General features: G+C 43.0%; 1 protein-coding gene across 6 annotated transcripts; it reads left to right on the top strand.

The window, feature by feature from the left end:
• Nucleotides 1-133399: 133399 nt before the first annotated feature.
• Nucleotides 133400-278508, top strand: MCTP2 (multiple C2 and transmembrane domain containing 2). 6 transcript variants are annotated; one of them, XM_024561681.2, is made up of 24 exons: nucleotides 133400-133520; nucleotides 151237-151324; nucleotides 158576-159110; nucleotides 166222-166284; nucleotides 167514-167622; nucleotides 181690-181832; nucleotides 182583-182659; nucleotides 183141-183252; nucleotides 187238-187273; nucleotides 196870-197034; nucleotides 199232-199362; nucleotides 207999-208185; nucleotides 210677-210770; nucleotides 215702-215804; nucleotides 217194-217296; nucleotides 226804-226905; nucleotides 227594-227668; nucleotides 229538-229657; nucleotides 247061-247183; nucleotides 249818-249859; nucleotides 259499-259608; nucleotides 264076-264185; nucleotides 268118-268215; nucleotides 270358-278508. In XM_024561681.2, exons 3-24 carry the CDS (start codon nucleotides 158643-158645, stop codon nucleotides 270424-270426), a joined length of 2640 nt encoding a protein of 879 aa, XP_024417449.1. In that variant the 5' UTR covers nucleotides 133400-133520; nucleotides 151237-151324; nucleotides 158576-158642; the 3' UTR covers nucleotides 270427-278508. The 6 variants fall into 6 exon arrangements, with proteins under 6 accessions (XP_024417449.1, XP_024417450.1, XP_024417448.1 ...); XM_024561682.2 differs by lacking the exon at nucleotides 151237-151324 and adding an exon at nucleotides 133785-133868; XM_024561680.2 differs by lacking the exon at nucleotides 151237-151324.
• The last annotated feature ends 9850 nt before the right edge of the window (nucleotides 278509-288358 follow it).

The following is a 288358-nucleotide window of genomic DNA, read 5'->3' as shown; positions in this document are numbered from 1 at the left end:
GAAATAGGAAACTCATCTGCTTCCAGAGGTTCTGAAGTATGGTCCCTGGCCAGCAGCAGCAGCATCTCCTGGAAACATGTTAGGATTCAAGTTCTGAGGTCCCCCCAGATGCCCTGAATTGGACACTCTAGAGGAGAGTCGAGCGATCCTTGTGTTAACTTCCCAGGTGATGCTGACACACGTGTTTGAGACCGTTGTGCAGCGTGGCTGTGCTCTTCTCACTCCTCATTGCGCCCCCCCCCCTCCAGTGTAGTGCCAATTCAGGCTACAGTTTTAGGTAAGTGAAAAAGTCATTCAACTATTTTTATCAGTTGTACAGGGTCCTTCTATTATCTACTTTTGTCCTGGCAGTTTAGCCCAGGTCCTGGGACACGGCAAATGATTGCTAAATGGGTGTTGGATGAGCATGGTTTGATGACGTGAGTGAATGTATATTTCTGTGAAAGGCTGGAACTAGGACCAGGGCTCTGAGTATCTTGGGCTCTGAGGTGCTCGCAGACCACGAAAGAGGGTAAGCCCTGCAAGGAGTGGACAGGAAAGCAAATTACTCTTTTAAAACTGACGAGGCCAGCTTTGAATGCCAGATACTATTTCTTCTAACATTACCCCACTGGAACCTGGACTGCTACAATAGCACTCTGGATATTTTCCTCCTTTCAGCACTGGCCTGTTCCAACAAAGTCTTACATAACTAACATTCAGAATAATGTTTCTCTAGGGTCACTTTGCTTGCATAAGTCCTTTTAGAAATTCTTTACTTTGCGGGTTGGTAGCTCTCTGTGCTGTGCATCCATATCATCTTGTGAATACCTCTCTACTTGTAATATAAACGCTTCTGCACATAACCTGATTTTTCTCTAAACTAGGAGGTTGTCTGGAGAAAAATAATGCATTAATTACCTTGTGAAATTCATTTTTCATACTCCTGGGATTTAGCAATATCCCCGAAACTGGTTATAAAAATGTGTCATGTGTGTTTACTTAATACGTGAACAAAATTAGTTCCTGGCCATGAACTTATTGCTACTCCTGTAACTTTGTCCCAGTCTTCCGGAATTGCCCATTTCCTCTTCTGTCCCTCTCATCTTTGGCCCAATAAATCCCTTTGGAGTCCACTTCTTGCTCAACTGGTTGCTCAAGTTGCCATTGGGCCATGCCTTCCATATCTCGGGGTAATACCATAGTTGAGGGTTTGCAATCAAATGCATCGAAGCCAGCAGCGTCATGGAAAGCCAGTGCACAATTAAGGGACTCTGGGCTTCTTCTGGCTCTATCTCTGACCACATCTGAGAACTGGCTTCTTGAGCAGCTATACACTTTCCTCCTTGCAAACTTGCTCATCAGTAAACTTCAGGTACAGATTTATTAATTCTTTTTAATAAGATTGACAGCATGGGGAGATGTAAGACAATGACAGCTCTGTGACTTCTATCATTTTTGAGTCTCAGAGAAATCGTCACCCTGTTGAAGCTATGAAGCTCTCCCGTAAAGTTGGTGTAGCCACGAGGCAGCCCTGGGTGACTGCCCCCGCATGTTCTGCTCTCAGGCACTCTAGTCTAGAAAATGGTCCCGTCTGCCTTTACTATGTTATTGCAAAGGCTTTCAGTTTCTTTAAGGTAGTGTGCATATTTGTCAAAGTTAACCAGATGTCCTATGCTGATGAATTCACCCCATCTGTCTTTCAAATGTGGTTGGACATGATTATAATTTGATTTCCTCTGGCTGAAACAGCCACAGCCCAAATTAAAAAGAAGAGCAGAAGTAGGTTATGGCCCTGGTCTGTCCCCATCAGAGTGACCCATGTGGTTTATGTCAGCCCTGACGATTTGTAAGCTCACTCCTGCACATTTCAAACTCTGAGTCTAGATAAGAAAACGTGGCTTGGCCTCACTTCATTCTTACTTCCCAGCCAGGAGGTGTTTTCAGGAACTGCTGCTTCTTGACCTCATGCCCGTGATAATCCAAAGCAGGAAAGTCAGGTGAAGCACAGCACCGATACCCTCCACGAACCATAAGTCACACAAACTCCACTTACTTTTCTGCATTTGTTGGTACTGTTTACGTTTTTATAACTTAAAGACACAAAGTAAGAGTTCCTGTTGAAGTGTACGACAGTGTCGCGTATGACACAAAGGCGCGGGTGTTGGAGTGAGGGAGACATTCTGTCATTGAATGCATGGAGGGTCTTAGGGAAGTTTCTTCCTTAACCTTCAGTGTTCTTATCTGTAATTGAGAACGATAATTCCTATGTTAAGAAGTGATGTGAGAATTCACTGAAGGTGCATTCATTCCATTTTTCAACTCTTACAGGAATTGAACCATGGGAAGGGGGTGTGGATGGGAACAAGATAAGAATGTTCCTCGAGTCCTCAGGGTCTCCCCTAAGCAATCACAGTTGGGGAAAGTTAGGAGAGAAAAAGGGAAGCACATTTTGGGAATTCATAGCATGAGAACATCATGGTCTGGAATCATGGTAGGAAATTGTCACAATATACAAGTTCATGTTCGGGGGAAATGTCCAAGGTAGGAGACCCCTGGTCCTTCTGTTACTAGACATTTTAGCTGAGTGACAAAAAACAAGAGGTAATAGCGAGACAAAGAAGGTTGGGAGAGGACAGAGAGGGGAGAACACACAGTGTGGGTGGATGCCTGAAAACCTCAAGGGAGCCCGGAGATTTCTAAGGAGAGAAAGCACAGGCCCAGCCTGGCCTGCACGCACTAGGCCCTGTTAGTGCTGTGTGCGTGGAGTGTTCTCAGTGAACGGTAACTGTATTTATTATTCAAAACACTTGTCTTAATTGGCTTCAAGGAAGTGAGTAGCAGTCTCTATAGTATGTACAATACTTTAGAACTGATGGTTTTTAATGTTAAGTTTTTTCTAAGTGATATGTCACAGAGCCTTCTCCCTGCGAGTGTGATTCCTAAATGCAGATTTGCAGCCTGAAATCAGACTGTACTTAGTCAAACAGCATTTTTTAAAAGTATTCCTCATTTTAGTGTTGGCAAATGTCTCCACTAACTCCATGAGACACTTAAGTCCAATCCCCACTGCAAGCAGTTTAAACAGGTCTCTTCCCCAGAGAGACAGGAGAATGCCGTTCATCTCAGGCAAGAGCTTCTGGCAGCTTGGCAGTTTTTAAATGCCTCCCTTTGAATAAGGAGGCTACTTTTCTGGAAGGATTTAAAGCTAGTTTATGTAAGTCGCAATTAGTGGTTTCCCACAAATTACATATCCCTTCAGCAAGTGTGATCTCCTTAAAGTGCTTTGTTGACTGGCTCACGGGATTGTACATCATTGTTCTTTAGTTGTCAACTATCTTTCTCCTCCCTTTTCATCCTCACCATTTAGATACATATCTTCCCAGGAGTGAACCCCATGGGGCTCCATCTTGGTATTTACGTGGCTGCCAACTAGGAACACACACAAGCAATGTCACATCTTGAAATATTGTTCCATTTTATTTTCAGTTTGTAAGTGATGCCTTATGTACACTGGTTCATCACCTTTATCATAGTGAATAAAAGACACACAGTGACGCAGAGAACACTGTTAACCGTAGTTACCTGTGACACAGTTGCCAATACTGAGCCAAGTTCATCTTTTCACAGACAATAAAAGCAGAGTTAGTAAATGTGGCAGGCTGCTTCTTGAGGCAGAAGACACTTTCAGCCGCACTGACACATCAGCAGACAAAACCGTGAGTCCATGCCACTGACCCGGGGGACAGTTTGTCAAAGGCTTTTGCCTCTGCTACACAGGCTTGGTATTTAGCAAAGGTGAAGTAGGTTTGGTCGTTTCAGGGAGACAGATGGTTGACTTAACATCAGCCTTCAGGTGGAAACTGAGGGTATTGTGATAAGATGACCCCCAAACAGAGGCTGCCTGACCAGTGACTGTCAGCTAGGAATCAAGTCAGGCACAGGGCAAGGGTCAGCTCTATGTATGTCAATTTTATGGCAGAAATCGGAAGGGCCAGTAGGAGGAGCTCTCATGCTCTCTGTCCCCCCAAACCAGAACTCTGGTTATAAGAGCCCCTCCCTTAACTTCCTCTGCCCCTCCGCAAGGAGCATCCTTCTCCTTGCTTTCTCTTCTTGCACACGGCTTGCCATGGCTGCATATCCCAGATGGCAGTCCGTCCTTTTGTCCTAGTAAATCTTTTTTGAAGACAGAATACCTAGTCCACTTTTTGTTTATGGTTCATATGTAAAACAACGCTTTATACTTAAAAAAAAAAGAATGACCTAATGGATATGTAGTAGCCTTAGACTTGGCCTGGTTCTGACACTGTCCAGCTCTTAGACATCAGCAAATCACTTGAGTGCTGTCAGCTTCTGTTGCCTTACCTTGGAGATGAAGAAATTGAACAGATAATCTGTGAATTCTCTTCTGGTCATGAGATTGCCCATTGTCTGAATTCAAATCCCTGGGTCATTGTCTAATTCTGTGTCTTGGGACACCGCTGCTGAATGCCTGGACCTCAGTCTTCTGTACCCTAGAATAACAACACTAAAGGATGTCTTATAATATTTTGAAGATTAATTCAAATAATATCTGTGAGAATTCCTAGCAGAGGGCGAGACACACAGTAAATTTCTCAATGCATGTGCAGGTTTCTTGCTAACAATTACTTGGAATATATTACTTGGAAGAAATATTTTTTTTCTTGAAAATGGCTTCTAGCTACCAGGCAGACCTACCCAAGCACATGATTTCTCAGAGCTAATGTTTGAACAGATTAGCAGAGGTGAGTGAGATCTGAATAAAGAAGAGAAGCAAAGGTTAAAAACATCGTTTGTGGCATCCGGTAGCCCATAGAAGCAGCAGAACAGTCATTGACAAGGCAGGTTTGTAGGGTAACTGCAATAAGGGAGATAGGAATTGACCTCCAGGTCCCTTAGGTGCAGCACCTATGGGCATGATTTCATTGGTTTGTAGTGTTTGTGGTTTTCATCGCCTTACAGAGACAGCCAGTAAAGAACCTACCATGATGAGAAGGTCGTGGATCGAAGTCAGACATTGTGGCAGAGAGAGCTAGCTTTACATGGAAAAGGCACAGTCCTCCTCCCATGGTGTAAAGTGAGTGCAAGAACCAGGTCGCCAGCCAGGCCCTACGCTTCCCACTTTTATATACACATACGGCCATGTGGCCCACCCTCACCAATGGAATATGCTTAGAGGTGACGTGGAACTTCTGGGCTGGGCTTTTAAGCCATGGAGGTTACCCTCTGCCCTCCTTCCCTTCTCTTCATCAGCTTCCAGACACAGGTGTATGAAGGCTTTAGGCAGAGGTAAAACTCCAGATGACAGAGGCCCCAGGTCTCCAGGTTCCCCACATCCAGGAAAGTTGTCTTTGAAATAGAAATACCTATGCTGTGCCCTGACATGACTGAAATACATTTCTGTCACGTGACAGAACGTCAGGGTTTATTCATTCTTCCGGCAGGAAGGATGCACTGATATGATGACATGGGGAGGCCTCACACACATTATGCTGAGTGAAAAACAGCCTTACGTAGGAGGTGTGCAGGTGACATTTTCAGATTCACATGGCAATCTGGAACTGGCAGAATAAGTGAGAAAATGGCAGAAAGCGTATTGCCTCTGGAGGGGCTGGGTGGGGGTCGCCTGGAAGGAGCAAAGAGAAACTTTCTGGAGTGATCTGAATGTTCTCTGTCTTGATTGGGGGCGAGGGGTTGGTGAGGGCCACAGGGGCGCACGCTCTCCAAAGCCAGCACATACACACTTAATGTGCGCACTTTCTCGTGTACAACTTTCACAGCTAAAGAACAGCTGTGAACAAGCACCGAACCGCTGTTCCTAAGGTGTGTGCTACAAAACTTAGGGCACAATTTATTAATGTCTACAGAGTACTTGGGAATGCATCAAAAGTTAGATGAACCACATGCAGTTCATAGATAAACTACTGAAATGGGGAGAGGTTGACATTTAAATAGTCCAAATTTTCACTGATAAGAATGAAATTGGGTGGGATTTGAACCCAGCTCCATCTCACTCTACATCCGCTCTTCTTCCATTCTCTCCTGCCTGGACTGGAATTAATGGGTAGAAATTTTAAATGACTTGATATGAATCGCAATGAGAAGAAAGATTTAGGGGGGAAAAGCTGTGAAAAACTAGAATTGCAGCGATAAGCCAGGTAAAACCCTATAGAGTTTCAACAATGTATTGCTAATTAGCTCTAGTGCTTAGATCTAACTCGAGGTTTTCTGAGGGCTGTGACATTCATAGATGACTAATTAACCTGTGCAGCACAGTCATTTTATTTGCTGCCATGACACAGCCGATCAAGACTGGCTTACCATTTGCTCACTTGGAAAATGATTAGGATTCCCATTTAGACTTAATTACAGTGCAAAGGTTGACAATTATCGTCCCTATAGAGCATCAGATGCTTCAGTATCTCAGTGAACATGTGCCTACAATTATGTATGTAATTTGTCTAGCAGAAAATGTAACCCAGTCATTACCTAGATCCTCTGCCTATAATTAGAGATCATCAAAAACACCAAGTGGAAAAAGTGGGTTGGTGGGATGTTAGGACCATTACAATGTAAGAACCTGTATGGAGCTATTAGTGGGAGCACAGTAGCAACCAGCCTCTCCTGGACGACTGCCCTAGTATTTACAGTAACTAGGAAATGCGGGAGAAAGGTGAAAATCATGATGGAATGAAAGCACGGTATAATCACTTTTCCAGGACTCGTCTGCAATCATTGAAAGACCCGTAACCACTCAAATTCAACACAACTAAAACCAAACTTATTAATTACCTCATCCCCTCTTACCTTCTACTTTTCTGTTTGCTGTCTTAGATAATGGCTAGGCATTCTAGAGTCATCTGTAATGATTTTTCTCCAGCTCCTTCTTTCCAATTAAAGAGGTGTATAATCACTAAGTGTTAAGGGCTACGTTAGAAAGTGTCATGTTGCACCAAGAACTAGATAAAAGGGGGAGTATATGTTCATAAGGAATATCCCCATAGCTAAGATCCCTTGATAAATATCTCGTGATACCTAGTCTGAATAATTGAGAGGGGCTCTCCAAATCTGAGTGCCTTTCCCCTTGGCCGGAACTGCTAGAATACAGTGTCAAGGGCAGCACTCTGTGTGAAAGAGCCTTCCCCCTTTGCAGTACTTTATTACGAAGTTAACATTACTCTGTTTGGTATTTTACTTGAGAGTCCCTCCCTTAGGATTCCTGAGAGACAACACTATGCTCCTCTTCAAAATGCCGTGGCTTTGCACGGAGAGTCATTGGGGCCTTCTAAGTCTCTATAAAGATGGAGCTCTCACTTGGCACAGAAGAGAAATATGCTTTAAAGTCCCATGTAACCAACTCCTCAGAGGTCCCTGGGGCAGACTGACTGATTGCATTGAGAAAGAGGTTGCTCCTCTCCTTCCATCTAATCCCACAATCTTCAGGTAGGTTGGCAGAGGCGCGCACACACGCACAAGCAAAAATCTTTGGGAATGAGTCGGTAGCTGATAGATGAAAGAAGAATAATTACATACATTAATATTTGCCCTCCTGACATGTTAAAATACCCATTAATGCAACTCAGAGATTTCAGTCCCATCTGGAGAGGCTTTCTGATTTAAGAAGGCAAAGAGGCCTTCAATTTGTAATATATTGTAAATTCCAAGCAAAATTTCCATCAACAACCTGAATATCTTAAAGGAGTTTCAGGTCATGCATTTGTGTAGCAGGATTATTAATACAATTTGTGCCATGTTAGCACTGATGGGAGACAAACCCAGGGGTTCGTAAACCTGGCAGGAAGGGAGACCATTCTGGAACCCCCGTGGGGAGCTCGGGAGAGGGCACGACTGGCCTTGAGGAGGCAGCGATCTCTGATCTTTGTCACGTTCTTCAGGGGCTGCAGTGTGCACAGCTGCCTTCAGACTTGTGTGGTTTTGCTTTATTGTAGTTCAAGGAGCAAATTCTCCCTCCTTTACTCCCCATCCTCTCTTCTGATTCCAATGAAATAATAAAACTTGTATTTTAATAACTCCTCATTCAATATTTTAAAAAATGGTTTTATTTTTGGTTACACCGTTGTGAATTGCATCCTTGCAGACTTGGGCAAAACATCTTTTTTAGCCTTAATTGTCTTGTGATTAAAGTAAGAATAATATCTCCCATGTTTAACCCACTCTGTTTATTGTAAAATTTAATAAATTATGGTAGGAGACATTTAATTTTATTTCCAAAGCACTTTATTTATAACGCACAGAATGATCATTAGTGGTTTATACACCTATGAGTTCATTAGAAGGAGACCCATCTCTCTGTGTCTCTTCATCCTTTTCTTAGTTCATTATTGTCATGCACCTGTTACTGGCAGCTCTGTGCCAGGTGCTTTTATAGGCCTGGGGTTTTCTCTGACCTCTCGTCCTCCTATCGCACAAGCTCGCCTTGGGTGATCCATTCATTTCTCGTATATGTCCATTGCTCACAAATTTGTCTTTCCAACACCATTTCTCTTCTGGACTATAACCCAGCTGCTGTTCATGCATTTCCACTTGACTCTCCATCAGGCAGCTCAACCTGAGCAGCCTGCAGTGAACAGAGTGGCACGACTTCCAGCCCATTTACAGACACTTAAAAAACAAAAAATAACCCGACATGTAACCTCGACATATCTGCCTCTTACCCAAACATCCCAAATAAATCCAGTTAATCAAGTGTTGGCATTTCTACCTCTTAAATATTTCTTGAATCTCCCTCCTTCGATTTATTTTTACTCTTACCACTTGGATGCTGGCCATCTTAATTTGCCCCCGGTTACACCGAGACAGGTTTCTGTTGGGTTTTCCTGCTCCAGTCTTCCCCATTCTAAACGACCTTCTTCACAGTAGCCTAAGGGAATTTTCTAGTTTGCGTTGTGAGAGAAGAGTGGGAAGGCGGGCACACTAGCCTCTTGCACCACAGAGTAGAGCCAGTATCTTGCAGAATGACCCAGAAAGGCATTTTGAAAACAGGATTCTGCAAATTAAACCTCTGAATCACACACTTTAGCTTAACAGTAATGACATTGACTTCTTTTCTTCTTTCTTTTTTTTTCTTTGGGTATATATAGGTCTGTTGAGAAGTTTTTAATACATATCTTTTTGGTTATTTCTGATTGCTTATTAAATAGAAATTTTTAGAATTAGAAATATTGCATAATGGGGTGTATATTCAAAAACTTTTTAAAAATGAACATTCCTAGATTTTCCTTGAGGGACAGTTATCAGCTTACACTTCATTAATACTGCATAAGTCTAGGCATTTTCCCTCATTTTTGCCCAAACTTCGTGTTAGCATATTTTAAGAATTAATAAGAATTTATAGTTTGATAAAAAGTGAGCACTGCTGTTAAATAAATCTCTATTTTATTCTGTAAAGACAATATATTTGACATTTAGTAGTAGGTTGCCTGCTGCCCATTCAAGATGACTTTAGATGAATTATCTCCTAAATAAGCACGCTGTCACCCTGTCATTCCTTCTTACACTAATGTTTGATTTTATCCACTCTGTATTATGAGCAGTTAATTACTTAGAGGCAGTCTTGTTTTGAAGGTAGTGATACAGTCTTTAAAGGGGAGATTTTTTTCTTTTTGCTTTGGAGACATAAAATATTGTCCTTTACCAAGTTTGCCCCTTTGACTGCATTTAAAAATTCCTTGCCCTTCATATATTGTGTGAAAATGACAGGAAGCTCTCGTAATTGACCTTCACTTAACCTAGTCCCAGGCTGACACCCTGAACCCTCAAGGACGCCCAGAGTGAGCTGATTGCCCACACTTTTCTTTTTCTTTTTTCTTTTTTTTAATAGAGAATATTTTATTTACTTGGTTTTTTTTAATTGTTGTTAAATTACAGTTGTCTGCATTTTCTCCCCACCCCTCCACCCTCCCCCTTGGTTTTGTCCATGTGTCCTTTATAGTAGTTCCTGAAAACCCCTCTCCCCACTGTCCCCTCCCCACACTTTTCATACCAAGAAGTCGCTTTTGTTTTTTTGTTTTTTTTCCCCCTCTTCCTAGGTTGGTGTATAGGGTATATTTGTTATTTTAATTACATGATTTAAATAAGAATTGCTCAAAGTGATAAAATGGGAGCACAAAGGGAAATTTGTTTTTCTGAGAGCAAGTTAAAAGCACTGGAAAAAAACTAGACAAAGGCAATTTATTTGAAAACCTTATTAAAGAAAAATGATTAAGAAAAATTAGAAGAATTCTGCATTTATGTAGCTTTGCTTCTAAGTTTCAGGTATTCTTTAAAGAAACAAAAATTGGAGATCTTACACAATGAAGCATGGATATAATTTGTATAAAAGTGATGATAGAAATAGCCACTCAGCAGACCCCATCTGTAGTGAAAACACACTCCAATAGACTCTAGCCCCACTCCAAATGCTGTGCAAATGAGACATCAATATCAGTTGTTAATTTAAAATATATTCTCTAGGACATGCTCATGTCATTTTAATAATGATTTATCCCTAATCCAATTTAAAAATTAAACCAACCACATATTGTCCCATTTTGATTATGAAGAGGTTTCCTACAAAATGGAGAATAGCAAGGAGTGCAGAATTCAGAAATAGCATATAATGTCTCGGGATTTCTACGTATTTCCATTGTCCCATGGATGCATAGGACTGTCACAAATACTACCACAGGAAATTACTTGCTAATTTTATCATACTTTTTCTAACACGAATATAGAGATAACCTAAAATAACACTTGGAGCATTACGTTTTTACTCTAAAAATTCAGAGTTCCTCCTCCCGTTTCCTACTGCCTTTGACCCTCCTCTCCCTGTTCCCTGGCGTTATTTTTCACAGAGATGAAAAACAGTTACTGAAGTCAGAGTACACATTAATCTGCGTGCCGATTAACAGCAGATGAGAATTCACGTTGCTGAAAGATCGTGAAGTCCATTAAAAAATTAATCCCGGAGTGACAAATGTCTAAGTGGAACAAATGTGTCTGTCTGAGGGAGACGCGTTTTCCAGAGACGGTCCAGCTCCCCAGAAGCTTCCTTTTGGTACTCTCTTAAGGAAGACTGTATCTGAACACTTTCAAAGTGCTGGTATAGGCATAAAGCCGTGCCTGACATCCCGAGATTTCCCAAGGTGACCCATTTGAAAACGTGTGATAAAATATTTATCAACAATGTTTTCATTGAACCACCCTGTGTAAAGTGATCAAGAATGTTTGGAGCTCTCTTCATTGAAACCTATTGTCTTGGCAATCTTAGGATTCTTCTTAATTCTGTGCTAACATTATTTCACTTTCGCATCAATGTTATTCATTATTGGGAGCAAATTTACGGTTCCTGGGTCCTAAACATCACTTCATTTATAACCTCATTAGAATTTAAAACAACCGCTAAATGTTGGAGCACAAGTTGATGACAGAATGCTGGAGATGAAAGAGGCTATACCAGTTGTCTGCGGCATCAAGACAATCTCTGCCATTCAAGTTCATCTTAATGTGATTCCCATCAACTTCCCAGCCATTTACCCTCCACAATACCTCACCCACAGCATCCCTCCCTGCCATTGTTGAGGGCTTGCTCTTCCTAGGCCATATTGTGAGAATGTTGCTGCTTTGATGGTCTTGCTTGGCTCTTTCTCCTGTATGTGTACCTGCATCCCTCTCTGGATGGTAACATGCTACAGAGTGCACTTTTCCAGGTAGCTACATGCTTCGCTCCCTCACTTCTTCAGTCTTGGTTTAAATGCCCCGCACCCTCCAGATCTTCCCCTCGCTCTGCTGTTTCTCCTCAGTGCTAGTCACTGCCTGACACTGTCGTGTATCTTTGCTTTGCTCAGCTTTTGTTTTCTGTCTTACTGCCAAGTGTGTAAGCTCAGCCAAAGAGGGACCATTTCCATTTTGTTCCTTTTTATATCTCTAGCATCTGGACCCAGCCTGCAGTGGTGCTCAGTAAATAGTTCTCTAACAGGGAACTGAGTGATCAGAACTATGTCTCCTTTCACACTGTGTTTTTCTAATAACTAGCACAGGTCTAGCACAGGGTAGAAACTCAGTGATTATTTGTTGAATGAATGCTAATCCACTGAAATATTAGAGTAGGAGGACAGTTACAATTTTTTTTAAAAGAGAACAATGAGTTGTATATAGATAAGAGGTAGTATGTCTTCTGATGGGAGCTCTTTAGTCTGATTGCTGGGGTTAAGCCCCGGCTCCACCTCTTTCTAGCTTTGTGACATTAGGAAAGTCATCTCACCTCTGTGTCTCAGTTTCTCTGTATGTAAATCGATACTTGCTGTTTTCAGGTAATGTGCACATAGAGAACAGTTATTGTGAGCAATTAGTGTTTATTATATAGGGAAGTAATTTGAGGGAAAATTAAAGAAGTCAAAACTGGAAAATAATTTCATAAATAATTTTTAAAAACCTATATTGTATAACACCAGGTCACTTTTATGAGGGGTAGGCCTAAAAACATGGAATTGTCTTCTGGAGGGCAGGCCCCATATAGTATAGGCTTCCCCTGCTAGGTGAGTGTTCTAGGAACCCATCTGGATCAGGGCACCAGCTGGCGTTGTTGTGAGAGGCTGTTCTTGGCTCCACTGAATTTTTTTTGAAGACTCAGTGCATTTGCCTATTTCATGATGGGTGATTTATGAGTGCACCTGCCCACACTGTGCTGAGTGTTTAGCAGTTTTTAACCAAAAGTGGCACGACCCCCATGCCCTACCCTCCCTATTCACCCCATCTCACCATGAGCAACTTTTTGTTTCCCTGGATGAAAAAATCCTCAAAGGGAAAGGTTTTGCCAATGTGGAAGAGGTGAAACAAAAAATGGCACTAAAAGGCATCAGAATCAGTGAGTTCAAAACTGTTTTGAGCAATGGGAAAAAATGTCAATAGGTGTATTGCATCAAATGGAGAGTACTTTGAAGGAGACTAAAATTTAAACATGTAAGAATAAGTACACAGTTTTTTATACCTAAATTCCATTTTTTGGCCCCTTTGTATATAAATAACACACACACACACACACACACATATACACACACTCATATGTAATAGGGAACAAGAATATGTGTATTAATTTTCTGTAGCAGCTATTTCTGAATGGCTTTTCCATTAATGCTTTCTTGAATTTTCTACTTTTGTATTACGATCATGCACTGCCTTTATAATCAGCACAAATAAATACTGTAAGAATCGGCTACTGACTAGCCTAAAAAATAGAAAAGGAAATGGAATGCATTTCTATTATTATTTTTCAATCTTCCCTCGATGATATGTTTATTGATTTTGAGGGAGTGAGAGAGAGAGAGAAACATTGATTGCTTGCCTTCCCTAGTCACCCCAGCCAGGGGTCGAACCCTCAGCCTTTTGGTGTATGGGACGATGCTTCAACCAACTAAACCACCCAGCCAGGGCATGAAATACACTTTATATTTCACTGTGTTCCAACCTGGCTGCTTCGCTGTTGTCATGCAGGTGACCTGTAGGAGGATTTACCGAGTCCAGATGTAAACGTCTCCTGGGCTGTTCCTCAGACCCAGCTGGCCTGAGCTAGCAGAGTCAGCCTCCAGGGGGTTTGGCATTGGGAACTGACTTGCTGGTGGTGTTGGGCAAGCATGTTGCTTTTTCTGCACGGAAACTTCAATTTTTGTCCAAATTCAACCACTTGATTAACTCTCATTCAAATCGTAGGAGTTTACTTTTTAAAAAGTTGGGTTTTTCTTCATATTTTCTCCACAGCTGTCTTGGCAATATCTGAGTCCAGCCTGGGCAGGAAGTATCTGAGTCAGAGATGGGACGAACGTTTTTCTGGGGCTGTTCCCAGCCCTCCGACAGGGACGGTCTTTCCTGGAGCTGCTTCTACAAATAGTTTGCAGAGAGCAGGAGGCCATACGTCAGGGATCCAACCAAAGGAGCAGTTCACTGTCTGTGTAGATTAGCACAGGCGTTTCAAGGGTGCAGTTTATGGAGTTAGACAGACCCGGGTTCAAGTCTTAAGTTTTGAGACATGCTACCCAAATGATTCCAGGCAAGTTATTTAGTCTCTCTCAGCTTCAGTTTCCTTATCTATAAACTGGAATTATCATAATGACCACCTCATGGAAGCATTTTCAGCAGTTAATGGATGAGGGACCTAAAACACTGGGGAAAGCATCTGGCACATGGTACCTGCTCCCAGACGTGATCTAATGTGTCACCTTTTCAACAACTTTCCATTCTACTCACTCTACCCTGAAAGCATCAGCTCATTTGTGAGTTGAATTTATATCAAGAATTGATGAGGTTTTCCACAGTTAGCTGCAATCTTTATTTCTGTGAGGAAAAGTACTTGGAAGGAATACAACTTTGCCTCCGGTGTCTTTTCTGTCCTTTACTAGCACTCTGTTTCCGAAGTGAGGAACCTGTGGGATATTTGCTGCTCGATTTATTTGGACTTGCATAATCTTTCTTTATTGCCTTGCTTTGCTCAATAAAGCCGAGGGATTTTGCTCACATTTCCACTACAGAGATACACGGTGCTGTGATGATGGGAGGTAAGACCTGAGCTATAACATAATAAGGCTTCCTCCATACAGATGTCTTTCCTCTTCTGGAGCCTCCATTTCCTCTCCAGTTAAATGAGATCTATCCTATATATCTCACCACTGTTATGAGGACCAACAGATACAATGACCGTAGAGCACATTGTACAGCTTAAATTCTATAAAAATAGAAGCTCTTTTCATTGTTTTATTGCTGTTAGTAAGAAAAGCCGTAGATAAAAACGATCGCCCACCTGTTCTAATTGCCACCTCCTACAGTGGGAAATGACTGGAAGATGCTGTTTAGTCTGAAAGTGAGATTCCTTTCAAAAGAGCCAGAAGATGACTTATTTAAAATCTGTGTCTATATTTTGTTGAACTTTATAGGAAAGAAAAAGAGTCAGAGGGCTGACAGTGATGGATCTTGGAGATATCAATGTTGAAATCTGAAGAAGGAGGGTCAGTGGAGGTGGGATATGTTTTATGAGACCACCTCTTTCCAACAACCATCAGAAAACAAACAGAGAAGAGAGGTGAGATCTCAAAAGCCAGGCATTCGAGAGCCAGTGAGAATGAGACCAGAGGCCCAAGGGGCTGAGAAATACCTTGCTGCCTCCTCAGAGTTCTCCTCTGTCTTCCCACACTTAGTCCCATAGCACTTGCTCACCACGTGATCTTGGCTAAAATAGTGAGCCTTGTTCACTTGTGTGCTGGTAAATGTTCACAAATACATATACATGTATATACATAGGCAAGTTCATTATTTATTTTACTGATATAAAAGATGTATAGCATGCATTTTGTAAATAATAATAAACATGCAATACCTTTTGTTATAAATTCCCTATAGCAAATTGTTTATCACTGGAATATTTTGATTGATTTTCCCCAAATTCTAGTTTTACCCATAGCCAACCTAAGGTTGTGGTCACCTAACAGGTACAGCTCTGAAATGGAGGCTGGTGGACATTTAGTTTGCATTCACCAGAAAGACCATGGTGACGCCACAAAGACATGTGCAAGAACGTCACTTGTTCATCAGTGACCTAAGTGACATTTTTGCAGAATTGAATAATGATCAGTTTTGAGTACTGAAAGGAATGTTTATTAATTTGTATGTTGTTCATAATCTGATGGCTGTGAACATCATATGCTTTTAAGTTTAACTGGAATCATTACTATTTTCTCCATAATGTCTTGGGTCTAAACAAGCAACAAAATAAGTTATGCTGTTGTTTGTAGCAGTTGCCGATTTCTGTGGTGTAAACACTTCCGTTGTGTTCTATTTCAAGCAACAAGATGATCCTACTATCTGTGGAGGTGGGAAGAGATGCACTTTATTACCAAACCAGTCTTTACAGTTATAATAGTTAGTTAATAGGAATTGATGAATTTTGAGTATTGCCTTTTTCATTTTTTTGATTTCTTTTTTTTGATATATTTATTGATTATGCTATTACAGTTGTCCCTTTTCCGCCCCTTCACTCAACTCCATCCTGCCCACCCCCTCCCTCCCACATTCCCCCCCTATAGTTCATGTCCATGGGTCATACTTAATAAGTTCTTTGGCTTCTACATTTCCTACACTGTTCTTACCCTCCCCCTGTCTATTTTCCACCTATCATTTATGTTACTTATTCTCTGTACCTTTCCCCCCTCTCTCCCCCTTCCAAACCCCTATTGATAACCCTCCATGTGATCTCTGTTTCTGTGGTTCTGTTTCTGTTCTAGTTGTTTGCTTAGTTTTCTTATGTTTTGGTTTTAGGTGTGGTTGTTTATAACTGTGAGTTTGCTGTCATTTTTACTGTTCATATTTTTGATCTTCTTTTTCTTAGGTAAGTCCCTTTAACATTTCATATAATAAGGGCTTGGTGATGATGAACTCCTTTAACTTGACCTTATCTGAGAAGCACTTTATCTTCCCTTCCATTCTAAATGATAGCTTTGCTGGATACAGTAATCTTGGATGTAGGTCCTTGCCTTTCATGACTTGGAATACTTCTTGCCAGTCCCTTCTTAACTGTAAGGTCTCTTTTGAGAAATCAGCTGGCAGTCTTGTGGGAAGACCTTTGTAGGTAACTGTGTCCTTTTCTCTTGCTGCTTCTAAGATTCTCTCCTTATTTTTAATCTTGGGTGATGTAATTATGATGTGCCTTGGTGTGTTCCTCCTTGGGTCCAGCTTCTTTGGGACTCTCTGAGCTTCCTGGACTTCCTGGAAGTCTATTTCCTTTGCCAGATTGGGGAAGTTCTCCATCATTATTTGTTCAAATAAGTTTTCAGTTTTTTGTTTTTCCTCTTCTCCTTCTGGCACCCCTAGAATTCGGATGTTGGAACATTTCAAGATGTCCTGGAGGTTCCTAAGCCTCTCCTCATTTTTCCGAATTCTTGTTTCTTCATTCTTTTCTGGTTGGATGTTTCTTTCTTCCTTCTGGTCCACACCATTGATTTGAATCCCAGTTTCCTTCGCATCACTATTGGTTCCCTATACATTTTCCTTTGTTTCTCTTAGCATAGGCTTCATTTTTTCATCTGGTTTTCGAACAAATTCAACCAGTTCTGTGAGCGTCTTGATAACCAGTGTTTTGAACTGTGCATCCGATAGGTTGGCTATCTCTTCCTCACTTAGTTGTATTTTTTCTGGAGCTTTGAAGTGTTCTGTCATTTGGGCCTTTTTTTTTTTTTTTTTTTGTCTTGGCGTGTCTGTTACTTAAAGGAGCAGAGCCTTAGGTGTACCCCGGGACTGGGTAACGCTGATCGGGTAACGCTGGTCGCTGCACTGTGAGGCTGTACGTGGGGGAGGGGCCAAGAGGGAGCAATGGGGCCTGCTCCCCTCTCCACCGGGTTTCAGCCACTCCCTCCGCTTCCCACAATCAAATTGGGCCCCTTTGGTGCTGGTTCCCGAGTGGGTGGGCTAGTGCACACTCTAGGCCCCTGTGGGTCTCTCCAACGACCTCTCCTGTGAGGCTGGGAGTCTCTCCTGCTGCCGCCCCAACCCCCATGGGCATTTTCAGTCAGAGGTTTGAGGCTTTATTTCCCCGTGCTGGAGCCCTGGGTTGCATGGTCTGCTTCGTTCCCCTCGTTTGTCCCGGTTTATCTGTGCGGGTGTGGGTCCCCCGGGGTGCTACCCGCGCTCTACCTGCCCCGTTCTCCGCCACTCTGAGTCCGGCCCTCTCGGTTTATCTGTGGGCGAATGTGGGGCCGCAGGGTCTGTTAGTGGTCAGACTGCCTGCCCCATTTGTCCCACACTCCACCAGTCTCAGTCCTGCCAAGGCAACTCGGGTCCTCTCCGCCCGGCTACCCGTCTCCGCCCCTCCTACCGGTCTGGATGAATGTTTATTTTTTATTTCCTTGGTGTCGGACTTCCTTGCCGTCGATTTTCTGTCAGTTCTGGTTGTGCGAGGAGGCGCAGTGTGTCCACCTACGCCGCCATCTTGGGTTCTCCGCCTTTTTCATTTTAACTTATGTAATAGTGCACATATTCTTTATTTAAAAAAATAATGGCTTTGTTTAACAATTAACTTGCAAAATTCCTGAAAATTGAAAATTGTCATAAACTAGTATAAGCTGGTTTCAACTCTCTTTTCTATATAAAGAGGATAATCCTAAGTTATAAGATTTTGAGGATGCATGCTTAAAATGCCTAATACACAGTAACTGGTTTTTAAATGACATTTTAAAATTAATTTAGGGCTCTTTGCTCTGCTCCAGGTGGTATCTTGACTAGGCAGCATTAAACAGCCCCTTGTGGATTTCCTGCTCTCCCTTGTAACACCTTCTTGCACCCAAAAGCTGTACACCAGAGCACCTTCCCTGGTGAGATAGAATATAAGCGCACAATAGAGGTTGATGCTGATAGAGAATGATATGTTATCACACAATTAATAAATAATCTACTTCTCTGTTATTTGGAATACACACCTCTGTGGCCATTAGAGGTCTCTGTCTCTTTAAACATCACGCTCAAATACATGCTTTTTCTTCTTTCTTTCTTTTTTATTCCCACTTGCCTCATTTAATTTTTCCCATTAGCAGCAGTTTAAAAATTCTTCTTGACCTCAGCTTTCAGTATGCTTTTTGTTTTTTCTGCAGATTAGGACTTTATTCTCCTTACTCTGAAGTTTTCATATTTGAAATTAGTTTCATAAATTTAAAAAACGGCACCCACATGGTTGATTCTTTTAGGACTCAATAGGTTTATTTTATTTTTTACCCTTTTTTAGGGCAGTGGGGGAATAATGGATGCATGTATAATCCACCTACATAAAATTTGACCAGAAGATATTTTCTAATTTTGCCTTGCAAGAATCTAGATAGCAGATGCCCTTGACCATGACATATTTCCAGTCCCCTAGCTGAGGGAGAGGAGCTCAGCACATTGGAGGACCAGCTACAGGGACCCAGCTCTGTGTTGCTGCCAACAGCAATGCTGATGTGGAGGGCCCAGCTTAGAGCAGAGACAAGGGGCTTTGTGAGCTCACAGAGACAGAGATCTTAATGACATATGCTGTTAGGACATCATCTGTCTGTCTCCCATATGCTCAGTTGAAGAACTGGAGAATAAGATGGTCTCCACTGAATGTGCCAAGCAGCTGAAACCACTGGACCACCTGTCTGCTTTGGTGGTTACTACTCTTAAGGCAGTTTCTGGCCAAAAGGGCTTGGTAAAGTCACAACTGTTTGCCGCTTGTTCAATTGGATACTTACCAATAAAGGCCAAAAGACTAGAATGGAGGGAACTGTAGTTAGACTTTGTACATTTCCTTTATCAGAATGAACTACGTTTAGTGCAGCTGAGCCCGATGTCGGGAAGGAAAGCCAGTCCTTTTTTCACCAGAGCTGGTCCAATGCTGGCACTCACCAGTAGAGGCAAGACTTTGCAGATCTGTGCAGCAAAAGGCAAGGATCTGGAAGCAATGACTAAATCCAAAGGGAGCATGAGGAGAAGCATGATGAGATGCCACCCATAATGTGGTACCAGGATGGCACGAGTCCCAATGGAGTAAGGAGACACACAAGAATACAACCCTGTTGACTTTAGTAGAGTTTATTCTGTGTTAGAATGACAGGGATTTTTGACTTTGAGCATCAAACCCTAGAGCCACACTTGAGAGCAGAGATCAGGAAATAGTAGTTGAATCAGGTACAGCAGGACATTCCAGTTTCCATTCCCAATGACAAGTTGTGCTTCAGATTCCAGAGTCACTCCTTATACCTAGATGGAACACCAGCCCTGTGGAGGGTCATTCATTTGACCGTTGTCTGTGGCTGTCTTTGCACCCTGACAGTAGAGTTAGGTAGTTATAACAGAGATTGTGTGGCCTGCAAAGCCTCCAATGCCTCGCTCGTTGCAGAAATGCCACTCTTACTTAAGACCACAAGCTCCATTCAGAAAGGGAGGGTGTCTCTAGGCCTCATCATTTTCTCCCCCTGCAGCTAACATGGTTCCTGGCACATATGCTAGCTTAGCAAGTACATGTTTCATGAATGAATCAATGAATGAGTCCACAAACACCATCAGTTACGTGTGTGCAGTGTAGTCAGAATTACACAGCAAGTCATTGACAACAGCATAAGAAAGAAAACCTCTTTTTGAGAGGCATATTTATTTGTCAAAATCTTTATCATTATTAAGGTAAACAAAAGTGGAAAATACATTAGTGAATGATTATGATATTCAATGATATTTGAGTTAGACTGGTCAAAATTAAAAAACAAACAAACAAACAAACAAACCTCATCTGGTGTAGGGTTAAAACATAAAATCCTGATTAACCATCCAAAGCAAATGTTTCCATGAAGGACATAATGTCTTTAAATTGCCAGCCAACAATTTAGCCTTTCAAAATGAGTCGTGTAACTCACAGATGCTAGTTTTTAATGGAATTATGAGACATGAATTGTTGCTGGTTGTTTTTAATATATTTTATGTATTTGTTTCACGAATGACCTACATTACATATAAAACAATCACACTGCAAATGCTGCTATTCCACGGGCAGCCATGAGTGAGTATCAGTTATTCCTCCGGGGACAAATTACTGTGTGATTGAAGACACAGTCTCTGGCTTTTGACTGTAAATTAATATAGTAAAACACACACACACGTACATATATTTGGTGAGAAGCATCATGCTTGAGTTTTGTTTAAGTTTTTCTTCACTGGTTTCATAGAAATAATCAACATGCAGATTGGGGCTGGGATGGGGCGGCGAGCCTTTTGACTCTATTGACGGGTGCCTGCTTGGCGACATCCTCGGCCTTTCACGACATGCCAGGAGTAATTTATGACAGCAATGAATAGCTGAGTTTGCTCTGTATTCAAGGTGGCTGCCTGGATCCAGAAGAAACATAGCCCTGCTTTCAAATTGGATCCGCGGAATAGATGTGGAAGCCAGCCCTTTGGAAAGGGAGGCCATTAGATCAGGAAGCAGCTGTCTGGCTGTCTCTGGTTTTATTCAGCAGCCGTTCCTGAGACGTGACTGTCACTGCTAAATAATTTTCCAAGGCTTCGGCCATTCGACACTTCAGGGCAGGTCTGTACCTTGTTCCGTTAGAGCACGGGCTCATCTCAATGCCAGGCCTGCTTTTGTCACCTGCCTTGGGCAAGTGACTGGACTGCTCTGCGCCCAGCCTCTTAGTCTGTGAAGGCGGAGGAAATAATGACACCTGTAAATCCAATGGTTAGAACAGTATCGTGGGTACAGTAAGTGCTCAGTAAACCAGAGCTGCGTTTACCTGCTTTTGGACAGGAGTTCTAAGACGGCCACTTCCCTGACTGGGGACTCTTATGAGGACCTATCTTTTCCATAAAGCCGGGCTTTCAATTAGTATTTGTGCATATTCACCTTCTCAGTCACACGTTCAGTCTGAAGCTTAGTTTTTCTAAGAAACCACTGCTGAATTCCTGTCCAATAAAATATTTTGTCCTAAAACTTTTCTGTGGTTCAGCTTTTATGCTACCCCCCCCACCTTATAATAAAAAAAGGAAACGCAACTAGCATTTATTGGCTCCCTACATTGGGTTAAGTGACTTCACTTTGCAGACTTGACTCCATACCCTTCAAAGCAGGTGTGTGATCTCTGTCTGACAGATGCAGAAACTGAGGCTTAGAAAGGTGAGATAGTTTCCTAAGGGCAGCAAGGGTCAGAATTCAAACCTCAGTCTTTCTTCCCTGGACTTGCTTTGTCACGTGACGAGGGGAGCAAGTGGTTTCTCATGGCTGCCGCCTGCTTTTCAAGGTGAACGTTTTACAAGCAGGGGCAGGACAAGTTCAGTCTGTCTAGCAACTTAATTATTGTCTCCTAGTGCCTTGGCAAGACCCGTGGCTTACTGTATTCTTAGCTGAGAGACAGACATGCAGGTCACTTGAAGTGGCAAAAATGGTTTCTGTCCAGAAAGGAGGCTATGAAAACTTGATTTAACAAGGGAGCCTCTTTAGTAGACAGTTTGGTGGTTTCTTACAAAGCTAAACATGCTCTTATCATACAATCTAGCAATTGTGCTCCTTGGTATTTTTGGTATTTACCCAAAGGAGCGGAAAACTTACGTCCACACAAAAATCTGCTCATGGATGTTTGTAACAGTTTTATTCGTAATTGCCCAAACTTGGAAGCTGCCAAGAAGTCCTTCAGTAGGTGATGGATAAATAAACTGCAGTCCATCCAGACAATGGACTGTATTCAGTGCTGAAAGGAAGTGAGCTATTAAGTCATGAAAGAACATAAAGGAAACTTAAATTCTTGTCACTAAGTGATAAAAGCTAATTTGAAGATACTCTGTGATTTTAACTACATGACCTATTGGGAAGGGCAGAACTACAAAGAGTAAAAAGATCAGTGACTGCCGGGGGGTGGGGGTAAAGGGACAGGGATGAACAGGTGGAGCACAGAGAATTTTTCAGGCAGTGACACTGTTCTGTATGATACTGTAATGGTGGAAACATGTCACACATTTTCCAAACCCATAGCGTGCACAGCACCAGGGGGTAGGGGGCGCTAATGTAAACTGTGGACTTCGGGGGGGTGGTTAGGGTGTGTCAGTGTAGGGTCATCGGCTGTAACTCACGAACCCCCCTGTGGGGATGTTGATCGCCGGGCAGGCTTTGTGTGTGAGGGCAGGAGGTATATGGGAAATAATCCCTGCACTGGGCCAGGTGGGACCTGGATGCCCAGGAAAACAATGGGCCTACCTATTCCCATGCTTCTCTCACCCTCTCAGGTGCCATTCACCCCCACCTCAAGACAGAAGAGGCAACAGTAGCCCCCTAGGAATGCCCGGAGCCCCTGCTCCTTTCAGCCCTTGCACCCCAGGGAGCCCCTTCTGCCTTCCCTGGTAACTCACTTTGGCTCTTCTAACCTGGAAGGATCCCAGGGAGGACCCTCAGTGATCAGGGGCCACTCTTCGCAGCACCCACCCAGAGGGGAAAATGACAAGCAGGGTTTTCTTGGTCCCGGGTGGCGAACCAAGGGTTGTATTCCCCAGGGTTGGCTTGGTCCCGGGTGGGGTTGAGCCCCCAAGAGCCGCCAAACTTTGACTCACCTGGATCTGAGATCACAATGGTGTCTACTTCAGTGTGGTCCTGAGTCACATTCCACTGTATTCTGCAGGTTTAGTGCTAGTTCTGGTTAGCCTAAACTTGTTGAGTGAGTGAGTGATGTGTGGAGCTGAAGGGAGTCAGAGGCTGGGACGCCCTGGCTGACGTGGAGGCTGACACAGCCATCGGCCCGCCCCACAAAGCTGACGCTTTTGGATGGCTGAGCACTGGAATCATAGGGGCTTCTAACAGGAAGGGCCTCTCTCTGCTCTCAGGTCACTTTGACCTTGCCTAGTTCATGCCTTCACCTGACATAATAGGAAACGATCTATAGAGGGATAAAGTGACCCAGCCATCGTGACACAGAAGCTTAGAAAGGGAGCCCTGGTTCCAGCACCTGGGGAACACGGGGTCCCCCCACCACTTGGACGCTGGGGATGGTGCCTTCCATCCAAGGCGAAGGCCTCAGTGGAGTTCCTACATGGGGCTCCACAAGAACCACAGGTTTCCTGGCGGTTTCTGGCAGTTCCCTGTGAAGAAAGACAAACAGACCAAAAACAACCGCAAAACAAAGGGCATCCATTCCCAGCCTCCAGGCCCCAGTGCTGAGGCTGTGCTTGAGGTTTTAAGGAATCAAAGCAAAGCAAAAATATTCCATTACCTGCAAGCGTAAGGGTCACTTTTTATTAAGCAGGCCATGCTGCATCTCATTTCCAGCATCTAAACCTGAGGGGTTTTCAATTATTAAACGTGAGCGGCTCAGAGCATTCTCCTTGGCAGGCGATTCCACAACTTAATACAGGTCGGCTTGCAGGGACACTTCCATGGTTAGCTTACATTTTCCCTTCCCTAATTTGTTTTATTACTCCCAGACTCATTTTTTGACACCTGATACTTTGTCCACTTATGCATTTCCTGTCATTAGCCAGAGCCCCGGAGACTTCACCGCTTTCTCCAGAGCAAAGGGAAGTTCACGTCCCTCCTTTCAACTATGGCTGTGAGTTGGGGATGTCAGCTTGTGCCCTTTCCAGAAGCAGAGATTTCTGCAAAGGATGAGACATTTGTACCAGGATGCCTGGTCAGGGAAATAGTCGGGAGGGGCCAGAATGAAGGAGGGGGCGTGAGGGCGGGGTGAAGGTTAGCAGGATTGCCGTAGACTCATTCTGCACTAGTCCTGTGATTAATGGGTGTGCTCTCCACGGACCAGTGAAATGAACCTTCAGTGGCAACCTGAAGTAATGCATTCCTTGTCTCAGCTTGAAAGTCATTTCTGTTTAACCAATAGTCTGAAAATAACCTTTGGCAAATATCTTTCTTTTCTGTCTGATTAAACAAGAAACATCACACTTCACATCACCTTATTTCCTCATGGATTTAAATTGTTTTCCTTTTTTCCTCATAACAATGGGCAGAGCTCAGCCTGTCCCCGTCCCCAAGAGGCCCTTAAAGCAACTAACAAATTGTAATTTAAGAATCATCGAATTCAAACTACAGTCATTTCACTCGTCTTAAATAAGGCTCCTTCCATCATTACATGTTATAATTATGTCACCACATGCTATATAATTCAAATTAGATGATGATTACATGCCATATATTAACATTAATTGTGTAACTAGACATAACCATATGTTTATATGTGGATTTAATTACCATCTTTAAAAATCCAACCAAAGAAGATGTATGTGACAATTTTTTTAAAAGGGGGAAAGTAGCAAGGGATAACATGTTCAAATAAATATGTAAAATTAAGCATATAGAGGGAATGCAAATAATCGGAATAGGCTTTTAGATTTGCATTTAATTACCTTGGTTTTGTGCTTTTTTGTTTGTAAAAATTGTAATATTATGAAAGCTCAAAATAATCAGGTGAATCAGCCATAGTCCCACCACCACACCATGACTCCTTGCCAGACCCCCCTCCTTCCCTCAAATATCCGTGAGCATCTGTGATTATAACATCTCATAAAATGTGGGCTCTGCGATTTTATATGGACTTACCACAAGTGCCTTGTTCTCATTTATCGCGTAGTGTTCAGCAGGCACAGTATTCACAGCATATGGTGTGTTGATTAAAAGCGCTGACTCTGAAACGAGACCGCCTGGCTCTGAAGTGCCAGCTCTGCAGCTCGCTAGCCTGGTGACCTTGATCATGTAGCTGCACTTGTGTGTGCCTCAATATTCCCTTCTGAAAGTTGGCAGTCACAAGATCTTCCTCATAACGGTACTATGCACACTTAATGAGTTGCTGCATGCAGCGTGCTGAGGAAAACGGCACACACTAGTGGTTCAGTGAAGGTTAAGTGGAGTTTGTTAGTGATGTTGTTTCTACGCCGTAATTGACTCGATCCTTTTCTTATTTGGTGGCCACATGAATGTCTCCAGTTTCTTACATCATCAGTAACAATTGGATTAATATTTTTATGTTTATAACTGTTCTTTGTACTTGAAAATTTCAGAGCAAATTACTGCTTGAACATCTGAAAAACAGCCATGCAAAGCTCTTTTTATAACCACATCTCAGTACAGTGCCCAGCTTAAAAAAACCCAGCCCGACATAGGAAAATAACTGAAAATGGTATAAATGTTTACTGCATTATATTAAAAATATTCCTGATAAGCAGCAAATTGTAATGCTCTCCTTTCACAAATCTGTGTCTCCCTCCTCATTCACACACAGGCTTACCACTACCCCAGAGTCCCTCCCTTCTCCCCACTGCAGTTCTCCTCCCTGATTCCCGTGCAGCTCCTTCTTGCCCAGTGGCTTTCTAATCTTTCTAAATCCAGCTCTTACCTGGTCTGAAGCTAATAGGACCCAAGAGCTGATCTGCCAAATGCTCCCTGGAAAGAGCATTTGGAAAGAATCAGAGTAGGGGAGGTTGGGTGTGGAAAAGGGTATTCACCTTAGTGCAAGGAAAACAGGCGTGAAACATTTATGAGTCTGTCTGTGTACCTACCTACCTACCTACCCATCCACACACACATACATGCATCATACATAACGTATATTACATATATACATACATACAAATTTGGTTATATGTATTACTAGCTGTAATGTCTTTACTGCTAGTTTTCTATATTTCCAAAGTGTTTTCCTAAAGTCCTGGGCCAAGAGTCCAGGTTACTAAAAATGTGAGTAAGCTCATATAACATGATCCAGTTAAGCTAAAATCAGCATTACTATTTTGTGGTCATAAGGCACAAGGGGCGATTTCCTAGAGAATCTAAGATTTGATATCAGTTGTCTGCTCTCTCCTGTGGCTTCTTGGGGCAGAGACGTCTCATTTGTACCTGAAGAGATGATCAGAGTTTAGGATGGAAGGTGTGGCTCGTGTCCTTCCGTAGGTCCTCACGGTGCCATCGGGAAGCACACATGTAGACGTGCAGGACTCATGGAAGTCAGACATGCTCAGGGGCAAAGCATGCAGAAGCACGAGTGACTGGCAGGAAACAGGAAGCAGACAGGGTAAGGTGCATTGGACATGAGTTAGGGAAAGTACCAGCTCCGGGGGATGATGTTTATGGGGAGCTAACCTATCCAGCGAACAATCAACAGCTAGTAGTGAGCTCAGATAGAGTTTGAGCAGCTGATGGTAATGCAGCAAAGGGGGCCCACACTGGCGAAGGTTTTTGGCATCACAGGAGCACGGCGCTGTCACACTTTGTACAGGACCTGTGGGCAGAGGGGGCATCTGGCAGGGCAAGGTGGGCGTCAGGCTCCAGTCAAGCCAGCCAGTATAAACAGTTGCTATTGAGCATTTAAAAAATGTACCTAGTGTGACGGGAATTATTTTGTTTCATTTCAGTTAATTTACACTTAAATAGTCATGGTTAACTAGTGGCTACTATATAGGACAATCACAGATTTCTGTTTGGTAGGACTTAATACCAATTATAGTTCCATATTTGTTTCTGTGGCTCTTTGTTTAAGGCAGGCACTGTGTATGTCTGTCTGTTGATTCATTAATGCATATCATCTCACTTTGCACATAATAGATGTTCAGCAAGAACGTTAAATGAATGATGAAAACTAAGCAAATAGGAGACAGGAGTAACATACCAGTTCCTCACTATACGGACATGAGAATAATTCCAAATCTCTTGACAGTAAACTGTTTGTTACTGAATTCCCTACCCTTTTAAAAAGTGGCTCAAAGAAAAAAGAAGGTGGTGCTTCTAGTGGACAGTGCTGGTGGCGTGGAGGGAGGCACAGAGATGTCAAAGCCTGGTTGCTGCGAACACGTCGAGAGCTAAGCCTGGCGTGTTGATTTGGGGTGGGGCCAAAGAGTCCAGTTTCCTGCCCGTGTCCTAGGGAAGGAGGAGCGTCAGAGTCAAAGTGGTGTCTGTTCTAAACTTCTAAAACTTCTTTATTCTTGGAGCCTATTTTTTTCCTAAAATGCAAACCTATTTTATTAGGTTCTCAGAACTGTAAGATATTATTCACACCACCTACCATATAATAAGTAAGTACTTAATGGCTTCTGGCTGTTGTTATTTTTATTTACTCCCAGTGGTTACCCCATTACCCATATTTTCAAAGATTCTTGAGGATTAACTGGATTTGCTGCCACGTAGAACCGTTTCTGAGCTGGACATATTTTTTCCACACAGCCGTGTTCACGTAGAAACCCAGACTTGCCTTATTGCTACCACACAGAATTACAGCGTATGTCGCAGACTGGAAGCACTATTGCTGGTGCATATACTTTTTGCTCAACTCTTCAATTTCTATCTTTGGGTATTTTTCCCATTTTTAAAATAAAACCCACAATGGTGAGAGTTTAAACATTTTAACCAGGTCACTTCCTTGAGAAGTTTAGATTGCATTCAAAATCCACTGTGATTTTAAAATAAGATATTATAGAGGACTTAAAAACACTTCACGATTCTTAACTCTCACACATAAATAATGAAACTTTATCCAGAGAAGCCACTCTTTCTTTACCCTTTAGCTTCTCACTCCCAGTCCAGATCAATTCTGCAGTTACACTACCCATTCTCTGTAAATGATGTTGCGGGGCTTCAGTGAAGAGGGAGATGCTGCTCGTTGCCATGATCCCGACATCATGTGGATTTCACTCCTGATCAGGAGCCGTTTCCTTACTGTCTTAGGAAAGAAGCTCCCTGTCTGAGTCTGACACGCTAGTCCCACACTTCCCTTAGCATCTCCCCACCCTGATTGCCTGGATTGCTCCTGAGGCCCAGATTGTTTATCTGCCTGGGTATAGAAGGTAATTGCTGTTGGCACTTCATTTGTACTGCTGTCAGATGTGATCACGTTACAGCCGGGATTCCTCTCTGGTTTGCAACACGGGGAAAACGTGGAGCTCTTCCTGCTTTACCAGCTGGCTGCTTTAAGGTGGCCTGTTCTGAAATCCCAGAAAAACACATTTGGTGCTGCGTTTTGCCACCCTCATTTCTACCCCAGATGTGCATGTCTGGACCCTGGGACTCCAGGACCTCTCCCAGCTGAAGAAGTATCAGGAAAGGATACTCAGCCTTGATAATGCCCTTTCAGCATTCAAAACACACCCACAGTCCAGCAGCCATCTAAAATGAGGCTTAATGGTTTCTTTTGACAGAAAACCATTGGACAGGCTTTACTGAATAAAAGGTTATTGCTGCATATGCCTAAGGCCATCTGCAAAAATTCAGAAACTGGAGGGATGCCCCACAGGCCAGAGGGAAATATCTGCCATATGTAGCATTGTATAGGGGTTAAGAGATAGGCTTCAGAGCCAAAACTAAGGATTGGTTTCTGGCCACAAAAGCATGGGTCAGTTTCCCCATTTTTAAATAGAAGTGCAAATGGTACTTAACCCATAGTGTTGTTAAAAGGATTCCATGGCTTCTTATATTGGAAGGGCTTGGACGAGTGCCTGGCCTGTAATAAGTGTGCAGTGAATGTTTCTGTCAGGGACCCTCAGTCTCAGTCTTCTACTTCCACCTCTCCAGCACTCAACATCAAGGAGTTGTCATTTCTCATGAGTATGTGTGAGGGGCCTGGTGGTTCCTATGCAGGCTCTGCCCAGGACACCCTCACACAGCTGGGTGCAGCCCCAGGGATGGCAGGACCCATCTTTCCTCCTGGACGCCCTTACAACACGCTTTTCTCACAGTCCAACAAGTGCAAGCAGAAGCTCCAAGGCTGCTTAAAATTAAGCCTGAAGCTTGGGGGCCACGCAGTATCTGCTGAAATGCATTCTCCTGGTCTAAGCAAGCCCCAGGGTGAGCCCAAATGCATAAGAAGAGGAAACATTCAATTTTTATTTTATGGCAAGAGCAGCAAGCTCACATTGCAAAAGGGAAGTGCCTAGAGAGATGAGTTGAATTATTACAGCACCTCTGTAAACAACCTAAAGCAGAGATTCCCATCTCTATCGTCTAGCTGTTCTCACAACTGTGTGGGTGGTGGGCAACCAGAGACCTCCCCAGAGATCTGGCTGTAGGCTCATCCTGTATGGTGCGCTCCTCCTTCCTCACTTGCCCATTGCATCCTGGCCCTTGCGACAGTCTCTGAAACCCTCGATGCCTCACCAGTAACCTGTGCAGCCAGCGGGGCATCCTCGCTGCCTCTCAGTGTGACTGGTGATTAGTCACAGAGGTGACTTGCCCCACCCAGGGCCATTCTTCATTATTGGCAGGGCTTGAACCTAGATCTGCTCATTGATTCTCTCAGCTTCTCTTCAACATAACATAATTCTCCCTTCTGTACACTTTTATTTGCCCTCTGAGGAAGATTCTTCCAAGTTCAGATTTAATAAGAGAGAGCAATAAAGTGAAATAGAATCAGAAAATGAGGCCAAGCCCTGTACTTTACCCAGAGGTAGGCGTGGTGCCAAGTCAGTGAATGTTGGTTCAAGCAAATGCGCACCTGGGTTCTGGGAGTCAGGGAAGCGCTTGTGCTCACCTGCTTCTTGCATGTTCCCATTGGTGTCACCCCTCGGGTTTGTGCTGTTTGGGTATTGAGGTCATTGTGAATCATATAAGGTTTCATAATGGCACTGTGATTTAGCCACCTGTTTCATTCAGGAGCAAGAGCCCCACTTCAGGTAATAACATTAGCATATACATAGAACTTTTGATCCTCAAACCTCTTTTAAGGCATTAGAAAATTAACTTTCCGAGAACTCTTAGGAAGCAGACAATTAATTTTTACAGTTGGAGAGCATGAATATGACTATGTAGGTGACCTGCAAACGCCACCCAGTGAGATAACACCAGTGAGAGCCAGAGTCCTCCCCTTCGTTGTCTTTGGTTCACCAGCCTGTTCATCCCAGGGCTCTCCAGTGGCCCCAGGTAATTGTGATGAGGTTTCGTCTCACCAGCACCTACTGGAGATATTTATCACAGATCCAGCACTCTATTCTTCTAATTGAGCGGAGTAGGGAGTTGATAAAGAAGCAATGGCTCCTAATCTGGAACACCACGAGCCACCCAGCAGTAAAGTGTCAGGAAAGTGTCGTTTGAGCCTAGAACAGCTTGCTGTGCTGGGAAACCACCATGTGCCCAAGGCCTGATGGAGACACCTCCAAAAAAAGGAACTGACTTTTCATACAGATTTCAGGATGAGCTTATACATTTCCGTAAAACATTTTCTGGGATTTTTTTATTGTGATTACATGAAATACACAGATGAGTTTAGGGAGAGTTGCCATCTTAACAATACTGGCTGTGCCAGTCTATGAGCATAGAATGTCTTTCTTTCCATGTAGACGGTCAGCGTCTCCAGTCAGCAGAGAAATGCAAGTCAAAAACCACAGTGAAATGTCACACCTGTTAGAATGGCTGTTACCAAGAAGAAGTACTAAGTGTTGCTGAGGATGTGGAGGAGAGGGAACCCTTGTGCACTGTTGGTGGGAATTGAGGCGACCACTATGGAAACAGTATGGAGGTTCCTCAAAACTCCAAAATATATGGAGTTTTGATCCATATCCAGCAATTCCACTTCTGGGTGTTTATCTGAAGGAAACAAAAACACTGACTTGAAAGATATATGCACCCCTGTGTTCATTGCAGCATTATTTCTTGAACACAGTAGTGGAGGTTAGGAGACACCCCAGGTGCCCATCGATAGCTGAGTGGATACAGAAATTGTGAGCTATACTGAAGTAAGCTTGTGTGTGTTCAGGATGGAGAGGTGGCCTGCATGTCCAGAGAATAGGGTCAATGTTGAAAACTGAGTGGAAAACAACATTTATGGGGCAAAATAAAGGGATACTTAAGTCCCCAGATCCCATGTGTGTCAAATGTGAGTGTTGAATCCAGAGGGCTGATGAAAGGGGAGAGGGTGGCGTGAAGAATCAGTCGTTTCAGTTTATTTGGTGGAAATAGTTCCAAGTAGAAAATGCGGCCTGCAGTAATTTAAAGATGGTGTTTCTGATAAGACTGATGTTGAAAGAAAAAAAGAACATGAAGTTCTGTGGTGTTTAGTGGAACTGAGAAGTGGAGAGAAAGCATCCACATTTCCCCTTCTCCTTCCTCGCTCCATTTTGTCAGAAGAGTAGGGAGTCCATTAATCTACAGAGAATCCAGGTCTCTATTAATAAATGGAGAGAGCAATAGCTTTAATGGTTTTAGGGTACAGGATATTTACCCATAACCAAGAGGACGTTTTAGAATCACAATAGAAAGTTAACAGCTAAAGGTTTAGTCTCTAGGATATCATTAAAGTTTGAATTTTTCAAAATAAATTTAGTTCTGACCTTGACCCACATGAATATAATCAATTAACTCCGTTTCCTGTATAACTTCTCACTTCCTCATTATGTGTCTTTCTTCTACATGGGAATCTCACTCAGTCATGGACTTGCATTACGTTGTAATTTTCATGAAAGCTTTCCCATGTCGAGTTAGAAAAGGCTTCTCCCGGCCAAGCCAACAAAGACCGCAGAACTCTTCCGTCTGCCAGACGTTACTGTCTCCCAGTCTCCCACACGCAGGTTTATGGATTGACCATAGTGGGAAGCAAAAATGGTCTTCTGTCACATAAGCATAATATTTTCCAACTATTTCTTAAAATTTATTTGTATGAATTTTATACATATAAGTTTTGTGCATGCTGTGTCTTATGCAAAGATCCTAGTACACACTCCCTACCCACAATAAAAAATAACTTACATAATAAAAGGAATGGCTTGTATGTTGGCACTGATAATGTATTCCTACCATCTATAACTATCTTCATCCATTTAATAAATACAATTCAGATACTTTTTAGACTATGTTATCTACACAGGTAAATAAATCATAATCCCTATCTTTGAGCAAATTGTGGAAGGTGTGATTCCTTAAGTACGGATGTCAGGAGAGGTTAACAATATGTATAAGTTTATATTTTTTCTTTCTTTTTGTGTCCATGGACAATTCTCACTATTTGCAATAGGACTGAACAGAATGAAGAGATATGGTTGGAATAGTTCCCAGTTCAAACACGTATACTTTATGTCCACCATTCAGAGGATTACGTTACAAGACGATCTCAGGTCCATTTCCGGTTAGTCATGTACAACCCTGAAGCCAGACTTGAGCAATAATACGTCTCATATTTCATCCACTCCAGCCCCCTGCCTGAAATGTTGCCCCATGCTGCTTCTGCTCTCTCAATATATGACCCCCGGCTCTGTGGTTTAGGATTACATATTTGCATCTTATCTTGTTCATCTCTTTGGTTAAGTGGCCCATTCCGATTCTTTTTCTGATTTTCTCACCTTAGCTTTCTACTTAACTCTCGACTCTGTAAGGACCCTTGAAGAACTGACCACGGTTTTTCGTAAAACTTGGCCCTAGCCTTGACTCTATGAAGCGTCAGGGTAGGCCACCACCCTACCCTGACTCTGTCAGTCAAGGTGAATTCAGAAGACCATAGGGAATCAAGATGATTGAAATATTGAAGTTTGAGGAGACTCTGCCTAGAACAGATGTTTTAACACACCAGTGCAGTGGTCCACAGCACTTTAGATGGGGATCGTTTAAGATAATTTATGTTCTAAATTCCTTTTCATCCATGGCTGATGAAAATATCATTTATGATTCAAGTTATCCTTTATAATTGTTTAAGAGAAACAGTGTATGTTAAAAGCTAATGAATTGGTTGGCCAAGAACAAGGTGAAGCAGGAGGAGAAGAATATCTAGTTTCTGTGGAATATATGCTGTGGGTCAGAAAATATTTGAGATGCTTGGACACACACACGTGCCCATGCAGTCTCGCAGCAGCCTGCGATGCAAGCATACACACTGTCTCCGTTCCCCAGCTCCGAGGCAGAGTTGTGGAGATGGGAAAATAACAGCAATGACACTTAGTGAGCATTCTTCACCCAGCAGGCTCCGCGATAATTGCTGTGCACAGATGACCGAGTGTCAGAGGACACTTTTCAGTGGAGTACCGCCACGTGCTGTCTCCTGTAGACCCGCACCCTAGACTCAGTGCTGTTAATTGTCTGATGTCCAACAAGCAGTAGGGGCGGGGCCCTCTGCTAGCCTGCTGATGTCTTGCACTTAGCCATTCGGTTGTGCTGCTGGAAGAGAGAGAACTTGACTTAATATTTCATGAGAGTCTCAGTGTAGGTCAAACTTTAAGTGAGAAAAATAAACTGTATATAGTGTGTGATATATGAATCACAAAAATGTAGTCTTGGGTTTAAAAATACATAGTCACATATATTTACTTACATTCAATGTTTTTGTATTTACCTACTGTTAGAAATTAATTTCCGCACAGTCCTATGCTCTCCACTTGTGGAGGACGCACTTACACAGCACCTCGTGTGGTTAACCCTTGGATGAGGCATTTGCCAACTGAGAATGAGAGCCTGGAATAGTTAAACACAGGACCTGTGGCCCTGGGAAAGACACATGTCAATGCTTGGGAAAGAGGGAACAAGGACACCCTGTGGGTTTTCAGGATTCCCAACAAAAGGGGAAAGTTTCTAGTACAAAGCACAGGCCTCCTTTCCTATCTCTAGCCTGGCTGCCCCGCAAGTGGGACCCATCCAATTACTTAGCCTATCTCCTTCTCTCCAGGCCATGTGGATTCAATTTTCCTTATATGAGTTTGCTGAGAGCAAAAGCAGAAATCCCAAAGGACTGTTTCTCAAACAAAAGGAGATTTATTACTTTTAACGGAAAGGGCATTTGTTATCGTCGGAATCGTGTGTGTGTGTCAGCTGGAGTGGCCTTGGTCCTGGCCCTGCCCTGGAAGGCTGCTGAGCGGCTCAGAGCAGCCATTTAACCTCTCACAGGTTTTCCATTCTCGGAGATCTAGCATCTGACCTCCAGCATCCAGGCTGGACAGGAAAACAGGGGTCGGGACTCTGATGGCGAGGTGACACATAAGCCTTTAGGCACTGACCCTGGCAAGCCCAACCTGTTCCCTTATGGTCCTGCAGTTCTGAAAGGCGGACTCTGTTTCCATTGCTAAGTCCTAGCATATGGGCATTTGTTCTGCCAGTCCCTGGGGAAGGAGAGGTGGATGGGGAGGCCAACTTTCAGCTGCATTTCAGGTAGCAGGGAAAGTCTGGGATTAAATGCCCCTGTTTTATGGACTGAATTGTGTTCTCCAAAAATCCATGTGGTGAAGTCCTAACCCCCAATGGGACAGTAGTGGAGATAGGGCTTTTAGGAAGTAGTTATGGTTGAGTAAGGGGATAATCTAATAGGATTAGGAGGGGTCCTCATCTGATAGGACTGGTGGCCCCCTAAGAAGAGGAAGAAGGAGAGATTTCTCTCTGTATGCAAATACCAAGAAAAGGCCATGCAAGGACACAGCACGAAGGTGGCCATCTGTAGGCTAGAATGAGGCCCCTCACCAGCAACCTAACCGAACCATATTGGCAGTTGGATGAAATTCGAAGTCATGAAATGAATGAATTTGCTGGGGGAATTGTTTTAGATAGAGGAGAGCCGAAGCCCAGAGTTTGCGCCGTAGGATGTTTTACAGATCAAAGGCCAGCAAGACAAGGAGAAGTACGGGAAATGACGGAGGGGAAGCAGAAGTGAGATGTGGGGAGAGCAGCAGAGAGTGGTGGGTGGAAGGAAGCTGTGGGGAGCAGACTATGAGCACTGTCCCATGTGTGATCGGCCGGGAAGATGAGGACGGGAACCAACCAGCCCACATAGGCATGGCCTTGACAACAGCCTTTCAGTGCAGTTTTGTGGGCGAGAACCTGATTGGAGTGGGCGTAGGAGATAATGGGAAAAAGGAATTAGAAATATCACGTAGAGAGGCATCTTCCATGCCATTGCAAAGGGGGACAGAGGAGCAGCATAGCCACTGAAGGGAGCAGTGGGGTTGAGAGTTTTTGTTTTGATTTTTTAAAAGGGAAGTAAGAATATGTTTCTTTGCTCGTGGTAGAGAGAGAAATGTGAGAGCAATATCTGTATTTCTGTGATAATTTGGCCTTGGCGAGGGGCACAGAAATTCTCAACATCACTAGTTATTAGGGAAATGCAAATCAAAGCCACAATGAGATATCACCCTGCTAGAATGGCTATTATTGAAAACAAAAAACCCCACAAGTGTTGGTGTGGATATGGAGAAAAGGGAACCCTTGTACACTGTTGGTGGGAATATAAATTGATGCAGCCAGTAAGAAAAACAGTATGGAGCTTCCGGAAACAAATTAAAAACAGAATTATTATACAGTCTGGCAACAGCATTTCTGAGTCTATATCCAAAGGAATTGAAATCAAGATCCAGACAGACATCTACACTGCCATGTATTGTTCACAATAGCCAAGACATGCACGGGTGAATGATATGCAAAATATGGTACAGTATATACACACAGTGGAATATAACACAGCCCTTAAAAAGAAGGAAATCTTGCATTTAGCAAGACTGTGGGTGAACCTGAAAGACATTGTGTTAAATGCAGTAAGTCAGAAACTGAAGGATAAGTAAATACATGATACCACTTATATCAGAAACCTGAAACAGTCAGAATCATGGAAGGAGACAGCAGAATGGTGTTTGCCAGAGGCTGGAGGCAGGAGAGAACAGGGAGGTGGGACCAAAGCTAAACAGTGAGACTTCCACAAAGGAGCAACTCCTGGAGGTCCGCTGGGCAGAATTGTGTCTCTAGTAAGCCATACTGCATTATCTTCTTTAAAGTTTGCTAAAATGGTAGATCTTTTGTTGTGTTTTTACCACACACATAGAGGAATGGTAGTAATCATCATAATAAAAGAGGGCAGGAGGGGACTTTTAGAGGGGATGTGTAGGTTTATGGCATAGAATGTAGCAATGGGTTCACAGGCGCATACTTATCTCCAAACTCAGTAAATTCTGTATATTCAGTTTGTTCCTGGGAATATTATATGTTATATGTGTCTTCAGTGGCCATTAGTGATTAGTTATTTTAAAGATAGTTTAACATTCTGGATTTAATGGAGAAAATGCAAAATAAAAATAATAAAATATAGGACTCCTGCTACTAATATCACATCTTAAAACAGAGCTGGCCTAACAAAAATTATTTTTAAAGTAATACAAATTTCTCTGGCCTAACAAACAATTTTTTGAAGTAATGAAGTTTTTTTGTTTGCTTATAATTTCTTCCTCTGAAAGTATTTGCCCCACTTTTTATTCTCTTTATGTATACCTTTATCATTTCTCACTCACAAATGCGTGACTGCTTAAAAGTTTCTATCTGCTTTAAGACCTAAGAAATAAATGTAATTCTGTGATGTTCTATGTTAACATCAGTCACTATGTTGGAGAATTAGTTCATCAATCTTTTGGAAGAAGATGACGTTCCTGGGAATACAGTGGATATTCCAGACAGATTTTGTGTTCTCATCACGAGCCTGTTTATCTTACTCTGATTAGCTGGAAAGACCATGAATGTCTCTTAATTCACAATGCCCAAGTCCCTGTGCTCTCCTGAAGGTCTCATTCTTCCCAAATGATTCCTTCAGCTGCATATCATTGAGCAAGAGAGACACTGTGGAAAATGGAAAGATCCACAAGGCAAGGCTGGCTGCCTGCCTCGTTTGAGGAAGTCATATTGGGCCTGCCTGCCCTGGTAAACCAGATGTCCTCTGCTAATCCAGTTACAAAAGCGTGGTCCAGTGAGATCCTATAGAAATGATCTAGAATCTAGAAAGAGGAGCAAATACTTGATTTACAGAGTAAACGCTCCATGTATACTTATGTTTTAAAGACACGTGAAACTAAAACATCTTTAAATGCATGAATTTCCTCCAGACTTTGGCTCTATGTGGTAATCTCTTTTTCCCCCCCTTGATCTCAGGCAGTTTCATTATAAACCCAAAGATCCAGTTTGAGATTTTCCCCAAGGTTTATATTTTCTGATCTTATTGGAGGAAAATAGCAATCTGTGATATCTCTTTAGAGTCAAAAGCCTTACAGAAAAACAATGTGCTTTCTTTCCCTTTTCCTTCTTTCCCCAGAGCCAGAAAAGTCACCTGTCTTTAAACCTATTAATAAGTACTTCTTATGAAATGGTATAATCATGCCTCTTATACAAATATGAAATGAACATGTGTCAAAAATAGGTTAAATGTTGTAATTAAAGGGGATTTCAAAGAGCAGAGGCATATGTAAGGAATTGGGAATTCTAAGATGAATTTACAAATTGATGCAAAATGGGTCTGTCCACAGGGCAATCATTGGTTGCATTGCATTAGACCCAGTTGATTTTGAAGAAATATTTGCATTCTCATCAGGGTGCTCCAGTTTACAGAGCTGTGAAACAGGCCAAAGGCGATGCATGCTGTGATAACCTGGATGAGTGAGCTAGACAGGACACTATTTTTTTGCTCATTTCAAAGTCTCACATTTTTTTCCTTGCTAACTATCCACATCTAATGCCCTATGGAAAAAATAATAATATGATTGCTATAGAAATTCCTCCTAAAAGGTGTTTTTTGTTTGTTTGTTTTTAACAACTGCAGTACTCTTTCATAAGAATCAATGGATATTGTGGCAGAGTTGTAGCTATGGCATGTCGAGACTTTCTGGCAGGTTGAGATTTGGGAATATACTTAGATATTAAGGTATATATATATATATATATATATATATATATATATATATATATAAATTCCTATGCAAATGAGTAATGCAAGATCCTTCTGTTTAAAAATGTACATTTGCAGCCATCTCAGTTATTACCAATTAATCATTTAGATTGTCCTTATTTGGAAGAGGAGACTGCTGATGTAAGACTGAATCCAGTCATACTTGGAAAATATTAGGTGAAGAGAAAAAATACAAAGTGAAGTAATATTTACTCAGCCCCAAGCTTCAGCTGGGTGCTCAAACATCACATAAATTTAAGTCTCATATAATGTTATAAAGGCTGAGAAACACTAAGTAATTTAACCAAAGTAAAATTGGAGTTCCAATTTCAGAGTTCTGACCCCCCAAACCCATGCTCTGTCTGCGCCTTGTAGCACTGTCGGGAGGAATAAAAGGGAAGATGCGCGGCATGGGCAGTAGGCTGTCTTCAACAGCGAGTAGCTACTGCAGGCAGTTTTTAGTTTGAAGCCATCTTTCTGGGGTTGGGTTCTGTAAATGTCGCTGCCTGTGCCCCTTCATGAGCACCAGGCAGATGGAGACCAATGAAATTCTAATTTTTGGCCAGTTTCCTGTATTTAAAAGCACTGATCAGAATTCACTCATTTTTGGATGAAAAACCCTCACTGTCCTTCATCCTTGGAAGTGCTCTCACCCTTGCTGGCTTAAGGCCGACCTGATTTCTGCACTGGAGGGGCTGCTTGTTGCTTATAGAAGGGGTAGCTTCCAGGAACCACTCTGCGGTGCTGTCCTCACTGCAGATAGCAGTAACCATCTGCGGGGTGCATGTTAATTGGCCTTGATGCTCCTCATTTTCTGCCTCGTTACCGAGCTAATGCCAGGTAGGCAAACGTCAGCGAACAGACAACAGTGAAAACTCATGACGCAGGATAATGAAGAGCTTCGGCCTTGGATGGGTGCATTCCTACTCAATCTCATTGACAGATTAAAGATCCCCATACACGTCTCAGCCGCGAGGTTAATATATGTATGGGCATTACTTCACTTACTTTGTTTATCTCCCATCTGCTTAAGAGATTGAAGATGATTTACTGCTTCGAAGACGTTTATTTAAAAACCACTTCCCGGAGCCAGCCAGAGCCACTCCGTGGCGCAACGCTGGCCAGATTCTAAATACTGGCCTGTCTGGCTGCTCCCCCCAGTTCACAGTCTTCCCTTGCATGTTTGGATTATCGACTGATGAGGACCCATGGCCCCTCCTTCCCCTTCACTAATTGCATGTGTGACCTGGGACAATTTACCTAATCTTGCTGAGCTTCAGTGTCTCAGTCCTGAAGTATGGGGACGGATCTTAGAGTCTGCTCTGGTGAGGGTGAAGTGTCACGCACAGTTGTAGGTGGTAACGAGTGCCTGGTCCATGCCGGTAAACACAGAGCTGTGGCCACGATGAGTAATGGCAGTCACACTGGTCATGGCAAGGGCTGCGGAATCCTCTCCTGCAGGGGTTGGTGGGACGTTTAGAGGGCATCTGGCCCTTTCAGCCCAGGGGTGGCAGTAACTGTCTTGTGGCTCCTTCTACCTTCTTGCCCATAGCCGCCCCATAGACAGTGCACCTGCTCCTCTGTGACCTCTCCTGAGACCAGCCTCCCAACTGAAACCGCACTCATGACTTAGGTCCTACAAACAGATTTGTAGGACCTACAAATTTTCGTTCCAAATTTTCAAGCCTGGTTGGTCCTTAGATCCTGACCGAAAACACCCTGCATGAACCATGGTCTCTACAAGCCGCACACACAGGCCTGTGCCAGAGCTGGTGAGGGAGGAGCTGGCCCAGAAAAGCCCATTCCTGGTGGCTCTCCGGGGAGCACTGGCCCGTGTTCGCTCAGCCCGTGCAGTTAGCTCAGAGGGGCACCTGGATCATGCTTTTGTTGTTCTAGAAAGCTGTCACTTGGGTGCATCTGTGCCACCTGTGTGTGTGAGCTGGTCCAGGACTGAGGACACAGTGAATGCTCCTTGAAGGGAAATTCAAGTGGAAATGGCAGCTTTGCCCTTTCTGAAAGCATCTGAATTACTACTATAAGGTAATAATTTTTGTGTTTCAAATGTTCAGGTCTCCAACAATTAAATATAGTAAGACCACATTTAATCATTTTGAGAAGTCAGCCAAGACAGTCCTCACGAGTCATTTTCTGAAGGCCAGTGAGCAAGTCCAAACTACAGCAGCTACCCGCGATTTCTATTTTTCTAAGTTGGAAACTGATCTGTGTTCGATTTTGAGGTGATTAGGAATACTTTTGTACATCCAGCAGCCTATTTATTGCCAACCTTAGCCTTTTATTTCTTAAGCTCATTATTTGCTAATGATTTTCTTGGCCACAAAACTCATAAAATTCCCTGAAGTTACTTTTTTTGGGGGAAAACTCTCCGGACATTTGCGCCATTTGTTCAGCATCTGTGCCGGACAGCATCTGGAGCCTAAGGAGATTCCCGTGCTCGGGGTACGGTGCGTCAATGCAATTACTTTTTCATGCACTTCAGAGGAGGTTCAAGAGCATCTTTCTGACCAAACAAGCCCTTTTGTTCTTGTCCAGCAAGTGTTTCTCATTAAAAATGTCATCTCCCTAATAAACTGCTTTCATTGCCCCTGCAGCTGGGCCTGTTGTTTTCATGGTTTCCAGCACACTCGGTTCTCACAGCGAACAGAAAGCAAGAGAAAAATGGGGCTTTCCCCCTGTTCCTTCTGCACAGAGTGCCTTTTTTTTCACTCTTTGTATTCGAGTAAGAACTTGTCTTTTATGGGAACCTTCTAGGCTCCCAAGATTCACTGTTTCTGGTAAACTGTCCTCAAACATGTTGTCAGGTTGACTTTTCCTCTCCAGATACTGGGTAGTGGCAGCTGCTTCCAGTGATTCCAGCTCAGGCTGGGAGGTGGCATTTGGGGGATTATGTCCTGGAGATTCATTTTTTGCAGGAAAATGTTTGATGTAGCCTGTCTGTAGCCTCTGCTATAAAACACATATGCCAATTATAGGGAAGGCAAGAATGAGAGGAAGTGAACTGAGGATAAGAATGGAAGATGGCAGAATGTGTGTTTGTGTGTGTATGTGTGTGTGTGAGAGAGAGATATCAAGGATTTCTTTAGGAGCCACCCACAAGTCTTAGAATAATCTTAGAAACAGTAATCCAAGCTACGTCCCAAGAGCTGAGGTGTGAAAAAGTATCTAGATTTTGTATCTCTGGTCAGAACTCATGGTGAGTGTGAAGGGGTCGACTTTTATCAATTTCTTTTCCACACATCACTACCCACCTCCTCCTTACTTGACTCCGAAACTGACATTTATCCACCAAGCCATCTGGGGCTTTCTACCTCCAAACTTATTTTCCTGTTATTCAGTCCATTTTCTGCACACAACCTAGAAAGAAATATAAAAAGAATGACATCACTTGAAGAGAGAAGAGACATTTCTGGCACACAAATTGCTTTGTCCTGGGAATTCTCTTGGAATTTCTAGGCTCCCTCTGGCTTTTTCAAAACCTAGGAGGGAGGGATACAGGGGGTAGAGGACATAACTGGCAGGGCTGTCATGAGCTGGGCACCTGGGCTGGTTTTGCATGCGAGTTTCCAGAAGCTTCTTTACCAAACACAAATGTAGGTCATCCTTATGGACAGCCTACACGTTGTCCAGAATTTTCTGAACAAAGCTAAATGGCAATGGTAATAATGAGAATCTTGTGCCAAGTATTCATGAGAATTCATAGGTTCCAGAATTTTAGTGGTAGGCCTGATGATAAGACTTGATTTCAGGTAAATCCTACTTGTCCAATTGAGGAAGTGTCGTACTGTCCTTCTGACCCAATAGCAAAAGTCTGTAGAGGCCTGGATCTGGCTTCACTTCCTCTCTCAACCAGTCAAATAAAAGACACAGGAAGTAAAAATAATATTCTTTAAAGAAACAACAGGGTTAAAATCTGATGCTTCTAGATCTGCAGTTTACAGAGTATTTCTTGTGAATTATTATCATTTCATCTAATTGTTCCAACTGTCCGTAAAATAGGCCCTATTCTTATCAGAAAGACAACGAAGCCAGGGCTCAGACCGGGAAGTATTGTCCTGGTTGCCTATCTTGAAAGAGGCAGCGGTAGGGTTTGAACACTATGTATCAGAGCCCAGAGCTCATGTTCTCCTGAGTGGAGGGTGTCTCTCATTCAGCACGAGCTTTCGATCACGAGTTGGTTCATGCATTGCCCGTGGGATAGCCTGATGGGAGAGAGATCAGAAGTGTCCTGCTGGTATCTCTGCAACAGCATTTAAAATGTATGTATTGGGTAGAGCACTGACTTTATCAGAGACTTACACTTTTGTTAAAAGAAAACTTTGAAGCTCAGTAAAACCAAGTTGAATAGTTTGATTTGTTTTAATACAGGGATTATCAGATATTAAAGCAAGCAAATATGAATCTCCAAAAAGTCACCATAGAATGTAAAAAATAATACACACATTTATTTAACACCAAAAATCAACAAGTAGCTTTTTGGGGCAACAAACCCTAAGACTAGTTAGTGTTCCACAGAGCACTCCTTGGAAATGCTGGCTGAGAAGAGTCCTCTCCAGCCCCAGAGAGGTCTGGTTTTCTACCCTCCACAGCACAGTGTCGCCGTGGCGGGGAGACCGACATGGCACCCCGGCCAGCTTTGGGTTAAAACCTCATCTCCGTCTCTCCCCAGCCAGGTTCACGTGGACACATGATTTCACAGTGCCAGGACTCAGCTACTTCATCTATAGAAAAAAGGGGATAAAAACTTCAAAAGTATCAAATTGTTGAGGATTGAGCAAAATGGAAAGGATCAAGCACAAGTTAGCATAGCACTTGGCAGACAGCTGGCATCGGGTCAAAGTTAATTCCTTTCTCCTACAACAACTCAGTGTGAGCCTGGCTTCCCACCCCTGACTACTGTAGGTGACTTCTAAAGATAACACTTGTCAGTGGTCCTCGTCCAAGGGACCGTTTCACAAACATGATCTGCAGACCACAGGGCGCAACAATTCTTGCACTACGTGGACAGGTCAAGGTTTGCTGTGTCCCTGTGCCCTCCTGCCTTGGCATCACCTCTGCTGCCATTGCCTGTATGGGAAGTCTCTCATTCTGCAGTATCTGAGCCCTTCTCGATGCCTCTCTGCCTCTCTCTACTGCTTTCCTAGCCCAGCTGATCTCAACTATAACCTTCACTTCCAAACCTGGGATGTAGTGAAGCCAGAGTGTGAAATAGGCCTTATTTCATCCCTCTGCATTTTGTGAGCACTGGTTGGCTTCCACAGTGCACAGTTATGAGACCATCACAGTTTTCCTGTGGGAATATCGAATGGGCCTTCCAAGGTGCAGCCTTCTTCTCCCCCGATGCTACCTGAGAATCATCGGTCAGAGGACATTCAGTTCTTTGTTTCAAGACATTCAGTGCCGTGTTTTTAAGACTTCAGCTTCATAAGCAAGGTTGTCATGTGAGCAGCCTATTTTCTCAAAAAGTTTTTTCCCCAGTTAGGTTATCTGCACACTTTATTAAAATGTGCAAATTAGTGGACCTTTTCTATAATCAAATTCTTCCCCCCGCCCCCCCCCCCCCCCCCCCCCCGCCATGGGAGAAGGGCTTGAGAGGTAGGCAAGGGAAGGAGGAAAGAAAGGAAAAGCACTGGAAGCACTCACGCACACCAAACGCTCCCTGATCCGGGGAACTGCCAGTCAGCCTTCTCTTCCTTCTGTAGCAACAACAGTAGCTGAGCGTCTTCATAAAGAATGTCAAGTCCCATGTATTTGACTCCCATCTGACTCCGGGGCTAAATTGTAGAGGAATAAGCCATTATTCTGTTGGTCCAGGAGGAATGGAAGCTTCTGATCTGTTTATCTTACTTCATCAAAGGTGTACAAGTCCTGCCATTATCTGAGAATAACATGGTTATATGCAGGTATTTTAAGCAGGTGATAGACTGGGGCCCTTCTGATAGTAAGTAAGGTGAAATAGACCAAAAATGAAACAAGCATGGACCGACAGCATACAACCATTCTGTGGTTCTGGACACTCTAAGTCAGGTCAGAGAGAAGGTCTGATTCAGTTTAATCCTCACCACAGCTCTGTGAATAAACATCATTCATTTATGGATGAGGAAAAAGAGGCTCAGAAGGGCTGAGTGATTTTTCTAGGGTCACACAGCAAGTGATTGGCAGAGAGAGGCTGCAAGTATAGGTCTGTCTGCTTAGGCATCAGGGCTCTGGGCACGAAACAGCTCTGCCTCCCCCGACAAAATAAAACTTCAAAACATACTGAAAATTTATCCTCCGACACTTCTTATCAGACCTTCAAATTCCATATTTTTAATAAAAGATGAGAAATCACTTATTTTTTCAAAATGCGTATCCAAGCACCTGGGTAATACCTAAAGGTTGTTTATACAAGACCTGGTCTTGTGGCAGATGGAATGCCTGCTGTGAGTGAGGTGACAGCTTATCTCCAAGGTGCCCCCTCCCTCCTTCTCCCTCTCTCTCTCTCCCTTCCTCCTCCTCCCTCTGCCTTCCTCTCCCTCCCTCCCTCCCCCCCCCCCTCTCTCTGAATCTTGCACGCACACTTGCCCTACATTTCACTGAAAGACATTTACATCTGTTCCCTGCTGGTGATTAGCATGACTACAAATGCATGTGAGACACAAGGGCCGAGTAATTCTCCTGGCCTACAATTCAACTTAATCATAATTTCTAAGATAGATCTCGTCTCTCAATGTTAATGGGAACCAGCTGCCTCTTCTTAATAATAATGTATGCTTGGTGGGAAGAAGGGGGGAGCAAAAGAGTGACTTTTATATTTTGTTTTGTTTTCCCTGAAATATTGGGGCTGTCTAGCTAGAGACAATGTAAAACTTCAAAATATACTGAAATTTTACCATTATTCATATAAGACCACCTGCATCATTTACCTCTCAGTGGGGAGGTAACATAGAATGTGCAAGTAATTTTTATTTTTATTTATATATTTTGTTCATTGTTTATTGGTATGATTCTCTGTCTCCAGAATAGGAGATCAATACTAATGTTAACATTATATGTTCTTTTCCCACTTAAAGTGACACTATTTCATTCTGAATTCAGTATAAATTGTGGAAGTAACAGATGAGAAAGTCCATGAGTTATTACTATGCAAAGCACCTATTGCAGATAAAAATCATGTGTTTCAATTTTGTCATGCCTGTATCAAAACATCATCCATTATAACCAAATTCATGTAATAAATAGGTTATTAATTGAAAAGCTGGACATTTAAAAGGAGGCTATTTTTAAATGATAATAAATAATTAGTTTTTAAATTAACCCTATTTATATGCAAAGCGATACCAAATAAGGCCTATTTTAAAATAATTCTCTCTTGGAAATTTGAGAATACATTGGCCATCTGAACAGTGCTTCCCCGGCCTTTTTTCATTGCCGTATGCAGTTCAGTTCTTTTCAGGCTAAACTGAGTACTGCCTGCTATGCACATGTATTGTCTGAACCATCCATTCTTGATTAAGTCATATAAGATTTAGAAATAATGCACATCGGCCAAATAGCCCAATTATTCAACAGTCCCAGTACTCCAGAATTCCTACTCTAAAAAAAGGGGACAATGGCCAAGACCTGGAAACAAGCTAAGTGTCCATTGACAAATACATGGGTAAAGACAGTCTCTCTCTCTCTCTCTCTCTCTCACACACACACACACACAGAGGAGTATTATTCAGTGATAGAGAAGAAACCCTGCCATCTGCAATAACGTGAATGAAACTTTAGGGCATTACGCTAAACAAGGCAAGTCAGAGAAAGACAAATGCTGTATGATCTCATTTATGTGAGGAATCTACAAACAAATGAGCAAACTCATAGAAATAGAGCGTAGTTTGGTGTTTGCTAGTTTGGTGTTTGCTAGGGTGTTTGAAGGAAATATAGGTCAAGGTAGTCTAAGGTACGAACTTCCAGTTACAAGATGAACAAGCTCTAGAAATGCAGCGTACACCGTGGTGACTAGAATGAACAATACTGTTTCGTGTATTTGAAAGTTGCTAAGAGAGTACATATTAACAATTCTCAACACACACAGATGGTAACTATGTGAGGTATTAGGTGTGTTAACTAACCTTAAAGTGGTAACCATTTTGCAATAATACACAGTTATCAAATCATCATGTTGTACACTGTAGACATACTCAATGTTATATGTCAATTACATATCAATAAAGCTGTAAAAAGAAAAATGGGAGAAGATCCCACTGTTCGACGTTAGGCAAGCCACCCTACATCCCCTGTACCTCTGTCTCCTCATCTGTAAACTGGAGAACAGTAATAACCATCTCCCCTAGATGAGATGGTTTGAATAATGTCTTTAGCAACACTTGGCGTACAATAGGAGATTGATACACTTGGGCTATAATAATTATTCCTTTCTGGTAGCTGAGTATGTTCTCTGAGTGATATCTAACAGTTGTAACTGATGGGGTGAAATGAGAATGTGCAGCAACGTGTTATATTCTGGACATCACTAGAGGGAGCCAAAGATAACCGAGCAACCATCGTTCCCCAACTTCATTATGCATTATCAGTATTTGCCAAATACCAATAATGTATCTACAGTAAATACGTTGTTATGTAAATTTGCTAGTTGGCTCCAAAGATGTGTACAATATAATTTCAGGTTTCAAGAAATGTATAATCTAATCAGAGAAACAAATAACATGCATTAAAAACCCATTAAATGATAATGCATGACAATGATAAATAGCAAAGCAATAGCAAATCGAATGTCTCGTGGATGGTTCAGACGGTTTGTGCCAAAGATTGCCTGAGAAGGGAATGACGCGTCCCTTTGAGGTGAAGTGAACTGGAAATTCTTCATGTTCTTCATAGGGACCTTGAAGGGTGAGTGGGATTTGAGCCCTGGAAGCAGCATTCGTTCCAGAAAATAAAACAAAGTGCTCCAAGTAGAGAAGGTGTGAATGTCCCTCCCAAGGAGGGCTCCTGTTTACTACTCTACGCCTAATTAATCTTTCCAAGTTACCACTCTGACTCAGCTACTCCCCGTATCAGGAGTCGTAAACGGTTCCCACCGCTTACTGCACTAAGCTCAATGTTGTAGCCTGCCATTGCAGCCTGGAGGCTTTTCTCTAGAAATACTCATGGGAAGAAGTCCTGGGGCTTGACTGTAAGAGGGACCAGCGGTGCGGCATGGTCTGTGTCTCAGGGACAGTGAGAACCCCTGAAGGGTTTTGAACAGCTGAGGGGCTCGCCTTAGTATCAACAGTACAGTTATATCACTGGCACAAGGTCAAGTACACCAAGGCCGAGGGCTTCTGTTAAACTCAGTGCCTTAGATTATGGATTAGTCTACTTCAATGGCCACTCAAGATGTAAATTATCAGTAAAATACTAGTTTTTAAGTTTTTTATAAATTAGAGTAAAAGCACGGAAATAAAAAAGTCATATCTTTTTAAATCTGTCTTATCTTTCTTTTCTTCTTGTGGGCTGGGGACTGAGGCTGGGGGAGAAGCTTGACCACCAGTGGAAGTTACTTTTCCTTCTAGATCTATCCAATTTGGGACATGGCAGTTATCAAAGGCAAGGTGTTATAGGTTTCCAAAAGAGATCTGGAGAAAAAAATAAATGAAGTTAAAAGGGAAGGTTTCCTTTCTCTCTTTCTGTCTGTCTCTTTTGGAAAAATCAAAGATTGGCTGATAGGACTTGTGCTGTCTGTTGGGGGGGATGTTGAGTAGCGTTGTCGATCATTGTGAAGGATAATCAAGTCAACCCATATTAGGGTACTGGCCTTTGAAAAAACAGCAATTTAGAATAAAAAGTTTCTATTACAAAGTTAACCTATCTTGTGGGAAATCCATTACTACTTCCTAGATTATGGGATTTCTAAAATCCCGTAATGTTTCATGTAACTTGGACTATCTATGTAACTTTAGTTTCATCAATTGTGGAGGAAAGTCATTTTTAAATCTTCATAATTAAAGTATGTTTTAATATACACTAGTCCACTGAATTCTCCATCTAGCCTTTCCTATCTTTGTGGTACCTACAGCTATAATAAAGCAAATACTGTCCTTGGGGTATCGGGTAACAGCAGGAGATTTAAGAAGGACCAATCACAGCCGCAGCTCATGGACGACTCAAGAGACTAACCACAGGGATGAGATAAGAAAACAAATAACTATTAAGGCCAAGAGGATTGAACAGAAGTGTAGTGGACACTCACCAGCAGAAGGCCTCTTGTCTCCTTTGGGCTGAAACAAGCACTGAAGAAATACTAAAGGTAGAATGGATAGGAAAGACACAGACGTATGAGATGGGCCGGGGAAGTATCCAGACAAGACCTGATGTGAGCAGATCTTTGAGGCAGAAAAAGCATAGACCACATTTAGAGCACAGTGATCATCCAGCGCAGCTAGACTGGAGGGTGTTGGGAGAGAAGAGGTAGGAAGAGACACGGCCTCACCGGCCAGCTGCGTTAGCTAGCAGAGTGCAGGCACGCCCCGCCGGGTCGGCCGGCGTATTGGGTGTCATCCAGTAACAGTCAGGAGTCATTTCTAGCATTTGATATGGGAGTAAAACGGAGTCAGTCACAATTAGAAAAAATTAATTAGTCATAAATAGCGAGTGGATGAGAGATGGGAAGAGCATAGGGAGCGAGGAGATCAGCAGTGGCCTAGTGTTCAGAGAAGCATGTGAAGCCCAGATTTCGTTTTCGGTGAATGGAAAAGTGGGGACAGTGCAGAGACTTGATGATGATTTTGATGTGCTGATGGCACTCGGGTAGGCTGAGCCAGGAAAACAGACTGGACGGCACTTACATCAGAAACACCAGAATTGGAAGGAAGAATTGGAAATCGGACTTCCGAGGTGCTGGATTATATAATTCTACAGACTAATGTATCGTGTGCAAGGAGAGAAATGTAGACCTGGAACTAAAGAGGAAATTTGGGCAAGACTTAGCTTTCTGGAACTTACCTGACTGTATTGGATATAAATGCTGTATCTCTGGTATAAAAATTATATGAGGTAAATACTATTTTCAGTTTTTGCTCTGTGAATACATTATGAATCATCTGAGTCCATGGTCATTTGACACTAATTTGGCACTAATTTATTTAATTTCATTAAGTAGTTTTAGGTCCTTGGTAATGTCAGAAATCTTATTTTCGGTCCAAGGCAATGGTCAGGACAGGGTAATGACCGCTGGTGAGCAGTCTGAATGGCAGCTGACTGGTGACAAGAGCAAATCCCCGTGACCACTCTAATTACCTGTCCGAGAGAGGGCCCTCGACTCCAGCCAAAGCCTAGCCTGACCACTACCGGAAACCGACGTGCACGCAACATCTCTGGGGCAAAAAAGGGATGTGGGTCAAAAGCTCTAACAAGAATCCATATCCTTTTACATTGAAAATGTAAAATGTACACTCCTGAGAATGTATTCCAGAAAATAAGCACTAAAATATTCATGCCAGCAACATTCATGGTTAAGAAAAAAAAACCTGGGGCTATTATATAAAATGGCATTTTATTGCAGGTAGATAAATTATGGTATATTAGTATGACTGACTACCCCATAGTCATTAACACTGATGAAGTATTTGTGTATTTGTTTACTGGAAAGGAAATCTAATCCATCTGTGGCAAAGGAAAAAGTAGTCCACACAACTCCATGCATGGTATAATCACAGTGGAGTATGTATTCATATGTTGTAGAATATATCCAGTTCAGACTGATACATGGATTTAACATTTAGCACAGATTGTCAGATATGCATATGTAAAGAAATCTGGAAATATATACATCAAATGTTCATAGCAGTTATCTTTGGAATGCGAGATTTGGGTATTTTTTTCCCCTATTGACATTTTCTACACTGAACATGCATTGTGTGTAAAAAAACCCTCTACGGTTTATAAATATTTAAGCTAATCTGCGTTATTGTTGCACCCTAAACGTTGGCACATGAAGAATAAAGGTGAGAGGTACCGGTCAGAAGGCACAGCTGAGGGACTGTCTCTCATCGCGGCCAGGCCGGCCCCCAGTGCTGGCAGGTGTGTGAGAACGCAGGCCGACTCACAAATGCCCACGCTGGGAGACTCAGCTGGAACGGGGGTGTGGGTGACAAGGTGGGCCTGGGGGCATGCCCAGAGGTGGATACCTAGAAGAAAGAGTTTGGAGGCTAGGTGCCAAAGCTCACCACTTCCAGTGTGACATGGAGAACGAGGCTTTGTCTGCCCTTTTGAAAGGCCTCAGCTTCAACTTCCCCCATAATTAAGCCATCTGCCTTAACACGGCTGCATTTTCAATCTGACAGCTGACAAAATGCTTCATCTGTGAAATGAATAATTAAATCTGGATGTGATACTGAACAATTTAATAAGAAATAGCAAATAGTGGGGAAAGATGGCCCAGATAAAAATAAGAACATTTCTACACTATTGTGGTTGCCATTCAGAGTAAAGGCTTGGAGGGTTTTTATTTTTTTTAAGCGAATGCTTTTCTATTCACTAAAGGAAATATCTGCAGAAGAGAAGTGCTCAGAACTGCAAGATTTTGATGATGGGGATTGACCCCAGGTCATCCCAAGAATGTATTCTCTGGCTTTAGGGAGGAAAAAACTCCTGGTCCGTACTCGCATTTTTCTCTGTGCTATCAACTTGGGGTGGGGGAGTGGATTTCATATCATCATCATTATTATTAAAAACATATGTCAGAAAAACAAAACTAATAGACATTGTTGGCCAGTGTTCTTTCACAGGAAAGGGTGGGATTGAACTGCTCAGATGTTTCTGTTAATTGTCAGAAAATGCATCTGGCTAATCCTCCTCACCTGTGGCCTCCTTTTTTTTTTTTTCCTTTTACTCTGGAGGGAAATTGAGTGATTATTTGGACAGTATGTGTAGGGACTGTGCAGTGTTGGGGCAAGAAGTAACAATAGGGGAGGAATGCTGAACGTAGAGAACGGTGCTCACGTGGTCTCTGGTGGAGTGATGGAGAGACGGCCAGAAAGCAGAGGGTCCTGGGAGGAGGGACGTGCACAGAGGACCAGGCCTGGCACATGTTCACTCTTCCTTACGGGGCTGAGTGATGGCTCCCTGTCCAAACCCCAGTGTCACATCTTGCTGAGTGTCAGTTAAGATGGTTCCGGTTGTAGGAGGGGAAAAAAAGTTTAAACAAGCTCACATCTTGCAGGGTAATTACTGGCTTATGCAAGGAAGAAGTCTGTAGGTTGGGCAAGCTTCAGGCACATTTTTATGACGGTTCTAGCTCCCCTTCTCCATGCAACCTGTAGTGCAGCACCCCACGCCCCGCCCTCCCCATCTTTCAGCTTTATCTACACAAGGAAATCTTACTGCCCTGTGTTTGTAGAGACTGACTCTGGACACTGTGTGCCTCAGATCTGTGACTGAATCAGAGGCTTCCCATCTTAAACTCCTCCCAAATGCCTGTTTTTCACTACTAGACAAAAGCCCCTGAGAGCAGATGACAGCTGGGCTGCCTGCTCCTCCCTGGTTCAGAACAAGGCAAAGCTTAGGCTGCGGCTGGGGCTTTGGGTCCGTGATGCCCTCTGGAAGGAAGGTCCTGTGTGCTAGAGCCTTGGGCTTCAAAGTATGGGCTTCCCCGGGAGAGGCATCCAGGCTGATGGTCTCCAAAACCCCATAAGACTTACCAGGGCGAAGATAACGGCTTCATCTTCAGAGCCTGGACCACAGACATACTGCCCGCATTGTGTGCACGTAAGTAACAGAGTTCATTCCCATAATGTACGTGAGCAAACAGGTAGTAGAGACATCCCCCTCCTGTTATCTCAATCACGTGTGACATTTGCGAATTGTAAGCCACAAATATAAGTTACATATATTTCTTAGTCTAGCAGTTAAATCACAGTTCACTTCTTCTTGTATAAAGATGCAGTGATGAAAAAAATCAAACAAAGTCAGGCATCTCTTCTGACTCCTTACTGGCTACAGCACCCCCCATGTGGCGTTACACCATTGCCATCACACACACTGAGGGGCCCTGCATTTGGCTCACTGAGGAGGCAGCCTGCTGCCCCATCTGGAGGCAGAGTCGGTTATGGTCTTAGGGTCTGTTCCTACTGTCTTAGTCCTATGTTCTCCAGGTAGTTCTTACTCTCCTTAGTTCTCTGCTGGTTCTTCACTGTTCCAGTGCTGGGTGCATTCTCTGCAGTGATGTGCTGATAAACGTTTAATAGCCAACTTTCTGGGAAAAATTGTCCACATATATGAGATATATATGCAGGCACAAAAGTTTATTACAATTGATTCTCACAAAATGCTTTTGTTGATTTTTTTCCCGAACTCTGGTATCCACAGCCAACCTATGAATATAGTTGGAGCACGAATGCTGGTGGATGTTTTCTTTTACTTTAGTGAGAAAGATACAAGCAAAAACCAATGGATGTCAAAGTCCCACTTATTCATTCTTCCGCTGAATCGGATAATAGTTTTCTAATACTGGAAAAAAATTTCCTTCACTATATTTGTATAATTCACAATGTAAGGGACAAAGACTTGACATATTTTAAGTCTTATCTGCATTATAATGACTTTAAGTCTAGACAACCAACAAAATAATAAACCAAGCTTATGCAAAGCATGCCTGCCTGGCCCCCAGCACATGTAATTTTATGTGGTTTATGTATTTTTAGCTTTGCCGACTTCCTCAGTGTAAGTGCTCCCCTCGCGGCTGAGTCGAAATGAAGAGTTTGATGTCAGGGAAAGTAGAACCGGGAAGAGTGGCGGAATAGCTCCCCATTGTACAGGTTTTTCATCAGAGAACACAGACACAGATAACCCTCAGAACGTATGTAAGAGTAAAATGAAGTAATTTGGAAGTGATGAGTTTTGAATATTTATTACCTTTGTTTTTAAGATACTTTCTTGAATAGTAAGCTTATACAGTGTCTTGTGTAATAGTGGCTGTGTTTAAAATTGCTGAAAATTTGGCCCAGTAGTTCCAGGCCACCTCCCAAGTTCACCTCTTCATCCCGGTCACATTCCTCTAAAGTGTCAGCCTTGATGACATTTCTAAAAAGTTTATCTACTTTTTTCTCATGAAGGGTCATCACAGTCTGTTGTTTTTTGTTATTGTTGCTCTGGACTCACTTCTTAATTCTTTCACTTTTAATGAAAACATTTCAACTTTGAACCATCTTTTTTTTTTTGTCTTTTTTTATTTTGAGCATTCCTTTGGCCACCTCCAGTAATTTTTAAACATAATAAGGGACTGAGGTTTATAAATTACAATTGGATATGATTTGACCAAGAACTAAGCCTATAGCTCATAGTATTTATGAGGAAATAAATGGTCAGAAGGAGCAGAGAGACAGAGAAGTCTCAGGTGACGTGCGTGGCCCCCAGCTTCCCCTCCCAAACTAATTAGATGTAAGCTTTCTCAAGGCACAATCCAAGGCTCAGGTCCACCTCTTCCTTCCTGCATGCTGCCCAGCACAGTGCTTGGCTTGCCTTGGGCATTGGACATGCATTGTCAGCTGACTTCTGTGCCAGGAGGACAGTGCTCAGCTCCTCCTATCTCAGCCCCCTGTGGTTTTGTTTAGCTCTGTTAGGTCCTTCCTCGCTCTGCAGATGTGTTTTGGGACCTATCTGAGTTGCCTGTTGGACTTTCCCTACCAGACTTAAGTTGCCTACGCTTGAGGGGACTGTTCCTGGCCTCCTGTTTCCGGTTCCCAGCTCTGCTGACTTTGTCCTGTGAGGCTGGAATCTACGTGCAGCTGGAACAGTGATTGGATGCAGCACGCCTCTCCCATCCTGTCACCTTTGACCTGGAAGAGTGTGTCCTGGCACCACAAATTAAGTTCCATTTGAAAACTCAAGTTCAAGACATGCCACAGTTTCTGCCGGAGAGTTTAAGGAGTTTGTATGCTAAGGACAGGTATTCCTATACTGTGCCTTGTACATCCAGGAACCACGAAACAACCAGGGGTGCAGCACATGGAACCAGCACGAGGGCTGGCACGGTTTTGTGCGATCTGTGAAGAGGAGCTGTGAGCCTCCGATTCGCTTCTGAAGTGCCCGGACAGGCTGCAGGACCATCCTCTCACCCGCGCCAATAGCACAGCGGTGCGGTTCCCAGACTTGACGAGAAGCAGCGTTGCTACTAACAGGTTGTCACCAGGCTACCTTGAGATCAGCTCAAACTGCAACACCAGAGTGACGGTGCTGCTATGTACCCTGGGTTCTCAGGCCTTTGCAAGACAGCAAAGTCAGTAAGAAGGAGTAGGAGTGGCCAGGGGCGTGTGGCACGTGTGGTGCTTCATAAAGGGTCTAGTTTAGTCACCATGTCTGTTACCAAAATCTAAGTTCTGCTTTAGAAGGAAAAAATACATAAGTTATATGTACATAATATATACACATATGACACACATCACATACATACATAGATACACATATAAGCACACACATGCAAGTTGTATAAATACACCAAACTGTTTAGTATTTTTCACTCACGTGATAGAAACTTGCACTGATCAAAATTTACCTAAACCCCTTAAATGGAAAGACACTTTGTTTTGCTAGCAGGTGCTCCAGTAATGTTGTAAACGGTAAAATACAAATGCTCCTTGATATAACTCGTAAACGTTTTGACTCGGCTGTGCACATTGTCATGCAGTCGGTCTGGGTATTAGAGAGCAAGACACAAAATTCTGAACCTCATTAACCGAGAGCCATGAAAAACACTGGTTGGAATATAAACTTCTGAAGACCTGGATTACTATAACTAACTTATTTAAAAAGTTATAGCCTTCTTTTTTTATGTAGAGAGGGTCATCTAATGCAGAAAGAGGGAAATTAAAGATGGAGCGCCCTCCCCATGCCTTTGAAGTTTCACAGTCATGAAGATATGTTTCTGGACGCTCCATTCCATCTGGCAAGTGCAGACCAAACACGGGAACAGCAGGGCTCGAGCATCTCTTGGGGCCTGGCCCTGTGCGCTCGGCAAGGACAGCCAAGTGCCCCTCGTTGATGCCTGGGGGATGTAAATGAGCAGCTGTTCTGCGAAGAATGGGAACTGCTACAGATAATGGAAGGGTCACCAGCTTCCTGAGCCTTGAAACTTGGCAATGTTCTGAGCCTTGATCTGTTGGAGACGAAATGTTTCCTGTTCCCTGCGAGCAAAGAGACAGAGGTCTTTGTGCCTCCGCACAGATGTCTGCCAGGGGGGCCCTTGCCTGGCTGGCAGCTCTACTAACAAACCTGACAAAGTGAGACGTCCCGACCTCCCCTCTTAAGTCCAGGAATTCTTCAAGATGTCGATGCTTCTCTTGTAGCTTTTAAATCATCTCTTTTTTGTTTAGTCTTGTAAACCACCTGAAACTCTTCCTGGAATGCTAGATGAACACATTGAGAGTCATTCGGATTAAGGCCACGCCAAAGAGAAATGTACAAACTTAACTACAGATGGAAGCCAGAAAAGAGAGCTCAACCTGCTTTTTCCAGTTTATTCAGATGGAAATTCTCCTAGGAAAATAGGTTTGAAAATGAGATGGGTGGGAATAAGGAGGGATGCTCGGTCCAAAAAGAATATGTCAGTGACCTAAAGATTTTAGATGTCTCCCGTGCTGTGATCACTAAAGAGAAGCCAGGATTGGGCTCATTAGAGAAGTTGCAGATACCTGTATCCCAAGAAAATTTCTGCATCTCAACTCCTTTTTCCTCAAGTAATGAGGCAGACATTGCTTTTTTTCTTTTTTCAGGAAGAGGACGTTCCCACCATCACCATCATTGCTACCCAAAACTTCAACATTTATAAAAGCAATAATAACACATACATTTTCTTTGACATTGGTTTTTTAAAAAATAAACCCCAACCCACCAGAAATCATCACCAACAACCAATAAAATACTAAAGTGTGGACAACGAAAACAAGGCAACAGTCCTCGTTCTCGTAAGCTAACCTGTCTTACAACCCTGTCCTCTGACCTTGTTTGTGACGTCAGAGATCACAGAGGAGTGAGCCACACCAACGCCCTGCACGGCCCCACAATCCTGCCTGCACCCCCGCCCTGGTTCCCCTGGGGCATCTCTGTAAACCTTCTTTCATGAAGCTATTCAGTAAGTGTGTTAGCAAGTTAAATGGTCCTTTTTCTTAGCCATTTCCCCACACCCAGCCTTGATTGTTTCATAGGCATAAAGACAAATCCTGACACCCTTCCAAGACCCAGGGGGCTGGCGGCATCAGGACCCGACCCCTTGGGTGCAGACTGCCCCTCCAGCGCTTCTGCAGAGTCACACGCATACCATGCGGTGTATCGTGCAGTTGGCATAGATGTTTTGAAACGAGGCAGATCTTCTGCCGTGTTTAGTTTGGGGTGGAATTTATGTTTTTGGCTGGCCGCCACTGTGAAACGTGTTTAGTTTGAAGTGACAGGCCCGGTCAACACCACAGGTCATAGGTAGTTCTGGCCGATCCCTACTGGGTAAAGCCAAGTAGGCTCCCCAGTTTTCTTCTGCTCTCCTTAGTGGCTCTCCAGTGTGGCTACTCCTGGAAAAAAACATCCCTGGCCTTTCTACCAGGCCCTCTCTGATGAGCCCTTCCTACTTTGTGAGGACACTCTGGAAACCAGATATCCAGGGCCTAGGAGGAGCTGCGTGGGATCAGTCACAGAAGGTCACACCCTGGGAAAGAAATAAGACTCCTGGCAGTGTGGAGACACAGTCACTGTAGGAAATCCCAGAGAGATGTAACATGACACTTTCCAACTTCAACCTGGACGGTGTGCAGGAGCAAGTCAGCAGGATACTGCAGAGCCAGTGACAGAACTCCCGGCCGGACGGGAGACTGCTGTGTGCACACGGTGTCGCTGGGACACGAGGCGTCTTTGTTTGGTTCCCCCCAGCGGTATTTGCGAGGAGCCGCCTCAGCCCGCTGTGTTACTCAGTGCAGTGAAAGTGACTGTGGGTTTTTTACTGTCTCAGAATCTGCACATGTGCCAGGCTGAGAAAGCACACACTTCCAGCATGGAAGTGTGATCCAACCATTATGAGCCCCAAATAGTCTCTGGGGGATGGGTCAGTGACTGCAGGACGGCATAGCTGTGGGGTCCACGGGGTCCATGCTGTGTCTCCTGTGATGGGAGAATGACATAGAGCAAACTGTCAAGGTCAAAGTTAACCCACAGAGTTTATAAATATGATCTTCAAGCTAAGAGAAGTCATGATGCTGTGACAGTGAACTAGGAAAAGTCATCTGAATCTTAGTATACAGGGTGTGTTCATTTTCACTTTTTTACAAGAAAATAGAAGGTAAATAACATCCTGAAAATATAAGTTTTATGAAGTAGGTAGTTTGTCTTTGTATTTTTTATTGTTCACTGTTAGATAGTAGATTTAGCCTGACACATAGTAGACACTCAATAAATACCCACTGAATAAATGAAACAATAAATTAATGAAAAGTATGTTTTTAAAGGGCATTTAAAATGGGAAAATTTAGCACCTATTGCATAGCTAATAAAACTTAAATTGAACTCTGTGAAACATAATCCCTGCTGATAGGAGAAATTTTTACTAGATGAATATCATTCTATTTCTGGGATTATGATTTAAGCATATTATATTATGGTAAAGTGCAATATGAAGGAACACACTGAATTTAAATGCATTAATTCAAAACTCAGATTTCATAAAAGTATATAATGTATATATACACACAAACATAAGATTACAACACGCACATATACACATATGTTATATGTATGTGTGCTTCTTTTCCTCCTTAAGAAGTGAAAGGAATACTAAAAAGGGAAAATACTGCACACAAAACCCTCAAACTATCAAACACAGAAGAGCAAGGTGAAGCTGAGCTGCAGACTCAAGGGCGTGACTTGGTTCTGTATTTCAGGGGCAAATGAGGCTGCATATTGAAAAGAAACTGAACCTGTATTACTTTTCTTTCTCTATTCTGCCGGCTCCTGCTGGATTTCAGCCATGACCTTTGCTCTTATGTGCTTGACTGAGGACATTACTGTCCCTGGGATACACCCCCTAGATTAGGAGAGTTTGCATCCCAGGTCTTCATCACCCTTCCGTTTCTACAGAGGCAGGGGCAGAACCTGGGACTCAGCAGCCCTTTCACAGCAGGCCCGCGGCCCAGCAAGGCTTGGGAAGGGCTGGGGCTGGCAGGCCCTGTGGCAAGTTTTCCAGCAGCCCTGTGGCTCCGTTTGCCTCTTTCAACAGGTCTTCAGTTGGCTCTGTTAGTTCATCGCCTTCAGACTTTGAATTGGCACATACACATTGTGAGATGGGGCAGTCACATCGGCTGGCCTGGAACTAATTAAACACTGGAATATTTTAGATCAGGAGGAGAGGAAGTGTGGCCAGATTTGCAAGTGAGCTGAAGGAGCAAACTGACCCAGCCCTGCAAGAAAAATCACTGCTGCCTGACCTTGTGTAGCCCCAGCCGGGTGGGGACCCTGCGAACCTGACAGGTACTGAACCGTCTCAGGGACTTAGGAAATCTTCTTTATTATCTTTTGTTAAAAATAAAATCTTCCTAATGGCATAATGTTTTGTTCAGAAGAACAACTTGCCGGGCCTGGTAGCTTCTGGGAAAAGACACATCCAAGTGAGTGAAGGCCTGTGAAAAGCATTGATGGAGAGGGAAAATTACTGCCTCGCTGAGTGTCAGGGGCCTGGGTTTGGGCAGGCTGAAGGCACACCCAGTGACCCCGCCACCATGGGATATCATGCAGGCCACTTCTCTCCTGCCTGCCTTCCTGGTCCTATTCATTGTGCCTCCCTCTTTGTTGTCCCCTGCTGGGTCTACTTAGGATCCAGTCTTGGACTCAGACCCTCATGGTTGCTGAGGTTGGGAGTCTTGTCTTGCTGAGGACCTCACAGGGGTCTGCTTTTAGCTGTTGTTTCACTCCAGGTTTTCGGGAGCTTCTTAGGCTTGTTCTTAGCCTCAGCCATCCTAGCTCAGAGCTAGCAGTTGTGGTTTCAAAGAAAGTCCGTTGCCGGTTGTTTTTGGTGTTTGGTTCCTGTAATTTTTTTAATATGTACAATTTATTTGACTTGTACATAGGTGCCAGATACTGGGTTACATCCTGAAAGACTTTATCCCATAATCCACTCAACAAAAAATGTAAAGAAATGGATAGTGTTATTTGGTTTTTTATTTTAATTCTTAAAATTTTTAATTTAAAACATACATTAAAAGCTTATCTTACCCACTTGTAAGTGTAAGGTTCAGCGTCTGTCACAATACTCACTTGTGCAGCTGCCACCACCAACCATCTCCAGAGCGCCTTCCACCTCACAGACCTGCGACACTGGGCCCATTAAACACCTCCTGCTCTTCCTTCCGCCCAGAGCCTGGCGACTGCCGTTCGGCTTTGAATTCGACTACTTCTGTATCAGTAGAATCATATGATATTTGTCTTCTTGTGACTGGCTTATTTTACTTAGCAGAATGCCTTCAAACTTCATCCATGTGGTAGCACGTGCCAGAATTTCCTTCTTTTGTGGCTGAATAGTATTATTCCACTGTGCGCCTAGACCGCAAGTTGTCTATCTGTTCATCTGCCAGTGAGCACTAGGCTCCTTCTACCTTTTAGCTGGTGTGAATAATACTGCCGTGAACGTGGTGTGCCAATATTTCTTTGAGACTATTATCCCAGCCACATAAATATGTTGAGTCTGATCAAAAGGAATAAAAAGCTTCAGCTATTGTATTCTGCTGTGGGCTAACCCCAATCACTATGGTGATAACCAGGCACTGCCACTGTTGATAGGTCCTTTGTATAGTTTATCCCCAGAACATCTATTAATGCTCCCATTTTATGGATGGGGAATCCAAAACACAACATGTAATAGAGTTCAATCAGCTGTGTGTCTGGCCCCAGATATCCACGTTCTTTGTTACCTCTTATGTCTTAAGCATTGCTCGCATTGAGTCATGTACTTGAACTTCAGTGAATCAGCTGCAAACAAAATATTTGTACATAAGCTACTGTAAATTTTAGATGCATGGCATTTGGGAAGATCTGGAATGATCTGTAAACACGAATCATTTGTGAAGGTCTTTGAAGGACAGAAACTTGTCAATGAGTGACCTATTTGAAGAGATCAATGCATATTTTCAAAATCTACTAAAATGCCATTGATGCCACCACACCCTGCAGCTCTGACCACTCAGCTCTCATAGAAGGGTCTGGTTTGGAGAGGTGGTTCCTTGATCCCCCGCCCAGGCTACCTGGCTCATTCTCAAAATGTTTCCAATGTTTCAGCCTCCAGCTCAATTCTTCATCCTGGAAAAGCCTGTGTCTCATTCCAGCTCTGTGCTGTGATTTATTTTTGGCGGGTAAAGGGAAGAATTAGTCATACCTACTCTTCTTGTTGAGTTTAATGGGAGCATTGTGGCCGGTGGGAAAGATGGTAGTTTATCAGCCCTGTGACTTGTGGAGTCGACGGCGTGGGCCTCCTTGCCCCGTGGAGTTTCCTTTCCCCTGTGAGTCACTTTCAATAATAATAAAGAGGTGAGGTTCGACGTCTGACAGTGGAGCGCCTTGTACTAGGTTTTCAGCCTTGCAATAATGTCCATATTGTGAAAGGAAAGATGATGTCACCTCCTTGGCAGTTGAAAACAAAGGGGGGGGGGCAAATGAAAACGACCAGGGCCACCCAACGAAGTGCCAATCAATGCTACTGACAATGAAGAGGAAAGCATTCTCTCTCAGTCATAAAGTATGACCGAGCTAAGCAGGACTGACCTTGGGGGAAGGCATTTCCTAGCATTTAACGAATGGCTAAAAAGTTGATGGGCTTTTAGTCAAACTGGTTATTAACTGCCTGAAAGTGCCTGACCCTGGAAGCCGTAATTGCTGCTACAAACACAGAGCCCACAAGAAAGCCCACGTCTGATTCACACAATGGGCTGTTGTGAGCAAGTCCCCACGCTGAACAGTCCGATGACCTCACAGAGCGGCTGAGCGTCCCCACCACAGGGCATTGCTCAGCAGACACCGTTTCACAAGAACCCAGTTCTAGGCGCAGCAGTGTGCGTCACGGGTACTGGTGGCGCTGCAGCTCTGGAGGCCAGCGCTGTCCATCAGAAGCCTGATGGGACTCGTGTGTGGTTTACCATTTCTCTAGTAGCCACACTAAAACTGTAGGTGAAATGAATTTCAACAATATATTTTTAACCCAATATATCCAAAATATTAACATTTCAACACATACTCAAAAATGATTGATGAGATAGTTTGTGTTCATTTTGTGTACAGAGTTTTCACAATCGGTGTGAGGCCCTTAGAATTGGGACTAGCCCCCTTGCCAGCGTTTGAGAGCCCCATGTGGTCAGGGGATTACCACTGCAGAGAGTGCAGGCACAGGAAATTGGCTGGGTTTCAGTAATGTATTCCACTGTCAAATGGACAAATGGACAAAAGAGCGAGGAGCATTTTCTCATCCTGATCGGTGATGAGCTAACTTAGGGAGAGGTGCTGAATAAGTTTGAGCTATCTACTTAAGAAGACACAGCGAAAACTCATGAACATTATTTAAGTTTCAGAAGAACTTTCACAGAGAGTGACTACTTTTGCAAAGAGAAACGAGTATGTCAGCAAAAACAAATGAATAATAGGGTCGCTTCAGATGGTAAAATTGCTCTAAAGACATTCACACTGGGCAATGAGGGAGTTCAGGTCACGGTGTGGGAGTGGCTGGCTGTGGCAGAGAGGTGACGTCTTTGAGAGGCTGGTTGGGAAATGCTCTCTGGGTTGATGGGGAGGATAAGATGGCTGCATGTTACCAGGTCTGGAGATGTGTACTCGGGCGAGGGAACAGCATGTATGCCTGTATTTTGAATTTAATGATGCAGAGTGTCCGTGTTCGGGGAAGAGGGCTATAAAAAGTATGACTTCAAGGCTTGGTTTTCCACCACAGGACAATCAGACCCCAGACTTCCCCATAACCCTGCCTTCAAGCAGTTCTTGATTTTTAGTTGTGGTACCTTGTCCCTTGAGAACTCTGGCACACTGTCGTGCACCCATAGAGATCAGATTAGCACTGCTCCTCGGCAGAAAATGCCTTTATGGTGGCTGTACTTTACCTGTCACATCCAGTGGATTTCTCTTCTGGGCAGTTTCTAGATAAACCTCGTGAGATTCTGGCTCCCCGACTTCCCTCTGCCACGTTTCCAGCTGACCATCTTCTTTCTCATAGTGTCCCTCCACACCGAGTCCAAGGCCTGACTAGGTAGACCCCGGTTTACCCCATTCCCAAACCAGTTCAGTCCCGCCTTCCTGGTGTCACAACCAAATTACCCCAATAAGTGTTTGAAAAGTTCCCCAAACATTCACCTCCACTTTGGTATAAAAGCCCTTGGTTTACTTGCTTGCATAACTAATACGTATACTTCAGTGTGGTTCCCAGTTTACACCCCAGAACAACTTTGCTTTCTTATTCTTTCTGCCTTCATGTTGCCCACGTGAACCACCAATGTGAGTGAAATGTCATCGTTGCACTGTGTGGCGTGGTTGCACTCTGCGTGGGACCAAAGAGCACCAGATAGGGCCACCAGTCATTTCCTCCCTGTGCTCATACAAAGCTTACATTTTTACAGCTACACCAACAGCACCTACTGCTACCTCTGCCTTCCGGAAATCCAGTAGAGAATTCTCCACATGTGCAGGTCTCAGCCAAGGTAAGTCAGCTCGCAATTACTTTTTCCCACCCACCCACAGCAGAGATCCAGAGGTTTTGCTTCAGAGCTGCTTTTAAGAACCGTTTCTGTGCCCTGGTTTGCTGTTAGGCAGCGCTTGCTCTGTTCTGTTTCTCTTTCCTGCTCTCTGCTCATCAGAGTTCATAAACACTATGGGTCAAAGAGCATCAGTGTAAAGCCGGGAGGTAGGTCGATTTCCAGTTCTTATTACTGGTGACGTTGTCTATTTGTTTATGGTCAAACTCATCCATGACATCTGAGGATGCAGAGGCAAACACAGATTGCAGAGAGCACTGAATGATGATGATGATGATTCCTCAGATGTTTGTTACATGTCAGACACCACATTCAACCCTTTCTCATCTGCGACCTTGCTTAGGTTTCACAGTAATCCTGTAGGAGCTGTGTTGTTATTAGCCTCATTTCACTGAAGAGAGCGTGAGGTCCAAATAAGGAACAGTTTCAAGTTCATGCAGTTTTATGTGGTGGAGCCAGAATTCAAACCCAGGGTGGACAAACCCCAGACTCTGTGTTCTCACCAATTTACAAGACCCAGGTTGTCAGGCAGCTTCCACAGCATCAGTAGTTTCTGGAAGAATACAGGGGAAATACGGGTAAATAAAAATGGATCTGCACTAGCTGAAATAATAGAAAAGGTAGAGAATACTCTTCCCTTCCTTTGCAGCTTAACAAAAACATGGTGGAAAATAGGGAGGGAGTGCGGTGAGGCACAGTGAGAGACGCCTGAGCAGGAGTGGAAACCGATTCGGGGAACTTTGAGACCATCCAGAGGAGCGAAAATGACGTGTTGTGCTTACCCTAAGAAAGCATGAGCGGACGTGTGTTGCACTTTCTCAAATGGTTCCAGCCTGCCGTAGCTTACGTTACCATCAGAATGATTTAAAAGCAACCTATGCTTAGAAGTCCTTTTGGTGGCAACTTCATAATCTGCTCAGTGTCCAGCAAGACTCTCTTCAGTCACCAAATAAACAATTTCAAGTCCAAGCTCATAGGGAATTTATTTTAACCTGCTTTTACTTCATGGGTGCTTTCCAAGTTTGGCATGTTCACTGCAAAGGGACAACTGTTTCTCATCAGGCCAGGAGGAGAAGAAATAGGGCACAGACATAATCCAAACTAAAAATCCAAAAGCATCTCTGGAGATAAAATATTTATAATTCACGTATTTGAAAAAACACACATTCCTTTGCCCAGGGGGTCATTTCTGATAATTATTAAATAGCTATAGAAGGAGAGAGCAGACTCCCCTTGGACCGTATGTCCTGTTTTGACTGCCTATTTACAGAAGCCATTAACTACTACAGCAACCGCTGTGGGCAGGTGTAGGCGCTCCGAGGCCTGTCCCACGGTCAGCTGGCCACCGCTGTGTGAAGTGGGCACAGGGACCCAGTCAGCCATTCTGATCCCTGTGCGTCCCTAGAAGCAAGGGGATCAGCAAACCATTGAGGGATCAGCAAACCGTTAGGCAACTCTCGATCAACAAAACAAGGACTGATGGCTAGATGTTCCCCTCTTCTGTCCAACTGGATGGCGGTTTTGAAATTCATTTACATCAGTTACCTCATCAAAGTTTTCCTACTGGGATCTGGCCCCTGCTATGCTCAGCACAGTCAGCATGTGGGTGCGTTCCGAGTTCACTTCTCCGCATGGGTTACTAGCACCCAAGTGCTTGTCTCGGGCTTTGCTTCTTAGAAGAACCTATGCTCAGTAAAGGCTATTACCATATTTCATAATCCATGTGAAGTGCCTGTTTAGCTTCTCTTGAAAGTGTTGGGTGATGCATATTTTAAGGAATGTCTAAAAACTTATTTTTATTGGAAATGTATTCAAAATACTTGATGCCCCTCACATGGGTGATTTTTCTCAGGGTATGATAAAATCAGATTTGGCAATCACTAGTCTAGCAAGAAAGGCATGAAATTTTAGTCTGCACATAGTTTTATAGTTCATATATCCACTGTTTTGTGGGCTGTGAAATTCCTTACATGTGTGTGAAATATATTTACTCCTGCTTCAGACTTTGCTGACTTCTGGAAGATTCATAAAATGTGACATTTTTTTAAAAAAAATTAGCCAAATTCATCTAAATTTTTTGATTGGACAGATGGCATCTCTTGAAATAGAGTAAATGAAAAATTGTTTAAAATACGTTAACAGACATGTCACTTCCCTCCAAAACATTCAGAAGATCAAAGATGGTAGACCATTTAATCTCAAAATTTATTTTTATAAGAACTTCATGGAGATTGACCACAATGCAGATTCTCTGGTCACTCTCCCCAGAATTAGCGTGTTCAAGATGAGTCCAGGACTGTGTGTCTTCCATCACTGTTTCAGGAGCTTCTGAAGCAGACGACCCTGGACTACACTTGAGGAAATGTCACTTATAGAATCCTCAGATTTTCAAGGTGGCAGCTCGTCTCGCAGCTAAATCACTCTCTGCCTATTAGAAAGTGCTTTAAATTCTATTGCTAGACGTCTGTCACTTCTGTCACATTCCAGTCTCTTCCACTTCCACCCCGAACTATTATTTTTTCTTCCTAATGGACAATGATTGTGGTTAAATGTGAGGTCACTGAGGTCAAGCCACCACTTTTCCAGCCCTGGCGCTGCCCTTCCCTGGGAGTGTGACCTCTCTGTCTCATTTGTTCGTTCGTTCAGCTCACCGGACCCAAGGATAAGACCTCAGGATCCTTTTGTAAACAGACGAAGAACTTGTCCTTGAAGAACTTACGCTTCAAAGCCAGTCTTACTGGAAATGAGGATATTAAATAGCGTCTGCCTCATCAGATTGTCATGAGGATTCAGTGATTGAACCCATGTGAAGCATTTAGAGCGTTGCCTGGTGCTCTCTTACCAAATGTTAGCCTTTATTAATCACGTTATCCTCCTGTTTAAAATCCCTCAGAGTCAGCACTGCCTTTAGGGTAAATTCCCAACTGCTTAACACAGTAGACAAAGTCTTTCGGGATCTGGCTCCTGATTTTGCATCCTGTTTCATCCTACTATACTCTCTTTCCCTTTTGGCCACGTAGGATCATTCACGTTTCCCTCCTGTGTTGAGCTCCCCAACCTCGTGCCTTGATGCACTCTGTCCTCTCTGCATCGAGCCGTCTCCTTGGTGAGTACCTTCTTCTCTTAAAGGATTGGCTCAAACCGGCCCCTCTGGGAAAAGGGTAGTGCCAGCCCCTCTGCGCATGTCCCTGGCCCCTGCTGGTCATAGCGACCCCTTTTCCCACACAGCATTCTTACATGACTTCCTTAGAAAGGGGCCAGGTGGAAGCAGAGAGTCCAAAGTAGAATTGAGTGGGAACCCAGGAGGCCAGACCACCTCAGTGGCACAAAAGTCTAAAAGAAGTAGACACGTGCCATGGATTCCGAAAGTAGAATCAGCAAGTGTGCCTGATAAAGGGGGGTAGGAGGCAGAGAAAGGGAGGGGTTGAGGTAATGGCTGGGTTTCTGGCTTGGGTGGCAGTGCCAATGAACACGTCATTTATTGACACCAAGATAGGCAAGGTGGGATGCTGAAATAATTTTCTGGTAAAGGGGAACTAGAGAGTTCTGCCAGGGCTGGTTAAGTTTAAGGCAGTCACCGCGAATGGTAAGTACAAGGCAGTTACCTATGTATCTGAAGGTTTACAGAGAACTCTGAACTGCAGATATACCTTTAGATATTTTTTTAAAAAGTGCACACACACAAACAGCAATAATAGTACTTAAATCTATGGGAATAGAGGGGGTCCCCTAGAAAAATTCAGAATGACACAAGAGACCAAGAACCGAGTTCTCATGAGTCAGTCTTTGAGGTCATGGAGAGATGCCGTCACAACAAAAGGAAGGGGACCACTGTCAGGAAGGCCAGGCGTGGAGAGCAGAGGGAGTTTCCAGAGGAGAGCAGGTGACTGATGCTTGTCACTGGAGGGAAAGTCAGGTGAAAGGACAAACCGGTCTGTGGTTTTGGCATCGAAGAGAAAACTGGTAACTGTAACACCCGTGATTTCAGGGCTGCTTAGCGGCGGTGCTAAAAGCCAGACTGTGTTTCTGTGGGGAGGCATGGCTGGCGCAAGGACGGAGAGGCTGCCTGCAAAGACCGCTCCTTCCAGAAGGCTGGCCTGGAGGAGGAGCCCGGAAGTGGTCACGTGGCGGGATGGCGACAAACGGTTAAGGGAGCGGGTTTATTATTTTTTTTCTAATACGGAGCTTGGTAGGCTGAGGGGCACAGTACAGTGAAGAGGATGAAATTGTAGCCACGAGGGGATAGTTCAAGGTGCAATATCATTCTGTCTTTGAACTGATCTGATAACAGTTCTGGGGAATTGGGATGGAGCTGGAGGAGAGGACCAGTCTGGCAGTGAAATACTGAAAAGTAGACTCTGGACCCCAGAGAGGAAGGTCAGAGGCTCAACAGGAAATGGAGTGTGGGCTCCAGAAATGAGCCGACCTATTTCATAGTGAGTCTGTGGCCAGCCCTTTGTCCCTGACTTGCAGTGCATGACCAGAAAGATGATTTGCGGCACTGGTGGACAGCCCCCCTTGTCCCACGCCTGTGACAGAGGAGCAACGGCCTGTACTTTCCTGAGTCGTTCTGAGTGTGTTTCCAAGGCCCCGACTACTTTCGAGCAGCTTTGGGGGCTCTCTGCTCTGAACACTGACTTCATTTCAGAGAACTTCTGTTTTGCTAATTTACTTTAGGAAATAAGGATGTTAGAGAAATATTCAGCGGGGGGGGGGGCGGGGGCTGGAAATATGTACAGATAAGCTAGTCTGGAAGTTTTCAAAAGGTACAGTTCACTTTTTAGGAAATGTATTTAGTTGTGAATCTGTTTCCTTGACCTCCCTGCCACGTACTTCTTCCCCCACCTCCCTCTGATACAGAGACTTAGCATCCGATTTATTTCTCCCCTTAGAGTGCCTCCCCCGTGAGTTGCTGTGATTGGCAGCAGACCTGGCTCTGAAAACCTGGTAGAAATATTTGACAAGCCATCAGGGGCCAAATCTACTTAGCACTGTGCCTGCCACTTCATCTGTTTCTACCACGCCTCCGCTAGACTGGCCGGAGGAAGTTATGCTAAAGACATGACTGTGCAGCGTCTCAAAGAACCAGCTCTAACCTGCTCCAATGGGCGGTTTACCTGTTTAAAGAAAACCTATGGGAGTTGGGAAAGGCTTACACAATCAGATACAGTCCGGCGGAGAGACTTTTTGAAAAGCACTGCCGCTCAGTTAGATACTGGTGACTTCTCCTCCAAGCCGTGGAAGCAATTGGTGTGCAGTTAATTGCCTCTTGCATCATCTGTCTGAATAGCCTGGATCCTATTTGGAGAGACAAAGGAGCCGTGTGTTTCCACAAAGCCTGCTGGAGATGGGATAAAATTGGAGGCTCCCTGGAGGCCTGGTAGAAAGTTGATCTGCAAATGATGATCAAATTTTTCCCCATCATGTTTTTAAATGGGTTAATAGGGAAGGCCATGTGTGGCGTATCCTTGGCGTCTTTTCTCTCCTGGATGCTCAGCAGCCCTGCTGTTTGGACCTTCTCATGTCTCTTAGTATCCATCATTACCTCGAGTGAGTGGGGGTAGGGGGTTTTCACCGCTGTTGTTTGCATAATATGGATAAAAACTCTTCAGATAGGGATTTTAAAAATTAGTTTTCTTTTGTTCTCCAGTTACAGTGACATTTTGTAAGAGAGATGGATTTCTCTCTCTTGGCCACTCCCTGCAACGATCCCTTTTCTAGTCCTGTTCTCCAGTCCTCTGCCCCTGTCCTGGCACGCATGCCTTTCCTCTCATGCTTCCTTCCCTCAGGAAGTGCCACGCACTGTGTTCAGGCTGCATGTCATGTTCTTGGCCTTGTGGGCCTGCTAGACTTCTTTAAAAAAGGATTGAAAAACCAAAGCACACAAATGAAAAATAAACTGGGGCGTGTTTCATTATTAGGGTTATTATATTAGCACAAGAATATACAATAAATTATTTTACCATTAAAATACATTGTTTCTCATATACATAAAATTGGAGAGGTAAGAGAAGATATTGCTTCCATAGATAAAGATTGAGTTTAAAGAAATTTTCAGCAAACAAGAGACTATATGAGAATTAAATTCATAAGATTTAATAGAATGTTTGAAGATAAAGTGGAGAAAATCCATAGGAAGTCTAAGAAAAAGGCTAAGGTTTGACAATAAGAGAGGAATAAGAGAAAAAATGAGAGGATTGGTTTAGAATTATTACAATTCAGATTATTTTAATATTATTATTAAGGTAATTCTTTACATGTAACCACCCTCTACATACACTCCAGCAGCCATCTGTTGTCTATGAGAATCCATGTATTTGTTTTATGACATAACAAACACTGTGAGTCATAAATTTATTACAGGAACTGCCTCGTTCCTTCTGTTAGAAAAGCTCAACAATCAAATGAGCACCTGCTTTCTCTTTTCTCCTATGAAGGCACGTGACGAAAACAGTCCTCTTAAGAACTTGAGCAAAATTGCATCACCCATGATTGGAGGAATATAAATAACAATTCGAAGACAGGGCACCATAAGGAAATATGCGAAAAGGCACAGCAAGCTTTTGCCTAGGGCTCTGGGCGCCGATGCGTTGGTGACTTCAGGGCTAGGAATTTGGCTTCCTGTGGCAGCTGGACTGAAGACGGCACCATCCTTCCTGGGCTGTGTCTCGGAGAGAGGAGTCTCCCAGGACCTCAGGCCTCCAGGCTTGGGACAGGGGAACCACAGGACCACTAAAATCTGACTCCTTTAAGTGCCACAGCTTCAGCAGGACCTTCCTTGTTCCTGTGAAAGTGCTATTAACGCTTGGCGATTGGCTTTGTCTAGTTTTGCTTTGTTTGTTTTGACTTACTCATTTTAGTGGTTTGTCTTTTCACCGGTTGTGGTCATTTCTCAAGAGGTTTCAATGGGGTTCCTTGTGATTATTTCGACATAACGTGTCTGCTTCTATTCTGAGTTTACTTATGTAAAGTGGTTAACAGTGATGTTATCATTTGCTGAGAGGGACCCACACAGTCTTTGAGAGAGCGCACAGGCCCCAGAAGTGCAGAGAACCAGTCCCCTTTTGTCTGTTTCCCGTATTGCTCCTCAGGGTGTAAGATGAAGCCCCACATTTACATTCAGTCACGCAGCTCCCAGGGGATAGAGGGACCGTCTCTTTCGGAGCTGTCATTGATGACTGCAGCTGACGTTTACGCGTATTGTTTTGTTTGATGTAAACACGAGCGTCCGTCTTGACGTCCAGTCAACAACAATAGGGCACACACTCGTGTCAGATTCTGTGTACAACAAAGCAGATGTTGCCCTGAGGAGCTCAGAATTTGAAATAACATTACAGGGATATGAACAAGTGTGCACGGGAACCATGGAAGCAACAATAAAAGCATCGCAGGTGGAGGGTGTGGGAAGCATTTCTGCTGACTCTGGTGGGACAAGTATGTAAATCAAGTAGGAGACACATGCACATTATATGTGGGTATAATGATTACATACCATGGGTACAGTAATGGGTATGATAATCCTGTGTATAATGTGCAAAAAAGCATGGATGCGCATTATACACAGCAAAATTTGGAGTATATATTTTACCCACCTCAGACTGTAATCAATCTTTCAACATGTAATATTTGACTTCCTGCTTTCTTCTTGCCCACAGTCCCCTCTCCACAGAAAGTATCATACCTATCTCTTCATTGTGCTCTGATCTATGGGCATCTTAAGCAGAGATTCCTGTGCAGGTTGCAAGTGGATGACACAGAGGGAGAGCTGACAGGTGAGTGCTGTCACACATCAATCATGTCCTCGTATTTCATGCTATGAGGGATGCATTGATTATTTTTACTTCTTTGCTGCACCTCCTCCCTAAACTTCCCTGGTCAGGGGGTGGGTGAGCGTGGGGAGAGAGGGAGAGAGAGAGAAACACCTCTCCCTAAATATGGAGAGTTTGAAGAGTGAGGGGTACTTGGCAAAGGGAATTACAAAATCTCACCTGACTATCACAGATGTTTCCTGCTTCACCTGAGACACCCAGGGGTCCCCTTCCAAATGCTGCCCCTTCCCCAACAACATCTTTATCCACTTCTCCACTCTCAGACCTCTTCAAGGATTTTTATTCCCAGAGTTCCCATCTATCAGCAGCACTTTAGGGAGAATAATGAGGAAATAATTTGCCTATCTTGACAGCTGAATTACGCCAGGACAGAGTTGATAGGACAGGAGTAATCGAGGGGAAAAATGCTTTTCAAGACACGTTTCCAATTTGGCTTTCGTATTTGCAGGCTCTGAAGTCCCAGGGGATCATTGCATGGAATGGGGAAGCCAGAGAAGTTTTCACGGGAAAGGCTGGCATCTACTCCCTGTTTCTGGAAGAACTGCTGCATCTTTTGCCTTTTATTATCAGTGCACGGGGTTTGTGAGCCCTGATCGCAATGGCCAGGGTCAGTCAGAGCCAGAGCTTTACCCTCCGGTGTAGACTGTAGGCCTCAGACAGCCGGTCAGTTCCTGGAGAGCATCCCTTCCCAGACATTTGTATAAGATACTGGCTATAATTTAAAGTGACAGTGCAGCTACCATGTATTAAGGACCTTCTGTAGGTCAGAGAACGTGTTAGAAGTCTACACCCAATACTGTTGAGCCCTTCCTGCAACCTGGGAGTGACCATCCTTCGCAGCTGAGCAATGTGAAAGCAGATAATCACACAGGTCTAGTCACTTGGCTGAAGCCACAGATTTGATGGGGAGGAGGATTCAACCTCAGGGCCACTGGCTCTTCCCACTTTGAGTCAGAGAAAAGGAGTCTCTGGGACCTTTTCTCCTTTTCAGGATGGAGAGAGGGACAAGGAGCTCATCTTACTATCAGGGAGGGAGTTACATTATTTTCCTATAAAACAACATGGCGGAGGCCAGGTGATGATCAGGTCCACACCTGCCTGGACTTATAAAGGTGGGGGGTTGAGGGGGCCTTGGCACAGAACACCTTGGCAGTTCTGCTTGAGGCCAGGGCAGCGCAGTACAGGGAAAAGATATTCTATGTTTACGGATGTAAATATAGAATAGAAGCTTTTATCTGCTGAAAATTCAGGTTTTAGCCATGGCTTCCAGAAGCTGCTCCTGGTGGCATCAGATGGGACAGTTCGACTCTGGCCATCATTTGTGTGTCCAAGACAGCTCATGCCCATGGCTGGCGGGTGGGTGCTGGCTGTCCCCTGGGAGCTCCATGTGGGCCTTTCCTCCTGGTGGCCTCTCTGCATGGCTAGTTGGGTGTGTCTGCACAGGACGATTCGGTTCTGAGGGAGACCGTCCCAAGACCTAGCTATCCAAAAGGACAAGACCCAGTGTGCACATACTCGTCAAGCCTGAGCTTACTTCACACTGGGCTCACACCAAAGCTAGTTCCCTGGCCAGGCTGAGTCAGTACGGGAGGAAACTCCACGGGGGAGTGGACATCAGAAGGTGCGGCTCATTGGGGGCCCCCAAGGAGCGATTTGTCACCAGAAGCATATGGACTGATCTGAGTAGGGGCTCTGACAAGGGCTTCTTGTGTAACCTTGGAAATGTTGCTTAGCTTCTCTGTGCCTTTCTCTCCCCACCTGTAAGACTGGGTGAACAAAATCTACCCCACACTTTGGATTAATTACTACAGCTTCCGCACCCATGAGAGGTAGAATGTCCCTCTCTTTCAGGACCTAGTCATTCTGAATTAATTCCTAATAGAAAAAAATCAGGGCTTAATGACTGCATCACAAGAGACTCAGGAGTCGGGGAAGGGCGGCAAACTTCAGACATCTTAGGGTCCCTGAGGTAAGTTGCATTTTCTGAGGAAGGAAACTGAGAAAGAGATTCCAAAACACTTCTCGGTATTGACATGAAAGGAGACTGAGCCGGGACCAGCAGGACTGAACACAAAGATTGTGGTCTGGGGAGGAAACGAAGACAAGGTCAGCCTCATTCCACTGCTGGGTGGGTGCCTGTCTCCGCAACTCAAGGTGAAGAGTCAGTGTTTCAAACAGTCCCGGTCTTATAACTTCGGTTACTTGGTTATTTACCTGTTGCATTGGGGGATTGGACGGAGTTGGTTATCAGCAAAGTCCCTTGCCGTTCTAGACTTCCAGGATTCATAGTAAAATTTACTGTGGGCAATTCCTCCAGAAGATGCGTTAATTCACTTGCTTAAATAATATTTATTAGACAATTACGATGGCCCAGGGACTGTTCTTGTTTGTAAATAATATAACAGTTATGGAATAAAACGAAATATTTTGGTTTCATGGAGCTTACAGTCTAGTGGAGAAGCAAAAGAAGGGAGAATGGAAGTAGGAAGGAAGGAAGAGGAAGGAAGGGGGGGAGAAAGAAAGGAAAATCAGTAAGAAGTTCTGTGCAGAAAAAGTCTAATAGGGTGAGAGAAGCCAGTGAGGGGGTTATGTTTAAAGTTCCATGTGTAAATAGCAAAGGGGGCTTTTGGATGTTCAGGTGATGATAAGAACAGCTCAGGAGTGGAAACTGGGAAGTCATTGAAACCTAGAGGACTTCTGCTGTCATCGGATCCAGTTTAGGGTTACGGAGGAAGGGCCCAGGGCTAACCCAGGAGCACTCAGCATTCAGGAGCCAGAAGGAAAGGAAGAACCAGAGGCCCCACCGTCTGTGAGCGAGAAGGAAAAGTTGCGGTGAGTGCATCACTGGAGGTGAGCCCCGCCCAGATACAAGTTCACGTCTGAAGGTTCTAAATTACACATCACCCCAGAGGGCTCTTTGGGAGGCAAAGCTTTGCAACCCCTGGGGTAAAATGTCAAAGTTTATTTTGACAGAAATAAACTGTAAAGGAAACCACCCGCGGGGCAAACTGCGCACCTGTGTTTTCCGAAGTCGTCCTCTCCCGGGGACCGTGAGTCAGAATGTCTGGACCTGAAGCTTAGTTTGCAGCCCCCTGGGTGCCAGCAGGGCTACGAGAACAACCGTTTCCTGTAACATCAGACCCTGCATCCAGTTCTCACCTCACTCTTGTCAGCCACACGTGCCGGCAGGCTTCCCCCCACTGTGAGGTCTGAAGTGAGCCACAGAAAAGAAAAAAGCAGGTGAGCATGAGAAAGTTGCCAAGGTCCCTGCAATGAGAACTTCACAGGCAAATGCCTTGTCATTTGTTTGGTGGGCAGAGTATCGGCCCCTCAAAGCAGTCCACGTCCTAGTGGCTGGAGCTTGAGCATATATACACTCCCTCACTCGACAAAGAGCGTCTATGGTTGCCCATGGAATTAAAATTGCTCATTGGATGATCTTCACGTAGAGAAATTAGTCTGGATTATCCAGGAAGGCCCAATGCGATCACGAAGATCCTGGGAATCAGAAGAAAGAACCAGAGAGAGGGCGACTTGAGAAAGGACTCCGCGCAGCAGACTGGCCTTGAAGACGGAGGAGTGAGGCCGCGAGTCAAGGGCTGTGGGCAGCTTCCCACAGCTGGGTGAGGCAAGGAAGCGGCTCACCCTGGAGCCTCCGAAGACACCCGGCCCTGCCAACACCTTCATTTTGGTCCAGGGAGACCCGTTTTGAACTTCTGACCTCCAGAAATGTAAGATAAATAAATCCATGTGCTTTTAAGCCACAAAAATTGTGGTAATTTGTTACATCAGCAATAGGAAATGTATCCACTCTGGTAAGCCTATGGAGCATGAGCCTTGTTCGACGATTAATCATACCTAGACACTACCTCAGCGTATGACATTTATGAAATCAATTTTGAAAATGTTTAGAAATTCATATGAGGTAAATAACTCTTAGCTTACCAGCAAGTGCTCCCTTTGGGAGAAGCCTGGCCCTGCTAATATTAATCCAGCAGGCTTGGACCCCAGCCAGAGCTCCCCAGGAGCTGAGCCGAAATCAATTAGAGGGGAAAGCTCCAGTGGGTTATAGTACTCAGCTAAATAACTCAGTGCTCACGTGACATCTTGCACTTTGTACACTTCCACTTGTTAATACTGCCTCAGGTTGGGTTATTGAATGTTTACATTCCAAGGAAGGCAGAACACCAAGAAAATAAATAAATTCTTCCACGTTTGACATATTGACTCTTAATGAATGAAAATAGATGGAGGAAGGCGTGCACACTGACAAAACCTCTTCCAAAAGCCAAAAATCTTATTTAAGAATGAGTCACGATATCAATATGTTCTTGAAAGGTTTCTGCTCTTGGGAGAAACACTTAAAGAAATGGGAGATAAGTTAGCATACCTTTTAAAAAGTGAGTTTTTAGCTTTTGAAAGGACGGATTCAGAAAGCATCTCCTTGCACTTGAGTGGGTTCCCTTTGCTTTTCCTTGATCTCCTCTAAGGACTTAAAAAAAACAAGGAAAAGGCCTGATATGACTTGTGTGCCAGAGAGATTGCATGTACAAAAGAGGATGGATCAGAAGGGACGAGACTAAAAGCAAGATGAGAGTTGCAAGGTCACTGTAAAAACCCCTCTAATATCAGGATGGGATAGCCATGCACTGACCTGTGTTTACCACCTCAGAGAAGGCAGAACTATTTCTGGTCTCACCGACACCATGTACATGGTGGGTAACATTTTTAGTTTTATTAGACTAAAAGTTTCTAGGGATGATAAGCCACATTTGCCTACATTTCTATCTTATATGCCAAAAAGCATTGCTGTTGTGAGCCATAATAGCAACTTGGTTTTCTTTTAAAATGGTTCATATTTCCAGATTTGTGTCAGCTTATCTATTTATGGGGTTGGTCATTCAGCGCTTTGATTGCTGGTCTGGAAATCCAAGTTAAAGTGGTGGCTGTAAAAGGAAACAACATCGGGACAAAAAAAGGAAAAGTTTTTCTTAGAAACATCTTCTTCAATTCTCAGTCTTCCTGAACTCTCTGGTTTTCTCGCCTCTCACTTAGACAGCTAATGATATTTGACATTTATAGAACTGTTTTCAAAACAAAGACCAGAAGGCTTACTGCACCATGGGAAGAGGCAGAGGGGAAATCAGCTCCCATGCCAGGTGCACGATGCCGCCTCTGATTGGAACGTAGCAGCTGGGCCCCAGCTGGTGGGGAGTGAGCGTCGGACAATGGCCCAGAGCAGGAAGTGAAAGGGAATCCTGGGTCCACATGACACGTCAGGGGCAGCAGGAGGCAGCAGTGTGAGATGACATGCTGGCGTGGTGCTGGGACATTTGACTCACCAAACATTCAGACGCAGGGGGGAGGGAAGCCGTCTCCGGCGCGGTCAGGAATGGGGTCTTCTGCACCAGCCCTGCGCATCGGAACCAAGGCTTGAGGACCTGGAGACACCATGCCCCAAAATGGCACAAACAGGACGCAGCGATGCCTCCACCATGGGTGATGGAAATGGAAAAGGGAGATGCTTCCTCCTGTATCTCAGGGAGCAGTTTTGTATCCAGCAGATGAGGACAAGCACCAGCACTTTTCACTTGAGAGTTTAAAACACTGTGGTCAAGTTCAACTGTTTTAAAGCTGACTGTGCTGGAGAATTTGTCTCATGCCTGGGGGATGGGAACACTCATTCCGATCTGTTGGCTTTTGATATTTTTAGTGCATCTTTCTGACTGCATCCCAGCAGTGAAATGAGTGGGGATGGGGGCTCCAGGGACTCCTAGGTGGTTCCTTTTTGTTCCGCTTTGCTATTCTTAGAAGAAGGTTGAAGAAAATAAAGGGCAGAATATACCTTGGTTCACTTGGACCCGTGGAGCCCTTTTGGCCTTATTTGATGTTAACAGTAACTGAAAAAATATTACAGATGCGACAAATGTGAGGCCAAGTGTCACCACTCTGAGATGGGATGCTCAGGGCAAGGTGTGTGATGGATGGAAGCTTAGGCTCAGCTCAGACCTCCCTTCCTGCAGAGAGAGTAAATGGGTTTTAGTGTGTAGGCAGACAGATTAGTCAGCATTGTGCCAGGAAGTGCCAGGTTAAGAAGGATTCTGAAGCCACAACTGATAAACAGCCAGAAAGGGTGACCTGGGCTGTGAGTGACCCATATGCCATGTATTTATAACGTTGGTTGGAGTGTGAGTAAGAGACCGGCAGCATTGAAGGTCATTGTTCCGAAAGATGTTAAAGGCAATTTTCTGATTTTAATGGGACTCCTGTGTGTGCCACCTTTTTCTAGGATCTCTGTAGTCAGCCCCTGAGATGAAGTCTCCGCAGGCCACCTGCTGCTGAACCGCATTCTTGACAGCAGTCAGTCTTGGTGCATCGGGCTGCGGGGGTTCTACGTCGGCAACGTGAGCTGGATTTGTCAGCGCACAGGTTCCTTGGACAGGCCTTTGGTAGTGGAGCGGAGGACTGTGAATCCAAGCCATCGTGTTTCAGCCCACACTGGAACCTACCCTACGACAGACCTATCTTTTGCTATCGTTGTGTCTGAGTTCCTTTAACTTTAAAATGGGTTCAGTGCGATCACTTCTCTCTTAAGGTTGTGAAGATTACATGTAGAGCTGATGCGAAACAGGAAAGGCACCATGTTGTCATCTAAGCGTATGGCGCCCTATGCAGTTGTTCGTGGAGAAGCCTGTGCACTCCTGATTTCATGTAGGGAATTTAGAAGTGTACCTGGTGCACGGTAGGTGCTTGTTAAGTGCATGTCATTATTATGCTGTGTAGAATACTCAGTGGGCCATAGAAAATACTGGATAATATTTGTTGAGTGAAAGAGAGAATAAATAAAGTGCATTGTTTATGCAGTTAGGAAACCCAGTTCTGACAAAGGGAAAGGAACATAGGAAATGAGGAAGGTAGACACTAGACTGTAGTGCATCATGGGACAGGGGACTGCATGCTCAAAGGTTTAAGGTTGATTAAGGGGCAGTGATTCTAAGGTGAGGTGAAAGGGAGACCAGTCAGAGCACAGCATAAATAACCCAGCCGTGAGCGAGTCGGCGCACGGAGAGAAACGGCGAGGAAGGGATCAGCAGGAAGACAGGACAGGGTGTGAGATGGCAGGCATCACCGGGGGAACGAGGAGAAATCTCATTCTACGTACACCAGGGACTCCGGGTCTTGGCGCTGGCTATGCCCTTCCCTCTTCCGTGCCCTCAGAATAGGATGGAAACTAGATGCTTCTCAGTGACTCTGCTCCTTAACAGCTAAAATGACGATGTTGGGCTCACGGCGCCCTCAGAGGACTCCAGCTCCAGAATCCCTTGCTTGAATTCTTGAATTCAGAACTGGCTGGGCGGTCAAGACGTCTCCGTGAGGAACCTGGCTGCGGCCTATGCCACATGCCTGTCCAGCTGTGAGCCCTGTGTGGGGAACTTAATGGGCGGATTATTCTGTTATCTTACTTTCTAGGGAATTGTGTCTGTCTGCCTTTCCTTCTTTCTTTAAGGACAGTTAGGTGTGTGAGGGGTTAGGCATTTCCATTGAGGTCGGTTGTTTCGGGCTCTCATCTCTGTGGGTTCTGGGCAAGGTCAGGCAAGCGGACCAAATGATTGCATTCTGCTCCCCCATATGCCTCCCGCTAACGCACTAGAGAGACTCCAGCCAACATGCAGGCACACACTTACACACACCCCTACACTCACACTCATTCCAAAACTCTCTGCGACACACGCTCATACAGCCACCCTCATGCAGTTCACACACACACTTTGGCACACATGTGCACACACACAATCACATGCTCCCATGCATACACACTGATGCCAGTGCACACTCACATTTCCTGTGTTTGCACTCACCTTTATGCACACTCACACCCACGTTCCCTCCTACACATTCTCTCATGTGCACACACTCACACCCAGGCTTCTCTCCTGGAAGGCATGTGAGAAATGTGGAACTTCCCAGCAGAATGCTGCTGCGATGCCTGGCGCTCTGGCCCAGGCACCCACAGACTGAACAGCCGGTTCCGCAGAGGCCCCCCGGCTCCTGCAGACTTCAAGCGGTATCTGCTACAGGAGCCAGATTCGCAGAGCTGAGAATAGCTAAAGTCTTGGGTTCAGGATTTAACACGGAGCCAAAGCCCTTTCCTAATCCCTCCTCAGTCTCACTTGTGCAAGCACCTGCCTTCTGAGGGGACACGCTGCCCTGGAAGGAGGTTAAAACCAGCTTCTGTCTAATTGAAGAATAACTGCCCTACCTTTCTTTCCAAATATGTTTGTAAATTTCTTGTAATTACATTTCCCCTCTCAAGGGAAGGCCGTTGGATTGCTCCTGATGGGGAGCGTCAAGGGCAGGTGGCCAGCACTGTTAAGACCATTCGGCTCTGATACGGCCTCAGCTCCCTGCTGTCCAAACAGGTGGGTGCATGTTGTTTGGTGGGGCTCCCCCACTGACCCCAACCCCAGTTCCCAAGGAAGCTAAGGTGTCGGTGTACAAAGACGTTAGAAAGAAGGGGGGAAGGCAACTAACAGAAAGGAGAAAGCAAATGTGCTGGCACGAGGGCCAAGACGGTTGCGATAACTGCCCACTCACTGTCTCTCTGGCCTTCCTGGCAGCCGTAGGGAAGATGGGAACTCGATGCCCGTTGCAGCGGGGACTCTGACCCCCAAGGAAAGATGCTTTCTGGGTACGTTTTTCTTTTTTCTCTGAGCATGAATCCTTAAAATATCTGACTTGAAATATTTTCTAGGGGATATTGATAAACCTTGAAGCCTGCAGGGTTGATTTTTATGCCATTTATTACCGTGCTGGTGTAAATACTTGGGAGTTTCCCTTTGATCTTCTGTCAACTGAGACAAATGAGCAGCAGGCCCAGGTGAGCTGTAAATATTAAAGGAGATAGTACCTGAGAGAGCACTTTCTCCACAGTAAATACACATTACAGTTACGAAGTGTGAACACTCATTCATATTTTGTGAGTGACTTAAAGGTGGGGGGGGGATTTGGTTCCTTCCTCCCCCAGGTACAGCAGAGTAGAGGACACACTCCCTTTGAGTGACAGAAACCTCTAGACGGGGAGGCAAGGGCGCTTAGAAGTCAGAGTTAACCTCCTGGGTAAATTGGGCCTGCTAGGCAGCCTCTATCCCCAACAAGAAGCTGGCGGCGGGGCTGGTTTGCAAGCCAGTCGGCCTGTGCACCTCACAGCTTTATTGGACTTAACAACACATATTTCTAGAGGTGGAAAAGGGGTCCACGGTGACCCTGAGCACAGCATGTTGCTGCTGTAATCCTTGCTGGTACATCCTCCTTCCCCTTCAGTTTTCCCCAGCCTACTTCTCAGCCCAGAAATCCACAGCAAGAGGCTTTCCTTCAGGGAGGGCCGGGACCCTGTTCTCAACCAGGCTCAGCTGGTAATTTCACTACAGATTGCTCACGCTGAGCCTCCTGGGGGCTGACTTAATAGCTCCACCGCCCTGCTCCTCCCCTCGGCTGCTCAGATTTCCCTTGATGAGCAGCTGGGGGGCTGCAAGGCCTGGGCTCCACCGTGAGTGTTTAAAAAAAAACAAAACAAATTCATACTTGTTATTTGGAAATCTGTGATTCATGCTCATAAATGGGTGTGTGTGGGAGGGAGAGACACGGCTCGGACTTTACTTGGGGGTGGGGGGAATGGCAAGCCCAGTTCCAACCCCCTTGCACCCCCGCCCTGAAATCGCTGTGGCAGCATTTTGAATGGGGTCCAGTGACAGCTTGGTGTGTCACTGTGTCCAAAGCCCTTGCCTAGACTTTGTCAAAACTTTGCCTGAGGAGCAAAAGTTAGCACTTGGACTTTATCCTTAACTTGAATTTGAAGCTATAAAACAGGGCCACACAAACACCTGGTTAGCCAAGCTGCCCTCCACGTCCGAAACAGCAGGTGTGGGGCCCCGGCCAGTGGACTGATGAAGCACAGAGAGACAGTCCCCCCCCACCCCCCATCCCGATCCAGACCTGCCATCTGGACCGCTCACAGACTCCATCCCAGAAGGAAATGACTGACGTCCCTGGTTCGGGGAGGAGTGTATTATTAAAACAGTGCCCATGAAGATGCACCAGTTGCAATGTGGCTTTGGTGTCTGAGAGCAGGCCCTGGGCCCACGCTCAGCTTGGCCCTACACTCACTGTGTGGCTTTTGGCAACTTAACTCACCTCCTCGGAGCCTCAGTTTCCTTCTCTGTAACGTAGAAATTATAATAACATCCTTGTAAGATTATCATGAAAGTTTAATGTTACCTTTGTTTTTTAGTTCTTCAACAAGGAGTCTGGCTCACATAGGCACTTTGTAAGTGGCAGCTACTTATTAAGCATCCAAACAGCAGGGCAGACACTCTCGTTTGCCTTTTGCCCCAGTGATCGCCTTCAGCCCTGCTCTTGGGCATCTCTCTTTTCCACCCATAGTGCCATACCGGTCACACATAGACCTTTCAGGTACCTCGTTGCTGGTGCCGTGTTGTCACGGCAGGAGAAATTTTGTCCCATGCTATTTATCTGGTCCTTAGGGGAGGAGGAGATGTGGCCTGCTATCTCTGCCTGCATTCCCTCCCTCTTCCCGGCCCAGCATCTCTGGAAAGGGAGAGGGGTTTTGCCAAGGACTTCCTGAGGGAGCCCTGGCCTCAATGGGGGTCTGCATTTTCTGCAGCTAAACAAGCATGTGGCCAGGGGGTCCCAGTTCCTTATTCTTTCAAACACCTCCGATCTGTAATCCTGACTTGCCTTGGGGTGGAAAGACCCCAATTCCCCATGAAAACTGGACTCCCCAGGGTTCCACAAACGTTGAAATCCACAGGTTTCCTGCCCATAGTAGGCTTGTCCAGACTGTCATCAGGGAGGGTGGGGGCGCAGGTAACAGTGCGCCTTCCACTGGGTACAGGACAGTCCACTCTTGGGAGCCCTCCCTGGACCTGTGAGCACAGAGCAGCCACACCAACAGGCTGTTTCCCTAGATGCCCACGATGCGTTTCTCCCCAAGAAAGACCGAAATAACACCATCGGTCAACTGGGCTTGTTCTTTTTCAAAAGCTCACATCCATGGAGAGGGGATTAGCTCTGTGTTGCAGCCCCATGTAGAGCCACCCACAGAACACCCCTCAGGGCCCTGACGCAGCCATGACGCAGCCGGGGGGGTGGGGTGGGGGCAGCTGACTAGTAAGGTCCTTTGAGGGTAATTCAGTTGCCTGCAGAATGATTGGTTTATTCTCTTCCTCCCCTAGGTAATGGAGGCCGTGCCTAAGTGTCCTCGGCCAGTGACAGGGCTGCGAGCAGCCCGAGATTCTTCCCCTCTCCCTCCCAGGCTGTGTCCCCAAACACCTTTGCACACGACTTCTGACGCAGTTGTCAGAATGCCCTGGTCACCCTTCTCTTGATTTCCAGGTGGTCCTGCCGGAGGGGCTGAGCCCAGATGGAAGCAGGTCCCGTTGGGATCAGAGCAGGGGAATGGGCTGGATGGTGGCCTTGCACAGAGCATGGATGTGGGGCCACGCGTGCCGAGTTGGGGTGTGGGGGTGGCAAAGTTGAGCAAACAGGGCTGCGGCGGGGCCACCACCTGCAGTGTGCAGGATCCACCCAGCACCACTCCAGGGGGCACGATTCCCGTTGGTGGGGTCGGAGTAACACCCTGAGCGTTACACGATCTGCCGCTCCTCACCTCCCTATTGCCACATGTATTCCTGCGTTTTATGCTAAAAAGAAAATAGGAATTTTGACAGAAATAATTAATCAACAAGCATTTCCAGTGTACGGTAAGCCAACAAGGAAGCATAGCCCAGTGACTGGTGTCGCTGAACGAGTGGATGGTGTGCTGGCGCCCGCCTGGGCCGGCTGGGAGAGCCTGCGCTGAGTGCCTCTGCCCACTGTGTGCTTGGTGGCCTGGCGCCGGCAGCTGGAGACCAGCCATGGGGAATTGCTCAGAGACGCTGGTGGGCAGGGCCTCCTCGCTGCGTCCTTTAGGGGCCTGTCCTTTATCATTTCACTCCCCCCACCCCCCAACCCAGCCTTAGCCCCTCCTGCCCTAGGTTCTCCATTTCTGTCAGGGACAAAGGTCACTTTAAAATTCTTTTGTTTCATAGTTGCTTTCTTAAAAGGTGTCCTTGCTTGGTACACCCCATAAAAGCTGCCTTTGTCATATAGTCCAGCCTTACCTGAGACCCAGCCCGGTAGCATCTTTGATCCTTAGCTGATGAGTGGCTAAGCCAGCCACTCGAATCCTGTCTGCATTAAACACATTTGCACCAAGTGACGTTTGACAGAGTAATATCCTAGAAACATTTTCAGGGAGGTGGTTACTGCATAATCCCTTAAGCTTTTATAATTGGCCAAAACTTTGTCAACCTGAAAAAGTTTATCCGTAAAGAATTCAACTGAGCTTTTCTGAAATTTGCCAATTCTACAAAGATGAAAGTGTGTTACTTGTAATGGGAAATAATTTTAAGTCACCGATTCTGGTCATACTTCATCCATATTAGCTCTAACAAGTGTACCTTGGTTTTTATTTATTTATTTACTCAATTCTTAAACTGAGATACCTTTCTCTTTCACATGTAAGAGTTCCCCCCAAGGCATCTCTTGTCCCTGCTCCTGGATTTAGAAGCTGCGCTTGCCTCCGATGGTATCAGTGTGGTGGGCTGTAATTACACCGGCACCCAGCACTTACGAAGCAATGCACAAGTCCCAGTGAGTCAGAACCTGCCTGAAGATGCTTTAAAAAAGAAGGAAGCAGTTTAAAAGTTTTCTTTATACCAAACATGGTGGGGGGGAGCTATTTCCAATGACCTGTACCAAGTTCTTTCATCAGCGGGTCATCAATGAATGAGTGTACTTTCTGGAGTAGAGAGGGAGATTTCCAGAGCAATATATGTTGTCAAGCTTTTCTTCCCCACTTACAAACATTTTTCAGTTAGATTATAAAATATTATTTACAATGGTTAATATGAGTCAGACAATATAGTTAACTGAATGCTTCTGCATGCCAACATAAACATTTAATTTGTTGAAAGCGCTGTTGGCCAGGCGCTGTCCTACAAGTCACACCCATCCCTTCATCTCATTCCTGCAGGAATGGGGAGGGCAGCAGCGGCCAAGGCCACCGACGAGGGCCTGAGTCTCAGAGGTAAGCAGTTGTCTTCTGTACTGACGCTATTTTGATAAGACTTGCTTATGCCGTTTATATGAACCATATCACGGACCCTGTGCAAGCATGAAAGTTACATATGGTACTAGGTCAATATGGCCCCCAGGCAGAAAAGAAACAAAAGATCTTGATATCAAAAACAAAATGATTTTTGATCTCTGGGGAGTGCTAAATATTTCGCTTGGGAAACTAGGAAAATCCCGTCCTTCCTTAGCTTGTACGCACTCTAGGCCGTCTTTCCCCGCAGTTGTCCTTAAGAGCGAGCTGCAGAGCACAGCCGGGCGCACGTTGCCCCCACTCTGTGGGACTCCCTGGGGAAGAGCAGCCCTGGCCCATGAGGCTCACTGGAGGAAAAAGAAGCTTTCTTCATCAAACAGTAATCATTGGGGCTCTTAAAATATCTGGAAATATAACAAACACTGCAATCAATGAAAATGTGTTTGGATTCAGCTGTCAAACTTGCCAAAGATGAAAAAAATGGTATGTCTTCAGCAATAACAACATCTGAATCATTCAGGGCACATCTGTCAGACTTCCTTTCCCAGATGACCCAGCTAATCCAAGTGCATCTCTGCTTATAAGTACAAAGCCGTGGCAAGTAAAGAGCCTGTTAGGAAAAGAGAATAATTTTGCTGTCAGATCTGCTGCTGCAAATCTGGTGGATCCAAGGCACAAAGGAATGCAAATGAGCCTCCACTTCCAGCACCTTTGAGGGGATTAGGAAACACATAGGACCCCTCAGAGTTCGATGCTGCAAAGTTACTTTAGAAGGTTAGTGGGTGTTAGACACTCCTAGGGAGGTCTCCCCAGGAATGCAGGTGGCCCACCGTGCAGGGAGTTAGCATAACACAGCCTCAGGTTCCCTCCTGGTTTCCTTCACCCCTCTGTTTCTGTTTGATGGAGCACTTTGATCTGTGTTTGTAAATGTACAAAATTAAGAAATAAGCCTGGGGACGAGTGAAGAATTACAATATGTTAGTGCAAAATGTACTTTTAATTTTAACACAGGCCGTATTATAACTCATAAGGATCGCGAGTGTGTTTAAAGGATTAAGTTTGTGTTTCAGAGTACAAGAAATGTTTGTTTAAGAATTATTTCATTGTTTTTGTCTTTACTAACTTGATTTTAAAAAGTACTTTTTGCTAAAAGTAAGAATGCACAAATTCCCTTCAGGGGTCACTACTATTCACACATCTAATTTTCTTTAATTTGGTGCTAGACGATAGGGAAAACAGCCCCCCCACCAAAAGGCAACAATCAGTAGGACCACAGAACAACATTACAATAACGTGCAACAATTTCAAGATGCCATTTAAGCACAAAATCCAGCCATACCCCAGCGACTAGATGTGGAGAGACCCACCGTCCCTGCACTGGCCTAGGATGCCCCATTGCAGTTCCCTTTTATTTCAGGCACAATTCCGGTAAACTAAGTCATCTGATGCCCACTTCCTGGCTCACAGTCCCTTGCCGGGCCGTGGCTGCATCCCCAGGCACGTGGTGATGTGGCGTGGGTTCAGCTCTTGACCTGTGCACCCACGTGGGCTTGGGCTTAGGTCTCTCTATTTCTGCGCCACCAGTGCATACAGAGGCGAGCTGGCCTTCCATGAATATTTGCTGAGGGGTGAAGGTCATAAGAAGAGGCTGCGGAAGACTAAGGGAAGGAGAGTGAAAAGGGAAAATAAAGGAAAACCATTGAAAACAGGCCTCGGGGTGTGAGGAGAGAGCAAGGGGGTGGTAGCTGCAGCACTTGACACCTCCAGGTTCCAGGACAAGTCACAAAGCTCTTCTCTGGGGCCCCACGTCCCCCTGAAGGCTGGGACAGGAAGGTCCACCTTGCTGGGTTACAGTAGGGATTAGAAAAGGGATTAGATTACTGCCCAAAATAAGACAACCAACTTATTTTCTCACGCCTACACACAGTGGCCTCTATTTTTTCTTCTATGTTGCTTTCTTTTCTTCTTTAAAAAAGAAATGTTTATTTAGACATTTAGAGAATAGTTAAATAGAAACCCCCAAATAAATTCCTAATTCACTCATAATCCCAATACACAGAGGTAATTGAGCATTTTGGTATTTCTCCTGCCTCTTATCTTTTCACTGTCCCCCAGGGATATGATGTGACCTTGTTCTTTTTTACCCAGCAGGATATATTTTGAACATCTTTTCACATCATTACATCACCTTCTGCGTCACTGCACGTTAAGGGCGCATTTTGTTACGTTGGCCAAGTCCGTTCAGTATGAGGTGTAGGCTGAAGACTGACGGTGTTCCCGCTACGTCTCAGGGCCAGGGCCTTGCACATAATAACCGCCTGAGGCCAACCACAAAATCATTACTGTATTTATTTTGCCTACTCGTTCTTTCCTCTTTTGCTGGGCACCAGAGACCCAAAGATGGATAGTTTGATCAATTCTCACTTTGCATTCCATTGCCAGTAGAGGGAAAGTGTGTATTTCAAAGAGTTTTCTACTTAAATATTTTAAACTGAAGAAAATCATGTCTTACAGTCTTGTGAGGACAAAGGAGGTGTCGCGGGGCTAATGGGAGGGGGGTGTGGGGTTGGAAGACGGAACTGTGACCCGCAGCTCGGGAGAGTCAAAGCACTGTGTTCTTTACCTTGGACAGTTCCGTCACCCTCTGCCTTGGTTTGCACTTTCGTTACACTGAGTTAGTCGACTGTTCAGTCCTTGCACCGGACGTCCCAGCATCAGGTTATCCTGCCTTCCTGCAGCTCAGAACCTGAGTTCCAGGCCCCCCTTCTTTGTTTAACGTTCTTCACTTTCATCTTTTAGGAATAATTGTCGCTATTTATTTGCATAAAGTAATGGTTGAAAGGCATCTCTCTTTGGTTAAAGGAGCAAATACATACCTTTCCTTCCATAACAGTAAATTTATCTTTCAGTATATTCACATTTGACATCTTTCTTAATTCAGCCTAATTTCCCCATCGTAATCTGAACAGTTGATGTCTTATTGTCCTTCTGATTTGATTCATCTTAGCTTCTTCCTCTTGTAAGTGTGTTAATCAGTCCCATTGAATAACAGTGGTCACAATTCAGTGGCACCTGCAAAGGAGCAGCTGGCCCGGCCAGGGGGTGTCATGGATACAGTGGATCATCCCATAAACAAGTGTTCACTTAGTCCCTTTGGCCAGTTCCGAGCGCCCAGTGGGACTCTCATCTCACGGGCGGCGGAGGCAGGCACGCAGTAGGTGGCAGCAGACGTTGCCGTCTGTCGTGGGTGCCTGCTGTCGAGAAACAGGCTCACTGAAAACTAACCCCTCCCTCCCTGTGAATTATTACTTATCCTTCTAATGCACAAGCATCACACTCTTGGGTCAGCAGTTCAGGGATATAAGTGAGATCAAATATGTGCTGTGTTCTTTTTTTTTTTTCCTGGTGGACGTTGTATTTTGAACATTGAAGTTTGAGTGAATTCAACTTAGAAGAGATTTGGCTTTTGAATCAGAAACATTCATTGTGCATAAGATGTGACGTATCAAGTGTGACTTAGCATGGCCTGGCCCGGCTGGTGAACACGCCCCTGTCGGCCTCAAACAGGCTTTGGGGGTGAATCCACACACAGCCCAGGCGGATCTGGTCTCTCCTTCTCTCATCGTTCATTGGGTTCAAACGTCTCCAACTGAAATTGGGCAGGACCAGAAGGGAAATGGAAAACGTGAAAGTAGAGAGTGCTTTCTGTTCCTCGTCCTTGAGTCTGGTTGAAAGTTTGTAGAATAGAAAGAATTGAAGTTTTGTGCTCATAGCAGAAAAATGAAAAAGAAAATTAGCATTCTCTAATACTCTGGTCGGCATTTCACCACGGCACTTCTCTGTGTCACCAGGGCAAGGGACTGCCCTGCCTGTGTCAGAAGTGCTTGGAGGTCACATACAGCAACGGTTAGGAAGGTGCTTCGTAAATTTTAATTATGGCATCAGGAGTATTTTATTAGACACAGTAGAAAATAAACAGGGAAACCCAGAGAGAGAAACTTAAGTCCTTCTTGATAATTCTCAGTTACTGTGTACACACCTACCGTAAAGAGAATGGAGAACGGAAGATTTCTGGCCTTTCTCATGTAAAGTTGCTGTTTTTTAATATTTCAATTAATTAAATTACTTTAATTAAAGTTAAGGCATATTTTAAATATACACACTATGTATGACCTAAAGATAAAAATTGGTATACATTTGCAATGCAATGTTATAAAATGTTTAGAAAATAGTGCATAGGTTTAATCATGAAGGAAAGCCAAAATTTAGTTCTAAGAATTTTCACTGAATAACAAATAAAAAATTTGCGTGCAATCATTACTGTAATTCACAGGATCTATGTAACAAAAATGAAATAGAAGCTCAAGAAAAATCTAATTACTCCTAGAACTCACTTCGAGAGGCATTTCTCGCGTGGGCCATTTGAAGGAGGCGCTACGAGCCGCGTCTTCAATATCGTCTCAGTAAATCCAGCAGGACTTTCCACGGGCTGCCCCCCGTACGCCTGCCAGGTAGCCTAGTGCCACACAATCCTGTCTGGAAGCGGGGGAGCGACGGGCAGGAAATGAGAGGGGGGACGTGCAAATACTTATTCATAAACGGATCCGAGAGTGTATGTTAGAAGGTTGAAATCAGCGATTCCTGATGGGCAGGAACAGCAGAACTGCCCTGAGGGAGCCCACCTCTACACACTCAGGACGCGGGTCAGAGGTTCTGACGGCAGGCTGCAGAGCCGAGGCTCGGTGAAGCTCGCTGCGGGCGCTGGGGCACGTACCCAGGTAAACAGCACTGTCGGGAGAAATGAGTGAACTGCCCACCCTTCAGACCACCTCCAACCATGTCTAGGTAGGTATTTGGCAGCAGAACATTTGCGATCACATAATAGAAGGACATGCACGTGGTGTTCTAGGTAGCTCTGCTTGTGTTCCTCTAGCTAGTGGCAACCTAGCTAGAATTGTGTCCCATTGTTTTTATTCTGGAAACACATCTAGGGCCCTCATGACGGGCAGGGTTTCTGCCTTGAGTCTGTCTCTGCTGAGTCTGTTGGGTTCCGTGACAGCACCCCACAGAGCAGGCACCCCTCTGGGCATGCCTTCGAGTCCACCTGTTCACGGGCAGTCCGCGGGCTCCCGGTCTGACTTCTGACCTCAGGGGCACGTGTCAGCTGGTGCCATCGGGTGAGGACTGGCAACAGGTACTCCCGCAGCCCTCCCCAGAGAGCAGACCGGGCCTTTCCTCTCACCCATGACACCTCAGCGAGCCTCTTTCCATCGAGAATCAGGCGGCCTTTCCTGGTGCCCTGGGTAACTTGACTCTCTGACCAGGGAGGAAACAGCCAGTTACAACTGTCAAAGACCGTAACGCCAACTGGGACCTGCATGTGTGACAGGGTGTTCAGGGGTGATAAGACAAGTCAGCTAAACACATTTTAAAGGGAGCTGAGGAATGAGGAATCGGAACTTTCAACCTTGCTGGGGTAAACGTGGGGTGTCCCTTTTACACCTTGGTAAAGGCCTGAACTGTGGGAGATACTTTTCCTGGAGGTGACGGGAAGAAAAAGAGTTGGATGTGTCACATAAGGGTACGAGGGGTAGAGATCTGGGTCCCCTGCTCCTGAAGCAGCGCCCTGTGGAGGGTTCCCCTTCCCTGGGTGGAGAAGTAGAAGTAAGGGCATGTGCTGTAGATAGAGCCAGCTGCCTCTGAACTTGAACCCAGTTGACCCCAGGGTTCTAATACTTCCTTGGGTGCTGCTACGGTTCAGGAGCCTTGGGGCAGCGAGCGCACCGACTTCAGGGGCAGCGGGGTCTAGCCAGCGAGAGACACCGTGGCCATGCTGGGCCGTGCAGTTCGATATTCCAGATGTGCGTGTGTGTTTCTGTGCTCCGTGCACACGCGCATGCTCACCACGGGGTGCAGGTGGGGAGGAAAGGCTGTCACAGGATGACTGTTGATGTCAGTTTGCTCTTGATGCTGGTGGTCAAGGTAACAGCTCTTTTATTTTGAATCGATCTATCCAGGAAATGTTTGGGTACGTGGTCACAGCTGGCACACTGAGGCACGGCTTTACGCATAAAGCCGGACTCCTGTCCCTAGTGAGCCTGCCTCCCTGCCCACAGGGTGAGCCAGGGTACAGCCAGGTGGGGACCAGGCAAGGTGAGGGTGGCTGGCGCCTGGGATGTGCTGTCCTGGGGGCGCCTCCTCTTGGGCTGCAGCTGCTGCTGCCCTGAGTCGCCAGCATTTGCCTGGTGAGCAGTAACCCTTACGACGCTCCAAGAGGTGAAGGTGGGTCCTCTCAGCAAGTACATTGAAGACATCTTGCATCACTAATACGCAGTTCAGAAACCCATTCGGCAAAACTGCCCATGAAAAACTTGAGGCGGGCCAGCAGTACGTTTCACTCTGCCTGAGCTGGCATTTTCCAAACTTTTGTGCTTTTTCCTTGAAAGGAATTTGTGTTGATCCCTTGTAAATGAACCCTGGGAAGTGCTATGTTTGAGTCATGTTAATGTGGCAGAGGAAGCCTCAAACGATGTCTCCTGGAGTCTGCTTGCTGTGAACCTTGAATAATTTCCCATTTCACCCGCTTATGAAATAACAGACAGGGAGACTTTTCCTCCCATAGTCCAAGGTCAGGAGTCTACCCTCCTATGTGTTTCCACGTCACCAAAATTAGCATATTCCTTTAGCGCTCATCCTATTCATCTGCATATGATTAACATTCATTCCTACTAGGTTTCAGGATGCTGAGTGGTCCAGATGCACCCTAAACTCCATCCTCACTTGGTCTGATCAGCATTTTTACGCATTACAAAATAGAGAACTGGACTTCCTGTGGAGCAGCCAATGGTGTTAGGAGAAAAGTGAAAGCAGATTCATTTGATGGTTGATTATACTCCTGTTGGACAAGCTGCCTCTAATCGATGAAATTTGACCATAAAAAAATACAAAGATGTGCAGCTGGTTCCAAAACAAATATACTAAACAAGCAGGATAAGATCAGAAGCTATTTGTAAGAGATCTAGGGAGACCTCAAAGTCGGGGGGCATTTCTAAGGTGATAGGGAAGAGACCCCGTAAGGAGCTGGGGAGCTGTCTTCCGCTGGAGAAGATTAAGCAAAATGTTGTGATCTGGGATAAACAGCATCGCGCAAGCGGTGGCATTGCACTCGCTCTTACAGGGCGACAGTAACCAGGAAGGCGGCTCAGTGTAATGCACAGACTAGGAATTGGGGAGGGGGGCATGTGGCCAACGGTCAGCCTTGAGAGCTCCTTCCTCATCATTACACATGGGCAGATTCTGAGAGAGAGAGAAGCTAGCTAGCTAATTTAGAAAGTGCCGTTTGAGGGGAGGTGCCTAGACTCAGCTTGATCGCCTTACTGATTTCCGTAGCAGGCAGAAGGCAAGAGGACGGACGGAGGGAGGGAGCCGCTGATTGGGAGGCCTTCTGTGTAAACTGCACAGGACTCGCTGTGAGTCATTCAGCCCAGGGGACTTTCTTGGAGCCATTCCAGGACTTCCCGTAGACACACCCCTTCTGTATGGAACGAATCTGATGGCCCTGGCAGGAAGCGTTGCTTTGTGTCATTGTCAGTCTCCGGCATAGGCACCCGGGTGCTGGATACCCGGCTGGTAGAACAATTGGAATTGCACAAAGAGAGAAGAGGTTCTACCGCACAAGCTCGATGATGTCTGAGAGGAAAAGGCAGGTCAGGTGTCCCCAGAGAGAATGGGGTGGGGTAGCAGCAGCAGACATTGGTTAAGCCAAGGAAGGATTTGCTCCCGATGAAACTTCCATGAGGCTGTCCCAGCATCCTGGGTTCCTTGGACGTATAACCGTGTGCTTTCCTGGATGAGAGGGAAGGCTCTTCCTTAGGGATTACGTTTCCTGGAGATTACCCGTTCCTTCCTCCTCCTCTGTGACACACTAGCAGTCCAGCTCGAGTGTCTAAGTAAGTAGGTAACTAACATAACCTCCTTCCCTTCAGGGGACTTCTGGGGACTGTGTTCCCGTGGATCAGGGGAGACACAGCCTCACCCATTCCTCAGGGGAGAGGGGGAGGCATAAATTCAATCACAACTGTTTGTACTCCTTTCCAAACACTCGGTCCCATAAAACCATGCACAGGAGGTTTTAACCCGGAGGTATGAGGGCGAGAAGCCATAAATCACAGGCCCAGTTTATGCACATGGGGCCTGAATAGCCTCAGCTTCATCCTCAGACATGCCTGGAATCCTCTAGCTCTGTGCGTGTGTGTGTGTGTGTGTGTGTGTGTGTGTGTACTGTTGAAGGGAGAGAGGGGGCCCCTGGGAGCTCGGACAACCATGTCCCCCAGAACTCCGATCCACCCTTGGGTTTGCATCAGTGCCCACACTGGGAGATGTTAGAGCTGGAGGCAGAAAGGACGTCCTTTTCGAACTGTGGCCCCGGAGAAGATCTCCAACCTCCTGGGAGGGGAGGGTAGCTGAGATGCATCTCAGGGGGGTCCAGCCTCAACAGGGGGTCTGCGGCCCCCGGGGACCTGGGCCCTGCAGTCCTTTTGAGGCCAGCAGTACCTGTTGGGCTTCCCTGTCGTAAACGGAGACAGGAGGCAGGTTTTATAAAGTATGCAAGTGCAACATTCTGCCTGCCAAGAAGAGTGGCCGGTTCTCCTGGGGAAGGAAAGTCGCATGCACATTGGACAGAGTGAGCGCCCTACAGGAGCAACTGCCTTTTCTTTCCATAGACTGTCCTGGTTGGTGTGAAAGAGGTATTTTGAGGCCAAGCCCTAACGTCATCTGGAATCGTCCGTTTTCCTTATTAAATGTTGGTGGCTCCTTAGAAAGCCAGGGAAGACAGAAAAATTAGTGTGCTCTTGTTTGAAAATGGACTTGAGAGGGTAAAGAGAATCCAGAACTAATGATCATCTGTATAATTTTGCTTTGGGGTTCACGAGGCTGAATCACGGCCTGCTCTCGCATCTGCAGCCGAAGCGTTTATTAGCCTGGGCCAGGCGGGAGCCCTACCTAAGGCGGCTCTTGAATGCCAAGGAGCAGGGCACTCCAGTCTGCGCTCATTATTCCTAGAAGATCCTTGCAGTCGCCTCCAGAGCCCTCTTTTTCCAGGCAGCTCTGATTTCCTTGTTATTTCAAGAGTCAGATCTCCCCAGGTGCAAGGCTGGGTGGGGTGAGCAGTGTTGATAAAGGCGCGTCTGTGTTTGGGCAGACGAGATGAAGGCCGGCGGCCACTCTGCTCTGAATGCAAAGCAGCTCGGTCTGAGAGGCCAACAGGCGGATGAAGCCCGCAGGGTTTATAGCAGGGCGCTCCTGAGAGCAGGGGCGGGGGGCTGCAGTCTCACGGGGGCCCTGGGTCCAGGGCAGACACATCCAGATGAAAGAGTGCGGGGGACAGGTGTCCCTATGAGCCAGGGGGGACTTTATAAAGTACTAGATTTGAAGACTCGTGAGAGGGAGTTCTCGGTGGAGTGACGGGACAGAAGCGCACCCAGCACCCAGACACGCTGCCTAGACGTGGAGTAGAGGGGCCCGGGCGTGTGCAGAGCACAGGCTCCTGGTTTGCAATTCCCAATCGGAAACTGGAGATAGTACCAGGCTTGGCAGGGATCCATTTCTAGGTTGGTTTGTGACCTAAGGCGCTAGAAGGAGCTTGAAAATGTAATTTCTTCATAGAGGTGTGTGACCCGCGTGCGTGTGTTCCACGCATCTGGAAAACATTCTGTAAAAACACAACCCTGCCAACGGCTCACCAAACAGCTAACATCACAGCACCGAATCAAAAATCAGTTTCTGCTTTAGAGCCTCGCTCCCATCAGCCACTGTGAAGGGTGGGATTTCACCCCACTTACAGGCCACGCGAGCCTGCCGCCCATTCGTGTGTGCCGGCACGAAGTGCAGAGCTCCGTGACTCAGCGCAACAGGCAGCGTGTTTGCCTCAGTTTCCCTCACCTCCCCCCACCCCCCACAGTCCTAGGGGCCGATGCAGATGGGGGACGGGGCTGGGGCGCACAGTGCGTGGTGTTACAGGAGAGGAGCCCTGAGCTGGGGGAGCCGGAGGCTTCTAGTAGGAGGCCGGCTGCCCTCTGCTCCAGCAGGAGATGCTCCGCCTCTTTCTCCCAATGCCATTTGTTCAACGAACCCCCTTGAAATGACAGTACAATTTTCCTCTCGCAAGACGAGCAGAGACTTCTCTGTCTTTGCAACAATCTCTTCCCCTTTTCTGGATCTCATAGCCTTATATTTTTAAGTGAAGGGGGTTCCATTGGATGAAGTCAAAGATCATTTCATGGCAAGAAAATTAAGACAGTTACTTCCTTAACTTTTTAAAGAACCATTTTTACAGTCTGCTTCTCAAAGTCCTACAGTCTCAGAAGGTCATGCCTACTTCCACATGGCCCCTGCCGGTGTCATCGTAACAATGCTCATACACTCTCTGCACCCACAGACGATTTGTTTCGCAGTTGTGTGTGTGTGCGCGTGTGTGTGAACGCCCAGCGCAGTGGGAGCGGACCTGAGAACGGGAAACTCGCTCTGATTGCAGTGGATCCTCTTTTCCTACCGTCTCAGCCTAATTGACAATCCATTTCCCTTAACCCAACAGTATGTAAAACAGTCTGTGAGTTTGTCTTGGTTGATTTCCTTCCTTTTTATCTGTTTTTCCTCACCCTCATTGTGAACTTGTTCTGCGAGGGAAATAATTTGTTGAAGTAAGAGCTTTGCCAGAAAAGCCCCACTGAGCCCAACAGCAGAAGCCAGGTCAGCCGGCAAAGACCCGATGCGTTTGCCACAGCCGGCCGTGTGGCTGGCTGCTGCTGACCGTAAAGTGCTGGTGAGCCGCGGTGCGCTCGTACCAGGTCAGGTGGCCTCGCCAACCTGCCGACACTGGGCTTGCAAGGGTCCCGGTCGGTATCCAGACCCCTCCACAGAATCACGTTGGTCCCATCTTCGCGGTTCCACCAAATCCCGTCTGTCAGGGTGTGGAACTCCAAAGGAGGGATCAACGTCTGCCGGCCCTTCCTTCGCGGCACTGGCACGGGCGTGGCAGGTTCCCAAGAGGTACTGAGGGCCACCAGCGCCACCCTGTGCTCCCCATTTCCTGAGCTGAGCTCCCACTCGGCAGCCAGGGAGGCCTGGTCTTTGTTTCGGTGGCCTAGCTGTGTCACACCGTGGCCAGACCGGCCCTGAACTTATGCCCTTCCTCTGTGTTTGCTCTGAGAACAGGTTCCCACCCCCGCCTCCGCACAGTGCTTACCGCGCTCAGCCGCTCACTGGGCGTCTGCCAGGGCCGACAGCTACGGTGGTGCAGACTGGAACTTCACAACTCGGGTGGGCACCACCGGCTGGGCCAGGCCCGAGCTGTGCGGTCTGGTCTGGACGACTGTGCGCCGTGGCCTTGCTGGCGTTTGGTAACCAGAAGGAACGCTGTCGCTCGTGGAATCCTCTCCACAGCCCTGTCACCTCACGTAGGCGCTGATACCTAAACTCTCATGGAGAACACTGAGCCCAGAGAGGTCCCGTGCCTGAAGGATGCGTAGCTTCTAGATGACCTCATTAAGACAAAGAGCTTGACAACTAGATGTGATGTCATCAAACTTTTAAAAAGTTACAGACATCTTTGTTCAAGTGAAACACGAGCAGAAACACAATTAAACCAGAGATGAGTGGCCGCTCTGTGATCAGTCCCTTCTCTCCCAGCCCCGCTCCCCCACTGCCACCGGGTTACCCCTTAGAAGCCACTCAGAGATTCCCAAGGATTCTGAAATGATCCTTGGGGGCTGGCTTCTTCCTGAGCTAGACTGAGCCATCCGCTGGGACCCCAGGAAGGTTACCTGTTACAGTGTCTGTGGCTCTTGGTCGCCTTCTCTATGATTCTAGAGCTGTCCATCTTCTCCCTGCCCCCAGTCCTTCCTATCTGCAGGGTGTGGGCTGCACCATGTGCAGCAGGCTCTTACCACTTGTTGAGGTTCACTGAAGCCCAGACCCGTACACTTCCCCGTCACCAGCCCCCAGCCCCCAATGAGCTTGAAGGAGGCTGGATTCCCTGGGCCCCTCTGGGCGTGGCCTCTGGGCGTGGACCCGTGGGCTGCTGCTCACTTCCACCCTGGTAGGAGCCCTGCAGGATACAAGTCCCTGCCACTCCAGGCATTTTGGAACCTGAATCCAGGTCCCACCTTGTGCTGTCTCCTCTCACTGAGGCCTAAATGTACCTCTTGCCCTGAGGAGAGCCACAGGGTCTTGGTACAAAGCTCCTCTCCACTGGTTCATAGACCTCCATGGGGAGACTGGTGTCGGCCCCTCTGGAGGTGGAGACAAAGCCTGGAAACACACGCCCTTCCCCCCCCTCCGGCTCCCCACTCTCCGCCCTTAGCCTGGGTGACCCACCCCCACACCGCCTTCCCTTGGGAGGGGCACGCCCCACTGTGGGCCCTTTCCTTCTCCAGTCACGCTCCTAACTCTGTCTCCTTTGTTTAGCCTCCCAGCTCAACCCTCGGTCCCTGAGGCGAGGAACTCTGTCTGCTCTATTCAGTACTCCGCCCAAACGCCTCGACCTGAGCCTCACCCACGGAAGGTGCCCATTCAGTCACTGGAGGCCTGTTGAATGAGTGGGTTATTGCGAACGACTGACGTGCCACACACTCGTGTATGGCTCATATCTCTCGTGGCAACATTAAAACTGTGGATTTAGATGAAGTTTACTTTTTAAAACTTACATGAAACTTGGAAAGATCACTGTAGTTCTCTTAACGATGTGACAAACACCACTTGCAAGAATGATGATGATGATAACGGATTCGAGTTCACTTAGCTACTCAAAGCAAAGAATCGACCACCTGTCTATATCTGCTTGTAATCTTAAATTTGTCAACCCCTTAAACAGATTTTAATAATCCTTTACTAAATGTTTTTTAACTTGTTTCAAAAATTATGTTCCATTGGACTTATTATCCATTTTAAAAGTTACTTAAAATTTGATGTAAATATAGTGTACGCTTCACTTAGCCCATACAATCCACATTTCATTTATTAAAACAGTTCGGTAGCAGGATTTGTCTTTATTATCGAAGAGTTTATCTTCCCTTTATGTGTATCGACTTTGAAACACCGACATTGAAAATAGCTTTAATCTCCACAACATGTGCCCTGACTCGATGCCACCCATTTTATTCACCCCAAATAGTTTTTGAAAATTCCCTTAACTGAACCCTGAGTTGTCTGTCCTCCGTGGGGTGTGGCGGGGTGCGCAGGCGGCCTCTCAGGTCACGGACTTCGTGGCTGTGAAATAACACAGGTGCTGCAGGCGCCCCCTTTGATCTGCCCTCGGCTCAGACACCAGGAGAGAAAAGCGTGTGACAGTTGGGTTTTGTCCACTTTGACTTCCCCTTGACAAACTCCTTCTCACGTTATTTTCAGAGACAAATATTTTGAAAGTGAAGAACAGAAGAGGTTGCTAAATATTAGCTTTCAAAGGCTTGGAGTCACATGTTATTTGCTTGGGTTACCTCTTCTCCAAGCCTATATAAAGAATCGTGTTTACTCTTGAACACTCTTCAGGGCCGAGGCGCTGCTGGGCGAGGAAATATGCAGGAAAGAATGTAAACATAGTTGGGACTTGCTAGGCTCCGTGAATGCAGAAATCTCTGCTTGGTTTCGGTAAGTCAGAAAAACTGGGACGTAGAAAGTTAGAAATGCATACAATTTTAAAGACGAAAGTCTTACATGAAATTTGGAAAGGTACCTATAGCACAAATAAAATACATACATACATATTCAGCAGTATCAAAAAAGCAACTAAACCACACAGATACATATAGAGACAGGATATTCATGTATAAATGTAGATGCACATGTTTTGAATACATGCATTTATTAAAATTGACTCAAGATGAGACAGAGCGCTAAGCTGCACTTCTCAGTCCTGGGCACATATTAGACTTACGGGAGAAGGACAAGGCGGCTTTAAAGCAAAATCAAAACTACACTGAATAAGACAGCTGTCAAAGAGCCTCATCGTCAAAAGTACCAGGCCCAATGATAAATATTCTTTTCATGTTACCAAGTGATCACTATTATCAAAGCTGATATTGATGTTATTTTAATGTTCCAAGAAAAATGAAAAAAACATTCCAAATCATTTTTGTAAAAACAAAATGACAGAGAAACAAAATCTTAGTTTGCATAAAAACTGAAAACAGTAGGCACATCTGACATCCTACAAAAAATTTCCATATGCTGTTATTTTAGAAAATGTTACAGTGAAATAATTTGTACCAACGTGTAAAGATAGATCTGTAATAGTAAGCCTGTTGAAATAACTAATTATAAGGTCAAAATGTCAAATATTTCATAGATGTCAAGAAAGCACTTTAATGAGAGCTGATGTCCATCCACATTTTAAAAGAAAATCACTTGTTTCATTTAAATAGAGATACTTTCTGCATGTTTTAGAAGACATTACACATACTAAACCAAATCTAGCCTTATGCTTATTGTGAAAAACCAGAAATATTTTCATAAAGGCAGAAACAAGTTTAGGATGTCATCTGTCACTATTGGTAATTTGTAGACTGAGACTTCCAAAAGGAATAATCCAATCAATATATCAATCCAACAAATGATATTACTGTTTGAGAATGTGGATTACAAGCCAGTATTACCCATTTTGGGGAAAGTAAACTATGAATGCTTAGATTTGCGTATTTATCTCCTGTTGATACACTTTGATGTTCATAGAAAGTCTGAAAAATCAGACATAGGGGGAAGGGAGTATGTTGAGGAGACATTAATTTTCTTCAGGGTCCAGTAAAAGGAAGGCCTACTTGAGTGTGGTCGGTAGGGTAATAATATGGGTATAATAATTTATAGATTTAATTTGAACATTTCACCTAAAATGTCATATGGTGTGCTTGAGTGCTACTGTTATGTTGCAGAATTATATTATGATTTCTTAATAAAGGATATTATTTGTGCCAGATCCTATATATTTTTGTGTGTGGCTTATATTTATATAGTGTTTGAGGTCCCCTACTTTCTGATCGTAAAAGGCATGTATTACTTTCATAATCAAGAAAAATGTCCAATATATACAAAAGTAAATGAGTCACATAGAAATATTATGGCAATTATTATTTATGGAAATATTTGGATGGTACGAGTAGAAACAAGTTCTGTGCCAATAAAACAAAAAGTAATCTTAGGAAATGCTTTTAATATTATTTAAAAATTCAAATAGTGATTACTACACTTGAGGCTCCTTGAAGAAAACAATTCTTTTATACAAATTTGTATTCTCTTTTAGGGACAAGTGTTATGGAGATTATTTAAATGGGCTTTCCAAAGAAGAAAGCCAAATGTGAAATGTGTGAGTGGTCCCGCCAGTCCCAATAATATCATTTGTGATGGAATGCTGCCATCTGGTGGAGAAATGGGAGAATGCATGGTTGGCATCCAAAATAAATTCATTTGTAAGGAAATGCTGCCATCTCATGGACAAAAATGAGAATGCATAGACAGCATCCCCAATGGAATCTTACTCACTTAAAAGTAATTTTTATTGGGATGCTTGCACTGCATTCTCACGTTTGCCCAGCAGATGGACGCGTAATTGTATGAGATTTTTTATTGGGAAAGTGGGTAATGTATTATCCCGCTTTACCATAAGAGGGCAGCACCGTTCAAGTGCTTTTATTGGGGCTGCTGGCCATGCAGTCTAGCGTTTGTCCACAGGATGGCAGCACTGTTCACAAAAGGATTTTTATGGGGGATGCTGGCAGTACAGTCTAGACTTTTCCCACAAGAAGGCATAACTGTCCAGTGTTTTATTTTATTGGGGCTGCTGGCCATGCATTCTAGCGTTTGTCCACAGGAGGGCAGCACTGTTCACAAAAGGACTTCTATGGGGGCTGCTGGCAGTGCTTTCTAGCATTTCCCCACAAGAGGGCAGCACTGTTCACGAAAGGACTTTTATGGGGACTGCTGGCCATGCATTCTAGCGTTTGTCCACCGGAGGGCAGCACTGTCCAGTGTTTTGTTTTATGGGGGTGCTGGCCATGCATTCTAGCGTTTGCCCACAGGAGGGCAGCACTGTTAAAATGATATTGTGCGTGATGGTAATACATTCTCGAGTTCTCCCACAAGAGGGCTTAACTGTTCACTAAATCAGGGCCCCCAACCCCTTGGCAGTGGACCACTGTCTGTAGCCCAGGCTGCAAAGTTCACCTGAGCTCTTCCTGCCCCCACTCCCACTATCCATAGCAAGGGAGTGAAGCTCCCAAGCTGTTTCTTTCACTTCATTCCTTCAGCCCCGCCCCTCATCCACAGTAGGCAAGCTAGCAAAGCTCTCCTGAGCAACTCCTCCTGTCTTCCCCATCTGAGCTCTGCCTCCTGTCTCACCCCACCCCCACCCATAGGGAGGGACTGACGTTCCCTGAGCTGTGACTTCCACCTCCTCTCTACCCCCTCGACCCCCACTGGCCCCTCTCATCTCCCACTCTCCTGCATCCACAATCCACAGTTGGCAAGCAAGGAAAGCTCCCCTGAGTTCGACTCCCCCACCATCCAGAGCGGGGGAATAAAGCTTACCCGAGCTCTGCCTTCTGCCTTCTCTCTCCTCTCCCCTACCTCGGCCCTCTCACCGCCACCCCCAACCCCTTACCATCACAGCAGGCAAGGAAAGCTCCCCTGAGCAGGTCCTCCTGTGTCTCCCCACTCCCGCCACCCCATCCATAGCAGGGATCGAAGCTAACCTGAGCTCCGCTTTCCACTTCCTGTTGTCACCTCCTTCCCGTCTTCCAGGAAATCCGTGGTGCCCAAAAGGTTGGGGACCACTGCACTGAATTTTATTGGGGATGCTAGCAATGCATTCTCACACCTGCCATCAGGTGAGCAAGAGAATGCACTGCCAGCATCCCTGATAAAATCACTTCCTGAGGTCATGCTGCTATCCTGTGTGCATGAAGAGGTGTTTCAATCATCCCCAAATATATCACCCTGTGATAATACACAGTATGTGTAAAAGAGCCCAGTTGCCCAGAATATAACTGAAATGTCCATCCAGCTGTGCATGTGTCATTGCTGACAGTGGCTGATTACCTGTGGACAGTTGCATCATCCTCAGCTCAGTGTCTCTGATTTCATAGTTTACGGGTGCTGGAAACAAATGTTACCCCAGGAACTTGAGAACCAGGTATCATCAAGACTAAGGAAAGACATTCGTGCATCTGAGATAGTTTGGATCAGTGACGCCCAAATGCTTCCTGTTGGCTGTAACAGAATCAGCTGAGGGGCTTCTTCGATGTCTCTGCCTTGGGTTCTAACTCGCAACTCCCTAAATTCTGTATTTCCACTCCCCCATGACTAGGTGAGCACTTCTGGGCAACATGCCTAAATTGACCTAAACTTTCTCACACCTACTATTTTAGACTCTTACAGTTGGAAATACAAGGCACTTACACGCACTTCTGTCACTAATTGAAATCCTCCCTCTGGTATCTACTTGCTAGGCTGTGGCTGCAATTTGCTTAATGAATCAGTGAAGTTAAAGAATTCTTAACTTCTTGGTAGACTGCCCTTCTCTGCTTTGCCACAAACCACGCAGTTTTGAGGAATGCCCAAGGAACGCCACAGGCACTCACAAAGACCCTGTGACATCAGTCATGATAAAACCAGTAGCCCTCGAGCAGAAGACTCCCACTTCCTCCAGAACATAGCCTGTCATTGACCAAATAACCACTTTACCCAATATTTCTGCGAATGAAATGATCAGAGCACACCTGTTTCACCTTTGCCTGTAGAAAATTCATCTCAAATGCCAACTTCTACCTTAGGTCTTTGCAGACACTTGGAACCAACACAGACCCTTGTCTGCTGGGCCCGTGTCACTTCCGTGCAAACACCCGTTATGATGCTTACTGCTGTTTGTGCCCGTGTCTTTTTCCTATCCACACACGAGGTTTTGTTTTCATAGAAGCAGAAGGCAGGGTTGGGGCGCTACCAGTCTTCAGAATGCCCCCCACGTCCTCCTCCAACTCCTGTACACTCAGCTCGGCCTGCACCCTCGGGGATCTGGCACTCAGTCTCTCTCCCAGGCTTGGGAACTTGGCTTTCTGAGGACAACAGAATACACAGTCCCTCGGGAGGCGTTCTCATACTGGTTTCACCAAGTTTTAAAGGGCGCTGAACGGCAAGTAATAATTTACAGGACAAGGTATGCTGGCATGCTCAGCACACCATAGGACTTGATCCGTCAGAAGCAGAGAAGACCCTGTTGTGAGCAGCATTAGAAAGTCAGTCCCACTGAACTGTCTCACCTGTGCTGGCCCTCCTCCTCCTGCCCAAGTGTCTTCCTCCTCCAGAAGGAGATACAACTGATTAGGCCTTCACGTTCTACGTTAGAATCTCTCCCTCTACCACCACTCCACACTGAGACAGGGTCGGATGTTCTCAAACTCTTCAGTCCCCTGATAATTAGCCGCCTGTTCCCTCCCATAGCTGGTGTGATCCCACCCACCGTGTCGGGAATTTCCCAGTCAGAAGGAGCCTTAGGGTGCGGTGTGCGTATTGTAGTGCCTTCCCCCTTTTTAGGTTCACATCACAGTGCCTGGCTCAGAGCAAGTTCCCAACCAATATTTGAATTGACTTCAGTGTTACCCTTCGGTGGTCTCTCTCACCCAGGGGGAAACCTTGGAGGAAACTGCATAAATTCGAAGGGTGTTGGTGTCACTACTAAATTGGCACAAGGCTAAATGGTAAGTTTATCACTTAGTCTCCTATTTCAACAACAAAAAGGCAGCCAGCATTTTCAAATGAGGAAAGAAATCACAGTAATTGCATGAGGTTACATCATGTTTGAAAAAGGAATTGTAAGACAGTAGTTCTCAAAGTATGGCCAAAATTGGTCACGGGACTTCAAAGAACTTGATTTGGAGAGCGGTGATGAAATGTACTGCATCTTCCTCCTAAGGAAGATGCTCTGGTAAATCTGGAAACAATGTTAAGAACTAAACCAGAGGGAATGGGGGTGGGGGAGGTAGCAGAGGGTAAAGGGGGTAAATGGTGATGGAAGGAGACTTGGCTTGGGGTGGTGAGCACACAATATTCAGATGATGTGTTACAGAACTGTACCCCCCAAAACCTATATAATTTTATTAATCAGTGCCATCCCAATAAACTCAATAAAACAAAGAAAAAAAGTACTAAATGGAAAAAGGTAAAGACGAAGCCATTGGGACACTGGGGAAAAGGTATGAGCACTAACAATGAGAAAGCTGACCCTTAAAGAAGAGGAGAGACTGTTACAGATACTGTGCAGGGCGGATTTGGAAAAACAGAGAGCAGACCAGAAACTTTTATGCAAATGAGCAGCAGTCACATGTAGGAAACCATGGTGACGAAGATGTCCTTCTGGGGATCGCAGACTGCAAGTCTATTTGACTATGGGCACCGGGCTCACGAAGGTCCAGCAGACTCGATATCATCTCTGACGTCACCTTTAATCTGTCGGTGCATCAGGGACTGGAAGATTCCAGGTGGGTGGGAAATCCTACCTATAACATACCCATGACGCCCAGGACTTCGCAAAACCACACACACAGTTCCCGTCGCAGGGCTCACCTCTTCTCGTCCGACCTCCTCGTTCACAAGGTCGCCAGCACGGAATGCACTGCTCTGCCTGAGGCAGGCAGTCATGAAAATGTGGAAAGTGAAGAGAAAAGCACTAGACACCCTCAGATAGCGACAGAATGAGAGGGAGCACCCCGGGGGCGCTTAGAAATGAGTTTGGAAAGAGAACATCACTGTGGCTGCCATCTTTGTCCCAAATCGCACCTGTTGGTTCAACTGGACTCAGTAGAACGGGCGGTTTTTGAGATGCTGGACTGAAGCCTCTGTCTCTATAATGACGTGTATAGTGTCCATATTGAGAGCTTTCCTTTTACTAATGGAGGAGCAGGGGGAAGTGGCCTAATTGTACAGTTGCAATTTAACACGCATTTGAGAAAGATCAGCGTGTTCTAGCACCATGGGCTTTGCTGAGAGAGGAGAGAAATGCCGCTGGCTGTAAATCTTCAGCAGGAAGGAGTAATATATTCTCATCTTGTAACACCGATGTCCTCCTAGAATTAGTTACGGACTGTAGTCAGCCTGTGTATCAAATTCAGTGGGAAAAATTCATTGACAGAACATCACTACTTGATAAACTCTAGTTGGAAGTGTACAGGCCTCGGCTAAATCCTCACAGAGCCCCGCCTGCTTGGAACGTCTCTCCCCTCTGTCCTTTCATCGGGAGCGACGCCTCATAAACACACGTGTTTATCTTCCAGCTAGTCCCAAATGGGTGCGATAAAGAGCTTCACACCAATTTTAAACTTTTCTTTTTTCTTTTTTCCCCTCCCCTAATCATGTACTGCAGAAGAAAAATAGCTCTACAGATATATATATATATATATTTTTTTTTTTACCTGCATGCTCAATAAATCCCCGGTGCATTTCTCATATTCTCTGTCCCACTGCCAACGTGCCTCTGTCAAGGTTAAGTTCAGCTCCAGGCTGAGCACCAGATTTGAGCAATGCAAATTCCTCACCATGTCCCCACAGATATTTGACTTCTTCTGCTAAGCTGAGGATTTCAAGCTTGCCCTCGAAATGGACACTGGGAAAACACTGCTGTCACTGGCTAGAAGTCAACTTACTTGAGCTCTGACGTGTTACTGCAACTCACTTTCTGATGTGTTGCTTGATCTCTCATCCTGCTAAATTTTGTTGGAACTTTCGTCAAGATTTCATTCACCACTGAAGTCTAGTCTAGTCCTGGAGAGAAGAACAAAAACTAATATGAATTTTTTAGGTGAGCTGTCTTCCATTTTTGAATTTTATCATATGTATTTAAAAATACAAGATTAAGGCCCTGGCCAAGTAGCTCAGCTGATTGGGACATCGTTTGGATACGCCAAGGTTGTGGGTTCGATCCCCGGTCAGGACACAAACAATGTATGCATCAAAAACTGGAATAAATGGGTCTCTTTCTCTCAAATCAATGGATAAAATTTTAAAAACAAAAATAAAACCAGAAGATTACAATATGATGCAGATTCAAACTGTGTCAAGTACAGACATACTCACCTGAAAGCCCTCCACCATCTACTCTTTCACTTCAGAAAAAAATCCCACAGTAAGAGTCTAATAGTCTTAGAGAATGAGTAGTTGGCTTCATGTAAAAATTATTTTTCTCTCATTCTTTTTGTAGTTTTGTCCTGAACATACAAGAATAATGGCATCAGGAAAAGAAATAAAGGCAAAGAAAGAGAGGATCAGCAGACGCTGACCCCAGCACTTTGTTAAATGATGTTTCTGTGAACCTGCCTTTTGGGCAACGGGAACCATTCTCCCTTTCAAAGCTCACCGGTCCACAGACAGCTGGCAGATCGCCACAGAGACTAATGGAGACTGGGAGGCACCCCAAGTGGGTCAAAAAACACGGCTACCCATGCTGGCCTCCTAACGCTCACGTCGACATTGAACAATCCCCAGAATCCACATCAGCATCTGGGCTGACAGCTCCTGGAAGATTAGGAACCCGGGCCATATTGGGAAGGCATCCCCGCGACACGCCTTCAGGGACAAGTCTTGTCAAAGTCATTCTGCCCTGGCCACTACTGAGCCTATTTATAGGGTTGGCCAAAAAGTCCGTTACAGTTTTTCCATAAGATGGTTCTCATAGTACTTCATTGTCTCTAACTTCATTTGAAACAATTTTGTTAGATTGTATTGTGATAGCTGTCATATCACATGTGTTAAAAAAAAACATCAAAACTGAATTTTTGTGCAGCCATTTTAATATTGAAGATGGAAGAAAATATGCAAGAAAGGTACAAATGCAACAGAAACACACAAAAAAGATCTGTGCGGTATACAGAGAAGGTGCTGTGACTGATCGAATGTGTCAAAAGTGGTTTGCGAAGCTTCTTGGTACCATTGACATTGTGGCCAAATAATTCTGTGCTGTGGGCTGTCTCACACATTGAAAGATGTTTAGCAGCACCCCTGGCCTCTACCCACTAGCAGCCAATAGTGGGAGACAGCCGACATACTCAAAATGTCCAACTCAGTAAGTTATTGGTGGAAATGAAAAATGTGTCTTTTATTTTATGGAAAAGCTAAGCAGACCTTTTGGCCAACCCAGTATTTATTGGCCATTAGCTTCTTTCATTACTATCAACCTACCTGGTATCCAATAAGCATTAATATCTAGGCCCGCAGGTTGTGAATATAAAATATAGTAACCACCAGGGATGGGGGCAGACTACCATGGAGAGGTAAAACCTGGGCAGGAGGGGAGCTTGAAGTTCCCTATCTTCCTCCCTTCAGTTCCTCCTCCCAACACAAGCCCCAGGAATGCAAGGATGCTAGAGGAAGAGGAAGCTCCGGCCAGCCACTGGGAAAGGCCTGGGTTTCCTCCCATGTCTTAGGGCTGGCTGCTTCTCTCTCTCTGGGGCTTGTGCTGAGAACTTGGACTGCGCAATTTCATCTCACTGAAGAAATAAGGGATACTGGGGAGCTTGAGGGGCAGCCACTTAGCAAACAGGAAAGCCTGCTCCGCGATGTCTTTCTCAGCTCCTTCTGCACTGCGGGGGTAGGGGCTGCTGCTTAGAGCTGCCCCATGCAGAACTAACTGGGATTGCTAGGGAGAGCCACTAACCACAACCAGCCAGCAAGGAGAGCATTTCCTCCTACCCTGGTCATTTTCCTCTGAATTTAGGTTCCACCGCCGTAAATACTGGAAACGCTATTTCCCTTAAAAGACTGGGCTCTGCCCCTCCAGGTTGATCAGAATAAAGCAGGAATCTATGGGCACAGGGGAAAACACAGCTTGGAGGTTTTGAATAACAGTAGGCAAAGCTGGGTTCTGCTTAAGACTTTAAACATCCAAATAGGGGCTCTTAAAATGAGTGCCCCATAGACCTTTGAACACTCAGGCCTTGTTTTATCAACATAAATCGAGCTGCTCCGCAGGGGTTCTCATAGATTCCAAGGACTGAAGCGCCCAGGCTGCATTTGGGATGCTGCGGCACTCTGAGAACGAAGGGAGCTCTGTCTGCGTGCCCTTCACTCACACAGGGGCAGGGGCAGGTGTTAGTTTTTGAGACTTTAATTTCGAAATGATAATCGTTATTTATTGAGTACTTTAATGCACTAAGTAGGGAACATTCCAGGACTTTCTATGTAACTTCATTTAACTCTCACAAACCATACAAGATCCTTCATTAAAGATGAAGAACTTGAGGCTCAGAGAGATAACTACCAAAAATCGAATAACTAGTAAATAATGGAGATCCCAAATTTAAGAAAGAAGGGATTTTAGAAATTCAAGGTGACAGAGGGCCTTCCACACTAAAAAATATAAGTATGTATTTTATATTTATATATCTTATATGTAATTATATAATTTATAGAATTATATAACACACGTGCAATTTATGTATAATCATAATTATATAAGTAATTTCAAAAACTAATTTTATTAAATTATATTGAATTTTAGTAATTTATATAAATTATTATATATAAATATCCAATTTATATTTATATATACTCCTTTATATAAATATACATAATACAAGTATATTTATACTTCTACATACATATATGAAGTTATAAATTATACTTACATATTATATATTTATAATTATACATATTATAAAATATATTCCCCTAGATATATATTTAAGGATATATATTTTATATATAAATATATATGTAAAAAATATATATTTACATATATAAATATATATACATCTTTTCCATCAGGCCGCACCTCTGATACATGCAAAATAAATATTGCCACATTTCTCCAAGTATAAGTTGGCATCAATTGTAAGATGCTCCTTTGTGTATCACAAAGGAAAATAAATCTGGTGATAAACTGAAAGACCATCAGTTCCAAGACATACTCAGATTTCAGAGATGTAAAAATGTAGAGGAAAAACACCTTTTAAGATGATAAAAGTAGTTATTTAAAAGCTAGTCTGAACTAAAAAGAACAAGGGAGTAACTCGATGGCCCAGCTGGAGGGCAAATTGATCAGACACTGGTGTATTCTGGTTACAGCTTGCTTTCTTCAAGGCTGAGGATGAAACTCAGGCAGAAATTCAATAGTGGCTGTTTCAGGACTTCTACCTGCAGGGGGCGGTGCAGGCCGCTGTATATGGCCTCTGGCCTTCCCTGAAACTTGTTTCAGTAGCCACGAGAACAGCAGAAACAGAGGGGAAACTTGTTTTCACAGCTGTTACTTATTCGCCACATCTATGCTGGTTCAAACCCCATGGCCATTTCCACCCCATTGTCCTATTCCTTTTTCTCCTATCTGGTGATTTTTCTCTCCCCGTGAACTTTTTTCTACCCATATTTGCAAAGATCGAACCTGCTAGACATGGGATGGAAACAAACACTCCTTCCTCTCCCTCGAAAATCAAACCAGAAGTTTGGGATTTAGCTGGTGTATGGACCACTCTACTACGTATGCTATGATGTTCTAGTGCCTTGCTTATGTCTCTCTGGGAATATTCTAGATATAATTTCAAGACAGAGATGATTCTATCTAGAAGCTAATTCGCAGGTACTCTTCCTGCCTCCTGAGGCAGCTGGTGGCCAAATCCATCTGTGTCACTTCCCCCTAGTGTCTTCAAAACCTCCCTGAACCCTAACCTAGGGCCTGTAGAGCAATGCCTGTGTAAGAAAACCTGATTGTAGCCTCTGTCCCCGTCTTCCCTACACACCGCCCAGGCGGGGCTCCCACTACTTGAGAACCCCTGTGAACGCACGCTGCGTCTGTCCCCAGCTCCACACCTCCCCCTGAAACCTCCTCTCACTCTCTGCCCATAAAACATGTTCATTCTTCGAAACGAAGCTCAGCTTCCTTAATGAAGCCGTTCTCACTTGAACTTCATAGTCCTTCATGAACAGTTAGCAGCTCTCTGTTCATTGGAACGCTGGTCGCTTCATTAATTATCAGCGTGACAACTTTCCGCCCGCTGTCTTCTTTATATTGGTACCCCCAGCACCTAGCACGGGGTACCTACGCCAATGACACTTATTGAATAAATAATTGCTTCTTTTCTGAAATCCAAGGTCCAGCACAAATAATGCCCCCTTTTTATTACAAAATCATAAGCATGGAATTCTGTAACATAACAGTATCACACTCAAGCACACTGTACATTTTAGGTGAAATGTTCAAGTTAAAACTATAAATTATGATACGCATATTATTACCCTACCAACCACACTCAAGCAGGTATTACTTCTGCTGGACCCTGTATATCAAAAATGATTGATATTCCCCTGGGAAATTATTAACTTTTGCACAATAAAATTATCTGGCAAGTTTTTTAAATTCCTGATATCTAGACCCCCACCAATGACCCCACCCTTGGGACCAGTGAAATCAGAGACTCTGGGGGTGTGGCCCCGTATCCGTATCTTCTAACCCCGCCCCCAGGGGGTCTCCAGTAGCAACCTATTTTCTACCAATGGCAAATGACCTTCCAAGAGGAGTGTTCTCAGAGAGCTCTGAGCCTGGAGCTTTAGGTATAAGTCAGCTCAACCTTGACCACCTGTTCTGGTTTAGTCCCAGGCTTCTCTGAGACCTGAGTTCTAGCTGCCATTCTCATGCCTGTAATTTTCCCCTCTTCTCTGTGATGTAGTTTTGTTCACTCTAAGTGGGATTGATAAAGTTTGCCTTTGTCTGCACTCAGAAAATTATTTAATACAATATAAGGTCGCTAGTGTGAAGAGGAGTCAACATATGGTGGTGATTACAGGCTGAGGAACAAGCCCAGCGAGGGAACACAAAGGCACTCATCCGCGCCAGCCCGCAGCCCTGACTGAGAGGGGCCGACAGTCTGTGCAAATCTGTAAATACGCCGGAGGCACAGCCGAGTGAGAATCCCAGAAATGAATCTGTGGGCGATGGAGACAAGAGCACACAAAAGAAAAATGAACTGTACTTCCTGGGGCGCTGCGGTCACGGATCAGGTATCTGGCCGGAGAACTCGGGGCAAAATCCAGTCTCCAACCATTGTGAACCGACATTGGTTGCAGTGCAGAACCAATCTGAGCCTGAGTTTATTTTCAACAAGAAAGGGAATAATAATTGGTACTTTATGCCCTGGCTGGGTAACCTAGTTGTTTAGAGCGTTGCCCCACATGCCCACGTTGCGGGTTCAAATCCCCAGTCAGGGCAGGTACGTTTCCCTTTCTCCCTTCCTCTCTAAAATCAGTAAGTTCACATTTTAAAAAATAACATGTACTACACTGAGATATTGTGGAATTAAAAACAGTGTCTGATGCTGGGCTTGAGAACTTTAGAAATGTTAGCTGCTATTATTATTATTATTTTAAATTACAAGCACCTTCACCATCATCACCATCCCAACTTAAGGTATAACCATTTATCTCACCTGGAAAGAGTAATAAAAATATCTCAACTAATTTTAAATGTAAACTATTTATATTTCATTGGGTGTGTGTTTGTGGACACAGACAGTCTTTTATCCAAAACCGCAGGCCCCATGTGTTGGAATTCAGAACTTTTGGGATTGCACACAAGCTCTCCCCAGGCCACACAGCCTGTGTTCACAGTACCGCCCCCCAGTCCTGAGCGCCGATCTGTCTAATCAATCACACCCACTTTTGTGTCCGGTCCCTGAGCCCTCCTCCCCCTCTGGTGATTTGCTAGGACACCGCCCAGGACCCAGCGTGGACTCCTGCTCACGGCCACAATATGTTACAACAAGAGGACAAGGCAAAGCCAGCAAAGATAAAAGGCTCAAGGGGCGATGTCCTGAGGAAACCAGGCATAAGCTTCCAAGAGTCCCCTCCCAGGGAGGCCCCACAGGATGGCCTTAATTTCTGCAGCTACAAATTATGACCACACTTGGACCATGCTGCCTGCCACAGAAGCTCATTAGAAACTCTGCGCCCCGGGTTTTTAGTGGGAGCTTCACACATAGACGCCCCCTGCCTAGCATATACCAAAATTCAAGACTCCCAGAAGAAAAAAACAGGGTTTCCAGCATAACCACAAGCTCCTAGCTGCCAATCAAGGGCCGACCTTACAAGTAGGCCTTAAGGATGGCATCTCAGGTCTGCTGCATTAACTCTTTCCATGCAACTTTCTGTAGCAAAATGTGTGGATAATTGCACCAGGAGGGATAAAGACTATAACTAGCCTTGTTCCATTGAAGGTGAGGCTTTGCCTGTCACTGAATCAATGCAAATGAGGTCACCTATCACTGTAAAATGTGCCATGGAAATCTGCGGTTTGCGGAGCTTCTTGGGTTTTGGAATTGCAGATCAGGGCCTCAGCTCTATTTTGTTCTCTCCCCCCACCCCTCCTTCTTTCTCCTCGCTCTGGCTCACACACTCTCTAGACTCCTTTCTTTGTTCCCCCTTCCCTCCCCTCCCTTTCCCCTCCCCTCCTCCCTCCCCCCTCCCTCTCTCTCTCTTTCTTCATTCTCACTCAGTTTTATTATTAAGTAAAATGTGTAACAATACGAGTCAGGAGGTGAGAAATGGAAGTGCTCTCACAGGTTTCATATCGCACGTGAAGTGTATGACATCATGTGAACATGGGTAAGTCCAAGTCAAATCCTACAGAAATGACTAAAATAACAAAACAAATGGTACAGTGAATGAGCCAAAAAGGAGACAAAATGGAATCACAAAAACATATTCAATTAATCTCAAAGAAGGTAGAAAAACGGAGAAAGGGAGCAGAGAACAAATGGGGCAAATAAATAACAAACAGCAGAACAAATTTTTTAAAAAAACAGATTGAAACCTAATCTACCAGTAATCATACCTTAAATGTCAATAGCCCAAACAGCACGTAAAAAAGCAAAACTGTCAGACTGGATGAAAAGCAAGACCCACCTAGGAAAATAAAAGAACACAGATTAAAAGTAAAAGAAAGGAAAAGATGTTCTACATTAACATTAAAAAAGTGGAGTAGGTATATTATATTCTACAGAATAAATTTTAACATTAACAGTGAGAAATAAGGACATTTTATGATGATAAAAATGTCAGCCAACAGAACGCTTTCCGCACACACCCGGCCCGGCAGAGGGAGCCACAGGCTGTGGATGGGTGACAGCTCCAAATAGGTTGTCCAGGGCCGGTTGCAGGCAGCATCTGACATAGGTCTGAACCAGAGTCTTTGCAGATCCACCTAATACACAGAAACAAACACAAAGAGGCAGCCAAAATGGGAAGATGAAGAAACAGGCCCCAAATGAAAGAACAAGAGACTTCTCCAGAAAAAGAACTAGATAAATGGAGGCAAGCGATTTATCAGATACTGAGTTTAAAGTAATGAATAGTAAGGATGCTCAATGGCATGAAAAAAAAAGACACAGAAACCATAACAAAAGGACCAGTCAGAAATAAAGAATGCAATCTCTGAAAAAAACAATATACTGGAAGGAACAAACAATACGTTAGATGAAGTAGAGGATCGGATCAGCAATTTGGAAGACCAGTTAGAAAAAAATCATCCACGCAAAGCAGCAAAAAGAAAAAAAAGACTTTTAAAAAATGGGGAGAGTTTAAGGGACATTTGGGACAATATGAAGCATAACAACATCCGCATCATGGGGATCCCAGGAAGAGACTGAGCAAGGGACTGAGAATTTATTTGAAGACATAATGACCAACAACTTCCCTAACATGGTGAAGGAAAAGATACACAAGTCCAGGAAACACAGAGAGTCCCATACAAGATGGACCCAAAGAGGCCCACACCAAGACACATCATAATTAAAATGGCAAAGCTTAAAGACAAGGAAAGAATTATAAAAGCTGCAAGAGAAAAGCAGTTTGTTACTCACAAGGGAGCTCCCACTTTCATCTTTCTCATTAAGATGAGAAGGTCATCTTAATTTCTCAACAGAAACATTTCAGACCAGAGGGAAAGGCATGAAATATTCAAGGTGATGAAAAGAAAGGACCTACAAGCAAGGCTACTTTCCCCAGCAAGGCTATCATTTAAAATTGAAGGGGAAATAAAAGAGGTTCCTGGACAACAAAAAGCTAAAGGAGGTTGTTAACACCAAACCAGTACTGCAACAAATGTTAAAGGGCTTACAAGAAAGGAGGAGAGGAAGGAGCAGAATATGGAAGAGAAGGAGAAGGAGAGGTATGTTATTCTGTGGAATAATAATTATCACTGTAAAATGAGCCACGAAAACCTGGTTTTTAGAGGTTCTTGAGTTTTTGGAATTGCAGACAAGGGATTACCAACTATATTTTGTTCTCTCATTCTATCTGAAGGAAGAGGAGGAGGAGGAGGAGAAGAAGGATGTGAAGGAGGAGATGGAGGAGGAGAGGGAGAAGAAGGAAGGAAGGAAGCAAGGAGAAGGTGAAGGGAAAGGACACTGAGGAGGAAGAGAAGAAAGAGGAAAAGGAGGCAGAGGAGAAGCAGGAGAAAGAGAAGGAAGAGGAAGGGGTGGTGGAGGAGGAGGAAGTGGCAGAGGAGGAGGAGGAAGTGGCAGAGGAGGAGGAGGAAGTGGCAGAGGAGGAGGAGAGGGAGGAGGGAGAGGAGGAGAAGAAGGAAGGGAAAGGGGGAGGAGAAGGAGGAGGAGGGGAAAGAGGAGAAGGAGGAGAGAGGGAAGGAGAAGAGGAGGAAGGAGGAGAGGGGGAAGGTGGTGGAGGAGGAGAAGGAGGAGCAGGAAGAGAAAAAGGTGAAGGAAAAGAAGACCAGGTTGGAGGAGGAAGAGAAAGAGAAGGAGAAGGTGAATGAGGAAGAGGAGGAGGAAAGGGGAAGAAAGAGGAGGAGGAGAAGGTAGGGAGGAGAAGGTGGAGGAGGAGGAGAAGGGAGAGAAGGAAAATGATAAGGCAAAGAAGGAAGAGGTAAGGACAAGGAGGAGGAGGAGGACAGTGAGGGAGAATGAGGTAAAAGAGAAAGATGAGGAAGATGAGGAGAAGGAGAGGGAAAAAGAAGGGGAGGAGGGAAGTAGGAGGAGGGGAAGAAGGTGGTGGTGGAGGAGGAAAAAGAGGAGAAAGAAGGAAAAGGAGAATGAGGCAGAGAAGAAGCAGGAGAAAGAGAAGGGAGAAGGAGACAGTGAGGGAGAAAGAGGTGAAAGAGAAGTAGATGGAGTACAAGGAGGAGGAGGAGAGGGAGAAAAAGAGGGAGAAGGAGAGGGAGAAGAAGGATACCAAGTTGGAAGAGGAGGAGAAGGCAAATGAAGAAGAATAAATGGAGGAGGAGGAGGATAAGAAGGAGAAGGAGGAGGAACAAGAGGAGGAGAAGGGGGAGATGGAGTAGGAAGAAGAGGAGAGGGAGAATGTGGAGGAGCAGGAAGAAAAGGAAAAGAAGGTGAACAAAGAAGAAGAGATGAAGGAGGAGGAAGCTAAGGAGACAGTGAAGGAGAATGGGTGAAAGAAAGAGGAGAAGGAGAGGGAGAAAGAGGGGGAGAAGGAGGAGAAGGAGGCAAAGGAGGCAAAGGAGGTGAAGGAGGTGAAGGAGGAGGAGGGGGAGAAGATGGTGGAGGAGGAGCAGGAAGAGAAAAAGGTGAAGGAAAAGGAGACCAAGTCATAGGAGGGGGGAGAAAGAGGAGAAAGAAAAGGAGGAGGAGGAAGAGAAGGAAAAGGAGAAGGTGAACGAAGAAGAGTTGGATAAGGAGAGGGAAGAGGAAGAGGAGGAGGAGGAGGAGGAGGAGGGGGATGAGGAGCAGGAGGAGGAAACAGGAAGAGATGAAGGTGAAGGAAAAGGAGGCTGAGGTAGAGAAGGAGGAGAAGGAGGAAGAGAAAGTAGGGAAGGAAAAGGAGAAGGTGAAGGAGGAAGAAGAGGTGGAGGTGAAGGAGGAGGAGTTGAAGGAGGCAGAGCAGATGGTGGAGGAGAACGAGGTGGAGAAGAGGCAGGTGGAGGAGGAGAAGGAAGTGAAGGAGGAAAGGAGAAGAAAGAGGAGGAGGAGAAGGTGAAGAAGGGGAAGGAGGAGGGAAAGGAGAAGGAAAGGAGAAGAAGGGGGACAAGGAGGATGATAAGGTGGAGGAGGAAGAGAAGGAAAGGATAAGACAAAGGAGGAAGTGGAGGTGAAGGATTAGGAGAAGGAGACAGTGAAGGAGAACAAGGTGAAAGAGAAAGAGGAGGAGGAAAAGGAGGAAGAGGCGGGGGAGAAAGGGGAGAAGGATGGGGAGCAGGAGGGGGATGGTGAGGATAAAGGGGAGGAGGAGAAGGAGGTAAAGGAGGCAAAGAAGGTGAAGCATGAGGAGATGGAAGAGGAGGGAGAGAAGGTGGTGGTGGAGGAGGAGCAGGAAGAGAAAAAGGTGAAGGAAAAGGAGTCCAAGTCAGAGGAGTAGGAGGAAGAGGAGAAGGAAAAGGAGGTGAATGAGGAAGAACAGAAGGAGGAGGAGGAGTAGGAGAGGGAGACTATGGAGGAGGAGGAGGAAGAGAAGGAAAAGGATAAGCAAAAGGAGGAAGAGGAGGTGAAGGAGGAGGAGACAGTGAAGGAGAATGCATTGAAAAAGAAAGAGGAGAAGGAGGAGGAGGAGATGGAGGAGAAGAGGGGGAGGAGGATGGGGAGGAGGAGGGGAAGGGGGAGAAGAAGGGGGAGAAGAAGGGGGAGGAGGAGCAGGAAGAGAAAAATGTGAAGGAAAAGGAGGCTGAGGAGAAAGAGGAGGAGGAGAAAGAGGAAGAGATGCAGGAGGAGGAGGAGAAGGAGGAGAAATAGCAGGAGAGGCAGGAGGAAAAAGAGGTGGAGAAGGAGAAAGAGGAATATGAAGATGAGGGTGAGAAGGTGGTAGAGGAGGAAAAGAAGATGTAGAGGAGGAGAAGGTGGCAGAGAAGGAGGAAAGGAAGAGGAGGAGAAGCAGGAAGAGCAGGTGAAGTAAGAGGAGGAGGAGGAAAAGGAGGAGATGGAATATGAGGAGGAGGAGGAGGAAAAGTAGGAGGAGAAGGAAGAGGAGGAAAAGGAGAATAGGAGGTGAAGGAGGAGGAGGTGACAGTGAAGGAGGAGGTGAAAAGAGGGGGAGTAGGAGGAGAGGGAGAGGGAGGAGTAGGAGAAAGAGGGAGACTGGAAGGTGGAGGAGGAGGAGAGAAGGAGGTGGAAAAGATGGAGGAGGCAGAGATGGAGGGGAGGAAAAGAACGGGATGGGGAGGAGGATGATTAGGAGAAGGTGAGAAGGAGGCAAAGGAGGAAAGGAGGGGAGAAGGCAGAAAGGAGGAAAGGAGGAGGAGGAGAAGAAGCAGGAAGAGGAGTAGGAAGAGGATGAGGAGTCAGAGAAAGAGAGGTTGAAGTAGAAGGAGGACAAGGTAGAGAAGGAAAAGTAGATGGTGATGGAGGAAAGGGAGGTGAAGGAGGAGAACTGACAGTGTAGAAGGATTTGAAAGAGAAAGGAGCAGGAGGAGAGGAGAAAGAGGGGGGAGGGGGAGGAGAAGGAGAGTAGGAGAAGGAAGGGGGAGGAGGAGGACAAGGAGGCAAAATGGGGAGGAGGAGAAGGATGAGGAGACAGGAGGAGGAAGAGAAGAAAGGAGGAGAAGGTGAAGGAGGAAGAGAAGGGGGAAGAAGAGGAGGAAGAGGAGGGGGAAGAGGGAGAAATGGGGAAAGGAGGAGGGGAGGAGTAAGGGGGGAGGGGAGGAGAAGGAGGGGGAGGAGGAGGAGGGAAGGGAGGAGGAAGGGAAGGATGGAGAGGGGAAGGGGAGGAGGGGAAGGTGGTGAAGTAGGGGGAGGAGGAAAGGAGGAGGAGAAGGCAAAGGAGGAGAAGCAGGAAGAGAAGGTGAAGGAAAAGGAGGCCAAGGTGGAGGAAGAGGAGAAAGAGAAGAAGGATAATAAGGAGGAGTAGGAAGAGAAGGGAAAGGAGAAGGCAAAGGAGGAAGAGGAGGTGAATGAGGAGGAGGTGAAGAATGAGACAGTGAAGGAGGTGGTGAAAGAAAAACAGCAGGAAGAGGAGAAAGAGGAGGAGAAGTAGGGGAGGAGGAGAAAGAGGGAGGAATTGAGAGAGGAGGTGAAGGAGAGGGAGGAAGAGGAGGAGGAGGAGGAAGAGAAGAAGGAGGAGGAGAAGGAGGAAAAGGAGGAGGAGGTGGAGGGGAAGGAGGATGTGGAGGAGGAGGTGAAGAGGAAGAAGAGAAGGAGGATAAAGAAAGGAGGAGAAGGAGTAGAAGGCAGAGAAGTAAAAGGAGAAGGAGAAGTAAAAAGGAGAAAAGAAGAAAGAAGAGGAAGAAACAAGGAAGAAAGTTGAAAGAAGAAAATGAAGAAGGGAGGAGTAAGAAGTAGAAGGAGGAGGAGGACAACAGCATCAGAGAAAAAATAAAATGGCAACAAATAGTATCTATCAATAATCACTTTAAATGTAAATGTATTAAATTCTCCAATCAAATGACATAGGGTAGCTGATGGATAAGAAAACAAGACACATTTATATGCTGTCTCCAAAAGACCCACCTCAGGATAAAAGGTACACACAGACTAAAAGGGATGGAAAAATATATTTCATGCAAATGGCACAGAAAAAAAAAACAATACAAAGATCGATGAATCCAAGAGCTTGTTCTTTGAAAATACAAACAGGATAGACAAACCTTTAACCAGATTCATCAAGAAAAAAAGAGAACCCAAGTAAAATCAGAAATGAAAGAGAAATAAAAACTGACACCCAAGAAATACAAAGGATTGTAAGAAAGTATTATGAACTATATGCCAACAAATTGGACAACGTGGACGAAATGGATGAGTTCCTAGAAACACACAATCTTCCAAAACTAAATCAGGAAGAATCAGACACTCTGAATAGACAGATTACACCTAGTGAAATTAGAGCAGTAATCAAAAATTTCCAAACAAACACAAGTCCTGGACTGGAGGGCTTCACCGGTGAATTTTATCATACATTCTGAGAAGAACTAACACCTTTCCTTCTCAAAGGATTCCAAAAAATTTAAGAGGGAAGACTCCCAAGCTCATTTTATGAGGCCAGCATCATCCTAATTCCAAAACCAGATGAGGACAGCACAATAAAGAGAATTATAGGCTGATATCCATGATGAACCCAGAGGCTAAAATCCTCAACAAAATATCAGCAAACTGAATACAGAAATGCATCAAAAAGTTCATACACCACGATCAAGTGGTATCTATGCTGGTGAGGCAAGACTGGAACATGAGCACATCCATAAAAGTGACTCACCACATAAACAAAGTGAAGGATAAAAGTCACATGATCAAATCAACAGGTGCAGAAAAAGCATTTGATAAAATCCAGCACCCATTTGTGATCAAAACACTCAGCAAAGTGGGAACAGAGGAAACATACCACAACAGAATTAAGGCCATATATGGCAAACCCACTTCCAGCATCATATTCAACAGGCAGAAACTATAAGCATTGCCCTTAAGATCAGGAACCAAAGAGGGATATCTGCTTTTACCTCTTATTCAAATAGTTCTGAAGTCCTAGACACAGCAATCAGACAAGAAAAAACATCCAACAGGAAGAAGTAAAACTCTTTATTTGCAGATGACGTGATACTATACACAGAGAACCCTAAAACTAAAAGATCAACAAAACAACAAGCGCTGGCGAGGATGTGGAGAAAAGGGAACCCTTTTGCACTGTTGGTGGGAATGCAGACCGGTACAGCCACTGTGGAAAGCATTTGGAGACACCTCATAAATTAAAACTAGAACTGCCTTTTGACCCAGTGATTCCACTTCTGGGAATTTATCCAAAGACACCACCAAGAAACTACTAGAACTGGTCAATGAATTCAGCAAAGTAGGATACAAAATTAATATCCAGAAATCAGTTGGATTTTCACATGCCAATAATGAACTATCAGAAAGGGAAATTAAGAAAACAATCCAATTCAAAATTGCTTCAAAAAGAATACCTAAGAATAAATTTAACCAAGGATATAAAGACCTGTACTTGGAAAATTGTAAGACCCTGAAGAAAGAAACTGAAGAAGATACAAATAAGTGGAAGCACATACCGTGTTCATGGACAGGAAGCGTTAACATCATTAAAATGTCCATACTATCAAAAACAATCTATATATTCAATGCAATTCCTAACAAGATACCAATGACGTATTTCACCGAACTCAAATATTTCAAAAATTTATATGGAACCACAAAAGACCCCAAACAGCAATATCTTGAGAAAGGAGAACAAATTTGGAAGAATCATGCTACCTATAATCAAACTGTACTACAAGGCCACAGTGATCCAAACAGCATGGCACTGGCATAAAAACAGACACATAGAAAAATGGAACAGAATACAGAGCCCAGAAATAAACCCACACCTTTATAGTCAATATTTGACGGAAGAAGCAAGCAAATACAATGAATTAAATATAGTTTATTCAATAAATGGTGTTGGGAAAAATTGATCAGGTATGTGCAGAAAAATGAAACTAGACCACCTTCTTACAGCACACACAAGAATAAATTCAAAATGGATTAAAGACTTAAATGTTAGACTTGAAACCATAAAAATTAGAAGAAAACATAGGCAGTAAAATCACAGACATTGCTCCTAGCAATATTTTTTCTGATACATCTCCTTTGTCAAGAGAAACAAAATAAACACATGGGACTACATCAAAATAAAAAGGTTTTGCACAGCAAAAGAAACCATCGACAAAGACAACCCTCTAAATGGCAGAACATATTAGCTGATACATTTGATAAGTGGTTAATAACCAAAATTTATAAAGAACTTATAAACCTTAACACCAAAACTACAAACAATCCAACTAAAAAATGGGCAAAGGCCCTGAACAGACACTTCTCCAAAGAGCGCTTACAGATGGCCCGTAGACATGTGCAAAGATGCTCAACGTGATTAATAATCAGAGAGATGCAAATTAAAACCACTATGAGATATCACCTCACCCTGGCCAGAATGGCTGTCATCAAAAGATCATCAAAACAACAAGCGTTGGCGAGGATGTGGAGAAAAGGGAACCCTTTTGCACTGTAGGCAGGAATGCAGACCGGTACAGCCACTGTGGAAAACAGTATGGAGACACCTCATAAATTAAAACTAGAACTGCCTTTTGACCCAGTGATTCCACTTCTGGGAATTCATCCAAAGACACCCAAAACACTGATTCTGAAGAAGATAAGCACCCCTATGTTCATTGCAGCATTAGTTACAATAGCCAAGATTTGGAAGCTGCCCAATGTCCATCAGTGGATGAGCTGATAAAACTGTGGGACATTTACACAATGGAATACTCCTCTGCTATAAAAAAAAATTTTTACCCTTTGCAACAGCATGGATGGATCTGGAGAACATTATGCTAAGTGAAATAAGCCAGTCAGAGAAAGACAAGTACTATATGCTTTCACTCATATATGGAATTTAATGTACAAACGGAACTAACAAGCAAAATAGAGACTGACTCATAAATAGAGAGCAAGCTGACAGTTCTGGGGTGAGGGGACTGATCGAAAAGGAAAAAGGGCTCGTGGACAACAGTGGGGGGAAGGTGGGGGAGGTGGAAGAGGGTATAAGGGGGGTGGTAAATGGTAATGGAAAACAATAAAAAAAATCTTTGATAAATAAACAAACAAAAATGTCAACCAACTGGACAAAACAATCCCAAATGTTTGTGCACCTAACAGAGCTTTAAAATTCATGAAGCAAAATGTACTGAAAGAAGAAAGACAAATTCACAAATATTTTCAGAGATGTTTATGCCCCTCCCTCAATAATTTGTGGGATAAGAAGACATAATATCAAGAAGGATACAGGAAAGTTGAACAAAATTATCAACAAACTTGCCCTGACATGTACAGAAAAATCCATTCTTTTCAACCACACATGGAACTTTTATAAAAATATAACTTGGGCCAGAAAACAGTCTTAGAACATTGAAAAATTTGGCTTCCGGCCAAGATGGAGGCATAGGTAGACACATTGTGCCTCCTCGCACAACCAAAAGAAGGACAACAATTTAAAAACAAAAACAACCAGAACTGACAGGAAATTTAACCACATAGAAGTCTGACAACCAAGGAGATAAAGAAACATTCATCCAGACCAGTAGGAGGGGTGGAGAGGACTCGGGGCAACGTGGCCGGACCCAGAGAGGTGGGGGATTGTGGGACGAACGGGGCAGGCAGTGCGACCGCTAGCAGACCCCATGGTCCCGCATTCGCACATAGAGAAACCGCGAGGAATGGCGGGGGAGCAAAACAGACTGCGCAACCCAGGGCTCCAGCGCAAGGAAATAAAGCCTCAAAACTCTGAGTGAAAACACCCCTAGGGGTGGAGGCAGCAGCGGGAGAAACTCCCAGCCTCACAGGAGAGTCTGTTGGAGAGACCCACAGGGGCCTAGAGCGTGCACAAGCCCACCCACTCGGGAATCAGCACCAGAGGGGCCCAATTTACTGGTGGGTAGCGGAGGGAGTGGCTGAAATCCAGCAGAGAGCGGAACAGGCGCCATTGCTCCCTCTCAGCCCCTCCCCAATGTATAGCCTCACAGCCCAGCAACCAGCGTTACCCCGCCCCCGTGAACACCTAAGGCTCCGCCCCTTTATGTAACAGGTGTGCCAAGACAAAAAAAATGGCCCAAATGAAAGAACAGAGCAAAGCTCCACAAATAATACAGCTAAGCAGTGAACAGATAGCCAACCTATCAGACGCATAGTTCAAAACACTGGTAATCAGGTAATCAGGAAGCTCACAGAATTGGTTGAATTTGGTCACAAGTTAGATGAAAAAATGAAGGCTATGCTAAGTGAAATAAAGGAAAATGTACAGGGAACCAATAGTGATGGGAAGGAAACTGGGACTCAAATCAACGGTGTGGACCAGAAGGAAGAAAGAAACATCCAACCAGAAAAGAATGAAACAAGAATTCAGAAAAATGAGGAGAGGCTTAGGAACCTCCAGGACATCTTGAAATGTTCCAACATCCGAATTCTAGGGGTGCCAAAGGAGAAGAGGAAGAACAAAAAACTGAAAACTTATTTGAACAAATAATGAAGGAGAACTTCCCTAATCTGGCAAAGAAAATAGACTTCCAGGAAGTCCAGGAAGCTCAGAGAGTCCCAAAGAAGCTGGACCCAAGGAGGAACACACCAAGGCACATCATAATTACCTAAGATGAAACAGAAGGAGAGAATCTTAGAAGCAGCAAGAGAAAAGGACACAGTTACCTACAAAGGACTTCCCATAAGACTGTCAGCTGATTTCTCCAAAGAGACCTTACAGGCAAGAAGGGGCTGGCAAGAAGTATTCCAAGTCATGAAAGGCAAGGACCTACATCCAAGATTACTGTATCTAGCAAAGCTATTATTTTGAATGGAAGGGCAGATAAAGTGCTTCTCAGATAAGGTCAAGTTAAAGAAGTTCATCATCACCAAGCACTTATTATATGAAATGTTAAAGGGACTTATCTAAGAAAAAGAAGATAAAAAAATATGAACAGTAAAAATGACAGCAAACTCACAGTTATTAACAACCACACCTAAAACAAAAACAAAAGCAAACTAAGCAAACAACTAGAACAGGAACAGAACCACAGAAATGGAGATCACATGAAGGGTTATCAATAGGGGAGTGGGTGGGGGAGAGGGGGGGAAGGTAGAGAGAATAAGTAGCATAAATGGTAGGTAGAAAATAGACAGGGGGAGGGTAAGAATAGTGTAGGAAATGTAGAAGCCAAAGAACTTATAAGTATGACCCATGGACATGAATCATAGGAAGGAATGTGGGAGGGAGGGGGTGGGCAGGTTGGAGTGAAGGGGGGGAAATGGGACAACTGTAATAGCATAATCAATAAATATATTTTAAAAAAACACTGAAAAATTCAAATCATACAAAGTATGTATGTTCTATAAGAAATTTAGAATTAAATTAGAATTCCACAACAGAAAGATCTCTTGAAAATTCCTAAAATATGGAAACAAAATAACACACATCTGACTAATCCATATGTCAAAGAAGCAATCAAAGAGAGACTTAAGAAATATTTTGAATGGAGAAAGAAAATAAAAACACGTTAAAATTTGTTGAACGCTGTAAAAACAACTAGAGTTGTGTTTCCAGTACTAAATGATCCTATTAAACAGAACAAATTTCTCAAGTCAATGACTGAAATTTCTTCCTTAAAATTCTAGAAAAAGAGCACATTTAACCCAAAATAAGTAGAAGAGAGCAAATACAGAGATCAAAAATAGAAATCAATGAAACAGCAGAGGAATAGAGAAAATAAATAAAACTAAAATTGAGAAAATTAATAATATGTAATGTTCATAAAAGAGTCAGATGATGTGGAATAAAAAGAGTAAAGACCCAAATACTAATGACAGATGACTTCACAATGAATGCTACAGATATCAGTGGGTATCAGGGAATTTTATAAGTAACTCTATGCCAATAAATTTAACACTGTAGATTATTGAGACAAATTACTTGAAAGATAAACTAATAAGCCTCATGCAAAAAGAAACAGGTCACCTGAGTGGCCCTGATCTACTAAAAATAAAGTTTTATTAGGTTGGCCAAAAAGTCCATTATGTTTTTTCTGTAAAATAAGATACATAGTTCATTTTCACCAATAACTTTATTGATTTGGATATTTTGGGTATGTTGGCTGTCTCCTGCTATTGACTTTTAGTGGGCACAGGCCAGGGGTGCTGCTAAACATCTTCCAATGCATGAGACAGCCCACAGCACAGAATTATTTGGCCAAAATGTCAATAGTACCAAGAAGCTTCGCAAACCACTTTTGACATGTGCCATCAGTCACAGCGCCTTCTCCATACACTGCACACATTTTTTGCATTTCCATTGTGTTTTTACTTTTCTTGAAATAACAAAGCCTAATACGCCAAAGATGTTGCGTATTTTCTTCCACTTTCAATGTTAAAATGGCCGCATGAAAATTCACCAATTTTGATTTTTTTTTTTTAAATGCACGCTGACTCACGAATGGGGATATGACAGCTGTCACAATCTAACAATTGTTTTGAATGAAGTTAAAGACAACTAAGCACTACTAGAGCCACTGTATGGGAAAAACGTAACAAACTTTGTGGCCAGTAGTTAGAAACATTCCTTCTAAGGGAACACTAAGTTGGTGAATTCTGGTAAGATCTATGGCTTAATGTTTTTTAAAGTAAGAGTTACAACAAGTACTGATGTAGGATCTATTTCGAATAATAACACATTGAATACACTCGAACCCAATGAAACCGATTTTCAAGTTCACCACGCTCTGTGCAAGAGTGCTTTGGCAGTTCCTTCCGTGTCTCTGAACCTGAAATGGAATTCGCCTACTTAGTAGACGGAAAGGTTTCATTTTTAAGATTTACTTAAATGGCCCGATCTGTGCCTAGTCTTCCTAATCTCCAATTAACATCCAAAAACACAGCAAAAGCCTATACGTAGACACCAGTGGGAACGTGTCCTTTAGTGAAGTTGTGATTTCAGGCAGCAAATCCTGTTATGTGCGTGACCCACGAGCCCCCTCTGTCCTGAGAGGTTCAGCCTGTGAGAAGGAATAAGAGACAGCGGCCTGAGGCCAACCTTTATCTATTTAAGCGCATTCCGTGGGCACATAAGCCTCTCTTAGGATTTCCCCTACGAGGAAGTGGACACAGCCTATTTGAAACCACCCACACAAGCAGCAAATTAAAAAAAATTCACTTTCCTCTGTTCCTTATCTTCTCTCAAACTCACCTGAAATTAGTTGGTTCTTTTGAAATACGAAACGGTCCATGCACGCAGGGATTTATTTCCTTAAAATATGTCATCTTTATAAAGAAAAACTGCCTATGTAAGTGAAGAAAAAACACCTTAAAAAGAAAGAGACATTATTTTTAGTCCATTGTACAGGCCGTTTTTTAGAAAACACCTTGCTTACATGAACTTATGTAGGAGGGTCTGAGATGGGACTTTTTTTTATCCTTGAAAAAGAGGCAATGGGCTCCTAGGAAATCAATCAGTACCATTGGATGTGTCTAAAAGGACTGGGAGAGGGGAGTCTGAGACACAGCTGGGTGCCTTTCACTTGGAAACTAACCTTGTCCCTTGATGTCCGTCACCGCAGTGGCCTTGAGTTTGCCCAGGACGCGCTCTCAGTCTACAGGGCTTGCTGGAGGAGGGGCGAGGCAGGACTTTGCAGAGTTGCTGGGCGAATTGCTGGAAGCCACCTTGCTCTGGTTTCCCCCTGCTCTGGCTTGTGCGGAGATAAGGCGAGCACCCTTTACCAGGGCCTGCGGTTTTTCTTGCTCATTCCTGTTCGGGGCAGGGTACCAGCTGTGGGGCACGCCAGGCCACTGACTCACAGAGAGAGGAAAGAGCCAGCGTGTAGGACAGAGGCCCGTACCTGCCTTCTAAACCCCACACTCCCCATACTCGAGATGAAATGCCCAAGCAAGATCCAACATTTAATCTCAAAAATGCTGACAAATTCTAGCATGATGGCTAACATCACTGGTGATAACCTGCGAGGACCCGGTACCTCGTACACCCCCAACTGGATGTGAAAATAAAGGCACTTCACCGAGATGTACCTTTCTAAAAAAATGACACCCTCTTCTAATCAAAAGAAAAACAGGCCATTGTACAGTGCACCTGGCCGGGACTCCTTAAAAGCTGTCAAGGTCACAAGTAAGAAGGAAACTGCCACAGACCACAGGAGACCGGAGAGACGGAAGGGCAAGGCAACGTGGTGCCCCGGGTCCTGGAACAAAGGAGCCCATTAATGGAAGAAAAACTGATGAACTCAAAATAAAATCAGGACTTTACGGGACAGTCAATACCAATGCCATTTTCTTAATTGTGACAACTGTACCACGGTACTTTCAGACACTGCCAGTGGGGGGCCTGGGTGAAAGGTGCACAGGAACTTGGGGTACTATCCATCCCCTTCACTGGACCCTAACTTCCTTGCGGGGGGCAGTATTTTCCAGGTTGAGGAACAGCCTTTGGAATCATTAAAGATAAATAATTCCCAGCTTTCTAACTTAGTAGCCGAGACCCAGAACCTTTCTCTAAGGCGTGTTTTAATAACAACATTAGGCACCAGTAACTAATCATCCAAAGTGGACAGGAGGATCTCCCGGCATTTAGCACCGTGACAGCACACAGCTGCTTGCTAATGGTCAGTATCTCATTAAGGTGCAGAGACAAATACCTACTTCCATGGAAAACTACGCATTGTCTATGACAGAACCTCCCGGATTGTCCGATTCTAGCCTTTCTCTACCCTTGAACTATAACTTGGTAAATTTTACATTATTAATAGCAGTGCCAAATCATCCCTGTGTCTACCATGCAAACGGAAGAAGTTTCCTCTTCCTGTTGGACAAGGTGGTTTTGCAGCCATTGGCACGTTCATTTAACCCTTCTTCCACCCCGTTGCTGCGGAGTCATTGAAGAGAATCCACCAGTTGACACCTGAGCCAGACCCAGACCATCAGAGACTCCTCCCCGCTTCCCTGTCCTTGGTGTGTACCTTCTGCCCACTGTTCCCACACTGGGAGTCATTTCCAAGGATGCAGCCTTGACAGAGAAACGGGTTGTTGAGACCCTGAGAACGCTATGTGACTGAATCCCGTTAGGGCCTCTAGAAACGCTCTTAAGATTCTGGCAGGCAGGTGCGGAGTCCCCTTGTTAAACCTGCCACCCACTAGTCTTAAGTGGCCTGCCTCTGTCTTTGGTCTGTCTCTGTCCTCCACATACGGAGACCGGTTTATGAACCAACATCTGCATACATCTGTGGGGCGCTTTTTTTTTTTTTTTTGCTTCTCTCTTTGAACTGGGTGTAACATCTTAGTAAGGTCCCCTCATTAATAAAGAGTAAAAATAAAAAAATAAAATCCCTGCCACGTGGCCGTGATTTGACCAGTTTTAGAAAATTATCCTTTAATAAGAACATGCATATTATTTTATTCGTCTTTGGATTCCTTACGCCTACCTGTGCCAGAAGATGTGTAGTGAATGGTCGTCCGGACTGAACTGACACTGGATTTCATGTACGTGGGCAGTGGGAAGGAAGAGATCTTGCAAGCTGAGATGAAATTAGGCTAAGACACTGGGCTCCGTATCGAAGAGCTTCACAGAGCTGCAGGTAAGGGGGGCAGCTCAGTGTGAAGTCAGGAGCATTTTCCTGTGGGGGGCAGCCGCGGTCGGATCCACTAAGGCCAGGAACGTCTTTGCTTAGGAGGAAATGCAGCTACTTGGTGGCTACACAGCCAGAAGCAATCTTGGCCATTTAAGGGAAGCTGAGGAGGTTCATCATTAGCAGTGGGGACCCTTAAAGCGAACCTGCTAACTCCCTAAACGGCCAAAGAGCTCATGCTCTCCCCCAAAGGCCTACATAAAGTGAAGTGTCACCCAAAAGTAAGTCTTCATTAAGACAGTATTGCTGTATTTCCCAAAACTGCAGTGACAGCTCCATCTTGAAAGAGGTGTAAGCACAAAGAAGAAAAAATCCACGTTCCTGTCGGACTGACGGCCACGCGCATTCCGCTCTTTGATTGATTACACTGGGCCCACCTGACTCTCGCCCTCAGATGTTCTGATCGTCTCGCCCTGATGGTCTAGTTTTGCCTGGCCAATCTAAATGTCAGCTTGCTTCCCCACACTGTTCATTGATCACTTTTCATTTTTCATTTCCACCCTTTAGACGTCCAGTCACACTTTCCCCGGTGCTGCTAATTCTCCTGCCACGCTTCATCATTATAAGTGACCGTGGAAGTTTCCAGCTTGTTGGGGACAGGGCCGCCTCAAGTACACCCTGCTACGATGCGCACTTCAGAACCGTGTGAAATGTGAGCAGGCGACAGGGCAACGTCCCTCCTAGTGTTGCAAATGCTGGCCCTGCGAGCCTACTCCTTCTGACTCCCAGTTCTCAGACTCTTCAACGAAACTGAAATTTGTGTTTTGGGTTGGGGGAAAAAAGTCTGTTCCATTTTTTTTCTATACGATGGCTCTAGTAGTGCGTATTTGTGTTTAACTTCAAAACAATGTTGTTAGATTGTATTTTGACAGCTGTCATATCAGCATGCATTTAGAAGAACTTATCAAAATTGAATTTTTGTGCAGCCATTTTAATATTGAAGGCGGAAGAAGATATGCACCATTTCTGGCATACTATGCTTTATTATTTCAAGAAAGTAAAAAAAAACACATCTGAAATGCAAAAAAAGATTTGTACAGTGTATGGAGATGGTGCTGTGGCTGATAGAACATGTCAAAAGTGGTTTGCAAAGTTTTTTTGGACTACTGACATTTCAACCAAATAATTCTGTGCTGTGGGCTGCCTCATACATTGGAAGATGTTTAGCAGCAGCCCTGGCCTCTACCCACCAGAAGCCAATAGCAGGAAACAGCCGACATACTCAAAATATCCAAATCAATAAAGTTATTGGTGAAAATGAAAAATGTGTCTTCTATTTTATAGAAAAACTAAACAGACTTTTTGGCCAACCCAATACTATGCTAAAATACAGCCTGTTCACATGAAGTAACAGGATGTTGGGATTTGCTTGATTCTCAAGAAAAGTGATTAGTTATTACTTGGGGAGAAAGATAGAGCACAGGTGGAAAACACAAGGCCCGTGGGCCGAATCTGGCCCCCCCACCTTGTTTCTACCTGTGGCAGCGAGCTCTTTGCCCCTAGTTAAGTAGTTACATTTATACAGTCCTAAAGTTGCATTTGGCCCTTTGAAGGCAACTGCAAGGCTAATGTGGCCCCCAGTGAAAATGAGTTTGACACCCCTGAGATAGTCTATAAGAAATGAGGCTTAAAGGCTGAAGCCACGAAATGTTTTCATCTCCTACTTCAGTCACCTGGATTCCTATCTTAGTTTTTTGGGAATCCCTCAGGATGTGTTACCAACGAATGTGTATGGAGACACATACCCAGTTTGCAATACAAGGCTGGGATTTTCAAAAGAGAGGCACTGAAAACAGACCCACATTTTGCAAATTCATCAAGTCACACAACACCATCAGGAGGAAGGAGCTAGGTCACAAGCCATTTTGAGGGTGGGTGCAAAGATCATCCTGAAAGGTCGAGACCATGCCCAAATACGTCTGCCACTGGGAGAATCAGCTGAGAAACTCTCTTCCTTTTAAATGATCTAAAATATACTTTGTCCTTCCCATTCTTCATTTTAAAAATCAAGTAGGACGTTCAAACGAAACCTTTTTTTTTTTTTTAAAGAATAAGCCCTTTACAGAACATATAATTTTCAGTACAGTTCTTTCCCAATGAGGGAGGAAAGAAGTGAGCACCTGAATACTAGAAATTAAGAAAGTCATTTAATTTTAAAGTCGCATTTCTTACTAGCATTTTGGTTTTATTTTAGGTCCACATTTTCTTAGGAAGCGTCAACAACAGTCATTATAAAGATGTACCTAAAAAAAAAAAAATCTATGAAAGAGGTAATTGTATAGTAAGCCAGCTTGAAAATATTATTATGCACTTAATAAAGCCTCATGTGCTTCCTGCCTACTTTTCAATCCATTAATTAGTGATTCTGTACTTTCTTGTAGGCCATCATTACAGCCAGTAATTGGAGGCTGGATGAATTAAAACTTTTTCGAATTATATGTCTCAGGCAGTCCCACAGAGAGTCTGGAGACTCGAAGTCCAAAATTAGTTAATGTCTTCCACCCAGAGTGTTCTGCCTAGGTATCTGTATTTTAATTTTCTGATTACTTGAGTGAACAATTGATAGAAATACTGCTAAACAGGTCTGGCTTCACTCTTCGAACTGACCTTCTCCTGCTGGTGGCGCCTGCTCATCCCAGGGATGTGAGTGAGGGTTCATCCACTGGCTCTCCCTGCTCGGCACTTGGGCTGCATGGAGTCACATTCCTGCTAGTTGCCTTGTATACCCCCCACCTGGTCTCCTGTCCAGGCCCGGCCTGCAGGTGCTGCTAGCAGACCCTCCTCCCTCTGACCACTAAGTGCTTTTTTGTTTCTAAGTCTTTTCCCTTTGCCAAAGCGCGAGCCCCTGGAGGGCAGTGGCTGCCTCCATCTTGCAATGACTTACCCTGGAGCACCACACCTTGTGGATTGGGAGACACACTCGGCCACCTGGCTTCAGGCCACCTGCATTGTTTGGCCTGTACAGAGTTCACAGTAATTGAAATAATGCCCGTAGGAGGGCATGCCCCAGGCAGTGTGTGACAGTGTCTATTTTCTTGGATGTGGTCTCAGCCACATGTTTATCTCATGTGTGACCCTACGTGTGTCACTGCTTCATATAGTTAGTTGTGCAAATCAGTGTGTAAGTGGACATCTGATTGCTCAGAATTGATCATCACCCCAATGTCCTAGTCTTGAAAATTCCTTTCGTTTCATTCATCACAGACTTAAAAAAATGAGGTCATAAAAAGCACTCTATTATACAACGCACAAAAAAGCATTTCTGAATACTGGACAGAGGCAGGCCACTCTGATCATATCAGTAATCAAATTAGAGAAACAAAGTCACTTGCGTTATCTGTGGAAGCCAGAGGGTGCAAATGAGCCAGCCGCTGTGGGGAAGCCTAGCTTTGCATTCCTGAGCTGATTAAAAACTTCTGCCCCGGATCATCTTAAAACAGGGACCGGAATTTTAAAAACAACCCTAACCAACATTCCCAGTGCACATTCAACAACCCATTTCTCAAGGCTGATCGAAAAGGGTTCCTCACTACGGCCAAGGGCAACAGGCCACTGAGTAACCCAATAAAAGCCATTCAATGCTGTGCACTAGGAAACAGTCCTTTGCCCTGGGTGCATCTGGGGGAAGGTTTAAGCTATTCGCTAAGTGGATGGAATTCACATCACCAGACAAAAATGTTGGTGATTAGCAAGTACCCTTGAGCAAGGTGAAGCTTCACCTAATAAAGGAAATTTGGATTTGCTTTACCCACCCGATGAGTGAGGGACTAAGTCTTTTCAGGTTTAGACTCCATGCCTGTAATAACTTTAACATTTTAAATGCAACTATTACCAGATGTTCATCCTGGCCATGGAGTTCTTACCCATAAAAGTTGTAACATCCATCAAAGTGTAACTTGGAGCAACTTACTAACTGTGAACATTCCCAGCTAATTAGCTTATGTTCAATATATGTCCAGGCATTTGAAATAATTTGTTCCATAGGATTACAATCAATAAGACAATGAAATGCTGGCGTCAGCTTCCAAAGAAAGGCTTTAAAATAATTTTCTTTCTGAGTAAGTAGAAAGTGAGACTCCTTTTCTGGAAGGGCACCTCCTTTGTTCAAGAAACCGAAACCCTACCAACCACCTGCAGGAAACCCCATTGCTAGTTCAATGGCAAGAGTTTGGTTTGGATTGAGTTGCTAAATTTGGTCTCTCTGCACCTGCTATAAAAAGGAGAGATGTTTTCTCTCACCTGTTATGACAATTCTACGATAGGAAAAAAATGCAAGTAAATATAATAACAAAAACTCTTTGCACTAACAAGAAAAGGTCTGCCGTTTCTCTCAGGGCCATTAACCGAGTACAGAAGCTTCCTTATATTACACTAAGCACCTGCCATTTGGACAGTGGACTCCATGTTGTCTGAACCATTACGCTGGCTTCACACCCTGGAGATCTGGATCTCTATGTCTGTATCTCAGCTGTTTTTCTACTTCAGGTTCTACTGGTCCAGAAATGACACAAAGCCTCAGTGAAGGAAAATGGGAGGGATGCTCGGTGCCAACGCCTTACGTCACTCTTAGCAGATCTCAGAAACCTTTCTCTGGGGCATTCAAGGGCCTCGTAGTCACAAGATTTACCGTGCGTTCTCCAACCAGAACCGGGCTGGACTGACTCCGGGCCAGCTCTGGCGGGATGACACAGGCAGGCCTGTCCTGGTTCCCTAGGAGCAGAGAACAGTTGGCTCTCTCATTCCTGCGCATTTACAAACGGGCTCTTCCATCTTTTGGAGATGCCTGCTGACACCACGGGCAAAACTTCCAGGTGATTCCAGCCACTGTAACACATCCTATGTAAAAGGCCGCGGCTCAAACAGGTACAGTGACATTGCTGGCATACCTCCACTGCAGAGCTTCTGAACGTGTGACAGGCAGCGGCAGCACTGACAGCAGAGGGCACCGATCCGCGGAAGGCACGCCCGGCAGTTACAACCTGCAAGAACAGGTGAACTCATTAGACTGCCACGCAACCATGCCGCGCGTGGTCTCGGGGGTAAAAGCAGTCGTCTCCGGCGGGACACTAACACAGGTGTGGGGAGTGAGAACTCTCCCCTTCAATCACCAGACTGATAATGGAGCTGTTTGTAAGAGGCCAGCTACCTCGTTGCCTATGTAAATTCAGAAGGCAAGGCAGAGAAGACCACCCATTATAAATGCAGACTGTGCTTTTAAAAAAGTAGCAATGATGACACCGTTGACAGTGCCTATAAAGACCTGGTTCAAAACCTGTTTCAATCAAGAAATTCAATGGAACAACAGTGTACCGCATGCATCAGCCACAGAGGAGTGCGGCTGCTGTCCTAAGTGGGGCTTGTGGTTTGGTAGGGAGGTTAACTCATGGAAAGCAACAGCCTTATCCCACTATTCCTTGCCCGAAGCATACTAGAAAAAGGTGGGTAACATATTTGGACAATTAAAAAAAAAAACCCACAAAAAACCTCAACGCAGCTGCACAGAGGAGTGCAGGATGACGCGGGGAAGGCCCTCTGATTTCAGAGTTCCTTTCTCTCCATGTTTCACTTTCTGTAACATCTAATGGTTGAAAATTACTGGTAGTCAGTTTTGACTTGCGGTTGGGCTGCAGGAACCACAGAACAGGAACTTCTTTGTGGCAGGAGTTAGAAGGAGCTTCTTTTTGTGGGTTCACTTACTATTTTAATTCCGTTGTTAGTCAGCTTTACAGGTACGGTTGCCGTTTCTCCTAGGGCTCTTCCTCCACTTTCTTTTAGACTCTATTTTCTCAGGTTACCGCTGCTCGGGTTATTTCACGCTTCTTTTCCTCATCTTCAACCAGGGATATTAGGAACTATCTCACTAATACCTGAAAATTAAAACATGACTAGGTTATATGCCACGTGCACAGAGAACACCAGCTCTGTGGGTGCCCTGCCTCTGGTACCTCTTGCCAGGGTCGGGGTGGTAAAAATGGGGCCTACTCTGTCACCAATGATCCTTGTGGACCTAACCGGAGCAAGGCGCACTTATCCGAGGATCAGGGAAGACATGCTCCGAAGCAATTTTAAGTCAGCAAGGCACCCTTGCCTTCTTTCCTGCTTGTGAACTAAAACGCGAGGGAACTCAACTCTCCCCGCCACCGCCAGACTTTTGGGGCACAACTGCCTTCTCCCACGAGCCAGCCCAAGCTAAAATGAGCTACAATAACCTCTTTCTCTCCGCACAGCAAAGCTCCCAGTACCGCGAACCGACGCCTTCTTGCATCAGCCGGACGGAGTTACGGCGCCCGCGCCCGCGCTCTGCTCTTGGCCTCTCCAAGGTGACGCACGGTGCCGCCTCCTCCCCTTGAAGGCGGGGCTCGCGTGCGGAGGGGCCCAGGAAGTGGGGCGGCCCCGGTGGAGCCCCCGCCCCCGCCGCGTCCCAGCTGCTCCCTGTGCGGGCCAGCGGAGGCGACGTTGGCTGTGGGTCCCGCGCACGTGAGGGGCGCGCGGCGATCCCCTTTGCAGCCCTCGGGACGCAGCCACGGACAGGTGAGGGCGGCGCCGGGCTTACCTGGCAGTCCGCGCGGGCGCGCGCCGGGGTCGCTACCTGCTCTTTCCTGCGGGCGGCTTCTGCTCAACCCAAGTGGGGAGTTGGAGACCAGGGAGGGAAGTCAGAGCAGCTATTACCCGAGAGTTGCTCATTCAGGGGCCACTGTGCTGAGGCCAGGAGGCAGAAATCCGAGGTGTGGAGTGCCGGGAGCGCTCGGGTGGGGTGTGTGTGTGACCTGCCCCTAATTTCTTTGCGTTTGATAGGACACACTGGGTCTCGTCGGGGCGCAGCGGAGTTAGTCACCGTAACCGCCAGCGCCACCGCCACTGTCGGGATTCTCTGCAGAGGTCAGTCCCTCACTTGGGCGGGATCTGATGCGGTCCCTTCGTGGGGACCGGAGATTCCACTCTGATCCCCTACCAGGCCTTTGCTCAGGCTCGGGAGAGCAGAACGCCTTACAGTGGCGTAGGGTCCAGTGTCTCATCACACTAAAAAATTAAAAAAAAAAAAAAAAGGTGATAGTGGTAAAGTTGAGAAGAAATTGCTTCCGCAATTACTTGCTCCGCGCACTGTCCCTTTGTTGAGCAGACAGTGCGCTGGTGGCTTTTACCAGGGGTCACGTTTCTCTAAACTGGGTTAGAACCGCCCCCCCACCCCCCTACACACACACAACGACCTCCTGTGCAACGTCTGAGGGTTTCAGCCGCGTCTGCCTCGTGAGTGTGTTCTGGAAGAGACCTCTGCAGCGGGCTCTTCCAGTCACCGAACAGCTTACCAGGGAAGCTTGGGACCTTAGGAGACCTGCCTCGGTGACGCACGGGATCGCAAACAGGGCTGTGCGTTATGATTCCCATTAGCATTCATTTTCACTTGGCTCAGCAGCCTTTCGGTTTAACAAATATTTATTGTACGCCTGTTAAGGGGGAACTCGGGGCGAGCCAGGCTGGTGTGCACAGGTGTGCGCAGGTGTTGACAGGAAGGCGAGTTTTAGGGCACTTCTTCCTCACTGGTAAGTGTTCAGAGGGAGACCAATGACACTTTGGCTTCGGCGCTGCCTCTTTAATCTCTGGTGATAAGCATGTAAAGGCGGGGAGGAAGGAAATCTAAGAAGAATGTCATTAGCCTGGTCTGTCATTCAGAGTGACAAAGCTTATCAAAACCACCCTTAAAATAAGGTTGCTAGGAATCAACTCTTGGCCGAGGGTTCGCGCTAAGCACTCTGTCTTGTTGCATAAAATATGCAAAGTAGATATTACTCCCCCCAGCACAGGCAGGAAACTGAGGCAGGGAAGGATCTGGCATTTGCTGAAAGTAACCAACCGGTGGACCTGGGAATTGAATGGGGACATTTCTGACTGTAGAACCCTGCCTCTTCCCGGTTCCATGCTGCCGTGAGACAGTGTAAACCTGGAAGACTTCATGGAAATAAGAATTTAAGTTTACATTCACAAACCATCCACATCCTGAGGGCTCAGGCGGCTGTCAGGAGTAAAATGAGCGCGTTTTCCTTCTGCTTGGGTGGTTACACTAGGACCAGTCTGGGACAAGAAGATGAACAGCTATTTTTAAAATGGAAACTTTTTTCTGTGTCTTTCTTAACGTATTTTTAAGAGCCTAATATATATCCAAGTGAGGCAAGTAAGTAAAACTGTACATGCATGCCTTACGTGATGCACATTGAAGTAATAGCTGATTTTCCTATTATTCATGTGCTTCGTATAATTCAGCTTGATCCCATGGCTTCCAGGTGAATAGAGGATGGTGTTGTCAACTAGAAAGGACTTTGTGTTGGTGTATAAATCTATCTTTCCCTTAAATCTCTCTCTGGAAATGTGGAGTTTTACAGCTTCTTTGGAATCCTAAGAATTCCTAATTTAGTCTTTGAGTAAAGGAACCATAACAACTGAAGTGACAATTTCTTTAAGTATGTGTAAACCAAAAAGTGATTTTCATATTAAAATTGCTATCCTGCATGGGAGGAGAATGAATGAGTGCTTAGAATTTTAATTCATATTTCCTAACATGGAGAACCTTTGCTTTCTTCAATCCTTCCTTATAATCATTGGTGCCGACATGCAGAAATTGAGGGGTTTTATATTTAAATTCACATAAGGAGTTGACGAAAGTAGGTTTTATTGAAGGAAGTCTTTTTAAAGCCTGTGTTGGGAGCACCAGACAGGATATTCTGTCTGGAACTTGCTTTTGACCTTGACATTGATAACACACCTTGAACTCCTCTTTAGAAGCATGCATAATGCTGCCTAGAAGGTGTTTATGAAGGTGTGGTTGGCTTTAAGATGCTGTCATTGGAGGGCAGCCTGGGTGATGAATTGAAGAAAACCTCAGAAAAGCCAAAGAGCCAAGGAGCAGAGTACATGGAGTGTGAAACAAGGGGCAGGTCCAGATTTTGTAAGACCGAAAAGGTCAACATTTGAAATGAGTGATACAAAATAACATTGAATGTAAAATGTAATAGAAAAAAAATTTTTTTAAATGGTAGGCACATTTGGAATCCTCTTGAAGAACAATAATACAAAATCAGTGATGAAAGCGAATACGTATTTAGAAGGAGAGAAAGAAATTACAACGATTTGCTGGAGAGTTCTGCCTCTGCTGAGATGGTTTTGGGCAATTTATAAGAAGTGCTTACAAAGCACTGCTTCCTGATTGCAGCCTGGCTTCCCTGTCCCCGAGAACACTCAGCATCTTCCAGCAGCTTGTCCCAGCGGTAGGACCTATGCCAGCAAGAGGCCGGAAGCTGAGCTCCATTACCTTTAAAGACTGAAAGGAACGGTTGTTGGTTGGAGGCAGAGCTCGTGGTCTCTTGGACCTAGAATAGCCTTCTAGCTGGGTGGGAGGGCCCTGGGCCCATGGGGGCTTGGGGCACTTCGTGTCCAGTGAACAGTTCTGAGCTGAAGGCCCGCGCAAGCTGGTCTCCAGTTTGCTTGCTTCTCCAGGAACGTCTTTGGCTCTCTCAGTGTTCATTCCATCAGTCATCATTTATTGAGGGTTCTCTCTGTCTTAGGCTCTGGTACACAGACGTCTGAGTTCTAGGAAGTCTTCCAGATGCTTCTAGAGCTAAAGTATGAAAACTACTGATCTTCTCAATGAGGAGAAGTTCATACGAGGGCTGATACATCCTAGTTGTGTTATAATTATAATTATGATTCATGCTCCTATCACTGACATTTACTGGCCCACAGATTATGCTAAGAACTATTAACTTTTTTTATTTTTATTTTTGTATTTTATTTTATTTGAATGTCGTTGTTTTATTACAGGTGTCCCAATTTCCCGCCCCCTCTTGCTCTCCACTGCCCGAGCAACCCCCACCCGCTCCCATAGTGAACCCGAACTCTGTTGTCCTCGTCCACCAGTCATTCATACCTGTGCTGTGATTAGTCCCTTCCCCTCCTTCCCACCCTTATCTCCCCTCTCCTCCCCTCCCCCTCCCCTCCCCCTCCCCGACCCCTCCAGTCCCTGTCAGTCTGTTCCTTGTTTCCACGCCTCTGGTTCTGTTTGGCTCGTTCGTTTGCTTTGTTCATTAGGTTCCTCTTATAGGTGAGATCATATGATATTTGTCTTTTGCTGCCTGGCTTAGTTCACTTAGCATAATGTTCTCCAGGCCCATCCTTGCTGTCGCAAAAGGTAGGAGTTCTTTCTGTCTTTCTGCTGAATGGTATTCCATTGTGTAAATGTACCATCATTTTTTGTTTTTTTTTTTTTTAATTGTTATTCAATTACAGTTGTCTGCCTTTTCTCCCCATCCCTCCACCCCACCCCAGGTACCATGGTTTTTTGATCCACCTGTTGATTGATGGGCACCTGGGCTGTTTCCAGCACTTGGCAATTGTAAATAACACTGCTATGAATGTTAGGGGTGCACAGGTCCTTTTGAATTGGTGTTCTAGGATTGGATTCTTTAACACAGTCCTACCAGGTAGGGCTATTCTCACTTCCATTTCAATGTGAGAAAACTGAGGCACAGAGACAGAAAGGGACGCGTCTTAGGATTTAAGTGCAGAAGCCCCTCCCTCTCCCCGGGAGTCTTCAACATGCCATTGTCCTGTGTTGGTATTGTGGGAAAGGTCTCAAAGGCTGGCCCAAGGCTGCTTGGAATGGCCTTATGGGACAAACCTAGGTATTTGCTCATTGCCTGGGGTTAACAAGTTTTTTTTAGGGACAGACTGTGGGAATGCAGGGGAAGAATGTTATTGTCATTCACTCCTACTGCAAAATTTTCGTTTCACAAGCAAACCGATAGGATTGCGTATACCTGGTTGCATAAGGTGGAATTGCCTCTTCTGTGTGACTGTGGGCTCGTCTGGATTTCCCCAGTGGGCGGCTGTGGAAGGTGGCCTTGTTTCAGAATGCTGGGGTTTGGTTTCTCTCTGAAAGGCCTACCCCCTTCCCAGGCCACAGAGGACTTGAAGATGCTGGTGTGTGTGCCCTTTATGTCTTGAACGTGTCTAGAAGAACTGTGCCTTGCGTTTTCAGTAGTTCTTTTCTGGAAGAGACAGCTGTCCCTCACAACTCTGGACGTTTGTCACAGAATAGCTGCATCCCGGCCGGCAGCGTAAGAATATACAGCTGTAGACACCAGTGTGTTCATCAGTGTGGGGAAAGACGGCTTGCCTTTGGGTGTGACACTCCTGTCACTGTGTCTTTACTTCTCCTCCAGCGACAAACGTTCAGACCAACATTAATGTGAGTTTGTGGTCGGAGGCAGAATTTAATCCTGAGAGTGCCAGCTGTTTCATCCCCGCAGCCACTCGCTTGCTCATGGGGTCATTTGTTGCTCGCCTAGTTGTGCTAAGTGTCAGTGTTGGCTGCCTGAAGGAGACACAGTGTAGATCAGACAGGCAGGACCCCCACAGACAGGGAAAAACGGACTTGGCTGTGTTCTGGGGGACTGGCGCCAGGTGCCCTAATTCCGGCCGGGAGTCGGCGCGAGAGGAGTTAAGAAGTTATCACAGTTCAGGAGTCAGGTTGTGGGGCTTGGCTGAGGGCAGTAGGGAAGCAGAGGTGGGGAAGGATTCGAGAGCCATCTGGCAGATGGTAGACGTGGCCAGGTGGATGTGGGGGAGAGAGAGGGAGTGAGGTTTGTGCCTTGGGCTGTTGGGTGGGTGCCAGTACCACCAGTCAGGACTAGAGGAGAAGACTGTTTTTAGAGAATAATAATGACTTTTGTGGATATCATGAGTTTGGGACGTCTGGACGTCCCCACGGTAGAGATTTTGGGTGTACAGTGGCTAGGATAAGGGTCTGCAGTCCAGGAAAGAGGTCAGCAATACAGAGGTTTGAGACAACTGGTCTTTATGTGGTCATGAAATAATCAACTATGAACTGATTGAGTAAGACCGCTGATTTGACAATTGAATAATGCAATGGATTGAATAAGGTCAACTCTGACTCATGCCGCCTCTCAACAACGGTAGGCAGGCAAGAAGCAGGTCACAAAGGAAATGGGGACATTTCTGCTGGCCAGGCAGCCCAGGAACTAGTTTAATGGGATGCAAAAGGTGGAAAGGTTTACTTCCACTCATCCTTTGCAGGTGGAGATGAATTCTCCACTCCCTTTGGCCTTTCGTTTGTTTGATAGCCTGAGTCACCGGCCTGCGAAATCGAACAAGAGCAGGAAGGGGCGGGACGGTGACAAGGGGCTTGTTGAAGCTGGCTTGCAGCATTCGAGCACAAGGTCAAATGCTTACTTACCGACCCTCTCAACTTACTCTCTTTTATTAAAAACACTCATGTGTCATTTATGTTCACTGTAAATGAATCCTTTTCTTTTATATCTGAATTGACAGATGGTTGCTTTTGAGAAACTACAAGTTTAGCATAGCCTGTTTCAACTTTGTTAAATACAGCTACTAAACAGGAATATTCATGAGAGATGTGTAAACAGATCAGGGAAACCAAAAAGAAAGTATTGAACATATCTCCGGGACTAACCATGTTCAGATCCAAGTTCCCACAGTGGTGATGCATAAAACAAAAAAATGAGCAAACCAACCAACAAAAAACTCAAAACTGAAAACAAATACAATCATTGTGTAATACTTCTTCTTCTTCTTTTTTTTTTTTTTTGGTGGTGTTTGGGGAACTATTTTTAGCATTATGAAAGATCGTGGGGGTTAGTCTGAGAGTTTAGGTAATATGTCAGAAAAGAACGCCGCGTTACTTGAACTACAATAACCAATGTTATTGTCATAGTTGTTGTGCCCCACGTAAAAGGTTTTACATGTACAACGTTCGTTTAGCTTTGTGGGTTTGTAGTCTGGAAATGACCTTTAGGGCCAGCACTTAGCTTCCTGACGTCCCCTGGGGAGCGCAGAGATGCTGCAGCCTTGCTTACCCTCACGGGGTCCGTTGGTGACACAGTCCATCTGTGACACAGTCCGTCCGTCAAATGTGCCTGCAGTTCCTTGCCCTACAGTGACATGCGTCTCTGGAATGCGGCCTGTCTGTTGCTGGAACACGTTAAGTCTCTTTTTCTCTTGAGTCTTTCCCTCCACAGAGCCGCCTCCGCTTTCCTCCTTACCTGCTCTCTGCTGTCTTTGCTACGCACTTTTCTTCCTACCGAGTTTATTTTTTGAACTTTGTAGGAGTCCTCAGCGGAAGTTGCCTTCAGTATTTTAGGCCTGTCTAAACAGGTAGGGTTTCGCTGACATTTCTTTCGTTCTCTTAAATCTCCTTTGGGCTGGCACGGAGACATGCAGCTGTAGCCAGGAATGAGGAGGAGGGTTCATAAAGTTCCCTGTGTTAATATTGAGCCAGAAGACCTGGCAGGTCTGAGAAGGTCCATGACGAATTGTTTTTAAATATCACGAACTATTTCCACGACCAAAAAAAAAAAAAATTGAATGCATAGGCATGGCCCTGGTCATTAATCACAGACGGTATTCAGTCATTTATTAATTACATCCTTTCCAGCTTCCCGCCTTGTGTCAGTGTCTAGCTTTATCACTAATTTATTCCTGATTCTCTCAGGAACCCTGCTGGGTAAAAGTCATGCCCATTTTAAAGACAGGAACACTGAGGCTGAGACAATTGGGGTAGATGGACAGGCTCACCCGGTTGAGTGGAGTTTTACTTTTTCTCTCCCTAAAGCCACCCAGCGTCTAATTTTAACCATTCTTCTCTGCCTTGCTTCCCAGTGAAGGTATTTAATCACAAGACTAGACAGTCTCTGAGACCCATTTCAACTAAGGGATGTCTCTGACTCCCGGGGCTGGGAGCAGCCGCTCTGTGTACTCCGGGGTTGAAACCCTTCATTTCGGCAGTAATGAACTGCCAGGCGTGCCTTTCTTAATAGAACCTGAGGATTCTTCATCTCTAAAACCTCACTGTGCAGTATTTTAGCTCACTGGGGAGATTTGTTTGCATAGTTCTGGTCACTCCAAGCCTCTCCTTAGCTGCTCTTCCATGAAACGAGTCACAGGCTGCACGACATGAGTGGAAAGGAAACTGGGGAAGTTGGTTTGGGAATTATCAATGGAAACTGCTAGGTGATAGTGCCCACTTCCTTGAGCTGTTGCTGCCATTGGTGAAATCAGAGTAGTGGGGGGCAATCGATATAACCGTTTTAAAAGACAGATGGTTTCAATATCGATAATTGCCTTCTTTGCCTTTTCATTTGGGAGATGCGGCTATAATGGAACACCTGACAAATACTAAAGCGCGCTGACCTCCTGCTGACAGTGAGCGGCCCCTTTGGGTATTTTGAGACAAAAAGGTTTGTGATCTGGGCAAATGTAATGCTTCACTGAGAAGCCTAGAAATATATTTTCCATATAAACCGTATTTCACATGAGCATAGGAAATATCCATTGATCTATATTTTTAAAATGTTTTCTTAACTTGCAGGCGAGGAAAGACCGTGTGTGTGTGTGTGTGTGTGTGCGCGCGCGCGAGCGTGCCATTTTAGTGCATTGACAGCAGTTTTCCTCATTTGGCTCAGGCATTTGGATCGCTTCAGAGATGACTGAATGCACATAAATCAGTTTCTCGTGGTTGCATCCTGGCAGCCTCGCCTGTGGCCCTTTCTTGGTCCCGACATGCTGGGGCACCCCAGCTTTGTCCAGGACCCTCGGGATTAAAAAGCATCTTAGCTTACGGAAATCCACATGTTGATGGGAAGAGAGGAAAGAGGCCGAGGAACTGTGGACTTTGGCAGAGTCATGCCCAGTTCTAGGATCTTCAGTTCTTGCTTGATAGAGAGATCAGGTATATGGACCTCATCCTGTGGCCAAGTTCAAGGGCTTCATTGTCAACTTGTTGACCTTGATTTTGCAAAGATGATAAGAGGGGAAAAGCTGCCGAGAGATGCAGGCAGATAAATCTCGCTCCCTCCTCATCGTGGTTACGCCCAGGCCCCTAATGAGGCCGTGTTGGGACTGGTCGCCTTGACTGATTTAAAACTCTGTGTGTGGTGTATACAGCTGCTCACACACCTTATCACCGAGCAATAAATGCAGTACCTGACTCTATTTAATGAACAATTAACCATTAATTAAAGAACTCAGCTGTGAGAATTTTTGGTTGATGGAATACACTGGTCTGGAGGCAGGCTTGCAGTTCTGGTAAAGGCAGGATGAGGAAAAAGTACATTTCCAGTAGTTCATATGGAAAGTAATACAATACTCAATAAATAATAGTGCAAGAATAAACTCTGTGTTTTGCGTAATCACAACTTAAACCTACTTTTGCCCCACCCTGTATTCAGAGATGATAGTAGTGGAAGGAATTGCCCCCTGAATTCACCCATGCGTTCCATCAGAACTGACCTGCCACGTGGCACGTGTTGGTCTAAGTGCTGAGGTGGACTAGGCAAGTATAGTCCCATCTTCTCAGAGGACTTCTTGTGGGGGGCTGGGGTGGGAGGTAGATTGGGGAGACCAAGTAAAAAAAAAGCTGATGAAATGATTAGTTTGACTGTGAAGGCTCTAATGACTCAGTGTGACAAGAGATTATGGTGCAGAAGTGCCGCTTTATACTAGAAGGTCAGGGTCAGGGTCACGGTCAGAGTTAGAGTCAGGGGTAGAGTAAGGCTTCACGAGGAGGTATGCTTGACCTGGGACCTGGAAGAGCCAGGTGTTTGACCGGAGAACAGATTATGGAGCTAACAGCCGTGAACCAAGACAAAAACAAAATCCTTAGACCTTCACCCCAAATGTTTGCGGCACCCATTTCTCCTTGCTTTGGGGCCTCCGCCTGCTCCTTCCTTTCGGGCATGACTGTCAGCCCTGGTGAGACTGAACATCCTGGAGATGATGGCCTCTCTCCCAGGTGAGGTCCTTTCTGTGGGCCGCTGAGCCTTGCTCCTTCCACACAACCCAAGTCCATTGAACTTTGCACCCAAAAGAGCTCCCTCTCTGTTTGCTTTCCAATCACACTGGCTGGTGAGCTGAGTGCAGAGACTGCTTGAACTTTCCCTTCATGCCCAAAGCATACGTCATTTCACTTGGTGCTTTCAGCCTTTTGGAAGTGACACACCAGCCTGTCAATGGTGTCACCTGCCAGGAACGAGAGCTTCCTCTTCTTTCCAACTATGGATTATTTTTAGCCTTTTTCTGTCGTGTATGAAGTTTGAATTGGTCTGTGTGTTTATGGGAAGTGAATGAACGCAGCTGACGGGGCTTTGCAAAGGACGGTGTGAGTGCTTGAATGAACACCCCTTCGTGCTCCGTCAGTGGAAACCCATTCGGTGGTGTGAACCCTGCCACAGTGGCTTGAGAATGTCTGTGTGTTTCTTGCTGATTAATTCTAAATAGTACAGTTTGGCTCCTTTAGAATAGAAAGATGTGATTATACAGAATTTGACTAGAAAGCAGAAATTTACTAAATAAAATCGAAAACCCAAACTTAGATGCTATCCAAGCCATTGTGTAGAGAGAGTCTTATAAAGACTATCCTCTCTCTGGAAGCGTCTGTTCTGGGCAAAGACAATGCATATGAAAGCAGTTTCATGCAAATCAGTAAGAGTTACACCAACTTACTAACAAAACACGTTACACAGATGTCTGTTGTGATTCCCTGAAATGCATCTGTGCCATGGGAGCGCAGTGACTGTGTTTATTTGGAGAACTTTTTTCAGAATATTAAGATCTAAACCTGTAAAAAAAAAAAGATCTAAACCTGTGTACGTGGGCTTTTCTCTATTGGCCGTTGGGCAAGAACTAATTAGCTCTGTCACGTTTTGAGTTGCCTGCGTGGATTGTTGTAAGCAAAGCCCAAGAACGCTCTCGGTCCTTTGACAGGATCTCTGTTTCTGAGATTGGTGCCAGCACGGAGCTGGCAAATACCCGGTGCAGAGCTGCAGCTCCTTTCCAAAGCACAGGGCAGAGTCCCATGCTGACGACTCACCTTTCCCACCGAGCCCCAGGGTCCTTGGTAACAGTAGCTCTTCAGGCAGCTGCCCAAATGGATCTGATCTGTGGCCACCCGAAATCTAGTTTTTCTCCAAGAACATTTGGGATCGGATTTTTCCTCTCTGCTGGAGGAAAGCATGCACAAATGCAGAATATCCCAGCACACATTACTTTTTAATTTTATATGGATTTATTATACAGACATATGACGTCAATATCAAAGGAAATAAAAATCAAACATTTGGAACCAAAGCAAATACTCCCTTTCTTGAAGAAACTAGCCATTAAAAGTTTTTCCATGTTGCCTTGCATTTGAGTCCGTACGTATGCATCATTTTACGGAGCTGTAAACATAGGTTAGGTATGATATTATGGTTTGTGTGCTTTCCATTTAGTTCTGTCATAAATCATTTTCCAGGTGGCTGTAAGCATCAGAAAATTAAATTTTAATGGCTGCATTAATGGAGATTAGTGGCTCCTATTTTCATTCACAATGTACGTGTATCTCTATAAATACATCACTGAAATGGTGTATGCTAAATTTCCTAGCCTTGTAGTGCATTTATAGTTTACATTACCCCAGTCGTCACCTTGTGCAAACTCGGCAAGACATTCTATTATTCACCTGCGATCATGGAGTAATTTAATATTTCACGTGGTGAGCATGTATTGGGAGTAAGTATAGAAACCTTTGGACCATGTATTATTTGTGTGGATTTTCTTTAAAATACTCTAGATCTAAAAACACATTAAGGAAAATCATTGAGCTCTCCAAAGAACCAACAGCATGGAAAAACCTTCAAAACCAATCCACGTAAGTTAATTTATACCTCACTGTGGAGACTGAGAGTGGTATATCTTTCTTTTTATTAGCTCCGTGAGGGTCTTTGTATTAATCTGCAAGGTGAAATCAATCCAAGAACCATCATAAAATTAAGAGGAAAATGGCCTGAATTAACACATTTGGCTTTTTATGCTTATTTATAGAATTCAGAATGAAGGGACTAAGATAGCAAAATCGACAGCATAGCCCAATGATTTTAGTACAAAAAATGATCTGTTCTGGGGGAAAAAAGCTGTCTCCCTTGGACCCTTCAGTGGGAATTGGTGTGAAGTATTTATAGAATGAGAAGCAGTAGAAAATGTCCCCACAGTCAAATTTTAGCAAGTACCCAAAGGAGAAGCAATTCATTGATATTTGTATAATGACATAAAAAGCCAGGCACCCATCAAAAGCATGGCTGTGGAAAATGATTTGAAAACAGTGGCCCTTGGATGACTTCGGTTTGATTGGAAGTCATGGGTATACAAATATCTCTTTGACTTCCTGCTTTCACTTTTTGGGGGGTGTATACCCAGAAGTATAATTGCTGGAATATATGATAATTCCATGGTTATTTTGAGGGGCCATTTTAGTGTTTTCCATAATGACTGTACGATTTTACATTTCCAGTCCACCGACAGTTCACAAAGATTCCCGTTTCTCTAGATCCTCACCCAGACTTATTTATTTTAATAGTGACCACCCTAAAGGGTATTAGGTGGTATCGCATTGTGGTTGGTTTTGATTTGCATTTTCCTAATGATTAATGATGTTGAGTATGATTTCTTTTTTAAAAGTTTGCAAGTGCAAGACCTGACCTTTTGGAGTTTCATAGACAGAAGTTGCCTGGAGAGTCAAAATACCTAGATTCTAGCCACGTATCTATCCTAAGTAGCCATTTTACCTTCAGCTCTATCCAACGAATGTTAACTAGGTCACTACTAAGAGCTGACTGCTGCACTGGGTGCCACAGAGAAGAGAAATACAAACCACAACTTTTACATCGATGTCTCTTATTTAGTTTTTTTGCCTGTGAAAGTAAAACAAACAAACAACCCCCCAAACCTTTAATCTTTTCTAATTCTAAAGCCTTAAACCTGTAATCTAAGCTTGTAAATGTAATCCAGAGTCTCTTCAAACTAGGTAGGATTGCCTGCCATCACAATAAGATGTGAAAACAAATACACGGGGAAAAGGCAAATGTGAGATTTTTTTTGAGGGGTCTGTGATTAAAATATGAACCTTATATATTTACAACTTCTACTTAGTTTTAATTGCTGAGTTTTATTTTGAAAATTTAACCTTTTTTAGCCAGCTGATACTATTTATTGAATGTTTACTGGCAAAAGATTACAGAGTGGCTCTCTCTTCACAGCAAAGGTTCTTAAAACAGTGTCTCTTGTCATATCTTCTTCCTGCTTCCCCAGATCCCTGAATTCTGGCTTCTGTGTTTCTACTGCCCTCCCAATAGTCAAAAAAAAAAAACAAAACCAATGGATGTGCCTCAGTATTCCTCAACCAACTCCTCTGTAGTACTTGAAATGATGGCTCCCTCTTTGAAACTTCTTCCTTTCTCAGCTTTCTTGATCTTTCCCCCTTGTCTTCCCTGGCTCTCCTGTGGCCCATCTGGAAACCTTAGACACTTGCCTTTGCTTCATCCTACCCTCCCAACATTTATCATCACTAGATCACATAACTCACTTCATCTCCATTCTGCTAGCTCTTGAGACCCTTACCATGATAGGCTGATGCATCTTGTATGTATACTGTTAGGGTCTCATAAGAGCTCATAGATCACACTGGGCTGTATTGGGATTGCTTTGTTATCTCTCTCCTGCTGAACTCGGGAGAATGGATGCTGTATATTTTAGTCTTTGAACTAATACCTAGGGGGGAAAATAGCGTACCTTTGTTGCTATTTATAAGATTTTTCAACCATACAAAAGCATGAACAGTATGAAAGTCCCCGACTTTCATATCACAGATCTAATTCAACTACAGTATTCATACAATTGTAGCCATTAACATCCAAGGTTGGGAAATGCAAGTTTTCTCAACAGCTTAAAAAAAAATCTGGCATTGTTATAGCTCATTGGTACGTTGAAATCAGCTTCTGCTTTGAACATGGTTCCTTATGGTCTGAAGGACACTGTTTACTTTCACCTTCAATGACTCCAGTTTCAAACTGTATAAATCGAGGTTGTGCATCTGTGTGCAAAGGGGGTGGGGCAGCGGTGGGTGACGTGACAGGAAGCTTTGGATACTTCGATGGCACATGGGTGACAACAAATGCTTTAAAATCACTTGGATGTTCCCGTAGTTACTTTCTAATTGCTTCTGTGTATTATTGACATGTATTTGATAGAATATTTAAATCCCCTTAATTTTTATTTAGCCTTTGTAATTTTCTGTGCTGTTTCCCACTCTAACGCACCAATAATTATGTCATTCAAAAAGTGCCACTTTGGGTTTCTTAATGCTACTTTGGAATTATGACCGATTTACTCAGAAGAGAGACTGGGTGGTCCCCAGTTAGGGATAGAAATGTAGATTAAGGCATGAGCATGGATGTTGTGGTTAGAGAGAATCTTGTTCAATTCCTGGCCCTCGGTCATGTTGGAGTACCCAGAATAATTTTTGACATAAGGTAGAAATTAAATACACCCTTCCCCCATGTCTGCTGAATGAATACCCATTTCTGTTAATGATATATTTAACTTTGTCCTTAAGCTGTTCCCCTACATAATATGAGGGTCCTTTCAGACAGTAATGAAAGTCTGAGCAATACTTAGAAAAATGTGCATGGTGTTATTTGGGTTGGGAGGCTATTATAATGTTACTAAGTGAGTATCAGGAAGGCACCCTGTCCCAGGGATTGGTGTCTTTTCGGGGAGTGTGATTCCCAGCGAAGTAACGGACCTTTATGGAAGGAAGTGTGACTTTCTTGTGTTCTTATTTCCTGTGTGGACGCAGCAGTGGATAATGTAGGATGTGATGTAGGCCTTGGTCCTCTTTATTGAAATCTGAATAACCAGAAAGCTAAACACGAAAAAGCAAAGAGCAAATTGAAGAATCTTTGATCCTTCACTCTTAGATGGTCTTGTTTCACGCTGGACACCTTCTCCAGAGCAGCCAATGAGATCGTTAAAACATGTACCAAATCAGACCCATCTTCTGACTGAACTTGACTTCCCTATTCCTCCTGCTGCCATGACTACCCAGCTCTCTTAAAATAAAATCTCAACTCTTTGCTTGACCCAGGTCCTTCTCTGCTCTCATCCCTTCCTACTACCCACTGGATCACACAGGTCTGGCTACGTTAACCTCTTTGCTGTTCCCAGGACACATGGAGCATGCTCCAGCTGGGGGATGTGGGGACCGAGCGGGCTTTGCGTGGACTCTTCCGTCTGCCTGGAATCCTTTTTCCCAAGTAGCTGGCATTTCCCCTTCTTGCCACTTAGGGTCTTTTCATATGATAACTCCTCCTCCCTGCAATGGCTCTGTCTCCCTCTCCACACACACATACCCCCTGAATTCAGGACACAAGCCTCAAGAGAGCCTGTCCCCTGTCCAATCTGGCTGCTGAGTGGGTGACGATACAGGAGGTCACGTCAGGCTCGGAGAGCTGATCCTGGGAGTTCATTCAAAAGAGGAACTTTCAGAGTTTGTGATAAATAGGGCCCAACTCAACCTTATCTCCTGTACATTCTGCAGCTGCGACAGTGGGGTGCCATAGCTACCGTGACCTGGGAGCACTCAAGAGAAAAGCCATTTTGTTTCTGGAAACGCTGCCACTTGAAGAATATTTATGGTCATTTCTGCATATTGCCCCTTCACTCTGCTCCAGCCTCCTGAGCTGCGTTTCCAGTCCCTGTGGGTTATTTATGATGTCACAGCTAAATCAAGGCTCCAGTTCGCCAGATAAATGGGTTCACTTTAATGTTCTGAGTTTGAATTCCTGCTTTAGTTATGAGTGATTCCTCTCTCAGTGGAGATGCAAATCTTTTTTTCTTCCTCCCTTTACCTCATCACCTGGGTGCACAGAAAATCATCTGTGTCTACTGTTGAAAATGCAAATTAAATGAACAGGGGCCGGAGGAAGCACAAGGAAGCAGAGCAGAGTGTAGTTTGTAAATGTTAGAGTAAACTGGAGACAAATGAGATCATTTGTTGGAATTAATGCTTAATGAATTCCCCAAGAGAAGCACCCTTTAGTGGAGGTGACGGCCGTGTTTACTGAAAACCCTACTTAGATCACATTTGTTTTTTAAAAAAGAAAACACACACATTTTGCCTATTTCAGCTTGTCTGGTTTGTATTGTATTTGTTACCTGATATTCCTTCTGAAAGAAGAGAAACTGGGTTCTGAAAATACTCAGTGCCTGAAGGGGGAAAGCAAATTCTTTTCTTAGTATTGCAGGGTGCCCCCCCCACCCCCGCCCTCACCACAGCAGATTAAAGGATTTAATTGTTCAGGTGCTTTTGAAATGCTTTCTCCATTCTTTCTTCATAAAACATCCCATGCACAGGCACACCCAATGTGAGTTTACATATTTACTCATAAATTATGCACCTGTACTGTGGTACTGATATTGCATATATTATTAAACAGACACAAAAATAGAAATCAAAAGGACACAGCAGATCAGTCTGAATGGAGTTTCAGCATTTTCTTTGCATGCCCCACAGTGTTCTGGTCCCTCCCCGGGGCATGCTCTGTTTGCCCCGGGGAACGCCCTCCCCCTTACCGGGTTGCAGGACCTCAATGAAAATGCACCATGAAAAAGTGCCCATACTCTGCTCAGGGAGGCCGGAAGGACAATAATTTGCTAGAGGGCCCAAAATAAGCCCATTGAATGCTTCCTTTTCCATCTTCATAACACGATGCCTGCTGTGGGGTCTTGGTCCGGAAGCAGAAACAATGTTCTCTGTCTATTTCTGGTGCTGCTCTATAACTTCAGTGGTTCCTGCAGCTTCATAAATCTCATCCCAAATTTCAGAATTCAAAAGCCTCTGAAAATGGAAAGCTTTTTTTTTTTTTTTTTTTTTAAGTGTAGCTGCCCTGATTTGGTCACTTGTACCGGTATGGTCATTTAAACCTTGACTATGATCGGGTAGAGCAAAAGATAATTGTAGTCTCATCCTTCTGCACCCTGATGCCCTCCACTGCAGGGTAGTTACCTTTCCAGGTTCCATACACACAGTGAGAATCCTTCTGACCTCAGCTGTTCCTTATCTTTTCAGCTCCTCTCTTCCCCTTTGCCTATTCACCAGCTGGTCATTAATTTTATTTCAGGACTATATGTCTCCATATACTAGACTGTCGAAACCCATGCTTGACTGGTATTTGTGTCTTTCTTGGAATGAATTCATGCCATAGTTTAAGACTAGTGGCAAACTGTTTACCATTATTCGTAACTTTGGATGGAGCATCTCCTCTAAACCAGTGTGGTCTGCACAGGTTGCATTCCTTTGTTCCTCGGAAACGATGTTCATTTCAGGGATTTTGAAAAACATAATTTCTTATGTATGTCAATTAACTAAATTAGACAAATATTTAATTACTCTTGGGAAACTGATAAGTCATTATTTTATTTTCTTCCCCTCAACTGTCATTATACATTTTAATCAAGCAATATAATCTACTGTATTCTTTTTTTCCTAGGGTCATTTAGCTTATTTTAAAAGATAGAAAATCAATTATCCTTAAGGGGCATTTACTTGAAGTCCCATAAAGTATTATAGTGTTACTAGGGAGCAAGAGGTGAAACTGTAATACTCTTATTGTACAGTTACCATTAAACATTATTTCATGATACTTTTTACTGTATATAACATTTGCTAACTGAGCTTCATTTGAAGACAATTGTTTGAAGATTGCAGTTTTCATTTATGCCTCTGGTGTGTGTGATTTTATTATGTACCATCAACAAAACACAGTTGCACAAAAATGCCGTCTGTTTTTTATTTTTTATTTTTTTTGCAACTTATAACATGAACTGTATCTTTGGGAGATGACTCGGAAATTGCTGGTTACCACGTTGGCCTAGCGCCATTTATCAACCTCAAGGGTCTACAAAGTTGCTCTTCATTTAACTTTCGTTGTAAAAGCAAATCCGACAACAACCGCAAGATTTATGGGAAGGGATGGGTAGCAGTTTCATTTCGTATGCATTTAAAATATTTATTGCTCTTCAAAGCATATTTTAAAAGGTTTATATTATGTTACTTTAGTTGCACAATGAATTGGCCTTAATAATTCTTCTATGAAAAAAAATCTAGATTATTATTTTTTCTTGGTAGTGACAAAATGGACCCCTGACCTCAGTCTTTTTTTTTTTTAAATTTATTTATTTTTATTTTTTATTGTTATTCAATGACCTCAGTCTTTGTGATCATTGGATTTTTGGCCTAATATTTACTGATGTACAAAGTATTCAGGCGGGGTTTGGCACGTAAGCCCGCAAATGAAAGCAACTCAGTTACCTGTCTTCAACTTTCCTTTTTATTTCTCTGAAGGATTTTATTATGCACCACCAACAAAACGAAACTCTCCCAAGAAAGCTGAGGAAAAGAATTAACATGAAAAGTTCTCAAGGAGGAAAAGGTAAAGATGAAACCAACGGCGAGGGTAGGGAGATGTAAACTTTCAATTTGGCCTCGAGGACCATCCAGTCCCAAAAAAGAAAGGCCTGATTCTCACTATCTTTTAGATAAAAGCAGTGGGTTAGGAAGTGTGCAGCTATTTTTGGAACTGAGTAATTTTTTTCTTGTTTCTTCATAGGATACCTTGACATTTTGAAGTCTGTTAGTCTTATTTGTCATTTGTTTGTGTGAATGTGTGTCTGTCACTCAACCTGGAATCTTGGAGGATGTGCATTAACTCATTTGACCTTCAGATCTGCAGACTTAACCACAAGGCACTGACTCTGCAGAGGAGTCCTTGCTTCTCATGATGTGTTTGCCAAAACACTCATCTCTTCCAGAGCTGTGTGTTTGCTTTCCCTCTGAGTTTATCCAGGATCACACAGGCCCAGGTCTCAGTGCGGAGGGTGCGGCAGAAGCACCGCCTGCGTGCTCGAGTGTGGTTGGTAGGGTAATAACAGGGGGGTCATCATTTATAGTTTGAATTTGAACATTCCACCTCAAATGTCATGTGGCGTGCTTCAGTGTGCTATTGTTATGTTACAGAATTACAGGCTTATGATTTTGTAATAAAAAAGAGGCAATATTTGTGCCGGACCCTATATAATGGTAGTGAAAACATCACAGAGACAGAGAAAGGACCCTAGAACAGTGTGCCTTCTATGAGGGGGCACTTGGACTTGGGGGGAACATTGTGATTGGGTTCATAAAGCCACAGTCCCCATCTTTTAGTTCCCATGCTTCTCTATGATTAAATAAATTTTAAAACATACCCATTTGTCTGCAGTTATATGTGTATGCATTTATTTATCTGGAGATCACATATACCTAGTCAGGACTAGTATAATATGTACATTATAATTTGCATTAAAAACGATGTTGTAAAGGAAGGATGACTGGTGTGAAAGTAGATTGTGGAGATGGCTGCATAACTCAGAAAAATACAAATTATTCAATTACACACTTAAAATGGGTAAATTTCATGTTATGTAAATTATTCATTAATAAAAAAGATTAAAAAAGGAAGGATGAGGTGGAGATGAAATTAGCAGTATGTAAACATTTGAAAACCGATTATAAGTATTAAAACCCTTTTATTCTTATCCAATTTATTAAGAATCAAATACTCCTTTTTACTAAGGCAATGGGATTAACCATGTCATCGTTAATACTTTTAATTACTTGTGTTTTTTCAAAGCCCACCCTAGGAATACAATCACCACTCTTTAATACTTCTGCCCGTTTTTCGTTATTAAGGGTTATCTTTCAGCCCATAGTTTCTTCCCAAGGCTCTCTTTCCGTTACACTAGAGAGCATCTTTACATCTCTTCACTCGGGCGTGCAGACTCACACACACACTCCTGTACGCACACAGTGTCACTCCACAGTGTCTCCGTGGGCGGCACACCTGGATGATTCTGCACACGTGGCCTGAGGCCCACCTCTCTGTACTGTGTGACTTCATTTTGCCCTCCGAGTAGCTCACAAGCACCTGTGCTTGGCTGACCAATTAGGGAAGAGTGTCTCCCTGTTGCTGGCTTTGTATTTCATTAGCAGCTTTCACCATGGCATGTGCATATTTTGTGATTGGTTTGCATTTTTGTTGTAATTCTTTTTTATCCATCTCTTCCTCCAACATCTGTGCTCCCTGAGTTCAAGAACTTTGTTTTATAGAGTCAGTCTTGAGAAAATTGTTATTTTAAAAAAGATGCACATATTAAATCATTTTGTATATAGATGTTATTGATAGGGTGGTTTTTGGGGGGATTTTTGTGGGTTTTTTTTTATCTAAGAGAAGTGTAGTTGCCAGATTTTCAGTTCTGAATCGATCAGCAGAACACTGTTATTAATATTATTGTGTAAGCTATTAGTATGAAAACTTTTTAACATCTCCAGCTATGTCATCTTCTCTTGGATCAAATGCTATTTATAAATTGCCCATTGAAGCAGTTAGGCTAGCTTGGGCTTAGTTTCAAATTCTGCCAAATTTCAAGCTCTCTTCAAATTCACTTGTGAGCATAATTGATGTTTTTGGCAGATAATAATATAGTTTTATCCCTACGGCATTGGTTATGTTGAGTCATATCTTTTCAGTGATTGCATTACAATGATTTGGGCTTGGTTTCCCATTCTGCTCATTTTCAAGTTCTCATGAAATTCAATTGCAAGCATAATTAATATCTTCGATAATAACAGACTTATTCCTGCAACTTTGAGTATCTTGACTCACATCTTCGGAAGGACTGCCTTATAAAGACTTCCTGAAAACTGATGTCCCAGTTTGAATTTTCAGTTCTTATGTAAGCAGTCTCGCGTGGACGTAGCTTGTCGAAAGATTGACCATATCAGCCTCCCACGCGTACGATTAGGCTTTGCTGTAGACATTCGCCTAGTGTTTTATGTTAGTTTTTCCTTCAAGCACATTTTAATATACCTCACGTTCTGAACAAAATCTCCCTCTTTTTCCACAGAGCCCATTTTATTCCCAAGTCCACGGGCAATTGTTTTCTTACCCCAAGAACTCAAGACTCCACTCTACCTGAAGAATGTTACGTTATTCCCTGTCCTGGACAGTTGTGTTCCAGCTCTGATACTGAGTTCAGAACAACGGGGTAGGGTGTCCAAAACAAATGGTTTCAGTGGAGAGAATAGTCCAGCAAAGTTGCACTCATTCATTCATCTTTCTTATAAACGGTCCAGTTCCCTGCTTTCTGCCAGCAGGATACGACAGGGTTCCAGAGCAATGTGGCGAAGTGCCCGTGACCCCAGCTACTGCAGGCCGTGTTTCTACTGGGGACTGTGGAAGATGTGTATGACATATTCAGTTGTCACAATGACAAAGGACGTTGCTGGCATGTGTGTAGGAGGTAGGGGCTGAGGTTCATATCCGCCATCCTACAATGCATAGGCCGGTCCCAGGTAACAAAGCATTGTCCCGTTAGGAGTGCAGGTAGTGCCTCCTGTTGAGTGACGCTGAGCCAGACAGGCCTGGGTTTCAGTTTGCAGCACTGAGAACATGAACAAGTTGCATTTTCCTCATCTTTAAAGTTGGAGTAAAAATACATAAAAATACACATGAGATTAGTTGGATCATTGCTGATCATGCATGTGAATCCACGCACAAGGGTTAGATGCATCCTAGGAACTAGCAAAGAATCTTTGGCACAGTTTTTAACCCTCCAGAGGCTTTCTAGCCCCCTCAAGAGTAAAACCCAGGGTTCTCACGGTGGCCTATAGGGACCTGCCTGGTCTGACCTCCTGTTCCCTTCCGATCTCATCTCCCCTCAGGCTCTCTCCTGGCCCTGCTCCATCTCACCGGCCTCCTTGCTGTCCCTCAGCGTCCCTGACAGATCCGCCCTGCTCTCGATGTCATGCACTTACTCTGGCTTCTGTGTGGAAGGTGCTTCCCCTACATACATCACTTCCTTTTCTTGTTCATCTTATCTGCTGGGCCTTTCTTGATACCTGATAGAAAAATGGCAGCCTGGTTCTCCACAGCCACCCCTTCCCCTCTGCGCTTGCTCTTTCCCTTACATCAGCCAACATATTCAGTATTTTCTTTCCTTATCCTTTGTGTCTTCCAAGTGATTCTCCCAACACTTTTAATTGAGGAAAGCAGGAGCCGTTTATTTTCGTACAAGACTGCTTGAAGGGGGTCATTGTGTGATAATCTGTATGTGTTTGGAAACCTGTTGCAAATCTCTAGAGGCCATCAATAAAATTATCTGTAGCACATTAGAATTATTGAGTTTTCCTGTCTGCTTGGAGGAGGTGTAGTTTTTCTCTGGCTGGAATATATATATAGGTGTTTGCTGCTTCTGTTAAAACAGCCGTGGCCTTGGGAAATGCTTCAAAAGGTTATTTTATAAAAAGGAGTACTGGCTTGGTGTTTTGGAAGTAGAGGAGTACTCAGTGGTGTGAGATGCTTATTTAAAAGCTAGGTATTTGCATGTGAAATTGCCTTCATGCTTTTGACAGGTGCAGCCATTTCTCTGAAAGATTTTGCTTTGTGCTCTGAAAAGTCTGTCTTAGTTCAGTGGCTCACAAATATACACGACTTGTACACGCTGTTGTGCACAACAAATTGTGTAGGGAGACATGTGTAAGGTTTTCTTTGTTCTAAGTTAATGTGTCTTTAGTCTAACCTTTTCCCTGCATTTAATCACCTAAAATAGCTTCTGCAATATGCAGTTTACCCAGGTGGGATGAGTTTTACTTCACGTTAACAGCTTCCCCTCATGTTTTCTCTCTGCTGGGGAAGTCCTAAAGATACCTCAGATGGTCTCTTTCCACAGGTGGTTCCTGGCCAAGGAAGCCTTTAAATGTGCCGATAAGGTCAGGCAGGGCATTTGAGGTTTTGCAGTTGCTTCCTATTGTAGGACCTGGTTAAGAGCTCTGTGTGAGTGGCTTACTTTGGGGCCGTTAAGTGCAATTAGGTGAAGAAGCGAATTACCTTCTCTTCTGGTTGGTGCGTGTTGATGGGCTTGTTTACTGCACAGTGCTTGGTTTGCAAAACCTGGGTCTGTAGTTGCACGGCAGATAATAAATATTCTGATAAAGGAATCCAGAAAATGTGTGTATTTGTGTGTGTGTGTGTTTGGCAAGGCATGAGTAGCAGTTTAGTCAGGTAATGATTGATGGAGCCCTGTCATCAAAGAAGCTTGTGCCTCTGGCCTTTAGATACGGCACTTGTCTAGCTCGAACCGTGATCAGACCCCCTCAACGTGCCCAACCTACGTCCCTCTTCTCCTCCAGCCCAATTGTTTGCAAGTTATCTAATCTGTTGCCTCTTTGTCTTCTTTCCCCCTTCCCTTCTAGACCTATTTCAGTCAGGCTGTCTACCTCCACGTGCCACCAACACAGATCACACTGAGATTACCAATGATCTCTCTTGTACCATGTCCACGGGCTCAGGACTGATGGTTACGAACCTGTCAAAGCTGGTGATGTTCTTGACCACTTCCTCTATAAAACGCCCTTCCTTTGTCTTTTCTGTTTTGAGTTCTATTTGTCATAAGGTGACACCACATTTTCGTCACCTCTACCCACTCTCTTTTTTTTTAATTTTAATTCTCCTTTGCAAGTTAATCCTGCTCCAACAGACCATTAAGTGCTGGAGCTCCGTAAAGCTCATTCCACCTTTTCAGGTGTATCCTCTTCTTCATCTTCTTTTTATGCTGTTCATCACCATGCCTCCAGTTATGAGCCAAATGCCACGCTCTCCAAAGTCTGTCTCTAGACCTGACCCCTCTCCCCTCAGCCCATGGTCATGTGCCCAGCTGCCATCTCTGCTTCTCCGCTTTAACTTCTCAAACACAAAGAAGCCAGCACTGAGCTCAGAATATCCCTTCAAATCTGGACTTCTGAGTTCCAGGCCCTAGAACTCTTCAACAGGGCTGGACTCAGTCCTGGTATTTCCCTCTCTCTCATTCTCTTCGTTGAGTTCCGTCAACCCGAAGAACATAGCCGCAGCCAGTCCCGTCGGTCACTTTCAACTAATTGACACACAGCTGCAGGATTCACCATAAACCGTGCCGTAAAGAAAGCCTCCAGCTGCAGAGGAATGAAGACAGAGGAAATTGTTTTTCTGACTTACTCCTTAGGAATCAAGCCAGAAGTCAAACCCAAAGATAAGAACATCCCATATGTTTTAGAAATTAAGCACACTATTTCTCCAAACTCCTCTATGTCCAGAAGAACTCAAGATGGAATGTAGGATGTAGTTTCCATGGAATGGTGATGGAAGTAGGACATCGCATTTACACTCAAGGGGCCCTTGTGAACCTGTGTCTCTGAGAATGCCAACACTTATTGTAATGACTTATGCTTTTGTTATTTTCCAACCTCTTCTTCTGTGTTTCTTACTCAGCGAGTGGTTGTGGTCCAGGTTCAATCAGAAACTTTTTGGGCTGGCACTGAAAAGGTTTGTTCTTTTCCATTTGGCCCATTGGTGGCAGCTAGCAGGGGAGGGCGTCTGGTCTCAAACCATAATAATTGAAACTTGCATTAGGCTCCTTGGCTTGGGGCCACTTCCTGTAAAGACCTTGTCCTGCCCTTAGTGGTTTGAAGAAACAGAACGCTCATTTTCCTTCAATAAATGAAAGCTGGGGAGCAGAGGGTTTCTTAATTTTAAAGAGATTCTGCATCTAGTGCTGGTGGGTGTGGAGAATAGAGAACCCTTGGACACTGTTGGTGGGAATATACTTTGGTATAGTTATTATGGAAAACTGTGAGGAGTTTCCTTAAAATACTAAAAAGCAGATCTGCCATATAACCCAGCTATCATCCCGTTGCTGGGTATATACCTCAAGGAAAGGAAATCAGGATCTCAAAGTGCTCTCCTCACTCCCTGGTTCGGTGCAGCCTTATTTACAACAGCCAAGACACAGGAGCCACCTAAGTGTCCACTGAGGGATGAACGGATGAAGAAGATGCCGTCCAGACCCAGGGTGGGCCAAAGTAGGTGTCCAGGTGCTCACATGGAAGACAATACATTAATAAATAAATAAATAATGATGCAAGAATAAACTCTGCATTTCTCATGCCCATGACTGGACACCTACTTTTGCCCATTCCCATGTAGACTGTGGAATATTATTTAGCCATCGAAAGGAGATGCTTCCATTGGCGACAGCGTGGATCAACCTAGAGGCCATGATGCTGAGGGAAATGAACCAGAAATAAGAAAGTGCTCTTCCTGTAAAGCCTGGTTTTCATGTGTCAACTAAGAGTTTAATTAGTTGCTGTAACTTGTCTATAACTACCGTATTTTTTGGACTATATGATGCACTGGACCATAAGATGCACCTGGGTTTTAGAGGAGGAAAATAGGGAAAAAAATTTTTGAAGCAAAAAATGTGGTCCTGCTCCTGCCTCCTGTGAGCCCGCTCTACCGCCCCCCTACCCCCCACCTGGCAAGCCAGGTAAGCCACATTCGGACTATAAGATGCACCCCCATTTCCCCTCCAAATTTGCGGGGGCGGGTAGTGTGTCTTATAGTCCAAAAAATCTGGTACTTTAATTTTTAAAACATCTTTAAAAATTCAGTTCTTTAAATAAGCTTTTCCTGATATGTGTAGGCATTACCGATCGACTGTTTCCATCTTGATCACTTACGGGAAAGGGTACAATTTTTGAGTCATGTTTTCCTCTTTGATGGGCCTGACCACACACAGCAGTTTCACGTCCTTTCTCCTTGTATTCTGGTTTCTAGGAGTCACGGGAGTCTCCAGGGGAGGCAGTGTCTTTAGCTGAGCGACTTCTGGGGTCTTCATGCAGCCATGGATCTGGATAAACCGTCTGTCTGGGGCTCACTCAAACAGCGGACCAGGCCCTTGTTACTCAACCTGAGCAAGAAGAAGGTGAAAAAGACCTCAAACAAGCCCCTAGGCTTGAGGGAAAGGCATCACCTGGACCGCCGCCTCAGCCTGTCTGTCCCTGACCTCCTGGAGGCCAAGGCCTTGGCCCCGGAGGGTCGGCCTTACTCCGGGGCCCAGTCATCCTACACCTCCGTGCCCAGCAGCCTGTCCACTGCAGGGGTCTTTCCCAAGAGTAGCAGTAGCTCCTTGAAACAGTCTGAAGAGGACTTGGACTGGAGCCAGGAGGAAGCGGGCCATCTCCATGGGGCGGATACAGACCCTGAGGAGACCTTCCCCTCTCCCGCCGAGGACCGGAGGGCTTCCAGCAACGGCATCTTCGATCTGCTCCAGAAGACTCCTCTGGCAGAGGACACTCTGGAAGAGCCGGAGGTGAGGCCAAGCCTGGGCACGACCCTGTGGCTTGTTCTCTTCTTTGCATTGTTCACTTAATTGCATTGAGTGCCCTTGGAAAATTCGATTAGGAGTTATTTTTGTGGTTAGCTTGGATGGAAAGGATGTCATTTTCAAGAATTTAAATGAAGGGAGTATTGATTGCTCCGAGTGTTCCCATCAGTTTTGGGGTTGACCTCTGTGTATTTTAAAACTATTACAAGGAACCTTTCTAGGACACTTTAAGGCATTAAGAGCCCTATTGGATAAGTTTCCCCTTTTCTATCTTCTGGCAAAGAAAGTGAGAGCTTAACTTTTCCTCTAAATTTGCCTAAGTATGTGTCTGCCTCTCTGTTTGTAGATATTTCTATTTGCCCAGTCCTACCACAGACAAAACATGCATAGTACTAGTCCTAAGAAATGTATGAATACATTGACTTCCAAAGAGTTTGAACTTCCTTCCATTTCATACATGCGCACATGCATGTATACTCATTCGTGTGTGTGTACTTCTCTGTGACCAACTTCACTTGCATTCTCTAAAAAAGAAAACCAAAGGAAACAAATTCTTGTCAATTTGGTGACTTTACAAAGCTCTTGTATGTCAATGAGCTAAAACAGCCAAATATAATAATAAGACAAACCTTATATTTCCCAGAAGAGTTTAGTTTAAATTCAGTCACCAGAGTATTAAGCCATGATTTGATGATCTATTTAACCAGATTTTTAAACATTCCTCCATTAATGGCACTGACGTAGGTTGGAATGTTGAGAAAAAGGGGGTTGGTTTTTCTACACTATATTCCAGGTTAGTGTGATAATTGCATAGAAAACTGGTTATGCCACTGAAATTTTTAGTTTTGCTTTTGAAACCAAAGCCTATTGCTTTTGTCATATATTTCAGTTTAATTGGGGACGGGCGTCGTGGCTACCCAGAGGATGTTGTGAGCAGATTCTTTTGGAAGCTTTACTATATTAAAACACCACCACCCATCAAATGACCTTACTTACCTATTTTTTCATTGCCACTAACATTTATGAAATCCTTTCTGCAACAATTTTATGATGGCTCCTGTGTTTATACATTTGAAATATGTGCTTCCACTAATCAAAATATAAATTCAGTGAATTATTAAACTAGCTCAGTACGAAGGAGATAACATGTTGAAGAATTGACCTACGTTAATCGCCACTTCTTTTTACTCATTAACTAATGGGAGAACATTAGTGGGCTTCTTGGCTTTGATAGGCTAACAATCTCAAATTAGAAGTCAGAGCTGGTGATTGAAAAAAGTTGAGCATCGGAGGAAGACATGCATTTTTCTGTGTCCACGGTGCCCGTTGAAAAGCCGGGATAATTATAGTGATCACATGGGCTTCTTACTGTCAATAACTAATAATCCTGATTGGAAGGATTATTAGCTCCCCATCATCCACGTCATCACACCATGGGGTGCCTCCTTCCCTAACGTTTTATTTGGCAGCTGGCATTTTAAACAACTAGCTCTGGTGTCTGCATATGCAGATGAGTTGAATGGTTTAGAAAAGAATCCTATTGGGATATTTCTAGATATTACTAGAATCCTACTGGGATATTTCTGTGCTCGGCAACCACAGAGCTTCAGTTTAGGGACCACAGAGAAGCAAAACGACCAACCACAGAGACGAGACAACCTGCAGCTCCCCAAATTAAACAAGCACGTCAGTTGCTCCCTACATCAATTATGTGTTCGTTTCATCTCAGAAAATCGTTACTCAGCATCAATGGTGTAAATGGGACCAGTGTGTCAGCCGTATTCCAGGTTCCTGTGAGGACTTGGCCTCTTTGTTCTCCTTCTCTCTCTCCTTCCCATCTGTTGAGCACCTACTATGTGCTGATCCTGTTCTAGACACCAGAAACATAGCAGTCAACAAAGCAGACAAAAAGCCACTTCCTCGTGAAGATCCTATTTTGAATGGTGGCAAGCTACAGATATATTCAGGAAGTGATCAATTTGATGGAGAAAAAATAATGTAGACAAGGAGCTTGGGAGTGCTGGGTGGAGGTGTTCCGTTTTTAACAGACTGGTCAGGGAAGACCTTTCCTGAGGTGACAACATTTACGCAGAGAACTCCAGGGGAGAAGAAGCAAGTTGCACGCCTCTCTGGAGACGAGGCATTTCTGAAAGGAACACAGCCAGTGTGAAGGCTGCAGGGAGGCAGGATGTGCCTGGGGTGTTGCAGGAAGAGCAAGGGGAGGAGGGGGTGAGGGGTAATGGTAGACACCAGTTACTTCTGTGGCCACATCACATCGGCTTTCCCATCCTGCCAGGTGACTCTGCTGGACTGTAGCAACTACCTGGGATACAGAATGAGCAGGGTGCAAGGGGAGCCTGTGGGCTTAATGCTCTGTTGCTCACACGCAGAGCAGCATGGGTGGACAGCACGCAGGGGTGCTGGCGTACCTGCTGAGACACTGTGGAGGCAGCATGCTCAGGCTGAGCAGCTGTGTGTGGGAAGGGCTTCATCAGCCAGTTCTCTCTCTTGGTCCTGGTAACAGTGTTGGTGGGGAGGGGGTGCTCAGATTTTAGGGAAGGACTTGGGTTGCTGACCTCCTTCACCCCCTTTTCCTGAAAAGGCCAGATAACATATATCTCCAGCTTTGTAGCCATAAGGACTCTCAGTTGCAACTGCTGAACTTGGTGTTGTAGCAGGAAGTCAGTCACAGACATATATATACAAATAGGTGTGGCTGTGTTTTATCTATAAAAACAAGTGTTGGGCTGTAATTTGCTGACCATTGTGTTTATATCATCACATGATTGAGTCGGGTGTGTGTACACGGACACGCACTTATGTGTACACATGCATGACTTACGTTTTCCTAGGGAAACCACCTTTAGAGAACAGTCTTGGGGATGGGGAAAACTAAACATGATAATAGGATTAATACCCTCCCTTAAAGCTGCATAAAAATCGAGTGTGAGCAGACTCAGCCATCTGGTACACCTGACTTTTTCTGAACAGACATTCCTGTTTTGACCCCTAATTGCCACGTGAGTTGTTTTGATTCTGTGGCTGTGTCCAAGTGTTGCCAGATGGTCTGTCTAGGCGTCTGATTCTCTTTACTCATTCTGTTACTTCCCCTGCCCTGCAGGGGTTTGTGTTTGTGATACAAAGTATTCCTGCTCTCGACCACCTAGATGTGGGTTCAGTAATTAAGTAACTATTATATGTATGCTTTGCTGTGTACTCACACACGTCAGTGGAGTATTTTTCAAAGACTTTATAAATGATCTTCTCAGCCAAATTTTTTACTCTTATTCAGTTCTCCTGGATGTGGGTTTTGTCATTTTCCACTGAAGTGTAAACAGCCAGCGATGAGTGAGATTATTTATCGCTTGGCTTCCTGTGTGTACTGGACGGCAAGATCCCGCAGCCATGAGGGCGGTTGTGTTTGTACACGATCACGTTTAGCGTACACGAAAGGGAAATGCTGTTTATTCACATCTGTGTCTTCCTCTTAAGGAACTTGGTGATGAGATGAGAACTTGTTTTTGATTTAAAAAAAAAATCCATTCTAATATCTCTCCATATCCTGCTGAATTTTAATAAATTTGCATTCTTGCAGACAGGGTATTTTTATCAAGAGAATGCAAAGTGTAGATTATCTCCCCATAAGTGTCAGTTTAGCACGGTAGCGGAAATACCAGGGCAAACTCATTATCATGAAACACACACCCCACTTACCTGGAAGGCAGTGATGAGCATTCTCAGAGATGAGTAACTTCATACTCGTTCTCACAATGAGATGCTAATGTTGCATATCTAAATAGTTTGCCATAGTAAGACTTTTTACATCGATGATATTAAAAATTACTTGTCTTCACCTAATTATGTCCTTGCAAACAATTTGTTTGAAGTTATTAACACCAGTGATTCATGGATAAACTGGTATACTCATATGATGGAATACTACTCAGCAATAAAAAGGAATGGACTATTTTTGAAAAAGGTTTTATTTATTTTGAGGGAAAGGTGAAGGGAGGGAGAAAGAGGGAGAGAAACATCGGTGTGGGAGAGATACATCAGTCCCCAACTGGGGACCTGGCCTGCAACCCAGGCATGTGCCCTGACTAGGAATCGAACTGGAGACCTTTCGGTTTGCAGGCTGGCACTCAACCCACTGAGCTGCACCAGCCAGGGCTAAAAGGAATGGACTCTTTACACAGAAGACACCTTGGATGGATTTCAAGGGCCTTGTGCTGAGGGAAATTTTCCAGCATCAAAAATTTGTACACTGTATGAGTCCATGTATATGATACTCTGGAAAAGATGAAACTGTGCTGTTGATAACAGATGACTGGGCACCGTGGGTTGGGGCGGGTGACCGCAGTGGGAGAGCACGCAGGGGTTTTCTGGGGTTGACAGAACGCTCTGTGTCATGTTCATGGTGGTGGTTACACAAATGCATACATGTGTGAAAAGTCACAGCACTATACACACATAAAAAAAGAAAACAATTTTACTGTGTTTTATTTTTAAGTAAAAAATGAAAGACCCAGAGTGCTTGATTAGGCTTCTTTCCGAAGGAACAACACAAGAAAACCTTCTAATGATAGTGGGATACCAAGGATTCCTGATGAGAAAAATATTTATTATCCCATTTGGTAAATGAAAACTCACTGATGTAGTTACTACATTTACATGGAAGATGCGAATAATGCAACTTTTACTCAGCGAGTGATCCCTTAGGCTCTACGCAGGGTGTGGGGGAATAGTCAGTTGCGCGTCTTCCAGCAGCAGGAACCTGGGCCTCCTGTGCCTGAGTAGCATTTTTGTTCTTCTTCATGGTGACCGCTTCCCTCCCTCGGTGTGTATAGAGGGCGTGTGACAGTTACGATGGCTGGGGGAACCATAACTTTAAGTTCTGTGACTTTTCTGTGAGTAAAACCAGCCGTAATGTTGAATTAATGTCACGCTTCACATTTAATTTCCGTGTTGTTCTAAGTGGAAGACTTATTGCGTGGTTGAGTCAAAGCTCCGCGCTCATTTTTGATAGCACAGAAGTGCTGGTGGTTATGCGGACTCATTTTGCCACTTAATTAAGGTCATCAAGTACAATGAGGCCAGCTTGGGAGAATGGAGATGGTGGGCCGGTCTGCTGGATGACACTATTGGACTGTAGGCAATTCCCGGCCACTGTGATCCTTGGCAAAGAGCCATTCACTTAAATCAGGAATTTGATCCCAGCACCAATAGTCTGGTGAAATTGCCTTCAAACGGGTTTGGCCAAGTCAAACATCGATTCACTTAACAAAACTGGAGAGGCTCATGGGGCTGGTAGGCTTTGGAAGCTCAGGCAGCAGAGGTTATTGGTGGCCCTGCTCGTGGAGGCATGGTAGGGCTTTTCTGGTTTTGAAAATCAAGCAGGGGAGGAATTGCTAAGCATCTGGGAAGTAATAGCCTGTGGTGTCAAAGGCACGAGAACTCTTTGACATTGGAGGAGTCAGTAAGGTTCTGATTGTCATCATTAAGTGGTCTTCAGTTCTGTCCAACCACGTGGGTGTGTTTTTACACAACACACAGACGGGAGACAGTAAGATCCGGGATCAGGGCGTGTTTAGCAAAGGCCCCAGTGCCTCCTTTCTTGTCTGCTGTCACGTGTTGCCCCACATCCAGAGTGAGGCCTCTTCTCCTGGCTGGCCGGTGTGGTTCCTTCAGAGCCAGGATGCTCCAGTGACCAAAGAGCTGCAGCCCTGAGAGAAGGGTCATAGGGTCTGAACTCCCCACTGACCCTGTGTGACCTCATCTGAATGAAACCAGGTGTGTTCATGGTCAAGGGGTGTTAGACCTGGGACTGCTGGAGAAACAGGCAGATGTGAAGAACTTTTGGTGCCTCTCTCCTTCCCAGTGAGGGCTTGGCAGGCTCCAAGCCCACTTGTGATCTGGGCTCCTTTCTGTCTGGTTGCCGCATTTCTTGCTCTCACTGCAGGCAGAGGAGGCAGACCAGAGAGCCCTGTTTGTTTGCAGCCACTTGCGATCCCTTTGGAGGGGCTGAGGAGTGGCCCTACTGCTTGGAGACACAGGTTCTCCCGTGGCCTGAAGCTCCGCCTGAGATCCAGGCAGGATCTCTGAATTGTGCAAGGACCTCCCTGATGGTCACTGTGGATGGGAAGGACAGAAGAGCACCGTGCCTCTGGCCCTCACTCCAACCCCCAATGGTTCATGATCGTCAGCAGTGTCTGCTGGCCTGCTTCAGGTCTCTAAACCTGCCCATTCCTTTGGAGCTACCCAGCCTTCTTTGAGGGAGAAACACTTACGTTTCATATAAGAAGCCAGCCCTGGCTAATGAGAGTGACAAACCAGAACATCACCCAAGTGCAGGGAGGCCATTTGTTCATTTCCCTCCCACTCTCCCTTACTCTGCAGGCAGCCCTCCTCATTTCCTGCTCAGAAACCTTCCCAAACTCCCAGAGTGCCTCTGCGTTGGTGCAGTTAAATGTGAGCCAGTGGCCATATCCCCTGGATCCCATACTGACTGCTGAATCAGGCACATTTCATCACCCTGCAGAATCATTTCCTGAGCATCCGGGGAATATTTAAGTTAGTAAACATAGACACCTGCCGTTCTGAAGTCCTTTGTTCAGAATACGTATTTCTGACTGTTGGGTTGGTGTGTGATTTGAGGAAGAACTTTCAGATTCTACTTTGAAATGTTTTCTCTGTCATTAACAAGCTTGGTTCTCTGGGTCCTGAGCTGCCATCTCCGATTGATGGCTGGGGGGCCAGGTGGGCCCACCCTGGGAAGGACCTAGCAGGATGGCCCTGTTGCTCCCGCTAAGCATTGGATGTACTGGGGGCGGGGGAGCAGCCCAGCAGGAAAGCAGAATCGGCCTTGTCTCCGCTCTGATCAATGACTAAGACGGCAGAGGCCAGGTAGGCTCCTCTGAGTCAGCCTTTAATTGCCAACACTTGCCACACCTGCTGGACGACAGCCACACACCTGAAACTGAGTATACAAATGCAGCTTCCTGAAGGGAACGGCGTGATACAGGATTTTCTTATCGGTTGATGCGTTTTTTTGCTTTTTTTTAAAAGCAGGGTTATTTTTTTTTTCTTTTTGTTACAGAAGCTATGTGGAAGTGGAGATCTTAATGCTTCTATGACCTCCCAACACTTTGAAGAACAATCTGTGAGTGACATTCCTTTAAGATGAATAAACGCTAAAGTCAATATTATAAATATCTCTTGCTACCTGTTCGGACCTGTATTTCTTTGCCTCGTTTAGTTCTTAAGAATGCTCAACGGTAGCCACTTACGAAGACAGGCCTTGCAAATTTGAGCTGGAAAAGATGAATTCAGTGCCTATCGATTTGTGAGCCTGGGATAGATTCTTCTAAAAATACAGAGAAGCCATAAAATCGAGTGATTTAGTACAGGAGACAAAGCCATTTTGAACTGCTTAGAGACATGGATGGGGAAACTTTCAAAAGAAGACTGTCAAGGGTGACCTAGCCACAGGATCAATGAACTTGAATGTCAAATAGGTGAACAATGAATGATTTCATCAGTCCTTTCTCTTTGGGATGACAAACATTTGAACTAAAAGCCTGGTTCAAAACTTTAATTGGACTCATTTAATACATATTCTAAAGTAGACTTGAATTGGCAATGATGGCTTATAGGAGTGGATGCATGTCTGGAGAGGGAAGAGAGCTGTTTGGGGGCGGGGGCAGTGGGGAGACTGTGAGGGTACGTGCAAGAAGCACCAAAGTGGGGGCCAGGGAAGGAAAATATATAAAAGAGGGGAGGGCATTGGACAGAGACAGAGTGTATTCCATGCAGACACAGACAAGGGCCATGTGTTGGGCAGCCCCGTGGGCTCAGTAGGCTGTCTGCTGAGTGGTTTTGCGCTCACGCTTTTTTCTTACATGTGGAGGGGGAGTTCCAGAGTTGATGGGGGCTGGCGGGAAGTAGGGAGGAGAGGGAGATGTTTTGCATCCACTTGGAAGCGTGGGCACGTGTTCATGGGAATGGGCCCCACAGCTGAACCTTTGTACGTCTCTTCCCCTCCCGGGGCTCCACCAGGAGTGGCTGGTTCTTTATTAAGAATCCTGCCCTCAGTGGATGGTGTCAGGGAGATCCGGATGCTGGCATGGTACTCATCTAATTCTTCTTGGAGAGTTCACTTTGTGAAGATGTTTCCATGACTGCCTCTGCATTCTGATAGAATCCCCCTGGGGAGAAATATAAAGAGCGTGTTTTCCATGTGGTATAACCAAGTCATCAGAGTGAGTGGGAGTTCACACTTGAAGATTGGCCATTAGAGTGACCATTCTTTCCCCCTTATATGTGGAAGTGTTTCTGAAATTCTCTCTTGAGGGGCTCAAGACAACTGACTTTACTTCTCCATCTGTGCAGACCCTCGGGGAAGCCAGCGATGGCCTGAGTAACCTCCCCAGCCCTTTCGCCTACCTCCTCACCATCCACCTGAAGGAGGGCCGGAACCTGGTCATCCGAGATCGCTGTGGTAAGGCCTAGCTCTGCTCCGTTCTTTGTAGCTGCAAACCTTTTTTCCTCTCTACTCTTGTAACAATGTGGTTAGCCAGCCTTTTCTATCTCAGCATGGTTTGCAACAGACAGGACCCCAAGTCGGAGCCTCTCTAGGCATCACGGCATTTGCAGCAAATTATTTAAACACACTGAACCTGCCCTGGCTGGTGTGGCTCAGTGGATTGAGTGCCAACCTGAGAACCAAAGGGTGGGCGGTTCAATTCCCAGTCAGGGCACATTCTTGAGTTGCAGGCCAAGTTCCCAAAAGGGGGCGCTTGAGAGGCAACTGCACATTGATGTTTCTCTCCCTCTCTCACTCCCTTCCCCCTCTAAAATTAAATACATAAATAAAATCTTAAAGAAAAATAAACACACCGAACCTTATCTTTTACTATTATTAAATTAATAATAATAATGATAATCAGCACCACATAAAATTGTTTTAAATGAACAAAGGTCACTGTAACAGCTTAACGCCCAGCACATAGCAACTGTTGAAGAAAATGTATCACACTGATATATTTGTAGCAGACGCCTAGCAGATGGCCAGTCAACATAGTAGATGATGAAGAAGGCATTGTACACATCAAAACAGTGACCAAGACAATGCGGTTTACGTACATTGCTTCCTATCTCACTGTTTTAGTGCCAAAGGAGAGACCATGCTCCGCGCTCTCAATTCCGACCGTTGTCATCTCTTATCGGAGTTAACACATAGTACAATTTGGCTTTATCTTTTGTAAACTTAATATAATCCAAGTATAAATAAGGACTTTAGATCATAAGTGGTGCCATTCCAGTACCTGTTTCTTTTATAACCAGTAGCAATTGTTCCTGTCAATTCCCTTTTCTCTATTGGCAGGATTAATCTTTATCTACTAAGAAAACATCCCTCCCCCAGCAAGTTCTTTTTCTGTACTTCGGGGGGGGGGGGCGGTGTGTGTGGCAGGTCTTATGCTGTGACTGTGTTGATTTCTGCTTGATTCTCGTGAGTGCTCAGTTAGGGCTCCGGGTGTGTGTGACTGCTCACTGTGGGGCTAGGCAGGGACTGATACTACTTATCAATGCAGCAATATTTTCTGTGGAGCCCCACCCAGGCTCTGATTTTATGCGACATAGTCCTTTGGACCGGTAGTTCTCAAACTTGTGTGAGCATCAGAACAACCCGGCAGGCTTTTGGAAATACGCATTGCTTACACCCAGAGCTTCTGATGCAGTAGGTCTGGGCTGGGGCCCGGGAGTTTTCATCACTAACAATCTTCCAGGTGTTGCTGATGTAACTCGGGCTGCTCTCGTGTTCTCATAATGAGCCTTACCTGGATGCTGCGAATGGTCCAGACATTGCCTGACCTCAGCTTCTTGAGCGATCTCTACGAGAGAATAATCGTACTCCAGCCTGCCTCTTTCTGCTCTCTGATTCTCAGTTGCTGCCTACTGCCCGTCTGTGGGTCCCTTTCTCCTTCTTCCTGTCACCTTATTGTCCTTTGCTTGGTTCTTCTCCTCCCCCTTTCCTCATTCTCACTTCTTCCTTTTATGCTTACTCCCACTTTCCTTGCCATTTTCTCTGAGGAATCTCTGCAACATGTATTGCTTTTGACCAAGCAAGACAGAGACACACCTGCTTTAAGTTGACGATCTGCCCTTGTCTAGTAACTCTGGGGGCTCCTACATTTTGACATTGGTCAAGCAGAAGGATTCTGATATGACCAATCAATTTTAAGTCCAACTGCTTCATGACTGGGCTGGCCGTAGTGGGAGCTGAGTGCTGGCTCAGTCTTCTACAGAAGGGCCTGTGTTTGAGAGCTCCCCTGTTTTCAGGGCTTGGCGTGAGCACCACTCTGTGATACGGGAAAAGTGCTCAGCTCCCCTTAAATCCTAGAGCACCAATTCCTGGGTAACAAGAGCCCTTGCATGAGGACCCTCTGTTTTCCCTTACTCTTAAGGCAGTGAGAGAGCGGTGTCCTTCTGTGGACCAGTGGAAGACTGTGTTGCCGGTACCCTCTGGTGGCCACTTTGCAGTATTGAAAAAGGGAAAGAAGTTCTTTGAAGGAGTTCAATGTCATTCCCTGCCAGGGCCACTCGCCTGGGCTGCAGGTGGGAAGAAGTGTGGAGGGTTGATCTGAGTTTTAGGCAATGAAAATTCAGGACCTATTCTTCTAGCAAACTGTTCTCCCTCTCCATTCCCTGCACAGGTAGAGAGTTGACCTTTGTTTTCAGAACACATTACAGGAAGAAGGCAGTTATAGGAAGAAGTCATTTTCCTATTTGGAAAGAATGGTTTAGACAACAGGTATGAAGATGTCCCAGTACAGTGAAACATCTGTCATCTAATAGGTGTTTAGCGAGTCACTGAACTGCTGCAGAAATGCTCAAATGTCAGGTACCTGTGATTTCAGACCTGTTTTCCTTTTGCTATTTAATAGGCTAATTGTTATGATTATACATTTCTTCTTTTAAAAGAAAGGATACTCTTGTATTAGACCTAGGGTGAAACATAATTTCTTCCTTGCAGCTGTCGATGGAAGAATGTCCACATCTGTAGAAAAGTTTTACAAGAGTTTATTTGAGCCAAAATTTTGAGGACACGCTGGGAAGCAAAATCTCAATGGATTGAAAAAAAAATGCTCTGGAGATGGCAGTTTTGCAGTTTCTTATATGCATTTAGAATCAAAGGAGAAGACATAAGAAATGTGCATGAAATCCATCAGTAGTAGGTTTAGGAGGTGGGAGAAAGCCAAGCACAGACATCTCCCAGACTGCAGAAAGGCAGAATGGAGAAACACTTCTTTTACCTCGGTGGATGCAGGATAGTTAATGATCTACATGTATGGCATGCAGAGATGTATTTGGGGAACAAGATAACAATGACGGTTTCTGTGGTCTCGTGTTCTGGTGCCTGTGGTCGGGCTTTCCTGGGGTCTAGAAAAGAAAATTACTCTGACATTTCAAAGGTGTGTTATCCTGGATGCATAAGAGCGATGGGCAGGCCTCACTGAAGGTAGGGATTGACCTTTGCTAAGGAAGCTGCAGGCCTGGGATATGACCCCTCGGAACTTATGATCAGACCTTCCCGTGTGTTTACTTTTGGTCAAGGAGCATTTCAGGCCTGCCAGGTGGCCCCGCTGAGCTTGTCCAGTTTGTTATTACATAGCCTCTCTCCCATTCACACAGATGTAACTGAGGGACAGATGGGTGTGTTTCTAGAACTCTGTGCTGTGTATGGAAGAGCAGCCACACAGCTTGCTGGCAGGTGGGTTGTGAATGGTGGGCTGGACCGAAGGACCCATCCCCTACACTTCAGGGTTGCTCTGTTGAGCTTGGGCCAGCCTGTCCGCAGTCTCTTCCATTTTTCCTGCTGTGCACAATAAAAACGATCACTTTTTGTGTGTGTGTGCCATCCTGTGAAGTGATGGGGAGCACTGGACAGCAGGTAAGGCTCGTAGACTCTGGAGCCAGACCCCCCGGGTCTGAATACCAGCTCAGATACCATCCAGCAGTAACTGTGAAGGTCAACCTGGAGTGTGTGCTTTGGGGATGGGACATGGGGACTTGGGGGACGTGTGGGGGGGGAGGGTAACATAGCAATATACAATCACTTTGTTTATCATGTTTCTGATGCAAATATCTTTTCAAGCCTTGCAATTCTATTCCAGAGGGCTTCTTCCTTTGTTTTTGTGCCCAGAAAGGCCTTTTCTATTGTGAGAAAGATGCACATTAACCTGTATGTATTCTCTTTTCTGTGGAGTTTGGCATTTTTCACATATCTCTTTGATCTGCCCAAGTTTATTTGGGTTTCTGGCCCAGAGTAGGAACTTAGTTTTACTTTTTTGCCAAATGGCCATTTGATTAACTAGGACTGAACTTTCCTTTCCCCTCATGATTTCGATGCTGCTTTTTAATAACATATTAAAATGCGCGGAACCAAGATGGCGGCGTAGGTAGACACACTGCGCCTCCTCGCACAACCAGAACTGACAGAAAATCGAACGGTAAGGAAGTCCGACACCAAGGAAATACAAAATAAACATTCATCCAGACCGGTAGGAGGGGTGGAGACGGGCACCGGGGTGGAGAGGACTTGCGTGGCCATGGCGGACCGAGACTGGCGGAGTGTGGGACGAACCGGGGCAGGCAGTCCGAGCACTAGAAGACCCTGCGGCCCCACATTTGCACAGATAAACCCAGAGGGCCAGACTCAGAGTGGCGGGTAGCACCCCGCGGGCCCCCATACTCGCGCACAGATAAACCGGACAAATGGCAGGGAGCGAAGCAGACCTCGCAACCCAGGGCTCCAGTGCCAGGAAATAAAGCCTCAGATCTCTGATTGAAAACGCCCGTGGGGGTTGGGGCGGCAGCAGGAGAGACTCCCAGCCTCACGGGAGAGGTCCTTGGAGAGACCCACAGGGGCCTAGAGGGTGCACAAGCCCACCCACTCGGGAACCAGCACCAGAGGGGCCCAGTTTGATTGTGGGTAGTGGAGTGAAAGATTGGAGTCCGGTGGAGAGTGGAGCGGGCGCCATTGCTCCCTCTCGGCCCCTCCCCCACGTACAGCCTCACAGCACAGCGACCAGCGTTACCCCGCCCTGGTGAACACCTAAGGCTCCGCCCCTTAAAGTAACAGACGTGCCAAGACACACACAAAAAAATGGCCCAAATGACAGAACACTTCAAAGCTCCAGAAAAAATACAACTAAGCGAGGAAGAGATAGCCAACCTATAGGATGCACAGTTCAAAACACTGGTTATTAAGACACTCACAGAATTGGTTGAATGTGTTCGAAAACCAGATGAAAAAATGAAGCCTATGCTAAGAGAAACAAAGGAAAATGTACAGGGAACCAATAGTGATGAGAAGGAAACTGGGATTCAAATCAATGGTGTGGACCAGAAGGAAGAAAGAAACATCCAACCAGAAAAGAATGAAGAAACAAGAATTCAGAAAAATGAGGAGAGGCTTAGGAACCTCCAGGACATCTTGAAACATTCCAACATTCGAATTGTAGGGGTGCCAGAAGGAGAAGAGGAAGAATAAAAAATTGAAAACTTATTTGAGCAAATAATGAAGGAGAACTTCCCCGATCTGGCAAAGGAGATAGACTTCCGGGAAGTCCAGGAAGCTCAGAGAGTCCCAAAGAAGCTGGACCCAAGGAGGAACACACCAAGGCACATCATCATTACATTACCCAAGATTACACAGAAGGAGAGAATCTTAGAAGCAGCAAGAGAAAAGGACACAGTTACCTACAAAGGACTTCCCATAAGACTGTCAGCTGATTTCTCCAAAGAGACCTTACAGGCAAGAAGGGACTGGCAAGAAGTATTCCAAGTCATGAAAGGCAAGGACCTACATCCAAGATTACTGTATCCAGCTAAGGTATCATTCGGAATGGAAGGGAAGATAAAGTGCTTCTCAGATAAGGTCAAGTTAAAGAAGTTCATCATCACCAAGCCCTTATTATATGAAATGTTAAAGGGAGTTATCTAAGAAAAAGAAGATCAAAAATAGGAACAGTAAAAATGACAGCAAACTCACAGTTATTAACGACCACACCAAAAACAAAAACAAGAGCAAACTAGGCAAACAACTAGAACAGGAACAGAACCACAGAAATGGAGATCACATGGAGGGTTATCAATAGGGGAGTGGGAGGGGGAGAGAGGGGGGAAAGGTACAGAGAATAAGTAGCATAGATGATAGGTGGAAAATAGACAGGGGGAGGGTAAGAATAGTGTAGGAAATGTAGAAGTCAAAGAACTTATAAGTATGACCCATGGACATGAACTATAGGGGGGGAATGTGGGAGGGAGGGGGTGGGCAGGATGGAGAGGAGTGAGGGGGGGAATGGGACAACTGTAATAGCATAATCAATAAATATATTTAAAAAATAAATAAAATAAAAAATTAAATTGCAATGCATATTAGGGTCTGCTTTTTGGATTTCTCTTTGATTCCTACAGATGTGTTGTTTTGCTCACGTGCCGATTTTAGTGTACCCAAAGGTCTCCATCAGTGCTTTTTATTTTGCAAAAAACTGGGGTTTGGGTCCTACTGGAGTACCATCTGCAAACACCAGATGGCGTGAGATCACTGGATGTTGTGAGTAAGCCGCAGAAACACACAGGACCAACATAGGACAGATTGTCATCCAGGAGTCAACCTGAAACTCTCAAAGATGCAAACACCCATGCTGAGACCCAGCTAGTGGTTGGTTCTCCTCCACTCGTTGAGTTTTGGCAGGCTGCTCAGGTTCCACAGCAAGCAAGGAGAGCTGGATTTTGAAGCCTGTTTCTTTTTATTCCCTCCCTATTCTGATTCAAATTATCATCAGTTGGCCCTGTCTGTCCTAATAGCCTTTAATGTGTCCCCACCGCTGAGCTCTTGCCTCTGGAGACTTTTGCGGCTGGGTTTTGCCACGGGGCTGTGCATCCTTGTGGGTTGATGAGAAGGTCTCGAAGCTCTCTTGCTTTATAGAGTCAGTTACCTCTTGCTGCAGAGGGATTTATCCCAATTCCCATGAAGTACCCTGGAGCAAAACTGGCCCGTTTCCTATGTCTGCTGCATGAAACAAATTGCCTTACACCCGACGCAGGCTGATTGCCTTGAATTTAACGGAGCATGTCTTCCTTCCATTTGGGTGAATGGGACTTCTCGGTCACGGGTGCTTTTGTCGGTTGTTCATTTATGTGCCAATAGAATGGTGTGCTGGGTTCCAAGTAGTTCTTTTCTACTCACTTTGCTTCATTGTGTGTGATGTCGATTTGGTGTGTTCTGCTTCAGGGGGTGGGCATGTTTTACACAGAGGATGAAATACACGGAGGGTGAACCCATGCATTTCCTTGCGTCCCTGGCTTCCTTCTGATGTTAGCTCCCGCACCAGGCAGTGAGGTCTGTCCTGCCATCATGCTTTAAACATTCACAACGGGCCGAGTTCGAGGCCACGTGCTACATTTATGACTCCCCGGCTTACTCTTGTCTTACTTCCCTTTCCCCCAAACCCTTTCTAATTTCTTTATAAAGTTCCGGAATTGTTCAACCACGATGTGATAAGTGGCAAAACAGAGAGTGAGGCTGGGAGACCGTTGTGGAGAAGAGCTATTCTATAGTTGGAAACAAAAAAAGAGCCTGTAGAAGCAGTAGTCACCAACTGCAGCAGGGCGGGCCGGGGAGAACGTGGGAACCTGGCTTGAAATTCTGCTAGACTTGAACCTACTGTTCTCTTCAGTAATACAGACTTTGCTGTACAAAGAAAAACATTGCTGCTTCTTTCCCATGTGATGGAGGGAAAATTCTCTCTCAATGCCCCAGACACTCACTGTGATTTCTGAGGAGGTCCCTTAAGCACTCAGCTGCTTCTGGATCTGGAAATCCCGCTTTGACTGCTAGAGGGCAGCAGCGGCCACTCCGAAATCTCCACTGGCCCTTCCTCTGGAAACCAGGCCTGGCTCTTTGATTTTAGCTAGCCCCAAAGAAAGCCTGAACTCATGGATCCAATAGAAAAACAGCTCAGGTTTAGTCTTTCTTTTAATGTTTCTTTTCTGACAAAAGAACAATTTGAAATATGTGAATATGCTGAGAAGATTATAAATATATGTGTATAAAACCAGAAGCAAAAAGTCAAATTTATGCCTCTTGTGTTTCCAAATACTGCATATGCAGGATGAACTCCTCTATAGGTAGGTCAGTTGTCCCGAAGACTTGGTAAATAATTGTTGACTTGAACTTGAACTCTTAGGCTCTCCTGACAAGAGTGATCAAGATATTACGAAATGTGGGCTTAGTATAAAAACTTAGAGATAATTTCCTTTCATGAACAAACAACTACTCTGAGAAATGCGTTTAATTAGAAGACTTTTCTAGCCTAAGACAGCCTTTCTTTGGGAGAGACTGCATGGTGAAATTTTCTCACTCGACAGAAGTGCTTTGCTGATTGCAGATAAGTAAGGTTTGCCTATAAATACGGCTTTTGCATTCAATGTAGTGGATTTTTAGTTCAAGTTAAGAATGCTATTAAAAAACTATATTATGTAGTAAGTTTTCATATATAGGGGTAAACACACACATAAACGACCATTAAACTGATTGGTAGAACTACATTTATGGGCAGGTAAGGAGGCCGATGTGTTGTTGACTGAAGAAAACAGGTAAAAATACAACATGAAGGCTGATTCCTTTTTGTGAAAGGTGTGTGTGTGTGTGTGTGTGTGTGTAAGGTCCAAGTACATGTTGGCATTCATTGTATAGATGAAAATTTTTATTTTTTAGTGTCTCTGGACTTCCTCCTTTTTCGAACACTGCTATGAGTTGTTATGTTACAAAAAACAAAGAGAAATTATTTGTAATTAGAGCCTTGTTACAGATTCATTTCATTGGCACATCAGACTGGTTCTTGAGCGAGTCAAGGTGATATTGTCGGTTCTATTTACCACTCCTTCTGCGACTGGCCATTTTTTCCTTATAACGCTCTCAGTGTGGTAACAGCCTCTGAAGATGATAAATAAAATAACAAGAGGAGAACAAAGTTGTCAAATAATACGGTTCTGGATGAGTCTTCTCATAACAGATTTGAGTTGTTGTGTGCCCTTCACACTGAGCTGCCTGTTATTTTCATCAGATTTTACCTGCCAAGTGCCCTGAAATCCTCAATGAATAACCATAGGGTTGGAGTAGAGTAGTAGCCAGTACTTCTGGATACTAAGTTATTTTTAGTTTTTATATATCCCTTTCCTTCCAGGACAGCTCAGGTTGTTGCATGGAAAATTCCCCCAGCCACATGAGATCCTTGTAAGAAATGCATAAAATAAGGCCTTTTCTATTCACTCTATGAAAAGAGGTGATATAACTTTCTCTCATACCTGTAGAGATGGCAGTAGAAGGGATATGAGAGAGACAAATTATCAGTACATATTATCGTGGACAGCCAAAATAAAGTGAATGAATATTTAATTAGTACTGCGCATATTGTTATACACATTCCCCTATGTAACTTAATTGAATAGTAATGCTAAGAACAGTAGCACTTGTGGGACCTGGACCTGCTTGCTGTCATTGATGTATATCGGTTCATTCCGTTTCAACGTAATTCTTTGAGGTTGGCATTTTCCTTCCCATAGGTGAGGACAGGAGGCATGAGGACATGGCGTGGCCCAAAGTAATGCAGTTATTAAAAGCAAGGTCTGATGTTTAAATTCACCATGCTCATCTTAATCCAAAGTTTATTCATTCACTTATCACCTATTTATAATCCATCTACCCTGCATACAATTAGGCAATTCTGGACGTATATTTTATATCTAGAGCTTTGAATTAGAGGAGTTTAATATTAGGTTCATAGATGCTCCAAGTCAGGTGTTTTCTGTGTTAAAACCATCTTAGGAAATACAGAGTAGAAAAGTTGTCAGCTGTTTTATTGTTGTCTGTCTTTAATGAAGGTCTTCACAGAGCTCAGTATTGTACTCTGTAATGCGAAGTTCTAAGTGAGAAAATGGTACATGGCTTTTCTTGATGGTTTTTGTGACTTAACCCTTTCAGCCCACGGAGCATCTCTTGGGATGAACATTCCAAGGCTCGTGTTTGTGAAACTTCGGGTTTTTACTTCTTACGGTCTGGGGGAAGCTTTCTTCCTCGTCTTCAAGGCCCCCACGCAGTATTATCTCAACGGCCGGCTTGGCCTGTTTCTTCTGCCTTGTAAATTATAAGCTGCTGCCAGATTTATATTTCTCAAGCTTGGCTCTGATCATTTCACTCTCCTGCTCATAAGCAAACCTGAATTTCCTTCCCTCCACGCACTAAAATAATTCCAGATGGACCAAAGGCTTAAGTGTAAAAAACGAAACTCTACAAAATCTTTGGAAGAGAACATAGATGAACTAATTTAAAATCCTATAGTGAGAAAACTTCTTCTAAGCAGAATGTTAAACTACAAAGCCATAAATGTGACTAAAATTTGGTAAATTTGACTAAATAAAAATCAAACTTACACATTGCAAGAAATAACGTAAGTGTAAACAAATTGTGAAAAGATGTATAGCCAATGCCTTAATTGTGGACCCGTTCAAATCCATAAGCAAATGATAAACCATGAACCCATAGAGGGGGGGGGGGAAGATATGAACAATAATTTCCTTGACAAAGAAATAGAAATATAGATCACCAAAAGGTGATTTACTCAAATGCTATCAATAGAGAAAAATGGAGTTACCATTTTTCATCTGACATTGGTTTTTAAAAAAAGGTTTATAATTTCCAATGTTGGTGAGCATGTAGAGAAACAAGTAAAAAAATATATACTCCCTCCACTTGGTGGGAGTATACATTTGACAGATTGTGGGAGAAGAATTTGACAATGTCTGTGAGACCCAGAAAAGGCGCGCATTAATTTACCAAGCAATTCCAATGTTAAAAATTTCTTTTAAATGTGACCACTTAGGAACCCCAAGATAGTCATACCAGATGCTAATTGTAGTATCGTTTGTACCTAGTTAAAAAAAAATGGAAGTGATGTCAATGTCCATTATTTGGTGACTAGTGACATAAAAGAAGCCATACAAACATGATGATAACTTCCGCAGTTGTTTCATCAAAACCAAAAATGAATGAATCTGGATCGACGATAGAGCAGAGCTCCAAGGCGCTTCAGTTGTGAAAGTGAAAGCATGCAGTCAGGACATATAATGTGATTACATTCAAGTTAAAAGCAGTTCTTGTATTTTTTTTTCTGTAAAACACCCAAGAAACTGGTGCATGACAGGCATGGCGGTAAGGAAAAGTTACGAGGGCAGAGACTTTATTTTTATTTCATACCTTTCAGAGTTGTGTGCAAGTCTTTCCTTTGTTAAAATATTAAAAAGAAAGAGGGCAAAGCAAGATAAAAACACCCTGTATCTCTTACAGAACAGAAAGGAAACTCCTTATTCTGTTATTTTAGGGCACTTTGGTCTGTGATTCAGATCTGCCTTTTAAACTTCATTTTTTTGTTACATTTGTACCCATCATTTCTGGATAAATTGAAATGCTTGCCTGGCATTTAATATGCATCTTGTCACTTTGGTCTGCGTCCTTTCAGTGCCGATCCCTTCAACTCAGAGGACATCGGTCCCTCTCTGCTTGTTCAGATTCACCCAGATTTCAACTCCCATCTCTCTTTCAGCCTCCGCTGACACCCGGGCTAGGCTAATCTCCCCCGACCGTGAACTTGCATAACTTCAAATTCAATTCTACTTTGACACTTACCTCTTGGGTTATATTTACAGTCTTCCTGCTGCCTGCCAGGTGCAGAAAAGCAGGATCTGGGATTAATTTTCCTTCCAAACCCCCTCCTAGCACTGGGCACTGAGCCATGCACTGTCACCTGTACAAGTGTGTGGCACGTGAGTGGTGTTAGCAGGCCTGGCAGGTAAGGAGTCCAGGGACGCTTGACGGGCCATAGCGTCGCTGAGCAGGAGCAGAAACGAGGACTGTCACACATGTTGTCAGGAGTAGAAATTGGTAAGACATTTTTGGAGGACCGATGAATGGCTGTTTGTCTAGCTGAGCGTACACAGAACCACAGTGTGGGATAGAGCGGGAAACTCGGGCCACTGATGCTGAGGGCCGTGATGCTCTAAATTTGAGGTTGTGTCACTCCATGGGGTCCCCGTGGCAGAATCGGTGGCAGCCCCAGCCTGGAGACACCTTCACTCTCCTCCCCCAAGTACCACCCTAACTCTTTATTCCAAACAGCTTCATTGTTTCTGAAGCTCCCAGTGAAAAAGGTTAAAGTCCACCCATTCAGGTGTCATCTCGTCATTTGTATAATCTGGGCGTCGCATTTCTGAGCTGCCGACCTCTTTTCAGAGCCTGCCTAGTTGAGACATCACATCCCTGACAGTGAGGCACTTAGGCTCAGAGAGAAAAGTCACCCTGGGCTCCCCCCTTTCTCAAATTTTCCCGAACAATTAATGCCGTGCTAACTTGACACCCTCTTTCCTTGTTTGGCTTTGTAAACCCTGGTCCCTTTTTCTATTAATTCCAGACATTAATATTTTCTTTCACGCAACTGCCGCCATTCACCCGTGAAACAGTTTGAACATTATGTAGCTGTCAAGATGCCTGGGGATTACCCAGTATGCTTTGCCTGTGAGAAAGTGACAGTATCAAGGCCTGGTTTTGAGATGTTTATTTTGAGAGGACGCTGACAAGCATGAAGCCCTGATCCCAGAGTGGCAATTTCATTTAATTAAAGGCCTCTTTTTATTATAGTTTTTCCTCCACTTTATATATATATATATATATATATATATATCAGAATGATTGTTAAAGTCTGACTTGTAAGGGGGGGGGTAGATTGCTCACTCACTAGTGAGTATTCTACCGAATGGTATGAATGTGCTCATTTTTATAATCCCACTCAGAATTGCCACTTAACTTGGTGTGTGTGTGCGTCCGTCCAAGTTTAAACTAGAGACAGCTGGGCTTTTGCCCCCATGTTGCCAAACTTAAAATGTGACACTTGAATATGTATATGTGTATCTTTGTAGTGTAATTTTTTTTTTTTTTTTTGGTTTTAAAGTTAGTAGCCCTGTGATCCTGGGAGACTCACCAAAATTATCCCTCGGCTCATCTACCAAGACTTTTAAACAATGCGTAATATCTTGCTTGACAGGGATGTGGCTTTTAGTGCAAATAGTTGGGAAATGTATTGCCTTCATTTTCAGTAATTTTTAGTTCTGCAGCTACATAGAAACGTAAAAAGGAGCTTAAAAAGTAAAAGATTCAAGTAATTAATGATAGATGTTAATGATTTGGTCACTGTTAGTGACAGAGTAGCCTAACTACTTTTCGATTCTATATTCTTAGACTATTTTGTCTTGGCGTTACTATCAAGAACTCAGTTCAGTACCTATGTGCGGACCTGTGTTGGGCACTGTCTGAGGCACTTAGGATGAATCGATGGGGAAATCAGACTGTCGGGCTTTGTGTACTTATTCATAGTTCTGTGTTTTACAATTATCATATTATACCTCCCCACATGAGCTTTTCTCCTTCTGTGTAGCAATATCAGCTAGCTGTTCATTTATGTTGTCTTTTCTCATAATTCACTGGGCAATAATGCATGAGTGTGTTCCATTCGCTGTTATGTGTCCCAAGTATGATGGCACGCTCGCATGCGTGTAACACTCATGCACCTCACATAATCCATGTGTTGTGTTTGCAGGCAGTTTTTTCTCCCTCTCCATTGACCTGAAAGTGTGGAGGAGGGCCTGTCATTGGTTTTTTTTTTTTTTTTTCTGCTTTGGGTATAGTGGCTGGAGGGACCTTATTCATTTCTTTTGGCGTCTGTTTCAAAGCTCCCCAGGAGGAGCTGGAGGGTCAGGGGTGCCGCCCCGAGGCCAGCTGAGGGCCTGGCTGATGTGGCGTTCAGCTGGCCGGGGTGAAACAGTGTTCCCTGCTTTACTGCAGGTGCGGGCGGCAGCAAAGAATGGCAACTTTGTCCCTTTAATCTCGACGCCCCAGTTCCAGTCTTAGTCCCCTTGCCCCATCTTTTGAGCCAGTGCTTCCAGAGATTGATTTATTTATTATGATTATATTCTAAAGTACAGGGTTCTGTTGAGTCAGCCATCTGGCCAAATGTTTGAAAACGTTTTTGTGGGTTTTTTTTTTTTCCCCTTTTCACTGACTCACTGCCATTCTGAGGAGGGGTGGGCTTCTCCCCAGGACTCCTGACATTGTTGGCTGGTGCCAGTGGGTTTTTATTTTTTGGATTTTTGTGGGTAGTATAGTGATGACATACCCACAATGAAACAAAACAGAAAAAGCTCAAGCAGCCTATTTATATTCCACCACTGAAGGCAAAGAAGAATCAGTCATTTACCCCAAACTGTTTCATACGTCTCTCCTCTCCACCTATGGGGCCTTCGATCTCTGCCCAGGGAGAGATTTGTTCTGGGTGCGCACGATGAAATGCTTTGAGCCTGAGGAGTGTGGAAAGAATCTTTACTTAATGGCGAGATTCTAGGCTTTCGTGTATATTTGAAAAACCTGTCTTGTTCTCTTTCTCTTTTAAAGGCACAAGCGACCCCTACGTGAAATTTAAGCTGAATGGGAAGACGCTGTACAAAAGTAAAGTCATATATAAGAACTTGAACCCAGTGTGGGATGAGGTAGTGGTCTTGCCCATACAAAGCCTTGAGCAAAAGCTGCGTGTGAAGGTAATCCCAGATGCCTTTCGGATCTGTTCTTTTCTGAAAAATATTTATTTTTCAGCAGTCTTTGCCCTCTTCAAATGAAACCTCCTCAAATTAATTTTTTTTTTGGTTGTCCTTAAGCACTGGGTTAAAAATATTAGTATGGAAAGAACTTTTTAGAGGCTTTGTCGAAATTGTGTATTTCTTTCAGATCGTGGGATATGCTCTACAGAAACTCAGAGTGAAAACAATCTCTCCATTGATTGTGTTTAAACTTACTGAATGTGGAAGAATTATTACTGCTAGTTCAGCAGCAACCAGTGCTAAAGCCGTTCTCATTAGGAATAACTTTATATTTAATAGAGCTTTGAGCTACTGGTTGTAAGCATTAATTGCTCTAACATCTGGGTTAAAACTGCATGAGTTGAGTGCAAGATGAGATTGCTGTAGAATATTTAACAAATTTCTGTTTAATTGACAGACCTGCTCACTGTGGAAAATACTAAATTTTAATGAGAGACCATTTAAACCACGGAGAGTAGTCCGTTGTGCATACCATCTGAACGCATTCGCATACTGCCTTAAAAGTACTTTCTGCTGCTGTTTTGGCTGTGGTGGGGAAAATGGGCAAGTTTGAATAATTTTGTTTTCTCCGTCGGCCTGGCTAAATTCCTCTTGAAGTGTACTGTGTAAAGTTCTCAGCCTGTTACATTTGTGAATGATTTGATAAACTCGGTTTACCACATTAACGTGCGTTACTGGGTCTCTTTTAAGGTATATGATCGAGATTTAACTACATCTGATTTCATGGGCTCTGCGTTTGTTGTTCTCAGTGATCTCGAGCTGAACAGGTATTGTATTTTCACCTTCTCATAGTCCTGAATGAATTTTAGAGGGAGCTCAAGGTAGCTGCCATTCGTTTAGTTCAACTGACAAGAAAAAAATCGGAATAAATGAAAGAGTGCTTTAAAATGTTATTTTTAAGTGATATTTGCTTTTTAGCTCCCAAATGTACTTGTCAGATGTTAAATCCTCCACAATGTATTGTAAACTCTGTATCGAATGTTGTGCCCTCATTTGTTAATATTCAGGTTTCTCTTAACCTAAAATGAAAACAAGTTATTTAAACTTTATTTGGGGGAGTAGGCGAGAGGAATCAGTTAACCAACTGTTGAATTAGGCAATGCCAAACAATTTCTCTACCCTGAAGAGGGCTGGTTTACTTTCTGATTGGAGACTTTTACCGTAGGCTTCTGATGCATTATAGGTCTATACAGTATTGCCAATAAGGGCTAGCTTTATTTGTTTTTTGTTTTGTTTTCTTGCTTGTAGAACAACTGAACATATCTTAAAACTGGAAGATCCAAACAGTTTGGAAGATGACATGGGAGTGATTGTGTTGAATTTGAACCTAGTAGTAAAACAGGGTGATTTCAAGAGACATGTAAGTATCACCTCTGTGTTCCTTTTGAAATCCTTCTTTGCAATTTCCCTTTGATTCTGGGATGCCAGATGACTGATCTTTTTGCAATTATTTTGAGGGGGAAACAAATAATTTTTTAGAGACCCAGAGAACCTATCTGTGGTTATGTATGTCCTCTCTTTTAGAAATCTGGAAGGAAAATCAATGAAGAATTCTGTCTGTTTTGCTGGGGATATGGATCGTATTGCTGTGATTAAAATATATATGTTGCTTGTTTGCTTGTAACATATCATTTGAAAAATACTTTTGCTAACTGTTCAGGTCTTTATTTACAATTTCCTTAGGTACTAGATGACTTGGGCATTGTTCAGTTATGGAAAGCAGTATCCAAGATTTAATTACTGCATTGTACATTATTAAGGTGATTGAATATATATTTGAAACATTCCAGTTTCTTCTTTTTTTCTTTTAGCTACCAAGTTCTCTAGTGAGAGTACTTTTAGGAAGATGCAGATTTTAATATTCTCTGGTCTGTTGTATAGAAATTTCTAGTTAATGCACAGCCTAGTGAAGATTCCTATAACATACACAAAGCATTGGGTTTTATGATGGTATAGCTGGGATTTTGTTATTATGAGCAAATATGTGAATGCAAATAATAATCTCATTTTATATTTAGAGAATATAATTAAATCCCAAGAATTAAAATAAGAACTAAAAGCATCTTTGATTGTAACTTATTTCAAAGGCATTTTTAAAGCCAGCTAAAATACCTACTAGAAAAAGAACCAAGACGTGTTAAAATTCAGCATGTTTAGAATCTGGCATGAAAATGTGAAGTCTGTTTATAAATTAGGCCTCCAATAATGCTTCTTGAATTGAGTCACTGGGGTCGAGGAGGAGAATATTCTTCATTTTGACATCATCTTCGCTTGTAGTTATAATTTATTTTCACGATGAAAATCATGACTGATTTACTAGTAAACTCAGAAAATGGCTTAAAGAAGTAGGAAAACTACACAGTGACTTTTCAAATGCCAGAGGGTCAACTAAATAGTGGCTATTTTTAATGCAAAATCTTATGAGTATTTATTTGATGATAACTGAGAAAATAAAACCCTTCATCAATTCTTTAAAAAGCGTCAGTGTTAAAACTTGAGGTCTCTATAAAGCTGTTATTTTGATGTTGAAATGTCTTATATTGCTGTTGAAAATAAATTTGTTTTTCCATCTAACGTAACGAAGAAGGGATTTTCTGTAGCTTCTCTTAGCCTTCACAGTATCCCACCAGAGGCCATATCCACGTGAACAGTAGGTGACCAGTTACTTGATCTGGATTCCAGGTTAAAATAACACGCAATGTAAATAAGTATCATTTGCCACATGGTTGAGCAATTGCTAGCTGATATGTTCTAATAATTTCTTACACATTCACGTGGGGTTGGTGAAGTTGGGTAATTTCCCCATGAAAACACCTGCATGTTTAAGCCGCGTAATAGCTGCATATTTATTCCCCTTGTGAATTTTTCTGTGATGTATTGGATTATGCTTAGCAGTAACACTGACACTTAACATCTATTTAAATGTTGCCGAAATTCGGAGTTTTAAAGCAGTGCTATCTTACTTAAAAATTTATGTGGAATTGCAGAGAAGTTAATATTAGATGCAGCTTGAGTTTGTTTTTGTAAAGCATCTCAAGGAATATCTTTGAGTCCTAAAAGTAACCACGCTTGTCCTCGTATTTGGTTTGGCTCTCCTTTCCTTCTGAGTCCTCACTTCCTGTTTTTTGAGAGATTTTTCAGACTGGGTATGTGCTTTCTTGCGTACTTTTCTCATTGTCTTTGTTCTTTGCTTGTCTGGCAGAGGTCTAGTGTGCAATACATTTATTTTATAGATATTTTATGTGGGTATTGTAATATAGAAAACACTGCATGCTCTTATTCGTTCCAATGGTAGCTTTATTTTCTGGTGTCTGTACTTGATCCAAGTATACCCCAGCAAGGAATAATTTACCACAGGGCATGTGTAGTTACTAATTCAATTCATAGGGCCTATCAGGGGCCTTTTGGATACAACACATATCAGGAAATGTCTGGCTGGGAGTTTTGTTAACTGAGTTTAAGTTAATATTTAAATCTTTTTATATTGGGTTTTTCATGGGAGTACCTAACACTTGAGACTGGGAAGTCAATGGCCTAGGGCTAGGGAATAATTTCTTTATAAATTTCCATTTTCATTGGAAGTCTGATGGAGGGATTGCAGTTTGGATTCTCAGTGTGGTACCCATCTCTCTTACTGTCGTCATTGAGGCAATCTTTGTTGCTTTAGAACCAAGCAGGCAGAAGTCCTCCTGTGCACAAAGCGTCTCTGAATTGCCCCTCGTGCACGGGTGTACGTGCCTACGGCCGTGTACATTCAGAAAGTAAGGCAGTGGCGGGAAGGCTGACAGACCTGGTATCATTTTCTTTTCCTTGGCAAAAGTAGGATTATAGTTAGAATTATGGGCTCTGTCATCAGACCGCCTGGGTTTGAATCCCAGCTCTGTTGTGTTCTAGTTTTGAGAAGTTAAGTGATCAGGGCAAATTCACAGAACAACCTTACGGCTCTTAACGGCAGCTGCAATTTCCTCATGAATGAAATGGCGATTAAAAAAGCTTCCCTATTTCACAGAGTTGTGAAGACGAAGATGACGTTATAGAACTTGGCATGGGCTGGACACTCTATATTATGGTAGCTCTTTGTTTATAGTAAGCAGACAGTAGTGATCATTTTTTAATTAATTTCCATATCCATTTTATGTATCTTTTATGATTGTTATAAAATCAAAAGAATTATATGTCTAAAGGCCCTAAACAGCCTTGTGTACCTATAAGATGGCAGTTCATTTTGGTGTTTGTCTTGGGTTGACGTGTTTGTCAATATGTTATTAGGAAAATACAATAAGAACTGATTTCAGTTTGTAGTAGCTACAACTCTGTGTCATGTGCTGAATGTTGAACTCCCAGTTTCATCAGGGGAAGTATTTTGAATAAAGAATCTTTCCAAGCCATTTCTGTACCAGCGTTTCTAGTTGCTGATCACTGGAATGCAAGTGGATTTCCCCCCAAAGACTTTATTTCCTGCTTCCTAATTTATGGGGAAGATGTATTGGCAGGTGGGTAGGTCACTTGCCTGCAGGTATTTTTTCCTTAAGCATAATAGAAAATGTGGTCTGCTCAATTAGGTTCATAATTGAGTTGTAATCTCCCAAATTTATCCGACTTTGAACATCCAGTTAGCTGGTTAACCAGCCAGAGTTGGGCTTCACTGTCCTGGACAGAGATGGGAGTGAGGAGAGGGTTTTGCTAGGAGTGAATTTTAATTGTAAATGAAATTCAGCAGCCTTAGCATGACAAATGAGAGCTGGAAAGAGAACAGTGGTGAAGTTCCTTGCTGTTAGAACATTTTTTTCCCTCTGTCAGAGTTGCATTAGCCTAGTTTTCTTCATTGTGCAGGAATGATTCAGAGGTTTGTCTCCTTATTTTGAAAATTGAGATTTCCTCAGTAGAAGTAACTGGAATTATTTTTCTAGACTCTAATACTATGGAAACCTAAACATAGTCCATGAATTTCATAAATGTTTTCAAAACACTCTCTGAATATTTCACATAGTGAAAATGTGCCCTTCCACTTTGCTTTTAGAGATAAAATTATAATGTTTTAAGGCGATTCAAAACATAAATGGACTCCTATGGGCTGAGCAGTATTTATATGTCCTTGTACTTTCCTTGTGGAAAGTCCTGTGAGAAAATGATGTAACAGCCATAGAAATGTGATTTTTCTATGCTTTTAACTGTTTTCTTGTTCAAACATGTTTTCTCCATAACCTCAGAGAAAGCTTGGGTGTTTGTCATTTGAATGTAGTCTTCACCACCTAACTAATATGATAATATTTTTATATTGTTAATAAATCTATTTCTCTTTTTCCTTTTGCCATTTTTCACCATTCAATGGACGTAATCCTCAGAGGTGGTCAAATCGGAAGCGGTTAAGTGCCAGCAAGGTAAATATTATTGTTGTTGTTATTGTTTTTAATTTAAACATTGTTTGGTTAAAAGTTCATCTTTACATGTATGCATGATTAATACAAACCACCCTTTGCATGGGGCAGTGTTCAGTCCCTTTTACTGCTGTTCTGAATAAGGGCACAACCTCCCTTTTAAAATTTCATTTAATAAGTAAGGGCATAGCCAGATGTTTGAACTTGCACTTGCTTTCGTGGTGACATTTTATATGTACCGGCCATGTTAGGAGGTTCCACTTCATTAAGCTTAGATTATTTGGAGTGTCGTGCAGTTAGATTTAGTCTTTTAGACAGTTATTTACCATTAGATAGAAATTAGCTTTGGTGTTACAGGGAGCAATGAAAAAATTAATTGAAAGGATTTTATGGTATATTTTATAAAAATGGTGCATAGCTTCTGAAAAAAACATGTATTGCTTTTTTAGGTGAGTTTCTTTAGCTATTTCTTCATGAAGTGCTGGTGATTTTTTACAATGTTAGTATCTACTGAAACAATTACATACTGCTGTCCAATTTGTATGTGTACCAAGGAAGAAATGCATTATAAATAATCAGGTTATTAAATTAGCATGTTGTAACTTAAGTGACTAAATGTCTAAATTAGTGTAAAAATAAACCAACAAAGTGTTTTAAAAAATTATACCTTAATGTAGCAGCTTGGCTGCTTTGTTAAGGAGAAATACCGATATGGTGGGGGCGGTGTTTGCATGCTACATGGGGAGGGTATGCCAGCAGTCTCTTTGTATACACTTGTTCACACACACACACACACACACACAAATATTTGACAGCTCTAATTTCTGACCTCACTGTGCTTCAGCTGCGTACTTCTCTGTAAAGTAAGGGGATTAAAACAAAGATTTTGTGAATTTGTAAGAGTTTGTGTTGTGGAGAGAGAGAGAGAGAGAGAAGGAGAAGGAGGGAGAGATTTGTAACCTGATTAGCCCTAGTCACTTAGGAAGATAAGCCAACTGGTTCTAAGAAAACTTGCCTTTTAAAAATTGAAAAGCATCAAAGTTCTGACTCTTCCTAAAATGTACATCCTTTGCATTTTGAACACTGATAAAGCACTACAATCAGGTATTTGGTTATGTTACCAGTTCACTTTGTTTCCAAGACTCTGGTTCTTTGGAGAAATTAAGAGGCAATAAAAAATGGGAAGCTGTCTCAAAAATCCCTCCAACTTTTGCCTTATTCCTTTATAGTCACTAGAGGGTAGAAGAACATCATTTCTTGCCACAGAAGGGAGCCCAGCTCCCGTGCTCCCACATTAAGAGTCTCTGTAACCATCTGAAGCAGTAAAGTTTCCCAGCATGCTTTGGTGAAACCTGACAAAGCAGTATTTTCTCGTTTATTGATTCTGCTGCTGCACTAAAACACTGGTCCTGGACATCAATAACCATCTTTAGTTAGGGAGCTCTGGCCTGTGGAAGAGCACTGGCAGTTTGTGGAAGAACATAAAGGCTAGAAAGAAAAATTGTGAGCTTGGGGAATATTGTAGCCTAGGGAGGACAGGAGAGGTTATGGAAGAATGGCCAAAGGAATGAAGAGGGAGAGAAAAAATGTTGACGGCCTGGATAAAGATATCAAAAATATGGAAGGAGCAGAGGATCCCGGAGAGCAGTATTTATATCTGCACTGCACCGAGTGTTGTCTTTTTGTTTTTTGTTTTTTGTTTTCCCCTAGCATGGTAGTTTCTAGAATTTTGACTTCAGTGCACTGGACTCAGAGACATAATAAGTGCACAAACCTTATAGCTGTGTTTAATAAAACCGTAGATGAATAGACTCATGGACAGCTATTTATGATCTTATTATATGAGAGAGGCAATTTATATGTTGGTGAAGAATTTCAACTGGTAGGTTGACTCTTTGATACTTAGAGTTTGCAGTTTTGAGGCAGATGAGACCGCTTCTAAAGTGGCTTATGAAAACGAGTCACTTGGAAAATCCGTAAATGCCACGACTGACCCTATGTAAGAGTTCTTAAAATGCCCTGATCAACCTATCTCGCTATTTTCTTTTTCGCCCACCTCCCTATCTTGGTATTTTGAAGCTACTGTTATAAGCTTCTCTCTTAGGATTTTCTTATTATATTTAAAAATTAGGTAGCAGGAGTTTGACATGAAGATTATTACTTAGCTATGAGTATCTAAAAACTTGCTAATTCCAAATAATGTGTTCCCTAGAAAATGTCATTGACTTCTTCACCTCCACTGCATTCTTATGGTAATTTAACCTTATTAGGTAATTTGCTTCTTAAAACCTAAGTGTCTAAGTTTGCCTCCTCCAGAGAAGCCCAGCATGGCAGAGTGGTTTTAGAGTCTGTTCTAAAGTGTTTCCTTCCCACACTGACCTTGATTTTAATGTACTAAATGTAGAGATTGCCTTCAAATATATTGAAGGTTTAGATTTTCTCCACCACCTTTGTTGACGTCGTGATGAGTGTTTTAAAATGAGAATCGGGAATCTGATATAATAGGGCCTGAACCAGATAACTTTTTTTTGGATATTTACTATATCTAATCTTCTCTGTGAATACATCTGTTTCTAAACTGTACTTCTCTCTTTGTAATGTCTGTAACAGTTATAGAGATAAAAAACTAACAGTAGTTACTTCTTTTACATTACATAGTCTCAGGGGAAAAATAAGATGGTAAACAATGGAATTGATGAATTACTGAGTATACTCAGAAATCAGTGTGCGTGCATACTCTCACTACCTCCCCCCCCCCGCCCCCCGCTAGTATTTGAGTGTGCACAGGTGCGATAGCTGAGCTTTCCTTAGGGATTTTCCTTAGATTAATTCGCACAGAGATAAGTACATACTCTTCCACAGCCCCTCTTCGACCCTGTTTTAGGCAGTCATAAGTCAGCAATCCAAGGTAAACACCACGACAAACCTGAGGTAGGAGACATGCCCCATACCGGTATAACATTTTTTTTTCCTGTATGAAATTAGTTGACTCTTGGTACCGATTTTTGGCTTGTTTGGCTTCATATCCTTTTATCTCTGCAACTCTGCTGTGGCATAATCTGATCTCTGCAAGATATATTTTCAAGGTCCCCTGTCAGCTGGCCTCCATCTGGCTTTGTCCAGAGGGAGGAGTTGGCAGGGCACTAGAGAAGCGGAGAGGGAAGAAGGTGGGTGTGTCTGCATTTTGCATCTTCCATTAGCCAGACCAGCTGTGGTTTCAGCTTCTACCAGGTGCCCTTGACCCTAGTATTTATTGTTTTTGTCTCTGTGGCCCAGGGGTCATAGAGCATCAGCTTGAGGGCCAAGTCCAGCCCTATGTCTGTTTTCCCAAGTAAGTTTTATTGGAACACACAGCTGCACCCATTTGTGTATAAATTGTCTCTGGCTGACAGTGGCAGTGTGACATCTTTGGGACAGAAACCTAGTGACCTGCAACCCTCAATGCTTACTGTCTGGACCTTTGCAGGAAGAGGTGGCCCTCCCCTGCCCCAGCCTAACAGTCTTAGAAGCTTCCTCCTATTGCTTACCTTAGATTGTCTCAGTATCTTTTTGGTTTGTCTGCATTTGGTGCCCTGTATTTTCAATACCTTGAATGGTTTTCTTTTCCTGTTGGCTTCCACTACCAAATATAGGGGCTAAGCCCTTGCTTTTGGCTTTTTTTTTTTTTTTTTTTGCGCACTTTTATTGCGATTACTGCGTGAGTGAGAATCATGAATTGCATGCTGAGGGTTTTGCATGAATTTAGGTCATGCCTTCCCTGCCTTCTTTCCCCTTTTCCACTTTCTGTTTTCCTCCTTTGGCTCGGCTTATTGCTCTGTTTCTCTAACATCTAGGAGGTAGGGCAGGCAGGCAGCCTCTCAGAGAGGTGGAGTCAGTAGTCAGGTTGGGCCTCAGTTGGTCTTGAACCCCGAGAGCTGTCCTGTTGCATGGACCAGAACCTCCTTCCTCTGCTTGTTTTCCTACTTTGATGTTTTAAGTCTTCCAGCCTCAGACTCATCATACTTTACCCCCCCGTGACAGGGTGCTTTTGGGGTCTTGAGAATATTTTGTAGGCCAGCCCCTCTTGCCATGGGGGGATATGGCACCTCTTGTCAGTTCTGACCCCTCTGACAGGTTCCTGTCCCCGGGGTGACAGACTCCATGGGTTAGCTGTCTCATGTTAGCTGCCAAATGAGTGAAACTTGGGAAGTCTTTGGCAAATTTTGAGGGTTCCACTTTTGTCTTTGACTCAGTCATACAGGTCGACAGTGTCAATTTTGCTTCTGAACAGTTGGTGGAGACTTAAGAGCTCCCTGCAGGGCTGAGCACTTAACAGGCAGCATATTTAGAGGGTTACTGTTTCGCTGAGGGCTTGGCCTCAGGTGCTTTGCAAATGTGGCTGTACCAAATTTAGCTAGTTTAATGTTAGGGGGGGTGGGAGCTGGAAAATTCCATAGAAGGGGACAGTCACAGAATTTCGAAGGAATGCCCCGTCACCACACCTCTTTGTCTAATGAACTCACTTCCCTAATTTCTGTGTAGGCCCTGGGAGCGGCACAAGCAAGAGCCTTTTGCAAGAAGTGTGGTCCTTTGAGGAACTATGGGGAGGGTATGGGGCCTTCAACTCTTTTCCGATGAATAGAGTGCTTTTTATTTGTTTGTTTCCTTCTCGTTTCATTGTCACACATTCTTAACTCAGTGCCCACCCATAGTAACACCTTTTTTCCATTTCATTTTCTTGGTTAAACCCAAAGAATTGGAGAAATGCATACCTACATAACAAAACAGCCATATACAACTATATACCTTTTTCTCTCTGTCTACCTATATACCTAAACTACCTAATTTTTTTGCTATAAGTGCAAATCACGGTCCCCATTTCAGACCCCTTGAATTAAAAACTCCAGGGATGGGAGCCAGCAACCCCTTAGCAAGCCTCCCAGGTGAGTCCAAAGCAGTTCAAGTGCGAGAGCCACTGGGGTGGGCTAGAGCTCAACGCCAGAGGGGGGGGGAGGACAGGATTTGTAGGCCAGTGGCTGGATCATAGGAAGGGCCAGGACTGGGGGGAGGCAAAGAGGTGTCCAGGGTGTGAATCAGAAGGAGCCACTTGGGGCTCAGGTCCCAGCCCTGTCTTTGCAGAACCCCAAGAGGGAGCAATTGCTTCAATTGCTTATACCCAGAGCTTCACTGGCTTTGCTTAGTCCCGGAAGCATTTTAAGTGAAGAAGAGACAAAGAAACGTGGAACATCGATGTGAAGTCCCACAGGGTGATGCAGGTGAATCTAGGAAGACGAGATGATTAGTATGATTGCATGTGAGCCTGCTAGAGATCAGGACAAAACAGAAAATCTTACTGTATCACATGGCCTTCATTTTATTTTTCTTTATACTTAAATACATTTGAAGCTTTTTCCTAGTTCCAAACCCTGAGAGTCATCGGGTATTTATAGACTCTATCCATTTTTTTAAGTCTCTTAATTTAATTTTTATTTTTAGTTACAACAATTGAGTGATGGTATTCCCTCACAATTAAAAAATATTAAACTGAATATAATACTTTTATAGCTAATATCTTTGTACACACAGATTATTCATAGCCTTGGGACTGTGTTATTCATCTACAGATATAAATCTCATCTCCCGTGTCCATGTGGGAAATTTAAAAGGCTTTCTTTATATTTGTACACAAAGATTTTTGTGTAGTTCTAGAGGAATTTATGCCTACAGGATCCTCTTCACATGATATAAGGCGCTGAGGGTGGGGGGTTTCCGGGAGCCTGCTGCAGGGATGTATGGATTTTCTCATGTCACGCTGTAAAAGCTGTTGACAATGAGCAGTCGTTTTACATGTTGAAAACGCTTGAAAGGAATATTTCAGGGAAGCCTCTTACAGACCCAGGGTTCTCCCTTAGCTTTTCTAAGTCATGCTGACATCGTTGCAACCTTGCTTTACTGTTCATTTTACTTACAAAGTTCATTATAACATTCTATTACACCCAAGGGAATCACTTTGAGTAATTACCCCATGATATTGGTCAAGCTGTAGTCCATCTTATATGTCCCAGGCACGGCAACCCATTCACTGCCTTGAGAGTCTATTCCTAGATCAGAAACTCCCGAGGATGCTCTACCTGTTGGAGGTGAGCAGCAGCACCTCAGCTTGTACTTCCAGCCCACCTCCTTCTTTCATCCCTTTCTTGTCTGTGAAATTTTCATGACCTGGAAGTAAAGGAATAGTTTGGAAGCTGTTTCATTTTTATGAAATCCAGAGTATTTCTAAGTTAGATACCACACCGTGTTTTCACTAGTAATAACTAACGTGTGTGTTTCAGATGGAAGTCGCTCTGTTTAGAAGAACACTGTGGATTTGGTGGGGTGGGGGCTGAGGGAGAGAAAGCCTATGAATGAATCAACATAGAAATAGTAAAAGGTTCTGATCCTTGGGGAGGAAGGAGAAACATAACAAAACCCTGATGTACTATATTTTATCCGTTATGTCTGCTGAGAAATTAGGGTCAGGACCCAGAAACTTTGCTCTATCTCTGGGTGTTTGTTTCAGCTTCAGGTGGGGTGGGCTTCTCCTTTGATGGGTCATTTCCTTTTCTCCTTTCACATTCCAAGCTGCATTAAGATGACAAATTTCCCTTCCAGGCTCAGGCACAGACATGAAAACCTGAGCTATTGAGCTAACAGAGTGAGTGCAGAGGAGTCAATTTATTGTGGGGAGAAAGGGAGTGTTTGAAGACCACTAAAGAATTTGAGAGCCCAGCTCTGCATCAGAGCTCACACAGGATGGCCCAGACACAGCCCCCAGCCAGACGCTGCTCTGAAGCCTCATTGCAACTCTCCAGGGTGGAAGAGAAATGTTAAATTAATTAAGGAACGTTTTTTTAAAGCCCATGTACATATTGTGAAATGCATTGCTAGCAGGTGAAACTTCATTTGGACGTAGTCTTTGCAGAAATATTTAGGGTGAAATAAGCACAATAAAGGTTTTATGTTCTTTTCTATCTGTGAATGTGCAATGCATACTTCTCTTTTCCTACCCTGCCTTTAGTAAGGGGAGAAGAAATCTTGGACGGCAAAGAGTAAGTCCGTCACATCAAACATGGCTGTGTTAAATGCTAAAATGTTCAAAGTCCGACCGAGATAGATAAAGGCTTTGATGGAAAGTGGATATTTCCCAGGGACATTACAAGCAATAATCCAGATGTTAACGGTGTAATGCAACGAGTGTCCATGGATAGATCAGGCACTCCAGCCAAGCCGCGCCTGATGGAGGCCTTAGCCTCGCCCTCCCATGCTGTTCCGCCATATGGAACCTATCTCTCGGCCCCCTTAATGACCAGCTTTGGATCCCATTTTCACAGAGCTCACAGAGCTAAGTGGGGCTGTTTTATGGACAAGTTAGATAGAAGCCTTTCCAAGATAAACATCCAATTTGAAATTAGGACATACCAAGCCACAAAATTATTTTAGGGCATATTTCATAGAAGCGCTGCCATTTTTCTTAGGCAATTGCCAGACTGTAGGATGCCCTTTGATCTCTTGTGGACATTACTCCCTTCTTTATAAAAAGGATTTTGAAATAGTTGCAGTGTTTAGGGAGGAATATATCTGTCGGGACTTTGAAGCATGGCCACGGGACAGGTCATGCATTAGCTTGTTGGTTGGCAAGTCAAACTTGAAGAAGAAAAAACTAAAAAAAAGACAAAAAAAGACATTGCAACAGGATATATGAATCAAAATCTCATTTTCTTTTTAAAAGTAGAAGTGTTCAGCCTGTGTGCTTAAAAAACTGTACAATCTATTAAGTGTGTATCTGTATGCACACGTATAGATATATAAACATACATACATATACATACGTATGTGTATATCGTGATGGTACATGTTGTTCTTAACAAATGGAAAATTGCTTAACTTTAACTATTTCATAAACTTTCATTATGGAGTATATTCGGTCCCCAACCCAACGGCAAATAGAAGTTATGAGAGAATGTTTATGTTCTCCAGAGGAGAGGGTTTTTCCTTCTTTTTAAAGTTAATTTTTTTTCCTATCTTCCTTCCCTTCTCTGTCTCAGCACCTCCAAAAGCTGTGTGTGTGTGTCTGTGTTTGTGTGTGTGTATTTTAAGGGAAAAGTAACATGGATAGGAAGTTTGGGAGTATAGACTTCCTTAAATGTTTAAGGTGACTATAAAATGACCGGCCGAATGCTTGGTGCGGCTTGGGTGCCTCATTCATTCGGAGTGGCGGAGTGACGTGTGTTGGATGAGGTAAGCTGGGATATAATTAATACGGGACCGACATACCATTTGTTGTGATAAATTGTGACTAACTGGTGTCCGAGCAAATTGGTGTCTAAACGATCCTGAAGATATATTGAGCAGATGACAGGAAGAATATATAGTGTTAGAAATTCATTGCTTTCCTATGATGCTCGGCGCCATTTACATTCTCCAGTCCATTTATTTCTCCTTCAAATAAAGCGGTCTAGACTCATGCCATTTCATTTATTGAACGGAGAACGTAAATGAACTCTGCCAACTAAATGCAGTGTGTGCGTCGTATTGGGATCCTCACTCAGACAAACTAACCAGAGAAAGGCATTGTGGAGGCCGTCGGGGGAATGTAAATATGTTCTGGGTGTGTAATGATATTAAAGGAATTATGGCTACTCTTGTTGGGCACGGTCATGGCAGAGTGCTTATGTAAAAAGCAAGTACGGATTTTGCTTTCCAGTAGTTCAGCCAGAAGAAAACAGTGAAGGATAGATGAAATGAGATTGGCAAACTGTTGAATAAGTTCCACGGAGCTTTTGTATACTAGTCTACCTTGGTGTATGTTTGAAAATTTCTGTAACGGAAATTAAAAATAAAATGTGCTTGACCTCTATATACCTTAATCATAGGGGATGTTTGCCTTCTTCTATATTCTGTTGAAGGTGTGTGTGAGTAGGTATGAATAACATAATTTTGAAAAGGAAAAAAATAAGTTGACAGTTACTGAACTGTACTGGGTTCCAGGCATTGTGCTCAGTGCTTTATCCATCCTTTCCTCCCCCAGATCTGCAAAGCTCATTTGGCTGGCTGATTGCACACTCTATCTGAAGTGGTGAATCTCGCAATGGCATGCGCTTTTTAGTAGTAGCCCAAGGAATAAAGGGAAGTGGGGACAGATTCAAGTGTGAAGGATAAATTCAAAACCATTATTTCTGAATGCCCAGAGGTATTGTTTCCCTGCAAAGCAATGCCTTGCTGCTTATATCTCTGTTTCCCAGAATGCCTTTCTTCCTTTCCTGCTATTAAAATAGCCAAAGGCCCAGTTGAAGGATTCCTACCCAAGAGCCGGGTGGGAGGACAGGCCAGTGCCGAATGCAAGTGGTGCTCATATTCATCCTTCCCTAGATCGCTCCAAGCCTCCCCGTGCTGGAGAAGGAAATCCCATTACCATGATTGCAGGTTTGCAGAACCAATGAGGAGTAATAACATTTGCACCAGGCAGGGAGTGCTATTTGTGATCACATATCGAAAGCTGGAATGCCTGTGATCACCAAAGTCACCCTTGAGAATTATCAGCAAGTTGATCTCTCCTTATTTATTTATTTATTTTGCTCTAGTCCTCTTTGATACGCAGCCTGCGGCTCTCAGAGGCCTTGAGAAAGAACCAACTCTGGAACGGGATCATAAGTATAACTCTGTTGGAAGGGAAGAATGTCTCAGGAGGAAATGTGACAGAGATGTTCGTCCTGTTAAAACTGGGAGATCAGAGATACAAAAGTAAGGTAAGTCCTGTCAATTCCTTAAGGAGAACACTGTCTTTAAAAAATAACGTTTTTGCAAACAAATGTTTTCCCACGCTACACTTCAGAAAAATAGAAGTAATTTATTTTTAACCCTCTTCACTATATTAGGATTATTCCATAAAAAAATGGTCTCAGTGCAGTCAATTAATATGGATATTTCAGTGCTGACTATGGTTTCTTTTCAAGCAGTACCGAGAGCTAGGGAAAGCTTAGTAAGCAATAGATCGAATGCATGATTTTTGTTTTGAAAATAAACAAACTATATTTCATAGAAGGCAGGAAAATGATAAGTAAATGTTTTCAAAATCTAACAAAAATAGTAATGTATTTTATTTTGGGGTTACAATATTTGTGACAACTAAATTATTTTCAAAATTATATACTTTTCTTTCTCTTGTTAGTATTTACACGAAAAAATGTACTTCAAATGCTGCTGGTTTTTTGCTCTCATTTAAAAAGAACTAAAGTATTAAAAGTGGTTTGTTTTGAACAAAAATAATGGCATTTTTTTAAACTTTCTTTAAAAATCAGTCATCTTATTCTGTTGATCCCAATTCCATTTAATTTTTAATCTTAGTAATGTGGTGTGGTTTTTATTTCAAACACCGTCGTGTCCAAACCATGGTAATTAATTAGTTTTACATAACTGTCAGACAGGAATATTTTCGATGGTTTCTGGATTGAGGGAACTGGGGTACTTGAGAGTGAAGCCACTTGCCAAAAGCCACATAAGAAAAAAACATCAGTGGAAGATTTTGAAAATAGACCTGAGGATATGTGCAGTTTGGGCTTTCCCGGGTAGAAGGCGTAACAGATGCAGGCAAGTTGGGAAACCAATTCAGGGAGGCATGAGTTTGTCTCTGCTGTGCAGTTTTCAGTGCAAAATCAAACCCTAAACGTCATTTACACCGGCACGAGGACTCGAGAATCAAAGCTTGTGTTGGCGAATCGTTTATAAAAAAAAAATGTGGAACATTGACAGCGAGTTATGGCAGAAATATGCAGATCCTCGTTTTAACTAGGTAGTTTCAGGCCGTACTTCACAGAGAGCGTATCCAGGGTATCCCCACTAAGATTCCTGTACCAGCCAAGGCCGGGCTAAGGATTTATAGAAAAATTATTCATCATTAGGCACACTTAGACCTTTGGACTAAGGCGAAGTGTCGAATTAGTCCAGTATCTGTTCCATTCCCCCTTGAGGGATATTGTATTTAATTTCTGGTCTGATAGGTATTTTTTTTTCTTCATGGTTTCTAAATTCTGTGATCTGATGTATTAAGTCCAATGTGAAAAACAGCTTAAATAATGTTATGTGATGTTGGCTACAGCTGAGGTCTGACTTGCCCCTGTCTGTTTTCCCATGATGTAATAGTGGTCACTAAGATTTAATAGTTGCTTCTCTGTCCTTAGAGCCTGGTACACAGTGACAAACATTTCTGCTCACTTTTAGTCACAAATTGAATCTCTATGTAAATGAAACAAAAACGAACATCCTGCCAGTGAATCAAACACACAGGCAGTTTGGAATCACTCTCAGAGAACATATAAACACTGGTGGCGTTTTCAAACCACGCTTGTTAATTTTTGAAGTTGGCTGCGGTGGCGCTTTCTAGTCTTTCTCTCACTCCAGTGACTGGAATCAGTAAACTGGGATTTAAAAAGCAGGCAGCAAAGTACAAGTGATGGGTTTCTTGTGTAACGCATCTGATGGATTTACTCAAGACCCCAAACTGTTGATTTATATAGTTCTGAGGCCAGTGCTGACTGAATGTGCCAGTAAAAATGATTTGATTAACCAATTAATAATATTTTCTATAAGACTGAACAACTATTTAAAGTATCCATTGAGATATATATTATGTATGTGTGTGTATATATATGTGTGTGTGTGTACATATATATATATGTTATGGTTTCTTGTGACATAACAATATTCTTTCTAACTTGGTGGATAAATGATTGAATCTGGGGATCAGCTAAAAGAGAGGTGATGTTTTGCCAATTCCCAAAACCTCTGAGTCCCTTTCCTTCCAAAAAGGAGAGTTCAACTTTGTAAGGGACAGACAGGCACATTGTCCCCTCCTGCAAGTTTAGAAATGAAATGAATGTGTAGTAGCTGCTGTCGCAACGAATGGCATTTTGAAGAAAATAAACATTATAACCGCATGTTTTCTAGACACTGTGTAAGAGTGCAAATCCGCAGTGGCGGGAAGAGTTTGACTTTCACTACTTCTCTGACAGGATGGGCATTTTGGACATTGAAGTCTGGGGAAAGGACAGCAAAAAGCACGAGGAGCGCCTCGGCACGTGAGTCCGCTCTGCTTTCTCAGTGTTGGGAGCCGCGTGCGGGGCTGTCTGCACCGGGCTGGTCTTTCTCTGGGGGGCTTAGAGTCAGATCTCATGCGCCCAGCCCAGGGAGCCAGGAGTAAGCTGGACCCTAACCTGGGGAAAGGTGTTGTGTTTTTTTAATTAGTGAATGCCACGCAGGATTGATTAAAACAGAAGAAAGTAGTACGTTTCAGGAATCCTGTAAAGAAAGATAACATGCCATGTCAGGCTATTTGGGAACTAGTTATTTATATTTCCTATGTACCACGTAATTTTGGTTTTCCTAGTTAGTGAACTACTGTATAATTTAGTAAAAATATGATGCCAGGTGTCCCAAAATGATGGAAAATGTTCTTGATGAACTTGGTGGCAAACCATAATGAAATCTCTGGAGGCCAAGTCCGTTTTCTTTTCTTTCTTTATTTTGCATCCTTCCCACTGAATTGATTTCTTACTTAACGAACAACACTGAGTATTACTGCTTCCTTACAGGAGGGTAGTTACTATACAATGAGGTGCAGTTGTGCCTGTGTCGTGGCTGACTTACTGTATGCACAGAGGAGATGATGCTGGTGGAAGCATCACCAGCTCTGATCTTCGGCACAGCCAGCAAGTTAGGGGCACTGTCTTCCTCGTACAGGTGGGAAAGTAGACTGCGGGACCCTTACAGACAGCTGGGCCACGGGCTTCAGTGCGCCGAGCATCAGGGTCAGGAGTCCACGTTTCCAAACTCCAGGTTCTTTCCACCAATTCGCTGCCTTTTGTTCTTCTCCTATACATATGACTTGTCCACAAATCATTTTTTAAAATACTTTCACTTCCCATTACAATTGACCTACAGTATTGTGTTAGTTTCAGAGGTATAACGTAGTGATTAAACATTTCTATAACTTATGAAGTGGTCACCCTGAGAAGTCTAGTACCCTTCTGTCTTTGTTCACATTTAAGAATGTAGAAAATAAGCATTTAAAGGGCTTTCAACAAATGTCTGTCATCTTCGTCAAGCTAGGTTCTCTGGAATCCCAGTTTCAGGGAGATGCCTTGGGGTCACCCCTTGGACATGAAGGGGGTCTCTTAAAATTCTCCTCTGGGGTTTCATTGGAAGGAAGAGTTTTATTGCTGAAAACTAAAGATCAAAAACCACTCATCTAGTGAAATCTCTTCATTTTACAGACAGGGGAACCAGAGACCCAGGGAAGTGAAACTTTTTTTCCATCAGCAAAGAATTTAGAGGCAGATGAGCCCCAGCTAACCCAATGCCCCGTGCAGGGCTTTTTCTATGTGAAATACTTAGCACAGTGCCTGGCGCCCAGACCCTCAGCTCTTCTTGCTTTTATCACCCATCTCATCCCAGTAGCTCATCCCGAGGCAGGTCCTGCCACACTCTCCGGCTCGCACAGGAGGTCCAACTGTGGTCCAGCGTGTCACAGCTGTTGCTGGTCAGATTTCTGGTCTGGTCTTGCTGCCCCCTCCTCCGTCTACCTACTCAGGGTAACTGAGACACCTGACACTTCTCAGTACCTCTGACACTTGTCACCATGGTGACATACCAGTACCCTGCCAATGTCCATCGGTAGGAGAATCGGAAATGTTTTTGCTAGCCCGTGGACTAAGGATCAGTTACATCAACGTGCAGATGCAGAGAACTCTGTGTCCCAAAGTGTTATGTGAATGGTGGGAATCTGGACCTCCTGTGATGAATGGCCCCCGTGTCATTTTAGCAGGAACAATGAATAATGCCCCGTCACTCCACATGTCATCGTGCTGTCATGTTTTATTTTTTTCCCACGTAATAGGAAATGTGTTTCCCAAGGAGTGGTACGTTTCTCCGCAGACACAGAAACTAATTTAAGATGTCCCTTTCATTCCATGTTTTGTCACTTGGGTATTTATTTATTCTTTTAGCTGTTTCCTGTTTGTAGCTTAGATGTATACCTGCCCTAGCGGCCATTCTGTCCTTTCTCTTCATGGATGTTAGAGGTTTTTTTGGTATCCTTTTCCTTTTTCCTCTCCTGCTGTGCAAAAGATAACAAAAGTTATCTCTTGGGAGCCGGTTACACAGCATTATCCTGCTGCGAACTTCCAGGTGGGGTGAGACCTAGCCAAAAATATGTACTGATTCTCCCAGTGTGGGGGAGATTGTGCTAGCGTATGCATTCCACAGACCTGTTCCTCAGTTTCCTTCTTATTGTGAAATTTTCACTTTTTTCTCATTTTCTTTTTTTTTTTTAAGATTTTATTTATTTATTTTTGGACAGAGGGGAAGGGAGGGAGAGAGAGAGGGAGAGAAACATCAGTGTGTGGTTGCCTATTTGGGAACCTGGGCCCGCAACCCAGGGATGTGCCCTGACTGGGAATCGAACCAGTGACCCTTTGGTTTGCAGGCCGGCACTCAATCCACTGAGCCACACCAGCAAGGGCTATCATTTTCTTTTCTTTGTTATTGTAATTCTAAGGCTCAGTTATTTGATCTCCCAAATGTTGGGAAATGCCGTTTTGCATTAGGAGTCCCTTTGACAGTGTGAGTCCTAAGTGTCTTCCAAGGCTTCTTTGTCCCAAAATTTGTTTTTGAATAATACCTTGATGCTCGTAATTTAAAGCTCTAATAACCTCTCTGAGGAAATTCGTGTCAGTGAAGCTTCCCCTTGTAGGCAGCTTGACCCGAAGGAAGGAACACCAGCCCTGGAGTTGGACATCCTGGCCTTGCTGGTTGCCTTCGCGTTTGTAGCTAGGTGACCTTGGGCAGTGAACTTGCTTTCGGAATCTAGTTCCCTATCTGTGTAGTGGGGCTGCTGGCCAACTGCGGGGTCATTGTGCCTCCCAGCAACAATGTTTATTGGATGCTTAGGTCTTCCTGAACCCTGACATGGTAGGCATTGTTATTACTATTCACCTTGAGATTTCTCTGTACGGCAACTATGGTTATAACACTTGCAACTAAAATTACGCAATTTAAGTACATGAAGTATGACGAGTAAAATTCAGCACATTTTGTTTTCTCCAACACAGGATAGACATTTTTAATATCTTTTGTAGAGGTGAGCAGTGAATTTCTCCCAGGACATGGTGGTATAGACATTTGTTGACTGAAGGATGGAGCAGTGTATGTTAATCTGAACAATGCTGGGGGTTGTAGCTGTGGATAAAAAGCTGGGGTACTGGGCAGGTGTGTAAAGAGAAATCACCTTGGCATTGGTGGGTTGCTAGCTTGGTGACAATGGAAACATGGACCTGTCTGTCACCCAGCCCCCTCTAGGCTCTCCTGAGTCATGTGGGGCTTTCTGAAACCCCGTTGTGTCACAGTGCACCTGCCAGATGAGTCACAGATGACACCTGAGCAGGTCAGTGCTGGTCGCTGGTGAGATGAAGGTGCTTGGGCAGTTACCCCCAAAACCAGATTTATTCATAGGCAAGGGAGGGGGGGGAGAGGGAGAGAGAGAGGAAGGAAGGAAGGAAGGAAGGAAGGAAGGAAGGAAGGAAGGAAGGAAGGAAGGAAGGAAGGAAGAAGGAAGGGAGGAAGGACGGACAGTCTTTGATCCTAGAGTCCATCAGTGGTCCAGAGAGAGTGAAGTTTTAGGGGGAGTAAGATCTGAAGCTAAGTTTAAGCTGCTTCAACTTTTAAACAAAATAGCAAGAATATAAATTATAGACCCTCCCATTGTAAAGCTGTTCCATTTCAAAGTAACCGTATCATTTTCTTAATGCATATTTTACATATCAAGGTGACTCTAGAGATTCACTTGTTATAGAATCTTCTACACGTTGTTTAGCTTCAAAAATTTAAGAATGAGAATGTTGAAGCCCATTCTAACCCGGCTGCCTCAGAGCCTGCGTCCTCAGTCCTGCAGGGTGACTTGGAGAGAGGCCCTGACACTCTACCAGTTTATTAGTGACTCCGACGCCGTGGAGAATCAGGGCTGGAATATTTCTCTGGACAAATTGCATCCCATGTCGTCGATCTGCTTTTACAGCCACGCTTGACACATCCACCGTTTTCTTCCTGTTCACCCCCTTCCTTAGCCTCTGAGATTTACAGCTTTTAAAACTATAGCACTCTTTTCTGCCCCTTGCATTTAAGTTAAAAGCTGACCAGTCTGTAATATAAAACATAGAATTATGGTAATGAGTTAGAGGTTAAAAGCTATCATGGCAAAGGAAACTTGAGCAGGTTGGGCTGACTGATACGGTAAAATTATGTGTTGAATTAAAACATTAAAATGCTATGGGATTAATGGAGAAAGACACGAGCACAGGAGGTCAGAAACAATGCTATATCAGCACATTAACTGCCTGTTGGCTCCAGAGGATAGCTTTAATATATGCTTGTTGCAGAGAAAAAAAATAACAATTTAGCCTTGTTTTCTTCAGGTGAATAGAACCGTCAGTCTGGGAGGAGCCTAGTGAAACTATATCTTTCTGTTTCTTTCTTGTATAGGGGAAGGAATAGAGACTGCTAAAGGTTTCGTTGGTTAACCAAAAACACTGCCTTTATAATTTGGATATTTTGACTTTGAGTTTTGTTATGCCACTGGAATTTATTTTTTTGTTTGTTCATGTTACTCAACAAAGAGAGAGCCCATCGTGTGTCAGACCACTTGCAAAGTGCTGAGGGTTCGGTGTAAAATGATGCGGGTGTGGGTCCGGTCATCAGCCTTTAGTGTGAGTTTTGGGCTACACAGGTAAGCAGGCAGTGGCTCGGGGGTGGAAAGAGTTGACCTTCTGGAAGAAAAGAGGTTTAAGCTGAGACCTGTGTGATGGGAGGTTATTCGCCCAAGAAGGGGATTGGAGAAGAACTTTCCAGAAACATGAGACAACAAGGGTAAAGGCCTAGAGAGGAGGGGAACACATTCTAAAACACTTGAAAGGAATGCAAAGGGTGGGCGGCATTACAAGATGAGACTGGAGAGGACAGCAGGAGTGAGGCCTCAGAACTGCTGGCTTCTATTTCCTGCAGGTGAACCATGGCCGCTCCTCTCCAGGTACAAACTCATCAGTGAGTCTGCTATTTTTCCCCCCCGGTGATGTAAAGCTCATTATCATACTGGAGCTGTTATTGACTGAATATTCTGAGATCTGACTTTGGAATGAGAGCTTCCTGCTCAGCCAAGGGCCAGTGTGTAGCTCCTTCTGAATGATTGTCAGACATGGTCACTGCCATTGAGTGTGAACTCACACCCAATGCCTCTGGAGCAGACCTTATTTGCCAATGCTAATTAATCACTTTATTATTGTTTTTTTTTTACCTAGATGCTTTGAGCACATGTTTTCTACACCCATCTTTCAGGTAGAAAAGCAATTTCATAAGTTTTATTGCTTTATCATTTTTTATTTATATCCACATATTTGGATAGTTGGGCCAGAATTTCTTAGGCTGTGGTGCGTTCAAAGTTATTTTTTAAAAATGCCCTGGCTAGTGTGGCTTAGTGGATTGAGCTCCGGCCTGCAAACCAAAGGGTCGCTGGTTCAATTCCCAGTCAGGGCACGTGCTCCTGGGTTGCAGGCCAGGTCCCCAGTGAGGGGGGCGTGCAAGAGGCAACCACACACTGATGTTTCTCTCCCTCTCTCTCTCTCTGTCTAAAAATAAATAAATAAAATCTTTAAAAAAATTCTTCTTAGGTCAATATTTCTGCTACCCTTATCAATGTGTTTGTTCTATCAGCAACCAATCTTGTCAATCTTTAAAATGCTTTCATTGGCACAATTCAGCACAGCTGAAAGATCAGCATTTTTCTAGGGCAGGCATCAGCAAGCTAGGGCCCATGGGCCCCATCCAGATGGCTACCTGTTTTGTGAAGAAAGTTTTATTGGAAAACAGCAGTTCATTTGTTTACGTTGTCTGTCACTGCTTTCATGCTACATGGGGAGGGTTGAGCATTTGCAACAAAGGCCAGGATGCTGAGACCCATCAATTTAATTTGCTCCTTCAAGTCCCTAAGAAATTAAAAGAAAGTATTTGGCTGAAATCACTCATTAGTTAACTGAGATTGTAAATGCCATTCCGTTTGTGCTGAAACCCCCAATCTGTTGTTTATAGGGCTCCTCTATCTATAACAATAGGCAGGGCTCTGCCTATTTTATAGGTAATATTATGCAGGTGTCTTTTCTTCATTATCTGAATAACCTTTAAAAACGAGATAGGTGCAAAAGTCTTCCAGTGGGTGGAAATGACTGAAAGTTCATGAAAAGGAGTACTTTCTGGGAAGAAACTCAGTAGTTGCTTTGTGTTTCGTCTGGCACATGATTTAGCATTTGTTTAAAATAAGAAACTGCTCTGTTTAAGTAAGTTGTGGCTTGAAGCAATCACTAGGAGAGTTGGCAAAGCTATTGTAAATATGTTAATGTGGCTCCCAGTCTTCTTAGATGACTTTTTAGGATTAATGTCATGTCCATTTTCAATGACCTACAAACATTTCTATTATCGCCTCATTATGCATCATTTTGACTCACACATGTTAGTTGTTCTCTGAGCTCTTATCTCTAAATAACTTTTGGTTGTTAAAAAAAAACAAAAAACCAGCAAAACCACCACCATAACAAAATGGTACACTTAGGACAAAAGTAAATTTCCATTATTAGTGACGTTAAAATGAATGTGCCCTAAAGAGGTTATTGCTAATTTGGGTGGAATAAAGTGATCACTAGAGAAAATTCTCACAAATTTGGATCCCTCATTTTTCCATAAGAAAGAGTTTTATTAAGGGAAAGGGTATGTGAAAATATAAAATAATGCTCAGCCAAGTGTTCTTGCCAGATGCATTACTGCTGTATTAGTTAAGAGTTGGTGGGTACTTAGTTTTGTAGAAATGGCAAAGGTAAAGCCCTGGAACTTGCTTTCCAAGCAAAATTAATTCCCCACTTACGTGCTTGCTTATTAAATAAAAATAGATTGTAACCTCTCTTTTCCCAACAGTAAGCTTTAACTTTCAATAAGCTCCAGGAAAAAATTGTTTTGATTCAAGTCATAGAGGATTATGTAAAAAGACATATTTTTTTGTAATGTTTCTTCAGTAGAAATACATGATGAATTTATTACATGCAAAAACTCTAATCTCTAATTGTCACCTCCTTTTGTAACCTGAATCACTTGTGTTAATTCAAAAATACCCACATATATTTAATTTTTATACACACATGTCCGTATTAAAATATTTTTTATTCTCTAGTAAAAGGTATAGACTTGCAATACTATTGATATTTTTCCTTTTAATTGGCAAGGGATTGCGAGCTTACTTTCAATTTTATGAAACTGGAACTTTTTACATATCCATATGGCTCCAAATTGTCATTGCGTTATAGTCTGTTAGGTGAGTTTACTGTTTCTGATTATCTGCACACATACAAAGTCCACTGAAAATTTAGGGGAAGAATCCATCCTCGTCACACATTATGAGAAGGGGCAGGGCTTTCACCCTTTTATAAAGTCTTAAACATTCATCTGATTTAATAGCTTTGGAGGACAAGGGGGAATTATGCACACACTCCCTCCCTCCCTCGCCTCCACCCTTTCATGCACAAACAAAGCAGGTGTGGTCCAGGCAAATCCAGAGTTTTCCGTATTAAAGCAAATAAGTGCTTAGCACCTTGGTGCCCCCCTTATTGGTGTTTGCTTCTGTATTTAAATGTGTTTGAGGTTTTCGACATCCCCAGAACATGGGCTGTTAAGAGGTGAAAAACACATAAGTTATAACAGATGCGGACAGCCTTTCCTTAGCAGTGCCGTGGAAGTGGGATCCATGAACGGTGCTTCGCGCTCCCTTTGTCCAAAAGGAAATCCACCCAGGGAAACCCTATGTGGAGCCAGGCCTAGTCGGAAAACACCTTAACATGTTTCCTTAAGTAAAAACTTGCCTGTTGGCATGAATCTGGAAGAAAATGATTTTTCAGGAACCCTCTCTCACTTACATTTCTCTTGTCTTTTCTAATTTTTTTTTTTTTTTTTTTTACCTTTTATTCTCTTTGCTGGAAAAAGGCACAGTGCGGAGAAACCATACAGAGCCATTATGCTTAAAGTTGGAAACGTTTTTCCTTCCTAATTCTTAAAAGTTTTTATTTATTAATTTTTTAAAAATTATTTTATTGTTGTTCAATTACAGCTATCTGCATTTTCCCCCCACCACTTCCCCCCACCCCAGCCTATTTATTAATTTTTAGACAGAGAAAGGGAGGGAGCGGAAAGAGGAGGGAGGGAGGAAAAGAGAGAGGCAGAGACAGAGAGAAACATCGATTTCTTGTCCATTATTGATGCATTCATTGGTTGATTCTTGTATGTGCCCTGACCAGGGATTAAACCCACAACCTTGGCGTATGTGGACGACACTCTTACCAACTGAGACACCCGTCCAGGGCTTGTCCCTAATTCTCATTGTCTTTCAACAGCTCTTATTTGTCAAGGATCCAACTCCTCTTTTTATTTGCAATTCATTTTTTTTTTTTTTACCTCCTCTTCTTCTTCATTGTAGAATGTGTTAGGCTGGGAGTGTAAAGAGCCAGGGGAGCCCCAGAGACCTCCCATGCCCGCTGTGGTTTTGGGGGTGAGAAATAAACATGGGTGATTTGGAGGTTCTGAAGTGGCTGTGAGTTGACCACTTTTCTTTCTCTGATTTCTACTTTTCCAGATGTAAAGTGGATATCGCGGCACTGCCACTCAAGCAATCGAACTGCTTGGAGCTGCCCCTGGACAGCTGCGTGGGGGCTCTCCTAATGCTGATCACGCTCACTCCCTGCGTGGGGGTCTCCGTCTCCGATTTGTGTGTGTGCCCCTTGGCAGACCCCAGTGAGAGAAAGCAGATCACCCAGCGCTATGTGAGTTCCTTGCTTTGTTACACCATCCCCACTCCCTCCACCACTTTTAGGTTGCACCAAAGCCTGTGAATTCAGAAACTGCGTAAAAAGAGATCTTTGTCCCAAGTTTAATGACATGTCTCATAAAACAAGACATCAGATCTAGAGGTTGGTGCATTAGTGAGAAGGTAGAAGCAGATTAGAGTTTACCTTCTTGCTCTTTTGCAAACCAACAGAAGTATTTAGAATTTATAGTTTTAGGTACTTTTCGGAGAAAATTGAAGTTCTCAAGGAAGCCAACTGCTGGGAAGCGTGTCTGCATATGTGAATAGGACTTTTAATAGAAGTTCACAAAAGTAGTTCTTTTCAAGCAACCATTCATGTTTGCAGTGTTATCGATGCTTTTCCAGAACCTTTTAGGTTCAAGTGAGAAAATGCTCGTGTCTTATAAAGCAAAGCCTGGCCCTTAACAGGCCCAGAAGACTGTGGTTCTATCCCCCTTGAGGTAACGTTGGCAGTTCATTTTTGTGTAAGTAGTGCAGTGTACTTAAAAGTCCACTCAGCCCTTGTAAATCAAATAGCTTTGTCATCTTCACTTATTTTTTCTACTCTGGCTTTCTAGGTGTCTTTATTTGCATTCCGTTTTTAGCACATCTTCTGTACAAATCAATATGTTTATTTTATTACCACACATGGAAGACATGCTTTAGGAACGTGGCATAAAAATGAAGCAAAGATGAATCTTTATTTAATGGGAATATTATTCTCAGCATAAACTCTAGAGCCTCCAAAGCTTTCACTGGGCAGGTGTATTGATTAATTGAACAATTCTTTGTCTTCAGGAATACAGAACCTAGCCACCCATCTTATTGTGAACACAAATTTCTTTGTGTGAGGTTGGCATACTCCAAAGACGTTTCGACAGAATCCACTGTCGTATTTTTCTGTTGGCTTCAGCGAAGCAAATGAAAAGCTGATGATGGGAAATAAAACTTCTCTCCACATTTTCCAATGGATACATTGGAAATTTCACCAAGTTCATGAGGAGTGTCATATATTTGTAAAATGACACTGGAAAAGATCACGGTGCCTGCTTTCAATAATGCCTTGGGATTTGCAGAGTACTAATTGAAAAGAGATTTGAAAAGACTAATCAAAATAGAAATATCAAGGTTTTGTTTGTTTGTTTGTTTGTTTTTTAGCTGGCAAGCTGGCCAGCATGTTCAGAGGGAAACATTATATTGCAAGATACAAGTTTCAGATGCCTGGATTTGTTTTTTAGGTGGTAAGAATAGACAACCTTCAAAAGCATTTCCACCTCTAAATTGCAAAGTATTTTACTTAAAATATTTTCACTTAAACTTAAACACTAGTTTTTGGTTGTTATTTTTTTAGGTTGAAAACACAGAGCAGAAACTACCTTTCAAAAGTTCTTAGAAATAGCGCGTATTAGGTTAACCAAACCTGAATGATTAGGAAGCTTTTATTATTTTAACTCCAAATGTCTCAATAATAAGGGTTTTTCTATCCTTCCATAAATCCCCAGGGTCTGCTTATCACAGGTTTTTAGTTATCTGATGATGGCAGAAAAACTGTATCAAAAGTGATATCTTTTTTACTGCTTGTGTCCTAAAACCATATAAAGAGAGTTTATCTGTTTATATCTCTTCTATCCCAATTTTTGAAGGATGCAAAGTACATAGACATCTAAAGATTGCTATGCCTGCTTAAGAATTAGTAGATATATTGAATATGTATTTACTAATTTAATATATCAGTAGATATACAGGGTGAGGCAAAAGTAGATTTACAGTTGTTCATATTGAAAATAATACAATAATTAATAATAAATAATAATACAAAAATGATCTATCTCACATAGTCACAACTGTAAGCCTACTTTTGCCTCACGCTGTATTGAAACTTTGGCTCATGCAAACTAAGCACTAAAATAAATGTGAATAAAAGGTGATACTTGATGCTCAATCTCCAACTTAATGAGCTAGCTAAAGCACGGACCAGGAAATTCACTCTTATTTCCATCCCGACTCTCTTTGCAGTGCTAATAAGTATGTGCAGAGGGTCCAAGTTGAGTCCTCTGGTATCCATAAAGTTTGCACAAACTAGGGCAGAATAATGGTGCCTTTCCGGGTGATTTAAAAGTTTCATTAAAGTGAAAGAAGAGGAAAAGGAGAAGGAATGTGGTCGCACACATATTTTCCCGGTGGGATGTCTGTGCTTTCACCAGGGGGCGATGCTAAAAGTTGATTGTATGTGTTTGTAATGTGTTCATTTTGAAGCTGTAGTTAATTAATTCTCAGCCACTTTTAATCTGGTTGCTGTCAAAGCCTAACTGTCCTCTTGACTGATAGGATGCACTTCGCGAACGTTTCGAAGCGTTACATGAGAAAGGTGGCAGTCCACGCTGAATGTTCTTCCTTTAGGACTTCCTGTCATCGAATGGTTTGTTAGAAAGCTGTTTTCATTTGTGATCCCCGTTTCTCCCCCTCAGAGCTTGCAGAACTCCCTGAGAGATATGAAGGACATCGGCATTTTACAAGTGAAGGTTTTGAAGGCAGTGGACCTCCTAGCTGCAGACTTCTCAGGTATACATCTTCATTCACTTTTAATTTTTATATATCTCTCTCTTTGACATGATCTATGGCAAAGCAAAATGTTTTCATAAGTAGATGCATGTACACAGTCCTTATTCTCTTCCAAATGGAGCAGTGATTTTCAACCTTTCTCATCTCGTGGTACACATAACTCATCACTAAAATTCTGCAGTACACCAAAAAAATGTTATATTTTTTTTGCCAACCTGGCAACAAATAGGTATTACCTATCCTTTTTGCTCCAAAGTGACTTTTTAAAAAAATCAGGTGCCTATCCTTGTATATAAGGATTTCTGGTACCAAGAATCAACCAATCAGACACAATCTTATTATAAAACATTGTCGTCTGCTAAGTGGCCCCATGGACAAAATTTTGGGTTACTGTTATGGAGAAGTGTCTGCCCAATCAGCTTCCAGACTCAGCCTTTGTAGCTAACATTGTTTTCCATGAAGCTTCTCTCGGTGCTTCACTAACTTAAACTTTTAGACATTGGCTAGAGTAGACGTGCTCTGTGCTGAACTGTGCTTGACTGCGGGGAGAGAAATCTGGACATTCCAATGTCTGATTGGCGGGTGACTCTCCACCCATCACCAAACCACCCCCCTGTACTGAGTAACCACTTAGACACCTGCAAGACAGTGTTCTTTACCAAGTAAATTGATGAACACAAACAATATTATATACAGCATGGTTCTATTGACGTGGTATTGCATGTTTATTTTTCTTCTCCTACTTTTAGAATGCGGTCTTCTCTCTTCCTCCAGCAGAAACAATTACACTGTATTTGTGTAGCCTCTGAACTTTTGATACTGAGTTTGAGGAAGCTCAAACTTTGGAAAAGAGAATTTTAATTTTAAGCACTTTACAAAAAGGATGGGAAATGTTAACTTCGTTTAAGAAAAAAGTTCTCCCTTTCCCTCACAAAATAAAACTGTGGAAATTACTTCTTTATAGGCCCCAAAATAAGATGATCTTGATCCTAAGGAGATACCCAGTGAGAAATCCAAAATTCTTTTTGGCTAATACAAATACATAATTTCTCAGGGTTGTAGCTAAAACACTGAAATGACTACTTCTAATAGTCATTAATTAGTTGGAAATGTTTATAGTATCATACTGATTTATGAAAACAGTTCAAACACTTTTCATGTGCCTTTGGTATTAGTGAGTATGTCATCACTAGAGCATATTTAGAGTTATCTTCCTGTTTTACAGTGCCAGTTATTTTTACTTCATCTAAGGATGTAGATACAGCACTTTTTAAACCTACCATGTTGATATCTCAAGAAATTTTGTCTCAAGTCTGTCTGTCTGTCTATCTATCTATCTATCTATCTATCTATCTATCTATCTATCTATCTTGTTAATAAATTTAAGGCTCCAATCTAGCCCTATCTCATTAAGAAGGTCCTACCCATTTCTGCTAGCCAAATCAGCCCTCTCCTAAACCTTGCTTTAAATTCACCTCCATGATGAATTCTTTGTGGACTTTAACGAGCCAAATTAAATTTCCTTGAACTTGAGTTTCTTCTTCTGCACCAACGTTCCTTACCTCCTAGAGGGTTAAATGAGAACCCGCATCAAGCATGGCTTCTTGCACAGGGTGGGAGTAGCATGGCTCCCTCCAGCCAACACCCATCACCAGGAGCCAGGAATGTCCCTGCTGCCCTGTGTTACTGGGCCACGGCACTCATCACAGGGGTGGTAGGGGCGTGCATATGTTGGCTTTTCCTGCATTGGGCCCCTTCAATAAAATATGGGGCTAAATAGGGAGCAGAAATGCACAGATGTGGAATGTAAGAGATATAAGGAAATAGACAGAGATCAAAGATGGGAGCACTCAGTCCACTGGTGGGGAACATGAGGGAAGTTTTCATGGAAAAGGTGACATTTGCTTAAAAAGCAGAGATTATTATGAGAGTGCCATAAAGGTAATGACCTGGTGGCGTGTGTCCATCAGGGCCTGGTTCAGCGCCAGGAGCAGAGTGCATGCTTAATAAATATTGGTCCGATGAACGACATGACCTCTAAAATGCATTTATGACTTGTCATTCAACTTCTGTAACTCATATAAAGGTAAAATTATTTAAATGAGAAACCTCTACTTGCCGTTCAAGGAATGTAAATGGATTTTAAAGTGGTGTCGGAAATAGCAAAGGCTATTGAGTGCAAGGTGCTAAAACACCATGAAACTCAATGGCCAATGGTGTGACCGTGTCAAGGTGACATGGCTTCCGGATGGAGAAGAGGTCTTCGAGTTGTTTCACCTGCAAAAATAGGTGGAGCAAAGAGGGAAAGCACAGACCCAAGCGAGTACATGTCAGTGTGCCTGGAGGTGTTTGCTCAGTACCATTGGGAAACACTTGGGCATTTCATTTATTATGGGAAATCATTTTTATCCCAAGTAAAAGTATTTGTTATTGAACTTTTATGGAAAGGCCCTTTATATTTGGAAACTTTTAGGGGAAAGAAATCAATCCATAAATATTCTATAAATGCCTAAATGTCTTTTTGTTCCTTCTTCCTCCTCTCTGCCTGTTTATTCTATGATATTAATAAATGCAGCATTTTAATGAGCTTTGACCAAATTATCTTCAGAGGGTTGGTGCCAGGTGTTCTGTGGAGACATGTAGCTGAAGCTCCCAGTTTCTGGGAGGAAGTCTGTTCCTCATTAGCTGGGATAGCTGAGTGTGCAGGGGCCACCTGTGGCTGTGCACCACGGGCTGCCCGTCTCTGCCCTGCTGTGGAGTCACCACAGGGCTTTCATTAAAAGTGTCAGACAGTTTCCCTGGAGCAAGTGCTGATGAAACGTCACATTGGTGTCTCTGGAGGAGCAGCTCTGACACCTACTAACTGTCTCTGACAAATGGTTAAGTAGCTGTTTCAGCTTGGGCTGAGGAAGCCCGTATCGTCTGCTTGAGCATTAAGCCCAGAGCACGTGCCCCCTCATGTTCACGGCTTTTGAGGAGACAGCGTGTTCTTTAACACTGGCAGATTCCTCCCTACCACATGCCCTGCAAAGCATTCCCAGAGTACAGCGGTCTTTGTAGAAGCAAGAACTGTACAGGTGCATTTTGGTGTCCTTTAGATTTGGGCTGTCTAACGTCTGAAACCCTCTTCTAGGATGGAGCGGTGCCTGTGGTATGTCTTGGAGCAGGGCTCAGAGCCCGCGTTCATTCACAGAAGCTGAAAAGCCAGCCCTCCCTTGCTGAGCACTGGCAGTTAGGGCGTGGGTGCTTGGCTGGGCAGAAGCAATCAGATGCCCCCTCTGAGGCCTTGACATCAAGTGAGGCAGAAGCAAACACAGAAAATTCCTTTGGAGGCGGCCGTTCTCAGGGCCCGGGGCCAGGTGTGCCTATGGGGCCCGTTTTCCTGGGAAGCAGAGGCCACACCTGACATTTCCCAGTGTGAGATATTGATTGAGATTCTTGTACCTGTGTCTTCCTAAGCATTCCTTGGTTTCGAGTGCTTTCTCAAGCCAGATTAGGGAGTGTTTGCAATGATTCTGAGAGCCATTTAATATTATTTTAATGAATGTATTTTCTGCTACTTTCAGACAGGGGCCACTTTCATTGTTTGTAACTGACAACTCGAACTCATTCATTTATGTCTGTGGCTTGATTGCTGCCTACTAGTCACTGAGACCACAGCACTGACTTCAAAGCTCTGGCCAGGCATCTAAGCGCCCAGGCCTCTAGTCAGTTGTATGGAATCTCCTGTTTCAGACTGACCCTTAGCCATGCATCTGCTCTTCTCTCTCTCTCTCTCTGTCTCTTTTTTAAAATATCATCTTCCTGCAGGCTCCTCACATGGCAGTCTCTCTAGCGATGTGCAGTATCTTCTGGTTATTAAATGAATTAGATGTAAGTTCAGCGACCTGAATGGTAGGACAGCAGGTCAAGAGGCCTGAGCACTCTCTGCATTAGGCCCTGGCCTGGGTCTCCTTGGCCATTTGCTAGAGGAGCATCTGTCCTTATGCCCCCAATTAATTTAGTGCACGCGGCTTTGTAAATCGCCAGTGAGCTGCAGCGGCAGGCCATGTGTTCCCATCGTACGGACATTATAGAGCCATTCATTCTTTCCCTGACAGCTGCACTTCTAGATCCTCCTGGCAAACCCAGCAAAGGGGGAGAGAATCTTTACATGGTAACTTTCTGGGTCCAGCTTTGGGTTTTGGATTTTCTCACCCTATTTATTTATTTATTTATTTATTTATTTATTTATTTAGGAAGCTGTGTGAGATAGGATGAAAAAACAAACAAGTGAGGTGGGAGAAGTAAGAATTAAGCTTTATTTATTTTTTTAAGGTAAAAACTTTGAGCTGAGTTTTTGGAATTATACTTTTGTATGTTTGTGAGAACCAAAAATGTAGCATAGTTTCTCACAATGTACCAAGTATAAAGGATCATCCATGTTTATGGCCACTCATTCCAAAGCAGTTTTAACTCCTAAATGGCCACGTGTATGCTTTTTCTCACTTCTCTGACACTGTACGCAAGCCTGTAAGGTATCATAGGCTGCGGTTGTAGAAGAGTCTGATCTGTGTTAACTCGAAGGGAATCTAGGAGGGAAACAGAGATGAGCTTCTGTTCTAAAACAAACCACGAGAGTGTGCTTTCACACGTGGCGAGTGACTACCTGCTTCTAGACACCTGTGTGGTCATGGGCGCTCCATGCGGCACCTGGGTTGAGTGTCCACCCCAATCTGTTGATGATGTTAAAGTTTCAACCCTTGCAGGACGTGTTCTCCTCCCGTATTCCCGCAGGGGGCTTCCACGTGGCTTGCTGAAAAGAGGGCACCCCTTCATTCTTTCAGTCGGCGTAGTTTTATTGTTAGAGAAGTGGGTGGCTTCTGTCCACGTGGCGTCTATCGCTTCTGAGATTCATTTGTCTGTGACCAATGTCTGTCTTCTCTTTCCAGGGAAGAGCGATCCTTTTTGCTTGCTGGAGTTAGGCAATGACCGGCTTCAGACACATACCATTTACAAAACCCTCAATCCTGAGTGGAACAAAGTTTTTACATTGTAAGTGTTTTAGCTTCTGGAATATGCGGGGGCGGGGGTGGCTTGGATGTAGAGACCAATTTTCCCTGATATGTTTGGGGCAGCCTGAGGCTCTTGAGTGGAACTTTCTGTCCATTTTTATGTGCCAAGAATGAATTTTATTGTTTTTTTCCTTCTGAAAACCTTTTATCCTTTCATTTTTATAGACTTTAGTGTTAATAATAGAAGAGACCATTTGGAACTGCATGGGAGTGTTAAAGGAGGCATATAAAGCCGATCTTTTAGTGACTAAATTAATCTGGGAGTAAATGGAAGCTGCCCTATATGCAGATGAATTCATTCCTGGGTTAAAGAAAATTACAAATGCGGACCCACCTTAAATTCAAGGAGCTTCTATGTTACATCATTATTTTAAGGCCTGAAGGCTTATATGCTGCCAGAGTCTTTTGGGGAAAAAAAATACATATTATCTGTGATTCCTCAAAGACTCCCAAAGGCTCCTTGCATTCCAGCTAATCTGAATGACCTGCTCCATAGTGATGCCCTGTCCACTGTCAAACTCGGGCATTTAGGAGGCTGAATGTATTCCCTAGTTTGCCGTAGATTCCAAAGCACCTGAGCATGCAGGGGTGGCCCCTGTCAAATTGGGGTGAAATAAATGGTGGTGTTCTATCTTTACAAGGCAGAAGAAATGCTCTGTCTGGCTTATAACTGAAAGAGTAAAGTTGGTTTTCAATGGTGTTGATGGTTTCCAAGTAGATAGTTCCCAAGGACCCATGACAAGTGGGTGAACTCTGCTAAGCAGGTTTGCAAATGGGCTCATGCCAGAATCTCTTGTTTGCTGAAGATATTTCCGAGGACCACAGCTCGGCTCCAGTTTTGATTGTAGCTGATGTTAGGCTTCAGGTCAACATAAAAAATGTTTCCAAATACGATGGGATTTTTAGTACATGGTATTTCAGTGATAGGAAGCTCTCCAGGGACCTCAGCAAATAGTGATTTTGATCACTTTTTTTTTTAAAGTAAATTCTTCATTAATTTAAATGCAGCCTTATTTTTGCTCTTCTCACTTGGAAGCTACTTTGAAATCACTCTCCTTTTACTCTCCTTCTGTCTCCCATTCTCACTTCCTCCCGTTTATTTAACAGTCCTATTCTTGATGCACATAGACATGGGAAATGTCATGTAGTTTAAGAAAGTTGACTTTTTGATATGGATGACTGAATCTTGTATGATGGAAGGTTTGGGAATATAGTCAGTTTGATTTAATTTTTGGAATTTAATTAAATGGTAGTTTTATACTCTAAGGACATACAGACTTAATTAGTGAAACTGTGTTTTCAGATATTCACGGTGCTGACTTCACGCGTGTGTTTTTGTGTATAATACATGGTGTGTTTCTTGTCGCAGTCCTATTAAAGATGTCCATGATGTTTTGGAAGTGACAGTGTTTGATGAAGATGGAGATAAACCCCCTGATTTTCTTGGAAAAGTCTCCATCCCCTTGCTCTCCGTAAGTTACATTTGTCAATACACGGCGTATGAGTCATTTTAGAGTTGACAAATTTCTGTGGTCCCGTGTTGCTTTGTCTTTGTCAACCTGGGTGAAAAATACTCCTTCTGGCTCTGGCAAGAAACAACTGTTTTAGTCCTTATCTTTATCAAATATTTTCAGTAGTTTCAGATATAAAGTAACACTATTTACTGTATCAGTCGAATATGATTGAACCAACCAAAACATTTTGACTGGTCATTTAATTCACTCTCATTCTTTCCATCCTAAGATGGGAGTTCCTCTTTGGTTTCCAGCACTACTTATCTATGACTGATGTTCCATTTGTTCATAGAAACGTATTTGTATTTCTGTATTACTTTCTCCTTACTGCCCATTTCTTCAAAGATGAATTGCTGGTAACTGCACAGTTTTTCTCAGTTCTACTAAAGATCCTTTTCTCAAAAGTTGTATTTGTCTTTTTAGTAGTCATGTTTGCTTTCAGTCTCAAAAATTGCTTTGTGGAAGAAAGCAGAGAGCCTCTCTTGGAAAAAGAGGGCTGTCTCCAAAGCCCTGCTAAAAACCAACACACCAGAGTAAGCTAAGAGCTGGAAGTGAGGGGTGGGATGGGCAGAGGTGGGCAAAGGGGGAAAAATTGGGACAACTATTATAGAATAAACAAGAATAAAAAAAAAATCACAAACCCTTAAAAAAAAAAGAAGCATACCCTATAAAATTCAGAGGAGAAGGCAGCAAATAAGGACCTTACATGGGCAAAGGAGGAACATTAGGATCTGAATTCACCTGTTAATTGGACATTAATGTTTGTACCACGTGTCCTCTTCTTGAAGACAGAATTTCAGCTCCTCATCCAGCCATTAATACAATTTGTTGTAGCATCCTGATGGTCTTACCAGTCAATAAGACTTCATTTATTTCCTCCCAGAGATGTATTGTTCCAAAACTATTAGTGCACTATCATGGCGGGAACAGCCTGTAATTTAACCACGAGATTAGACCAGCTCACTGATTTTTACTGAGGGGGCGACGCTGTACCTCTCCGCCTCTCTCCTGGCTCTGGTCACTTGGTTAATTTCTCCCCAAGTTCTCGTAGCCCTGATGTTGCTCGAAGAGAGTGGCAAAGCAGCTGCTTCTCTGCAGAGCCAGCTCCTGCCAAATGCTCCGTGCCGTCGGCAGCAGGCCCTGCCGGCTCTCAGGGCGGAGAGGCTAATTTGGGATTTCCTCCTTTTTTTATTACAACTTTGTCAGTTATTCCTAAAAGAACACATGTAACAGGAACACGGAGCAGAATTTTAGAGGGGCCTGAAGGGGCGAGAAACAAAGACTGTCCTTCACACGTGTTTCCTTTCTCTCTCCTATATGTATTTTTGGCATTTCTTGCCCTGTTTTTGTAGGTAGACCTTTAGTAGCGTATTTTATTCCTGGCTGGGTGAACACTACTCCATATCTTTTTTCAGCCTCCCCGTTTTGCCTATAAAAGCTTTGTGTATTTGGTCTTTCTGTAACACCAACAAGTTGACCAACTTTCTTCCTCTCCTCCCTTGTATAATATCTATGTGCTGTTGACTTAGATCTAAGAAATTACCTCCAGCTACATCAGGTTTGGGGTTTTTCAACCTTAGCACTATTGTCATTTTCAGATGGATTGTTCTTTGTTGCGGGCTGTCCTTGGCATTGCAGGATGCCAAGCGGCATTCCCCACCTCTGCCCACTAGAGGTCAGTAGCATCTGCCCACCTGCCACCGTTCTTACAATCAAAGATGTGGGCAGACGTGGGCAGACGTGGCCAGAAGTTTTGAGGGAGGCAAAATCACCCCTAGTGGAGGACCACTGGCCTAAATTCATGCAGTATTCAAACTATATCCTTTAAAATGTGAGATATTATAGAATGGTTAGTGAAAGACTCAGTTTAAATTCAAGCAGCTCCCAGCCCCCTCAACTTTTTCCAGGTCGCTAATAAGTGGACCCACCATCTCTGCACTCATTTTGTTTGCTGAGTACCTCCCCAGGGCCTGGTTTGTGCCAGGAATTGTCTTTAGATGATAATGCTCTCACCACACTGCACTAAACCTATCTCCTCTCTTGGAACTTGTATTTTGGTTGCAGGAGGCAACATACAAACCAAAAAATAAAAAAAACCAAACCCACAAAACAAGCAAACAAATGAAAACCCAAAACCATAGACAGTATGTAAGATGCTACATAGAATGTAAAGCAGGGGAAGGGAATGTCGAGAATATGTGTGAGGGGTGGGGGTGCAGTTTGTCATGGGCTGGCCAGCGACAGCCTCACTGAAAAGGGGCTGTTTGAGTGAGAACAGAAGGAGGTAAGAGAGAAAGCCATGTGGATGTCTGGAGAAACTCTTCCAGATGGGAAATCTTCAAGCTCAAAGGCTGTAATTTACGGCCTGGGCTATGAAATTCCAGAAGTAGCATGGCAGAGGGAATGGATGGGATGGAGCAAGTCAGGTGGGTAATGGACACAAGAAAGGACACAAGGAGGGGGTGGCCTGGGAGAGAGAGGACTGAGTAAGACCCTGGTAGCCTGAAGTTTGGAAGACTTTGGCCCTTCTTTGGTGGTGAGGGGAAACTACTTGAGTTTTAAGCCATGCAGTGCATGACTTGATTTGCGTTGCTTGTTTCTGATACACAAGACTGTGGCACACGGAGAAATCAGCCCAGGTCCCAAAGGTCTCTGGTGGACAAAGGCAGTGGGGCCTGAGCCACATTTCCTGTTAAGGACTTTGAGGGGCCCAAAATGTTGAGCTGAATAAGATGCTTTAGCAGCCATTGCACGGCGAGGCTCTTCCAGTTCAGAGTAGTTTCCGATCCCTGGACCAACACTTTAGGAAAGGGATCCGCTCTTTCAGAGGATCTGTGTGGGGCCCATGTGGGATCTATGCAGGATCTTTTCCTGCAGCTTGCACTCTCCAGGTGAACCGATTCTCAGCCTAATGTGTAGATATGAATGCGATGTACAAAATGCCAAAGCACTAAGCATCTACAACAAGAAAAATTTTAAGTTGATCATTTGAAATTCACGTAATTCTATCTTGTGATTTAGAGGGTATTTCAAAATTTACTTATTTAGATCTAGGTTTTTAAAAATTTAATATTTATTGACTAATGCTTAAGTAGCAAACCCTGTGCTGTGCACTGACCATGTATTAAATCATAAATTCTCTGGCAGCTTAAAGAGGCAGATTTTATTATTATGACCATTTACAAATGAGGAAACTGAGGCACAGGAAGGATTCTGTAAGCAATGGAGGCTGGAATTGAGTTAGGCAGTGTCCTATGGGCCTTAGCTCCTAAGACGATGCTATCCCATTCGATTATGAAAATATTGGTTGAAACTTCAGAAATAAGCATTAGAAAGATAACTCATAGATTCTGTGTTCTGTGCCTCTTAGAAGAAAGATTTATTTCTCTGCTTGCTTAATATGAGAGGAAATCATAAAAATGGATTCATCATTGCTTCAATATAACATCGATAGGATATGGAACAGTATCTGATTATATCTTACGTTATATTTAAAAACAAAAATTATATTTCTTGGAGAAGAGTGTGAATAATTTTTGTGAGAGTACATTTTTCAAACTCAGTCATAAACTAAAACTCGATTTATACTTTGGGAGAAAATGCAAACTACCTTTTTAAATATCTAAGCATAAGATAGAGAATGTTCTTCAACTTTGAATCTCTCTCAAAATGGTAATGTGCTCAGTGCCTTTCAGTCTGTTAGATAAGGAGCCTGTTGTGAATTCACTACCTCTTTTAATCAGGGTGAACGTGCTAGCTGAGTATTGGCTCATTTAAAACCCATGTATTAAAATCAGTGATTTATTCATGGCGGCAAATTGTCCAGAGCATATATGTATGTTACCCACACATCAGAAAGGAAAGAATCCAGGCCAACAAGCTATCCTTATATATATATATATTTCCTTTCTGTTCAACTTAAAAAAATTGTTTTTAAAATAATTTCATAGATACGCAAAATATTTTACACATAATTAAAAGAAGCAAGAATGTGATTAGGTTGAATTACTGAAGACTTCTAATATTTGCCCATTTCCACTTTATTCCTTTAATCTTCTAATCAATAAATAATATAGTAAATAGGCATTGGAAAACAGTATACACACTGTAGAGTTTTAAAACATTTCCAGCATAGATACCATCTCCTAATAATTATCTGATTGCATAGATTTAACATTTCTATCCTCAGCTAAGCGACCCTAATTTTGTCCTGAAAATCTGGTGGGATTCTTCCTATCTAATAGGCCCTTCTTTTTTATTTAAACATACGTTTACCCTCTCAGAATTATCTAACAGGCCAAATTGGGAAGGCTTTGAAAATCAGATTCCTGTAAAATAAGAAGAGCATTTATTTATTATAATTTCCTAATATCTGCAGTGTGATGGGTGTTACATTTCAAAACAAATTCGAGTTCCCCGTGCAGTCCCTGCCAGCATGTGAGTCTGTGATCAGAGGCGCAGGCCTCACACGGCCCTTGGCTTTCTTTGTGAAGCCATGTGCACATGACTAGCTGCCCCAATCACAGCTTCACTTACTCGGTTTTATGGGACAAATTCTGTGTAATGGCTCTTACCGAATAAATGTCCATGCAAATCTTCATTTGCATTGCCCATCAAGGATTTGCCTGGGTTTCACCTATGATGAGATTTGCACATTATAATAGAGACATTTACACAATCGTTTTTTGTTTGTTTGTTTTTTTTAACTGAAATCTTGGCCATGAAAATAAATAATACCAAGATTTTACCTTGTATTAATATTTATACATGTATAACTACATTTAAAAAATTAAGAGTAGTCCCAATGTAGGGCTAATATGGTGATTTTTTTTTACCACGAATGTTCAACTCTCCTTCCTGCCTAATTCTGGTTCAGCGTGTTCATTGAAATAAATAACGGAAGATAAAAGAAGGCAAACTTCTCCATCTGCCCTGGAAACCATGCAAGGGTGTCTTTGAGGTGCTGGAGTTGCCAGGAAGTGTATGTGATATGTGGAGCGGAAGACACTTGGTTAGGACAGACAGGCTCTGGGACAGACAAATGGCCAGAAGGGTTTCTTTAATGTGCTAGAACAAGAAGACGGCATGTATAAACCTGAGCATATCACACATGACAGTAAATGTTGAGAGATTAGACTTTGCTATTAAGTGGAGAAACCTCTTACAGTGATTCAGAGTAAAATGTAACTGCTGCTTCTTTGAGACACCTCAAACATAGTCCTACAGAAACGGGTGAGCAAAATAATCCCACAAATGTAAGGAAAAGATAAGTCAAACATACGGAGGAGGGTTTTATGGGTTAAAAGAGTCAATTTCATTACCAATAAGGTTATAACAAACCTGACCCTTTGTGTGAATAATTTCCCGTAGAAATGCATGTATATAAAAAGTTTATGAAATACAGGAAAAACATTACAGAAGTCCCAAGTAGCTAATGTAGATAGCAAAACTGCAGCTATAGAATTTAACAATAAAATAGTATATATAAAAACTGTGGATCAGGGCCAAAAGTAATATTCAGAGGAAATTCTTAACTTGAATGTTTTTTATAATTAAACAACAAAGGTTGAAAGTCATTTAAGCATGTCAACCAAAGGAGCTAAAATAAGATCAAACGAAGAAAATTAGAAATGAATTGATGAAGATAAAAATTAGCAATAATGTAGACGGTATATAAACAGTGCATTTGATAAATCCAAGGACTAGTTCTGTAAAAAGTCATTACACAGGCGAATGGATCAGTACCATTAAAGGCTTTCTATTTTAATCAATAAGGAAAAGACATGTCAACCTAGCAGAAAAGTTAATTTGAACAGGAAGACATCAGAATAGTTAAACTAATAATCATATGCATGGCTCATGCTTTATTCACACATAATTATGATTATCAAGAGTGTAGATGATGGAGCCAGATTGCTTGGGTTGGCACCCAGTCTTCTTCCTTAACTGGCTGTGTGATTTTTGGTAGGTTACTAAACCTCTCTGTTTCTATTTTCTCCTTGATGAAATGAAGACAATTATCATAATACCCACACTGGAGGTCTGTGGTGAGGATGTAAAGGGTTTGGCAAATGTAAAGTGATTACAGTAGAGCACATAGTAAGCACATACAGTGTAAGCTATCATCTTCTTCATCACCTTTGTCTGAGTAACTTAAATTATCAAATTATTTTAGGCAATCAGATTAATAACTATAGTAAAGATTTTTCATTAATGGTGATGACTAAGGATAGAGATAGGACTCTCAAGCGCTACTGGAGAGAGCAGGACTTGTTGAAGGTACCTTGATAAAATGGATTAAAATTTAATATACACGTATCTTTGAGCATTCATATTCTAGGTCTCTGTTTTAGACAGTCAATGGAGACTCGAGGAGAGAGTCGTTACCCATGGTCACACAGATGCTAAATGCCAGAAATGGGAATTGAATCCAAGTCTATCTGGCCTCACCGTCCTACCACGGCCCGCTGTTAATAAACATATGAAAGAAAATGCTCAGTCTCATTAGTTATTAAAAAAGCACATATTAAAACAACCCGAGGCCATTTTATTCCTATGAAATTGCTGTATGTTAAATAAAAATGCCTACAGTTGGCAGAGTTGCAAGAAAATGGATGGGCTTATTCACAGAGGCTAGGAGTATAAATTAACACAGTATTGTAGGAGGGAAAAAAAACATCAAAATAGCTGTACCCTAGGACACTGAATTTTCTTTTGGCTGTGCTTTAATTGTCCTGTTTAATGGAGGTTTTAAAATTATAAAGTGATAGAAATAATTTTCTGATTTCTAAGTATAAATACTAAACAGTTCTTGACAAGAAAATTATGTTTTGCTCTTATTTCCTGTTACATAATGCTTACCTATAGGAGTTTGGCAAATTGGGATTTTATAGAACTTTTAATCTTATATTCTAGCGTTTGAAGCTCAGTTTCATAAAGACTGTGTAAAATACAATGAGGATTAAATTAAAAGATGTGGAAAGTGAAAATATTTAAAATTTGTTCTTTTTGGTTACCATTTCAGTGTTTAATTATGATACTCAGTATCGCAATGCACTGACCCGTTCGTGAATGAAACACATTGCGCCTACAAAGTAGTACATTCCTCTTTCCTTTTTATTCTTTACCTTTTCCCAAAAGATATTCCTTATAGCAGACAGACTGAAAAAGTGGAATCAACCAAATATTCATCAACAGGAAAATTCATAAATTGTGACTTATATATATTTTGAACATTATATAGCAGATTAAAGAAATGAGGTAGATCTATATGGTAATACCAACTATTCTATATAAAATCATATTGATAAGATACGAAATGAAGTTGCAAAGTACATACAGTTTGACCCTTAGACCAAAAATTTAAAATACTTTTTTCAAGGATATATTTATGAAAAAAACCTCTCAATAAAAATTTGGGCAGGATGCATACCAAATGTCTCTGTAACTCCCATCCAGGGGAGGAACTGTGGTATTTATGGAAGTTCAAGGTACTTTAATTTTTTCTTTTTTTCAATCTTTTTACAAATTTTTAAACTTGTAATTTACGTATTTTAAGACAATATATACTAAACTGCCAAACCTAAATAGCCTTAATTCTCTGTCTTTAATAGCTACTTTAATGTCCCTAGGTGGATTCTGTGTTTTACTGACACAATTCTAGGATATTGAGAAAGAGGAAATGATCATTTACCAAATCAAAAAAAAAAAAAACCATGAGACAACAAAACTTCTTTTACTATAAAATATTTCTTTTTATACTGACACTTCTTGTTCTTCTGTTGACCTTCCCGAACCCTTAAGAAATCATGGAAATTTTAAGATAACAGTACAATGCCCATGGGTTGAAGCAAAGCTAAATTGGACGAGAGTCAGCTTGGCAAATGGTCACGCTGTTTTTGTATTTATTTCTTTCAACTTTCACACCCACAATTTATTAAGTGAGACTGTGGATAAAAGAGGAAGCTCCGAATCCTGTTTGGACACCGTTTAGGAAGGGAACCAGATCTTTATGGGGCACCCCCTTCCTTTTAGCCACTGGCCAGGAAAGCCGTCTTTCTGTGTGAGACCTATTCAATGCGGAGAGGTGGGGTGACTTTGGCCAGGAAGGTGACCTCTCCCTTGTAAACTGAAATGGCTCTGTTTCCGCCCCCCCTCCCCACCCCCGTGACTTATTCAACTCACTTCCACCCCTGTTTATAAGCACACTTGTGCTGGATGCTTGTAGTGACAGCAATAGTCCTTTAAAATATGGCTCAAATTTCATGGCCTCAAATTTCCTATGTTATTTCAAATCTTTGATCATTGACAATCCCAGGTGGAGCTTTTGGTCAGCTCCAATTTTGCTGATGTCATTTCGGAGTTAACAGGTATGTCTCTGGCAGGCCCGAGGTTTAATCAATACGTATATGACTACTGTGTGTAATAAAAGCATCACCGCTGTCCATTCTGAACAGAAAGGGCCTTAATGGGAGCCAAGGTATTTCCAAATGATGCAGGAAATGTTTTTCTTAGACACCTTACAAGCGGGGGTCCACAGCTAGATTAGTGTGTGGGACTGATGTGGCATGCCTGCCAAGACAGGATGTCAGAGGGATTTTTTTTTTTGAAGGTTTGTCAGTATTTTGTACATTTTAAATATTTTTGGATTTTTTGACCTCAACTTTAGCTACCTGATTTATTTAATTTGCATGTGGCCCTGGCTGTGAAACCCTGGTCATTTTATTAAAATTGGTTCCTTTATTTATTTTAAGATCATATTTTACTAAGTTTTTTATTGTGGAATAATTTTTGGATGTACAGAAAAGTTGCAAAGATAGTACAAAGTTCCCAGATACCATTTATTCAGTTTCCCCTAGTGTTAACATCTTTTATAGCCAGGATACATTTGTCAAAACTTAAAAAAAAAACACAAAAAACAAACAAACAACCCAAAACTGACATTGTACATTACTGTTAACTAGACTCTGGTCTTTATTTGAATGTCACCAGCTTTTCCAGCATCTTTTCTCTGTTCCAGGGTCCCACCCAGGGTACCTACCACATTGCATTCAGTCATCTTATTTCCTTAGTCTTCTGATTTGTGACCGTTTGTCCCCATTTCCCTTTTCCCATGACCTTAGCCATCTTGAGGAATACTGGCCAGGAATTGTGTGGAATATTTATCATTTTTTAAAATAAATAAAAATGTATGACCTGTGAGATTTTTGAAGGAAAGGCCATGTGGGTGTAGTAATAATTCCTGCCACTAATTTTCCAGTAGTGTAATCAGTTTGAGCGTGGTAATTGTCGCTTTATCTTCTTATGAGTCATAACAGCACTCTGGAATTAGAAGTTGATTTAAGCTGATTTTAATGTTCGCTAAATATGTGCTTCATCTGTGTTGTACTCTGCATTCTCCACTTTGTCAGTTTGCTTAGTTTAAACCCCACAGAAAGTTTCTGTTGTATCTATTGCTTATAACAGATTCGAGATGGGCAAACAAATTGTTACGTACTGAAGAATAAAGATTTAGAACAAGCTTTCAAAGGAGTTATTTACTTGGAGATGGACCTCATATACAATCCGGTAAGTTTAACTGGGCCATATCTTCCAGTTTCACTATACTTAACATGAAAGGTGACCAGTCTAGAGATGTAAATCAATGTAAAATGTGTCAAAATTATTGCAGATAGGAAGAAGGAGGAACTAGGGGAGAGACCCAGGGAGAGGGGCAGAGGGAGAGGGAGAGGGAGAGACAAGTGTTTTAAAACTCAGCCATCATATTGGTGTTCGACATTCCGGTTTTCAACTGGCATTAATCCTATTTCTCTGGATCATTGAGAAGAAATGAGATTATCTGTACAAAGGATGTTTTTGTAAGTGGAAAGCATATCTTCGCATGCAAGGTGTTACTGGTGAAAAAGTAGTCCAAAACTTTGATGTGAAGGGAAGTTTTCCTATTTAAACACTTCAGTTTCTAAACAGAATTTCATGAGCCCAGTCTCTGCAGAGGTTTAAAATACCTCCACTGATTTGCAAACATTCTAGAGTCTTCCAGATTCAGTCTGACCCACCCAAGTGAGGCTCCCGCAATGAGATCCCCAGAAACACATGTAGGGCACAGGGGTGGCCACGGTTTTTCTGCTCTCCCCCCTCCCCAAGGCCTTAGGGTCAGATGGGGTTGGTTTCCAGGTTCTTCCCAGCCATTAAGAAGAAAAGGAGAGAAGAGAAACCCATAGAAATGCCTCCCTTTCTAACCACGATGTCTTCCTAGATCAAAGCAAGTATTAGGACCTTCACTCCCAGGGAAAAGCGCTTTGTTGAAGACAGCCGCAAGCTGTCCAAAAAGGTGGGTCTCGGTGGGAAGCTGGCTTGCTGGTACACTCAGCACGCAGCACCTGAAGTCTTTCTTGTCATTACTTGCTGGCATATCCCCTTCCCTCTCTACCGCCACTCCTCTCCCCTCTCCTCCTCCTCATCCTCCTCCTCTCCCGAAACAAAGACTTCAGTCAGCTTAATAAGAAGGAAAAGACTTAAACCACCTCTACTGGATAAAACAGGTGCCAGCCCTCCATTCTTCTCCGGAACCATTCCTATAGACAGAAATTCCTAGCCTCAAGCCTCTGTAAGTGTTCTCAGGAATCTACCTGTCCTGCCTACTTTCCTTTCATCACAGCCTTTCTGTCTCTGTCCTTCACATCTTCAGGGAGGTATTCTGCCCAGATAGTTCCTAAAGAAAGTGAACCCTGTGGATCTTTAGTGGCTTCCAGCATCAGACTCAACACGCTTCTCCTACCACATGTGTGTCGTCTAGATTTGGGATGTGTTGGCACTTCGCCACATTTTGAGTGGACTATCTCTCTCTATGCCCGTTGCCCTGAATTCCTCTGCCTTCATTTCAACCAGAAGTGAAGGTCTGAGCCCAGTAGCGGAAGTTGCACATTTTTTTAAAAACCATGACTTTTACATTTCTTTCCAGACCCCACCCTGTCCTGTTCAGACACTGTTCAGGATTTCACTCGGTACCTATTGTCCCTCTTCAGTTGTACAACAAAGAACAAAGTGTCCCCTTTTTAAAGCATTTATTACTTCCACCACTTCCTGTGGGGTGAGCAGCTGTGGATGACACAGAACAGTTAAATATAAAGGCGCCTTATCATCCTTTTGTTTCCCATGAACTTCTGGGTGCACTTGGGAAAGGCCTTAAACGTCTCCTGAAGGGAGCATCCACATGTTTTGCTTTGGTCTGCAATAACATTCAGTGTAATATTTACTTTGTGTAATTGGAGTAAACCTCATATTTTTGTATTATTCTTATTGCCTTTTCTCTGTTTACTTGAAAGTTAAAACCTGAGTTGAGGTAGGTGGGGTAGCTGCTTTGCAAACAAATTGAAATGAATCCGCTTACAACTGGGAGAAAAGACATTTCCTTTGCCAAACACAGACCTCCACGTGGGGTGGCTTTGGGCTCTGAGAGCACCAGGGGGTTTGGGGCTGGCATCCTGGGGTACGTTAGGGTCCTTCCCACGTGCCTCTTACCACTAGGTGTCCCCCGCTACTAGGTGTCCCTGAATTTTCATAAAATTGAAACTTGTGCTTAGGGTGCAAATACTACAAAGCACTTACTATGTGACAAGCACATTTCTAAGCATTGTAGTTCTCCCCACAATCTTCAAGGTTGGTGTCAACCCCATTGTGTACCCACAGAGGTTAGACACTGGCCTGAGTCACACGGCCAGCAGACGGGAGAACTGGATTCCTTTCCCAGAGCTACCCTTTCTTACAGACTTCTGGACTCGATGAGTTAGAATACCTGTATGCTTCTACTATAACTTATCCACTTTCTTCTAAACTAAACAAGGTAGACAGACACTTGGTCCCATTCCCTCTGTCTGTCTGTCTGTCTGTCTCTCTCTCTCTCTCTCTCTCTCACACACACACACACACACATACCCGAGGCCCAGCCCAATTTTGTGATGAACGTTACTGAAGCAGTTTATTCTCTACCAAACGTGCCTTGAAATGCATTGTACTTCCCTGTCCTCTACCGGCGATTGTATTTTGAAAGGGGATTTTAGAAGAAGTATGAGGGCTTTGCTGTTCTATTTTTTAACTGGCAGCAACACAGAATACAATTTAAATGACCAAACTGCCCGATCTAAAGAGAATATTGGGAGTATTCAAATCCAGTTCTCGGTTCTCCATTTCTTTTGATCAGATCTTATCAAGGGATGTGGACCGTGTGAAAAGAATCACCATGGCGATCTGGAATACAATACAGTTCCTTAAAAGCTGCTTCCAGTGGGAGTCCACGCTGAGGAGTGCAGTAGCGTTTGTGGTAAGCTTCCTTTTTCATGCTCAGATTGTTTGCTCCTGAGTCCTAAAGCCAAAGGCGGATGGGCTTCATTTTACTGACATGACATGGAGTGATGTGCACGCAGCCTAGCTGCCGTTCACACCTGTGTGGAAACTTAAACACAAGTGGTATCCATTTCTTTTTCTAAAATACATTACGGCGTAGGTCATTATGTAGAAGATACATTTGTAAGATAGTGTAAGTCAGATGTACCCTCAGAAATTGCTTGATTTACCCAAATCTTACTTATATACTCCCTCTTGGTAGGTTCAAGAGAGCCGATGGTCTGTATTGTTTTAAAGGTTTCTGTGGTGGTGTCGTAACCATATTAGTCTATTTCCTGCTTTGTGTATCGCTCTCTCCTTCCGTTCCAGTGAATGCCAGTGATTTTTGAAAAATGGCCATTGAGAAACCACGACTAAGTTAAGACAAAATTGCTCTAATTCTTGTTTTAAGTAAACCATTCACAAACTTGGATATGAAAATCATTTATTCACATCACGTGACTTGAGAAATAACTGCTTGCTACATGCTACAGGTTGACTCAGCCCCGCAAAGGAGAACCACTGATATATGTGGAATGCACTTCTCACTGATAACATGGGCCCGTCCTTATAAGTGTAACGAAATTGCAGAATCTCAGAGCTGCCAGAGATCTGCAAACCACCCTAGTCAACCACTGAGAGTCCTAGAAACGTGGGAGGACTTGAAAGCTGGCACCTTGCCCTCTACATCTCTGGGCGTTCTCCTTCACTTGTAAAGGGACTTGTCTTTGCTCAGATTGGTAGGCTCAGACATGAGAGGAGAAACCAAGTCTCGCGACTGCTAATTTTGCACATTTTGTATCATGCCATTCATTTCTGTCCTATGCAAAGATCTCAGTAGGGCCTCATATGACGTGTGAGTGGTCTGAGTCATGACCCCAGGTCATGAGCACGGTCCTTCTGTCTCCTATTTTCTGTTGTCAAGGCCCTTTCCCCCCTCAAAGGCATAACCTCATTTAAAAAAAAATAGCCCAAGATGTCAGTGAGTTCAAGGTCACTCCAGCCTTTATGGTTCCCACCTATAGAGCAAGTATATCAGCTCTTTCAGAGCCTTTGTCTTTGTCATTGGAGAGCATTTTGGTTGGTGTAGCTAATGTTAGTGTTTTGTTGCTTCGGGATGTAGAGGCCTTATGATGGCTGCAGCCTCGATCTTCAATACATTTTCTCCGTGGGTCTGAAGTTGGTAAAGCAATCGGCATTCATAAAATCATTACCAAAGGGTTTATTAATTAATCCATATCTGCCTTTGTCTTGGCATTTATTCATCCATTCCCCTTTCTCAAGTTCTCTTCCGCTGAGGGCTTCCTGTATTGGTTCCTCTTCACCCTCTCTTCCTCTACTTCTTACCTGAATTCTAAACATTTTCCGTGGGACTTTCTGTGTGACTCTGGGCAAAAGAGGAAAGTCACTACAATCAATAGCTTCTTCCATTCAGCAGCCCAGCCAGCCTCCACGGGGAGGAGGGAATTTTCTCTTCCTTGAGCTTAGTTTCTGGCACTGTGATTTTTAGAAAAACAGATCTGTTGCCCTGGGTTATGTAGGAGAATGACAGAAATGATTAATGGGCTGCCGGCCTGATCTGAAGAAAGATTACAACAAATGAATAGAAATAGTTTGTCTTAATGGGCACTTCTGATCGGGAAGGGAGCTTTGGCGGGGGCCACTTCTACCTCGTCCATTCCCTCTGCCAGCCGTTCTCGCCCTCTGTCTCTTTCTCTCTGTTGTCCCGAAAGTACTGGAATGAAGAGTGCTCACTTATACGTGTTTGGTTTACAGTTTTAATTTGAAACTCTCCATTTGTCTCATGCTTATATTGACTGCCTGCAGTGGATCTCAGAGATACTGCAACTATAGAGGGGTGCTCCCCTCGCTAAGCTAGTGAAGTGTAATTTTATTAGAGAATGTTTTTGTAATGACATCCCTGATGGGTCATTCCAGAACTCTGTCTGCTCTTAAAACAAGAGCAAATAAGAAAATGCATTTTTAGGATAAAATTTAAAAAATACATTTAAACTTCTGTATTTTATTATATATTTAAAAATAAGGGTATGTGTAGCCAGACCTTTATTTTGAGGGGGCAACATTTTGCTTTCATGGATCTTGCCCCCAGACTAACGTTAGCTGCTTATAGCTAACATCATTGGTACTGTAGAACCAATTATAACTATGGATTTTCTGGCTTGTTTTGGTTTTTATTGGGTACTTATATTTTATAAACCCCAGTATTATCTATGAAAGACCCAAAGTTGTAGTTTGGCACAAATGCATTCGTTTTTTTCATGTGACAATAAGGCTTTTACTTGACAGATGTCATCATCAGAAGATTATTTTCAATAGCAAAGGTCTCCTAATGCTGTAAAAAAGGATTGCACTTATGTAGTTTGGGTTTTCCGCCAATCTCTCAGGCACTATACACCTAGTGCAGCAAGGGAGGCAAGTCTGTGGGGCATTGATGGATTCCTTATTTTATTAAATTTTTTCTTGGACGTTTGATGTTAAAAGTAATCTAAATCCACCATATATCAATGGGCATCTTCATAAAGCCATGGTTTTCACATCTGTGAGGTTTTTCCTGAAACTTTTTGAGTGTAGAAAAAATGAAGAATGTATTCTTCAGAGTTGACGGGGTCTGCAATATGATACATAATTTAAAGCATCAATCAACGCCCCCCTACCCCAAGAAGGTTAAAAATGCAATTCTCCACTTTCTCAGTGATATCCCATGTTTAACATGTACAAAATCCTTTGCATTTAGAGGTCCTAGAATTTTGAGAAATAATTGTCTATTAAACTTCAAAGCAACAGCAGCAGTAATAGAAGTGATCCTTCCAACACACAAACACACAGAAGCAAGAGGCACTTGGGAAACAAAAAATATCTCTGTTGAATGTTTTGTGAGTCCAGTTTAGGCAAAATTTTATATGAGAGCGTCTGTCTCTGATCCCTTCTGTGGACCAAAGAACATTCTGATTGAATTTGTGTTGGTACAAACAACCACTACAATGAAAATTTGTTGTCAATGTAGTGCTGGTCAAATGTTTTTTTGATGCTTTTAGATATTTATGTTAGCTGTTCCTAAAAGGATAACTTTTTCTTTCAGTTCTATCACCAGTTTATTCACAATTAGATATACCTACCTTTGATTAAACTTTCAGTGTCTGTTTCCACAATCACTGGAAGTCACAATTGCCCGTGCAAAGCAGGCCTCACTGCCTGTTGGTAGGTATTTGTGCAGTTGTAACTCAAAGATTAACAGTATTTCCTTAAAGATGGAAAAAATCCACAGTTGCAATAATCATTTTGCCTGGAGAAGATATTTCGTAGACATCTTAAATGCATGCATATACATGTTTATATGCAAAATGTATAAAAACATAAAATGGTTAAAATATTTGACAGTTTATTATTTGGTTTATTTAACATTTAAGATGATTTCCCCAATCTTCCTTCCCACAGAGGACTACATAATATATTTTAAATAATATACAGCATTTTTTTTATAAGAACAATCCATTATTGCAAATTGTGATTAGAATTTTTACAACATAATTGCACCTTCTATTGACAACTTCTCAGGCATTAACTAATTATTCCATTTAATAAAATTACAGTAATTGCATTAAAAGATTATCTGTTGAAAATTTAAAAGGACAGCCTTAACAATTTTAGCATATTTTCATGTTTATAATTCCAACTTTATAATTGAATTTTACTTCCAGGCAGAATCACGGCTATGCTGACTAAAATCAGTTGGTATTTTGGGAGTGTCCCAATTTTAACTAGTTTGAGTTACATTCTTATTTTTTTACTCCTTGCCAGTCTTTACTCAGCCCTGTTAGGTAATAAGTGAACAGTTAGCTCACCCTATTGTATTAGGTCCAGGCCCCACGTGGGAGCCCTCTGTCGCTATTGTGCCTCCCGTGAGCTTCTGGGTGGGATGTACTTGCAAACACACTTCCTATTTTCTGTGCCTGTCCTGGGTTAGGAGCCATGGTCTTTTGCAGATTCCAGTGAATTCAGTCTAGTTCTACTGTCCAGAGAAACCCTACTATGGATTTGAACTTGATCCTGATTTTGAGATCTTACATCATAAAGAGGAGACTCTGGAGAGCATGTCACCTTGTGACCCAGCCAACTCTAGATCACCTTCTTCAAGCTTGCCTTCCTCCTCCCTCCCTCCCTTTCCACAGCGTCTCATACACTGTGTGAGATACACAGATACAAAGATGAATTTTCCTATGAGAGTCATTGCTCTTACTCCTTCTTTCCCTCTCTCCCTAGCACCCCTTCCCACCTCCTTGCTGCCCCCTACTTTCTTTCCTCCACTGTCCTCCCCTTATATTTGACACCAAGGAGGTAACCTTTTAATTATTAAATCACACCATAGGAAAAATTAAATTTTCCCTCTGGAGATCAAATTAGATAATAAGCATACTAATATTTGAAAAGTATGAAGTGAGCTACAAAGGTGGGTGGGACTTATATGATCAGATATGAGGCCTTGCCAACAACCTGTTCAAGAAGAGGGTAGAAATGCAAACCCTTGTGTTATATGCCATGAACTAATGGTCAAGAACCAACTATTTCTAGGTCTAGTTAACGTGCATGGAACCACCAAATGCAGAAGCAGGTGAGTCTATATTTAAGGCTGTGATAGTACTTTCCGTGTTCGACCTAATACATGAAGATCCTCACATGAAAAATAGGCCAGTTTAAAAAGCAGCCACAGGGATGTAGAGGACATCTGAGGGGATATAGTCAATAATGTTGTAATAACTATGCACGGTGTCAGGTGGGCCCTAGACTTATCAGGGGGATCACGTTGTAAGGTATACAAACACCTTATCACTATTTTGTACACCTGAAACTAATAGAATGCTTTACGTCAACTGTAACTGAAAAAAATATAGATCAAGGGGATTATTTGAATGACCAAAAACTTCAGGTTAATGTCATGTGCTAAAAAATTATTTAGTGCAACATAGCCATGGGATGGAAGGGTTGTTGTAGGACACTGAGCTGCAGGATTGCCAAGGCCCAGTCTTTCATCTTTGTGTATGTCTTTACTGCCTATGATAGTGTGGGGTACGTAGCAGGCATCTAATCAATGCATCTTGCAAGAGTGCTGAAACTAGTGAAACTTTTTATTCCAACTCCTCCTCCGACCATAACGGCCTATGGACCCCACCAGGGGGCAGAATCCATAGACAACCTAACAACTTCATCATAATTGTGTCCGAGGTGCATTTTCCTAGCTTTTTCTTGCTCCTGCCCATCCATGGGATGGCGCTAGCCAGCAAAACAGCCAAAAGGCAGCCCTCAGTTGGAGACCTGGGGGAAGAGGAAGGAACCTGGCAAATCTGTAACCCTGATCAACAGGTCTTGGATCTGGGGAGATTTAATTTTGGATTTTTACAGAGCTGAGTACTTTTCTTTCCCTTTCCACCAGTTTCTATGTGTGGTACCTGGATGTGCCAGCATTTTTGTATAATGGAAAAAAATTGACAAGAATATTTAGGGAAAAAAGAGATGGAGGAATGGAAGAAGGGCAACGGGGGGAGGGGGAGAGAGAGTGAGAGCAAGCGAGCAAGAGCAAGAGAGAGAGCAAGAGAGCACTGGTGTGTGCGAAAAGTTACAGCCAATTTCCTGCTTTAGTTTTGACCTGTTGAAAAACCATGCCCAACACTTATCTTTCTGGCTAATTCAATCCTGCCTTTTTTTGTGGTCTGAGCTTTGTCATTTGTTCCTAAGCTGTCATTTTATTAGTCTATCTGCCTGATCTTTGGGGCTCCCCATCAGGTGGTGTGTGCCCTCCTTGTCTGGCTGGGCTTGGCAAGCGATGGCCCTTTTATTGCTGTGCGATGCAGGCATGCTTGCCGGGGTAGCCTGTAATTAGACCCACCACAGGTGACAGTTACAAGAGAGCCTGGTAATCATTCCAGCTGCCAGATCTGATGTTTATGGAGGGAAACCTTCTTTGTGGTCTAGTTAGGCTTTACTAGGCTGGGTTGTGCTTTGCCACTTGATTTATGATTTAGGAAGGTGTGTTTTGATATCTCTCCTCCTATCCTGGAGTTGTGGCATTGGCTTTTTAAATAATAGAGCCAGTTTTGAGGGGAAATATTTCATTAGCCTGATATTTTCTAGCTTTCACTTTGACAAAAAAAAAAAAAGGATACAGAGACAAATCAAAATCTGACTCAGTATGTCACCATCTAAGCCATGTTTTTCAACAGTGTTTACTGATTTAATCTCGCTGGAATTTTTTTCAATCCCCAATCATTCATATATATATATATATATATATATATATATATATATATATATATATGCCCTTTAAAATGACTTTTCTATTTCTGCTCAAGCTTAAAATTTTTTTTTGTTTTAACTCATTGCCAGAGATGCGTCATTTTGTGAAGGAAAAAAAATAAAAATAAATAAAGAAATACACATATTTGTTCAATGGATGTTAAAACCAGATCCCCGTGGCTATTCATTTAAGTCTGGAAATGCATGGAGCTATAAGAATGTCAAATTAGAGGGTCTTTCACGTTCACCCATAAGGGGAGAAAGTGCAGGCTTCGGTAAAGTGATTTCTCCCAAGGCCTCGTGTCTCCTTAGAGTGGAAGGTTCTCAGCCCCTACACTATATCTGCAGGGTGTGACTTTTGTCGTCACAAACTTTGAAATTATGGTTTTAGGCCATGAGTCCAGGCTGCATCTACACAGTATCCATGGATTTCGTTATTAAAATTAAAAATTGTTTCCCTTACATCTTACATTTGGAAAATACTTTATAAGTCTGTAGAATTGCTATTCTGGAGGGGTAATATTGCCACAGAGGAATAAAATCAGTGTTGTTCAGTCAGGTGCCTAACCCATCTCTTCCCGCAGATGAGGCTTCCCATCAAACTTTGTGGCAATGCTGATGATGATGGTGAAGATGATGATGATGATAATCCTTTTTTGGTGACACTTGTAATGAAATAATATCTTTCATTTCCTTGTTGTTTAAAGAGAAATGGGCCTACTAGTATGGATTTGCTGATTGCAAATTTTTTGCTGCTCTACTATAAGCCAAGTACAAGCAATTATATATATATATATATATATATATATATATATATATATATTTGGTTAACTGCTCCATAGTCAAAGCTGCTTTCCTTGGAAAACATTTTTCATGAGGGAGTTTCTGTGGGCAGATGCCCTCCTCAGAATTGTGCATAGCAAAATGGACAACGTGATGTTAAAAATTAGCTGCCTGTGGCCTACACTTCTTTCAGTGAGTTTAATTTTGCATTTCAGGGGTGATTTTTAAACTTTTACTGATTTACATGTTTTCAAAAGAGAATCATTGATTTTCTTGAAATTTAGCATTCTCTCTCACACACGCATGAGGAGAAAGAAGGGAAGAAAGGGAAAGGGAAAAGAAAAAGAAAAAAAAAAAAAAGAATATGGCAGACAGCCTGACCATTGCTCAAGTTCACTTAAAGACTGTCCTGCAGAACTACTATAAAGGACACATGGACAAAACCAAGGGGGAGGGTGGAGAGGGGGGAGGGAGGTGGGTTCACATGGGGTGGGGTGGAGGGATGGGGAGAAAAGGCATACAACTGTAATTGAATAACAATAAAAAAAAATTAAAAAAAAAAGACTGTCCTGCAGGTGGCGATAGAAACTCATGAATGATGAAAATCCCGAAGGTAACGTCTGTGGACTGCTTCTTGGGGATTTCAAGTTCAGTGATTTGTTTTTAATTTGATACAATCATCTACATGCAGACATCATGGCATTGGTAAAAAAGTATAATTTTCATGCTGTGTAATCTCTGTTTTCATCATAATTTTCTCAGATATTCTGTGGCATGTTCCTCTTTATGCACAGGGACAAGATCCAGCATATTGCCAAGTTGGTACATGTTTCTTATGGCAAATTACCATTTTAGGCCTGTTTTTCCTTTTATTGTTACTTCCCCTGTCACCAAAATGTGGTGCTTCTGCCATTGGCAAGGTGTATAATGTCCTTTGCTATTGAGTGTAAGTGGCTTAGGCACAATGCTGTGTGTGTGTGTGTGTGTGTGTGTGTCCATCCATCCACAGATACACCTTCAGATCAGAGGATCAAATCCAGTTGCTTCCAGAAGACATTTCTTTCTGTAGTTAATTGTTGAAGGTTAGTTTTAATCTGAACAGGATCACAGATTTCTTGAAAGCTATGTTACCCAGAGATTAAATCACAGCATAAGCAATTTCTTTTAAAACATTAGAAAATGCATAGAGGATATGATAACATTTTATTCCATTATTGTTGTCATTTTATTTTGGACATGAGATATTGTCAAAGCAAAGTTAAAGCACTCAGTAGATCTTGCTTTCCTGTGAGTTAAGGTTCAAAAGTTCTTAAATTGCTTTTTGCGAATATATATTTTTTATTTGCATTTTTTTTTAAAGTTTGGGTCTGAAAATGCTAACACTCAAGTGATTTGCTTAAACATAAAGCTAATTTTCAACTCTCCTCTTGGAGTCTCATTTAAAACCCTGTGCAGTACACATTTGCAAGGGGAACTGCCTTGATTCTAAGAAAATGTAATTATTTTGGTTTAAATGCTTTAGGCTTTAGATATTGAGCGTCATCAACAGACAACTGAGATGGTCTGGAGCCAATTATTTCAGTCTTGTCTCTCTCTGAACATTTCACTAAGTCCCATGATGAAGTTCAAAACCAATAAGGTCTTGTATACCACACTGTCGGATACAGAATTTCTTACAACAGAAGAGAGGGAGAAAGAAAAAAAAAAAGAAAGAAAAAGAAACCTACTAGCCTTCTCATATTCTGCTTCAATTGCTATTCCAATTACTCATGAGGGAGAAGAGTAGAAAGCAAGTCAGACCCTTGGAAAACCTATTTTGCTGCCTTCATATAAAGAATATTCAGTTCTCTGCTCTGTTAGCAGCTGACCAAAATCTAATCCATTAAAAAAATACATCGTGGTAAGCAGTTCTTGAAAATGTTTATAATAAATGGTAAAAGCCAAGCCTCCACTGTGAGATTAACAGTTGGAACAGGATATGTTCATCAGGAAGTGGGTTATTGCCTGACCAGAGCGTCTTGCCGCATAACTTGCAGGATACATGAAGATTTAAAGCGGGCAGCTCAAGGAGTTTATTTGATTTCCCCCCTTTGCTTTCTTTTGCATATTCAAGCGCTGCTTATCACACACGGTGTTTTCCTCAATGACTCTATTATGAAGTTCATCTTAGGGACAGAAAGTATCCACTGTCTCGAAGATGCCCCCACCCCATGCCCCTTGCTCATCAAATGACCTATGCATCTTAATGTCACTAATCCACTTTTATAGAATGGACTTTGTAGCTGGAAAAAAAAATACTAAGAGAAGTGTGGAAAGACTGTGTACCAAAAGTCTGGACTCCCCCTCCCCCTCATCTTAAAGAGACAAGAAATACTGCTGAAGATGACGGTGATTTTCCTGCTTTGTTTGGATTGTGGTCCAGCCTCAGAGCGAGAGTGGACAGTGCTCATGAATAATACTTTCTACTGGGATGACGCCTAGTGTAGCGCAGGAGTGACTAAGAGACCAAATACACTGGCTAAAAAGCCTTAGGGAAGCATTATGTGTCTGAGGTCTGATCTATTGTCTGGGAGGTCGGAGAGTGTTAATGCACTCTGCAAAGATTACACTCCCTCTCTAATTGCTCCGACACTTCCTTAAAGGATTTAAACAGTCAGGAGAGGTGACCCTCCTTGTCAATTTTTGCTGGCTGCCCCCGCTGTTGAAGTTTATCTGTCTTTCCACAGAGACCACTAGATCAAGTCCGCTGGTATCAAAGGCGTAAACTCCGAATGGAGAGTGAAAGCAAGGAGAGATGTTATTTACAGCTCCGTTATTACTTGCTCTTTAAATGCTTTGCATTCCTTTCTGATGTTTACATGGTGAAGACACCGCATATCTGTGTTCAGAGCGGGGGTGGTGGCTATAAAGAATCCAAGGCTTCCCTTGGACTTTTGATCAGGTTTGTTTTTGTAATCTTTCCTGAACACTGTAAGGCCCGATGTGGCATGTTGCATTTAGGTTATTTTGGTTCGAGACATTGGGAGGAGTGAACTCTGAAGCATTTCCTCTGAGCTGCCTCCCCCACCAATACACACTCACACTCACACACACACACACACACACACATACACTCAGTCTCCCTTTTCTGAAATGTTTATCCTGAATTAGGGATGTACAAGATCGACCCACACATGGGGCCTGACAACTTTCTCCAGGCCATCCTTGTACATTTCAGATGTTGCGCGAACACATTTTTAGAAGCTCTCTTCTTTGCATGAGAGAACGCTCATTGCATCCTGTGTGTTCAGAGATGACATACTAATTTTATAAGACTCTATATCTTTTTTAACAAAATATTTTATTGTTGTTCAATTACACTTGTCTGCATTTTCTCCCCACCCCTCTACCCCACCCCAGCCAAACCCATCTCCCTCCCCTGCTTCCACCCTCCATCTTGGTTTTGTCCATGTGTCCTTTATAGTAGTTCCTGAAAACCCTTCTCCCCATTATCCCTTCCCCGCTCCCCTCTCTGTGTCTCTTCTGTTGCTTTGATTATAAATCAAATATTCTAAATGACACTGAAACGCTTCAAGGAAGGTTTACCTATTCTTTCACTATGGCAGTTTAGGAAATATTGGGGACCTGTACGTTTGAGAGTTCTTTGAACCCCTTAAATTCACAGTCTATATTGCTGTAGGAGTAGGGAGGGCAAGCTTGCATTTCACCCTGTGAATTTTCGACCCAGTAGGCACAGTTGCATCCTTGAGAGGTATGCATTCCTCTTAGATCAGTTCAAATTGGTAATGTATGTGGCCTACAGCCTGTGATATAATATTTATGTAGCTTTCTTGGGAGGATTTCCTGTAATTCAAGATGGTAGCCTGAATGATGGGCGTGGAAAGGTTGGGTTTTTTTTTTTGAAGAACGCCTTGTTTGTCCCATGGGATTTTCACACTTTTCATCTGATGGCACTGTATTTTACTCATACAGCACAGAGCTGTCAATGTATTCGTTCTGTGCGTTTCCTACAGACTCTGAGCAGATGACGGAACAATTGCTAGAGGGGGAAAAACACATTTGAATCTCTTCTCTTCAGAAGAGAATTTATCTAGTGTCTTCTTGTCCTGCTCCTTCACGGACCGTCCCTCGCACTTTTTCTGATCACATGTTCCCTCACACTGCCGGTCGATTAGACTGAATGTTTCATCTGTATATAAAAATTAAAAATTCAAACAAAAATCTGGCCCACATGAAGAACAGGCCCTTTGGGCATATGGTTCATTATGCATATTCGTTTAATTACTAAAACACTTGGGATGGCTTCCCTGCCCTTGCTTTCAACTTGCAAAGTTGGATCTCTTCTCTTGCACAGAAAATGTAGCACAGAATTCTATTCTGAAGGAAAAAAAAGAAAAGAAAAGAAAAAAAAAAAGAGCCTTTCAATAAATTATTGGAATTCACCAAAAGGAGGTATGATTCTCCGTATGAGACTGATAGAAAGAGGAATTTCTCTCTTCTCTTTTCCTTTCCCCTTTTGGTTGCCTTCTCCCTCCCATTTCTACTGCGGCCCGAAGGCTAGTTTTACCATGGTTCGTTTATATGAATATGAGCAGGCCCGGAATGAGAGACCAAGGATTTAGGTTTCAAGTTCATTTCTTCTGAGCGACTGAAGTCTCAGGACGAAGCTCAGTTTTATTGGATAGAAAGGGACTTGCTAGGAAAGTGTGACTTTAATTGATTTTTCAGGGCTAACAGGTGGTGATAGTTTAGACATGTCCCAGCCTTGGTGCCACTCCTAATTTGAGGCTGCACATATACTAGCTTTATTAAAATAAACAATTTCCTGGCTTCGCTGTTACCTGAACATCTGCCTCTTGGTTTTTAAAGGGCCTTTTCAAATATTTTCATTCTGTGCTTAAATGGATCAGATCCTAAAAAAAAAAGCCGAGGAAGACTCTTTATTCTCTTTGTGTCATCAAACTTATCATTTTTGTGTTTGAATTTAGACATAAACATTGTTGTTTCAGGATTTTGACTTGGTGGAAGTTGTTTTGAGCACATTTATTTACATAATGCAACAGATTTTGAACATAACAGGCCAGAAATTGAATGTGTAGTTGCTGGGTTGAAATGTGAACTTTTATTTTGGTGATCCAATGATGGTTTAAGGAGCACGCTTGTGTGTGAGTGTGTTCGGATGTGTGTGTACGCACACACACACATACATGCTTAAACTCCGTATTTTGGAATTCTTCCTGGTTTATAGTGTTGTCTCAGCACTGTAGGGATGCTTTTTGGGACTCGGCTTGATTACAAAAAGTTCAGGACCCCTAAACTCATTAATTGATTTTAGGGAAGGGACGATCCAAACTTGGGCCTCATCGTTATTTTTAGCGGCGAGTATATGCAGTTCTGATACAAGCACAGTGTTTTGGTTGTGCAAATAGGTCATCCGTCTGAGTAATGGGAGACCACCTAAGCCATTCTTGATCTGATTCCTGAAGGAACTGTACTTTGTTATAAATAGCATCGCTCAGTAATCACTGCTGGAGGGCTCCCAAATTAAAGCACCTTTGTCGGTTTCAAGCACATTGAATATGTACAAAGCTATTGCGGGCTTAATGTGAACTTATTGCCACCCTGCGTCTTTTAGTGCCAGAAATAAAGCTGTAAGTGGAGTAACTTAATACAGTGAACTGCTTTATTCTGTTACTGCACTAATGCTAATTAGATACACTTGCTTTATTACCCAGAGCACTTTTGCTGTATTCATTCCGATCCAGTCTGTCTACGAACACGAAGGAGTAAGTCCTAAGTGTTAAGTTGAAGCTTTTAGTTGCAATTGCAGCCTGATGCTCGTGTGGCCAAAGTCAGGGAACGCTGGGAGAGAACGCTTTGTCCACTTAGAGTACAATTAGAGCCCCCATCGGACTTCTAACACGGAGGGGGCCCACAATTACGCTTCGGAAATGAATGAGACACTTATCGGTACATTTAATGCAATTTTTTTCTTGACCTCTTCAAGATACCCAGCTTTATGGGGAATAGATAAGTGTGTGAGGATTCTTTTCTCACTTCCTTTAATCAGAGCAGAGAATTTGCTGATGGCTTTGAAAGATGTATTTACCCAAATCAGACTTTCAACTGCTCAATTACCAGCTTTTGCGAAAACACATAATGAGAAATTTATTGTCTGATTCTAGACCTGAAATTATGATCATTTTAAGGGGAAAAGCCAAGAGTTCCAGCATAGTAGATGCCTTCTTTCTTTCACTTAGTTCAGAGCTTTTGTACTTTTTAAGCTTGTGGTTCTGCCTGGAGGAGTGGTGTGGGCTGTAGATGAGCATTTGATTCTTCCATGCACATAAAGTCATCAAAAATGTAAAGTGGCCTGTGGCCAGTAGCGTGATGCAAACCATGGCATTTTCACAAATGTTCCATGTGAAAAAGAGAATAAAGATTAGGTATTTGGTAAGAACCTTGTATATAAATAGATATATAAATAAACATATTTATATAGATATATAAATAAACATTTATATAGACATATAAATAAATATATCTATTTATATAGATATATAAATAGAAGTTTTTTTTCTGTTTTTTAAATTAAAAAATCCTATAGTACACTCAAAAGTCAACAAAAACTACATATCTAGAAGAACACAGTCTAAAAGATTCTATGTTTAATATTAGGATGATATGCACTTCTTCCGTATAGACTTTTTCTAAAGTCAGAATGTAGTCAGCTACATTCTTCATGGAAAAGTTCACTACAGTGTTATTGTGAAAGTAGCAGTTTGAAAAGTATATGCCTTGTTTATTTAAACAGTCACAGAGCACAATAAAAGTGAAAACCACATAATCCGGGTGTCTTTCTGCAAAAGCACTGGGAATAAGTTACCAGTTGGGTCATTCCCACACAGAACTAGAACTTGGGGATGGAGTTTTGTCTCTAAGAGACAGGAGAAGGCTCCCAGTTTGACCCACCCCTGTGAACCGACCAGGTCATTCTGTGTCATGTGGAATGGTCCAAGGCAATGCCAAATAAACACCTGAAATTATGTTTCTGTGCACCCGGATCTCAAGAAAACAGTTGGAAAACTATATATCTTGTCGACCAGAATATCCAGAATATCACTTAGGGAAACAGGTCCCTATGTACATGGAAAACTATGATGTTTTTTTTTTTTCCTGGAGGAAGGAGGGAAAAGTGAGAGTTAACACTTTTAAGACAGGAACAGGCATTCCTGGGCTTGATCTTAGTTGAGGTTTGCTGAAGCCTGTCTTCCACGACTGGTGCCTGTATATCCCCTTACCTCTTTCTCGCTGGTGTCTGGACCTTTAATAATTTTCCTCCATGAGTTCACCCGTTTTACATTATACTTCTTCATTAGTTTTCTATTTCTACTGTAACAAACTGCCACACAAGTAAGTGGCTTAAGATCACACCAATTTATTATCTCACAGTTCCAGAGGTCAGGGGTGCACCACAGGTCTCACTGGACTAAGACACAGGTGTCGGGAGGTCTGTGTTTCATTCTGGCAGTTCTGGAGAGTCTGTTTCCTTTCCTTTGCCAGCTCTTAGAGGTTGCCCACATTCCTTGGCTGCTGGCCCTTTCCGCCATCCTCACATCCAGCGAGGGCACACTGTTGTGTTCTCACCGTGACCTTGCTTCTGCCCTCACAGCTTTTCCAGACTTTCTTTTTCTGCCTCTGTCTTCATTGTGAAGGACTCTTGTGACCATATTGGATTTAACCAGATAACCCACCACTGTCGGACTCTTAGCAACCTTAACTCCACCTGTAAACTCAATTCCCCTTGGCAATGTAGCATAAAAACCCATGGTGTTTCCCCACAAAGCTCCCCACAGCTAAAATCCAGCATATGTAAAGAACCAACAGAAAGCTCTCTTTCCTGTAAAACAGCCCTTAGCCTCCCAGACAAAAGCGGTCTTGCTCTTTCTTCTGGGCTGTTGCAGTTTATTCTTTAAATACGTGGCAGTTTTTCGTTGGCTTACCCCACGCCCACAATTAAGGGGCACTGAGCGAACAGAATTATCTAGCCGGCTATCCGACCCTATTATTTCTCTGTTTAGAAATCCATAAATGACTTCCCAGTTAGTTTACAATTACACCTTCAACTGGCCACCGAGACTTACAGGTCTTTCCACTAACTAACCCCTACGTAGTTCCCCACCCTCATCTCCAGCCCCACCCCTTTAGGATCCAGCCCCATTGAATGTTTTACTCTCTCCAGGTATGTGAAGCCTTTTAAAATGTTATCGCTGTCATGTGTGGTTATACTTCCTTTCTCCTACTAAACTGTCGGTCTCACCTAAGCTCTGCCACTCTCCAGCGTCAGGCCAATCAAAGTGATCATTGAGCAAATGCCTCCTCAAGCACAGCCTGATTGCTCTTCTGCAGAAATAACTGGTGAAGTAGAGACCAAACCAACTTGAACTTCCAAGTGGTTTTCTTCATGTTTACATCACTGTCCATTGCACGGGGACGGTCATTCATCTGCTTTAAGAAGCAGGATGGTGACCCCGACTCCTCATTTCCTGTGCTGCTTTACTTTTGACCTGCTTGACCCTCCGTGGGCATTTGGGTGTGTCACCCTTGGCGGGGGCTCACATTCTGAAACGGATGTCAAATTAGCAGTGTTTCACAGGCCAATATATGTGATAAAAGAAATCGTATCCTATTCTCAGACGAGTTGAGGAAATAATATATCAAGTGATAGGACTTGACAGAGGTTTTTGTTTGTTTGTTTGTTTGTGTGTTTAATTAGGCTCTTGAGATTTATTCAGATCTCCAGGTGTTTGGGGAAATAGCCATGTCATTGAACTTGGTATCTTATTATACTTTCTTACTAGTAAGAAGGGATGTGTGTATTCAAAATGGGCACTAGAAGCATATTAATTACATTCAGGAATTAGACAATGATATCCCTCTCAACAGTTTTATTTGACATTGCTTTGTTAAAATAAAATTAAGAATAAACAAGCAAGTTGCAAATACTAGAAAAGAGGAGACAGAAGCAGATTATGTGGATTATGTGACTCAGAAACCCCAAAAGAATGAAATGAAAAGTTATTTTAAACAATAAGAAAATTCAGTAAAGATACTAAAAAAAATAATGTATACAAATTATTTGCTTTTCTATGCCAGTGATTACCCATTTGAAAAATATAGTGAGATAAATTATTAATTTATAATAGAAACCAAAAATAAACAATAGGTATGTAGAAAAAGTTTTTAGTAATCGATAAAACAACGCTGCTTTTGGAAAGGAAGTTTCAAATATTTAAGATGCAATAATTGCACCTTCTAAGTTGGTAAATTATAAGAATGACCTTTTTTAGTATTTATTATGAATTGACATCTGATAGCCATAAGTTATCCTATTTCATCTTCTGGACTACTTGTGTTTTGGACAAGAAAGTGAGGCTTAAGTCTTGATATAATTCACCCAAGATTTCACTCCTGCCTCATGAAATGATTACTGTGTGTTCTTTTCTTGTTTGTCCCACTAAGCAGTGTGTTCCTTGGAGGTGGGGCCCTGTCTTATTTGCATTCATGTCTCCTGTGACCATTGGGGCAATAGACACTTGGGTTCAAACCCAAGCTCTTGCTTGTCCTATTTATGGCAGGGGTCACAGATTCAGAGACTGGTAGAAACTGGGCAGGGGAAACGCATGCTTTCTCTAATGTAGCCCATTCTAGCTCATCATTTGCTTGGGGCCATCCAGCCTCCATATTGGAAAATGTTAAGATTTTTGAAGAGACTTTGGAAATCTTAATTTTTTTAATCTGAAATATTTGGATTTTTAAATATTGGCAGCCCATTTAACAAGTTACCCTTTTTTTCAGTTGAAGTAAATCTTACTGGCGGCCTGTGGCCGGCCTCTTGGAGACCTTGGAGTTTTGCATATTACTTTACGTCCTTTTGGTACCATAAATCTAGGAGCAAGAAAGTAAAGGGGGGATGATAGGGTAATGAGGTTTCCAGGTATGGGGCTCCTGTATCTGTCTATGCCAGAGTGTGAGTGGCCAATCCATTTCGTCCTCATTCTACCAGTTCCACAGCCGGGTTAATCATTGCACATGTGTGTACGTGTGTGGTAACCTGTTTGTAACTGTTTCTAAAAGAGGCTGTAGAGGGAGAATCTTGGGTTTAATTTCCCGAAGTCGATGAGTAGGAATTTAAGATTGTTCCCGTATTGTCTTCTCAAGCAGCGATTCCCTCTTGTCTTCCAATCAGGTGTTTTTGGTCACTGTCTGGAACTTTGAACTGTACATGATCCCCCTGGCGTTGCTGCTGCTGTTTGTCTATAATTCCATCAAACCCACGAAAGGGAAGGTCGGCAGTACCCAGGACTGTCAGGTGAGCGAAGATTCCAGTGATTTTGATGTTTAATTAGAAAAAAAAAAAAAAAGTGTTGCCAGTAGTACACCACCACCAAATCATGGCCCAAGTCCACTGGGTTTGAGACTCAAGGAACCACCCCTCACATGCGTCCATGTTATAGTAGAGATCTTATATTAGGTGTTACCTGTGGTCTTCCTCCTCTAGCACCTTGTGTTTTTGAGTCTTGGCCTCCTTCTTCACATGGGGAGGGCCCTCTGGTTCTTGGTCATGTCTTCCACGCCAGCAGCACATGTCCCTGTGCACACCTGATACTCGGGAAGGTTATGGTGAAGGACAGTCTCAACCACTAGAGAACAGCCTTTGCTGGCTCTCTGAGCCCCTTCAGGGGACACAGAGCATCTGGGAGGCTGCCCCAGGCCTCTCCACCCAGGCATCCTGGGCAGTGTTCACCTCTGGCCTGAAGGCTCAGGGGATTCTTGGAGGCTTGCCAACTCCCAGGCATACCTGAGCAGGGCTGGGTATGCATCCTGCTACTGCCGAGTGCCCAGGTTTTTGTTGTGATTCTCACGCTTCCCATGGTGTTGCAGGAAGGTGCAGCAAGGCCTCTTGTCAAAGACACCCAGCCTCCCCTTACTTTCCTCCTTCTCTTCGTCTTCTTCCCCTAGACCTCTTATCCTAGCTCGGAGATCTTTTCCTGCCCCGGGAGAGTAGGAACTCGTTTATAGGCTCGCTTTATGGTACAATCTTGGCATTCCAGATTCAAGACTCCAGTTTTTTAAACAAAAATCTAAGATTTTGAGACTTGATCACAGGTCACCCTCACATTGGGTTTTTCTAGACTCAAAAGGTGACTGTCTTCACATATTTTCCCTTATAATGTTCTCATTATTTAAAAAAAAATCATCTCTGAAATTATGGATAGTAAAGGAATACTTCTGGTATCCTTTGGGATATAGGGGAAGTAGGGAAATGAGTGTTTTGGCAGGGAGTAAAACCTCAAGCAAATTCAAATTCTATTCTCTTTGATTTTGGATTTTTTAATGGAGTAGGCATGGATATGTATCAATAATAAAGGACCTAATGATGTTAGAGTCATCCAATAAATAAATAACTTTCAATTACAGGTTCTTTTAAGAACTAAGTTTCACAGAGGTACAGATGAGGGAAATTTTTACTGAGAAAAATATTTATAATAAAAATGCTGTCAGATAACATTTTACAACTTTCAGATTTTTTCTAGCTATGTATATGGTGTATACATGTGCATATGTATATGTGTATTTTTATACATAGTGTATATAAACATATACATGGGTACATGAGTCTGATGTATATGCATGTGTGCATATAACAAGTTTTTAATTTGTAAAATATTTCAAACTCATTACCTAATTGAATCTTGATAACACAGCCATGATGGAGGCAAGAATTACTATTTCCATCTTATGCTAAATAAAACTAAGGCCTAGAGTGCCACAGTGATTGGCCCAAAGTCACACAGCAAAAAGTGCCAGAACGGTGTCTCAAGTTCAAGACTGTGTCAAGCCGAAGACTTCTAAGTCCTAATTACAGTGTTTTTTCTCCCATAAAATCTTTTCATGATATTTGTTTTTATCCATTTGTCATGAATGCTGCTTGCTCCAATGGCGAATAGCTTAACTCTCCAGCATCAGTGAGTGTCACATGTGCTAGTTCAAGTTCATGGGGAGGGTGACTGCTCAGTGGTTTTAATGGAGTATAGCAGAGTACTCTCTGGATACTTCAGAGTTACTCCCTCTTAAGAGCATAACATTGACAGATATTTTTTCATGGGAACAATGACATCGAAACAGCACGGCTGACCTTTTCAAGGTTAAGTAGGAAGGTGAGTGTTCTAGCTGAAATGGGCCCTGGCTTTTTAATACTCGGCATTCTTTGCAAGCTACCAAACGCATTTGAGTGTGAACCAACATGTGTTAGCTTTTAAATACTGCAGTGATATGATTGAAATTTACTTAGTAGATAGACAAGATTTTAAAACGAGTCTGAACCAACCTATTTGCATCACAGCTGGTGCTGTGACCCCTGAACCAAAGCCAGGCACCCTTTGGTCCATATCAGACCCTTGTTCCCTTCCCTCACCTGCCCTCCTCCCGCCAAAGCCCAAGGAAAACAACAATGCCATATAGAAACCTGTGACTTATTCTTGAGATTGATTATATTCAGACTAATGGATTTTCTACTGTCTAATGTTTCAGTAATGGCCCCAAAGGAAAAGAGAAATCATTATAACAATGAGCCTAGCACAAACGGAGTACGGTATTCTCAGGCTTAACGTAGCAGTTGGTTCATTTGTCAGAATAAGAACAAAACTGTTTACAGAAAGTACAACTCGGCAATGCATTTTTAAAGCTGGATGCCTCCAAAGGGCACTCGCCTAATAGCCTTATTAATAGTTAAGTTTTATAAAGATTATGCATATTGTTTATACTTTTGCCACAGTGGCCTTGAACTTTAAAAGTGTCATTTTAAAGAGTATTTTGAAATATTGTACTTTAAAAATACGAGTGCTTAAATTATGTAGAAAAATTATTAAATGCGAATGAGTTTAGTTTGCATTTGGGAATTTCTGGTGATATTTTATTAACAAATTGTGGGTCTTCCTTTCAGGATAGCACAGACGTAGATGATGAGGAGGATGAAGACGACAAGGTGAGTGTGCCAGAGAAGACACGTGAAAGGCTGGGACATTAGTGTTTCCAGCAGATAACTCTCTTCCAGGTTGAGTCAAAATGCTATTTTTTTTGATACTCTACAGTGACCAGTATATTGATATTTTTGTCATTAACAAAGGTATCCCTTTTTAAGATATATTTTCATTTATTTTTTTCTTTCATTTTTTTATAAAACGAAGAGGAAAAGGGGCAAAATATAAGGAGTAACTGAAATAGCATTAAAAACGTACCTGTAGGAGGCCTGTCATTGGCTGTAAGCGAAGGTTCGCCTTCTCCTTGGTGTACGACAGGTAGACGGAGGATGGCCTAGGAAGTCACAAGTAAATCCAGTGAGATCGCCCCTCCTTTAGGTTGCTGTCTGCACTCGGTGGGGTGGTCACCCACTTCAGAGCCTGTCACTTCCCCAGCTGTTGCTGGCAGTGTTCGCAGCTATATGTGTGTGTACATCTGTCCTTTTCCTTCTCTTGGGAGGATCTCTCAAATCTGCTGCTTTTGTTGTCATTATGCTTTCAGACAAACCTTCTGGAATAAAATGAAAAAAGGGAAATGCCAAATGCGACGCCACTAGCTTAATGGACTCCCAGTCCCCCAGAACATGCGGGTACACGGGGCACCTGGTAGCAATATAGGGGATGCCCGATGGGGAGAAAAGGGGCAAAGGGGGAATCTTAAGAGTTAGTATCCAATATAAAATGCCCAGGAAATAGAAATGAATTTAAAAAACACCGGCTCCACAACACAAAGAGCCTTAAAATTAATCAAGAGAGCCAGATGGTTTTGCCCATTTGTAGCAAATTGAGGGGATTACGAAGTAAATCTTAGTTGTTGTGTTAAAATGATCATTCATGGCAAAATAATAAAGTAGTAAAAAAAATTTTTTTTTAAGTAAACTGCCCTTTTACAAAACAAAGGTCACACAGGTGTGCATGGCTTCTGAGTGATGTTACTCCTTGACCATTAGAAGCAGTTATAGCCAAGCTAAAGGGCATGGTGTGATATTTTACCAAAGGCAATGCCATCTTAATGAGGTTATTTTAAACCCATACTAGGAAAAATTCTAAATTTTATGAACCAAGCCTTGGCAGTGAGGAAGATGTCTTTCTGTTTGGCCAATGCTTTTGAAATGAGCCACCTGTGGATGCGATAATAAACTGCCCTTTAGCGATCAGGGTGGCTGTGTGACTTTGGCGCATCTGTTACAGGAGAGCATCCAACGAGCAGGCAGGGAATGAAAAAGTGGTGCCAATAAACCGGCAGCCAACAGAGTCAAGTCCTGGTCTCTAGATCAGTGGTTGTCAAGGTATAACCTCCCACTGAGGTGTCTCAGAGCCTTCAAGCCCTTTGAGGCAAGGATGGACAAGTGGGAACCGCAGCGTCTACTTGGATGAGCCTTGGAGCTATTACATTCATCCAAGCCTGGTCCTCCACAAGGCAGCTGTGCCAGCCCATCCCACACCGAGGGCCTTGGTCCTCAGACTCTTCCCCACTTCCTCCAGGGCAATTTTATTCTGGAGGTACTTTGATTGTAGTATTTTCATAAAGCCTTTAATAGCCACAGCATGACTCAGTTTGTTTTGCTTCCTCGATTTTATATTTCCGTGAAGTCTTCCAGCAGGGGTGTCAAACCCACAGCCTGCAGGCCACATGCCACCCAGTATGGCCGTGAATGCGGCCTAACACAAAATTGTAAATTTACTTGAAACCTTTTTTTTTTTTTTTGCTCATCAGTTTTCATTAGTGTTTGTGTATTTAATGTGTGACCCAAGACAACTCTTCTTCCATTGTGGCCCAGAGACACCAAAAGGTTGGACACCCCTGTAGGAAGCATAAGTCTAAAACGAAAAGTGGATTTCTATTTATGCCTCTTCTGCTCAACACAGACCTTCTATTGTTAGGGGGTTCTGGCAAACTGCACAGTCCTCTTCCATATCTTTTCACTCTCACTTCTTAAAAGATTTGTAATTAGAGGGATTTTCAACATTAAGACTTCCGGAGCACTTGTCATTCACATCCATGTCATGATTCTCCATGCACAGCAGCCTGCATACTGAGATGTGCTGGTCATAGACCTGCACACACAGGCCCTGGGCCACCACCCTCTGCAGTGCGTGGCATTGCAGGGCTTACCCACACGGCCCTTCTGGCTTCTGTTGCATGTTAGACATGACAGACCATGCTTCTGGGAAGTGTAACACACCCAGCAAGACAGGAACTGTTTACAAATTATAAACACACAGTCGTTTCCTTCCAAGCTAGAAGAAGAGAGGGAACTCCTTTCTCTCCAAACTATCCATCTTGAAAGTGACACTCCTTAATTGCCAGCGCCCCTTCCCGCCACATACCATCCCAGACAACTGCAGAGATGAAAGGACACCGGGCCCCTTGGCACCACTTTCTCGGGAGGTGGATGCTTTCCCATATTCTGCCTGTCTCCGAGGCACAGACCAGGACCCGGTCTGGGGTCTGTCATCCTTTTATTGTATGGAACAGGGATTGTTGTAAAGTGACGTCACAGTAGCCTTTTGCTCCCTTCTCTTTGTTCAAAGTTCATGGTAGCAACCTGTATTGGAAACCAAATTAGACTCCACAATTTCACCTTCCTTTCTTTTCTGGGCTTTCAGTTACAACAGATAACTTTCAGGTAACTAGTTCTTTGGCTTTTAGGGAACTAAATGTACAAACTAAACTTTGAAGAGAGGAAAAAATTTTTTTCACTTCTTATACCTGATGGGCCATACAAGAATTGCTTGTTACAAGCAGAGTTTGCTAGGGACCCCAGAACACAGATAACGACCAAGTTCAGCCAACAGTTATCAGCTGACATTTCCTATGAGTATTAGATTCCATATGTGGAATTCTTCCTTGTGGACCTTATTTGTATGGATGGATTACAATGAAAATTGCATTAATTTTCTACACAGTAAAGGTCAGCAATTGAAGCATGAACCAAGAAACTATAGTGTAAAACGCTGTATTCCATACTTAGGAAAGGTCATGCAAAGCACTAATATCTTGTTTTCATTGTGGAAGGTATAAATACTTGCATTCGAGTTTCTTTTTCTAGCCCAATAATTACGTACATAGAGTATTTCAGCACTTACTATTAACATCAGGAAGGAGAAATCATAAGAACATGTAATAATAATTTTAAAAAGTCCTGTTTATTGCTGTTGTAAAGAAACTGTACCATGATGCTTGCATTGTGAGTTGTTTTGTTTTTAGCCCAGCTGTCAGAATAGGACTTGAGTGATCTGTTTTTTGGGGGATGATCAAAAAATTTACAATGCCTTACAGTGTTTAGGGGGAGAAACTTACCCTTTTATATTAATTATGAGTGAAAAACAGATATAGATGTTTTCCTTTAGGAAAGTAAGGAGTATCCAGTACACTTTTGTTGATCAACTGTGGAACATTTCATAATGAAAGGATGCAAATAAATATTATACAATAGCTTCTTTTCACAAGTTAGGATGTCATCGTTAAAATTTAAGTGCTTTTTAAATCATCAATTTCAGTGTTTAAAATAATATTCATCCTCCAAACTGATTTGTCCAGTCCTCACTACCCAGTCAGAGCCTTCTAGAGAAAGGAGCATGTGGCATATGAATTCAGAAGGAATTCCTGCCGTAGGTTAACCTGCATAGTCCTTTGGGTGAGTTGGGTACGTCCATCATGCCTCACGCCCTGTTTTTTCTTGTTTCCAGAGAGAGAAGATGATCTGTAGTGTCTCAGCCAGGGAAGACCCTCATTCTTGGAGGAAGTTTCCTCACAATCCAATAGTGAGAGTACTTTTGCTTAGGATTCCTTTGGGACTGAAGAATACCCCAAACACAGGAAGTTAGTTTGATTAGTGATTTTTTTTTTTTAACTATTGACTGAACAGTGGTATGTTAAGATGGTAAGGTATGGTATTTTTAAGAAAATAAAAGTCAAAGAATATCTTTGAAAGATTAGCAATAATTGAATATATTCACACGCATTTTAGAGCCTGTGCAAACTGTGTCCAGGGCATATTGTAGAGGACCTGCTTATGGATAATTTTCAGGGGAATAAAGTAAATGGTCCTTCTGATTTAACTGCTTTTAATTTGATTTAATATGAATTTTAGTGATGAAGTAATTTAATTGCTAACATTTCTACCATATCATCTTAGTGTTGAGACTTTAATATTAAAATGGATTCCAGCCAATTCTTAATGATCGGTTTATGTACGTTTGAATGAGAAGGGATTGGCTTCCTTACTTCCTACAGTCTTTTCTCTGACAGGCCAACTAACTCAAATTTTCCTGTTAAACATGAAATCTCCATTCTTAAAAATGTTTTGGCTTTATTACTTCTAGAAGGAATCCAGAAATGTTATTAATCTGACCTTTTGAAGCATTAGTCATACGACTTAACTATCAGGCTCACTAATCCTAGTACTTGTGGATTTGCTTCGAGATTTCTATTGTGAGGATTATACTTCTGTTACTCCCAAATATTGTGAAATATGATGCACCAGACTATAAATAAGATAGACTATCCTTCTATTAGCTAATGTGCACTAGCAGAATACAATCAGAGGCTCTGATTTTGTAGAGTATAAGGCATCTAGATATTTAACTTCCCATTGCCTGAAATTTTGACGTCATGCTAATGTGGACTGCATTGGACACTGCATCTCAGTTACCCACGGGTCATTGTTTCTCTGAGGATAGTAGCTCTTCCTCTTGTTTTTCCTAATGAAACCCCTTGTTTCAGTGTGGTTTGTGCTAAGTCCCAATTACCCGATGAATTTAGAAGATAACTCATAGGTAATTTACAATGTGATTAATAGAAAGGTAGGGGGCACCACTTTATCCTCACTCAAGGGACAAGTAATAACTTACTGTAAGTAATGAATGACACAAAAGTAATAATTTAAAACGATCATTTGGAGTAAGACTTAGTTAAATATAATTAGATTTCAAAATATTAATATTTGTAGAGCTCTTACAACTTCCAGGCTGCTTTTACGTGTTTCAGCTGATTCAGTACTGAAAACAAACCATCACATTAGCTGTTGTTTTCCCCGTCTGCAAATGAACAAACCCAAATGAAGAGAAATGAACTGGATCGCATGGTAGGTAGCAAGACTGAAATCCAGCTCTTCTGACATAAACCACATTTATTTTTTGACCATACCACACTGTTACGGAGGAAGCGTATCATTAATGTATTGGTTCCATTGTCTGCATTATTATACATTTATGGAGTGCTTTCTCTGTGTGAGAGCTTCTGCAGGTGCAAAGATTGCAACTATAAGCAAGGTGCTCCAAGTAAGTAATCAGAGTGTAGTGTGACTGCTGTTTTTAGCAAGGTTTGTACATTGTGTTGGGCAAGTGGAGATGAAGTGGGTAGCGGAATCAGAAGTGCTAGAGGAGTCGATGTCTGAGCCCAGTGTCTGGGTAATAAGAGCTACTTGTTGCATTGTTTGGTTAGACAAATATTTTCCCTTCCACCCTCCCCACTCCCTCACCTCAAAGAAAACTACAGGGTACACAGCTCAGTCGGCAACTCCAGCTCACTGCGTGTTTACCTACAATCGTTAACTGTAGGTTATGGTCCCAGGCATGGCATCTGTCATTGGGCTTTCAGAAACTTCTCGTGCAATGTGGAAGCCAAAAACACATGTTGGTAAATACCTGTGAGAGTGGAAGCGCTGTGTGTAATGAACAGATAGGCAGAGCAGTTTAAAACCCCTTAGAAATTATACTGATTCAAAATCCAAACAGTCTGTTTTATGCTCCTTTCCTCAAGCAAAAGTACTCCTGGAGAGGGAAGCATGTCCTGAAAGAGTACTGGTTTTCTCTCCCTCGTAGTAACGGCCCGCGCTGTGGACTTCACTGTGCACGTGTGTCCCCCTGCCCCCTCCCCCAAACGTACCCCTCATCTCATGGGAAGAAGACTTAACGATAGTTCCCAGTACAATAAGCCAGGATTCCCAGAGAACGATTTTTAAACTTGTATATCAGAAATATTGCTGCTTCTTCTTTGTTATGACAGATGTTGAGAGTGTTTTTTTTCATGCTAAATGCCACTCAGTCTATTTCTGATGTTTATCATTTTTTTTTTCCTGTTCTCAGATTGCAGGCTTTTTAATATTCAGTGGGATGAAACAGACCAAACATACTCCCCTTCGCAGTCTGAAGTTATAGTCTTGCGTCTTTGCTCTGGATGGCTGAAATTACTAGGGAAGTCTTGAGGTAGAAATTTTGCGTCGATGCCTTCTGGGAACCCCGTGCATCCTCTGACAAACGCTACTCCATTTTTAAGCATGTGTGGTCAATTTTCTGGACTATGTTTCTGGTTTTGGTTAGGTAGTTAAAGAGAAAGGAGCATTTTTCTTCAATCAGAACAGGTAGAAAAGATTTAAAAGTCTCATTAGTGATTATATACTTAATTCTTAGCCGTAAATTCATTGTGATGGTGTTAACTGTCCCCCAGAGGCACAAAACTAGTTTAGTGGACCACATCCTATACTCATCGGACATAGGGAGAAGGCCACAGGGTCTGGAAGAAGGAAATATTGGCCTCTTGATGTCATTTATGTGTTTAAAGAAAGAACAGTTGTGTTACAACACAAGCGCATTATTTGTTCTTAATTCAACTGCTTACAAAACTTAGCCAGAGGACTCGGGTTTTTTTTTTTTTTTCTTTTTGACATTTTAGAAACAAATGGACAATGAAAAAAATAGTGATCTTGCCTTTATATAATATACCTGTTTAGGTTACAGAGTTGGAGTCAACATTATTCTTCTTAAAACGAATGCCACTCTTTCTTTAAAGAGTATAAAAAACAGAGGAACATTACAAACTTTGAATTCTGGATCTGAAAATTTCATGCTTTCATCTCTTCCCTTATGTGGTGGTACAGGCTCGGCTCATGAAGTAGACCCTAAGTCGTGCTTTCAGATTTCTAATGAGTAAAATCCATTCTTTCTCAACATCTGAAAGTATGTTGCTAGCCGCAATTATATTATTTGTTTCATCCCATCAGTGGTTATCACTATTTTTATCACTCATTTCCCTCGAATAATTGGAGGCGTCTCATGTTAAGGAACAACGTGAGCCCATGTGATACAGTTCTGTCTTTCTGGATGAATCACTGTTACTCTTCCTAGGGAATTCGGTAGCAGCAGCAGAGGCAATGTTGTGTTTGCTAAACTCTGTTACCACCACATTCCCCGGTTCGATCTGAAACGTGTAAATAAAGCCAGCATGTTGCAGATGGAACTGCAAGATAATCTCACATAACACAGGACAACATGAGTAGACTTGTCCTGCAAGATCATCACTTTGGAAACTTCAGTCCACCCCAGTATTGCTTTGACTAGACCAAACACTAGTTATTCATCCTTTTGTCTCTTTGCATTCTTGACGGGAAGGAACTTACGTGTGTGAAGCCCCTAGAGTATACCAAGTGCTTTACAGATACTTAATTCTCCAAAGACTCCTTATGATCTCCCTTCTCTAGATAACAAAGTTGCGACTCAGAAAGGGTAAGAACTTGCCCTGATCCCGAGCAGGGAGAACTCGGTTGAACCCAGTCGTCTCTGACTCCATAGCCTGGTATTTAGCCAGTGGAGTTGGGACCTCTCACACTGTGTTTGTTTGTTTCCTCCCATCACCAAATTCTTGAAAAAGGAAAAGGGTATCATGAGAATCATGTATTTTGTTGGTGTCCTAACCCATCCTTGCTTTACAACCACAACATCAGCATGTGGGTGTTTTCTCAGGGAAAAAAATAAAATCAGTTAACTGAAATAGGAAATTTTTATGTAATGGAGCCACATGGAAATGTGAGGCATTGTCCAAAAAATTGTTTTGACCTCAACTCTGTGCCTCTGTGAAGAGGAAGCCACTTTTGCCCTTTGGGTCAGATTCCCTGATGCTTTCAATCCCCCTTTATGAACAGGGACACTGATGTGACCAACCGAGATGGGTTTTCACCATTGTGCCCGTCCATAGAGGCTGGTGGATTGCCGAGCACGAATGGGTTGCACTGGTGGCCAATCAATTTATAATGCACACTGCTTAAAGAATTGGAGTTAATGAGAGAGTAAGGGAAATAAGGACTTTAAAATTAGGGTGGAAAAGTAAAAATGTCTTGGCAATTTGTTGTTCCAAGAGGAAACAGTGAGGCTGACTTTTCCTTCTGTGCTGAATGGTTGGGTAAAGGACTACAGACCAGATGGAAGGAAGTTATTCACGGAAGAGGGGGTACCAGTGGCCCACTCTGACCCCCATCCCTCTCGGGTCTATTTCACCTAAGTAGCTTCATAAACAAGGGCAGAGGCAGGGAGGACCGTTTGTGCTTTTGACATTTCTCCTGTATTGGTGCTTTTACCCACAGTCCCTACGTAGGGTGGTGGGTTCTTTGTCACTCCATCCACGGGTCCAGTTTGAGGGAACGGAGAGTACAAGATGAGAAGGAATTTTTCTTTTGGAGCACAGAAGGATATTATAGAAATGGTCTTTTAAATTTAGATACTTTTGCTCAGTCATTTAGTACAATTTTAACCCAAGTGAAATTCTAGATGGAAAAAAAAAGTTTTGTTACAGTTATTGGAGTGTGATACATTAGGTGTAGCAAGTACAATGGCCCAGCTTGGCAAGAGCTGAGCAGGCATTCGGTGCATCCTGGAAGCAGTGGGTTTCATAAGCTAGAATGTGGTATCAAATGTTAGAAATAGTGTAAAATATTCCACTCCGGAGGGAATCTACTTTTCTCCATTTGAGTAATTTCTGAATTATTTACAAAGGCATTCACTACTTAACATGGTAAGGCACGTTTAAGTTTTTCTATAAACAAAGTAAAGATAATATTCTTAGAAAGCTGAATCCCATTTCACATGAAGAATTGTAGACTGAGGGAGATGGACTTACATTTGCTTCCAATTCCATAGATTTCCTTCATGGAATTGGAAGCAAATATAAGGAAAATAATCAATTGTTGGGCATCCTCCATGGAAATCTGCTGGATAGGATGCGGTCCTCGGCAGTGTAGTATCCAGTGACTTTATAGCCTGTGTCCTTACTCTTGTTTCTGAGGTGGTTGCCAGAGGGTGACTGAAATGGCCATCAGGCCTGCAGTGGATTTAAAACATGATTAAAAAATACAGCAGCATTTGGCTTAGAAGCCACAGTATTAGGAAACCGCAGTGTCCGAATAGCCAACACGCCATGTTGTTACCTGCCGGAAACATTTCAGAAATACTGTGATGGAGGGTCGGGGGAAGGTGAGCTGGCAGAAAACCTTGTGAAGGCAAAGAGCAAATCAGGGCAGCCAAACAGAAGGAAAGGCAAAGTCCTCTGGCAGAAGCATCTGCCCCCAAGGGAAATGAAGCTCTTGGTTCTGTGGGGCTTCCGTGCATCCCGATAGCGTGGGAGGCTCCCACACTAAGAGTGGCTGCCTCTGAATGAGGAGGCAGGGATCTGGGGGGAGTCAGTAGATATGTATGTTGTGAAAACTGTGACATCTCTTAGAGTCACTGTGTTGGTACTAACCATGCTCTTATACCACAGGATACTAATTTCTAGAGTGAGGCAACAACGATAAAATAACCGAGTTCAATCTTCCTTTTATGTTTCTTAGGAATGTGAGAAAAAGGGCTTAATCGAGAGAATCTATATGGTACAGGATATTGTTTCCACAGTTCAAAACATCTTGGAAGAAATAGCATCTTTTGGAGAAAGAATTAAAAAGTAAGTTCTACATTTGCATTGCGGTGTTTGAATTAGAGCTTCCATCCACAAGGACAAGTAGGGGTGCGAGGGGGGAGATCAGGAAATACAAAGGCCTAAACCAAAAGCAGTGGCGTCGGGCACACCCCGTTCACTTTGGCTGGTTTGCTCCCTGGGCTTGTGAGTCTCACAGTTGGGCAAGTCCCTCAGACAGGGGCGACCATATGGCCCGCTCTACACCAGTTGTCCCAGAATAATTATTCATAGTGCTCCCTTTCACTTTCAAAAATATCCTGGATTAGGTGACGAACTAGATTTTAAGAAATAGATGATCCTATTCACAAATAAAAGGGAAAGCAAGTATGCTTTAAAGGAGTCTTTTTTAAAAAAAAAAATCTGACCCACAGACCACAGTCATGCCTTGAGCGAAATGTTTTCTCAATTCTTCAAGTAATGGCACCTCACTGGCAGCATCACAGATGCAAAGATGTGAAGTTAATTTATCCTGCACATGAGCGCCTCAGGACAGAGGTCAACCGACGTTCTCTGGAAAGGGCCAGCGAAGGAATATTGATATTTCTGGCTTTGTGGGCTACATGGGCTCTGTCACAACTACTCAGTTCTGTTGTTTCTGGGTAAAAGCAGTCACAGTTTATATGCAAATGAATGAGTTTAATATGTGTTCCAATAAAACTTTATTTGCAAATGGAGGTGGCAGGCTAGATTTGAATCAAATCCAGCGCATAGCTTGCCCCTCCCTACCTTAGAGCACAGGGCTAACTTCTATAAAGGCGTCCCAATTGAGAAAGACTCTTCTATGATTTGTGTTTGTTGGGGTGGGGTTTTTTTGCTTGTTTGTTATACGTTATTGAACTGTACATAACTTGGTCTTCATCTGGCACCAATGAATAGACTAGTTTTTAATTTTTTGTGAATCGTACACTTACTATTTCCCCCTTTAAGTCCAGAATTGTGTCAGCCATGTTTTTCTTTCTAAATATTAATTAATACCTTTTAAAAAATCTTATTAGTCAATCCATTTTTTTAAAGTAAAGGAGGTGATGTTTAGAAATTGCATTTGGGTAAAGAAGAGAAAAAATAATGCTACAAGCCTAGTGAAAGTTTTGTCTTATTAAAGTGCAGAGAAATTGGTAAATAATCATTGATATCAGGAAGCATAAATATTTAATATGAAACTCTTTTTGGATACTGATCTTCTTTCTCAGTTCCTTATCAAATGGAAGTACCCTTGTCTACCCATTTATTATTGTCAGAGCAAACATGTTTCTTTTGTTTAAAAAATAGGTTAAAAACGATCTTTACAGAAACTTAGTGAGTTTACATATTGTTATTCCCTTTATCAATGTCATACGAGAAGAAAAATTAAACAGTAGAACTTTTGCTTCTATATGTCAATCTCCTTTATTCCTCTGTTTGATATATAGAGACAAATGATTCCTGAATTTATCTTCGAAACTGTTGAACCAAAACATAAGTGACAGTAGAAAATAGTGAAATGAGGAGGGGGGAATTTTAATTTTTCATTCATTCACTCATGCAACCATCAGTTATTGAGTTTCAGGCACTGACTTGGTCTAAGATTGAGAGGTGAATCCATTAACAACAGTCATAGCAACATCATCTGATGTCCCGTGCCTTCCAGTGTTGTAAGCCCTCTGCTCATAGTAACTACTTTCAGGAGTTACTTAAAGGAATTAGATTAAGTGATTCCAATACCCCTATGCATGAAGGATTCTTAACATCCCCATTTTACAGAGTAATTAACCACCTAGCCCAAAGTCACACAACTAGTAGCCATGGAGCTTGGATTTGAACCTGGCCCCCTCACTACTGAACTGTAACGTCATTACACGCCAGGGATCTATTTTCCATTGAGGGAGAACAACAGTAATAAAACAATTAGAATTCAGGAGCATTGATGCTAGATAGAAGTAAGACAGGATGTTGGGGGAGGTCTGACCAGCCCCCAAAGAGGGCAGTTCTGACGAAGCGACAATTTATCAGCTTTTCTGAGACTGGGAAGGGGTATCTGGGTGCAGGATTGAGGAATGGGGGCTTCAGTAGGTACGAACCATTGTGCTAGTCTCAAAGCCCAAGACTCTGCTAGACACAGGGAGACAGAGTGATTTAGCACGTCTGTGCCATAGGCCATGGTTGTGGCAGGCCTGGAGGTGAGGTAGGCCATTCAGGTACTTGAGTGGATTGAAAAAGCCAATGGAAAAAAAAATTGAGTGAGGCACATATTGGCCACAAGGAGGATGAGAGGCTGTGGAGTGGGGGCAAGACCAAGGAAGGAAGCCCATGTCTTTGGTAAAACCATCCACATGCCTGAAAGCCTGTAACAGACAAATGTGGCTGTTGTGTACTTGATAATGATCAAGGAAATGTGTCTGGTGGGAGAAGAGGGCTGAGTGATTTAAACAGGCCCCCCCACTCGACAGTGCTTTTGACGTCCGGCTGTGCCCAGCACAGCTGCGATGGCCATGTCTGAGACGTATTTTCAGCCATGAACAGGGTACTGTTCTGCCCAGCTGCAGCACAGGAAGGCTCAGCTCCTATTAATTCTCTGGCCATTCATTATTACAGTGACCTTCATGTTGCTGCTGGGCATTCAAGTGGGATGGCATGTGTAACTCTGTTGGAATTCCATTGTGATTCAGTGCTTAAGGACCAGGAAAACTTTTACCCAACTATTGGCCACTAGGAAATAAATAGACTTACATAAAACCCTGAGAGCAAGGCTTCTCTCTTACGGATGGAGTGGGCTCCACTGGTACTGCCTTTATATGGAAGGAACTATATTTTTTTTCTACCCACTCTGATGTTACACATATTCCAAAGGTACAGGTATATCAGGCTAAAAAATGAATCAGCGTGTTGCATCTGTATTATTCCAGGCAGCAGGCAGGATGTCAGAAGAGTGATTTATATGTCCTGTCACTGTGGAGTGGTAGCCCTGACCGTTGGCATTGTTGAGCCAGTAGGGAATTCTCCACAGAGGAGGTGATGATGTTAAGGTGGACCTAGGCCAGGGAAGTCACCCCTGCAAATGGTCCAGAGTAAGGCTTCGAAGGTACATCCTTAGGAACTGGAACTTTTCTGGCGAGGATGTGATGTTGAGAAACGTAACTATTAAAGATGAGAAGGCAGGTTAAGGGCAATTTGAATTATGGTGAGGACATAAGTCTTGTGTTTAACCTAAGAGGGACATGTCAAAAGGGACCAAGAATAAAGGCAGAAAAACCAGAGAGAGGGCCAGAGGCCACCTGTGAGGAGAGAAGTCACAAGTTAGTGTGAAAACCATGCTTGTACATTGCAGAAGAATAATCTACATTCTACAGGACTATAAATCCAGTTGTCTGTGTTCCTATGGGCAGGAGAGTGAAAGGACTTCATTCATTCAGGCCTGGAAAATGAGGAAAACAGTGATTCTATTAACAAAAGATCAAACAGGGAGGCAGCCAGTTTGGTGAGGAGTGAGACTAGATGATGCAGTTGCCCCCACCTTTGCAGATGTAGCCACATCCTTTTTATAGAGTTGAAATTTTGACAATGATATTTTGAAGACATGCTAGTGAACCCCAGTGGTTGAATGAGTGAAAGGAATTCATTAATTTTTTTTCACTAATTGGAAGGTTTGGCTCCTTTGTCTCATTACTGCCCAAATCAGGGGTTCCCTCCTAAGAATTCAGAGAGCTCCCCAGTGAAGAAAATTGGGGAAATCTATGCAAATGTTTAACAAATTATTTGATTTCAGGATGGAAAGCTTTGATTGGCCAGGCTCTTCCCCCTTGGGTGTTCCGTGGAAGTGCTAACCAACTACAAGATACTCCATGATATCATAAGGGGGAGAGAGTCTAGTAAGCTTTTGAGTGTCAGGGGTATCACTATACAGTGTGCTTGGCTAGGAGCCCTGTGAATACATATGTGTGATAACTTCACATACGTTCTCTCTGTAATGGTTTACAGTCAAAGGCTCCCTGGCCCACGTCAGGGCACTATGTAGCTCCTGTCGTACATGAGTCTGAAATTTCCTGATATGTTATTAGGAAACACAAAAGCACTGAAGCACCGTAATAATATCCTCCCCTTCCTCAACATTTACTGGCAGCCATGTGCTGAGAGAAATAGTGACTTTGAAGTGACCTAAAGAACCCTTAGTTTTGAAGATCTCCATGCACGGAGCCAGGGTGACAATATTGCAGTTTGTAATCACTTTTGAGAGCCAAGGTCTCTCTTCGGAACTGTCGGTTCCAGGAAGTTCAGTGGCAGTTGGTCTGGGACCTTCTCCGGAAGAATGTTTTTGCAGTGCCCAGTCATTTTGGAAGACTTTCATCTCTAGGTTTCTGAAGCAACTTTTCCAATAGACCGTTTTCATCTGTATAACTAAGAAATACACGTGACAGAATGAATCTGTGTTGCCATTTGCACCTCAGAGGAAGTGACGCTAATGTGGTTTGTCTACAGCACGTTTAACTGGACGGTCCCCTTCCTTTCATTCCTGGCCTGTCTGATGCTGGCGGTGGCTACCATCACCTTGTATTTCATTCCACTTCGGTACATCATTTTAATCTGGGGTAAGTTTGGCACTGCCCTTTTGCTAGTAATCAGTTGCCGGTAAGAACCAATGACTGCTCTTTAAAGTGTGACTGTAAATTTTAAATGTGCTCCTGTTGGCAATTAAACATGAGATTAAGGGAAGCATGTAGGGAACCCCAACTTCCAGGACCTCCTTGCAAAGGCCGATTGGGTAAAAGATCTGCATAGCAATTGAAAAGTCTGTCTCATAAGTGTGATCAGATAAAAATGGGATCGTGCATGTGACTTCCCTTTGGCTTTCATGGCCATAAATCCTCTTAAATAATGTATTGCTGTGGTCCAGGAACTTTCAGGGTACACCGTTATCCAAACGACGAGCAAACACCTGTACTTGTCCTTCACATTACATCAGAGTGGCCAGGTTGCTCCTGACACTTCATCTTGCCTGCAGGAAAAATTAATCCAACCCAGTACTTAAATCCAGAAGCAGTGGGCACAAGAGAAGGGCTCTCAGTGACTTACCTAGTCAGGTCCAGAAAGGAGAGGAAGCTGTTATTTGCCCGGGGAAATGATGTGCCTGTATACAGTTTAGCTGCTTTAAAAAAGTAGAGGTAAAAATGGCGAACTTGAAATAAATTTCACGACTTGATTTACTACGCCAGCTAGCTGTCAGATAAAATACGAGTGGCTCTGTGAATATGTGTGACTCACTAGGTGGGCTCAGGTTGATAGAAGGAGGACGCATGGCAGGAAATTAATTGTTGGAGACACCATCCACCTTTCTGTGTCAGTCCCGGTTTTCTGCTACTTGGCTCCTATGACTGCCGCTGAGTTCTCAATCATTGTCACTATCAGAGATCTTCCCTACTAAGATGTTCAGAGAGCTTTCCAGTATAAGAGATCACGATGAGGCGCCTTCATCTTTAAGCAAAAGCTAAGAGCCCCCCCCCCCCCCCCGTAAAGGTAGGATAAACCTACAACCTTCCTAAAAGAGAACCCACAAAGGTAGAATCCTGGTGTCAAAGGAAGACAAACCTAGAAGTCAGAAAGGGGCACAGTCATAGGGAAATAGAATAACCCACAACATTTCAGAAGCAGAATGATTTTAGGAGAGCACAGTCCATTCATTCTTTGTTGTGTGCAGGAGGAGAACCATGGCTTATGTAACTTCATATCTCTGTTCGATAGCACACTGTCTCTTCTGTGAAAGGCACTCATTCAGGATCTGATACATGAGCAAGCAGAGCCCTTCCACCCCACCTCCCCTGCCCCCACCACCATACCGCAGTCAGGGCTACATGCCAGGCACTGCTCTGGAGGGGAGGGCAAAAGTGGGCTGCAGTTGTTTGTGTGGAAAAAGACATGCAGGTTATAATTATTACTGTAGTTTTATTAACTCGATGTCACAGTGAGACTGGAAATTTACTTTTGCCCACCCTTGTAAATACTGATACCTGAAAAACAGTGTTATAATTCACAATTACATATAACACGTATTCCCCATGGGTGCAAAGCAGCCGTGCGGTTTTTCCTCTCCCTGACTTTCTCCAAGTGGTCTTTCAGTGTTTCACTGGTGGGCTCATTGCACTCCACTGATCTGTTCTGTCTGTGTTCTGAGACCGTTAAGTGACAGTGTCTTTCCCAAATGTTATCCCTTGGTATTTGGATCCCACTGACGTTTTTTTTGGGGGGGGCAGGGGGAGGCTAAGAAATAAATAAAAATTCACAGCAGATATGCCTTCCATCTATCTGTATTGTTTAGGTTAAAAATCTAAAACTTCGGATGTCTGATTACATGCCTCGTAGGGTTAAGACCCCCCTATCGCTGCCTTTTTTGTTTTCTCGGCTTATTGCCATCTATAGTAGTGAGGGTAACCGCCTCCATCGCGGCCGAGTTTCAGACGACAGAATCCTCTTGCCTGTGCTGTCGGGGCTGATTCTTCCGTCATCCGAGGAAACTGTGGAGGGCTGGTCTTCATTATTCAAAATTTAATACTAGAACTCCGGGGCATGGGGAGGTTGAGCGATCTCTCTGAAGTCACACAGCTAATGCATGGGGAAGGCAGGACTGGGGCCCAGTGTTATTCCTCGCTCCTTGCCCCTTAGAGATGCCCAAGGAGAGTCTAGGATCCCCTGTTGCCACTTGGTCTCACCCAGTAGCAAATGCAGTGGAATGGCTGACATTTGAGCCTGGGACACCTTCAAAAAATACAGTGTGTTTTTGAAGCCTGCAGTCCGAGTGCCTTATACTTTTTATTCTAAGTTTCTAAACACAGATAGTCTCAGTGCATTGTGGACTACTTCTGCCCTTGTTGGTGCTTTGGAGCTAGCGTGCAGGTTTATAATCTCAGTAATTAAGAATGTGGTGTTTTGATCGGCTGTGATATTATCCCTGCCTTGCTGTTCATTGTAAAGACTCCAGATGTGCACACTATATATAATTAACAATAGAAGATGTATCTTTTCTCAATATGCCTTTGTCTCCCTTTATCATTTTGCCTTCTCTGTTTTCTTTTGCCAAAAAGCCCATGCTACAATTAATGTCTTTAGAATAAAACAGTGAGTGTAGTTTAGTTTAAAGGAACGCTGGGGGAAATTTTAGCTAGAAACATAAAGCCGGCTGTGGGGGGTGGAAGGAAGAAAGACAGCGCAGCTCTGACTTGGGAGAAAGGGGATCATTTGCAAGAAGAGTCTTCACCAGCCCAACCACCAGGCTTCCATTTACTGGTGAACAATGGCTGGCTGCCATTTGCCAAAGCAGATGTAAACCTGGCTGTCTCTAAGGAAATGATTGGGGACTGGCATTGTGTCAGGTACGATGCCATCTGGGAAGGCCTGTCCTTAGATGAAAGCAAAATACTAGCTAATAAAATTAGAAAAAACATCAAATCTTGTACATGTTAGGAACCATTAAACAACTAAATGTTATCTTGGCTGTGGAATTGGAGCCAGTCTTGGTATATACGCCTCAGCTGAGAATTCATTCAGCATAATTGGAATTAACAAGACCTTCAGATACAACCCTTGATAAACAAGCTCTCTGTGGTAGAAGTTCTGAAGGCCACCTACTTGTTCTGCATGAAAAAGGGCTGACATTTGGTGAGAAGAATACAGTTTGTGAGTAATGGTCATGGGCGAAGAGCAGAGGATGGGACAAAAGGTGGTTAGAGGAACTCCGCTCTGAGAGGAGATGGTGGACAGAGCCCAAGGCACCGCCACCGAACATGCCTTACGTCATGAACCCCTTGCTAATCATCACTGTCCCCGGTCACAATTAGCATGGACTCCTTTGCCTAGAGAAACCCATGCCCCAGTGTTGCGGTCCATAAATTAAGTTAGCAACCACAGGAAGATAATTTTCCAATAATAACTTTTCACAGTTTCCTGCAGCCTCAAAGCACAATCAACATGTCAAGTTCTGTTCTGCCAGGAGAGAGGAAAAACCTGTGAAAATGAGTTGGAGGGGGGGAAGATAGATTTCTGCAGCTTCTTTTTAACAACAACAACAAAAAAAAACAACTCCAGCCCTGCACCTCCCACTGCTACAGTTGGTCCAGAGCCCCCAAGCAGAGACTTGTTTGGGCTAATGAAGGTCTTTTCCCATCTGGGACATGTGTTTCCCTAGAAGAGGAGGCTGTTAATCAGCGTAGTCCAAACACACCAATGAGCGCCGCGGTTTCCGCGTGTGTTTCTGCCGCCCTGCTGCTGGGATTGTAATGGGATTTTCACAGCTGAAGAAGGCAGAGCCTTCTCCGACAATCCCCCCTGCCTTCCTTCAAGAAAAGGCATTTGTGAATGATTCCACATGACAGCCACATGGGCATGGCTTGAGGTCTAGTAATTGTTTTCACACTAATTTTTACTTGTGAATGCCCCTCCTCTCCCCCCCCAGTTGGGCAAGTTTCAAAGACAGATGGCTAGGTAGACAGACAGACAGATAAAGAGACCTCCCCATGTTTCTGTTTTTCAGGCATAAATAAATTTACAAAGAAGCTTCGAAATCCCTACGCCATCGACAATAATGAGCTACTAGACTTCCTCTCCAGGGTACCGTCGGATGTTCAAAAGGTACGTAACGAACGGTCACCACCAACAGGGGGCCCCAACACAGGAGCCTGCCCAGGCCCGGAGCCAGAGGAGCAGGAGGCTGTGCTCCTGTGAGTAATTGAGATAACGAATCAGAAAATCCTCAAAGAGGCCTGGCTTGCAGGGAGGTGGCAAGAAAACCTTTGTCCCAGGCATGAGATGATTGGGGAAAATTATCCTGAAAAAGAGCTACTTAAGAATGATCTGGAACTCCCACTGCGCAGCTCCAATGCAGTGATGTTTGTCCCTTTTTTGATTGCTTGCCTCCCCCAAAGAGGATAAGATGGGCTCAGTGAGTGGCAGAGTTTGAGGTGCACAACTGGGGGAAGCTGGCTTATTTTTTGGCTCTTCTGGATGGCGGGCATTTATGGGAAGAAGGGGATAGGAGGATTATTCTCTTTATTCTTGTTTACTCTGATTATCTCCTAGGCCTCCCTTCTATCTCTTTTCCTCTAAAGACTTAGGGATGCTTAGGGTAAAGCCCCCACTTACTCTAATTCACATAGAGGCAGAGATGGCATGAAATAATTTGAGATCAGTCAGAAGTATTATTCACAGGTAATGGTCACTTAGTCCAGCGGCGTCGCGGTTCTGTGGCTACACAGAGATTAACCAAGGCAACAATACCAGCGAGCCCCGTAAAGTGGCCTGATCTGGGCCCCCGCGGATTAGGCGGCTGTAAACCTGGGGGCGGGCAGGCAACAATTTCTGTGATGAAGAATAGGGATCATCGAATCAATAGATGGGAGACTGTGGCATGAAATAGCATCACGGTGATCAAAGACACAGTTCTTTATTATCTGAGAGAATCCCAAATCAAATATCGATTTTTATCTTTGGGCCACCGTGACCTAATCATTCCCTGGAATCTCTGGGTGGATTTTGGGGACATAGGGCTAAAAGGCTGTAGAGGGTTGTTTTTTTTCCCCCCCCTTCATTCCAAATTCTAGAGATTAAAATAGAGTCTTTTTATCTTCATTTTGATATAATTGTCTATTAAAATGCATTCATAAATATGATTTTACTCGTTAACATTTGCATTACATGATTATAAAAGAGTCACCTGGATTTTGCTTGTTTTTCATGGAAGAGTGACAAGGGACCTTCCATAAAACACTTGGAGGACAGTGGGCTTTTTTTCCACATATCTGCTTTGAACCAAGTGTAGCTCACCTTAGGTGATGGGTCCTTAGTCCTTGGGGAGCTTGGCACAAATGCTCAGCGTAGCGAGCACGTGGTCCACAATGCAGTACTGTAAATAAAGCCATTCCGCCATCCGCCCATCAAAGCTCACACGCTGGAGCTACAGGATTGCAGCGTGCCGTCACTGGGGTGGCAGTGTGAGTTCACGCCGGCATCATTGGAGAGTGCAAATAGCCATCCAGCCCGTCAAGGATTGTCTGTACACAGTGCAGGCACCGGTCCTCGGAGCCATCATCCAGGTCCTCGAGTTGGCAGGAACACAGAGGAACCTAACAAAGAGCATTCCAGGAAGGTGTACGGTCTGTCAGTAAGATCCTCTGTGCAGAGAGCACTTTCTAATAACACCATAGACAGTCGGCCCCTGGGGACGCCCCGAGGGCTCATATTTCTCACAGATGTTTTAGCCATTCCATTGGAAATGAAGTTCATGTTTAAAAGCGATCTGTATAAGGCTGGGGCCAGTGTCCATTTCCACATTATTTTCCTCTCAGGCAAAAGAAATGTATGTAATTTGCAGAGATATTTTCCCCCAGATTTTAGATATTTTTAAATGAGTAATTCCTAGTAAGTGGCTGTATCATATACTAAGAGAAACACTCCCAAGAGGCTGTTATTAAGTTTACGTACGGTGGAAAAGGGGCACACACTGCAGTGAAATCCTCCAGCAGCGCCCAGAGCAGGTAGAGCCCCATGCATCTCATTAGGAAAATCTGCTTTTAATATTTGGGTTTCAAGAAATGATGCATGACTTCTCAAATCCTTCCTGTAATTAATCCCTCCATGTTCCTGTGTTTAGAAAATGATTCATTACCTTTGAACCTTCCTTCCTTTGCCTGGGTGTGTCCTTGGGGAGCCATTAACACACACTGTGGTGAGCTAGGGTTACCGAGCCGCCAGCATCACGACTGTGTGTTTTCACAGGTGCAGTACACGGAGCTGCGGCCCTGCAGCAGCCAGAGCCCCCTTCGCAAGAAGCGCAGCGCTCTCTAGGACGCGCACCGACTGTGGACACCAGCGGCCAGTTCTTGGTTTGGGTGATTAGACCAATAGTATTGTTCTTTCGGTGGTACTCCTGGTGCCATTCTGATATGCGTGTTGTGTGGCGCCCTCTCTGGACTCTTCCCCCCTCCTTCAAGTGCACAGATGCACATGCACAGATGGGCACATGCACACGCATGGGTATCCTCCTTGCACGGTGGGTCAACCCAGCAGAAGGAGACTGGAGACTGTGAAAGACTAAGGCCGCCATGGGTCTGAGCACCGTCCTTGAGAACAGCCAGGAGACCACTTGGATTCTGAGAGTGACTTTGAACTTGTTTTCACACCTCTGGCAGATTCTCATTCAGATTCACTTATTTGCACTCGCCACCCCCACACTCCTTGCGGATTACTGTTCATGTGAGTCAGTTTTATTCCCCGAGCTAACAAGTCTTTGATAGACCTTCTCTGCCCAAGTAAGTATCTTCTAAAGAGATTTTTAAATAATGGCCAGGAGTAGCCCACATATTTGGGAATTGTTCAGCCATGATTAATGAAGATCTGTATGTAACATTTCAGTAAACTCCTCGGTGCTGGGAGCCAGCCTGCACCCCAATCCATTGCTGGCAATGGATGCCCCAAAGGGTGCACTCATCGAAAAGTGAAGGGTTCCTGAAAGTATTTGGTTGCCTTAAAGCCCCATTCCTTCCGACTTTCCTGTTTACTTATTTCCAAAATAAAATGTCAACATTAAAGCATCATAAAGGGGGAGGGAATGAGTGAATGGATTCTGAGAGTGTTTAGAAAGGTAAAGACTAAGGAACAAGGGGCTAGTGAAGGTGGCTGCTTACCTGATTGTTGTAAGCACTTCATTTGCCCGCATTTTTTGAGCAGAAAGTAAAAATACCGTAGCAGTCCAAATTGCTCTTTTGGTTTTATGGATAAGATAAGCTACCCATAATAAAAATATATTTCAGAGTCTTTTTTTAGAGGAAAGTACCACTTCCTTTGAGAGTGTCTGATTCCTGCAGGCCCGGTCATTTCACAGTGATGCCCCCCAAGTAAAAATGCCAATTTGGGGCACATATATATACACACATAATATATGAAAATTTCTTTCTTTTTAAATGACATGTAAGTTGTAAAGACTTTATTTTGTTGACACATACTTTGTATGTGCATTTATATATATATATATATAATATATATGTATTGTAAAGAAAAGTTGAGGTTAGAAGATCTAATAGTGAGTTTTACTATGTTTTTTTTTTTTCTCCCCTCTCTGGGTTGTAATTTAATAATCTTCAAACAAAATGTTTATGAAAAATGCCAAAGATTCTAAACCTTATCGTCCCGTGTCTGTTTTTCTTCATATTATATCTTCCGGGGTTGCTCTCCGGCTGAGCCAGATTTCTGCATGATTTGATTTACTTCAAGTTAATGAAGCTGGCTGGAAAGAGTCTTGCAGAAATTACAAAAGCTCCAGTAAATCTCTTAGTTGTACATACAATAGCTACCCAAGAACCTCTTTTGTTAAACCAGTTACTCAATCTTCTGTGTAAACAATGCCCCATTGTCTCACTCCCCAGCTAGTGTATCATAGTATCATCTAGTGTGCCACAGTCTATCATTTTGTAAAGACCGAAGTCAGACATTTTTAAACAGACATGTGAGATCTGATCAGTCATTTGAATGAAAACTTTCAGCAGCAAAACAGCCCCTTATTTATTTAAAAGTGGAACCAATCCTTCATTGTTGCTCTTTTTTTCCTATAGAATTTCAAAATGAAATAATTCTCCTGACAAGAAGGCATCATTAGGCTTACGATGTTAGACTTATTAGTTAGACTTATTTCCTTTGTAGACCTACCAAAATCCTCAGCATTAAGTTGGGGCCACAAACAGCCATTGGGACACTGGAGCAGGACCGAATCAACCCTTAATAAGCTGTATATGGAAAATAGGTATTAATTGATTCAGTACACATTGGATGTGAAAACTGAATGTCAGTTGTAAGTGAACTGTGAAGGTTTACACACGTCATCAGAAACTTAAGATCCCAGAATGGTTTAGATAAAATGTATGGATTGTGGATTCACAGTGTGATAAATAAAGATAATTTAGTAGGTAAGCCGAAGTTTGGCCAAGCCGTCCTCGTCCTCTTCTGAAACCTCACATGCCTATCTCCCACCCTGCCTTGGATGTCTTATGGGCATCTGAACCTCGGCAGGGCAGAAACTCAACACTCCCTCTCCCCCCATGTCTCCAGGACTCCTACCCCTATCGTCTGCTTCCAGCTCTCTGATTTTCCATATTGGCACTGGAATATTCTGGGCTGGGAGGCCCTGGGCATCCCCTTTTCTGTTCCTCATGCTTCTCCCTGCTCTTCCAATGCATAAAATCGGGTAGATTCAATGCTGATGCAACATCTTAACTCATTTCTATCTTGTCCATTTCCAGTCGCCACCACCCTGGTTGAAGAATCACGGCAATGGCCTTAACGATGTTATCCCATGTTCATCCTCGTTTAGACTGTTCTATTCACTGGGAATACTTCTCTGTGTCTGTCTAAATGACTTCTACCTTCCTTCAACACTTTCACAGGTCTCCTGCCCCATATAGGCTTTCTTAGTTCCTTGGGCTGGATGAGATTCCACTCTTCTCCTTTGCATCCTCACACCTTATGTATCTTTCCAGCATCTGTCATATTCCACCACAGCTCATCATTACCAGAGGCCTTGACTTTCTCTGTCCTCCGCTGCTTAGTCCATCCTATCTGGTATCTAATAGACAGTCTGTAAAATATACATGTTTAACTGACTAGGTCATAGAGGACTTTTCTTTCTCTACCCTTTCATGTGTGACTCTCAGAACAGGGGGCTGAGCTGGCTAGATGAGCGTGGTCCATCTAAGGAAATAATTTCTTGATGAAATGCAAAGCTTATATTGTGTGGTACTATTTATAAGCTCTGGCCATAATATTTGTGAGCTGTCGAACAATTTTCGGTTCTTTTTCTTGTCATTTATCATTGATGGTCTGGCTGAATAAGACAGGCCACATTCCCTTGATGGAGTCAGACATTACACAGATGCTCTGGAGCTGTGGCATGATAGTCTGAAGTTTTAAAAAGAAAATTCCTCCTGCAGATTGGCAGTTATGAATGTTCAGGGAAGAGCCAATTGTTGAATTCCTGATAAGGTGATATAGGGGCCTGGAGTTTCAAATAGTGGCACTGGAAGCAGAAAAAAATGGAAGTGAAATTGGGAGATGGTTAGGGGGTAAAGTGAGCAGGACTTAGTGGTGGCCTGACTGTGGGTAAGCGAGAGACTAGAGTCCAGGGTGACTCTCAGTGTTCTCATCTCTAGGTCTAGGATGATGGCGCTGCCCTTGACTGAGGGAGAGAATTACAGGAGCAGCCAGGGAGGAACTGCATGAGCCTGGTTTTAAAAGGTGGTGAATTTGCAGTGCCTGAGAAGCATCTAATGGGGATGCCAAAGAGGTAAATGGATGTATGGGTATGGAACACAGAATGAATGCACGGTGCTGGAGAGAGACACATTTAAGGGCCAACATTCATAGAAAAGGATTGAAGGTACATGTTTGAAGAGTTTTGAACTCAACACTCAAAGACACACGGATAAAGAGGAGTCAGCTACGAGTGTAAATAGAAGTAGAAGGAGAGGAGGAAACGCAGGAAGCATGTGCTTTCATAGAATTTAATGATAGTGTTTCAAGACAGCAGGTGTGATCACTAGTGCTAAATTTCACTGACATCACTTACGTTGAGGACAGCATGTCATTAATTTCATGACATGGCAATTTGGGGGACCTTGTCAACAAGTCGTTTTAGTGGAGTGGTAGGAATGGAAACTGGATTTGAGTTGAGAAGTGATTGGAGGAACACAGAGACTCTGAATGCAGGTAACTCTTGAGAAGTTCCACTGGAAGGAGCTTGGAGAGGCAGGGCAGTGACTAGGAATGAAAGAAGGTCTATGCCATCGACCTTCTTAGAGTCACTCTATGGGATGATATTAGTAAGGGAAAATTAGAGGCATCATAAACTCAGTGTTCACCTATTAGCTACAAAAAATTCCTCATGAGCAGGACATAGAACTAACCATATTTATTACTTAAAACCATCCTCTGTCAAAACCCATCTCTCCTTTATATAGTCTTAATCTAACTTTTATGGCAGCAGAATGGTCAAAAAATCGAAATAGGATATCCTCTGAAAATATTATGAATAGTCAATTGATAATTGAATGAAAATTGAAGGGTGATTTCTAAAGAACAGCTTAAAGCTCATTATCTCTTTATATAAGTTTCTTTTCATAAAGCCTGCCGTTTTGTTCTGGCATTTTAATATAGTGATTTACATGGGGAAAATGGATAGTCAAGCATAAGAACAGTTAACATTTTATAACACTTATCAAATGGCAGGTACTTTCTAAGTGCTGTAGATGTAATTTAATAATTTAATAATAAAAATATGAAATTCCTCTAAATATTCATGGGGGAAAAAACCACCAATCTTATACAAACTCTGAAAAAAGCTAACACTTTTCTACACATTTTACGAGGCCCATATAATCCTCATTTCAAAACCTAACCAGGTGACACAAGAATGGAAAATTACTTAACAAAATTCTTTATGAATATAGATATAAAATTATGAAAGATATATAAGCCTCTACACTGAAAAAATAATGAGGAAGGAGATAAATAAATGAAGGGATTCATGGGTTAGAATATTCAATATATTAAGATGTCAATAGATTGACCATAAGCCCAATACAAATTATAAGGCTGTTTTTGCAGAAGTGAACCAGCAGATTCTAAAATGTGTATGGAATTACAAGAGTTCAAGAATAGCTAAAGCAGTCTTTCAGATAATTAACACTAGCAGATATCAAGATATATTATAAAACTATTGTGACTAAGATAACATGGTATTAGACAAGAAGTAGAAAAGAGCAGAAGCAGACCCACACATGTTTGGTGTAACCTCTGACTTAATTTACGTCAAAGGTAATTAACTTGCAGTGTTTAGGGAAGAGACCTCTTCAGAAAATGTTGCTGGGTGATTTTAGTATCCATGTGGAAAAAAACGAATTGACCTGTTCTTTGTACTACTCACAAAAATCAGTTCAACATAAATTTGCAGACCCAAAAGTGGAAGGCAAAATAAAGATTTTAGAAAATGACATAGGAAAAAGTTCTCACACATATGTGTTAAACAAAGATTTCTTAGGCTGGAGACAAGACACTAATCATACAGGGAAAGTATTGATAAGTTGGAGATCATTAAAAGTAGTCTTTTCTCAAAAATATTAAGTGGAAGGATAAGCCACAAAATAGGAGAAGATATGTAATCTCTCTCTCTAATCTCACAAGGTATTCTTATCTAGAATACATAAAATATTTCTACAAGGAATACCCAGTAGAAAAATGACCAAAAGATTTGAACAGGCACTTTACAAAAGAGCTACCCAAGTGGCCAGTTCGTATATAAAAAAGGTGCTCAACGTCATTAGTTATCAGCCAAATTCAAGTTGTATCCCCCAAACAACGCACCTGCACACAGCCTGAATGGCTAAAATGGAAAAGTCAATATCAAGTGCTGTCAAAGATACGGAAAAAATAATTCTCATGCCTCCTGGTGGGTGGAAACGTATATTGGTATGACAACTTTGCAAAACTGGCAGTATCTACTAAAGGCAACCATCTGCTTACCTTACAAGCCTTCCCAGCCTGTCACTCTTAGGTGTATAACCAGCAGATAATGTGCCTATGTTCAATAAAAGACATGCCCCAGAATATTCACAGCAACACTGCTTGTATTATTCCAAACTGGGAACAGTGTATACCCATCAATATCTGAGTTGATCCATAAGCTGTGACTCGGCAATGGACCATACAGAAGTGAAAGGAAAAACTAATGTTATATGCAACAACACGGGTAGATTTCACAAACAATGTTAAGCACGTGAACGAAGATACAAGCACAGAAAAATTCAACGCGTGATTTCATTTATGTAAAACTAAAAAGCAGGCAAAATATAATCTACGGTGTTAGAAGTCAAGAGGCCGGGGGCCTAGACTGAGATCACTAATGGGCTCCTGGGATGAAGTTAATGATCTGGTGTTTTGGTTTGGACTCTGGTTAACATGAACTTGTCCACTTTGTGAAATTCACTGAGCTGTAAACTTATGACTTGTGTAATTTTCTGCATGTTTACTACAGAAAAAAAAGAAAAGAAAAACTATGAAGCATGACAGTTTTATCCCTAATTTAGAATAAAAGAAACTGAGGCCAATTACGGTTAAGTATTTTAAACATGAAAAATGAGAACCGATTCAAATAAACATTTTAAATTGTGTAAGAGCTGGGAGTCATTTTCAATAATAAACCCAACAGAGATGGTTCCTCTATACTGTTGCATGTGAAACTCAGTTTTATTTTTGCACAAATCCATCGTTTTTTAAATAACTTTGTTATCAGGAGTACTAAAAATGACTTCCCCTAACTGATCACCTATGATAGCATTAAAAAGGCTTATACACCGTCTTAAACAGGTGAAAAACAGGAGAAGAAAGGCACTTAAAACAGGAAGACGAATGGCTTTTTAGAAGGGGAGGAAGAGACATATGGCACATGGGAACACAAATGACTTTTAGGGAAAATAGATCAGTATTTAGGAGATTAGAGGTGTGATGGTTCTGTGGCAATCTCCCTTTCTGTGTAGTGTCTTCTCATCATCTCAGGTATTGAGTCAGTCTTCCCAGGGTGCTCTTGGGGAGGGGATTTAAAACAACTGAGTTCTTTTGGGAGGCTCTGCTTTTATTCAGCTAAAGAAGTTCTGGGGGGAAAAAATCCTTTATCTGTTGATTCTCAAATGCTTTCAGCTCAAAATACTTTTATGCCACAGTGGCATATTCTGGACTCACTCCCTCAATATGCATATGTGTAGAGATATACACACACATATTCCTAAGTTTTTGTGAAATTACATGTACCTCTAAAAACTGTTCCATAGACTCCAATTAAAACCCAAAGAACCTGTGTTTTCAGGCAAAACATTCAAAGTTTACTTCTTGCTGCATTTGAAACCTCGGGGTGAAGAGAGTGTTTTTATGGAGCCCTATGTCAGTAGTCTGCTCTGCCAGAATTCAACTCATTTATGACTTAATCCAGCTTTTCTCTGGGAAATATTTTATTAGACCAGTCTTTATAGCTGAGAAATCCTGAGATTTCCATTTGTTTTCCATTCCTTTAATTCATTATGGTAATACATACAAACCTCTCTTCTGCATGTGTTTTCATTATTAGATGAAAACAAGTGGTTGGAAAAGTAGAAACACATGAAACCATTTAACTGCATAACAAATAGCTGGCATGCTGATTTGGTATGCGTGCACCCGATTATGATCGGGTAGCGGAACTGTGATCTGTGTAGTGGTCAATGCTTGTCTGAAATTTGTTTTTATTTGTGTATGTGTACCCCCTAAAGGCCTGCACAAGCTGAAACGATCCAGCAAAAAAAAAAAAAAAAACATAATAGGGACTAATGGAACATTCCTTGCACAGTAAATGGAGACAGCAGGTTGATTTTTTTTCCCCCTAATTGAAGCACGAATCACCTGCATTTTATGGGCACTGCATGTTGGGCTGAGCCCAGGTAGAAACGGGAGGTTGATGAGAATCTGACAGAACAATTGAGACACAGGGTCTCCGACTTTGCGAAAGGGCAGACAGAAGGGAGCAGGGGACAGGTTCTACGGTGGTGTGGTTGTAGTTCTGCGCATAGCTGAGCTTTCTAGGGGGGAGAAACACAGGGCACGTGTTGTCTTAAACTCTGACAGTGTTGCACTTGACTGTGTTCATTGTCATCGTCAGGTGCAGAAAGTTTTGCTCCAGGGAATTCAGAAGTGCTACCTAGCCTATGATTCAGCCTAGAGAAAAAGCCCCTCATGACATAAGAATAATATTGTCTGTACCATAGATAGATAATTTCATTTAAACATGACCTGAAATATTTGTGCTGTGTATTCCCTCTTCCAAATCATTAATAAAGATGCTACAACCAGGCAGCACATGACCTCGATTCCTTCCACCCACTAACCAGACAGACACCTCTCTTTAACTACATCTAGTAGTTGTAATCATTATCACTGCCTTAAAAAATACAACTGGTTTTCAACCTACCTGTCTGGGTTTTTTTCCAGCAAATTAAAATTGGATCTTTGTGAGACCCCTTCTACTCCTTATTTTATTTAAATAGCAAACAGATCTTACGATGATTGCTAGAAAACCACCCTCCACTCACTATTTTCAAGCGCAAGCTTCATAATTTGTAGCAGCATATTTGCTTATAAGACAGTGGGTCCAGAGACGATCATACCGGTAGGTACCATTTATTGATGGGCATTTATATCCAAGGCACTTTGAAATCATACTGTTAGTCCATTACAAAGATATTTTGCATAATTAACAGGATCTGTCTGGGCTCAAGGTTTTGACCTGTGCTCCAATCCTTGATTTTACACGAACCACTTAAAAAGAGTCATGATTGGGGGGCCCGGAGGTGGGGATTGAATACTCTAGGGTCTCAGCAATTTTAGAACTATTGACTTTTTAAATGATGATGCTTGCTCCTGACAGTCCTTTTCCTTGCTTCTTATAAATGGGTGCTTAGTCAAGCTGCCCATTTCTATTGAGTATTCTTGTTAGCTACTCCTGTCAAAGATTTCCAAATGAATAGTGTCTCATTCATTTTAATAATCAATGCCCCCTTTTCTCCTAACCTTAGTGTTTAGCCTAGATTTTGATTACTCATAGTGCTTTGGGAGTAGACACGAATGCAATTTACAGGTGATCCTAAAACTTCCATTAAGTTCTAAACTTAGGAGTTTCAAACTTGTCTCCCAATGTCTTGCTACTTTTTAAGAGAGTAGCATTTCTGCTTTATTTGATCTTTGTTTTACCCACTTTCTCTCTTTTATAGCTGTCCATTCTCTAATTCAGCGGCAACAGAAGTTTTACATGTGCTAAAATAGGCCTTATGCACAAGGGAGAAAACTCAGAGGACTGATTGAGCCCCAGTTTGGACCATGCTGAAATACAAGCCAGTGCTCCTTTTTCCATCTGTTGTTCATTAGCATTTGATTGTTACTGGCATGGAGCTGGGTGAGCTCAATGACCTAGAGCCAGAAAGGCAGAGGTTCAAGTTCGAGATTTGGTACCATGGTACTAAATTCCTGTATGTCTTTCGTCAACACTCTTGGAGCCTCAGTTTCTTCATTTCTAAAGTAATAATAGAACCCCAATTGTGGATGTCTTGCAAACATTTTTTTTCCTTATTATGATTTCTCTCTTTTTATGATGTACCAATGGTGTATTTTAATAAAAAGGAGTTTTAAATGTAATGCAGTATCACTTATTACTTTTTCAATAGTGTGTGCTGTTTGTATCTTGCTTAAGAAATTTTTATTTACTTTAAAGTTATAAAGACGTTCTCCCGTGTTTGCGTCTAAAAGCACTACCTGGTTCCCCCATCTGTGGTTTGCTTTCTCCGGTTTCAGTTATCTGCCATCAAAGAAGGTCTGAAAATATTAAATGGAAAATTGCAGAAATAAGCCATTCAATAAACAATGTATAACTTTTTTTTTTATCGTCACTCAAGCACATGCTTCTTGATTTTAGAGAGAGGGAAAGGGAGGGAGAAAGAGAAAAATGTATTGGCTGTCTCCCACACCCGCCCCTAGCAGGGGACCAGGTCGGGACCTTTCAGACCTTTCCATTTCCTCCAACCAACTGAGCCACACCAGCCAGGGCAACAATGTATAAATTTTAATGCGCGCCCCGCGGCAGCGTCAGGGAATTCTGCGTGAGAACGCTCACGTGAGGAAATCTCGCGCGAAGAAATCTCTGTAAAGGGAATTCACATGCTGCGCCACACGCTTCCGGAGGCCGCCTCGTCCACGTTTGCCTGCGTTTCCACACCCTTCCCGGGCTCCGGTGGTTGTGGCGAAGGAACCTTCTCCCTTAGCTACTCAGAAGCCGCCGGGGTGGTTGTCCGAAGGACGGTCCCCGTAAGCAGTGCTTGTGTTCCAGCGACCCTTGTTTTACTTAATAACGGCCTTAAAGCGCGAGGGTAGTGAGGCCAGCAGGGCCGCTAGGCCTCGGAGGAGCCGGAAAGCGCTTGTTAGGAAGGTTAGCCAAACACCACGTCCTCCCGCTGATTTCATCTCAACCCGGAGGCTTTTCTATCATCTCGAATTCACAGGAACGGTGAGTATAGGAAAATGAGGTACTTTGTGAGTCGGCACATTCATGTAACTCTTACTTCAGTATACCGTTATACGTGTCCTATCGTATTGCTAGTTATTGTTGTTAATCTCTCACTGTGCTGCGTTTATAAATTCAACTTTGTCGTAGCTATGTGTGTATAGGAAAATATAGTAGATATTAGGGCTCAGTATTGCCCGTGGTTTCGGGCTTCCACTGGGGTCTGGGAACCTAAACCTGGAGGACGGAGGGGTGCGGAAACCACTGTATGGTGTTACATTCACACTTAGGTCTGAAAATCCAGAAACGAGTTGGCTGTACTGTATGAAATAAGGCTTATCATATCTACTCTTTCAAATGGCTATCCAATTGACATTTTGTTATTCGTTTTTACATAAAATTATTATTTTCCCAGAAGTTTTAAAGTAGAGACGTGGGTCAGGACAGCTTCATAGCAATAGTTGTTGCAAAGTGATTTAAAACCATGGCTTTGCACTTCCCAGTTCTTCGCCCTTTTCTCGTCTTTACCACTGCTGTCTAAACCTTTACTTTAATATTCCTGTCCTGCTCAATTGTGTTTCCATTCTTGGCAGTTCTTAAACTTACTAGGGGACTTTGGTCTATTGGTTTTGAGATGTGAGGGTTCATAGTGCCCAAGGAGCTCCAGCTCCCTCAGACCTGAAAGTCAGGCTGTGCAGAAGCCCCTTCTGGTTCAGCCATTGTCCTCACATTGCCTGCCATAGGCCTCCAGGTACCTACTGGGAATTTGCAGGTTCTTTTAATCTCGGGCTCATTAGATGCCCCTGCTGGTAACACGTAGGTATTGAAACTATCAGCAGTTTGTCCTTCCCCATTGATATTTGGGTCCATGCTGAGGTCAGATCAGGTGGTTCGGGTGATGTGCTGTATATAAATTTTGGTTATGTTATCATAGTTTTTCTGCTTGTCTTTATTATATATAATTATATATTAGTATATCTGTATAACATTATGTATTATGTATTGGTGTGTGTGAATATATATCTGCATATGTGTGTGTGTATATACATATTATATGTGTGTGTATATATACATATTATATGTGTGTGTATATATACATATTATATGTGTGTGTATATATGCCTGGTAATGGTAATGGATGAAATAGGACTCCAGCCTGTATCAATGAACTCCAACAATGTCAATACTATTTATTTCCACTATTCTATAGTCTACTTATAATTAGTCATATCTAATATAATAAACTTCCCCTTCTGACATGTTTTATAGTGATACACTATTTTAATAGTCATGTGTAAGTATATAATTTGTAAATAAATAAGACTATAATTATTTGGAGCTATTCAAAATGCTTTGCTCAGTATTCACAGATTTTTAAAAATGTAAAAATCTAGTAACTTAATGTGCATTAAATTATGTAAAACCAGGATGTATGAATACTTATATGAAAGAAAATAAGAATCTTAGAAAAACAAAGATTTATTTTCATCTTATTTGTAACAGTTATAATATGAGGGAAGACGATGAAAATATATGAAATTACAAACAACTCTTTTCATATTGTGGGTTCTGATGCTGTAGCTATCCAAATTTCATATGCAACAGAAAGTACAAATTACTGAAGTTTCATGTCACATTAGCTGAATTGGAAAAACAACTATTTAGAGAGAAACATTGATGGATATTAGCTAAACACCACACACCAGACTGTTTTTCTCCCTTCACTATCAACGAAAAGTATAATAAAGGGAAGCACAGTGCAAATGTCTGGAAGTATAGTCTCCTGGAATCATTAAAAACGAAAAAAGTCAAATTGAAAGGGGAAGGGATTAACAAGTACAAATGGAGAGTTACAAAATAGTCATGGGGATGTAATGCATAGCACAGTCAACAATATCGTAATAACTAGGCATGGTGTCAGATGGGCCTAGAGTTTTCAGGGCGATCCCTTCATAAGCTATATGAATGTCTAATCACTGTGTTGTATACCTGAAACTCATATACTCGTCAACTCTAATTGAAAAATACAAAATTCTTTAAAAAAATTATAGAACTATAAAAGAAAACAGATTGATCAGCAGAAATATTTGGCGAGGTTTAATTTTGACGCAGGGTCGTCACTTTAGGTCGAAAATGATAGGAGGCATTTGAGAGAAGAATGTTGTATCGGTTTCTATTGCTAGAAGTTTCGCAGAAGCACACGTCTACCTTTTTTCCTTTGTGAATTCTTTCATCCATATTTATTTTCAAGGAAGAATTTCTTACACTTGTATGGGTTGTACTCAGACATTCACATGTGGGTGCACATACACACGTAAACACATTCCTAATTTATTCAGAGCATCACTGAAAAACAATAGTATGTGAAAAAACAAAACAAAACACATCCTTTTTATAATGGGATGATATCCTATTAAAGCTCACATGCGACATGAGGTGATATAGAGAACACCAAACTCTGAATCAGAAAATCCAGGTTCCTGACCTGAACCTGCCCTTTTATGAACTTTAATGTAAATCATTATCAGTAATAATGCTGGAAACAGTTGGGTAGAGACTCACCAGCATTTATCTATCTCAAGGGTACTCCCCATCATTGAAACCCCATTGTGGAGCCCCCCAAGCAACTAGTTAGTGGTCAGCTCCAGAGGTGAAGAAGGGGAAGGGATAAGCCTACTCTAATTTAGAGAAGAAAATGCTTTTCTACAGCAGGGACAAGATAGGAGGCTTGTCTCAGCTGAATAAAAGCCAGGCTCCAAAACGCTAATTCTTTATGTCATCACTAATACTAATTGTTGAAACATTGAGTGCAAAATTGCAATACATTCTAATTCAGTTTCTCGACTAAAATAATAGGATGATAAATTTAGTAGTAGAATCTTAAACACTGTCACAGTGCAAAATATTTGCATTTTTAAGATCTTGACATTGGATTACTCCATTTTATTCTGTAACAATATTCTGTAATAACATTCTGTGATAATATTTAGTGAAAGTGAATGATGAAGCATCACTAGATATAGTTTGGGACTGTATTTCCCCAAATCTTAGTTTTTAATGAGCCATGTTATACTTGTCTCCTATCATTTCAGAAAAATCACAAGTTGATAATCATAATTACTTAATTCTTTTCGAACAAGCTGTTACAAATAGAGGCTTTAAACAAAAAGTTCAAGTCTGTTAGATGGATTAGTTTGGGGAACTCTTTGGATTTGGGCCATGATTGGATTGAAGTAACTGATCATCGTAATAGTGTACTTAAATTTTAACCATTAAGTTGTATTACTTTTAACTCACTAGGAAATGATTTTGTCAGAACTAGGAACCATAAAGCTAGAAATTATATAATAGAATTGCCAATTAAGCTGGGAGTTGCAGAGGCAGATTTGAGTCTTAGCTCAAACCTAAAAACAGCAACTGGAGGCATTTATTTTCTTTCTGAATGTTTTCTATTAATATCAGCTCATCGAACGTGGTCTGCTGAAGAGATAGTAGGTGTGTACATTTGGGAATGCACATATGCTTTTCAGCAAATAGACAACAGGTCAGGCTAATGAGAAGCGTTCGCCTGAGGAATTCATCTCCTTTTAAATAGGTTCGTCATATTGACGTGAAGGAGTACCTTAGTCATCGTTTGCTGCAAAGGTGAGTCGCGGCAGTGTTCACCAGCTTTGCATTTTAGTTCTCGATGAATAAAAGTTCTGTTGGCATTTACTCCTTCCACCACCTATTATCCTGCAGGACATAAATGTAGCTAGGTTTAGTTTTGTAGAGAATTATTTTTAACGCTTGACCAAGAGAAAAGGTAATTTTCTAGCTGTGTAAACTTAAGAGGTTAATCTCATTCTGCCTTGGTTTTCTGATTTGTCAGATGGGGATTTTTGTGTGGATAAAATCTAGCAATTTCATGTAGTTTAAAAAAGATGAGAAAGCAAATGAGAGAGAGGGGGAGGGAGGGAGGAAAGTGGGAGAGAAACAGAGAGAGAGAGGCATAGAGAGGCCACATGTTTAAGCACTCTGGAAAAGTGAAACGTGTTGTTACTATTATTGGAAGTGATACATTTTTTGGTCCTAATTTAGGATAGTCTACATTGTTTAATATATAGATTTCTTTACTGTGAAGTAAATCCAGATTATATAAGAATTTTCTTTTCCTTTACTCCGTTCAACCACCTGCCTTTATTTCTTGTTCTGTTACTTTTAATCAGTGTTTCTGCTCCTCTGCATTCGAGGCCCACCACACTCATCTGCCTCCCACCACTCCCGAGTACTGGGGTATGGGGTCCTAACTTTCCTGGGTCACGTCTCTCTGTTTCTGGGCCACATGCCCCTCTTTCTTGATTTTCTCTCTTCTTATGCTGCAGTACCTCTAGAAACACCTTTTTAAGGAAGAATATACAGCAAGTGAACTATTCGAGCTCTTTACTGTCTGAAAATGTGTGTATTTAGGATTCACTTGCCTGCAGTTCAAAGGTCACAGTTCAAGTGCTAGTTTCACAAGCGTCCCCTTGGAGTTCTGAAAGAATTGCATCTCATGGCAGACAAATGGTTGCCAAGCTAATTCTGCTTTATTGGCAACCATTTTTCCTTTCTCATTTAACTTTTTAAAGAATTTTTCTCCATCGTTTCTGGAAATTTCATGAGAGTTTATCTAGGTCTGTGTCATTTTTCAGTTCATTCATGTTGGCTCTCAAGCAGACATTAATTCTTTCAAACTAAACCTTGTTGTCCAATTCAGGCCTAGAAAATTATCTATATTTTACCCAGTAATTCCTCCTCCCCATTTTTTTTCTTTCACAGAGTTTAGACAGAAGTAAGGTATCTTTTAATAATCTTTTATCTCTATTTTTTTTCCAGATTTTCTCTTTTGCTCTGTATTCTGGGAAACCTTATTGGTTTTCTTCTTCAACCTTTTACTTAAGGATGTACTTTGACCAAAAACATTCTTTAATTTCTTAGTTGTTTTTCCATAGCAGTCTATTATTTTTTTTTCATATCTTCTCAAATCTGAAGATAATAGAGTGTTCCCTTTCTTTTGTTTATCTTTTAAGTTTTTAATCTATTTTCGTGAACATGTTACACATGAGAAAACCGAGGCTTAGCTGGCTAAGGAAATTATTCAAAGTCACATGGGTAGTAAGAAACAGAGCCAAGTTCCAAATCCAGCCGGTCTGGCTTCAGAGCCCGTGCCCTTGACTGGTACACATTCTTCCTCAGCTCTCTTCTGAAAGTTCAGCGATATATTCTCTGAAGAAGATGCCTCCCATTTTATGGACTGAGACTTGACTGGTGGTATGTCTTTTTATAAACTGCCTGTCATCTCCCTCTTCCCAGCCCCTTTGCATTCATGCTCTTCTCAGACCCTGCCAATGCCACACTGAGCCTTCTTAGGGTTGCCAAGGACAAAGGAGCTCCCTCGTCTACGCCATGAGTGTGGATGACTGCACCGGTATTGCTCCCTTTTGGCATTAACTCTCCCCCTGATACTATGATGTTCCATCTGTCCACACACTTCCCCATAGCCCTTGTCTAGGATGGCTCTTATGCATTCTCTTAACTCTTGTGGATTTACTTTTTTGTGTGTGCTGTGCTTTCATTGATTAGCCTGTCAGGCCAGAAGAGCCAAGCTGCCATGTTCAGTTAACCAGATTTTATGGCACCAAATTAAGCAACATTTTTGGCCCTTACAGATGTAGTTAACAGCTCAAATGTTATAAAACAACCTGTGGCAATGAACACTGTGATATAATCTTTCTAACCTAGTAAATAGCTCTGATTAATCCAGCTTAGTCTAGTGATAAAGATGAGAATGTATTGTATTGTTTTCAGTATGCCTAGACTTAATTATGTGCTTTGACACATATATAATGGCCTATGTATGATAACACATTGGAAGACTCTTGAAATTTAGAGAGAGGGTCTTATTGTGAAAAATGTATTAATTTTCCACTAGTTCCTTTAGATAATTGTTAAATAGTGACTATGATAGTAAGCAATGAGTCTTGAGGATCTGAGGCAAGAGAAATTCTCTGCCTTTTAAAGCCTCATGATTTTGTGGAAAAGCTTAATTCTAGGTCTATTTCTCAGGTTTTAGAAACAGGTTCTACTAATATAACAAATTATTATTTTACGATTTAAACTTTCTTCATGAAGTCTGTTCTTAGACATTTCAAGTCACTGAATATTACTTTTCTCCTATGAGAAAAGTACCCATGGAATTTTAGCTACAAACCTACAGAAAGTCAATGCCACCTCTTTGCATTTATCACTGCCAGTCTCCTCTGCATATTTTCTTTGGTATTCACCATGCATTGTTAACGGTGATTGTCAGGTAATTAAATCACTGCTCATCACAAGAGTCTGTTTTTATGCTGAGATAAGCATCAGAAGTGTGCTTCAGGACCCCCAGATCAATAAAGATGTTCCCAGTAGGATTACAAAGAGGCTGGGGTTGAGCAGGGCACCAGAATTAATTAGGAATGATTTCTCTTTTTCTTTCTCCTTTCAATATATTTTTAATTGTTTTTCCATTTTCAATGGGCTCTACCTCCCTCTTTTTTTTTTTTTTTAAATTCTACCTGATGCTCAGACACCTCTGCCCAGAGATTTGCAGAAACTGAGCTCTTAAACTCTTCCTTTGTTTCAGTCACATCCCCAAGCTGCCACTTAGTTTATTCTGAGTGTGAGCATAGAGTTTCTTCATTTTTCAGGAAACTTCGCTACTAGAGGTGGCCATCCAATTTCAGAAAGCTATTTGAACGTTAAAACCCAAGCTCTGAACTGTAGATGGGTTTCTTGCTGTAGTTGGCATGCTCTTGATAAAATGTAATATCCAGTTCTTGGGAATATCAGTGAACTCTAAAATGAAACAAAATTCAAATCCAATGTGAATTAAAAAAAAAGTGAAACCTCTTGGTCTTCAGTGCACCGTGCGTGACATCTTCCTGGTGAGTGATGTGTAACAGAAATAGGAACACAAGGGCTCCATTTCTCCACTGCAAGCCTCGTATTCTAAGTAAGAGGTGTGTCCCTGAGCAGATGGGGATGCTCTTAGAATAAGAGCACCCACATTTCTAACTTCAAGCATTATTAAAGTCCCTGGCAGCCGAAAGGGAGATATAAGAAATTAGTGAAGCAGCAGTTGTAGGCGAGAGTGTTAGTAGAGCACAGTCTCTTCAAAGAGTAAAAGGTGGTGGGACTACTTCCAGAAATTGAGCAACAGATTTCATATAGAGGAGGAAAGAAAAAAAAAATTGAATATTCCAAAACAGGAATGAGAAGGATCTATTAATGGTGATCCCAAATGACCTCATGGTAAGATTCCATCAGCCGCACATGGCCACAGCTGGGCTGTAACAGAGTGGTCATGGGAAGGGATGGTGACTTTGATGCTTCTTGCATGCCCTGGTCTTCAACAGTTAAATCATGAATTCAAGAGAACCAAGATGGTGGCGTAAGTAGACACAGCGCCTCCTCGCACAACCAGAACTGACAGAGAATCGAACGGCAAGGGGGACCGACACCAAGGAAATAGAAAATAAACATTCATCCAGACCGGTAGGAGGGGAGGAGACGGGCACCAGGGTGGAGAGGACTCGTGTGGCTGTGGTGGGACTGAGACTGGCGGAGTGTGGGACAAACGGCGCAGGCAGTCCG

This window comes from Desmodus rotundus, chromosome 10, assembly GCF_022682495.2.
Source record: "Desmodus rotundus isolate HL8 chromosome 10, HLdesRot8A.1, whole genome shotgun sequence".
Classification (NCBI taxonomy): Eukaryota; Metazoa; Chordata; class Mammalia; order Chiroptera; family Phyllostomidae; genus Desmodus; species Desmodus rotundus.
This window is presented reverse-complemented; position numbering and strand designations above follow the sequence as displayed.

What these genes read in the sequence shown, in the direction of transcription:
- MCTP2 (XM_024561680.2), top strand. Translation starts at nt 158,643, where the DNA reads ATGGATCTGGATAAACCGTCTGTCTGGGGCTCACTCAAACAGCGGACC. An exon ending in AGTGATCTCGAGCTGAACAG is followed by an intron (nt 182,660 to 183,140) that starts GTATTGTATTTT and finishes TCTTGCTTGTAG; the next exon opens with AACAACTGAACATATCTTAA. An exon ending in TGGAACAAAGTTTTTACATT is followed by an intron (nt 215,805 to 217,193) that starts GTAAGTGTTTTA and finishes TTCTTGTCGCAG; the next exon opens with TCCTATTAAAGATGTCCATG.